The sequence below is a fragment of the Microtus pennsylvanicus genome, chromosome 8, assembly GCF_037038515.1.
Source record: "Microtus pennsylvanicus isolate mMicPen1 chromosome 8, mMicPen1.hap1, whole genome shotgun sequence".
NCBI classification, from domain to species: Eukaryota; Metazoa; Chordata; class Mammalia; order Rodentia; family Cricetidae; genus Microtus; species Microtus pennsylvanicus.
Genome location: NC_134586.1, coordinates 15,865,467 through 16,134,496, shown reverse-complemented (window position 1 = coordinate 16,134,496; position 269,030 = coordinate 15,865,467). Strand labels below are relative to the sequence as shown.

Here is a 269,030-nt window from a genome sequence, read left to right as displayed (position 1 = left end):
GGTGGCTCTATGCATTGAATCTACCAGCCAGAATTCACGCATTTAAAGTGCAAAAGAACAATGGGCTTTCTTTTATTCGGAGTTGAGAAATGGTCATCGCAATCAATTCCTGAACACTTTCATTGCCACAAAAAGATATTCCACATCCTTCGGTCATTGTCTCCAGAAGTCTCCCCAAATCTGTCCCCACTAACTAACAGCTGATCTGCTTTTTTGACTCTATATGATTATTCTGGACCTTTTTTCATACAGGAATTCATCTAACCTGATCATTTGTGTCTCGACATGGTCTCCAGATTTACCCATATTGTAACCTGCACCAATACATCACTCTTATTTACGTCTGAATAAAATTCTGGTGAGCCTATATATCATATTTTGCTTATCCGTGTCTGGTAATTTGAATATAATTGGTTCCCATAAGCTGATAGGGCGTGGCACTGTTAGAAGGTGTGGCTTTGTTGGAGGAAATGTGTCACTGTGGGAGTGAGTTTTGAGATTCCCTATGCTCAAAATACCACCCAGTGTCACAGTTGATTTCCTGTTACCTTCTGATCAAGATGGATCCAGCACCATATCTGCCTGCATGCTACCATGATCCCCACCATGATGATAACGGACTGAACCTCTGAAACTATAAGTGAGCCACCCCAATTAAATGTTTTTTCTTTATAAGAGTTGCCATGGGAGTTCGAGGCCAGCCTGGTCTACAAGAGCTAGTGCCAGGACAGGCTCCAAAGCTACAGAGAAACCTTGTCTCGAAAAACTAAAAAAAAAAGAGTTGCCATGGTCATGGTGTCCCTTCGTAGCCATAGAAACCTTGATTCAGAAACCAAGAATCTCAAACAACAATGTTTTAAATATTCATATAGGAAGTTTTATGCGGCCATATGTTTTCATTTATCCTGTGTATAAACCCAGGAGTGGGATAGCTGGGTCACACAGTAACTCTGTTTAATTCTCAGCAGAACTGCCAATCTGTGCATTTTCCTGTAACACCATGTGAGCATGTAATATCTCTGCATGCTTGCTAATGCCATTGTCCTGGCCCTGTAATTATTACATCCTAGTCAGTATAAAATGGCAGTATGGTTTTGATTTGAACTTCCTGATGACTAATGGCATTGAACTTCCTCTTATAAACTGAATGTATATACTGGCAATACATATTTGACATTGGTAGGGATTTTTTGGGAGAGGGGGATTTTCACCCCTTTTATTGAAAATAGATGTTTTTCTCTGACTGCGGTTTCTCTTCCCTCTACTCCTCCCAGTTCCTCTCCCCCTCACCTTTCATTCAGATCCACTCTCTTTCTGTCTCTCATTAGAAAACAAGTGGGTTCCTAAGGGATAATAATAAAATAGAATATAATAAAACAAAAGTTATCACATCCGAGTTGGACAGGACAAACAAATGGATGGGAAAGAGTCCAAGAGAGACCCACTCATTCACAGACCCAGGAATCCCATAAAAATCACTGAATAGGCGGCCATAATATTTATGCAAAGGACCTGTGTAGATGCAGGCATGCTGTCTTAGGCTCTATGAGTTCATATGAGCTTTGATCTTATTGGTTTAGAGGGCTTTGTTTTCTTGATGTCCTCCATCCCATCTGACTCTTACACTCTTTCTTGTTTTCTCTTCTGTACCTGATCCCTGAGGGGAGGGATTTGGTAGAGACATCACGTTTAGGACTGAGGGCCCCAAGGTCTCTCATTCTCTGCATAATGTCTGGCTGTAGGTCTCTGTATTTGTTCCCATTTGCTGTGGGAGAAAGTTTCTCTGATGATGGCTGAGCAAAACATTGAGCTATGGGATAATTAATGTTGATTAGCAGAATGTCATTAGGAGTCATCTTACTGTTACTTTTTATTTTTATTATTTTTTTTTTTAGAATAGGGGTATTTTTGTTTTACCCTAGGTCCTTGGGCTATCTGGTCTCAGATTCTTGGTCACTCAAGCAGTATTGGGTATGGAATTCATCTCATGGAGTGAATCTTAAGTCAAATCAGGTAATGGTTGTTTACTCCTACAGGATTTGTGCCACCGTTACCATAGTCCACCTTGCAGGCAGGAAACCATTGCAGACTAAAGGTTCTGTGTCTGGCTTGGTGTTTATAATTCTCTTTTGGTAGTGTGCAAAATACCTCTTGTACCAAAGATGCTAGAACATGGAGGTGAAGGCTCTGCATAGGTGCCAGCTTGATTTCTCCATGTTCATTGAGCTGTCCAAGTGTCTTCAGCAGTGATGTCTTGCTGTCAGTTTATGGAGAACAACCTGTAGTCTTAGCAACAGCCTAGGTTGTGCAGGGATTCCCTTGGGACCCCTTTTGCCAACAACTCAATTAGCTATAACCTGAGTCTGGTACTGGAAGCTCCATTTAGTGACAAGAGATGGCCAATTGAAATTCTGTCTTCCCTGTTATTTGACAATTTCATTTAGATTTCTCTTCCCTAACAAGATCTCTGTTCCCTCTAGTCCCTTACTCTATGCCTAACCTCTGTGATTCAATGGATTGTAGCATGATTATCATTGACTTAGTAGCCAATGTGCACATATAAGTAAACATATACCATATTTGTCTTTTGGCATCTGGGATCGTTACTCAGGATGATTTTTTTTCTAGTTCCATTCATTTGCCTTGGAATTTCATGGTGTCATTTTTTTTTTCACAGAGGAGTAATACTTTATTGTGTAAAAGTACCACATCTTCTTTGTTCAGTCCATTGAGGAATGCTGTGGGACAATGGTCTGTACCCTGTCACTTATAGTTTAAATAAATGCTGATTGGCCAGTAGCCAGGCAGGAAGTATAGGAGGAGTGACCAGGTAGGACGTAGAGGCAGGGCAACGAGAATTCTGGGAAGAGGAAAGTTTCAATCTGCAGTCATCATCCAGACAGAGAGGAAGCCAGACACAGAGCAAGCAAGATATGACTACCTCACCTTAAAAAAGTACCAAGCCATGTGGCTAACACAGACAAGAATTATGGGCAAATATAAGTTATAAGAGTTAATAAGAAGCCTGAGCTACTAGGCCAATCAGTTTGTGATTAATGTGGACCTCTGTGTGTTTATTTGGGACTAAATGCCTCTGGGTGGCGTGGCTAACATACAGGGACCAGGTGAGATAGAAACCTCAGTCAATAGAGGAACATTTAGGTTTTCTCCAATTTCCATCTCTGGTAAAGAAAGCCAATGAAACCTGGTTGAACAAATAAATGCCTCTGTGGGGAAAAAAATCCTTTATATGCCTAAGAGTGATATAGATAGATCTTGAAATAGATCATTTTCCTGGGGAACCACCACCTTGATTTCCAAGATGCTGTACAAGTTTGCGTTCCCACCAGCAATGGATGTGTGTTCCTCTTACCCCACCTCCTCATCAGCATAAGCTGTCACATGTTTTAGTAATATTAGCCATGCTGATAAGTGTAAAATGAAATATCAAAGTGTTTTGATTCAGTTTTGCTGATGACTAAGGATGTTGAACATTTCTTTAACTATTTCTTAGCTATTTGTATCTCCTCTTTTAAGAATTCTGTTTGGATCTGTACCCTATTTTTAAATTGGGTTATTTGTTTTCTTTATAACTTATTTTTTTCCTGAATTCTTTATATATTTTGGATATTAGTCTTCCATCAGATGTGTATTTGGTTAAAAAAAAATCTTTTTTATTCTGTCTGAATGACAGTGTCATTTGCCATGCAGAAGCTTTTCAGTATTATGAGGTCCCTTTTATTAAGTGCTTTTCAGTATTATGAGGTCCCTTTTATTAAGTGCTGGTCTTAGTGCCTGTGCTAACAGTGTTCTTTTCAGAAACTCTTCTGTGCCAGTGAGTTCAACACTGTTCTGTCAGGTTCCGTGTACCTGGTTTCTGTTGAGGTCTTTGATCCACTTGCGGTTGAGTTTTGTGCAGGGTAATGAGTATGGATGTTTCTGGATTCTTCCACATTCATCCAGTTCCTCCAGCACATGGAAGATGTGACCAGACTTTCCTTTGTGGGACTGCCAGGTCCCCAATAATGACACTGAGAATTATTATTAATTATGAAAGCTTGACCTTTAGCTAAGGCTTGTTCCCAACTGCTCTTCTAACTGAATTTAACCCATTTCTATTCATCTATGTTCTGCTCTATGGCTCTTACCTCTCCCCCATTCTGTACATCCAATTCGCTCCACATTTTTGCTGGTATCTCTTAAATCACACCTAAATTCTAACCCTCTGAGTTCCTCTCTCTGTCTGTAAATCCCACTAAACCTCTCTTGCCTAGCTAACTATTGATCATTCAGCTTTTTATTAAACCAATCACAGTAACACATCTTCATAAAGTATAAACAAATATCCTACAACAAGAAGATGCTGTCTTTTGGAGGGGGTGTCCAAAAGGGATTTTATCTCTGCGAAGAGACACCATGACCAAGGCAACTCTTATAAAGAAAAACATTTAGTCGAGGCTGGCTTACAGTTTCAGAGGTTTAGTCCATTACTGTCATGGCAGGAAACATGGTGACATGCAGGCAGACATGGTGCGAGAGAAAGAGCTGAGAGTTATATAGCTTGATCCACTGGCAACAGGAGGAGACTGTGAGCCACAGTGAGTGTAGCTTGAGCATGAGACCTCAAAGCCCACCCCCACAGTGACACATTTCCTCCAACAAGGCCATACTTCTAATAGTGCCACTCACTATGGGCCAAAGCATTCAAACACGTGAGTCTATGGGGGCATTCCTATTCACATCACCACAGTGTGTTCTGGGCTTCTTTACCAAAACACTACTCTCCATAAATATGTGGATTTACGTCTCTGTCTTCAACTTGATTGATCAACGTGTCAGTTTTTTATGGCAATGCAATGCTCTCTTTATTGCTATTGCTCTGTAGTACAACTTAAAATCAGGGAAGGCGATATGTCCAGAAATCCTTTTATTATTTAAGATTGTTTTAGTTCTCCTCCTGGTTTTTTTGTGTTTCCACAGGAAGCTGAGAATTGTCCATTCACGGTCTGTGAAGAATCGTGTTGGAATTTTGATGGTGTTTGCATTGATTCTATAAACTGCTTTTGGTAGGATGGCCACTTTGCAGCTCCTTGGTACAACTTTCACTATGTTAATCCCACTACCAATCTATGAACGTAGGAGATCTTTCCATTTTCTGCCTCTTCAATTTCTTTCTTCAATGACTTCAAGTTTTTGTCATACAAGTCTTTCACTTGCTTGATTAGAGTTATTTTTTACATTATTTGAAGCTATTGTGAAAGGTGTTGCTTTTCTGATTTATTTCTCAGTGTGTAGTTTGTATGTTGGAGGGCTACTGATTTTGCGAGTTAACTTTGTATCCAGTTGTTTTTCTGAAAGTGTTTATCAGCTGTAGTTTTTCTTGTGGAATGTTTAGGGTCACTTATGAATCTTATCCTATCATCTGCAAATAAAGGTACTTTGACTTCTTTCTTTCCATTTTGTGTCCTCTCAATCTCTTTTAGTTGTCTTATTGCTCTAGCTAAGACTTCAAGTACTATATTGAATAGGTATAGAGAGAGTGGAGAACCTTGTCTTGTTCCTGATTTTAGTAAAATTGCTTTGACTTTCTCTTCATTTAAGTTGATAATAGCCATGCACTTGCTGTAAACTGCCTTTGTTATGTTGAGGTATGTCCCTTGTACCCCTGATTGTTCCAGGACTTTTATCATGGAAGGGTGTTAGAGTCTGTCAAAGGCCTTTTCAGCATCTAATGAGATAATCATGTGTTGTTAACTTTGTATCCAGTTGCTTCTCTGAAAGAGTTTATCAGTTGTAGGAGTTTTCCTTGTGAAATTTTCAGGGTTGTTTATGAATTTTATCATATCATCTTCAAATAAAGATATTTTGATTTCTTCCTTTCCAATTTCTGTCCTCTTGATCTCTATAGATCGGCTTAGATTGCTTATCCGAATTTGATTTAAAGTTATTAAGTAGTATGTATGTATGTACTGATAAAATTGTCCATTTCTTTAAGGTTTTTCAATTTGCTGGAGTGTGTGTTTTTAAACTACGTCCTTAGGATTATCTGGATTTCCTCGGTGTTTGTTGTTATGTCCCCCTGTTAATTTCTAATTTTATTTATTTGGGATATTCCATGTCCACCTTTTAAGACTTTGTTTATCAATTTTACTGATTTTTCTCAAAGAACAAATTTTTTGTATCATTGGTTTGTTTGTTTGTTTCTATTTTATTGATTTTAGCCCTGAATTTGATTCTTTCTTGCCATCTACTCATTGGGTGTAATTTCTTCTTTTTCTTCTAGAGCTTCCGGGTGGGCTGCTAAATTGCTAATATAAGCTCTCTCCAGTTCTTTAATGCAGTGACTGGTGCTATGAACTTGCCTCTTAGAACCGTTTCATTGTGTCCTGTAAGTTTGAGTGAATTGTGCATTTATTTACTTTTCCTCTTTCTTTCCTTTTTTTTTTTTTAAAAAAAAAATCTTTCTGAGACAGGGTCTCTCTGTATATACCTGGCTATCCTGAAACTCACTCTGTAGACTAGGCAGGCCTTGAACTCAGAGATCATCATCCTGCTTCTGCCTCCTGAGTGCTGGACTTAAAGGCATGTACCACATGTCCAATTGTGTATTCATTTTAATTCAATTATGGAAAATTTTTTGTTTCTTTTTATCTTGACCCATTTTCCATTCAGTAGTGTGTTGTTCGGTTTCTATGAGTTTGCAAGCTTTCCGTTGTCTCTGCTATTGTTACTATCCAGCTTTCATTCATGGAGGTCAGACAGAATGCAGATTAATATTTCATTTTTCTTGTGTCTGTTGAGACTTGCTTTGTGTCTAACTATATTGTCAATTTTATGGAAAGTTCTGTGAGATGCTGAGAAGAACAGATATTCTTTTGTGTTTCAGTGAAATATTCTGAAAATATCTGTTAGGTCCATTTGGTTTCTAAGGTCAGTTAGCTTCAGCATTTCTATGTTTAATTTTTGTCTGGATGATCTGTCTGTTGGTGATAGTGAGGTATTGAAGATTCCCACTATCAAAGTGTGAGGGTCAATATATGATTTAAATAATAGTGTTTCTTTCATAAACTTGGGTGCTTAGGTATTTGGGGCATAAATGTTAAGAATTGCAGTGTTCTCTTGGTGGATTTTTCCCTCTGATGAATAAGTAGTGTCCATCCATATCTCTTTTGATCGGTTTTGGTTTGAAGTCCATTTTGTCAGACATTAAATGGCTACACCAACTTGCTTCTTAGGTCTATATGCTTGTAATATTCCCATTTTGTTACCCCAAGGTGATGTCTACCCTTAGTGTTGATGTGTGTTTCTTAGATGCATCAGAAGAATGGATCCTGTGTTCACATCATTTCTGTTAGTCTGAGTCTTTTAGTTGGGTAATTGAGTTCATTGATATTGAGAGATATCAATGCACAGCACCTATGCTTCATGGTATTTTGTTCTTTAGAAGTGTTATGAGGAGGGAGGGAGGGAGGGAGGGAGGGAGGGAGGGAGGGGAGGAGAGATTCCTCTCTTTTGATTTACTGATCTGGGATTATTTATTCCATGTGTTTTCTTTTTTGTTTTATTTTTCCTCTGTGTTTTCTTAACCACTTTAGGTCAGCAGCTTCCTTCTAGAACCTTCTGTAGGACTGGATTTACAAATAGATATTACTTAGTTTTGATTTTATCAGGAAATGTTTTATTCTCCCCATCTACTGTGATTGAAAGCTTTGCTGAGTATAGTAGTTTGGGCTGGCATCTGGGGGCTTACAGTCTGTAGTACATCTGCCCAGACCCTTCTGGCCTTTAGAGTCTCCTTTGAGATGTCAGATGCAATACTAAGAGGACTGCCTTTATATATTAAATGTTACTTGACCTTTTTACCTTGCAGTTTTTAATATTCTTTCATTTTCCTATTCATGTAGTGTTTTGATTTTATGGGCCAAAGGGACTTTCTTTTCTGTTCAGGCTACTTAGTGGCCTACATGCTTTTTGTACCTTAAGCATGTAGTTAAGTATGTTAAGGAAGTTTTCTTCTGTTATTTTGTTAAAAAGATTTTCTATGCCTTTGAGCTGGGTTACTTCTCCTTCCTGGATTCCTTTATTCTTAGATTTGATCTTTTCGTAGCATCCCAGATTTCCTGGATATTTTGTGCCAGGAGTTTTCTAGAAATAACATCTTCTTTGCCCTGAAGTGTCTCTTTCTTCTATTATGTCTTCAAGGTCTGAGATTGTCTTTTCTATCTCTTATATTCTGTTGGTGAGATTTGCCTCCTGTTTTGAGTTCCTAAATTTTTCATTTCCAGATTTCTTTCAGTCTGGACTTTCTTCATTGTTTCTATTTCCATATTCAGGTTTTGAACAGTTTTATTAATTTCCTTCCATTGTTTTTTTGTGTTTTCATAGTTCTTTAAGGGATTTATTCATTTCCTCATGTATTTATTTCCTCTTTAAAGACCTCCATCATTTTCATACAGTCTGTTTTAAGGTCTTTTTCTTGAGCTTCAATGATGTCAGAATACACAGGGCCTGTTGTGGTAGGGTTCTTGGCCTTTGGTGTAGACGCACTGTACCATCTGTTATTGAATGTGGTTTTGCACTAGCGTCTAGGCATCTGGGATTAAGAAGACTGTAAATATAGGTGCTGATATATGGTCTTGCCCTTATTTTGTGTGTGTTTTGTTCTTTCATCGTTGTTGCCCTCTCCGGTTCTTGTAAGTGTGTGGTGACTGTGTGTTGCCGGGTAGGAAATTCTTCTGGAATCCTAATAGGTGTGCCCACTGGGCGCTCCAGGTAAAATACGTTTCTAGGTATTTGGAACTAAGACTTAGGAATGAGGATGGGCTCCTGGAATACTGGAGTTGGGGCCTGGGATAAAGCAATGAGCTGGGGAAGAAGGTTAGGAGGGGAAGATCTATGTGATTGACTGAAGATGGGTAGGGGCTGGGGGACTATGTAGCAGGTGTTCTCTTGTAGAGCTGGCAATGAGATTGGGGAACTGAATTTGGAGGAGCAGAGGGAGAGGCGAAGATCTTCAGTTAGTCTATTGCTTCCCTAGCTGGAGTGGTCTTGGATTCCCACAGAATCATGATTGAAAATTTCGGTTTAGTGAATTCTAGTCTATTGTTTTTTTTTATCTCTACTTTATTGAATATGGCATTTACACATCTAGAATTCTGTGTGTGTGTTTGTACACGTGCGCACACGTGTGCGTATGTTGCACTTCCTTTTTAACTTGCTATACAGCCAAAAATGGCCTTAAACTTCTGATCCTCCTGTCTCTACTTCTAAAGTACCAGGGTTACATGCATGTGGCACCGTACCAAGTTTATAAACTTCTGTGGCTCAAACCCAAGGACTCATGGGTGCTATCTAATTGAGCTATGTTCCCAGCTCCCATTCTTGTATATTTGGAAGGAATTGAGTATATTTAAACTGGAGGGCAAAGGTATGTGTGTGTGTGTGTGTGTGTGTACAATCTAAATGGATCAATAATTGAATCAATAAGCCACCCGGTGACTCTATTAGTTCATCATGTAAAAATTACAGCTCTGTCCTGAACAGTAGTGAGACCCAGTGTTCCAAGAGTGGCGATGGTACACAGGGATGGACTAAGATGGTGTTCTTACAGAGCTGTAGACTAGGTCTCTGAAGTTCCTTCTGGAATCCTGAAAGTTGATAATGTGTTTGGCATTTCTCATGATTGTCTACTCTTCAAAACTCGCTCTCTTCACATACTCTTCATACACTGTACCCTCCAGATCCTTAAGTTAGCTAATTTAATTCAGAATCAAGCTTTATAACCAATAAGCAGAACACTGAAATGAGGTCCACTGGTGTCCTCCATCAGTGACTTTGACATTGTCAATAAAAATTGATATGAAATGGATTGTTACTAAAAAGCATGAAAAACATCAATTTCCACTAAGGGACCAGAAGTTACACATAAGACTAGAATGTAATTTGTGAATCAATATTCAAGTCAATAAAATCTGTACTTTATCTAAAGAAATGTAGTCAGTTGTGTCTACACCTTTATTTTATCATCGTTAGTTTGGCAATGGGATCTGCTATGATGCTGGAGGATACTGAATCATCAGTATGTATCCTACTTTAGAATACTCACGCTCTTAACTGCTGGGTCCTTTCAATGCTTGCTTTGTAGATATCATATACTCCCTGACTAAATCCAAAATAAGAAGGAAGAAATGCATTTGCCTCTTGTAAATGATAAGAAAGAACTGGGGTATCCGCATAAGAGCTAGGAATTCTGTCTTCAACTAGTGATGTAGGTGCTTCAAAGGACCTGGTCACACAAATAAAAATGATCTGATCTAGAATAAGACACATTTTATGCCATATTGTACTCACAAGCAGCCTTGGAAATCTCTAGGTTACTCCCTTCTCTCCATCCCTGCTCCTCAGTAACTACAGAGTAAGTAGAAATAAAACAAACACATGCCATGCCAAGGGGAAAACAAGGGTGAGTTTAGGAATGCAATCCTGTTAAAAGAATTCAGACCAATGTGTTCATTATAATAGTCTACTGCATGCTGTAAAGATCAGCTTTAATATCTCTCTGGTGTAGCACAGGAAAATTTATCCCTCACTCTTGCTGCATAGTGAAGTGGGATTGATATGAAACCACTCACATCATCCATAGGACTTGATGAATGGGGCCAGAGAGATGGCTCATAGGGTACAGGTATCTGCTGCCAAGTCTGAGGATCTTGTACACTGTAAAGATTTGTTGCTCATATTGGTTTAATAAAACGCTGATTGCTCAGTAGCCAGGCAGGAAGTATAGATGGAGTGACCAGAGCAGGAGAATTCTGGGATGAGAAAAGGCAGAGATGCAATCATAAGCCAGATGAAGAGGAAGCAAGATGAGAATACCTTACTGAGAAAAAGTACCAAGACACGTGGCTAAATATAGATAAGCACTATGGGTTAATTCAAGTTGAAAGAGCTAGTTAGTAATAAGATGAGCAAGAGGCCAAATGGTTTATAATTAATATAAGTCTCTGTGTGTTTATTTAGGACTGAATGGCTGCAGGACCGAGTGGGACAGAAACTTCTGTCTGCATGAGGACACAGCTGAGTGCGATTGTCTATATGGTACAGGAAAAGAACCTACTCCTGCACATTGTTCTCTGGCTTCCACACATGTGATACACCCATACACATCATACACAAATGCAGACATATAATAAAATTTAAAAACAAAACAATGACAATAATAAAAAAGACCCAAAGGAGGTTAATTTTCCCATCTGGCATGTTGTAAGCTGTTGCGTAAGGACTCAACCCCACCCTTCCCAGCTTTAGACCAGGGTGACATATACCACTCTCCCGTCTCTTGCTCAAGACTACCCACATTGCTTCACCAAAATGTAAGTATCCTTGAAGGGCAGGTTGAGGAACCACCATCTGTCATAAAAGGCAAAAATGAAAACCAGGAAAATGTAGGACAGACAGAAATTCAAAAGTGACTTGGTAAATAAGTCCAGATAAATGTACAGTTACATACACAGTTATGACACTCATAAATCAAAACACAGAGATGTCAAGGTAAAGTCTTAAAAATCTGGTTATGCCACATTCAGAAGAGACTCACCTAAAGTGTTAGAATAAATAAATTTTGAAAATTAAAAAGCAAAAACAAGAGGGATGCAATAGGCAAGTACACCCAGAAAAAAATGATTTGTGTCTATATTTTAACAGAAATTATTGATGTCGAAACAAAATGTTAGTAGGCAAAAACAGGGACTGTGCTATTCAGTATTCCATTGCTGTAACCAAATACATGAGATATGAAACTTGAGGAAACATTTGTCTTGGCTCCTATTTTCAAAGGCTTTAGTCTATGCATTGGCTGGCTTCATTGCTGTGATACAGTAGAGAACAGAGCATCTTCGACACATGAGGGTGTAGCAGAGGTCAGGTAGCAGAGACAGAAGTATATACAAAGGTCCCCAAATGTCCTTCAAAGACATTGCTCCTCCACCAAGTCACCAATTCCTCCAGCACGGTCCATTCAGGAATGAACTTGCCACAGGGTCAACTCCAAATGAAGTTGATGCTGTCAGCCCCTCAGTGGTCCAGTCACCTCTCAGGAGCCCCACAAGTCAGAGACCAAACAACAACTGAAACATTCATAATACTTTAAAAAAAAAGAAGTTTAAATCACCAAGAAAATGATCAAGTTTTAAGCATATTTAATTAATGTCAGGACCAAGTTACACAAAGTAAAAATTGATACAGTATAAAGAAGATGTGGGTAACAAAGTTTATCTTCCTTACATTCTGGTTATTTACAAAAAAAGTTGTTGATTTCTGCACATAAAATATTCCAGAAAATTTCAGAATATCCATACTGAACAACAATTTCTGAAGCATAATGCAATTAACTATAAGGCTGCTAAATATAAATAATACCATGTTCTTTTAAATTCTAAAGAAAACCATACTTTAAATAACTAATGAACAAAAGAAGAAATAATAATGGACATTTTTGCATAATAAATAAGATCAAAGCTGTTGTAGATTAGTTGAGAGACTGTCAAAGATGGCAACAAAGGAAATACGTTTAAATCCTTGAGTTTCGACAATTGTTGGGGAAAGACAGTTCATCACAGTGGAAAAGTAATATGTCCCTGTCTCAGTCAACGTTCTACTGCTGTGAAGAAACACCATGACCATGGTGTCCTTATAAAGGAAAACATTCACTGGGGCTGGCTTATAGGTTTGAAGGTTTAGCCCATTATCATCATGGCAGGAAGTATGGTGGCACACAGGCAGACATGGTTCTGGAGAGGCTGAGAGTTCTACGTCTGGATTGGCAGGAAGCAGGAAGAGAAAAATACAATGGTCCTGGCTTGAGCATTTGAAGTCCCAAAGCCCACCACCAGCGATACACTTTCTCCAACAAGGCCACACCTCCCAGTAGTGCAACTTTTTGGTGAGCAAGCATTCAAGTCTAGGAGCCTGGGGAGTCTATTCATATTCAAATCACCAAATCCCTATCAAACCAATAGAACTCCATTAAGTGTCACTGAGTAGCCAACAACAATCCAGTAGAAATCCAGGTGAGCAAGTTGAAAAGTGTGAGAAAATTGTACTGTCCTCTCTTATTCAATTATCCATGTGAGGCCACAAAGAGGGAGTCTTGGCAAAGGCTCATGGGAGATTGCCTCTGAGGACATCCCAGACTGGATCCCAATAACTGACATGACAGACATCTGTGACTCAGTGCTTCCCTGATGCTTTGTAAATTCCACACATGCTCTTCCTCCAGACACCGATTCTGAGGGAAAGTACATTTTCATGGTAGCAGAACGTTGGAGTAGACATCTTCCTTAATTCGCCAACAACCCACATGCTCTTTTAACCGCTTTCAAACAATGATAGCAGCAAAGAAAACCATGCTTCTATTTAGCAAGCTGCAACTCAGTCTCGTGGAATTGAAAAGACAATGTGCTGATCTTCTCTCCCCAAAGGATGATCAAGTGAGATCCACATTTGGATGACATCCTTTCGCCTTTTATTTGACTCTCACTTCCCCTTTGATAATCTGTGACTTAAACACTAATGTACAAAGTTAACACCTGAGAACAAAAGAATAAGAGGGAAAAAAAGCAATGCCCATATGTGCATTTATACTTGAACATAGTTCTAGCAAATAAAACAACGCACTCATAAATTCTACCATCTTGTTTCTGCTTAGGATCACACAGACATAGCTCATGACTCTGAGTCCCTTTTTCACCATTTACCCAGTGTTCTCTGCTGTCTGGCAACAAACACCTCAGCTTTCCTGAAAGGTTGACCCAAACCTGTGTATTGCAGGACCTCCAGCTCTTGGAATCATGCTACATTGGTGTGGTGGTTTGAAAAAAATGGCTCCCAAACAGAGTGGCACTATTGGGAGGTATGGCTTTGTTGGAGTAGGTGTGGCCTTGTTGGAGGAAGTGAGTCACTGTGGAGGCGAGTTTTGAGATCTCATATGCTCAAAGCCAAGCCCAGTGAGACAGACCACTTCCTGTCGCCCACAAGTCAAAATGTATTAACTCTTAGTTACTGCTCCAGCACCATGTCTGCCTGCACATTGCTATGACCCACTATGATGATAATGGACTGAACCTCTGAACTGTAAGCCACCCTATTAAATGTTTTCCTTTATAAGAGTTGTCATGCTGTCTCTTCACAGCAATAGAAACCCCAATTAAGACAATTGGGTTATTGTAGCTTTTTGGTGTGTGTCTGTCTGTCATCTGTCTGTCTGTGTGAATGTCTGTGTGTGTGTGTGTGTGTGTGTGTGTGTGTGTGTGTGTGTGTGTTGCTGGGGATCATATTCAGCACTTTGTACATGCTAAGAAAGCTCTTACTGAAATATATCCTCACCGTTGTTTTTGTTTGTTTGTTTGTTTGTTTTGTTTTTGAGACAAGCCCAAATATTCAGCTTAGGGTGATTTGAACTTGCTATGGAGCCCAGACTAGCCTCAAATTTATAAGCATCCTATTTCCTGTTAAGTCAGGAGATATATACTAACACATTCAATCAACAACCCTTTGTCTTTTTCTTCTTCCTTTTCATGAGTATATAACGTTTCCTTTTTCCTTTTCTTTTCATGGGCACATGAAGAGGTATCTCCAGAGACTCTGCCAGATCCAGAAACACCGCCTCTTACTCCTACAGTGTAGTGCAGACTGATTCTGCTTTAAGGATCAAAATCAATCACACTAGCTAGTGCTGTAAGCCACCTGCTTGCTGTTGTTGCTGTTGTTTCCTTCCCCAGCCCAAGAGGTTCAGGAGCATGAGAAGTTCAAAGTAGGCGGGCTGTAGTCTTAGTTGGATGGCACTGTGGTTGTTTTGCCACTAGAGACACCTCTTCTGTGGGAAGTGAAACCTCTAAATCAGCAAAGCATGAGTTGAGAGGACTGGAAGCCTAAGCTTCACTAGGAGAATTCTTGCTACTAAGAAGAAACAACCCCCTTTCCTTCCTCTCATTCTTCAACCTGAGGTGGAAAACCATCTCGGGCAGCTGCTTGGTCTGAGCACAGCTCATGTCCTGAAAGGCATTCTCTGTCCATCCAGCTGACCACACAACTCACCACACTGCCAGCCCTTCAGAACAACCTCAAAGGAATGGAACATGACAAGCGCAGTTCATTCTGAGGTTGCTTGTTCTTTGCTATTATTTATTTGGTATGAATTAAGTGCTCTGGTCAGAGGCAATACATTCAGAAATAATAAAAGTTGCATAATGTACTATCTGTGTAGAAAGTTTTTGTGTGTTTCTTCTTTCTTTTCGGGTCATTACAGGCAGTAAAAGCAGATTTATACTCTGGTCAGCACTGGCAGAACTTCCCATAAACACTGTCACTGACTACTCCTACCTGTGCTTTTAGATGATGCTGGCGGGTACTGAAAACCAACTGTACCCAGTCGTCAACTCTTTCTTCCTTAGTAAAGGAAGCACAGAGAACTTCTCATGAAGACAAAGATAGAGATGAAGAAAAGGGAGCAGTTTCTTAGGAATAAGACCTATATGAGCCAAGTGTAGCAAATGCCTGTCATGTTAGCACTTAGGTAGTGGAAGCAGAGTGATCAGAAGTTCAAGGAAGGTCAGCTTCGGGTACAGGGGTCTAGCCCAGAGTATATGAGACTTTCTTTCTTTCTTTCTTTTTTAAAAATTTTTATTTATTATGTGTACAGCATTCCTTCCATGTGTGCCCGCAGGCCAGAAGGGGGCGCCAGGTCTCATTATAGATGGTTGTGAGCCACCATGTAGTTACTGGGAATTGAACTCAGGACCTCTGGAAGAGCAGTCAGTGCTCTTAACCACTGAGCCATTTCTCCAGCCCCTATATGAGACTTTCAAAAAATAAAAAAACAGGTTAGGAGCACCGCCTGTTCTTCCGAAGGTCCTGAGTTCAATTCCCAGCAATCACATGGTGGCTCACAACCATCTGTAATGAGATCTGGTGCAGAATACAGTATATATAATAAATAAATAAATCTAAAAAAATAAATAAAAATAAAAATCATAAGAGTCTGAGCTAGTGTCTCCTATTTGTAACTTTGGGGCCTGCTTAACTCCAGTCTGGCATCCACAGCTTCAGCTCATGATGTACAGCCTTGCACGCCTACCATATATTGTCGGTCAAACATTTACATAGGCAGCTTGCACAGTAACTTGGTAGTTCAAGTCAAACATTCAGTCTTTCTTTGTTGTTTGTTTGTTTTGATTTGTTTGTTTTGTTTTGTTTTGAGACAGGGTTTCCCAGGTAGCCATAACTGTTGGGAAACTCACTCTGTAGACCAGGCTCACCTCAAACACAGAGATTTGCCTGCTTCTGCCTCCTAGGTGCTGGGATTAAAGGCATGCCACCACACCTGGCCTTCAGTCTTTCTTGAGTCCTACAAACTAGGAACTAGTTCTTAACAAGAGAATGTCTTCAGAAGATGTCGTAGCTTTGCTCCAAAATCCTACAGGTCTGACTTGTGACTCAGCTGCAAGTTCCTCAAAAAGGACTACACAACACCCCTGTCATACACACTCAAAATGTCCCCTTGACATTTTGCCACCCAAGTGTGGTGGCACACACCTTTAATCTCTTGGGAGCAAAGGCAAGAAGATTTCTGTTTGTTAAAGGCCAGCCTGGTCTACACAGTGAGTTCGAGGAAAGCCAGGGCTTCCCTGACTCAAAACACCAAAAACAAATAAATGAATAAATAAAATGTCACCTAGAGAAGGCACGGAACAAGTCTATTTTGGGGGTGTGTTACAGAACTTGCTCTGATATTGGCTTAAATTCAAATTAGAAGCCCACTAAATGCTGGGACTCTTTAGGCAGTAGGAGGGGCTGGGTGCTGAAACTGTCACTTCACCCTCAAATGTGTATCTCTTGATTCATTTCTGCTTAGTTTCTTGCGATTGGGTCTTTCTAGCTAGCCTAAGCTGCCCCTACCCAAACTCCCAATCTTCCTATCTCGGGCCTCCTAGTGTTAGAGTTATAGGCATATGTTCAAAAGGCTTATCCTGACCATGCCCAAGAACAAAGGAGGAAGCCACTGAGGTGGAGGCCCCTAGGCTTCTACAGAACTCATTTCTCATCCTCTAGCTATTGGCTGGTGCCTTTTGTGTTCTTTCCCATCGGCCCTATGACTTCTGTAGTGTCTCTAGTCTCATGGTGCCCGCCAAGAACCATGTGGCCTTTGGTTTATGATTTGCACCAATAAAGACAATTCTAAAAAGTTCTTTCTGGTTCTCACTTTGTCATTAAGAAACCAATTTGGGAACCGCGTTGACTGAATATCTCAACTCTGCATTTCACAGCCGAGGAAATTATTTTGTGATGGGCTCAGATATCGGCCTGTGAGTTGAGCTCAAGTTAAGGCCTTGTGTTCCCTGACTTCTTAAGGCTCTGTCCCAACAAGTGCAAACTCAGGCTCTGGGGGCAGACTTGATGTCACTACAGAAGTTGTATGCAGTAATCCCCATGTTCCAGTTATTTCCCTCCCCATTACACACAGTCACTCTGGGAATGGGCAGCAGGAAGCTTTCTCTTTTCCATCAATGAGAGCGAAGGAGCTTTCTTCTTTAGGAAACCTGGCATCTCCTCCCTGAGAAATAGGTTGAGGGTCCACAGCTGTCTGCTGGGGATTTATGTCAGTCTTTTCTACTTAGGATTTAGGGCTGTATCCTAGTGTGTGTGTGTGCGTGCATGCATTTGTGCGTGCGTGTGTGTGTGTGTGTGTGTGTGTGTGTTATGTCCATGTGTCACAAAAGAAATCAGAATTTGTAGACTGCCCATTTGTTTCAATCTCTATAGGAATCTACTAGTCAAGAGGAAGCATTACCCCACCCTATTGACCTCTTTGTCTGTAACCCACTACTGGCAACCCTTTGTTTCTGGGAGTTAAGCAAGGTCAATGTCATTGTTACCTGAACAAGTCACTCACTCTAGGATGTCCCCTCCCCCAGTGAATCAGAGAAGCCTACTTTAATGGCAGCATTAATGGCTACTATGGAAGAGATGCTAGTTTAGATAACACTTTTCTCAAAGCATCGATGAAGGAGGTGTCTCTCTGTTCTCCCAGGTTATAATTAGTGGGTGGCTAAGCAGGTCTCCCGTAATGAAGCCACTCCAGCGTCCTAATACCTTATCTTTTGGATGTCTTCTATTTATAGCAATGTAAGGTGCATTTGCGAAAGAGGTGATTTTCAGGTTTTACTGGATAGAAAACAGTTTCGTGGTTCAAGTGTTTAGAGGGAACCTTGGGTAACATGGGACAAAGCTTAAAGACAGCAATGAGAGTGATAAAAGAGGTTATGATGACGGATTTTATATGTCAACCTGCATAGCCCAGAGGTGCTCAGAAGCTGATCAAAGCATTACTTCTGTGTACACCTGTGAGGTTCTTTCAACAAAACCTTAAGAGGATTGAGTAAAGAAGCCCTAAGCCCCACCAGTGAGGGGACCTCACAACCTCATGAGGTGCTGCGAAGACTGACAAACTGGAGGAAGGACACATTCTATTTCTTCTTGAGCTCAGACAACTTTTGCTCTCAGGCATTGCGACTCCAGCATCTGAGGCATTAGATTCTGAAACTTACAAAAACGGTTCCTCTAGTTCCCATACCTGAAGTCATGGGCTGAATCATATGACAGAAACTTGATGGGAGAGGGGACATAGCAGTCATCCATACTGGAAAGGTCCTGCTTCTGGAAGATGCTTGCAGAGATCAAGAAGGACCTGAGCAGAGCAGACAGACTGGGAGATGGGCCGTCTACAAAGCACACAAGAAATCAGTATGCCAAAATTTATCTTGAAGTTTGTTCACTTGAGGTTGGTAACATGGTGCTGTGGCAAGGAGCCGAGGAAGCGGTGGAAAAGATGCAGCGGAAGTCCCCAAAAGTTCTAGAATTGTAACTGCCGGAGAGTGGCTTGCCGGAATGCTGACTAGTGTGTGAAATGACTGTGTAATATGACAACCTGACTGAGGTGAACTGCATTCCCAGAATCCTCTTCCCCGCAGCTCTGTAGAGAGGCTGAGCTGTGAGGCTGGTGTGGTCTGGACGGCAGGAATGAGGAGGCTGTCTCACTCTCCTCATAGATGCGAGACAGCGAGGCCTCTGCAGCAGGATTGTCCCTCAGTCCCTGCATTTCCCACAACAGGAGTGTGTGTTTATTTCCATAGCAGAAGGGTTCAGTTGCTTTGGGACATCCAGGCCATCAAGATGGACACGGACTGTAGTTGACACTCCTGGGCTCTATTTCATACTTGGGAATTCAAGCTTGTTCATGATTCCATGTACTTTCCACGGAGACACACACACACCACACCCACACACACCACACCCACCCACCCCCCACACACACTTCTGCTTTCCTGATTTCAGCTACACACTAGCTATATAATAAAAGCAAATAATCTCACACACACATATAGTTTAGGGCACTGGTTGTCAATAGCTTATAATCCCTGTTTAAGCTGACATATTCCTTTCATAAAGAAGCAGGCCTAGGAGGATGTGGTGTCTCATATCTGTAATCCCAGTTCTCAAAAGGATGAGGAAGGATGATTGTGGCAAGATTGAGGGTAATTTGGACTACACGGTGAGACCTTGTCTTAAAAAGGAAAGACAGAGCAGGGAGGGAGGGGAAAAGGAAGGAAACGAATTTCTGGTTTGGCATACATAGGAATATAGATAGTGTTTGTTATTATAGTTTCTGTTGCTTGAAATAATACTATTTTTATCTTTCAAGTACAACATTACAGTACAGTATAGGATGTACGTGTTTAAACACATTCTTTAAAATTTTTTCCACATACATTCATGGTGTTCTCATAAGGACACTTTCGCACTCATACACTGTATATTGAACTAATGCACCCCCATACCTGCCTTCTCTCCCATTGCTGCTCCCTTCCTGCTCTTCTGAGTCCTCTCTGCTCCATTAGGCAGCTTTGCCTCAATTTTCATGTCAGATATACAAACCCAATTTTACATTTCCACATATCTGCCATGTTTCCTCCCACTGTCTTCCTTTCCCCATCTCTGTTTTGGTGGATGAAGATTGAGCAGGCCAGTTTCTCTTCTGGTTTGTGTGTGGAAGGTCAAAAGAGACTGTAATTTGCTTCCTAACACACAGAAAGAACAAACCAGATAATCTACATAATTGTAGTCTTTAAGAAATAACCCTGAGAAAACAAGTGCACAGTGAAACACAGTGAATTGAACTACAGAGAGCGTCAGTCATCTTGTGGGAGAGAAGATCTGCACTATTGAGTGTGACTCAGATGGGGGAGAGGTAATCCCTTACCTGTGACAGAGGAAAACCAGCCTCACCTGAACAAGGGTTGATGACAGTGTGTAGGCTAACCTCGCATGCTCAACCCCAGCTTGGTGTAGGCTAACCTTGCATGCTTAACCCCAGCTTTCTGTAGGCTGACCTCGCATGCTCAACCCCAGCTTGGTGTAGGCTGACCTCACATGCTCAACCCCAGCTTTGTGTAGGCTAACCTCGCTGCTCAACCCCAGCTTGGTGTAGGCTAACCTCGCATGCTCAGTAGTCTCAACCTTCTTAATGCTGACCTTTAATACAGGTTCTCATGCTGTGGTGACCCAACCATAAGATTATTTTCATTGCTACATCATAACTGTAATTTTGCTACTGTTATGAATTGGAATGTAAATATCTGATATGCAGAATGTCTGATGTGCAACCATTGCAGACCACCCATTGTGGAAGGGTGATTTGACCTCCAAAGGGGTCACAACCCACAGGTTTAGAACCACTGCCCTACAGGCTTGAGTACAGCTCAATATTATGGATGCATTTTCTCAGCTGAGGCTCCCTCCTCTCCAATGCTAGCATTGTCAAGTTGACATAAAACAAGCCAGCACAGAATTCATGCATGCATGCTGATCAGTTCACCCCTGCTATTCCCCCTAATGCTTCAGAACCATCTTGTTATTCCCTGCCAACTTCAAGTCTTCCTCTTTTTCTCATTCTTCTATAACCCACTGAATCAAATTTGTTGTTACCTATATATTCACAGGTATGGGACTATCCACTGGAGCATGGTCAACATACCATGTAGCCACTCCCTAAAAAAACTAATTTTCCCCCAAGAAGTTACCAACTGTCATCAATAGCTCCTCAGTTAGGGTAGAGGCACAGAAGGCCCTCCCCACTTACTGCTAGAATGTTAAGTGGCTTGATCTTGTGTGTTGGGGGAGGCTGCTTGTTGGTTTCTGGCTGCTCAGACTTGAAATAACCACACAGAAACCATATTAATTACAACACTGTTTGGCCAATCACTTAAATGTATTGCTAGCTAGCTCTTACATCTAGAATTAACCCATTTTCATTATTTTACATTTTGCCATGAGGGTCTTGGCCTACTGGCAACGTTCTAACCAGCAACTCACGTCTTTCTTTTCCAGCAGCTACATGGCATCTTGTGACTCTGTCTTCTTTCTCCCAGCATTCAGTTTAGTTTTCACCACCTACTCTACTCTGCCATATCACAGGTTTTTTATTTATTAACCAATAAAAGCAACATACACAGAAGGACCTCCTACATCACTTGTGTAGACAAGTGTTGATCCTATTTCCTGGGTGACCCATGTCTTATCTAGAAAGTCTTTACCTGCCAATTTCTTCTTCTAAAAGTTTCAGAGTGTTACATCAAATACTGAGATCTTTGATCAGTTTGCAATGGCTTTTTGCTTAGGGTGAGAGAGAATAGAATTTTACACTTTTACATGCTATGGCTCCACAGCATAACTTGAAATCAGGTGCCTTACTGGGAAAAAGTACACATCTAACTCACTGCTCTCTCTCTCTCTCTCTCTCTCTCTCTCTCTCTCTCTCTCTCTCTCTCTCTCTCAATCTCTCTCTCTTTCTCTCCTCCCTACAGATCAAAGTGATTCCTGTGCTTTCTGATCACCAGACCAGCTTCATGCCCCTGCTGCCACGCCTTTCCCACAACAACAGGCTACGATTCCTCCTGAACTGTGAGCTAAAATGCTCACCCCCCAAGTTGCTTTTGCCATTTTATCACAGCAACTGTAAGTAATACAAGCTGCAAGCAGAGAGCAAAGCCCTACCCCCTCAGCAGCTAACTACTGGGGTCAGACCATAAATGCAAGGGCAGGGACAGGCTGAAAGAAACTGCTGGATGCACTGACTTTCAGCTAATGTCTCCAGAGAGACAGGAGAACCGAGAGGGAAATTCCCACTGAATGTCTCCACATAAGAAGACTGATAGGAATGGTTGGGGAAAGGAGAGAAGAGAAATACTTTTCCAACACAAGACGATGAGGAAGACATCAGGCAGGGCAGAAAGCTCACAACAGTGCTAAGATAATCTTTCTTTAAAGGAACAGTCCCGATCTCACCTTCAAAATATTTGAAGGCATTGATAGTAAATTGAGTATAACTAACATTGTATTGAAGCTGAAACCCAGCTCTGTTTCAGATCATATTCAGTCAGCTTCAAGTCCAGGGGCCTGATATTTAGTTGATTACTTACTATCCTTTCAGATAAACTATCTTCCACAGAGTCCAGAAAATATCTGCACATATACACAAAAGCTAGAAAATGGGACTCAGAGGCAAGCAAGAACGTCAATCATCAGTAGAAGTTAACTAAGAGATAGCCCAAGTTTTATAATTATCTATGACAAAAATGCAAAAGAAGGGGCTGGAGAGATGGTTCAGTGGCTAGGAGCATAGGACCGAAGTTCAATTCCCAGTACTTACATGGTGCTTCACAACCATCCCTAACAACAGTTGCAGGGGATCTACCCTTTGCAGGCCTCTGTAAGCATGTGGGACACAGATATATATGCAGGTGTAATATGGAGCAGCAGGCCGCTTCCCGCCGCCCAGTTTCCGACTGCCGGCTAGCTTTACCCAAAATAATTACATGGAAACTGTATTCTTTTAAATACTGCCTGGCCCGTTATCTATAGCCTCTTATTGGCTAATTCTCACATCTTGCTTTAACCCATATTTAGTAATCTGTGTAGCACCATGAGGTGGCTTACCAGGAAAGATCTTAACCTGCATCTGTCTCGGGTGGGAAAATCATGGCGACTGCCTGACTCGGCTTCTTTCTCCCAGCATTCTGTTCTGTCTACTCCGCCTACCTAATTTTCTATCCTATTAAAGGGCCAAGGCAGTCTCTTTATTTAACAAATGAAATCAACACAAAATAGAAGACTCTCCCACATTACACACGTGAAACACCTATATACATAAAATAAGTTTAAAAAACTAAAGGGCATAAAGAAATGCAAGTTATGTACAAATAAGATGGACAATTTGAGAAAAGATATGGGGAGTATTTAAAGAAAAATATAGGAATATATATAGTCACCAGAAGTAAATAATTAGATAAGTTTAGTAGTAAATTGGAAAAAAACAAAAGGGTAAAACTTGAAAATAGATAAACAAATAGATAAATAGAAAACAAACTGAAATAAAAGAAGGAGAAAGACAAAACAGAGTATTTGAAATTCATGAAATGGTACCATATATTCCAAACTTTCTATCATCAAAACAGTAAGAGGAGAGGACAGAGAAAATGGGCAGATAAAGTATTCAAAGAGATTATAAATAAGAATTTTCTAAAATGAATAGTACATTTTCAACTCACAGTTCTAAGGGCTGCGCCCGGTACCAATCAGAAGACTGCAGAGAGAACTATGTCATATCCAGAATTCTAAACCAAATGTAAAGAGATCTTTAGAGCATGACTTGAACCTCTTTATGTAGATCAGGCTGGCAATGAACTCAGAGACTGGCCTTCCTCTGTCTCCCAAGAGCTGGGATTAAAGCAGCCTCCCTAATGCTGTGATGACTCCCTACCATAAAATTATACTCATTGCTACTTTGTAACTTTAACTTTGTTACTGTTACCAATCATATGTAGGATTTCTGATATGTGACCCCTGTGAAAAGGTCATTTGATCCCAAAGGGGTCGGGACCCATAAACTGAGAAGCGCTGAATTAAAGGCTTGCACCACCACATCAGTACACAGTTACTTTCTTTATTTGAAGAGAGATTGATGGGGAAGCCTTGTTAACCAATTATCTTTAAGAGGTGGGACCATGAGGCACATGGCCCAGGCCCAGGTGCTCTCTCTGTGTGGTTCCCTCACCGCACAGTTGAGCTTGGACTTCTCGTTCCGGTTTCGTGAGTTTTCCCCTTGTAATAAATAAAAATACAATTATTCATCTTTAAGCTAGCCTGGTTATTTCCCGAATGGAGTTACCTTCTACAATCGACAGTAATAAATGAAGATGTGAATTGTGGGCTGGTGAAATGGCCCAGCAGGTAAAGGCACGTACCATAAACATCTGGAGATCTGGGCTTGGTGCTGGGACCTAAACAAAGGTAGAACGAGAGAACTGATTCTACAAAGTTGTCCTCTGACCTCCATATAGGTACCACATCATGTGTGTGACCACATTCACACAACACACATAGTAATAAATAAAAAATTTAAAAAAGATACAAATTGAGATTTCTAGAGCAACTATTCCATTTAACATAGGAAAACGTTAGGAAGATAATCTAGACAGAGAGTGGATATACGAAAATGTCCAGTGTAGCCAAAGGAAGCCAACAGGAACCAGGGACACGAACCCCATGACACATGGGAATGGATGGAGGAGGTGAGTTTCTCACGTGTGCTATTCCTGATCAATGAATGGCTTTGGAAATTTGCTTCTGCTACAGACCTGATAATGACTTGTCATGAGTTCAACCTAAAACCACAAGGAAAACAGAGCTTATAAGCAAAGGTATACTGCAGTCAAATCATTTTAGCACAATTAACATCCATTTCACCACACATAACGATGAGCTGCTGCTCAAGTTCCCCATGCTGTCAACAGCTAAAACCAGAGGCAAGGTCTCCATTCCAGCACGAGTATACTTTTCTGAACCCAAACTACTGGTCCAAGAGGGATTTTTGACAAATGTCGATGGAAGTCCAAAGGATATTTCCATATTTAAAAAATCCATTTCACTGTCACTGAGGAGTGTCCACCAAATTTCAATGAATGTGGCTAATTTGCACGCTCAAGGGGAGCTGTCGTGAGAGTTTGTAAAGTTCTAATAGAATTTTTAAGATGTCTTCGGGCAACTGATAGTCAAGTACAATCATACACTCGTGGACTCCTATGAACATGTGGTGGCACCTGTCTGGCTGAAGAGACACTTCAAAATTAAACATATATTCCTATGAAAGGCAGTATTTAATAAGGCAAGCAAGAAGTTATCCCAGAACTCCAGAGTAAAGGCAGGAGACTCAGGAGTTCAAGGTCATCCTCTATGGTGTAGCTGAAAGGCCAGCCTGGGCTACAATAACAAACCTTGCTTTGAACCACAGGTCAGTAGAAGTTATTCCCTGCAAAGGAATTGCATTCCTTTCATTAATAGACCTGCACTGAAAATTCTGTTTAAAAATATGTGGACACAGCCCTCTTAGTATGTAGGTATTTACACAAAGTCTTCAGTTTTGCCTCTCGGCCCACAAAGCTTAAAGTATTTACTAAAAGGCCTTTTGCAGAGCCTGTCAGCAGTAGGGTAAGTGCAGCTTTTGCTGTAGCTGCTATCTTGTGCTTTGCAGCCCCAGACATTCTACCTCAAACTGCCACCTCTGAATCACCAGGAGAAGGCCGAGACATGTCAGGAATGGAAGCCGGAAGCTAATTCAGTTGTGAGGTTAAGCAATCATCACAGCTCACACCAATTAGCACATGGATATGGCATGTTTTGCTAAGGAAACTCCTTGTAGAGAAGTCCCCCATCCCCACAGGCTGGCTTTCCCCAGTTCCAGTTACCCACAGTCAGCCACGGACATGGAAATTTCCAGTCACAGTAGTAGGCTTTATTATCTTCTATTACAGAAGGATATAATTGCTCTGATTTATTATTAATTATGGTTCGTCTCTTACTGTGCCCAATTTATTAATGAAACTGTAGTGTATATATATAAGATTATATAGATAAGACAACATATACATGAATATGTGTGTGTATGTGTGTGTGTGTGAGGTGTCTGGCTTTAAGTACACACTGGGCCTCTTGGTATACATCCTCCATGGATGAGGGATATCCTCTTATATTTATGAAAATCTTGTTAATTAGATGCTACCCCTTCCTATTTCAGAGAAGCTGAGAAGTTATCAGAGATAAGGTATGTAAGAGTGCACAAGATTTAACTCAAAAAGCCCATCGGATCTAGAGTCTGCGAGAAGCAAAGGAAAAACAACAACTGTTTAGCTGGTGAGGAGCGCTGGTTTAGAAAGCCACGCACGAGGCCCAGGTTCAATCTCCAGGACTATAAACAAACCAGCAAATAATGGAGGTTTAAGTACCCCTTTCCCCCCCAGAAAGAACATAGTGACCCAGGCTTGTCATTCCAGACTTGGAAGGCAGAGGCAGAATGAAAAGTTGGGGAAAATTCTCTGCTTCAAGTCAAGGCCAACCTGGACTAAAGCCTCAAGAAAATTTACAAACATACTGGGTGGGGTGGTGCACGCCTTTAATCCCTTTAGTCGGGAGGCCCGTGGATTTGATTTCAAGGTCAGTCTGCTAAATTATAAGACCCTGTCTCAAAACGAACAAACAAACAACTTCAACAAAAACCTAATAAAAAACCTACAACAAAAAGCTACAAAAACACAGGAGAGGAGTATAGGTAAGTATTTGTGAGGGATAAGAATGGGTAAAAGCAAATGTGTTGGGAGCTATTGTACATAAGGATAAGTTCTCTTGGGGAACATGACTGCTAGGTGACAAAACTGGCTGTGGCGTCTGGAGGTTCCAAAAAAAAAAATATCCCATTTTGTCAGCAACGGGGTGCCTTTCCACCCGGACCCTTTAAACGTCAGAGTATTTTGATGAATGTATGAACGGAAGTATTGTTTGTGAAAGTCTAAGGACATTTTACGATGCTGAAAAGTGTGCAAGAAAAAAAAATATCAGAGGCAGAATGGCTTACAAATTCCAGACCAGCCTGAGTGAATTCCAGGCCAACCAGGGCTACACTGAAGACCTTGCTTCAAAACAACCCCGCTCTCCCCTGCAAAGAAACCAGTGGGAATAGAGGGGAGAGTCTGGAAAATCAGAATGGTACTCAGCAGGGAACATGAACATAATGCGTTTACACACACGTGCATTTATGTTTATTTTACCGTCAAAAGATAAAATGGTAGTGCATTTATACTCCTACATCATATGTCCACACATTAAACCCTGTATGTACTAGCGGGGTTAGAATTTAAACACCATCTTCTGCAGTGGGCATTTTAAGAGATTATAAATAGCAATAAAAACAGCGAACGCACCGCTGGTGCTCAAGGCTAGCGCCTCAACCCCAGGATTCTTGCTGCCCCTCCTCTGCAGGACCCCGGGCCGTCCCCTCCGCCAATGGCCGAGCCCGAGCAGCGGCCCAGGGGAGGGCTAAGATCTGCAGGAACGCGCCCTGTCAACTTTGTAGTCCAGTCACCTCCGTCGGTTGGTAGCGGCCGCTGTGGCTTTAAATGGCCGGGGGATTTCGAATCGGGGAAGGCGGGAGGTCAGGCCGAGAGGCGCCCCCCGTCGCGGGGAGCCCCCGCCCGCCGCGTCCCCGGACCCGAGCGCGGCCGCGCGGCTTTGTCTCCGGCGTCGCGCCCTGCACTTCCCCGTGCGCAGCCTGTAACCCGAGCTCCCATTTCCTGGTGGATTCTCTTAAAGCGGCCGCGGTCGCCGCGCAGAACAAAGGCCATTGTCTCGCTTCCTCCTGCGGCGCCGCGTCCTTCCCGGAAAGCCCCTTCCTAGACCGCGGTCCCCGGGCTGCGTCGGCGCCCCGGGGAGCGCACAGGAAAGCCCCTACTGTGCGTGGTCCAGGGCCCCCGGAGGTGCAGCCAGGAGAGGCGGGAGCGGAATGAACCAGGCTCGAGAGTCCTGGGGCCACGCTGCGAGGTTCCCCAAAGGCGTCCTCCTCGGGGCGGCCCTGTGGGCACCCCGCGCCCCTCCCCCGCACGCCTTTTGATTTCCCCGCGGCCCGCGGTAACCCGAGCTTTTATTTCCTGGTGGCTCCTTTAAGAGGCAGAGCCCGGTGCTGGGAATTCACGTCAGTTTCTGCCCTGAAACTCTCAAGATCAATGAGCAGAGAGCTTTCTCAGTTCTGCCTTTCAGTTTCTCTCTTCCAGGAAGGAAAACATTCGAGAGAGAGAGGGAGGGAGGGAGCGAGCGAGCACCGCGGGGAGGGCGGGGGCGGGCGCGCCGGCCGCGGGTGGGAGGAGACACGCGAGGCCGGCCGGCTGCGCCCCGGTCGCCGCGCCGCGACCCGCACACCCCACGCCGTGCTCGCCGGCTCCCACGCCCCCGCGCCGCGCGCCCGATCCGTGCGCTCCGAAGACCCCCCCCCCCACCGGGCGGCCGCCGTTGGCGATGCTGCAAGAAACTTCTTAAATGACCGCGTCCCGCTGCCCCGCCGAGCGTTTCTGGGTTGGGGAGAGGAAAGGAAAGTGGAAAAAAACTGAGAACTTCCTGATCCCTCTCGCTGTGAGACATGTCTGAGACTCCTGCTCAGTGTAGCATTAAGGTAATGATTCTGTTCCCCTCTTTCCCCTTGGGCGATCGGAACCCCCTCGCCCCGGTGCTGCCGGTGCAGTTGCTAGGCTTGCGGGGAATTATTTGGGGCGCGAAGGAAAGAGATGCAGCTCGTGGCAGCGGCTGTACCCTTTAGCATAACCTTGCTACTCCCCTCTCCCGCCGAGCCCCGTCTGGGCTGCTGGGCCCCCCACCCCACCCCCTTCTTTTTGACAATGTAATGCCGGTCTCAATTGGTAGGAGGAACCCAGTTTGTCTTCAGATCTGTAGAACACCTCCGTAATTAGTGCGCTTAAAAATAAGAAAGGAAAAAGAAATTCCCCTTCTTATTCCTACGCCCAACATGTGACTAAACTGTAACTTTTGTTCCCGAGGGGTGGTCTCCCTAGGGAAAAAGTTGTAGGGGCCCTACTAGAACAGTCTCTCTCTCTTTCTTTCAGGACTCTGGGTTCTATCACACAAGATTTTTGCCCCCGCCTCCCTTCTGATTGTGATTGCAAGCCCTGAGACAGCCTTGGTGTCAGCTTTTCCTGGGCATTGCATAAGGAAAAAAAAATTAAACCAAGGTGAATAAAGTTGCTGAATAGTTATTTGACTCTTGGTGCATATGAAAGTTGAGCAATCTGAGAGTAGAAAACTCCTGTGATGCGGGGTGGAAGAGAAGTGACCAGGCAAAATGACCTTCTCTGACAGTGAAGAGGCGGTTGGAAAGCTGCAGTCTCCGGGTAGCCTGGCCTGGGCTAAGTTGAGGACGAGTATTTGCAAACAGCCCTTGTCTTCCAGGTGGAGTCGTATGTGCATGAGTATGTACATCTGTCGACATAGGCTGCGATGCTGTAGTTTGTTGCTTTTAAAAAGTTGTTGTGAAGTTTGCCACCATCGGGAGGCAGAATGATTTGTCTGTCTCCCCCAGTTATTTTTCCCATGCTGCAGTTACAGGGCGCTTTATTTCAAGGGTCCACCAGTCACCAGGAGGCAAGCTTTCTGTTGCCCAGGCAAGGCTGAAGTTTCTGAAGTTTGCTTTTGCTTCTGGCTTGGCCTATTTAATGCGTGCTCCTTGGATGTGGCAGAAACAATGAACTTGTAACCTGTTTTCTTCTGTGGCGAGTTAGGCTTTCCCGTTTTAACAGTTTTAACAGTGCTTCATCTAGGATCTGTGTGAGGGAAAGGGATGCTGTCACACTGACTTACTAGGTTCATAATTAGAGTCAGACCTTAGTGTTTCTTATCAGGAGTGATGGTCACGGGTTTGAAGTAAGGCTGATGGGGACTCAAAAGGTGCATGGGTGTCTTTGTTTCTGCCTCACAGAAGAGCCCAGAGGAACTTTTGGGCTTTTGTGTTTGTGCATATATCTGGGGTAGGCTTTGGAGCCATGCCTCACAAAAGAATTTAGGACGCTGTGATACTTCAAGACCAGTTTCTTTTGCAATATAAATTAGATTCTTTGTCGACTTCAAGAAAATCTTGCTGTATGGATAATCTAATTTATTTCACACTTCATAACAAAAACAGAGGTACCTAATAATAGGGCATTAGATCAGCAAATTGTCTTTGGCTTGATGGCAATAAACCAACAGAAGAACCTGGACCACCTTCAGCACAATAGCTTTAGGTTGAAAAACAACACAAGGCACTCTATCCTGTGACTTCTGATACCACTTCTAAAGCCACTGCATTCCTGCTGTTCTGATGGGCTCATGGTGGTGTGCTGGAAGCCGGAGCGCCACTGTTGAATGGCTTCTTTGCACCCCAATAGAAAGAAGAGCTAACTCATGTGGGGAGCCAAGCCCCACCAAAACACTCTCAAATGTGATACGGAAGTTGGATGCGATTCGTCTTATCGTTTTTTCCTTATTGTCTTAGGTTGTTTATTTTTCATTTTTTTGACTTTGGTCCTGGGAATGGAACCTAGAACCTTGTACAGGATAGCTGAACTCTACTCTTGTGCTGTAACTGAGCCCTTCCATGCTTTTTTTTTGATGCCTCTTTTTATTTTATCTATCTGTATGTTGTCATTTAAATGTATTTGTTTTTCTTCTTTGCTTATGCAATTGACTTTTTTGTTTTGGGTTGTTTTTGGCGGAGCTAGCCTGTGAATGTTTGCCTAGGCTGTGGGTGTTTTTAGGTGTGTATACGTGGAGACAGCATCTCTGTGGAGTTGCTCGAGTTTATCATGTCCCATAATAAACCACGGAGATCAAGGACCAGGATTGGCTCAGGTCACCTGAAAATGTTCCAGTGATGTAGCCCTTGGGATGTGGTCCAGTTATGGCATGAGAAAAAAAAATGTGTACAAGCAAGCACCAGACATGTTGCTTGCTTCTAGGGGCATCGGTAAACAACCAACTTTTCCTTGGAGTAGAGAGTTTACGTGAGTTTGAAGGATTAGCTGATGCTAAAGGCAGGAAGGCTGTCTCTGAGTGGCAAGATCTCTCTCTGGCTCCTCTCCTGGAACTTCCCCTATCTGCTCTCCTGCCGCACAAACAGCTGGTCAGCGGGCAGTAAATTCCTCAGCAGCTGGTGTGGTGGAGGCCACAGTGGGGGTGAGGGTGGGGGGAGTGGGGGATGGGGGGAAGCACTTTGTTTACTTTTGAGCCCTGGTCTGTTCTGCTAGGAAAGCCAGAGTCTGGTCTGGGTGAAGTTTCCAAGGTGAAAGCTTCTGAAGGGGTCAGTAGTGATACCTAGGTGAATGCAGGTGGCTGCCAGGAGGGCTGAGAAGGCCTGTGTGTGTCTTTGCACTTAGGCGAGTCTTTCCCTACCTGCAGGAGTTCACGTCAGATACCTTTTTTATAATGGAAGAGAAGCTTCCCCTGCCAGGCTCCATGTCATCCTGAGCAACACCAAACCTTGCTCGTGATCTGTGCGACACTGTCGTGGGCTCTGCTGGGTTCCCCGCTCGTTGGGGTTGGTTGATCATCTCAGAAGTCACTCCGTCCCCCAGTAGTTAGTCACAGGGCAAAGGAAAACAGGTTGGCTTTTCCACCATACGCCTTCACCTTCAAGTCACCTGTTCAGTTTTTCATTCCGCCAAGTTAACAGCAGAAAGTGGTTGTGGCTCAGCCGCCACAGGCCTTTTGCAAGGCTTGGCACAGAACTTGAATTGGCTGAGGTGATCCGGGACACTAAAAACTGGTGGCATAATGCCCTGGCCCTTCTTTTCCTGTTCTCCTTATCAGTTCACATTTATGGTAGAATGAGATTCTCATTTAAAATAAGTGTTTTGGAGAGACTGCACTAGGCAGAGCTGGTGTCTAGGTGTCTCTTACTCCTTTGGGCTAGCACGGGTAATCTTGGTGCCTTAGTTTCTCACCTGGCAGCTGGTGCAGAGTTATTTCTGTCGTGTTTGCTGACTCTAAGTGAGGTATGGAGGAGGTGAGTGTACCTCCCTCAGTCAGCGTCACCTTCTTTCATAAGGTTACCCGAGGGCCAGAGCTCTGCTTGGTGTCTCTCCAAAAAATAAAAGAGTTTTGATATACTAATAATGTTTGATTATATTTGATAATCTCAGAAACTGCTTTGGTGTCTAAGCAAAAAAGAAAGAAAGAAAAAGGAATTGAGGTGAGAATGTGGTTTATCCCTCTAATAACCTCTCTTGGGAGACTGGAAGGAGTTCAAGGTCATTCTTGCCTTCCTAGTAACTTAACTTAGAGACCAGCATGGACTACCTGAGACCCTGCCTTAAAAAAGAAAAAAAAAATTAAAGGAAGGATTTGGAAAGAGAACAAAGTCTTGAGGGACCCTTGCAAAGGGTCAGGTGGATAAGCAGGCTTGTTTGGCCCCCATTCCTCTGACAGTATCTTCATGGACCGTTTAGGCATTGAGAGTTCAGTCAGAGTTGAGAGATGTAGCCAGACCCTGGGCCACACACTTCTGTTTTCACAGTTGGCTTCTGAGAGCTGAGTGGCTGCTTCAGCCCATGGATGGCTGAGCCCGGTTAGAACACAGGCCTACAGGGTCTCAGGCCACCGCATCACATTCTCAAGGTTCACGGTGTGTCTATAAAAGGCCAAGGAAATCTGATACAATAGGCCCTGCGCTTTGGCACTTCCTAGTGTGGTCCATTTTAATCACCAGCCAGCTGGTCTGAGGGCATGGAGCTATGTGCCATGAAGATGATGTGTGTGGGAACACTGGGCTGCAAGGGTCTAGTCAGGTGTGAGAAGAGGAAGTGGTAGGAGGTAGGGCTGAGGGAAGAGAGGCCTGATGGATTTGGGTTTGCACCACGGTTTGCAGAGACCCTGCAGAGACCCGTGTTGGGAGGGTGTGGGAGAGTTCGGCCGGTCTACTGGTGACTGAAGGTAGTGCTGCCTGCTCCCCCATATCACCTCTAGGTAAATCCACAGGTGAGCCCCAGGCTTCTTCCCCCAGTCAGCCAGTCCTGTCTATACCTTCACTTACGTGTGGTAAGCACTCTCTTAAGAGAACAGATCTGGCAGCCAAGACAAGGTTCCTCTGGAAAAGGGTAGGTCAAACAGGGGAAATTACCTTGGCTGTGAGCAGCCAACACAGTACTAAGACGGGGGTTCTCAGACACAGGGTGCAGGGGCAGGGGGTAGCTGGGAGTTAGTAGAGCCATTTCATTTTATTACTGGATTTTAAAGGTTGGCCTTCGGTGCTGTTTCCCCAACTGGGTGAGTCTAAATCGAAGGAAGCCCCCTTGGAGTGTGAGACATAAGTGGGACGTACCTTTCTCTGTGAATACCGCTTTAGGAGAACAGCACCGTGACTTGGTCTCTGGCAGAGTCCGTCTCTGCTGTGTTCCAGGAGACTCGAGGAAGCAGTATCTGTGCGTTTATTGAAGAGAGTGTGACTTTCCTTCAGTGTTCCCACGCCAACAGGAGCCCGGCTTGAAGACTGTTGGTTGCCAAACCTGGTATTTGGGGAGAGAAAGGCGAGACTAAATTAGGGAGAAGTTAGAATTACAGCCTATTAAGAAGCAAACACATTTTATTGATTTTTCTGTACATACAGGAACCAGACTAATAAAATAGCATTTACTGGGACATCTCAGAATGAGCCCCTATGAATAGGCAGCCGTGACTTGTGGTTCCCTGCCATCCGTTGGCGTAGGAACGAGTACAGCCGTGTGCTTGAAACTGGTCCTTTGGTGTTGAAATATTACCACAAATCTATCATTTGCCCTGTTAATTCTCTGGGTAACCCTTTCATCTTTGACAGTGAAAACAGACAGCGCAGCCGAGTCTGGTCCCAGGGATTTGCAGTCCTTCAGTCATAAGGAAGAAGACCTCCCTGTGTTAAGTATGGACTCCGCCATGCTGATTGGGCTCGCCGCATGGAGTCCTATGGGTCGTGCTTATGGAAACTGCAGAACCCTTGGGTTTGGGGAACTTCATACATTCTCTGTAGTTAGAAGTGCTTCATTGCTGTTTCAGTGGTCACCTCTCCAGCTCAGCCCTACAGCTCTGGAGGGATTCCTTCCTTTTGCCCGCAGGCCTCCTCCTCCACCATGGCCACCCTCGCTGGTTGCATGCTAATGCATTATGTCCTGGTGTGTTAAGCTAAATGACCTCATTCTCTCTTCACAGCCTTTCCTGGAGGCAGTTTCCCTCCCCATTTTACAAACCGAAGCCAGGGAGGCTAAGTGCTAGCCTGCCTCAGATCTCTCAGGCTTGTATGCCTAGTGGCCATACAAGTCTCCGACCCTTATCACCGGTCTGTAGTGCCCTGAGACGATTGTGAGTTATGTCCCTCTTCAGGGAGCAAATTAGGAAACCCAGGGTGATGGAGCTGATGGGTCCTGGCCATAGCTCAGGTGAAAGGCAGGGGCGGAGCCAGCACTAATATGACCGGCAGGGGTCCAGCCAGCAGAGGTCTTGCATTCCCTCTGCTCGTTCAATGTTGAAGGTGGGTTTTCTTCAGTACCTATTAGGGCCAGCCTGATGGTCACTCTTAGCCAGAGACCTTTCTCTGGATAAATGTCCAGGTGATCCTTTTTTTTTTTTTAATACTGCTTCTGCAACTCTCAAGTTGATGTGTTATGTTCCATGGCTCTATTTTGTCCCTGCTGCTTTTCCTGATTTTCACTCTCTCCACTCCATTTTCTCTGCCTAATAGTTTCTTCATTAAGTGGTTTGATGTCTGACGTTGCGTCCTCAGCCCGTCCAGCCTCGGGGCCAGATACCCTCCCTCTTTACCGGCATGACTCCATCCTTTGCCGTGTACAACTTTATATTATCATTATTTAAAGCTTTTTACCCAATCCATGGATGTCTTTCCCACCCGTAAAGTATCTCCTGTGTAAATCATTAGAACTATGTGATTTCTGGAAATCTATTTGAAATATTTGCAGATATTCCATGATTTCCCATGACTACGCAAGGAATATATTTTTTTTTCTTCTTTTCTCTTTTTCTGAGCCCGCTCAGTCTGGCTTTATTCTTTTTAATTTACTTGAATGATGAGAGACATTGAGCCATCTGACTTCATAAATTTCTGCATTGTTTTGTTTTGTTTTGTTTTTAAGATAACCCTCTCTACCTCCAGCCTGGCCTTGAGGATGCAGGTTCTCATTTATGCTAAGCAAGATCTCCACTTCAGAGCTACTTCTGTATTCAGATGTTTATATCCAGACAGCTTCGATAGATAGAAGAGGAAGATGTATACGTCTGTCCGTAAGCTAAAACGTAGAACTAAAGAGCCTTGCAGGAGCATCACGGAAGGGTTCAGAGACAGAATAAGCTGACACGGTGAAGGTGATACCAGGACATTATAGAGGCATGACCCAGACTTCTCAAGAGGCAGGTGAGGAAACTTGAGTCTCTCATAGCTTGCCCCCAAACTCATTGCTAATTGTAGCTAAGCCACAATCAGAATCATGTATTCTGTCCCAGCTCCTTGTCCCTCCAACTCCTTGGTGGAGTAGAAGCCGTGAAAACCAAACAAGAATTCTGACTGCACTGTGTCCCTGTCACGCCATACCGAGAGCTAACGGCCACCTCCATCCCGTGTTGGCACCTCAGGACGGCAGGTGATAGTACAGGTTACGGCTTCCACGCCGAGTCTCTCAATTTAAGAAGTGAAGAGAGGATGAAATATATTTTGGAAAGATATCCAAGAGAAAAGGTTGGCATAAAAATAATGTTGATGTTTAAAAGGCCAAGCTTCCTGTATCTGGACAGATGATTTATGAGACTACTCCCAGGGGAAGATGCGAGAGAACCGGCTCCTGAGGATTTATGAACTCCGTCGGGGGATTTTTTTTTTTTCTTTGTATGTGGGAGTCAGACATAGGGAAACGACCTCATTTCCTGAATGACCCAAAAAGGACACGTTGCCCTGCTGGGCTGGTGTGAGTTCAGTCAGCAGATGTGTGCAGGGAGTTGTCACTCAATCCTCCCATTGCCTCTGACTTTAGCTTTAGTTTTGAGTTCTGTTCCTGTGACATTGTCGTCCCTTAAGGGCATTGTCAGTTGTTAGAAAGAGTTCTGTTGACTGTGGAGTGCTCCCAAGGACCAGACAGACACTGCAGCCCACAGACCTGTGAAACCCGGTCTTGACCCGAACTTGTTCATGTTACTTAATTATGAACTTACTAATTCCCATAAGGGGTATTAGAACTGCGTGTTTCTTACAGCCGTTGACCAGTGTAGGTTGCTAGACACAGTTCCCTTATGCTGTCAAGAAAAGTGAGCTTCCCTCTTACGTACTGCTCCACGACATGTGATTCTAGGAGGGGCTCGAGGTTTCAATACCACCATTTTAACAGTTGGTACCAGAGATGTTCAGGGAGCTGTGAGATCGCCAGTGCTGCTCCACCTAAGATCCAGGCCGCCTGGGTTGGCTGACTCCCAGCACAGTGTTCTTGTCACAGACCCACTGAGTTTCTCACTGGACTGGGGTCACTCAGTCATGGCTCAGAAAAGCTCTGGTTGGTTTTTTTTTTTTTTTTTTTTGAGCACAGCTCTGGCAACAGAAGAGATGAGCCAACTGCAATTACGCGACAATACGAAATGCCTTTTGTATCTTACAGCAGTTTTGAGGGAAATGGCGGGTGTACTTTGAAATTAGTTTGCAGAGATGGGAAAAAAAACGGGTTGTGGGGGGAATCCTGAAGTACCCTCAGGAAGTCTTGTGCAGCTTAACTGCTGGACCGGGTCGGTGGATCTGCTGCTCACACAGTTGCCTGTTACTTGTGACTGGGGCGAGACTTGGAAGACATTGATTCTTTCGTGGGCTTTTGTTTCCCAAGCAGTTCCCTGTCTGTCTGACCGTAGGGTAGACAGTGTGTGCTGTGGGGTGCTGAGGGCCCAGCTTCATGAGCTGGGAGTAGATGACCCTCAGTAGCAGCTTAGTTATACAGAGGAGTTTGAAAAAGCCAAATTTCTTTCCTTGGGGCACAAGGGAATTTTGAGGCTTTTTGTAGGTATTAAGGGGGTGAAGGGCTGCTTTCCAGGAAGAGTTTTATGCTGTGGACTTAAAATGCTGCCCTTAATATTCCTTGTCAAATATGTGCTGCATAGGAAGATAAGATACGGACTAGAAAGTGACTTTTTTTTTTTTTTTTGGTTTTTCAAGACAGGGTTTCTCTTTGTAGCTTTGGAGCCTGTCCTGGAACTCATTCTGTAATCCCAGCTGAACTGGCCTTGAACTCATAAAGCCTGCCTCTGCCTCTTGCTAGCTGGGATTAAAGGTGTGTAGGCCACACTGCCTGGCCTTGTGCAAGCTCTACCCCTGAGCTATGTACTCAGCCAAAACTGACCTCTAAAAAAAAATAGACTGCATAGATTATATAGTGTTTGTTTGTTAGTACACATTAATTATACATAATGGCTTCACTATGACGTTTTCATACATGTATATAATATATTTTGGACATACCTTTCCCTACCTTCTCTGCCCACCCTTCCCCCCGTCTACACATCATCTGTCCCTTCTCAACTAGTCCCCTTCCATTATCTTTTATTTTTTATTTTTTGAATAACCCAGTGAGTTTCATTAGGCTTGTATACAGGAACATGGCTGAAGGTTATTTGCAGGAGCAGCAGGCTCCTTACCAATGGCTATACCACTGAAGACAATTCTGGTTTTGAGGAATTTACTTCCCACCCTATGAAACAATGAACCCTCTGTCAGACTATTGAAGAGGGTTGGAGGGAAGCTGTCTCTCACATCCTCCAAGGAGCTACTAGTAGAAGTTGGCGATTTTTCTTGGTACTGTCTGCGGTGGGCTATGGCAGACTGTAGGTGCAGTTATCGCTCATAAGAACTATCTGTGGCCGGTTGTGGTGGCGCACGCCGGTAGGATTTGCTGAAGGAGGCAGAGGCAGGAGGATCACGAGTTCGAGGCCAGCCTGGGCTACACATTGAAGAAAAAAAAAAAGAACTATCTGTGTAGTTAGGTCAATGATCCTTGCTTCACGTAGGGCTCCTGTGTGTGAGGAAGCCGACTCCTGAGTAGTTCCTGGAAGAGATGATCTGCAGATAAAAATCAGTGTTGTAATTAAAAAACTAAACCAAACCAAAAAAAAAAAACAAAAACAACAAAACACCAAACAAACCCTAGAAAACAGCCTGTCTGTAAAGTTACCTGGTTCCCCAAAGCGTCCGCCTTGTTCCGCAGTAAAAGGGTAAGTCTAGATGTGGCCGCTGAGGGTCACTGACCCTGAGCAAGGAGAGGGTTCAGGGCTACCCACCTCACTGCAGTGGTGGCCTGAAAGTAGGCCCTGTGTCCCTGGTGACACATTAAGGTTAAGGTCCAGAGACAGCTTAGGTACAACAGTTGCCCAGTGTGTGTATGTGTGTGTCGCCCTGGGTTTGATCCCCAGCACCAAAAATAAGTAAATCAATAATTAAAAGAGACAACCTCGCCGGACGGTGGTGACGCACGCCTTTAATCCCAGCACTCGGGAGGCAGAGGCAGGCGGATCTCTGTGAGTTCGAGGCCAGCCTGGTCTACAAGAGCTAGTTCCAGGACAGGCTCCAAAGCTACAGAGAAACACTGTCTCGAAAAACAAAAACAAAAAAGAGACAGCCTCCCCATTATCATTGCCTCAGGCCTAATGGTTAGCATGGAAAGCTCTCCAAAGGGCAGCACAAGAAGAAACAGGATGGGAGCTTCATGAAGGGGGAGCCGGTGATCTGGTCGACTGTTTCCTTGGTGATGATGAGAAACTCACACTAGGGAAAGAGACATAGCTACTACATACTGTGTCCTTTGTCCTCCCTAGACCATCCTGTCAGAGACTGGAGCATATATGCTGGCTCGCTGGGGTCCAGCTGATTGTTTTCAAGCCTTGGCTTCTGACCATAGACTGGGCACCCAAAGAGACAGAGTGAGTTTTCTTTGGGCCTCATCATCTTTTCCTGCCTTGGGGCTGTTCCGGCTGGTTTTCAAAATATGAAAAGTCGGGAGGAATGGACTTCTGGTGCACCTTGTTGCTTGGGTCTCCTTTTGATGAAGTCTGGGAGATTCAGAAATAATCAAATTGTTTGACTGGTACTTTGACAAGCTTTTGAGATCTGAGGCTCTCCTGGCTTAATGGGTCCATTGATGTAGTGGCCAATGATGTGGGGACATCAGTTCACAGGCGTCACAAGATGCTCTTTGCCCTGTCTCTTGGCTCCATTCAGCAAAGAATTTATCACGGGGAATGCTTTTGCTCCCAGGATTTAGGAAGCAGAGGCAGATGATCTCTGAGTTTGAGGCTAGTGCCTATATAATTAGACCCCACCAGTTGGGGGTTAAAACCTGAGTAACTTGGGCAAATTCCCCAGTTTGGATAAATCTCCCGTTCTCTTCAACTTTTTGACCGCCTCGGATGCTGAGAATTGCCAGCTCCACTTGCCTTTGCGCTATCCAGGCCTTTGCAGAACCTGCTGACTCTCATCCTTCAGCAGTGGGGGAAGTAGATCCCCAACTGCGGGAAAGGCCAGGTGTTCCCTCCAAGAATGGAGTTCCCTTTCCGAACTTGACGTCTGCTTTCTTGGGTCCCTGGTGCTCTGTGGTTGGGCAGGACCATGAGGTAGGAGGTGAGGCCGTGCCTGTGTGCAGGCAGAACTTGGCTGTAGATCAGACAGCTCTGGAGCACCATGGTCTTCAGCAGGAGTCTTGGTGGGCTTTGGGAGGCCCACAGCCTCTAATCTTCACCATTCTCGCACCCAGCCTGGCAGGGAAGATGGGTAAAGGTTTGTCGGGCATCTCCAATTGGGCTCACACTAATAGAGCCTTCCCATGCACCCTCACCTCTCCTGGCGAATGCCTTTCCTAAGCTACCATGTTAGTTCTTTTCTCAGCGCTGTGACAAACGCCCGACAAGAAACAAAGTAAGGAAGGAAGGGTTTGCTCTGGTTCACACAGAGGGTTGAGTCCATTGCGGCAGGAATGCAAGGCAGCTGATGTCATTGTCTTAGCAGTCAGGAAACAGAGAGATGAATGCCTGTGATCAGCTTTCTCCTTTGTGTCTGAGACCTTAGCTCTTGGGATGGTTCCATCTTCATTTAAACCTCCCTGAAAATCCCCTCATACATGTACACCCCCAGAGGTGTGTCTCCTAGGGTGACCAAATCCAGGCAAGTTCAAGGTGAAGATTAGCCATCACAGTGACCTACCCTTCTAGCACAGAGGCCGTGGTAGCACACGCCTTTAATCCCAGGACGTGGGAGGCAGAGGCAGGTGGATCTCAGTGAGTACAAAGCCAGTCTCTACATAATGAATCCCAGGGCAACCAGGGCTATAGAGTGAGACCCTTCCTCGAATAAATATCTATCAAAGACCCATTAGCATCGATAATAGCACACTTTCCATCTTGAGTGTACAAGACAGTTTGTCCTGTGGGGGAGATATGAGACAAGGCCTGAGAAGGGGAGAAAACCTTAAGAGTACGAGGAGGCAAGGTGAAGAACCTGCAGTTGGGAAGGGCCTTGTTTCTTCAGAGGCTCCAGAGAGGTGAGTTCAGTCGAGACAAGGCCTTGCCAACATTCGCCGGCTCTTCTGAGAACTTGTCTGTCTTGAGAAACTTGGTAAAATGGTCAGACAGTTTCTCTGAGGGGAATGCCTGCGTGTGCTTTTGTGGTTAGCCAGCGTGTTAAGCAGTCTGATTTAAGGGAAAGATGGTCTCTGTTTTCATTTCAGCTGTGGTCTTAAAAGGCTTATGGTATGGGTGGAGGAAAACACAGTCCTCTTGTCTCTTCCCGGCTAAGATGTAGGTTATAGGTGAATGTGAGTTCAGACATAGCTTATTTCTTTAAAAAAAAAATTTAGAATGATGTTTTAATCTCTTTCTCGTGTGTGCACACACACGCCGTGACATGCATGCTGAGGTCAGAGGACAACTTTCAGGAGTTGGTTCTTTTCCTTCCGCTGTGTGGATCCCGGGGATCGAACTCAGGTTGTCAGGCTTGGCATCCAGTGCCTTTACCCACAGATCCATCGTACCAGCCCCAGCCTGTTTCTTAGGTGCATTTTTGTGTTATCTGCCTAACCCCCTTTGGGCAAACCTTGTCCTGACACACACGACGCATGGATTGCTAGGCATTGCCAGACTGTCAGAAAGAATTCATTCCGTAGCTCCCGTCCCCAAATGGATGACAGTGGTAGCATTTCCTAAGAGTAGTTTCCCCCTCATTCCTGCTTGCTTTTCCTCAGCTTGACTCAAACTAGAGCTGTTTTGGAGAAAGGAACCTCGATTGAAGCATTACCTCCCCCAGACTGGCCTGCGGGCTTGTCTATAGCGCTTTTGCTGGAATAATGATTGTGGCAGAGCCCCCACTCTGGGTGGTATCACCCCTGGCAGGTGGTCCTGGGTTGGATAAGAAAGCCAACTGAACTAGCCCTGGGGAGTAAGGCAATGAGCAGTGTTCCTCCGTGGCATCTGCATCCACGTTCCTGTTTTGAGTTCCTGCCCAACTTCCCTTCCTGATGACCTGTAACGTGCAAGGAGAAACAACTCAAAAACCCCAACTCCCTACCTCCAGTTAGTTTTGGTTAATGTTTTTGTTGTTGTTGTTTGTTTTGTTTTGTTTTTCCAAGACAGGGTGTCTCTGTGTATCCCTGGCCATCCTGGAACTAGCTGTGTTTATCATGCTGGTCTCAAACTCAGAGATGCACCTGCCTCTGCCTCCTGAGTGCTGGGATGAAAGGCGTGCGCCACCACCGCCTGACTTGGTCAGTTGCAAACTAGGAGACAGGCTTTAGTCTTCTTGAGATGTCTGACAAGATGATGGGGAAGTTCTGCCTCCCCACTGGGCGAGGGTGAGGCAAGTGTGAGTCCTGCCTGGCGCTTGGGCTGTTGCCCATGCCTGGCATTTATTTCATGGGCCTCTCTTTTCCCACTGGTACAGAGGTGCATCTCTCAGCTGGTCCTAGGGCGCACATGCTAGGTTTTAGTACCATTGCAGGTTCACTCCTTGCCTGCCTCTGGGTAAGTGCTGAGAGATTTCTCCACTCTCCCACCTCTATAAAGCAGATTCTTCAGGTCAGGGACAGGTTCCCAGGTGAAGCCATGAAGAACCAACACGGGAGGTTTGGATTAGCATGCTCAAGGGAGAACGATGTGAGGCTAGCTGACACAATGCCTTTGTGGGCTGTTTTTAGCCTTAATCAGGACTATATGGTATGTGTGGCTTGTGATTTCTTGGGCATCATTTTGCTTCCCCTCCCCACAAGTCTATTCTTGTGACTTGGTTTGCATATATGCACATGTATTGAATGCTCATAGGATCGTAAGTTACAGAAATTATAGTGTAGTCTGCTTTTCAGCGGCGAGGAAAAGATTGCACCAAATCCAGCCTTGTTGTAGCAAGGCAACCTTACGTATAGATGTAAAATATATCTCCTTGGAGGGCTGGCTTTGTGATGGGCTATAAACGGATTGTTAAACAGCAAGCTGAGGGGCTGTTAGCAAGCTGTCTCTAAGAGCATCTCCCTGGTCTAGTCTGAAAAGGTAATGTGTGCACATTGCAGCTATGAGATAGTTTGCTTGTGGTGTTTGTATGTTGATAGATTGCGTGTGTGTGTGTGTGTGTTCAGTGGTGAACAGTGGAGATAATTTTAAAATATTATTTGCTCCTGTATTGCTATTTGCATTCTAAACCGGACAGTGTTTAAATCCCATCTTGCCTTTTAAGGAACTGGCTTAACTGAACAGGTGTTTTGGTCAGCTACAGGGAACAAATCAACTCAACTTCAAAAAGCTGTGATATGTTTTATAACACCTTCACATATAATAACTGCGTTAAAGATTCGTGCCATGGAATACCCGGATAGCAGGCGAATCGCGTCCTCAACAGCCAGCCGACAAGCGTTTGAATTCCCAATTGCAGCGAGGCAGGGCTCCCAGTATGCCCGTCCTTGAGCCTCTCCCCGCGTTCAGGTGACTTGTCTGAGAGCCCGTCTGCACAGGTGCCTGCCGCCTGCCATTGGGTCTGTAGTGAAAGGGTTCCTTCTTGTTAATAGAGTTGCCTCGTGTAGGATGGTAACAGCTGCTGCCTTAGGAAACAGGTGTCCGCTCTTCTAATCCTCCGACTGGATCAGCTTGCTACCCTGGCAGGGCCTTATTATTACTGTTTTTATTTATTTATTTTTCTCTCCCACGTAGCCATCCCTTGCCAGGAGGTGCTGGTAAGCAGGATGAGCGCCAGAGGACGTGGCAGCTTTTCTCGGGAGAGGTTTCTGTTAGAAAGAATCGGCTACCCAGTCTTGTTCTGAAGAGGTGGCTGGAAAATCAATTGGAACATGAATCACAGGGGAGAAGGATAGCATAGTAAATGGGCGGTCCTGCCAGGTCACCTCTCTGTTGTTCCTCAAAGGCCAGTGTGAAGCCAGCACTTCCACAGACGAGTGAATGAAATAGGCGTATCCACTGTTGCTTGGTTGTTGTTGTTTTGAGACAAGGTCTCCGTTAGTGCATGCTGGCTTTGTACTTGCTATGTTCCCAGACTGACCTCAGACTCATAATCCCCCTGCTTTAGCCTTCGGTGTGCTGAGACTACAGGTGTCCGTGACCATGTCTTGCTGAACTGTTGCTTTGTAAGGTTTCTGGAACTGAAGCTTCAGGATGGCTGGTGTGCTGTTTTCTGGTGTGCAAGGCAGTCTGGTTCATGTGTGGGATACCTCAGTTCTCCGTCAGTCTTTTCTGTCTTGCTGTTGCTGGCTTCCTTCTGGTCCTGGTCCTCCATCTCTTTTCCTCCTGTTTCCTCTCTTGGGTCCAGTCATAGTTGGGGGCACTGTTGTGATAAAACCCCATGACCAAGTAAACTTGGGGAGCAAAGGGTTTGTTTGGCTTACACTTGGACATCACTGTTCATCATCGAAGGAAATCGGCAGGAACCTGGAGGCAGGAGCTGATGATGCAGTGGAGGGGTGCTGCTTACTGGCTTGCTCAGTCTGCTTTTTCATGGGATTCAGGACCACCAGCCCAGGGATGGCACCATCCGTGACGGGCTGGCTTCTCTCCCATGAATCACTAATTAAGAAAGTGCTTTACAGGCTTACCTACAGCCCAGTCTTACACAGGCATTTTCTTATCTGAAGTTTCCTTCTCTCAGACTTTCGCTTGTGTCAAGCTGGCATAGAAGTGTCCAGCTCAGGACCCCTTCAGGCTAGTCTGGAGTAATTTTTTTTCTTTTTTAAATGAGAGGGTCTTGTAGCCCCATTTGGCTTCAAACTTGTGATGTAGCCAAAGCTGGTCCCAAACTTTTGATTTTTCTGCAGTCCTCTCCCAAGTACCGGGATCTCAGGCGGGTGTCACCGTTCCTGGCTCTGGACTGACTCTTTGTAGCTCACTGCTGTTTCTTGCAAGACCCTAGACAGCCACTTTCTAGTGTCCCCTTTCAACCCTACGGCCCACTCAGGCAGTTGTGCTCTAGTCCCAGACCATATGCTGGACTTTCATGTCTGGAATCTTCCCCGATCCTCTTTCTCCCTGGCACCCTTTTTCTTATTCAAAGCCTAGGTTTTCTTTCTTTCTTTCTTTCTTTCTTTCTTTCTTTCTTTCTTTTTTTTTTTTTGTTGTTGTTTTGAGACAGGGTTTCTCTGTAGCTTTGGAGCCTGTCCTGTCACTCACTCTGTAGACTAGGCTGGCCTTGAACTCACAGAGATTCGCCTGCCCCTGCCTCCCCAGTGCTGGGATTAAACGCGTGTGCCACCACCGCCCGGCTTCATAGCCTGGTTTTAAAGCCGCCTCTGCGGTTGCCAGGCACGGCATTCCCACAACTCAGTGAACTTGCCTTTGTGATTGGCAGTGATCCGGTTAAAGATGACTGACTTATTCTTGACTGGTCTGAAAGCCCACACAGGGCATGATTCTAATGGACTCATTTTTAAATTTTCAGTTTCCAATATAATGCCTAGAAGGGAGGCAGGGTTAGGTCTATTGAACCAGAAATTTTTCTTTGAGAGATAGAGTCTCAGGGAGCCTAGGTTGGCTCCAAATTAACCACGTACTAAAGATGACCTTGAACTTGATGGTCCTCTTATTTCCAGGTGGCAAGTTCTGGGATTATAGGTGTGTGCCTCCTCACTCAGTTAGTGCAGGCTGGGAATTGAACCCATGACTGTGTGCACAGTAGGCAAGTGCTCTACCAACTAAGCCATAGATCCCTGGTCTTGGATTAGATTTTTAAAGCCAGCTAGTATTTATTTAGCTTCTGTCACATGGATGCTATGCTTTGTGATGTGGAGCATGAAGTCTTTGTCCTGTTGAAATCCCAAGGAAATTCTCCTTGAGCATAAGGAAGGAAACAATAAGGTCTTCTGATTTGAAGCCCTATGGAGGACCATAGTGCAAGCATCACATCCAGTGCTAGGGTACACAACAGACACGTGTATCCGCTCGTACTTTCTCTCCCGGAGCCCTGCCTTTTGGAGAGGAATACAGCCTGAGAAAAAGCTCAAGAGCCCCGGGCTGCCTGCTCCAGAAGTAGCCCCACTACCTCAGACCAATAGGTGGACGCACTGGTCATCCTCTGGCGTAGGATGGAGCCAATGGCTGGTTTTCACTCTGCAGTCTGGCTATAGCTGGCTGACAGTCCCTCCCAGGCGAGCCTGCCACCTGTTCCCCCAGTTTATCCCTCCACTAGCTGGTCAGCAGCGATAACCTGGGAGCAGCTCAGCGTCTGAAACCTTCTGCCGAGAAGCAGAGGTGTGCTGCCGTCCCTGTCCCCTGGGTGGGCTCTTCTCGGCTTTCTCTAGAGCCCATGTTTCCTTCAGTTCCCAGGCTGCCACAGCCTTCCTCAACATCTATCTCCCGTGGTGCAGCACTTCCTTCTGTCTCTATTATTAGCTTCCTTAGCTTTACCATTCAGTTCCCCAACTCTCCCTGTTCCCTTCCTCCTCCCACTTCAGACCTTCAACTCCCTTCACCTCTCGTGAGCCACCCCTAGTGCTCCCTGCCTGCTGGAACCTTCTCTTTTCTTTGTTAATGCAGAGTAATTTTGTTTCTCTTCCACTGTATCATACGTTCATCCACAGTCCCCAAATAGACACCATCAACCCCTGTCTCATCTTGTCATCCACAGTCCCCAAACAGACACCATCAACCCCTGTCTCATCTTGTCTGGCCAGTAAACCTTCAAAGCAGAAGGTGCCAACGTGGGTTTTTCCAAAGCGTGCCTCTGCAGCACTCTGGGGCCTTCTGTCCCAGCGCCCACTAACTTTTCTTGTCCCTTCTGCATTTGGGAGGTCTGCCTCAGTTATACTCCTTCCCCAAGCGACGTCATCCCTCCTTCGGTGTTCAGTTCCTAATCTATTGTCTTCTCTTTCCCGAGGAAGCTCCTCTTTTATGGGAGCACACCAGTTTTCCTGTTCGTTAGAGGTTATCTTTGATGGCTGGATATCGATAAGCGGACATAATTGGGAGCATTGTGTATCAAGTGTGCCTTTCAGAAATAAAGAACACAGGTTTAGGGGCAACTTTTAATACCGTAATAATTCTAAATTTACCATAATTGAGTAAAGTTCATGTGACATTTAGCGTGACAGTTGTCTTGGCAGCTGACTTTGTCATGTGACTTTGTCTTGGTTTGGGTGAGAACCCAGTTTAACTGCTGCTGTACCTGTCTTCCAAATAATAGTTCTAGGAACTAATTGTAATATTCAGAACTAATCATTTCTAGGTGTTCAAAAATGTTGGTTTTTTTTGTTTTCGGCTTTTTGTTTTGTTTTGTTTTTTGTTCATTTGAGACAGGGTTTTTCAGTAACCATGGAGCCAATCCTGGAACTTGCCCTGTAGACTATTCTGGCCTCAAACTCACAGAGATCTACCTGCTCCTGCCTCCCGAATGCTGAGATTAAAGGAGTGGGCTACCTCTGCCTGGTTTTATTTTAAGACAAGGAGGTGTTACTGTGTATCCCTGGCTAGTCTGGGACTTGATATGTATGTAGCCCTGCTGCATTCTTCCTGCCTCTGCAGCCTAAATGTTTTAGAATTATAGGCAGGCACCACAAATCCCTGCTTTGTATTACTCTTTTACCTCCTGTGCTTGGCATCAAATTAGGACCTTGAACGCAGTGGGAAGATGGTAACCACTGAGCTACACCACTGTCTCTTAGAAATGGGATGTTTACGATGCTTTACTGTGTGGTATTAGTCTAACAGGAACTACGCTTTCTCCTTTTCTAACAAATAATGTGCTGACTGGATTTAAGTAGTGAAACTGCTTTTCTGGAAATCGGCTTCCCTAGCCCCGCTTTTCCCGAGGTAGCCGTGTTCTTTGAGCCTTCGTTACTCATTGTAAGGCTCTCAGAATAGATGGAAAGAGGTGGAGTAAAATGCTCGAGTCCTTCTACTGCAGCCGTCTGCCATTTCAGGAATGGAAATGGAACAGGGGAGGAGAGTTAGGGAGATGACTTTTAGGATCTGTTTTAAGACCAGGACAGATACATACAAGTTCTCTCTGGTGAATGAGAATCTTTGACATCACTAAAATGAGTAGGTGACTTATCCTCTGTAGCAGTGCATAGCTTTACACTTTGAAACTTGCCATGGAGGGCTTTTAAAACGCTCCTTTGTAGAGTCTACCTATTTTGAATAAAGAATCACTACTGTTGTATTAAAACCACGAATAGTTGGTTTTATGTATTCATTTGCTTACTCTATCTGTCTGTCTATCTATTTATTTATTTTTGGACGCAGGGTATCTCTATGTCATCTTGGCTGTCCTGGAAGTCAAGATGTAGACCAGCCTGGCCTCAAACCTGCAGGGACCCTTCTGTCTCTGCCTCCTGAGTGCTGGGATTAAAGGCATGCATCACCAAGCCCAGCCTTGTGTATTTCTTTAAATAGATAGTTGGGTGGGCAGGGATTTAGAGATTTTGTTGTTTTTCGTTATCTCTCTCGCTCCTAAGAAGTGATGGAACTAACCAAGAAACAATAATTACATTGGAGTTTTCTCTTTCCAAGGAGAGGGATGCCTCCTTCCCCGGTTATTAAAAAGAGATGGGGAGGGGAAGCCGCTGATTGAGTAGAACCGTTTTAGCTAGCCTCTGCAGCAACTCTGGAGCAGGCAGGACTCATCGGACTAGACTTGGGAGTCCAGAGCTGTTTGATTTGTAGGGGTAGGAAACTGGGGTTTCAAATAAGACCCCAGAATGTATGCCTGTAATTCCATCACTCAGAAGGCAGGAGCAGGCAAGCTAGAGGCCAGATCTACTCAGGTAGTTCCAGAGCAGCCAGGCATAGTGATAGCCTGTTTGAAAAGAAACTGGGGTTTCAGTGTGGTAGCCCATTTACGTCACCTCTCATCAGTCTTAGGGTTTCCTGCCCCAGTGGTGAAGGATGATCCACAAGTAGCTTCATGACTGGCTAATCAGTTCTGACTGCTAAGGGTTTGTAATTACTAGAGTAACAGGATTTAGGCATTTGCAGCTGAGTTTTGAGGAATTTCAAACCAATGCCCAAACAGCTCAGTTATGTGTGCAAGGTTCCATAGCACAATTGCCCTGTTGGAACAACAACAACAACAACTACTACTACTACTACTACTACTACTTCTTCTTCTTCTTCTTCTTCTTCTTCTTCTTCTTCTTCTTCTTCTTCTTCTTCTTCTTCTTCTTCTTCTTCTTCTTCCTCTTCCTCCTCCTCTTCCTCCTCCTCCTCCTCCTCCTCTTTCTTCTCCTCATCTTCCTTCTCTTCATCTTTCTCCTCCCCTCTTCATCTTTCTCCTCCTCCTCTTCATCTTCTTTTGAAGCAGGATCTAACTTTGTAGCCCAGGCTGGCCTCAAACATTCCTGCTTCCACTTCCCAGGTGGAGATTACAGGCCTACAAATCATATGACTCTTCTTGGTGATCATGTAAAGAAAGCCACAAGCCAGCAAGTCCCATACTAAATGTTTCAGGGTTTTGTTTTTTTAAAAAAACAAAAAACAAAAACTTAAAGGATAGTGGAGTAGGCAATATGTATTTATGCAGTGGTCACTCCTCTGCCCTGCCCCTCGCAGTGCTATGGTCTATTCAAGACTCAGTTTTGGGTGACAGATAAGTTCTGACCTTATGACTGTCCTGTTCTTTCCATTGATAAATGTGATCATGAGGCATTTTAGCATTGTATTCTGACTATGGGTAGAAACCAGTTTCCAACCAAACTGAATCATCTCCTCAATCCTATTACGCAGAAAATGCCCTGAACACCAGTATATGAAAATGCTTTTCTAGGATGAGCCCAAACCATTTCATCCTCCAAATAAAATCTATCTGCTCGCACTTAGATTGTTCAAAGGCAGATGGTAAGCAATTGAAACAGAGAGGCAAGCTGGCAGAAGGAAAAATAAAACCACAAATATCTGTACATGAAGGTGATCTACGCTTTTGCCAACCCCCCCTTCCAACTTCGTTAGCACAACAGCGTAGCAATTAAGTAGCATGGGAATTCAGACTCATATGGCTAATACAATTGTCCTCTGTTAATGGGGTGAAACAAAGCCTGCGTGTAATATACAGTGCTGTTCACCAAAATGCAGAGCTAAAGAGAGTTTAAGAGATTATTAGCAGTAGCACCCATAAACTGCGGACTCCATAGCAGACAGGTACCTTATTGAAATCTCACTGCTCCCAACCCCATGTTAATAGTGGGGTCGCTGGTGTGAAATGCTTGCTATTGTCCAGGTACCAAGTCTTCAGAAAGGAACCACATCACCATATGTCGCTTCTGGTTTGCAGCACAGTGTCTTCAGGTTGAGAAAAGGAAGGGGGTAAATAGGACACTGGAAAAGTCCAGAGCTCTGGCTGTGTGGGAAACCCTGCACTGAACGTCAGGAGTGACCGTGACTTGTGGCAGGACTGCGTGATGCAGAAAACCCTCAGCTGTCCCTCAGCCTTGTCACTGGATGACTGTCTAGACTCTAAAAATCTGTCGTGTCTTCTTAACCTTGAACTTGAGCATTCAGTGACAGAAGGAACAGGCAGAGCAGTTCAGCGGAGCTGGGTGTGTTTGGTTGCCATTGCTGCGGCAGGCCATCTGTGGCCCCGGTGGTGCCAAACTGTGGTGTTCTGAGGGTGTGTGAATGAGGGTGTCATCCAGACTGCGGAAGGGGCAGCTAGCTGACAGAGCAGGTGGGTGTGGTGGAGGAGGAGGGGATTTGGTGGCAGGATGTGAGATGAGTTTTTTCGGCTGGGAAACAGTCTGGGGATGTCCATGAGGAAGAAAATGAGAAGCCTGCGGTGAGTGGGTTGACGCAGGGGAGAACTGACTGTAAGCTGGAGTAGAAGAAGGCAGTCCCTTTTGGGAAAATGAACTGCCGTCTCCAGTGGCTGAGAAGAGAAAGAGGCTGGTTGTCAACTTGAGGCACCCTGGGGTCACCTGGAAAGAGACTTTCAGTGAGGGACTAGGTCTCTGTCTTTCTTGATCATCTTAACTGATGTTGGAAGACCCACCCTGAAAATGGGTGGCGCCATTCCTGGGTTTTAGGCCCAGGACTATGTAAGGGCAGAGAGAAAGCTTGCTGAACTCTGTTGTCAGCTGTGGTTGGGAAGTGCCAATGATCTCGGGCTCTCGACTTCCCAGCATCCCGGGGCTGTGAGCTAAAATCAAGCCCTTTTCTAGTAAGTTGCTTTATGACTGGGCATTTTGTCACAGCAACAGAAATAAAACCAAAAACAAAGGGAGGCTGTGGAAGAGAGAGGTTTTATATAAAAAAAAAAGGGGGGGGGGATAGAATCAGGCCTACACCTTGAACTTCAGAAAGTCTTTCAGAGTTCAAGTATCCTTGGAGTAATGGTTCAATAAACTGTGCTGGCTGGGTGGATGCATTTCTTAAGGGACTCCATCCCTCCAAGTGGCATGGGTGTAAGTCCATAAACACTAGTTGTTGTTGTTGTTTTCTGTATAAGGGAGCTTGTCTCATTGGTACATCTTGTTTACATTTTCTTGGGGAACGGGGAGCCAGTGTGCCTGTATTTGATCTTGGTTGATGATGCCAGTGACTCAGAGTAGATGCTTTCTTTACTTCAGTCCAGCCAAGCTCAGTCCCAGTTTGGAGATGATGTTCTTAGTGGAGTTTAAGGGACGGACTAAAAGTAGCGGGACTCGGATGAGTCGTGGAGTTTGCTCCAAGCAGGTGTATTCTGCTAGTGCAGCTTTTCTCAGAAGGAACAGCCCTCTCGCTGCCTCTCTCGAAGGTACACGGAGTGATGCACACTTGACACATCAGTCAGCCTATACCTTGGGGACAGGCAGACCACCCCAGCACGCACAATGCACGGAACTCAGCTAACAATAAAGAGCAGCCTGTGCGCGTGGCCAGATCGCTTGCTTCCTTCCTGTTCTGCCTGGGCTTTTGAGAAGTCCTTGCTTGTAAAATCCACAGGCTATGGGACATAGCAGTATCAACTGCCAGAGGATGTTCAGATGGATGTGTGGGGCCAGAGGGAAAGCAGAGAACAGATGGCCAGCCAGCCTGTGACCTAGGAAGGGAAGTTCTGTCTGTTAAAGTTAAAATGCAGCCTTGTTTCTTTTTATCAAGTTTTCACCAAGGGGTACCCTGTCTCCAAGGTGGAGAATTCTAGAAGTGATACTGAAATGCCTTCCCAAAAGGGTCTCCCAGCCAAAGAGATTATAACATGTCTCCTGCTGTGAGGCTGTGCAAAAAGAACCCAAGAATTGCCCTGCTTAGCCTAGTCGTGACCCTTCCTAACTGTGAAGTGTGGTCAGAGCCTAGGGGATTTTGTAGGTTTGTTTTTGGTGTTTTCCCCCATTGTGACCCAATTGTGGAGTCTTCCGTTTGAGAAACAGCTGTTTTCTGCTCTTCTTTTCAAGGAAGGCTTGCTCTGTGGATGGGGTGGAGGGGACCTGGGGGAGCAGAGGTGCCTGAGGTTCGCGAGGTTTTCAGCAGTTTCTGAATCCACCAAATCCTTTCTTCCCTAAGGGAAGGTCAGACTTGTTGATCACCTGATAAGGTTATAGCCCCCAGTCTCCATTTATTGACGGTATTTACTGCCCTGGTTTAGTTAGGCACCTGGTCCTCCATCAGCTCAGGGGATCAGCCAAGCCTTTTGTGTGTGTGGTTTTGTAAGTAGCTGTCTATGCAGCAGTCAAATGGACTGGGCCTCTATTCTTCAGCCTGTGAAAGTTTATTATCACAAGCAGCATGAACAGTAAGGGGGAGATTGGTTGTGTGGCATATAAGTAGGAGGGTGGGGGAGGGTCAGAGGAACATTCAGTGTGTGTAAGTATGGGGAATAGAGGTAAATATTAAGTCTTTCTCTTTCACCCTTCCCCCCTTTTCTTTTTAAACAAGTGAGTCTCTCCCTAAACTGGAGCTAGACTATCTGGCCAGTGAGTCCCTAAGATCTGCCTGGTTCCCCTTCCCAACGCTGGGTCACAGCGGTCACTTTACCCATGGGACCATTTTCCCAGCCCTAGGATTATTTTTCTTTCTTTTAAGAAGATATTCTTCCGGCCCTTGAGCATAGGCATCTCCCAAGTGTTTATACACTGACCTCAGAATCCCCCAGAAAATATCTGAAGACTTGTGGAGGTCACCCTTTGCTGTCTGTTAGAAAGCACACAAGTGAAAGGGGTCCTGGCAGTCCTTTAGCTGTGGCCTTACACATACGAAGACTGTGCGTTACCGAGCGCAGCCTGTCTGCATAGGCCAGAACTTTCCAGTTTCGTGACGTATCTCTCTCGTTACCTCCTGTGAAGTGTCTGTATACTATACTGCTAAAGGAAGTGTTGGTTTAAAATAAGGCTTGTTTTTTCCCCCATAGAGTAGTCACAGAGGAGCTGTAGGCACCTCGCCGTCATTAAATGAAACTCTACAGATAAGCACACACCTCTGAAGGCAAGCTGCAGGTTCCCATCTCATTCCTTGCCTTATGTTTTCTCAGCGGTCCGTAGCCACTACTCACGTCACTTTCCTTGTTAGTTTGGAATGGTCTCAGCCTGGGGGACGTCTGTGGAGGTGACAGCGTACAGTTCTTGGAGAGTGAGCTGTCACGAAGGTAATGAGATGGCCATATGAACCTTATGTCTCTCTCTCAGTCTGGTCTCACCAGAGAGACACCTCCCTAACCCACGGCCTCACGGCATGCCGGACTGCTTGCTACCTGTGCTTATTCTCAAAGCCCTGACAAGGCTGCTCAGCCCTGTACATTTTTACGCAACCTCTCTGGTCCTGTTTCTCATCTCTCTTTTGCCTCTGCCCATGCCAGCTCCATAGAAACCGTCCTCTCCCAGAATGTGCTGTGCCGTTCTGTGAAGTCTTTTCTTCTCTCACGTGACCATCTGTCTCCAGGTCTTACTTCCTAGGGGTCTGCTCTAAAATTCCCATGGGAGAGGTAGCTGTACTCCCCCCCCCCCCTTTCGGTGCTACCTAGGGCTTTGCTTACGCTTACCAAGCGCTCTGCCACTGAGGAGTGTCTCTAGTCTCCTCCCACTGTTCCCTGTCACTTTTTATTTTGAGACGTTATCTTGCTATGTTGCCTAGTCTGGTTTCAGACTCATGCGAAAGCCCAGGCATGTCTTGAACTTGAAATCCTCTTGCTTAAGCTTGTGGAGAAGCTGGTTCCTAGGCAGGGTCTCCCCGTATAGTCCAGCCTAGACTTGAACTCACCATCCTTCTGACTCAGCTTCCTGAGCACTGGAATTACGAGCTTGCATCACTGCACCTGGCTAAGATGCCCTTCTTGCATGCTGTCCACAGCACCCAGTCTGAAACTTCTAGCACATTCTCTTGTTAATACCTTGCATCCACTCCTTCATGTAAGCCCATCAGGTCAAAATCCCTTTTGGTTTGGGGCTTATAACTTCAAAATTATACAGAAAACTGATGTTCTATTGATATTGGTTGAAAGGAGGGGCGTGTCTAAAATAAATTGTGGAGGCTGGTGTGATGTCTGTTCGGGTAAAGGTGCCTAATGTGTAAGCCTCATGACCTGGGTTCAATCTCCAGAACCTATGTAAAAGGAGGAAGGACAGACTCCACAAAGTTGTCCTCTGACCTCCAGATGTATGCAGTGGCATATAGCTCCATTCCTATGTATGTACGCATATGTGCATATGTGTGTGCACCCCCCCAATAAAATGAAAGAGAATATGGTAAAGAATTACAGCCATGTGTGGCTCTGAGACTGGCTCTTAGCAGCCCCACAAGCTCAGTTGTCTGTAGCAAGGCAGCTGCAGTGACGCTGTTAGAAGTTCCCTTCTGCAGAGAGGACAATGTGTGGCTTTAAATTTTCGGTGGTGAACTCAGAATCTTGAGTTGCCCACGAGAGGTAGCGGTGTGGTCCTTAACCCGAGTTTCCGCTTCTTGTTAAGTCCTGAGCAGATCAGCTAAAGGACGGTCTTTCTTGGCATTTGCTCCCCGCTGCAAGTATACTGTAGCTCTCGGCATAGTTTTGTAAGAGGGAAGCAGATCACAGATCAATTCTGGCTGCTGCCTCGGCAAAGGGAGAGGAAGATAGATGGGCCTGGCTCCGGGCTGAACCTTTTCTCTCTTCTCTCCCCTCCTCTTTTTCTCTTCCTTCCTCCTTGCTCCCCCTCTCTGCCTATAATTATAAATGTGAATAGAACCAGAACGAAAACTCCAACGTATTTCTTGACTCTGAGTAGTGGAATATATATGTCTTTGGATATATACATAAATACCAATGTGCATATGGGCATATATACATCCATACTGCCTTTGGCCGGTTATGATAGCCCTACACAGAGACCAGACCTGTCTCCTATGCAGATAGATGGCTGCTATTCTGACTCTTTCTGGTTTTGTGGACTAGAATGTAGCCGAAAGAACACGGGTGTGTAAAGTAGCCTGCTGACGCAGATTAATTGGACAAACACGCAAGGAATCCCTGTGATGTGCTAGGCATGGAAATTGCCAACACGTGCTAGTGAGCGTCTTGTCACGGTGCTAAACACTGGACAGAAACAACTCGAGGGGAGTAACATTTGCTTGGGCCCGGGGTTTCAGAGGTGTCAGTCCATCATGGAAGGAATTTTGACAGGGCAGAGCAACGTGGATTGCTGTAGCCAGGAAGCAGCGCGAGAGAGGCTTGCGCTAGCTACTTCTGCTTACCCCTCCTTCATTCCGTCAGGACCTGCAGCCTATGGGATGTTGCTGCCTGTATCCTTCCTAGATCACGCACTCACGGGTGCACCGAGGGGTGTGCTAGGTGTCACGGATGCACCGAGGGGTGTGCTAGGTGTCCTAGGTGTTTCTGAGCACGGTCAGGATTAACCATTGCACAAGGGGAAGTGATGGGGCCTCTGATTTAAGAGGCTGGCTGTGTAACGTGGTCAAGCTAGTGCCATTCGCTCTCAGACAAATCATTTAACTGCCTGAGACTTCTTCTTTCCTGGAACTTCCTGTTTCGTAACTGCAAAATGAGGATGGTAGCACCAATGAGACTAAGCTAAGAGCTTCCGCCAAATTCTACTTGACAGACACCTCTATATAGTTCCAGGCAGTTGCCTCAGCCCTATCTGACCTCTTCTGGTGAGGCAGATGCCTCCTCCTATGGTTTCGGCTGTGGTGTTTCCCTCCTTTCTGCAGATCTCCTATGCCAGTGTGTACTGTGTACTTGCTGTTCAGGTAGCCAACAAGAATTTTGAGTGGCCAAGTAATGTACCTGTCACGTTGTTATTACAAGACTCTCACTCAAACAAACATCAAAGGAAGGATGTTTTGAGGTCCTTGAGGTCAAAGGAGATCCTGACGTACTCACTTCAATCTTAATGTCGTTATGATGACTTAGTCATGGCTACTCATCAACTGCTCCGGGTAATAAACTCTGTTGAGGGCAGGGAAGATATACATGTGTTTAATCTGGAGTTCAGTACCATCATGGCATGGTTTTATTAGGGACCAAAACTCATGGCAGTTTTCTGCCTTTTTTCTGCAGTTCATATGGTGGTACCCTCTTCTTCCTGGTTTTCTGTCCCCTTGCAGAGAGAATTGTTTCTCGTTATCTTAGGATCGCTTCTTCTGTTCTGACAATATCTTGTTCATGTCAGAAGAATGACATACATCATTGTTTTAGAGTTCTCCAGAGAAAGAGAACCAGTAGATTTTTATGAATGTATTAATTAATTGTGGTATATTGGCTCACATGGCTATGGAGGGTGAGAGCTGGTGGGTGTGTCCTGTGATCTTCTGCTGTCTACAGGCAGGAGCCCCAGGAAAGCCAGTTGTATAATTCCATCATGGTTGGAAGGCCTGGTTACTAGGGTTCATGGGGTCTGTAGCAGATGAGACAGATGCCATATTCCAGCTCCAACTGGGGAGCAGGAGGGGAAAAAGGCCTTAACTGATGAATTCTTCCTTTTTCTGCTTCATGTTTTTGGAGCCTCAAGGGACTGGTTGATGTCCATTCTCACACTAGGAAGGGCACAGCTTCAGATGCTAAGATTACCTGGCCTCAGAGATGCATTCTAAAATAATAGGAACTTCATGATCGAGACAAGAGTATATACAAAATTAACCATCACAGTATTGTCATCTGAATGGAAAATAATGTTCTGGCCGTGTGTGTGTGTGTGTGTGTGTGTGTGTGTGTGTGTGTGTAAGATCTTTAACACAATCTGAATTTATTGGACGGAATATTGGTCTTTTAGGAAGAGATCTGACTTAGAGTTCCTTACCCAGTGCTTTGACTCTGCTGAAATAGAAGTAAGGCGGATGGTTGTGGGGAAAGATGCAGCTACTCTGTGCGGCTGCATACTGTCCTTGTTAGAGTGGGATCTTTGTACTTTATGAACGAGCGACGGAAGGAAGGAATGAGGAGGAACATGATTTCTTAGGTAAAGCCTGCTTCTTCCCACGGTTCTCTTTTCCTGTCTGGATCTCCGCACTAGGAGGCAGTCACCTTTCTACCCTTCTCGGTAGACCTGCTGCTAGGTTCACAGATAGCATGTCAAATGACCTTGATGCTTCTCCAGTCTGTAAATGAGTGCTTTGTAAAATGGGGCCACTGAGGCACCTGACTGTATTTATTCTTGTGACTCTCTTTTCTCCTCCCATAGGGAAATGGCACATTTAGAGTCTGAGACGTTCGATGCTTTGTGCCTTTCACAGGGCACCTATTAGACCAAGACCAACAGATTGGGTCTTACACCTAGACTTGACTGTTGTATTGGATTGTGTGTGTGTATGTGTTGTTGTTCGTTTTTTTTTTGTTGTTGTTGTTTTGTTTTTTGTCAACTGGACACAAGCCAGGGTCATTTGAGAAGAGAGAACCTCAACTGAGAAAATGTTCCCATCAGATTGGCATTTTCTTGATTGATGATTGATGTGGAAGAGCCCAGCTCACTGTGAGTGGTACCATTCCTAGGCTCGTGGTCCTGGGGAGTATAAAAAAGCCAGCGAGTGGTGCTTCTCCACAGCCTCTGTTTTAGTTTCTGCCTTCAGGTTCTTGACCACGGAATCATATTCTGCTGAGTTCCTGCCTTGCCTTCTCTGAATGATGGCCTCAGATGATTTGACTGTAAGCTGTAAGCCAAATAAACCCTTTGCCCCTCGCGTTGGTCAGTGTTTTATCATAGCAGTACAAAGCGCCTGTTCTGGGCTCCAGTGATGAGCTACTGGCCCCCATCATTTTGACATCTTTAGTGTTAATACACATCTCCTCTCTATGGTACCCTTCTGAGGTACAAGTATCTGTGCGTTTCCTTGGCTTTATGTGCAAGGCTAGCTGTGCCCCATGTTAAAGTATTTCCAGCGTCTTCTAGGTTTTTTTTGTAAAGTTGAAAGATAAGTCTTGCTAGCTGTATGGGCATTTTGACCTCCGAAAGGATGTGGGTGAAGTTTTAATCTTTCATACCCTTCTTCCAAGGAACATTCAGGTCATCTCAGTGATGACTCAAAAATATCCTGCACTACTATGGTTATTATAGAAATAAAGGGCTTGTGCTTTAAGAGGCAATCAATCCACCCAATTCAAGCTTACCAATAATAAACCCAAAACCAACTTACGTACTATTTACTGTCATTGGATTTTTTTTTGTTTCATTTTAAGGCAGGGTCTCCTGTACCCCAGGCTGGGCTTGAACTCGGTATGTAGCTGAGGATGGCATTGAACTTGATTCTCTTGCCTCCCCTGCCTGAGTGCTAGGACTAGGCATATTCACATCCATGCCCAGTTTATGTAGTGCTATGACTGAAGCCCAGAGCCGTGTGCATTCTTGGCAAGTACTCCCTACTTTTCCTGTAGTCTCACGTGTGTGTTTGTATGTGTACCACAGCACGTGCATATGGAGTTCAGTAACCCGCTGGCCTCCATTTCACAGGAGTCCATGTGCCTCGGCCTTCCAAATTCTGGGATTATAATCATGAACCACCACACTGACCAGTGTTTTGTCGTTTTCCCCCTTCCCCTCCACCAGTCCCCCTTTTTCTAAGCTTCCGGTAGTGGAGGATTTTTGCTTCTTCGCTTTTTGACTAAGGACCTTTCTCTTCTCTCCCTTGCTGCAGCCTCCAGCTTCATCCCCCAAGGTCCCCATTCCATGCTCAGTCAGGGCAGGGAGTATTCTGGGTTGTGTGGCCAGTGATTAACTCCCTCCATGGAGGACTTGTGTAAGGGAAGAGCTCACAGCAAAGTGCTTGTTAAAATGATCACCCGTCCCTGTCTCACCTTCCTGCAGCAGAGATACCTGCTTAGAACCTAATCTAATTTCCCCAGTGGTGTTGATGGTCCTACTTCTACTGACCAATCACATCTGTACTCTCACACCTATCGCAGACAGTTGCTATTCACGGATGAAAACAGCCCCAGAGCGGGCACCCATTTCTCGTAAGGTCTTAGATCGTAGGCTCGTTTAAAGGTTCCGCTCTTTGTCCCACCAGCGATCTGTGTTCCTTCCACTCCTTAGTTACTGCTCTTTAAAGTCTTCGAGGGCTGGGAATACAGCTCAGCAGTAGAGCACTTGCAAGCATCCATGAGGCTCTGGGTTCGATCCCCAGCACTTCAGAAACACAAAGCAAACAACAGCAAGCATGACTTTTGGATCCTGAGGGAAATAGATGGGAAATCGGGGGCTTTAAAACGGTGGACGTCTGGTCAGTGCTTCCTGGTGGCGTTGGTAAAAAGAGCCTAGCAGGACAGATCCTTTCCTGCATCCCCTGTGAACGAGTTCCTCTCTATTAAAGATACAGCTGGTGTTCCTACCGTGTATGCAGGGGTTGAATGTAGTCATTCTCCACCTCCCGGCTTCCATAGTAGCTGGAGCACTCCCTAGCCCTTCGGGTGTGTTTTCTTTTTATTTTATTTATTTTTTTTAAATTTATTTATTTATTAAGGATTTCTGCCTCCTCCCCGCAACCGCCTCCCATTTCCCTCCCCCTCCCCCAATCAAGTCACCCTCCCTCATCTGCTTGAAGAGCAATCAGGGTTCCCTGACCTGTGGGAAGCCCAAGGACCGCCCACCTCTATCCAGGTGTGTGTTTTCTTTTTAGGGTCGTTATTGTTTAGCTTCATATTGAGTGGTATACACTGCTCTACTTTCTTACTTTCTTTTTTTCTCGCTTAAACGAAAGATTTGTCTTCTGTAGCTTTTCGGCAAACATTGACAGAGTTAAAGTTAGCTATTTATGCCTACTGAAATGTCATGCTGTTTTCTTCGGGGGTTCTTGGTTTTGTTGTTGTGTACCACAGAGTCCCGTGACCTCTGTGGGATGCTCCAGAAAATCAGAAGGTAGGAATGGACGCTTCTGACCCTTGTGCTCCTTTCTACCCACAGGCTAAGGACTGCAGGTCACAGACTAGTGAGCAAATCTTTGCCACTTGTTTTTTGTTTATACATTCAGTGTATCGGATAGTTGTTTTCTTTTTAAGTCTAATTCAACTACTATAAAAGGTGTAAACTTGTTCTTTTTAGCACGTGGGTTTGCCCAGTCTTTTTCGTGACCCTCCAATTCTAGGCTGTGATGTCTATCCCCCTAGATCGCATGACTTTCTCATTAATTCATGGCCCAAGCCTGGAAAGAGGAAGGGAACATGTCTATCTCGGGACTTCTTTTTAAATGTTACTCTTACTTTCTGTCCCTCTTGTATCTCAGGAATCTTCGAGCAGACTGTGGGCCCGAATTTAGAGTTTGTTTTCCTAGAAATGTCACTAGACTATAAACTCAGAAACAGTAAACTCAGAAACAGATTGCCCCAAGAAAAATTCCCTAACGAGTTGTTATTTGTTCTTCTGATGCCACCCTTCCTCTTGTGAGATTCTGTCTCATACCGTAACTTCACAGCGTCCTCAAACTTTTCTTGCTTGAAACAGTCTCTTATGCAGTGGAACTGATAATGAATTCAGTGGATGTGCATTGCCACATGGGTCGGAGGAAAAAAAGACAGACATCCATCACAGACATCGCCAGCTGAGCCAGAAGCAGCTTCTGGGTGTCAGTATGCAGGAATGATGTGACAGATTAAATTACCTATGCCTCTGTTAATGCGAAATGACCTTGTTTACACAACATCAGTGTAAACATCATATGTGTCTGGAGCTCTTTCAACAACTGGAAAGTCACGACAGGTGACAATACCCATCTTCTTAGCACCAGATAGATAGTTCTAACAATCCGCGGTAACTGCTTGGGATCTCATCTGTGGTGGTTTTTGACTTGTTGCTATTTGATAGGTCAAATGACCGTCTAGTTTCATTTATTATTTCTTAAGAAAACGTTTCTTGTGTGTGTGTGTGTGTGTGTGTGTTTGTGTGTGTTGTTGCTGTGTATGAGGGAATGGGGAGGGAGAGAATAAATGAATTTTGACCCTTGTGTGTGGTGGTTTGCTTTTGGAGGTTAGAGAACAAATTTCATGGACAAACTTCTTTCCTTCCACTTTAATAACATAAACCTCCCCCCCATGTATGTGCGTGTGTCCGCTTCTAGTTGCTTCTGAGGTATGGTCTCTTTCTGTTTCTGCTCCTCTGCCACACGTAAGAACTTCCTGCTGCCTCTGCCTCTGTCTTCTCTCTCTCAGCAGGGATACGAGGACTAAGACTGCACACAGTCGTACTGCATCCAGCTTTTTTTTATGTGGGTACCATGGATTAAATTCAGGTCGTCAGGATTACATGATGTGCTTATACCACCGAGCCATCTTGCTGGCCCAAGCATCTAGTTTTAAGACATCCTTTTTTTTTCTTTTTTGGTCCCTCTAATATTTTGGTTATAAAGTTTTTCCCATCTTGAGACGGATACTTTTATTTTATCGCTTAGGTTTAAAATGTTTGTTAGACATTTCCACGTGAATTCAAAAGCAGCGAGAATGATAGAACCTCTTATGCACTCATCCCTCAGTGTTGCTAGTGCATGACCAGTCTTGCCCTACGTCCTTCTACACGTTGCATCCCTCCCCCAACCTGTTATTTTACAGTACTATATAAATCCCTTTTAATTTCGCCTATAAACACTCAAATATGTCTTTAACATCCTTTAAAAACAAACAAAATGCCATTATTACACCTAACAAAGCTAACAGTAATTTCTTCATATTATCTAATTACCACCTAGGGTTCAAAGGTAATGTGTAGACAGCACAGAAGGTTCAGGCAGTAAAATATAGTCTGTAAGTTTCCACTCACACACAGAGGTAAATGAAATTAAAACAATTTGCTAATGATCAGGACTCTCAGAGAAACACACTGGGTCATGCAAGTGTGACCTGGACACGGATGCAGCTCTTCCAGGTAGTGTGGACGGAGAGGTTCCGGGGAGGTGATGTGAGGTCAGCTGGAGAGGTGGCAGCTTGCCTGTACAGAGTGTCACCCAACTTTTCTCCCTGTGAACGCAGAGAGTGCCACCACTACACCGTGTTCTTTGTGGCAATTCATGACTGAGTTGTGTGTCAATTATACTCATTTGTTCTCTGGACATTTAATAATAATAATAATAATAATGAAACTGCAAATCTAGGGTACTTTTTGTAAGATACCAATCCCTTAGGGCACAGCCCTCATCTGTCTGTGGGAAGAAAGCCTAGTTTCTCAGGGCAGCTTCCTTCTTGGGATTTGGGGCACTTCCTGATTCTTTCTGGGTAAAAGTGACATTTTCCCCTCTTTTTCATGACTCTAAATACTTCTCTGGGTGAGAACCGGGAAGTCGGAAGCGAATGTCTCAAACACAGCACTGCATTTCATGCACCTGCGAATGCCTGTGTGCTAATGCAGGGAAGGAAGGATGCACGGGAAAGCTGGTCCCTTCCGAATCTAAGTGCAGAGGCAAATCGCAGTAGATCCTTGCTGTAATCTTTTCTGTAATAAAGATAGATGCACTGTTATGCTCATATAATTGAAAGTGGATGATCCCAGCCTTTGTCTTCTCAGCCACCGAGAGAAGCATGTGAAAGAAAGAGTCCTTACATGCCCACGGAGGCTTCTCAGCCCTTCTCCAGACACGGCCAGCCACAGTCAGACTGAGCATTTGCAGACTTTTCATGGACTCCATAGTGGAGCCTTTTGTTCATTGTATTTTTCAATTTACAAGCAAGTCTTCAGGTTTAGTGCTCATCGTTGACTCTAACCCAGAGTCCAGTCCCTTGTGTCTGTTGTCTGTCAGGACTCGGGCGTTGGCGTCTGTGCAGCTATGATTCTTCCTCATTTGTCTTCCTGCCCTGGCAGCCCCTGTTCTTGAGCTCATTTGCGGGGCACATTGGGGTTTTCGTCCCAGCAGATGGGCTGGAAACTTAGAGAAGATTCACTTTCTCTCTGTCATCTCAGTTCCTCTGTGGCCTGAGCTTTGAGGGTAGAACAGATTCCTGCCTCTGTCTGCCTGCCAGGAATTCACCGTGGTGTCATGTAGGAACCTTTGTGACTTGTGAAGACCCTTTTCACACCTTGATTTGCCAGAGGCTGTGTGGGGCTCGCAGGTGACTTATCAATAACTTAGTCTACCTTGATGCTCACTGCCTCTGGTACTTAGGAAAAAGTGCAATATTTTAATGTGGGAGGGATAGGGGTGGGGGACGTGTGTCCATAGAGGTCAGAGGACAGCCTTCCAGCATGTGAGTGCTGGGGACTGGGACTCAGTTTATCAGGCGTGACAGCAAATGCTTTTATCTGATAAGCCATCTAGATACCCCATATTTTTTAAAATTGAAATTGGTTTGCCAATGACTTACCGAGACGTGGTCTAGACCTCACGGTGTACCCTAGGCTGGCCTTGATCCTTCTGTTCTTTCTGCCTCTCAAGTGCTAGGTGTGTGCCAGCGGACCTCACATGACTTTAAAAAGAAAGAAAAGAAGGAGGAGAGAGAAAGAATATAAAAATAGACACAAACACATCCCTGGGTAATCAAGTCCTTTAGCCAAGATTCCTAAGTAGGAGAAATCATTAAGTGGAGCGAACATGAATGAAACGCTTTTGGACAAGAGAGCGTGATTCTTGTACCTGAGAGAGTCAGCATGTGTGTTCCTGCACTTAGACGCTTGGAAATATTGTAGACGAAGGAAAGCCCGTCGGCTGTCGTCCTCACCATAAGGAACTTGCACCTTGGCTGAGATAGGCGCTGTGTATAAGGAATAGTGCAAAGCTGGTATGGGGAACAGTGTGGAAAACCGAAGGACTTTAAAAAAGGGCAGAGGGTTCATTGCAAGTTACGCTAGTAGTAATAGCAACAATGGCTGGACTTATTAAGAGTTTGTCACATGCCAAGTAGTGATGACACATCCTGTATGTGTGGTAGCGTGTCAACCATGCAAAGTAACCATTTTTAGGACTCCTGTGTTACAGCTCTGAAACCAAACAAGGCTAATAAACAGGCCAAGGGGATGTTGGAGCCTCTGTCAGGTTCTGAGTGCCTGACTCCAGAGCTTTCGTCTTCTCAATGCTAACGAAGCCTATGAAGGCTTGACCAAAGGGGACCAAGTAGAGTGCAACCACACCCTGAAGAAGCTCTTATGTCTGGAGAGACATCAGAAAGCAAGGTTTCAGGGCCACGTTTAAAGGGCCCCATGTGGCTGAAGGCACCTGGACTTGCTCCAGTAAGTAGTTGGAGAGTCAGTGAATGAACTTGGAAAGAAAAATACCATGTTTGCCCCGAGGGGAGAGATGTCACAGTGTGTTGTGTGGCAGCCAGTAGGGCTAGAGCTTGGGCTTTCTTGTCATTTCTGGTCAATCTGTCCAGCTGGCCATCCCTTTGACTTTATGTTAGTTCTTTCTCCCTTGGCCCTGTGTAGGATCAGTAGCTCCCAGTTCTCAGTGACCGAGGAAGTAGGGGCTCATTGTTTCCCTGGTAACTGGGGCTTCCTGCTAACCCCCAGGAGCCCTGCAGAAGGTAAAACAGCATAGCGTCCCTCTCAGGGATCTCTGGATTTGATGCAAGGATGATGGAGACCTTCCAGGGTAGTGGTGGCCTCAGTTGTTCCAACAGGTGCCTGCTTAGTCCCCAGGGACTAATTAGAAGGACCTTTATCAGCTAACGAAGACTGTGTTTCGAGAGAGGCTAGGGATGTAGCCACCATTTTCTCCTTCATGGTGATTAATTCACAATTTCAGCACCCGCCCCAAATCAATGCGCAAGCACCCATGCCTCAAAGAAGCCGGCCACTCGATAGTAAATGGCACAGGGCCCCTGAAGGTATGGGAAAGACAAGGAGCAAAGGTTAGTTGCTCCATCGATCTCTCTTTTTAGACAAAGAAAATATGTGATGAAGAAATGTTTTGGCAAGATCGCGTCAAGATTATTTACTAGGAAGCAGGCCCAGGACTCAGCCAGGCCAGGGCATAGCGAGACTCGCTGGGATTGTGACGAACTTTTCAAGTGTGCAAGGAGAGGGGTCTTTGTGTTCCCGAGGCAAGCAAGGACTGTACCCTGCTTCTCTTAAAGGCCGTATGTTGTGCGGAGAATCTCTGTAGAAGCCAGGATCAGTAGCGGAAAGGGCAGCTTGTATTAGAGAGCCGGGCTGAGGTGGCCAGGGCTCAAATGCCTCCTCCTGAAGCATGTTTTGAATAGTTAGGGAACCCACGTGGCTTTTATTGCTTTAAGAATATTTTATTTGTTATTATTTCTGTGTCGTGTGTGTGTGTGTGTGTGTGTGTGTATTCAGAGGGCATCTGTCATGTCGTGAGTTGGTTTGCTCCTTCCCTGTTTTCCCTGTTGCCTTTGAGGCAGGGTCTCTCTTGTTTCTGCCTTGCTGCCTATTCCAGGAGAGTTGGCTGAGAGCTGGTAGCTGATTGTCCTGTGTCTGCCTTGTGATGTTGGTGTCATATGTTAGGATTTTAGGTGAGCACCACCACGCTTCAGCCTTCCTTAGGTGGATCCAGCTCATGTCGTTAGGTTTGCATAGCAAGTGCTTTTACTGTCTTGCTGGTCCTATTGACCGCTTTTCAATTTTGTTTATAATAATGAACCAATAGTTTCTTGACAGAGGGCCTCACTAAGTAGGCCAGCCTGGCTTGCAGCTGGTGTCTTCTGACCTTGCCCAGAGTGATAGGATCATAGGCATGCACCACTATATCTGGACTTACTTTATTTTAAACCTGGGCTAGTTTATCTTGGGACTCATCTGGGAGGAAACCCTGGCTGTTTGTTACCATCCTAACAGGAATGGTCACTGTTGTGCTAACAAGCAAAACTGCAGGCGAGGCTACAGTTTGCTTTTCCAGTTTCACCATTTCACCTTTTTCTAAGCAGAAAATTAAGTGTCATTTACTGAATTTTCATGTCAGGCACTTGATTTGACAATGGTGTTTGGAGGAGCAGCAGCTGTGCCTTTGGAAGGCACTGGATCCTTCTAGCACTTTCTTTCTCTGTCCCCATCACGTGGTGTGTTCTCTCCATATCATTGTCCTCCCCTGGGTCGACTGGAATCTCTCCCTTCATCTCCTCTGTTTTGTTTTTTTTTTGTTTTGTTTTGTTTTTTTCTTTTTCTCTGACATCTGCTTGCACCGTCTCTCCAGGGTCCACTCTAAGATCTGCTGCTTGGTGTGCCTCCCCGAGAAGGTAGAACTGATTGATTTCCATACAGACACAAGCACATGGTGATGTTCTTACCAGGAGCCTTGAACATACAGTGTCACAGGCTGGATTCATGATGCCACTTGGAAGGGGTCAGCATAATCAGGAGTGAGATTAAGGCTGGACCCTGAGTGCTCTCTGATGCTGAGTCAACTGAGGTGTGCTTGGCGCCATCCTGAACTTGGGGGCCTCTGCAAGAAAGAGACAGCTCTGTGGACTGAGGAGATTAGAGAGTGCTTGACTTAGTCCCCTTCCAACTGGTCACCAAGGCACAGACTTGCGAGTCATAAGGCTGGTGAATAAATCAGTTGTATGTGTGTAGTAGGATATATATTTATATATATTAATGGTAGGATATATTAATATATTAATGGTAGATATATATTAGTATATTGATTATATATATTTATATATGTAGAGAGAGACACCGCGTTAATGATATTCTTTAAATTTATTTTTACTATTGGGCTTTTTCACAAAGAATTGGATTCGTGGTGATTCTTCATAGTTTTTTTACTTGCACACAATGTGCAATAAGCAACTTTTCAATCATTTCCAGCTGCCTTAACAGTCATAAGTGAGGTGTCATATAAATATAGCAGGATCATTTCTCTCCCTTCAGAAGGTTGGAAGTCTGGCATGGTCTGTCAGGGCCCTCCTGAGCCATAAACTGCTTCCTTCTTCCTGCGTCCTCCTGCTGTGTGTGAGTTGGGGTTGGGGGAGGGCTCTTTTCTGTAAGAACAGATGCCTTTCCTGAAGATTCTACCCTCATGATTCACTTTCTAGAAGGTCTGCCTTCTGGTCACATCAGATTGGGTGGCGCAGACACTGTTTGGTGGCACACGGGCCTCCCCCAACCCAAGGCAAGCGAGGCGTCTGATAATAACTTAGATCTGACCACAGAGTGCTCTCCCTACACCTTCCTCCGCCCACGGAAGGGGACCGTGTGAATCCGGGACAGCTCCTCTCCTCTCTTCCCACTTTCCCTCTTCTCCCCTGTACTTTCTTCCCATTATATATAATCCCCAAATGGGCAATTAAAAATATAGAACATGTACATAAAGAGGCATCTGTAATAGATATTTAATTTAAAGTTGTTGTCAAGTCTTATAAAAATTGACCAGGACATATAAAATCTTCTAAACCTTACTTTTTTTTTTTTAAACTGTTAAATTCATCTTTGTTGCTTCCCATCACTATAGCCCACTTCCTTATCTGCTTGCACCACTGTGTTTGTGAGCATGCTCAGTTGCTCAGTTTATTCATTCATTTTCTTGTTCATGGGCATTCCCCTTGGTAGTAGGTTCTGACTGTTGCAAGCAAGTTTGCTCTACATATATTCATATCTACACATATGTTGACGTGTCCACGTGTGAGTGAGACTTTTTCGTGCCTGTGATTGCTTCATTGGAGAGCAGCAGCAACCTGTACTGCAGGCAGCATTTGGGAAGCACAGCAAAGACAGATCTGTAGTGCTTCAGTTTGGTATGAAGAAGCATGTGGCCTTCGTAGACAAGCCTCTGTCTTTTGTAGTCTCCGTCTCTTCTTTCAAACTCGTAGACGCCTCTCTGCTCAGAAAGCAGCTCTGGGTATACAGCAAGCACTCATTTTAAACATGGTTTTGGTGCCATCAGTGCTTATTGATATCACCCTATGGTAAACTGTGTTCCTTGTATGATGTTCTTCCTGTGAAATAGGTCAGTTCTTTGCATTATTTCATGTAGTGTCTAAGAAGCAGGCAGACATCCTCTTAATAAGACTGCCTTCCTGCCCTTATCTGAGCTATGCTGTCCATGATTGTACATGATGGTACACGTTTATGATCCCAGAACTTGGCTGGCCAAGTTAGGGAGATGAGGAATTCAAAACCAGCCTGAGCCGCTTGAGACCCATACTCAAACAAACAGACAGACAGAAAGACACTCCTTTCTTTAAAAAGATTTATTATTTTTAATTATGCACATTTGTATGTCTCTGTGTGAGTATGTACAGGTGTGAGTGCAGGTACCCACAGAGGCCAGAAGAGGGCGTTGGATCCCTTAGAACTGGAGTTACAGGTCGTTAGGAACCACCTGACGTGGGTGCTGGGAACCAAATTCTAGAACAGTGTGTATGCTCAACTGCTGAGCTGTCTTTCCAGACCCAGCAAACACCCCTTTGATCCAGTTAGAAGAGGGCATGTTCGAATGGAGAATTTGTCACGGTGTGTCTCTACCACTTTGGCTATTGGGAGGGAAGACTTATTGGGGAGAAAGCAGGCTGTTAGAATGAGATCTGAACTTGGAGGAGTGTGTGCTCACAGACAGATAAAGGAGAAAGGTGAGGTGGATCATTTTAGAGATTTAAGGGACAGGCGAAGATGGCACACCTAGGTTACAACAGGTGTTTAGCTTTGAGTAGAACATGCTGTATGCAGTTAAGAGGATGTAGCCGATGCAATTCAGATGACATGCTTGAGTCTGTGTCTCTTCAGTTTGGAGATCTCTGGATACACTAAAGTCATCTTTACCCTTTTCCAGTGTCTGTTTCCAAACTTGATCTTTTTTGGTCTGTGCCGCTCAGGGTCATCCTCACTCCCTATCCCTCCATGCCATCCCCACGACAAGGGCAGGTCATGGGAGCAGAGCAGGGGGAGATACCAGTGTTTTCCAGTCCTTATCAGCTCGTCTGTTTGGACACTGTAGGATTCAGGAATGCTCGGTGTTCATGGAGAAGTGTTTTTCTCCTCAGAGACTATACTGAAATGACGCCAAGGCCAGGGTAGCAACAGTACGTGCTGGGGAGGTTCCGCTGCCCACTTCTGGACTTCTGGAGCCTTTTTGACCCAGCACCCTTTCTTTCTTCATTTTTTTCTGTCCCTGGCTGCTTCTGTCTCTGTGCTTTCTAGTGACGAAAACATTTGAGGGAACTGAGGGATGGCTGCCTCACCCACATGCATCCCCGACCGTCTGTTCTCATATGCTCTGTGGCTAGCAGAGGGAGCGATGATTTCGGGGAAGAGGACTAGAGAGGCCTGATGTACAGCAGGAGTCCCTCTTTGCAGAGAAAACAGCCAGTCCTCTGTGGCCAATTCTCCCTCTAACTAGAGAGCTTGTACAGCCTCTGCAATGTGAGTGCACACGCCGGGGAAGATGGGATGGAGTTCTACCAAATAAAATTTTTATTGAAAGGGATAATTGTAGAGAAATGCATTGTATTATGTCATGGTACAGAATGGTGTTATGTTTTGGATGTTCTTTTTGGAGGGCCTTATTTTAGGTCTGTCTTATTAGATACCTGCTTCCATTGTATTCTTGTACTTTGATAGTCTAAGGGTGCGAACACACGGCCCTAAAGTCCTATAGCTCTTGGCTTGAATCCCCTCCTCTGCCGTGTATTAGCTCATGCCGTTTTCTCATTTAAAAATGGGTCACTGATAATACCTAGCTTTCACATTGAGTTATTAGGAGGATTATGTGGGATGTAAATGCATATTAAGTATTTCATGGTAGCTTTCTAATGGAGTTATTTGAATTTGGGACCCAGATTTTCTATTTTAATGAAATGTTCACCTACTAAGCTATGCCACTCAGAGAGGCGGATGTGTGAAAACCAACAGAGCGTTCTCAGTCGCGTTCCATGGACTTCCTTGCTGATGAGTTCAGAGGTTCAGTGGGAGGACGGCATGCACAGGTGGAGGGGACACCTCTGCCTGAACAAGGCTGTCCCTCACTTTGAGAACACAACTTTAAAGAATGCCATCTCAACTAAACACTCTTCACTCTTTGTCCACCTGTCTGTCACCGCTGTTGGCTGTACCCTCTCTTTCTGCTTTTGTGTGTTTAGGGCTGCTTAGCTGTAATCATCTATCCACATGAATGGTGTGTTTGTCCCGTCTGTCTCTCTGACACATGCCTGCTGGTGCATCGAGTAAGATGTTCTCTTCCCCTCTGTGGGAATGCCGTTCTGCCCTGTCTTTAAGGAGCTGGGCGATAATTGGACTTTGCACTCATTGTGTATCAGGTTGTCACTAGGCTCTGCTTTTCTTAGATTGATGTGTGATTTAAAAAAAAAAGTAAAAAGATTGGAGCTGGTCACATAATGGTGACGTGGGTGTGTCATTTGGTGTGTGTCATCTCTGTAACTTCTATATCATGAGTTTTATCCAAATCTGTGAAAAGATACTAAAGCATTAAATGTGGGAAGCATTTAATTTTCTGGCATTTTTGTATATGTCAGACATAAGTTCCGAGCAGATTTTACAAGACTTGAACTGGGGATGTCTCTTATCTAATGTAATTTAGCATTTTTAGAATTAAAGAAGAAATGAGAAATTTTTAGAATTAAATAAAGGGTGGAGGGACGGGCAAGACTAGAGCCGGTGTGTAGGAAGACAGACAAGAATGAGGAGAGGCAGCGGAGGCTATGGTGGTGAAGGAACTAAGGCTCTTCATTTACACAGGAGTTCTTCCTGAAGGGACTGGGGTTGGCCTGGTTTCTCTCTAATGTCTCCGGATCTTTCGTGCTCCAGTTGAACTGAGTTGTAATGCAAACTTACCCAACTGCAGTTGTGGTAGGGCGTGAGATGGGCAAACACAAGCTGGAGACAGTGCTTTGCTTAGAGTGGCTGCTCCTGAAAAGGACGTCTTCTTAGTTTTGTCCCATCTGTCGGGTTCTGTGTCACATGGAGTCAGATCCTGTGGCACTTGGAACGGTCACCTTAATGACATCTTTTGGCTGTCAGGTAGAATGTGTCTGAGTTCTCATGGCTTCTCTTTCTCCTCATCACTCTTCCTCTATGGCCCAGGGACTTCTTGAACAATTGCTGGAGAGGGGGTTTCTGACTATTCTTCTTGTGTTCAAACACCTTACCCATGGCTTCAGAGAGCTTTGGAGTCTCGTGTTCATCAACACCTAACATGTTAGGTTGCCTTTTTCCATCTTGCCAATGCCATCTTCTACCTTGTCATCAGCTCTGGGGACATAGAATTAATTAGAAAACCCTTGATGTCATTGTTGTTCAATGTCCAGCTCCTTCACTTCAGAGGTAGTGACTCTGAAGGCCTGAGGGCACAAAAGTGTTATGTGATAAAGTAGAAGAGAACAAAGTTGTCTTCTATGCTCTTCTCGGGTTTTCCAGCGAGGGCCATGCAGGTTAGAGTAACACAAGACAGAAAGAAAGAAATTGGCTTTGTTTATTTCTTTGTCTTGAGATAGAATCTCATATAGCCCAGGTTTGCTTAAAACTTATGAGGTAGCTGAGACCGACCTTGAACTTGTGATCCTCCTACCTCCATCCCATCTCCGAAATTCTGGGATTTGCATGTACCAAGCTGAAGTTGAGAAAGGGCAGACCACAGCACAGGGGAATTCCCAGTGAGGAGTAGCTCAGGTGCACATGGGGTTTTGTTTTGGTTTGGCTTTTGGTGTGTATCACTTGTCATTCTGACGTTGATTTAGAGTTTTTTTGTTTTTTGTTTTTGTCTTTTCTTAATGTCTCCTGTTAGTATAGAAAGTTGAGGACAAATAACCTTCTGTGCTTTGGTTCTCTTGTGAGTAAGTAGGGACTTATTGTGCTGCCTGATAAAGACTTCATCTGTCCTTTGGTCTGATAATCAGCCCAGCACATAATAGATGCTCAGTAAAGACTCCACAATCCTTGTAATTGTTAAGTGTTTGGTCTCCTTCCTAGACTGTAAACCTGGGAACAGTGACTCTTTCTTACATCATTGTTTCACTTCTATTAGGAATGTAGGTAGGTAGATTGACATGAGTTGATCCAGGGTTGTAGGCCCCACTGTTGCAAGTATCTGATGCATGTAAGTGAACAGGTGTCCTTGCTCTCTCTTCATCCCAGGCTTCTGTTGAACGTGCAGTGAGTGATGCTGGGCTCATGGCTGAGACAGTGCCGATGCTTTATTTTTATTGCCAAGGACTCTGCTGAAATTTCGTAGGCATTGAGTCCAATGGCAGAGATTTGTTAGAGCCATGAATGTCATACAGTAACGAGACACGGGAGCTACTTGAGAACACTTCATTCTTAGCTGCACCTTCTTAGCAGCGCTTCCCTTAGTGATGGCTGCAGGCAGCTGATCAATGCAGGACAAGGTGAAAGAGAAGGGAAAGAGAAAATGCTCACTGTCAGGAAATTGCGGAAAGGCTCAAGGCTCCACTGTATACTTGAACCCATTGTTTGATTTCCATGGGCCTCTTAGCTTCTCTGCAAAAATTAGAGGATAGGATATTGATATATAAGATCAATAACCAGAACTGCATTATTCTTTAAATTCCCAGGCTTGTTGGAAAATTTTTGAAGATCCCCGACTATTTTAAGAATCTCAGCGTAATGGTTTCAGTAGAGACACACAAGTCCCTGGGAAGGTGGTACTGGGAGGAGCGCTTTGGGCAAGTGGCTAAGCCTATTGGATCTGTCTGTTAAAGGAGCTGGAAAATAAGACAGCAGAACATGAACTCAGAATCTACATCTGCGCGCGCGCATGTGCACTCACTATGCATGCTCACGTGGAGGTCTGAAGTCAATTTTGTGAGTCTTCCTCTGTTGCTCTACACCTTAAATTTTTTGGCTGGGCTGGCTGGCCAGTGAACTCCAGGAATCTTTTGGGCTGCAGCCCTCAGTGCTGGAGTTATAGGCGTGTACCACTAAGCCTGTCCCATCAGCCCCAGAGTCCACATTTTAGCTAAAGGTGTTCCAGTCTTCTGGTTTGGGTGCATGTCTTTAATGTGCATTGGCTATCCAAGCAAGATACTGGATTTGTGAACCTTTGCCTAACTAAGTCCCAAGTGAATTCTTATCATGCCTGCAAGGTAATGTAATTTGGACCTTGACCAAGTCTCTTGACTGATTTGGCACTCAGAAAGACCAATTTACCTAATTTGAAAATAAACTGAAAACAAAACAAAAACCAAAACACCTGGCTGTTGCTTGTTTGGTGACATACAGAACACTGTTATTATTTTTGTATCCTGTTAGTGAGGAACATATTTTAAACTATAGAGTCCTGAATACCTGTCCTTAGTTCCCTTTCCTGTTGCACTGCTCCCATAAGGCTAAATCTATGAGAACGGGAGTAAGAAAGAGAAATCTGTATGCTTCATACGTGCTTGGTCTGTCTGAGTGCTGAACATCTGGACCAGTGTTAGTTTTCTGTTGCAGCATAACAAGTTACCAGAAATTGGTCAAAACAATGCATTCTTATTTTGGTTTCTGTGGTCAAAACAACGCATTTTTATTTTGGTTTCTGTGGTCCAGGAGACTGGGCATATAACTTGCTTGGGTCATCTGTGTAGGATTTCACCAAGCTGTTAATGTGTCAGCTGGGGCTGTGGTCTCATCTGAGGCTCGACTGGCAAAGAACTTGACTTCATTGGAGGAATTCAGTGCCTTGTGGTTTTAGGACAGATGATTTCGTTACTTTTTATTTCTCTTTGTGTCTGTCTGCCTCTCTCTGGTGTGTGTGCGTGTGCATGCGTGTGTGTACGTAGACGCATATTTGTAGGGGCTCATGGAAGCCAGAGGCCATTCTCACGTGTTGTTCTTCCGCAGCTATCCACCTTGTTTTTTGAGACAGGGGCTCCTGCTGACCAGGAGCTCACCAAATTAGCTAGGTTGATGACCAGTGAGCACAGGTATCTTCTTGTCTCTTCCTTCTCAGCGATGATCCATTGTCTTGCCTAGCTTTTCATATTTGTGCTGGGGATCCCAGTCAGGTCTTCATGCTGCTACAGTAAATGCTTTTCTGACTGAACATCTGTCTCCCTAGCACTGGGTTTCATTTCTCCTTTAGCTGTTAACTGGAAGTTCCCTGCAATTTCTTAGCCGTACGGCCCTTCCACAACATAGGCACTGTACAGTATAGAGCTGGTTCCTTCAGAAGTACCAAGGAGTTGCATCTTCCTATAGTTCAAAGTTCCTTATAGACATGACCTCAGCCCCCAACCCCCCCCCCCCCATTATCTAATAGGGAAAACCAAGATTTCAAACTGCTAAATAAAGTGTCTGATGCTGCAAAGTGTCTAATACCAGAAGAAGAATATGAAATGACGCCTGTAACCTCAGCATCCACAAGGCAAAGGCAGGGTTGTTCTTTGAGGCCAGCCTAAGATATATAGAGCAAGGCTGTCTCAGAAAGCAAAACAACCATGCATACACACAAAAACGCTGATTGATAGCAAAACAAGCATTTTCTAAAGATTTCCAGCACAATCCGGTCAGTATTCACTGCTCGTTCTCTGCACAGCCCCCACATTGGGTTTTATTACTAAGCAGAAAGAGCCATTTGAGGGCTTTTCCATTATGACCTGGTTGCTCCTTTCTTCTCTCAAACAGCTGAGCTGCTGCAGCATCACCCCTGGTTAATTCTGACAGGCTGCCCCTTTAAAAGCACATTAGTAAAATGAAGGGGTAGCATCTGATAGCATCTTGAACCAACTGAAACAAAACAAAACCAAAAAGCCAGAATGGTTAGGGTAGTGGGTATCGTTGCAATGCTAACACTTAGGAGGCTGAGACAGGGAAATTCTGTAAATTCAAGACTGGTCTGGACTGTATAGCAAGTGCCAACCAAGTTAGCCAGGGCTACAAAGCAAGAGCCTGTCTCAAAAACAGTAAAGGAGAAATCCTCCCTGAAGATATTTGCAGCATCTGCATGTGAGTTCCCCAAAGTTAGTAGAATACGACTTTGGTCTCATTTAAAACATTGATTCCTCTTAACTAAGCCATAACCATCTTCATATTTCATAGAACATGAATAATACGGGAAAGGCAGAATTCTGGTTCACTTAGCTTTCCTAACCTGGAAAACCATCTGTGTGTGGATCTTCAGAGATATATGAGATCTGAATATGAGAAATTTATATTTTAGAGTAAAGAATGCCCAGTTTTGTATATATGTGTTCCTTCCATGTTTTCAGAACCCGTGAGAGCTGTGCTGCAGGATGCTCTAAAATCTGTAAGAATGTGGGACAAATAAACACAGACTCCTTTGTTGCTTGTTGAACTCTTTTGAGTAGAAGGAAGGACAGCTGTAGTGTGTAGGTCCTGAGGTTCAAAGACTGCCCTTCTGTGTCATCTGAAGGCTAACGTCGGGAGTGCTGAGCTGAGGATAGCCTCTCTGTCATAAACTGGAGTGGGACGGGGCTCTCCACCTCGACACATGCGAAGTCTGCCCTCGTCATTCACTAGTCAGAACTCCGAGGAACAGACAGGACAATGTTTGGCTTCATCCACTTAACAATTATGAACTTGTCTTCTCAGAACAAGAAGGTTGGGAAACCTTCTCCAATTTTACACCTCTGTTTGTTTTTATGAACCCCAATCCATGCCAGTCCATCAATATGGTTTCTTTTGTATCAGTTTTGGCTCCCTTTCTGTGCCCAGCATGGCGTCTGGTTCCTATCCACTCAGTGCTAGCAGACTTGAATGAAAAGAGTTTAAATGCATTTCTCAACTCGCTTCATACTCTGTGGACAATGGAATTTCTAGTTCTTAGTTCCATGGCTTCTATTTTAAAACTTCCTCACTCCCATGATCTAATATTGGGTGAGCAAACTTAAGTCCACCGCGTTACCTTTCGTGACTCCCTACTCCCTCCTTTGTTTTTGGCTGCCAAGCATTGTGTATATTTTCTTATTCCTCTAACTGTGGTTAAATACTCACAGTGTAAAGTTGGCCGTTTTGACCATTTTTGACTGTATATTTCAATGGCATTGAGTGTAGTCACACTGTTGACAACCATTACCACCACCTGTCTCCAGGACATTTATATCTTCTCCAACGGGAGCTGCCCTCATCAAGTAGAAACACTCCCTTCCTCCTCCTCCTCCAGCTCCACATACCCGCTTTCTGTCTTTGTGAATTGTGACTGTTCCAGATATCTCTCTTAAATGAAATGAAAAAGCATTTGCCCTTTCATGACTGGCTTTTTTCACTTAGCGTAATGTTAAAAGTTTTCTTCGTGTTGTATCATGTGCCGGAAATCCGTACCTCTCTAAGTCAGCCATTGTCTTAAAAAGTCATGTGTCCCACATGAGTGCCTGGTGCCTTCAGAGCTAGGTGAGGGCATTGGATTCCCTGGAACTATAATCATAGACAGTTGTGAACTGCCACGTGGGTACTGGGAAGTGAACCCAGGTCCTCTGTAAGAGCAGCAAGTTTATAGCCCCCAGCTATTGTCTTCTAAGGTTCAAGTGTTTTTTGTCTGTGCAGCCAGAGTGAGTCTTTTCCTTTAGATCTGTCTGTGTCCCTTTCTTCATGTGAGTCTTCTTAAGGCCTGGCCCATTTTCCTGAATTGAATTCTTTGGTGGGGGTGTCGGGGGGTTGGGAACAGGGCAAGTAGAGTAACTGAGGCATCGATAGCACATAAAAGGAGCATCTTCTGTATACCAGGGCCCCCGTGCATGATTAAGGAGTACACAGTCTTGTGGAAGAGATGGCAGTGATCTCTGCTGACTGTAGTACCAGGTGGTATGTGTTGAGGGAGGGCTGGAGTTGAGTCTGCTTGAGCTCCCGAAGCTCTGGGGAGTTTTAGAAAGGTTCAAAGAAGAGGTCATATTTCAAATGAGCCTGAAAGGAAAGAAGGTGTTCAAGGTAGAGAAGGATGTGAGCGGCATTCCAGGAATGGCCTGAGCCCAGACAACTGAAAACACATGGTTGGTTGGAAGAGCTGCAAGAGGCTGTACTGTGTAAGTAGGAAGCAGAGATGGGGAGTCAATAGTGAGAGGCTTCAGGTGCCTGGATGCCATGCTGAGGACTGGAGGGCATGGGATGGGCTACTTGGAGGCTCTGTGCAGCCGCATGGATGCATTTGGACCCCTGCGATGTTGATGGATTGGAATAGGAGGGCTCACCAGTGTGCAAGGTTGAAGGAAAGAAAGGAGCTGTGGTATTGCTGCCTTTTAGGCAAGAGATGCTGAGGGCCTGAACCAAGGAGGTCACTGGCAAGATTTCGCTCATGATGTGGCCACCATCTTATGTGCTAAATTCTTAGAGTTTTCATCTCCATGTAGACTTATGTTTTGTTTTGTTTTTTAAACCTGTATCAGATCTGTCTGTGTTATACCCCAACTGGTAAGAGCTAATTAACTCACAAAAGACAAGCTGGGCAGGTTCTTACCTTCAGGTTTACACCCAAGGATAGTTTGTAATACGCCTCTGTATACTGAGTGATGTGATCTCTCGAGTTAGAAAGGGACAGCTATTAAGGTGTGTGCGTGTGTGATATAGAATAGCTGAAAATGGCTAATTAGACTAAGTCAGCCATGCGGTGTTAGAACTGCCGGCCACTTCCAGCCTTCTGTGATCTCTTGACAGCTACAGAACTCAAAACTTTCATTCAAGTATAGAAACTTCCCAATTCAAAATAGGGCAAGATGCGCACCTATAATCCTGGCACCCGGGGTAGAAACGGGGGGGTCAGGAATTCAAAGTCAGCTTTAGCTACATGGTGAGTTCTAGACCAGCCTGGGCTATGTGCGGGAACCGGTCTCAGAAAGCCAAACCGAAAGAACAGAAACAAAGAAAAACAAAAATGAAAACCCTCAGGCTTTCAAGAGTAAAGCTGAGTTAACGTGAGAAGTCACAGCTCCTGGGCCCTGGCTAGTGGTCTGGAAAGAACTGACTTGGTTCTTCAGAAAGTACCGTGATAGTAAGCTAAGCAGGAGCCACACACAACTGCAGCGGTTGCCCACGTGCAGTGTGTACTTGCGATTGTTAAGCGTCAGATTACCTTGGCACTTGAGAACAAAACAGACGCACCATCTTTAGAAGCTAATACTCAGGGAAGAGCTTGTCCACATGGAGAAAGGGAAACTACTACTGGGCACGGATGTCGAAAGAAAGAGTCATCACCTGACTAAGTGCTGGGTGAGGAAAGTGTTGAGACATACACAAAATAATAAACAAGGTCCAGGGAAAATAATCTTCCCGCTAACTCTTGCCTTAGTTCCTCACCGCAGTGGGGTCGCGCTAGTCACTGCTTTCAAAGACGTGTATGCCCAGAAGATCAAGAGATGAAAATAATTCAGCATTTGAACCTGGGTTCCCAAAGGAAAGGTTAGAGAAATTTGGAGATTATGTCCTGAGTAGGGCCAGCAGGGTGGTTCTGCGGCCTAGGTGCTTGCTACCATGCCTGACAGCCTGAACTCCAATCCTGAGACTCTCAACTCAAGGTAGAAGGCAAGGACTTACTCCCACAAGTTGTTCCCCAACCTCCTATGTGTGCTCCGTGGTATTTGTGCCTTTCCCACACAAATAAATAGAAATGTGAATAGACTTTATAATCTCTGATATAAAACCAATCAGAAATGCATCTGGGCAAGCCTAGGGAGGCTAGGACTGAGAAGCACGAAAGCACCCCTTGACCCCGATCAGCTTTCATGTAGGGGCTAGGTTTTCATCTTGCTGTTGGTAGCTCAGCTTTTATTTCCCAGGAGCACTGAGTGAAAGGAAGTGCTGTGGCAGATCTTGTGGGCAATCCGTAATACCCACCAGGGCGCGTTAGAATGGCCCCCAGGAAGATGGAGTTTTCAGAGGTTGGCAGGATGGCGCTGAACCATTTCCTGGATGGGCCTTTGCACCGACGGGTCGGCCGCACAGTTATTTCAGTTCAAGATTTGAGGTAGATTGTAGCAGGCATAGGTAACTTCCTGCTGCATGGGTAGTCAGCTTGAATAAATGCTTATTTGTAAACATTCGAAAAGGAAAAAGATGGAGGCAGGCAGTCAACTGTCTTTCCCATGGCTGAGCACTTTCAGGCTTTCCTCCGAAGCTTGTATCTTAGACTTTTCTTTGCTTCTTCATAGGTGTTATCACAGCTTATGTGTATTTTGTCTGTGTCACTGTTGTAAGACAAGCTGTGGGACAGCAGAGCCTGGGCTTTTTAAGGGCTTTGCTGTAGTTCTTCCTTCTGTCACACTGGTGGACATGATAGGGCCTCGGGAAGCTATCAGATGATTGACAACTGCTGAGAGGACCACTAAGATCCCAGGGCTGAAGGATGATCATCAAGGGGTGGCAGCCTGGAGGTGGAGGGAGGGAGGACTGAGAGAAGATGGAGTGAGGGAATGGGAAGTGGAAGCAGGGAGGGAGGGGATAGGAAGTAGAAGGACGAAGGGAGGCCTTCCCCTCTTTTGTTGTTCCTCCGTTGCAGTATGGATATACTAAAAGCAGAAGATGAGTGATGTCAGAGAAAAAGGAGGGAAAAAAAGGACTGCACCAGTACAGCAGATCTGGGAAGTAACTCTGCAGGCCTTCTCCTTGCCTGAAGTTTGGAATGCCAAAAGTACTCCAAAATTTGAGTATCCCGATTTTCTTAATCCAGGCTCTAGTGCTCTGTGTGTGTCTGTTCTCTCTCTCTCTCTCTCTCTCTCTCTCTCTCTCTCTCTCTCTCTCTCTCTCTCTCTCTCTCTCTCCAGGCTCTAGTGCTCTCTCTGTGTGTGTCTCTGTTCTCTCCCTCTCCCTCTCCCTCCCTCCCTCCCCCCCCCCCTCTCGTGTGTGTGTGTATGTGTGTCTTGTGTCCCCCACCCCCGTGTGTGTAGTATCTGGCTTCTTTACTTCTGTTCTCTGCCTACCCTAGCCTTCAGATGTTTTTGAGCAGCATTAGATTAGATTATCAGCTTTGGGAAAATGGAGCACTTTCGCAGCCAATAGCTTGGCTTTGGACTGCTCAGTTCTTTCTCATCCTGAGTAGCTAAAAAATATCTTATCTTGGACTGGTCGGATCTGCTGTCTTTGATTTAAGGACACAGAATCCCTGAGTTTAGGAAGCCTCACTAAACTGCTAACATATTAACAAAGGTATAAAGCAACGCAGAAGAGGACAGCAGAACAGCGAGACAGCATCATGCCCCGGCCCCTCAGCAATCCTCCTCAAACCCAGAGGATGTTCCCTTCCAACACTGTGAAAGGAACTCTGCAGGGAAATACTTGCCTGGAGCCACGGGGTTCCTCATAATGGGAACAATATTTCAGTAGAAGGTTAGAAGCAATCAGAACAGCCCACTGAGTTGCCCATCTCTGTGCTCTGCTCTTCATCGAGGGCCCCCAGGCTGGGGATGAGCATATCCGCCAGCATTTTAAGCCCCTTCAGTGTCTGTGCAAGCTCAAACACAGAAGCAGGAGCCTTGAACCTACAGGCTTATTCAGGAGACTTTTGTATATAGCAGCCAGAGTCTGCCGTTGGAGCCACCATCTCTGCTTCTGTCGTTTCTGAGTTCAGAGGACCTTGGATTTAAGTGGTTCACAAGTGCGCTGAAAGGTTCCTCTACCAAGAGTGTCTCAGGAAGCCAGTGTTCCTCATCAATCAGTCCTGTGTCCTGGCTCTTGATGTCTGCAGGTCTAGCTTCCACCAAATAATGAAAAGTTTTGAATTGTTTGCTGTGGTTATCTCATTCCTTAGCAGTGAGAAAAACAGGGTGCCATTCTGACCGTCCCTGGATGCATTGGACTGGTTAATACCCACGGCAGGTTAAGCTGCCCAGCTGGTGAAGGGCAGAATGGATGACATGCTGTGTCTCTCCTCTAGGGAGCCCAGCTGCACCTCATTGCAAGACTATCTGTCACAGGGCTGTGCAGAAGAAAATTCCAGAAAGTAGTGAGCCTGCGGTAGTGAGCATTAGCTTTCATGGCTCATTATTTGGCTCTTAATAAAACTGCAACTTCATGCGTTCCTAGCTGCTGCGATGGGCAGGCCTTCCGACCTCCCACGTCACCCAGACCTCTTCTAGATGGAACTGGACAGGCTCCCTCCCTACCCTTCCCCTCTCCTCCTTTCCTTCCCTTTATGTGTGTGTGGGTGGTAGTAGTAGTGGAGTGTGCATGTGTTTGTATGTGCATATGTGTGTGCGCATAAGTCCAATGTATGTAGGGGTTCATGGCATTCTTGGGAAGGCCAGAAGAGAACGTCAGATGTCTTGCTCTGTCACTCTGTCTTACTCCCTTTGGGACAGGGTCTCGCTGAATTTGGAGCTAGGCTGGCAGCCAGCAAGCCCCCGTGATCCTGCTGTCTCTGCTTCTCAGAGCACTGGGGTTACAGGCATTCATCTGGCAGCACCTTGCTTTTTAGTGGGTGCTAAGGATTTGAACTCTGGTCCTCCTGCTTGGACAGCCAGTGCTCTTAGTCATTGAACCTCTGTTTAAGTCCCGGCACTGGATTTTTCTAGTGACCTTTTTGAGGTACTGGAGAAGCTGTGGGGTCAACTTGCCATTCTTTGTGAACGTGACAGATTAGCAACAAGACCCGAATGCTTCAGGGTTATCAAGTCACCGGGTGGGTGGGGCAGGAAGAGTCCCCGTGTGGTTGCCACATTGCCCTTCCAGGCCAACGCCTGGTATTTCTAGGACAATCGCTTTCATGGCTATATCTGTGCCGTTTGGGCATCAGATTTACCTTTCTCATCCTATAAATGGAATTTGGGGCTAAAATCTCGCCTTTGTTGGCCATGTGACCTGCTGGTTGGTTTTTCCTGTTTGGGGAGCCCTCTGCTTCACAATGAACAGTCTGTACCCTCAGGTGGCCCTCTGTGCCAGAGCCCCAACTCTTGTGAGTCTGAAAAGGAAGACAAACCTGTCTTTGGTAGAAAGGGCCTATTGTTCCCAGGCGGTGCTTGTAGCCAACTTCTTGGACTCCTTTGGCCGACTCTGAAGAAGGAATTGAAGTCAGAATGCTAATCAGTGGCTTGCGTAGACATCAACAATCTAACCTCAGGGAACTCAGAAGAAAGTAAACAGAAGTGCTCAAGTTCAGATTCTTGAAGAACAGCAGTGGAAATGAGGCTAGAGAGGAAAACGATATGCTGAGAGAAAGAGTCCTCATTCCCGTGTCTCAGATGGGCAGCCGTAAAAATAATAGTGTGAGCCAGATGTGGTGGTACATTCCTGTAATCCAAGTTCCTCAGGAAGCTGAGAGCAAAGGAGCACACATCTGAGGTCAGTCTGGGCAACTCGGTGAGATCCTGGCTCTTAAAAAGAAAAGTAAAGGGCTAAAGGACTGGGTGTGTAGCTCCATGGTGGTGTAGTTGCCTAGCATATGTGGCCCCGGGTTCCATTCCCAGTGTCAGTGGGGGTGGGGAAGCCAGGCCTGGTGAGATACTACTGTGATATCAGGATGCTGTAGCCAGGAGGATTTAAGTGTGAGGAATAGCAAGTTCACATATAGTCTCCGCAATTTAGAAATACCCTATCTCGAAATAAAAAGTAAAAATGAAAGGGGAGAAGGGTTGGGAGTGTGGGTCAGTGGCTCTTGCCTGGCACGTGTGAAGTGCTGGTTCTGCTGCTACTGTTAAAGCTAAAAGGGAGGGAGGAGGGCGGGAGGGAAAGAAGGAAGGAAAGGAGTGAGTGAGCCGGTCTGGTGCAGGTTTGTTGTTTTAGCTGCACAGGATGCTGAGACAGGAGGACTCCCTAGTTTATGGTCTGCATGGGCTAGAGCTATTAAAAACCAGCCTGGACAATTTAGTGAGACCTTGTCGTAGAGACTGAAGTTGAGTGGTGGAGTCCCTGCATGGGGCGTGTGAAACCCTGTGCTCGAATCCCCAGCATCAATAAATCGTCAGTAGATATGTTTTTAAAAAGGAAGGAGGGACAAAACAGTTCGGGGTATGGACCCATTTCCCATTAGCAGGGCTCATGTGGTGGTAGGCACCCCTGCTTTCTGTCAGCCCCCGAGCTCAGCACAGGAGCACGGCCTGTGAAATCAGGGCTTCCTGAACGGTGGGATTTCTCTACCTCAGCCAGACACACATGATGGCCTTTCACTCTTGGACTTCTGACTTGGTTGTTTCCTGTGGCTCCAGGTTATATATGTGATAAGTGATGTATCCCAGAGAGCACCGTGGCGGAAAGCTCGTCGGCCATGGCATGAGGACACCTGGGCCTAGTCTTCTGCCAGTGACTTGACACTGCCCCTCCCAGGTCCATTATTGGCCTCTTTGGACTGAAACCTAGCTATTAACTCTTAAGGTTTTAATTTAGTGTATGTTGTATGAATGTGTGTGTGTGTGTGTGTGTGTGTGTGTGTGTGTGTCATATTGTGTGTATCCAAGGTCAGAAGACAGCTTTCAAGGGTCTATTCCCACCTTTGACCATAGGGCCCAGAGATTTGATATATCCTCAGGTTTGTGTGTTGAGTGCTTTTATGTAACTGGAGGTTCCTCTCCCGCCTGCCAGTTCCCAAATATCCACTCTGAGGCTTAATATTAATTACAAACTGTTTGGTCGATGCCTCAGCTTTTACATCTTAAATGAAGTCATTTCTATTAATCTATGTATTGCCACCTGGCAGTGGCATTATCTCACATCTTGCTTCTCTGGTGGCTGCTGGCGTTTCCCTGACTCTGCTTTCTTTCTCCCTGTATTGTTTGGCTTTCCCGCCTAGCTGTATTCTGCCCTGCCATAGGCCAAAGGAGCTTTATTCACCAACCAATAAAAGCAACACATATACAGAAGGGCATCCCATATCACTTTAATCTGCTTGGTAGCCCCTAATCTATTCATTCTCAAGATACATTTTTGTTGGTTTTTTTTTTTTGTTGTTGTTGTTGTTCTGGTGTGAGTTTAAAGTTAACTTTTTGATTGACATACCACTAAAATGGGTTCAATTTGGCATATATATTATTATATATTTTGTTGTTGTTTGTTTTTTGAAACAAGGTCTCACCATGACGGGCCATGAACTCACCTTGTAGAAGAGGCTAGCCTTGAACTCACATCACAGAGATTGTTTGCCTCTGCCTCCTGAGTGTTGGGATTCATTAAAGGGATGTGCCGCCACACCCGACCGCAGACTTTGTTCCGACCCCCCCAACCCAACCCCCCCCCCCCGTGGGTTTTAGTTTCTGCCTTTTCTTCCTACATGACTGCACACCAAGTGGTTCACAAGTCACTCGACATGCATCCATTCTTCTTTCCTTGCTTGGCTGTATTCAGGATTTTCTCAGCCTGATTCCAAAGTTCTCTGAGTAAAGAAATCATCGCCACCAGAATTCTCATCTTCCGTGTGAGCAGAGAGCAGAGACGACACTCTTCCCTTTAGGGTAACCTTTGTTTCAAATGGGAGACAACTCCCGCCACTTCTCCAGCATCATGAAGGACATTAACAGCTTGAGTGCTTTTACCCAGCATTGGGATAAGTCAAAGCGAGGAATCATGGGACAGGTGGAAGCAGCTCAGGTTCAGGACCAGAGAGTCCAATGAAGGAAAACAACAGGAGTGTGGACTTGGGATGCGAAGATGGAGAGGCAGCCCAGTGCCTCTGTGCTCTTGGGGGACTCCTGTTATATTTCAGGCTGTTGGCCAGACCTGACCAGACCAGGTCCCCTGAATGATCAAAAGTTAGCTTGAGGCCATAGCTGGAAGAGTCATGGTGCTGTAACTTTTCCTAAGGAGACTTGGGGTCACGGTGCCCCATGCCTGAGAGATTATTGCCATTGGCAGCTTGCAGTCTGGACGTCAGAGATGGCCTGGACTTTTCCCCTGCTGTATGTGTGTGTCCCCTTGTCTATTACTCGCTGCGCTAACACAGGGTCCTTTGTAGCACCCCATGGAGGGAGATGGGTGTTGCTTTATTCTAGACGTTTCTTTTTTAAAAATGGCTTGTGATCCTTCCTGGCTTCTGATCCTGTGAGTCAAATTTTAGAGCTGTTTGTGTCTGTCACGAGGCCAAAATCCAGACCCGCTTTTGCTTTATTTTTGTTATCCGTGCCCGCAGCTCAATGAGCATTTGTTAAATTACTTATGCCCAGCCATACACTGAGAGAATAAAGAGACACGCGAGGAACTGCAGCAGAATATGAGACTTGAAATCCATCTGAGAAGACAGAGCCCTGGCCCAGAAAAGTCACCCGGCACTGCCACCCCGTCGGTCAGAGATTTCTCTTCAGGAGTGGTCACAGAGGCTGGGCTGCCTTGGAGTTGGTAGGCTCTCTCATGTGGCCCGCGAGCCTGATCTCTCTTTTCCTCTGTTTTATATGCTGGAGTTGACAGATGCACAGCACTGTGTGTGTGAGTTACAAGCAGGAAAGGAAGTGAGTGCTTACGACTTGACAGCCAGCTGAAGGACAGCGCTTCCTAGTTGCTGTATTCTGCTCCAGCCTGGCCATCCAGATAGCTGCTGTCTTCATTTTATAGATTTCCTCCTTTCCCTCCTCTCCTACGTGTGTGTGTGTGCATGTGCATGCATGCGCATATACACACACGTGCCACGTGGACATGCATGAACGGAGTCAGGGCAGTCTTGTGTCATCAGGAAACCAACCTCCCTCCATTTTTTTTTTTTTTTTTTAATATTTCCAATGGGTTTCTCATTGGTCTGGAGCTCACCATGAGGCTAGCCTGTGTAATGATCTCTGTCTTCACCTCCCTAGCGCTAGGATGAAAACTGTGCCACCGTGCCTGGTATTTTAATACTGGTTTGGAAGATCAAACCTGCTTTCTCAAGCTTGTGAGGCAAACAGTTTGCCAACCAACCTACCACCCATGCCTTGCTTTTCTTCTTTTAAAAAAGTTGTAAGGAGAATCAGCATCATTATTGCAGATTTCACAGTTTCCTGTGGTGTGAGATCTCAGGAGGTGAGACATCCCAACATATGTGGTGGTTGGTTTCTGTCTGCTTGGCTGGGCCGTGGTGCAAGCTGGGTGATGAGACATCACTGTGAGCGTTTCTGTGAAGGTATTTTTGAATGAGTCCTATGGATTTTGGTGTGGCGGGCTTTGTCTGTCCGTTGAAGGCCTGAGCAGAAGAAAACAGTGATCTCAAATGACAACACTGTTAGCTGATCACCTCGGGTCTTGAACTGCAGCGTTGGCTCTTACCTTGGTCTCCAGCCTGACATCCCTTCCCCTCCCTGCAGATTTTGGGTGGCCATGCTTACACAAGCACACCAACCACTTCCTTATGATCTCAGTCTCTTCCTCTCTCTCCCATCCCAGTTCTCATACTTCTCTTCCTCATTAGTCTCCTCCCCCTTTTTCCCTCCTCCACGCGGACATCCCTTTGGTATGAGACTCCAGAGACTCTTGTCACAGCGTGCCCCTCCTCAGCATGCTACATAGGTGATGCCACGTCACGTGTTTGATTTGCAGAATGTTCTTATGTTAGGAGGCCTGCAGTATGTTAATTGGATACCGCAGCGGTATACGGATATCTCTGACCTGGGCTATAGAAAAGAGCTTTTGACTTTCAATTATAATAGAAATCCTCTTTCTGGGTACTTGTGTTTTCTTACTGCTCTGTTCCTCCCCAAACTCCATGGGTCTTTCGGTCACTCAGATGCCTTCCCAACCCCAACACACATTTATCTATCCCCTCCCAACACGCCTGCCTGCTCTTATCTTTGTGAGACCACACCTTCTGTGCAAAGCCCTGGTTTGGCTTGTCCCTAAGGGAAATATTGAGCTTTTCTGAGCTTCTGTCCCCTAGGGTTGAAGCCGTCATCAAGCTGTATTTATTACGTGCCAACACGTGACAGATACTGATCCAAGTGCTATACCCCTGTATTTCATGTTAGTGTCGCAACCAGCACAGGTGGTTGCCTCATCGTTGGCCTCACTCTGTAATGAGCAGACGGCAGGAGAGTTAGAGAAACAGGTTTGAACTCATAGTCCCTGCTCCCGGGGCTTTAAAAGCCTGTTACAAACTAGAAAAGGCTCCAGATATCGGCTAACGCTGTTGTTATTCTCTTATTATTAAATAGTTTTAATCTTAATCATGTTTGTGTATCCGTGCACATGAACACAGGAAACCTGTTGGGGCTGGAGGAAGGCGTGAGATCCCAAGGAGCTGGAACTATAAGCACTTATGAGCTGCCTGATAGGAGCACTGGGGACCAAACTCTGGCCCCGTGTAACAGCAGCATACGCTCTTCGTTACCGAACCATTTTTCCAGACTGACTTTGGCTGTTGTTAAGATGTGCCAGTTGCCTTGGGGCTCTGTGCTCTGAGGGCATTTTTAGAGCATCCAGGTTAATGGAAATTGCTGGTGGTCATTATTGTTCTTCTTAGAAAGTCTTCAGTTATTTGAAAATGCTTTCTGATTGGCACCCACGGTTCCTGAGCCTTGAGTTGAGGTCTTACAGGTTGTAAGGAGGGGTTATGGTCACCAGCCACTCCTCAGGTGACATCAAAGAAACTACTCCATACTCTTGAGTGAGCTGAAAGGGTGGTAAATATTTAGCGTATCCTCGTCTGCCTGCACCATAGTAAATGTGTAACACTCTTCAGTGTAGCCACTACTAACCCAGTCTGGGCAAGTAGCATGAAAGGACTTTGCCTATCCTCCCGATGATTTGGGTGTCCCCAGAGAACCAAGCCTGGTGTTAGCTTTCAACTCCTTTGTCTCTTTTCTTTCCCAGCTTCGTTTCTCTAGATTTTCAACCTAGATTTGGGCCAATATTTGCTCTTGCTTTTTACGTGAACTCGTTTGACTCAGTCTCTGTCTGGGTAGAAATAGATTACGACCATGTATCTCATTCCCAGAACCGCTCTGTGGGTTGCAAGACCTCTTGCTGCAATCTCATCTGAGATTCTAATGTTGGAATGGGGCTTGATTTAGGATCGAGGGAAAAGGGCTTCTTTGACCATGAGGTTACTTTTCTCTATCCCCCTGGTAGAGGGAAAGTTACTCTGCTTCACGTATACTGGTTCCTTCATCTCACATCCTCACATAAATGCCATCTACGTCTCTAACCCCCTAACTCTTCGTTTTTAAGGCGAGCATGTTTGGGTGCCCTCATTTTCCATGGCTGATACCGCTCCTTCGACTTCTGAACATTCTTGTGAAGCGTTTTTAGACGTTCGTCAGACAGAGGAACGATGTCCCCGGGCCCTGTGACTTAAACATGAATAATGTATAGAGGATCACTCCTTAGAAGTCCTGGTGCTATGTCATTTCCTGGCATCTGGATCGACACTTTTGAGGAAGACATGAATAGTGTTGCCCAGCTGTTCCCCACAGCCTCTGTGGGTACCATCGCATCTCTGAACACTCTGCTGTCTCCCCTCCCCACTTTCTGCTTATCTGTCAAGGCTCCAGCCATCTCCAGCATTCCCTCATGTTTTGTGACATCTGTGACTGTTAATTCCCACCATTATTTTCCAGCCCAACCACGAAGCCTCATAAAGCAGGATTTTCTTAGCTCTAAGGTGGAGGTTTGAGACCTGGTTCCCAGAGAAGGTGAAGAACGCTCCTTGCTGTGCCCTAGGCCTTGCTGTGTCCACCTGATTTGTTTTTAAGGAATCTAAGCGCAGTAAGAAACACTCCACATGTGCTCAGAAGTTAGCATTTTAATATGGTCAGACACTTTTGATGGCGTGCCAGCTCCAGTGGTTTGAGGCCTTGGTAAACGTCTCAGAGATTTATCACCAAATTATAAATTCCTGGTTTGTGTCCCAAAGTAGTCTGGCTACTCTAGAGAGGCAGAACCAAGAGGGGACTAATATTGAAATTGGTATCAGGAGATTAATAGGTGAGTGTGTACGCGCGTGCGCGCGTGTGTGCTTGTATTTGTGTGTATGTACATATAACTGTCCAAGGAGAGAGAAACAGACTGACAGAGAAGCCGGTTCTTGAAGGATTATCTCATGCCATTGCCTCTGGACAATTGGAGAATAAGAGAAGCATTGGCGTCAAATCTTGAGGTCCAAAGGCAGCTGGAAGTCTGGACTCCCTGTCTCTCAGAGGACCTCAAGCCTTCATCTCTGAAGCCCTTCCACTGATTGGGTTCAGCCAGCCCACATTACAGAGAGCAGTGTTGCCAGGTAGGGTTGGAGTTGGATAGCTAAGTTGTGGAGCACTTGCTTAGCATGTACAACCACGCTGGGTTAATTTCTAGTAGTACCATGAAACACATACGTCGGTCTGTTGATTTTTGATGTTTATTGCACCCACAGAAACATCTTTATAGAAGCATCTCGCTGGTGTTGGGTCAGCCATAAAATATGTTGGTCTTGCAGGATTGACATGATATTATCATCCATCGCATTGCCTCTTGGCTTGTGTGGGCATCAGGAGCTGACCAGTGGTCTCCGGCATGGCTGCCTTTTCTCTAGCTATGCTTCCCTGTCCCTACCCCCACCCCTTTCCTCCTGACTCCAAAACCCACTCTCTTACTCCTCTGCTCCTGATGTGGAGTATACGGTAGAACAAGGTCATGGGTGGTTAAATATGTTAGACAGGAGCAGATCTTGAAGTCGGTCATATAAAACAGCATGTAGAGCTGTGATCCTAGGAAGTGGGCCTGCCTTCCTGGGATCTGGTCACTCACCTCTGAAGTAGAATAGTGTTACTTCTCTCTTATAATTCTTGTGAGCTAACATATATATATATATACAAACTTGATTTGATTCTGTGTTTGCTAATTACCCATATTAGGGATTTTTTTTTTTAAGATTTAAGTCATTGCTCACTAAACTCCTTCAGGCTCGTTTAAAATGTTTTTATTATTTGAGACAGGGTCTCACTTGGTAGCCCAGGCCTGGAACTTCCTTGTGATCTTCCCGCCTCCGGCTCTCTAGTGTTCATCAGATTTAGTGTGCCTAGATTTTCCTCTGAGACTAGGTAACTTATTTTGACATAATTGTAAACCTCCGTTTCCATGGGCATCTACTAGTTGTTCCTGCATGCCAAGCACACTCTGGTCTCAGGGCTCCTGCATGCTCTAGTTTACAGAGTTAATTAACATAACTACCTTGTTCTTGAACTCTGTTTCAGGCGTCTGTTCAGATGGCGCCCCCTCAGAAGGACATTTTTCAATCTTTCTCTACAAGGTCTTACACACCCTGGCTGTCTCCTGTGCTTACCTTACCTTGTTTCTCTTCCAAGGACTTACTGGAAGGAATATTCGTTATTTTTCTGTCTGACCCTCCCAATAGGACAGTGGTTGTCAACCTCGGGTATTCATGGGAATGACTTGGAGAGCTTTAGGTCTTGTTGCCACACGTCACTGTGGAAATTAAACTGAAGACTCTCGGGGAAGAAATCTAGGCATTAGCAGTTTCTAGAATTCTAGATGACCCCACGTGCAGCCGGCATTCGGAGCGAGTGCCCTTGTCTGGAGCCTCCTCGTGCTGAAGAGAATGTGGAGTAGCATGTTCTCAGCATTGGCATGAGTGGGGAGTGGATTTAAAGGCAGTTTCTCAGACTCTCCTCTGACCTACTACCAAGCCTACTTCTGCTTTGGGCAAGGTCCCCGGGTGATTGATTAGGCAGAGGCTGAGGCGCTCTGTACTAGGCTGTAAGTCAGGGACTTCTTTTGGCTAGTTGCTATAGTTTGCATCAGAGAAGTACCTAACACCATATTTGTAGGGCAGGTGAATGAGAGCAAGCTTGGTGATGAGAGCGAGTAGGTGGGAAGGGAGAGGTCAGGGAAGACGTGGCAGTGAACCATGTCTCCAGGCACGGGTGGACCGGGGTTGCTTTCCCTGTTCACGGCTCTGATTAGCGCCCACCAGTCTTGGGCATCCCTTTGGCTTCCCTTCAGCTTGCTAGGCTCTCCAGAGTGACAGCTGACTAATCAAAGATATTGTGATAATGAATTGCCTAATGACCCGGTCCTGCTTCTTCTCTCCAAGCATATATTTGATTAGAGGCCTGCTGAAACCAATTAACCAATTAAGTAAATAATTCAGTAAGGCTTTCTGGACTGCCTACTGCATGTGTGGTTTAACTCAGGCTCAAGAGACAAGAGGCTAAGAACTAGAGGCGGGGAGGATGCAGCTCATGGCCCAGCTGTAGAGACAGCCGTATAGGTAAGTTATGATGATTTGAAGGGAAGCAAAAAGACAGCACTGTAACACACTTGTAGATGTGTAGTTAGGTTGCCATACAAGGTCAAGAGTAAGTGATGGACTTAATGAGAGGGACCAGAGTGGACCTGTTGGTGGAGAGGAATTGGGTGTGTGAGAGACTGGAACATAGGGCAATAAGACATGGCTAGGAGTTTGGTTTGTTACAAGGACTCTTAGAAAGCAGTGAACACATTGAAGGGCAGTTCCACGTCTAAAGAAGTTGACTGTGGCCTATAGGAAGTGGGTTGTAGATGGAAGACTGAACCCATTCGGTCGAATTTGAAGATGACTAAATAGAACATCCCGGATAGCTAATGAGGCCATGACCTTGTGCAATGCCAGTAGGAACTCTTGGACATAAAATTAAATGATTTTTTTTTTTTTTTTTGGTTTTTCAAGACAGGGTTTCTCTGTGGTTTTGGAGCCTGTCCTGGAACTAGCTCTTGTAGACCAGGCTGGTCTTGAACTCCCAGAGATCCGCCTGCCTCTGCCTCCCAAGTGCTGGGATTAAAGGCGTGCACCACCACCGCCCGGCTAAATTAAATGATTTTATAAACTTATAGACTAGAAATGGCAGTATTATGTGACTGTAGGTCATTTATTTTTGCTTGACTGTCTGGTCAGCAGGACTATGGAGTCGAGCCTTCTCATTTTCCTAGAGCTTTGAGTCTTGCCTCTTGCTTGCAGGATGAAGAGAAGTCTAAGATACAATATGATCATCGTGAATATAGCGATTACTGATATAAGATGGTCACCCTTGCCCTTGGAACTGTGACCCAAAATCAGTGGGTGCCGGTAGCCACCAGTCATAGCAGATATGCGCTTGGCAACAGAGTGTGTTCTGAGAAAGGGACTTTGGGCAGTTTGGTTGTTATGTGAATATCATACTTATGCGAAGATTACTCTCTGATATCACTAGATCATATATGACAGAAACCCTTTCAGCTCTGCCATCTGTACCTCGCTGAAATGAAAAATGACTATTTTTCCTATCAACATGCCTGTATGAATATCTTTTTAATTTATAAATGAGGCCCAGTTAAAGATTAGTGAATAATAAAATAGTTATAGTAACTTCCTAGTGAAAGTTATTTAAAACGTCGGAATTGTTTAGCTCTAACACTTTCCACTTTTGGTCGGCAGTTGTCCAACTAAAATTGGGACGAGGTACGCTGGGAACAAGTGTGGGCACTGCTGTTTGCTGACGCGAGGTGTATAGACACAGTGTCCTCTGGAGTCCTCACCGCAATCCTGTGAGATAGGGGATGAAGTCATTTTATCTTTAGAGATGAGAAAAACCTAAACTCGGGAGATCAGATAGCTTACCCAAAGTCCCATAACTGACAAGTGGTCTTCCTAGGCTTGGAGCCCAGCTCTGTCCTCCCTACGCTGTACTCCTGTGTCTCTGCCTCTTTGATTCTGCCCTCACTCTCACTGCTGAAAGTGAATCAGCCTAAAACAGGCACATACGTGGAGTTGGAGACCCAGAGATTGACCTTATAGGCAATCACGCTTGGTGGCAAGTATCTTAACCCATTGAACCACCCAAATTGGAGCATTTCTGTTGGGCTACTGAATTGGGTTTCTTACAGTGACCAGTAAGGACTCCTTAGTTCCTTGCCCTTACGAGTAGGTGAGCTCTGGAGAGAACTGCATCCTTTGACTAGAGCGGTGAGCCTTGAAGACTTGGTTAGAGGGAAGTTGGTAGGCTCTCTGAGTCTGTTACTGAAATGCTGAAGAAAGCTATGTCTTGCTTATTGCCCTGTGTTTAAGATGAGTTGGAACCAAATATGAGGCAATCGGGCCTTTAAGTGGGATGAAGTAGGTTACCTCTTTTCTTTTCTTTCCTTTTCTTTTTTATTTCCTTTCCTTCTTTCCTTCCTCCCCTACCCTCTTTCTTTGTACCCCCAGTAAGACCATCTGAGCAGATCAGGTCCTTTACACCACTTTCACTTCTGTAGGGGTGTATTAGTATTTGGTAGAAACTGGCTTATTTTAGGAAATTCGTGGATACGGGCAGCATGGAACTGCTTCCTCTTTGGTGCTCCATACTCTGAGGATGCTGTGAGATGCTATTCAGAACAGTCCCCTGGATACCTGAGCCATCCATTGCTCTGTCTGTGATATACATGCCCTTTCTAGTTTTCCTTTCGTTCTGTGGGTGAAGCCACTGGAGCTATTGAATGGTCATGCTTATTATGTTATAGATCTGTGGGATTCAATACCATTGTCCAGTTATGTGGTACCATGAACACCTTAGTGGCCTTTTAGAGCAATTATACTCAGTTCATAAACTGCCCAACCACTTATCCCAGTCTTCTGAGGAGGCAGAGATGCCTTGTATCTTAAAATAACTACGTGATTTTGATTGCAAGGGTCCAGAATAGGGCCAGTTTGGGAAGCCGCCACTCTCGGTTGAACAAGGGTTTCAAAAGACAGGTTGGGGATGCTTGGGGCCATCTGTGGACACAGATGCATCCCCTGAGCTCAGCGAAGCCTTTATTTTGCCTGTTGATACCCTTTCTGTCCACCGTATGTTAGCGCACTGCTCTCGTGTGACGGGAGTCTGCCAGGCTACATTTTCTTCTTTTTACCCGGAATCAAGCAACTGACTTTGCTTTCCCAGGAGCGGCCAGACCAGCAGCCAAGCCGACCATATCTTCAGCTTTGATGGTGATTGCTTCAGCTCCCTCATTTCATCACCGATTAGGATGCGCGGGCGGCTCTAAGTGACACATAGCCCATAAAACATATCTGCTTCCTGCTGATTTCAGGGTTCTGGAGGAGAGGCCGTGACCAGGGATTAAGATAGTCTGGAGTAACAAGCAGGAAGCAGGGCACTGTGGAATATTTGTCTACTAAATTCATAGATCATTGCTTTTTTTTGGAAGCTGCTTTGCCCCAGTAAAATACAGTATGTCGTAGTGTGTGTGTGTGTGTGTGTGTGTGTGTGTGTGTCTGTCTGTCTGTTGAGTAACGAGCATCCGTCCATTTCTAGCTGTCATGTCTGAGGACATTAGTAGAAGTTTTAATGCCCTTCATGTGCCTACACGTGCTGATAGAGCGGTTACGGAAGCACTCACAGGCAGTGTCAAGCACTCACAGGCAGAGATGGCTCAGTGATAAGCTCCTTGCTTTGCAAACATAGGATCTGAGTTTGTATTGATAGAGCTTATATTAAAAAGCTGGGGACACACACCCCTGTAGTCCCAGAACTGGAAATAGAGACAGGAGGATCCTGGGGCTCACTGGCCAGCTAGTGTAACTGCTCAGTGGGCCCCGGGTTAAGTGAGGGAGCGACTGAGAAAGATACCTGGCCCCTAGTTGTGCATATGTGGGTGGGTATGCCTGTGTATGTATACACACACGCACGTACATACACAGCAAATCTGATTATAAGAAAGAAACCACCCCTTTGTTTACTGACTTCTAGTGACAAATACTTGGAAAGCTTTTCTGAGTTTGCTTCTTAGAGACTATACTAGGAGTTTGTGTCCACATTCTAGACTGTGAGTTTGTGACCCCAGATAGTCCCAACTTCTTGTTCTGACATTCTGAAAAGCTGTAACAGACCTTGAACACCTTAGAGGCTGCAGCCAGTAGACCTGGGCCTCTAGGAAACCGCCTGGAGAGTTAGTAGAGTTAACAGGTCTTTGGCTCACGCTGAATAGATCAAGCAAACAGAATGCTACCCTACAGACACACCCTGAAAAGCAAGAAAGCCACACTTCAGAGACAGGGGGAGTATCAAATTGAAAAAAGCCCATAATTCAAGATTTTAGAAAGATTCGGGAAGTTTTCTAAGGAGTGGTACCTCAGAGTATGTACTATAGTGTGCACTTGAGAGACCATTCTGGTTCTCCATCAATCCTAGCAGGGCTGCTCCTTTCCACGCACCCAGTGGTTACCCCCATCCCCCATCCCATGCCCACCAACTCGCTCACCTCAGCTCCCAGTTTTGCAGCTGCTTGACCATACCCTGCCCCTTCTGCCACAGCTTTCCAGACTTGCTAGATGTTTCAAAGTGACTGGCCAGCTGCACAGGGCCCAAACACAAGGCAAATGCAAGCCTCTGTGTTTCAAACGATGAAGAATTTCAGGGCAGCCGCATCAGAACATTAAAACAAGCACAGGCCGTTGCAGGGCCCCTGGATACCAGCACGAAGCTGCCGTGGATGCTCAGATGTGTGTGCTGGAGCGAGCAGGAATTGGTTTGGGGGTTTTGTGGCCCTCAGCCCCAGTCCTTGGGAGGGCCTCTGCCGCACCTCTGATCTGTGATTCAGGAAGTCGTTCCAGCAGGGATTACCAGGGGTTCTGAGGCTATAGAGGCTGTCTGGAGTGTTAGTACCTATTCTTTGGGGGAATCTCTGAGGACCGTCAGTATGATTTCCCTGGCTGACACTTGGAGGCAAAGTAAATTAAGTCAAACCAGTTGAAAGAGTACGTGGGAGAGGTTGGCATTATCTTAAAGGCTGATACTAGAGTCAGTGGGTGTCTAGCACCATGAAGCTCTCTTGTAAAGGTTGATGCCCCTTACCCTGATGGAGTGCGTATTAGACGTAGCCGGAAACTGTAGGCCCGTGGAAGATGCTGGTCTTCTGGCTTCAGCATGTGACGGAGATGAGACCTGCTCCGGTGAACAGAGATGCAGAGATAGTCTTGCCTCGGATCAGCCCACATTCCTAGTGTTTTTTGCACGGAGCCAAAGCCGCGCTGATTTGTTTCTTTCCCCCACAAACCAACAGTAGTGAAGCAAGTTGGCCTGCAGTTGGACAAGACTCTGAATAAAGATGCATTTGTAGACAACAGTGAGAGGCCTTTGTGTTCCTTACACTGACACCCATACACATTGTGGCTTTTGGGGGCGCCACGGTGGTGTTTCAGGGAGCATCTAGACTGGGCAAGAAGGGCAAGGCCAGGCTGTAGATGGAGCAAGGGGGTGGAGCTGAGGCAGGGCCCAGGAGAGGCAACAGGGAAAGGAAGAGGGTGTAGAAGGCTCGAGCTCTGGCTTTCTCCCCTCTTCTCATGCTGGGCAGTTGGCTGCTTCCCTCCCTGAAGTAGGAAGGTCATGGGCTCCTGCCACATGAGCACTGTACACTTGCTGGCCATAAGCCATCCGGGAAGTGAGGGCAGTTCTCACGCTGAGGTCTCGGCTTCCACAGTACAGGAAATGCTGGTCTGCTAATCGCTAATCAGAAGCATAAATGGGACAGTGTCCGTGTATACAGACTTGGCAGAGAGGCAAAAACTGGCGGTTATTTGTGTTAGCGATTACCGACGGGAGAAGAATTGATACCTGAAGATAACAGGTTCAGGCATAGCTTTGAAGGTCCCAAAGAGCTGTTGGCACAGTGGTCCCTCAAATCAGCCTTGGGAGCAGTGTTAGAGGCAGTCCCCGGGGGAGGTAAGAACTGTTGTCCGTGACAGAGGTTGAGTGCTTCGTGTACGGGGAGCGGGCTTCAGAAACATAGAAGGGCAGTTCTGTGAATAGATCTTAAGAAGAACATTTGGGACTCAAAACTCTTCAAGTCTCAGTTTCCCTACCTGTAAAACCAAGACAAACACCTTGCACAAATTGTTTAGAAGATCCACTTCTGAGAACCTAGCACGCGGGCGTATGGCCAGCACATACCATAAAGAACAACAGCTTTCTCCCCTTCTTTTTTTTTTGCGAGTGGAGATATAGTCATTCATTTGGGGTAGAGCAATGTAGACTGGTGTGTTCAGATGCGATCACTCCTCTGAGCCTTTTGGTAGGTGGTCAGAATCGCCTTTGACATTGACAGTTGCAAGGGCTCTCATTGAAGGAAGAAGCTAGCGTGGGCTACATCAGGAAATTCTAGAATTTGAACATTCTGCTTCTGTTTGCTCAAAGACGGGGCAAGGCAGGCTTAGCCGAGTCTGGTCATCAGAGACAGGGATTGCACAGGGAACCGAAGCCCACACTTCTCCCTGCTGTTTCATTTCAGCCAGTCACGTTTCTTGTTCGGCCGAGTGTGTGCCAGAACTGCTGACAAGGAAAGAAACCAACAGGTTGGTTTCCTTGTCTTCCCGTCTTCCCTGCTTGTCCTCAGGAAAGGTGCAAGTGAACCACACTGTAGCCGGTGCTGAGCACCCTGAAGAAGGGGAGGCCCTGGCATGTGTGTATGGATAATCGAATCCTCTGCAGTGAACAAACAGACACATTCACCCTCAGGGCATTGTCAGAGGCTCAGTTAACGCGTCAGAAGCAATGCTTTCCTTCTTAGGTTTCATTTTCTGATCATTTTGTAACAGTACAGCCCACTCCACCTACCCACTGTCATGTTAGGAAGGACGAGCCAAGACCTTAACTACTCCTCACCAGTCTCTCTACATCGCGGTATAAAATCATGTAAGTCGGCTGCTTTCTCTACATGGAGAGAATTGAGAATTTTCAAAATGGATGGTTCTTGCGTTCTGACCTTTGCCCATTACTGGGCAAGGCCCATTCCTGTGGGGGAGCAGCATTTTATGCTCTGCCTAAAGTAGCCACTCTATGGAGCAACACTTAATGTAGTTAATACTGTGGGACCCAAACTCTGACGTCCGTCAGAGGCATGCCAGAGGCTTTTTACAAATGTGTGTTGAGCCCTTGCCTCGTAGCTTCGGTTTGGTAGCTGTGGGTTGGGAATCTGAGAAGTCCAAGTTCCAGAGACTTCACTTTAGGACTGTGGGAATGATAGAGGGGACACGGCGAACCCAGGCTGTCATTTGATGACCACGTGGTGGAAGTAGTATGCAGCTGGCCCCATCTTCCTCTTTTGTGAAATGAGAATGCTGGCATCTCTGGGATGTGAGTTACACGAGTGCCCTGTCCCCTCTGTTCGATAGCACAGGCCTGCGACAGGTCCCTGTTTGCTAAGAGTCTGAGCCCTTAACACCTGCTGCCAAAGACTACCGCCCCTCCCTGCCTTCCCCCTTCCCTTTCCTCTCTCTGGCCCTACTTGCATCGCATTCTTTCTTGCTCTTGGGAAACAGCATAATGCATAAAATAAAGGCCTAAATTTAAAAAATGATACATGCACGTGTTGCCCTAATCTGCTGTCTTTGTACATAGAAACTCTTTGAGGACAGTTCACCTCTTTGTAGCTCTTACCCAAGAGTGGGTACTGAGCACATTATTAGATTTCTTGGGTATTTTTGCATACTAACATCCCCCTGTAATTCAAATTGGATCTGCCCATCAGGGTCCCTTGCAGTCCTTTCCATCTTCCCTCCCTTATGTAAGGTCAGCTTCTCTTCTTTCTTTCCCCAGCTGCAGAGACACACGTACTAGGATAAGGTGGCAGTGCCAACCATATAAGATTTGGCGGGAGGGGTTCAAGACAGGGTTTCTCTATGTAGCTTTTGTGCCTTTCCTGGTACTAACTCTTGTAGATCAGGCTGGCCTCAGACTCACAGAGATCCGCCTGCCTCTGCCTCCCGAGTGCTGGGATTAAAGGTGTGCACCACCACCGTCTGGTCTCGTATACGATGTTTTAATCTTACTCATCAGCTGTTGCCTGGACCACGCTGTATAGCCGAGGATGTCTCTAAACTCCTGATCCTCCCGCCTCTACCACTCAAGTACTGCAATAACAGGGCCATGCCACAATGTTGTAATAGGAGCGGCGGGCTGCATCCCCGGCACCCGGCCGCCCACATGGCTAGCTCTAGCTTATGCCCCGAAATAATTACACGGAAACTGTATTCTTTTAAACACAGCTTGGCCCATTATATCTAGCCTTTTCTCGGCTAACTCTCACACCTGGACTAGCCCATTTCTAATAATCTGTGTAGCTCCACGAGCTGGCTTACCAGGAATGATCTTAACCTGCGTCTGTCTGGAGTGGGAGAATCATGGTGACTCCTTGACTCAGCTTCTTTCTCCCAGCATTCTGTTCTGTTTACTCCTCCCACCTATGTTTTAACCTATGAGGCCAAGCAGTTTATTACTTAACCAATGACCTTCCTCCATCAGGACAAGGTCCATAGCCCTGGACCAGGGGGAACTTGGGCCCTGGGAGGTGAACTCATATTCTTCAGAGATTTTCTGGGGAGAAAACATCTTCTAGGTTCTCTTACCCAGTAGGCTGGGCAAAGGCTTCCACCCCAGTTCTCAGCCTGAGGGATGTTATCTGCTGGCTCTCCATATAGGGAAGTTGGTTGTCATGCTGCCTAGCTATATGGTAGGTACTTTAGCTGTTAAGCAGGTCAGTTACCCAAGTCTCCAGTTTCTCTCGAAGCTCAGGATTTCCCTAATAGTTAAAGGTATAAGGGGCCGCCTTTACCCGTGAAAACAGCTAGGGCTTACAGCAAGGGTTCAGAGTTCCGCAAGGAGCCTTCTTGACCCATAGCTCCCAGCAAAGGAGTGTGTGCCGAGGGTTTGGAAGGAAGTTGTGTGGCATGGCTATGAATCGTCAGTATTTGGAGTTAGTCATGTAGAGTGGGCTTGTGCCCATCAGCCCTGGGGGAGTTTATATCCGGGCTTGAATCTGTAAACCGTGTGGGGTTTCCAGGGCCTGTTTCCTCTTGGTTTCTCTTTGCTTGCCCTGTGACTGAGCATGAAGTAAACATTGATTGAAGATCTACGATGAGCCAGTCGGTATCAGGAAGTCTTTATTACTGTTCTTTGTGTTGGTAGAGGATTGAGTTGGTGGTGGGGCAGAAAAAGAATAGGCCTTACAGAAGCGTGTGTAAGTGTTAATGTCAAAAGTCATAGGAACTGTCCTCAGGTAACTCTAGTGGGTATTGTGTACACAAGACTCTTGGAAGCTTCCACTTTGTGTGTGTGTGTGTGGCAGGGGGATGCTTTGGTGCTCTTGTGCCATGGTGTATATGTGGAGGGCAGGGGACAACTCTGGAGTTGATTCTCTCCTTCCACCTTTATGTGGGTTCTTGGTCATCAGACTAGCATGTCCAGAGCTTCTTGACAGGCTGACTTGTATGAACATGAGACTCCCTTCGTGTGTCCTATCAGGTGTGCTGTCCACCACTCCAGTATCCATAGCCACACACATACATCTTACTCCCCTGCCTGGGGTTTCTCCAACTTCTCGTTGGAGTTTCACGACCTTGTTTGCTAGTTCATTCTGTGTTTTAATAACATTCCTAAGGGAAGGTATTTTATAAAGGAAAGAGGTTTTATCTGGTCACCTTCTGGCGGGTGGCAAGTCCAGGCAGCCTGCTGTCTGATGAGCACTGTTTGTCCTCCGCTCGCTGCTGTCTGCCCACACGGCAGAGAAGTGGAAAGGGCCACATGCAGGAGGAGCCACCATGTGGAGTGGCCTCACTGTGTATCGGCCTGGTCCAGTCAGGAGCTCAGAGCTACCAGGACTGACTTGCCTGCCCACCAAGCCTTGCCTTGTAAGGTTGTCCTTCAGTATACTGGAGATCAAGCTTCTAGCACTTGGCCCTTCAGGGAACAAGCTACATCCCAACAGCACTACATGTTTCTTGTCTAATAAACTGTTTTGTTACCTACTGCTGCCCAGTCTCTCAGTCACCGTCACTGGGAATTACTGGCACATCTTCCCTTGATGGACCCTTCCCGTACCAGGAAGTGCCCCCACCCTGACATCTAGTGTTAAGTACTCCCATGAATGTGAATGGATCAGTCAGTCCGAATTTCAAGTTCAAGTTGTAATAAGTTTTGTTACACGTGTGTGATTAGAATGAGATGCCAGTGAGCAGTACTTGGCAATCCTGAGTTATTTTTTTTGAATGACATTTGCTTTATTATGTTTTGACCTCTTTTGTAGCAGGAGGCATTTCTCCTTTACCTACTTTTGCAACAAAGTTAAGTGCATGCAAAGTCTTTCTTCAAGGCAGTGTCTTCACCAGCTGATTTATGACTCCTCTTTGTCCCATAGGAATGGAATGTGCTCCACCGTGAACATCATCCCTTGGGGGCTCTTACCTTCCCAGCTGACTCCTTATGGCCTCAAGGGGAGGCAGGACTTACCTACTTTTGGGTTCAGTCACACACCCATTCTACTTCTTATATTTAATACATAGTTTGTACCCAAGAAATGTTGTGGACTTGAAATGTGGTCAACAAATGGTCAAGAGAATGGATAGCTTGCTTCAAGAGCATCCTTAGGGCATCTTAAGTGACAAGAGCTATGTTTGAAAGAGGCTGACCCAGCCTTGACGTTTCCTAGAGAGTCTTCTTCACGTTTGGACTCATGGGTCACTTAGCATTAAGAGAAACCGCTTGAGTTTATTGTTTATTAAATATTTGAATCACTTAAATTTTTTTGCTCTTTTTGTTTTTTTGTTTTTTTGTTTTCTTTCTTTCTTTTTTTCTTTTTACATATTAACCTATCCTTGATTTCTCCATATGGCTACATAATGATTATATAATTTCCAATGTTTAGTTGCAATTTAGGTTTTTGTTTGCTTCATTGTTTGGTTTTGTGTGTATGTGTTTATGTATATGTGTGTTGAATGTATGTGTGCATGTGGTGTTCATTCATTTGTTCATGCATGTGTTTAGAAGCTACAAGTTAATGTCTTGTGTCTTCTTCAGTTGCTCTGTATGTTAGGGTTTGAGACAGGGTCTCTTTCCCTGGTACCTGGAGCTTGGTTGGCTAGACTGACTGGCCAGTGAGCCTCAGGAATGAACGAGCCTGCCTCCACCTCCCTGGGGTTGGGATTATAGACACACACTGTTGTACCTGGCTTCCTGTGCGGTTGTTGGAGGGCTATACTCATGCTCTTGTGCTGTGCAACAAGCACATCTGCTATTAAACCATCGCCCCAGCCCTTGATCTTCCAGCTTGGTGTTATTTAATAGCAAAATGTCAAATATGCTGGACTTCATAGCTTTTAAAACCCGCGGGCATGTGTTCTCCCTTGTTTTTGATGGCTGTGTGGCACATTGCCTTGACTGAGCAGTTTAAATTCTGTTGCTAACTTGGGTTTTGTGCAAGTGCCATAGTAGGCACCGTGTCCTCCTTGTCACTGCTTCCTGCTCAGGGAGGTAAAATTTGCCGCAGAAAGGAGTGGCCGAATGGCCAGGTGTGCTGGTTCACAGCCTGGAATGGGCAGCTGTCAAGTGAACTTTGTCCACGTTTTCAGAATTTTATCTCCCCGCTCTCCTGCGTGTGCTCCTGTGGGTGGGAGCCCTGAGATCAAAGGCTTGTTTTGAGGCTTTGCACCTTTCCCTGAAGACACTCTCCAGAGGTCCCTGGAGCTGCTAGACTGCTGTATTGGTAGAAACTGGGTTGCCATGTGGTACTGGGTGTATGTTTTTGCCTGGTAGATAAATGAGGTATACTAGCACCTGAGAAGGTTGATCCCTAGGTCACTGACTTAACTATGAGTGAGAAAGGAAGCGTGACAGAAAAGTTTAGGACCCTTGTCTCTTTTGTTGTGTGCAAATGCTGGAAATTTGGGGGATTCTCTTCCTAACTTAGAAGCCACATTAATATGACTGACTCATACTATGGGGGTGATAGTAGCCTCTGAACTCTTGGGTCAGTCCAGTCTTGACCTCGGTTAGACATTGTTTTTGTTTGTGTCCATGTGTGTTGGTGCACTTACATGTGTAGGTGAGCATACACACACATGCAAAAGCTCAGTGCACAACTTCAGGTTTTGCCCTTGGGAACGTTCTATGGATTTTTATTGCTGTGTTTGTTTGTTTGTGTTTGAGATAAGGATTCTGATTTACGTGGAACTGTCCCCAAGTAAGGTAGGCTGTCTGTCCAGGGAGCAATTGCTTGTCTCTGTCCTATTATAAGATCATGCCACCATGCTCTGGTTATGGTTTGTCTTTGTTTGAATGTGGCTTCTAAGAATGGAAGTTAGGTCTTCATGCTTGTGCACTAAATGGTTTACCACCTGAACTATCGTCCCAGCAACGCCCCACCCCCACCCCAGGAACCACACTGACCCTTGGAAAATACTGGACCTTGGTTCTTGGTTTACTGTTTCATTCGTTATTTTTGTTGTTTTTGAGGCAGACTTCCCTCATAGCCCTGGTTGTCCTGGAACTCACTATGGGGACCAGGCTGGCTTTGAACTCGGAGAGATCCTCTTGCCTCTGCCTCCTGAGTGCGGGGGTGGGGGGGAGGGATTAAAAGGGTGTATGTCACCACATCCAGTTTTATGCATTCCTTTCTCCACAAGATAAGTTTTAAGACTGAAAGGGAAACCTGCCACTTGTGTAATGAAAGGATAACCTTCCTCCTCATGCTATGCTGGATGTATATGGGTTGGTACTGGCTGTTTTGGGTTCTTTCATTGTTTTTCAGATGTGCAAACAGAAGAAGAATCCATGACCATCTTTGTGCTATTGGGTAGTATTTCTGTGCAAGCAAAACTTATTACTGAATGTGATACCGGCTTCAAGAAGTATATTTTACTCCCTCCAGAAAAGGGGCTGTTTGATTTTTGGCCTTACTTTTGGTATTTCTTCTCGTACAGTCCTTAAGAACATACCCTACCATTTAGGGCCTTAACTGGGGACCTTCGGCAAAGATTGTGGCCTGTGTAGACCTTTGTAGACCTTTGTGGGTAGTGGTGAGAAATCCCATTCCATTTCTTGTTCCCTTTTACCTTGGTATTTTAGCGATATCTGCAAAGCAACGTGGCAGAAAGCAGTCTAACCTGTCTGATTACTCCTGTCTAAACAGAGGAAAGCCAGTAAGGCCCTGGTCTGGCATTGTCAGGCTCAAAGGAGCCAATTATATCCACAAAGATGCAAGTCACTGAGGCTCTTGGGGAGAGCTCCTTGGTCACAGTCCAGGGGAGTCCAGTTCAGTAGCTCAGGGACTGGACTCTGATGAGGTGGGCCTATTGCTGTCTGGACATCTGACAGTTGTCCCTGCTCTACTAACCTGTGACCTTCTCATCTGGATTCTTTAGACTTCCTCCTGCAGGTGCAGACAATGGTGTTGGCAGCCGTTCAGTGCAGAATGTGGGTGGTTTTTGGTTTTCCCCTTTTGCTTTGAAGGATACAGGCATGGACACCTAACAATAGAAGTGCAAGGAAAGAGCTTTCCCGTGGTCTGGCGGCACCTCAGTGGGCTGCCGTTTGCTCCTTCCTCAGAAAGCTGCTTTCCAGGGCTCTAGTTACGGACCAACCTCCTGGCAGCCTGAAGGAGGGACAGTGCCTTGCCCAAAAGTTTGTACAAGGTCATGAGTGAGCATGCTCCCCGGTGGAGGCCCTTCTTAGCTTGTATCCCTTCTGTCCTCTTTTATGTCTGGCTCCTAGTGTCTTTTGGACCCACTAAAGGGGAGGACGGAGGTCCTGCCCTTTGCAGCACTGCACTTTGTAAAAGGGAAGTGCTGTTGGGGAGAAGTGATGTCAAGTGTGGGTTTTTCTGTAGGGTATGTCCCCATTAAAAAACACACACACACACACACACAAATAGATCCAAAGAGGCAGGTTTGATCTTTTTAGGAAGCAATAAAATCTAAAATAAAATCTATATTCATATTTAATGTAGCAACACCTTAACTAAGCATTTATCAGAGAAAAGATTAGAAATAGAATTAGGAGCTGTGGATATAGTTACATTGGTAGAGTGCTTGCCTGGTTTGTACAGAGCCTTGCGTTCAGTCCTCAGTTCTGCAGCAAGCCAGACGTGGTGACACCTGCCTGTGATCCCAGCAGTCTAGACTTACCTGCAGGAGGGTCAGATGTTCAAGGTCATCCTCTGCCAACTTCAAGGTCAGCTGGTGTGTGTGAGATCCTGTGAGGGAGAGGGCCAGGAATGAGGGTGCTTATGGTGAAAGCCGAGTGTTACTTGCCTCTCTACATGGAATTCTGCATGGAAGCAAGAGTGTAGCTATTCGTCTTTGAGAATTTTGGATTTCTCACTGTTATTCTTAAAGAGAAAAATAAAAACCCTTACCCTTGCCTGGCCTATAAGGGAAAGTAGGTTTCAGAAAAACATGGGATAGAGCAGGAAGCTTTAGCCACACTTTAAAACCCCACCGCCCGCTCATACTGTTTTGTTTGTGGACTCAACACTTCCTTCTTTGAGAACACCTTCCTCCCCAAGGGCCTAAAACGTTTTATAGTTATCAGTCTTTATTTTGCCCGTTTTCTGAAAATGTTAGCTGCCACTTAACTGGCATCACAAGCTAAGGTTTCCAGCTGGAGATATTTCATCTGTTTGGGGCCATTAGCTTGGTTGTGTGCATGACCCCACTTAACCAGCTTGTCTTCCATGTCCCCACATGGAAGCACCCGTGTTTTAGCACCCACAACCCCACATCCCAGCAGTGCTCCTAGTCCCACCAAACTGAAATGGTTGCCAACCTTTTTAAGTTCAGGCAGCTCTTCGTAAAATAAAACCATTCCTCCTTAAATCTGGCTGCCTTAGAGTTGACCCAGATAATGGTCGAGTGGCTCAGTGCCTATCTTTAATGCCTCTTTGTAGAAGACCCAAAGCACATAGTCATGGGATGAGGGAAACTGGAGGTAAGTGGGGCATTGCATAGCAGAATATCTGGTTTCATACTTGCCTACTGTGTTCTCTTTTTAGTTCAGTATATGGCAAATACTGAAAAGAAGAACTGGTAACTACCTGGGGTCCCAAAAGAAGAAGTATTTTGTTTTGTTTTGTTTTGTTTTTTTAAAGATACTTCTGTTACTCTGGGTTTTTTTTTTCTTTTTTAAATCTGGAAAATGAGGATGCTGGTCTCGATTTCTAAGCCCTCTTCCTGTTCAAACTTACCATGGGGAAGGAAGCAGAAAGCGGGGCGGTCCAAGGAAAATGGATGCTGGGCAGGGCATTGCACACCCAGCACCCCAGCATGTGTGAGGTTGTGGTGGGAAGATTGTGTTGGAGGCCAGGGTGGGCTACATAGTAAGACCTTGTCTCAGAAACTAAAAGAAGGAAGAAAGGAAAGGAAGCGAGAAAAGGAGAAGACAGGGTGATGGGGGAGGAAGGGCAGGAGGGCAGAGGAAACAACACGGCGCTCTTCCTTCAGTTAGCTCTGCCCAGGGAGAAGGCATTTTTCTTCAAGGGCAAACTTTTGTAACACATTCAGGGCACATGCAGCCTTTCTTCGCCACCCCTACTTTCCCCACTATCATATGCTGTTATCCCCTGTTAGGCCTGGGGCCTCCATAGTGCTTTGGCCTGACTGTGCTGGACAGACGCCCCTTCTTGCTGTTCTGCTTAGAGAGGACCTTGGCGAGGGTGGATTGTGCTGCTCAGATCCCTTGGTTTAATATGACCTTGAACGTCAAAATCTGCTCTCTTCTGTCGAACCTACCCAGTTTGAGTTCTGTAATCACGTTAATCACCGGAACTTTCTTAATACATTTTCTTCCATCTTCCATTTTTACTTGGCCAGATAGCCTTCTTAGTTTAGGGAGAAATGTAGAGAGACCACAACTTTGGAATCTGGCTGACTTTCCTTCAAATTCTAGCATTGCTTGTAGAAGGTAAACTCGTTAAATTTTTACAAAATTGTATATGTGTGGGTATGTTATCGTATTGTCTTTGTACCACTCATGTGCCTGATGCCTGTGCAGGCATTGGATGCCCTGGTCTCGACTTCAAAATGGTTCTAAGCTGCCATTTACGTAGTGGGGGTTGAACCCGGGTCCTCTGAAAGTACAGCCAGTACGCTCAACCCCTGAGTCATCTCTCCAGCTAGGAAGACAAGTTCTTTAATCCTCTCTCTGTAAAACAGACAGGGTATTTTTAAGTGCATGTCCCAGCGAAGGTGCACTGAACATATCCCTCTTCGTTTTCATCTTGTTTTTGTTCTTCACCCTCTTCACTTTCACATGTTGCAGAAAAGGGTGTAGGTAAGCAATCGAAGAGAGCACAGCAAGGGAGGGCGTGCTCCTCGAGAATTGCACCAGGTTTCCCTCCTGACATCTCCTACTAGGCCACGTTAGATGACTATGGAATCAACTGGGAAATTGATATCTTTAGCAGAGAGCCATCGACTCCAATGTAGGCAATGGAATTGTGTTTATTATTGGTGCAGTACACGCCCTTTCTCTACCCCCCTCACACACTCTCTCACCTCCCCCCTCTCTCTCTCACACACACACACACACTCACCCATGCTTAGCGACACAGAAGAGTTGGTCTGTATGATCCATATCAGCTGCATAGTTGATCTATGCAGGCGAAGCTGGTCCTGACAGATGGCTGCTTTACTGATGGTGATAGCAGAGATCAGGAAACCCCGATGCAGACTACCCAATATTTTTGTCTGTAGCCACTAGGCTGTTAATCAAAAGAGGCAAATACATGTTTTCCATTTGTGCAGAGCATGGGTAATGGTGTTTCAGAAATTACCTGGAACTACCCCTTCTTGAGTCTGTACCCAATTCAGAGAGATGGTTAGCTCATCACACGGGGCACTCAGACCTGGCAGCAACTGCTTCTCTTGTGGCTGCATCTCTATAGGAATTGGATCATTTGACTGCCATTTTTATTCCCACCCCCACCACCAATGCTTAGAAATGATGATTTTTCTGAGGGCTTAAATGCTCACGTGAGCATCGCTCCTTACGGTCATGTGCTGCCCCATGCAATTATGCGGTATCTTGAGCCGCTGAGACATCCTTAGAAGTGGCCATGTCTGGAGCCAGACTTTATTATAATGCCTTTATTATAAGGCACCAAAATCAAACTTGAAAGGTGCCATTCTTGTTCTGTGTAAGAATTAATGGGAAAAAAGAGAATTAATAAGCTAACTTATGGCACCTGTCCCCCAAAGTGGCGAGGTGACACCAGATTTTGCATCCAAGCCTTCTCCTTTCTTCTATGCTTGTGTGTCAGGGTTATTGATTGCTGGAACCTCCAGTCACTGTGGGTGTCTGCCAGCCACCAGCATCCAGCAGCAGCCTCCGCTTCAGCCCCGTCTCCCCAGCAGCCTCACAATAGAACATGGACCTGTAACGGAATCTTTTCCTTCCGGATGTCCTCCGGACCTAGGACTGTGGGAGTTGGTGTTGGGGGAACGTCTATGGCTTCATCAGGAATGAAATAAGTCACCAGAGGCTTTGTGAGTAGTGTGAGATGAGGCCAAAATCTCTCCTTCAGAGTTTCGAACGGTGTCACCTTAAGAAGCCATCTATCTCATCATCTAATTGCTCGGAATAGCCAAAGGTCCCAGACTTCACTGTCACTGTGCTCTAAGTTCCAAGGCTACCTTGTCACCTGTTAACACCATACAAACTAGATAGCGTGCTGAATCGCAGGTCTTTAAAGTAGTAATGAAAATATCACACCTAGCTGAGAATGGAGGTACATCTGGTAACTGAACCACTGGGGAGGTAGAGATAGGAGAATCAGGAGTTAGAGACCAGCTTTGGCTTCTTAGCAACTTAGAGGCCAGCCTGGATTACATGAAATCCTGTCTCCAAAAACCAAACTCCCTTTGCCCCTCTATGAAATCATACTTAACTGATACCTGGGAAGTTTAAATACAATATTTATACTTCTCACATAAAAGCTGATTGTTGATGACAGTTTCTTTATTCTTTAAAAAGCATTCTTGACTGTGTCCTCCTTAAAACAAAACTGAGAATTTTTTCTTGTCCATTTTCATAGCCTCAGCACATAGTGGGGCCAGGTGCGTAGTCACTGAAACCAAAAAAAAAAAAAAAACATCATATATCCAGGTCTTCAACTTATTTTCTCATTCACTGGCCCGATAATTATGAATTATCTGCAGCCTGCTAAGCACCGTGCTTGGGGACTGTAGCCAATACAGTCATGGCCAGTGCCTCCACACTGTTAGCTGATCTGGGAGAGGAGTTTACATAGAAAAGTAGAATCGTGATCAGTTTTGATCCCTGAGGTGGGATTTTAAACTTTAGAAATGCCTGCTATTATCTAATACCAAATCTGACCAGCCAGATTTGGTACTGTTTCCAGTCAGGCAGAAATATGGCAATAAACCATTATTCATAACTGTTTTGGGGCCCTGGGAGATGCTCGGTTGGTAGAAGGCTTGCTATGGAGATCCAAATTTGATCTCAGAAACCAATGTTAAAAGCCAGGCTTGGCCGTAGTATCCATAAGCCCAGTGCTGGAGAGGCAAAGGGAGGAGGATCCCTGGAACATGCTAGCTAGCTAGTCTAGCCAGATTGGTGCCTCCTCCCCAAAAGAGGTGGAGGAACAATGGGGGGAGGGTAACCAGTGTCAGCCTCTGGCCTCCGTTTCTGTGTGCAGTCACATGTGTATATGCATGTGTGTGCACACACCTGTAACTTTTAAAAGTATTTTTATTCTTTGAGAATTTCGTTGTGTATTTTTATTATACTCATCTTGTTCCTTTCTCAGTTCTGCCCAGATATGCCACCAGCCTCCTAGGTCGCCCAACCTGGTGTCTTCCTCTGAGTCCCTTTTGTGCTGCCCATTAACTCCCAGGTTTGAGGCCACCCACTGGAGCACGACGACCTAACAGAGGCCACATCTGTTTAAGCAACTAACACTCCCTCCCGCAGAAACCCGACTTTGCCTCCTCCAGAAGCCGTCAGCTCTCTATAGCTCCTCAGTTAGGAGTGGGGCCTCATAAGCCCCTCTCTCTCCCATGCTGGAATATGACTGGACTGATATTATACATAAACCCCTGTGTCTCCCATGCTGGAATATGACTGGACTGATATTATACATAAACCCCTCTCTCTCCCATGCTGGAATATGAATGAACTGATATTATACATAAACCCCTGTCTCCCATGCTGGAATATGACTGGACTGATATTATACATAAACCCCTGTCTCCCCCATGCTGGAATATGACTGGACTGATATTATACATAAACCCCTCTCTCTCCCATGCTGGAATATGACTGGACTGATATTATACATAAACCCCTGTCTCTCCCATGCTGGAATATGACTGGACTGATATTATACATAAACCCCTGTCTCTCCCATGCTGGAATATGACTGGACTGATATTATACATAAACCCCTGTCTCTCCCATGCTGGAATATGACTGAATTGATATTATACATAAACCCCTCTCTCTCCCATGCTGGAATATGACTGGACTGATATTATACATAAACCCCTCTCTCTCCCATGCTGGAATATGAATGAACTGATATTATACATAAACCCCTGTCTCTCCCATGCTGGAATATGACTGGACTGATATTATACATAAACCCCTCTCTCTCCCATGCTGGAATATGAATGAACTGATATTATACATAAACCCCTGTCTCTCCCATGCTGGAATATGACTGGATTGATATTATACATAAACCCCTCTCTCTCCCATGCTGGAATATGACTGGACTGATATTATACATAAACCCCTGTCTCTCCCATGCTGGAATATGAATGAACTGATATTATACATAAACCCCTGTCTCTCCCATGCTGGAATACGACTGGACTGATATTATACATAAACCCCTGTCTCTCCCATGCTGGAATATGACTGGACTGATATTATACATAAACCCCTGTCTCTCCCATGCTGGAATATGACTGGACTGATATTATACATAAACCCCTGTCTCTCCTATGTTGGAATATGAATGAACTGATATTATACATAAACCCCTCTCTCTCCCATGCTGGAATATGACTGGACTGATATTATACATAAGCCCCTGTCTCTCCCATGCTGGAATATGACTGGACTGATATTATACATAAACCCCTGTCTCTCCCATGCTGGAATATGACTGGACTGATATTATACATAAGCCCCTGTCTCTCCCATGCTGGAATATGACTGGACTGATATTATACATAAACCCCTGTCTCTCCCATGCTGGAATATGAATGAACTGATATTATACATAAACCCCTCTCTCTCCCATGCTGGAATATGACTGGACTGATATTATACATAAACCCCTCTCTCTCCCATGCTGGAATATGACTGGACTGATATTATACATAAACCCCTCTCTCTCCCATGCTGGAATATGACTGGACTGATATTATACATAAACCCCTGTCTCTCCCATGCTGGAATATGACTGGATTGATATACAGGTCTTATGCAGGCGCCCACGGCTGTTGTAAGTTTTGCTGTGGTCCTTCTGAGATTGTCGTGATGAGGCGACTACATGAGATGATTCCTGAGATGGCTAAGGTGTGTGTTCTGTAGGTGTCCCGTCTGAGGATCACAACGTCATTAACACACATAGCTGGTTTTCAGAGTTTCAGAAAGGTATTACTCTCGAAGTCTGTTGAGGCATGGGAGGAGGAGTGGGGGTCTTTTAGACACGTCTGCTTGGGTGATACGATGCTCCAGAAACTTGAAGCAGACTCCAGTAGGGCTTCAGAACCGAAGGACCTGGTCTGAGAATGTGGAGAATGCACCTCCTGGAGGGAAGGGAAAGAGTAGACGGGCATAAGGGTGGTTTGTAGCAAGATTTTAAGGTTGGCAGTTGGACTCAAAATTTTGTTAATAAGTCACTAATGGCCCTAGGTGGAAAACAGGACAAAACATGAGCTTGCGTTAGCTTGGAGAAACCTTTTGACTGACATTGTCTAATGAGGCTCATTCATTGTGTAAAACATGATCCCTGTTCCTAGGCACGAGAACAGGCAAAGTTCCTGCTCAGGTGGAGTTTGCATTTCTTGATTATCCATCCCCACTAGAGTGAGTGGGAGAGTCTGGGCTATCTAAGTGGTAGTTGGAGGTAAGGTTGGCCCACAGCTCTGGGTATGGATAGAGGAAAATCAAATTCCAAACTCCAGCAAACCATTGATGCATAACCAAGGAGTTGTGGAAGAAGACTTAGATCAAGGGCAGAGTCTTCTTGGGGCCTGGCGAGCATGGGCTGGAACTGAGGTCCAGGGAATTACAGAAACAGGAAGGGGAGCTAGAATTGGGACACCAGCTGAGTCAGAGATGGGGAGAAACCTTCCCGAGTAAAGCCTGGCATCTATAGGGTTAAAACCCCACAGTCAACTAGAAGTTTCTAAACACCTTTATTGAACTAAAAATGTTTATTAACAGTGGTTCAGATCAGTGGGATTTTTGTTTGGGTCATAGAACACTCAGGGTCAAACCCAGGGATTTCCAGGCTCAGCATCAGCCTGTAATCTAGATGTGACACTCAAGACCAGGTCTCTGAAATTTGGCGGATTGATTTTTCCTCCCAGCCCGAAGGGAGAAAAGCCGTTCTCTGCTCTGCTAACTAATGCATGTAAAGTGTAATACAGTGAGACAGCACGGCTCATTTCTCTGAAGCGTCTGAAAAAGAGGGGGCAAAAGGAGCAGAGCAACTTTTGTCTTTGAGCCCAAACTATTGGAAACTGTTGCATAAGAATAGCACGTCATGGCTGGCATGGGCATTTTCACCGCTTTAACTCGATTTACTGAACCTTCATCATCTGTTAGCCCAGTTGTTTGAGTTTCACAGTGACCCAAGAGCCTGAGAACGTGGTTCCTGTAGTTTCATTGGGAAGAATCAGGAAATAACGAGCGTGTTTGTTCAGGTTATACTTTTGTTGTTTTTAGCATTGGGAGTAGAGGAAGGAAAGCAGATATGGGAGTCTAGGATTGACAGGGTCAAGGGTAAGGCTGACTGTGGTCGTGTGTACCTGTAATCTCAGCTTTTGGGAAACTGAGGCAGGAAGAACATAAATTTGAGGCTAGCCCACTGCACAGTAAGACCCAGTCTCTGGGTTGGGGTGTGTACGGCACATTAAGGCTTTAAGGTTTGAGGCAATGATGGCCCCTTGGGTAGAGGTATTTGCTGCCAAGCCTGAGGACCTGAGTTCAACCCTTGGGACCCACATGGTACAAGGAGAGAACTGACCCCCGAAGGTTTTCCTCTGAACCGCCATACTTATACCCAATAGGTAAATAAATAAATACAGTTCAATAAAATGTTTTTAAGCTGTAAGGTTAATTTTAGTAAACAGTTGAGAGGGTGATTCATCCAGGAATGGTGGCACATGCTTTTAATCCCAGCACTCAAGAAGGCAGGCAGATCTCTGAGAGTTCGAGGCCAGCCTGGTCTACAGAGCGAGTTCCAGGACAGGCTCCAAAACTACAGAGAAACCCTGTCTCAAAAACCAACCAAGCAACCAAGCAAACAAACAAAATTTCCCTTTAAGAAAGGGTCCACAGGTCGATCTTCAGTCATAGCCATGGGAGCCAGGCAGGGAACAGGACCTGTCAGACCCTGGCATGCTCTTAGGGAAGTTAGAGTCTAGTGTTTTAACTCTGCGTGGAGCTTACATTTTACTTCTCTTTTCTCTTAATTAGATCCACACCTTTCCTCAGAGCACCGAAGGTTATCGCTCAGAAAAGTTTAAACCTGTTTTATGGTTCCTATTTTAGATAGCAGAACACAAACAATATTCAGCAGGGTCCCCAAGAGTTACCACTTCCTGGGCCCTGGGATCACTGGGTCTATACTAGGAGCATTGTGGCCAAGTTTAAGAATGGTTCACATGAGAAAAGTGTGTAGCACACAGCGGTAATGGGTTGGGGAGGAAAGCTGAATTTACCAAGCAGCCTCTGACAGTGCTGGGACTGGGGTTCCAGGGAAGCTTGTGAAGTGGCTTAGAGGTGGGTTGGGGGTGGGAGGAGCTGGTGGTCTCTGAGTAGGGAGGGTAGAAGCATACCTATCACTCCCTCCTCCTCTGTGAAGGACTTCCATTTCAGAGGACTGTCATCAGCTTTGGAGAAAGGAAGAGGAGGTGGATCGTTTAGGTGCAGTGTCTAATGATTCTGAAAGAGTGGGCACAACACTGCAGCTTGGTCCCCCATGTACCCTTGCCAGGGCGCAGCCCCTGAATGTAGCCTTCATTCAGTATACAGCATGGTAGCCATTGCCAGTGGAACCGGGTCACACAGTTGTGAGACTGAGTCTTTACTTCATTTTAAATAAATGCAACTTAAAAATACTGGACTCGGATGTTGTTAGAAGGGTATATAAACTACTTGGGTGTATAAACTGACCCTCCCAACTTGGATTTTTGTTTTGTTTTTGGTGACAGAATCGTGTTCTGTAGTCTTGACTGACCTGGAACTATGCACCATGGGCAGACCTTGAACTCTCGACAATCCTCCTGCATTAGCCTCTTAAGTGCTGGGATTACAGGCATATGCCACCACCCCCGGTTCTCCGACTGTAAATTTTATGATATTTAAATACAGATAAAAACTTTCCAGTGGAAATTTAGTGTCTCCTTCGTGATGGGCTGTATTGACAACTAGAGATCAGATTTCAAACATTTAGTATTTAAAAAGGCAAGGTATAGTCATATATTTAAATTAAGGATTATGTATTGATTATATGTTGAAAGAATTTTGTGGCTGCATTGAGCTAAGTGTTGTATATGATATAATGTATATACATACATACATATATGCATACACACACACACACACACATATATATATAATTTAAGCCAACTTTATTTGCCTATTTTTCTTACTGTAGCAACCAGGGAATCTTAGATTACATCAGTGACTTACCGTAGATGTCTGGGACAGCCTTAGGGGAGTCAGTCCTATGTGGTGGTCTGTCAAAGAACAGTAGAACTTTCTACGGAAGTTTACTAGACCTCAAACGCTAGCCGCTCGTTCCCCGCCTCCGCCCCCCCAGTCTGTTAGCATGCTCTTTTATGTGGATGGGTTTGTGGCGACTGAGGGTTGGAAAATAGGTTTTAATAAGAGCAAGTTAATTGAGAAGCTAGCTTTGCTTGTGTGTAATCACAGTGATTTCCAAGTGCGCTTTTACCCCCCTCACAAACCACTGATTCTTCCTGAACAAAGAAGCCGCATCAGGGCTTCTGTTGTCTGTGTGTGTTCGGCATTTCTCCCAGCCGAACCTCGGTGGCTGTCAGCACGGATTTGACTTGCTGGCAGTAAGAATATAATCTTACCAGGGGGGAATTCCGTTGCTTAGAAGGAAATATGAGCCCTTTTACAGGTCCCATTCCAGCCACTAGCTCCAAGCGATTTTAAGAGCCCCTCCAATGTTTTTTTTTATCTAATGTTCCAGATCTTCTTCTTCTGTCATTGGCAATAACTGGAGCCCACAGTTGGGAATAGTGGTGAAGCTGGACTGGTGCCCTCTAGCCCGGTTGCTTTGCAGGTTGGTTTCTGAAAAATTCAGAGGGAATTTCAGCTTATTTTCCCTAATGGCAGCACCAGGTGAAATCCAGATGTTTGAGGCTAGGTCCTGCCACAGTCCTGTCAGGCTGAGAACAGCCCATTGCTTGAAACAAAACAGAAAATGCTCGGAATGCCAAGATGCTTGCGTGCTGTTGAAAAATTTAACTTCCAGGAAGAACTTAGGTGTTCAGTAGCCTTTTCCTTGATAGAGTTTTTACTTCAACAGTGAGCAAATAAGTCTAAAATTCTTGAGTAAACCACTCTGGCCCTGTAGGGCTACTTTATACAGATTCTTATTTACCAAGAGCTTAAACATGGTTGTAGGTAGGATCCACTCCAGATGTGGGCGTTAGGAATGTCAACTTTATCTAGAACAGTTGTGTGGACCATTCAAGGGGGTGGGGCTTGATTGATGCTTCACAACCTGTGTCAGGTTGGCCCTGTGCTGCTTTTGGTAGTCTGACATCTGTAACACGAATTCTCGTTGTTCTTAATCCAAACCCAGAGTCAGATACAGGGGTTAAAGCTGAAGATTAGAGAAGCAGAGCAGGAAGCCATTACCATTTACTTCTATCATTGCTCAGACCGAAGGGACGATCCTTAGACTGCCTAGATTGCACTGTGTCTCCACCAAACCTCAGACTCCAATGAGCTCTTGTCTCCTCCTCCTTATATACCTCTCTCTGCCCAGACATATCACTCCTGACTCCACCTCCCTAGTGCTAGGATTAAAGTCATGGGATCCCAAGTGCTGGGAGAACCTTTGTGTGAGTTCTATTTATTTTTTAACAGATTCAATCTTGTGTAGCCCAGAGTGGTCTTGAGTGCTGTGATTGAAAGTTTATGCCACCACTCCCTGGGCTCTAGTGGCTTAGCTCTGCACTCTGATCTTCAGGCAAACTCTATTTATTAAAATACAAACAAAACATCACTACAGACTCCTGAGGGGTTAGGAAGACATGATGGCATTTGATGAAAGGGGTTTCAGCTTGGACGAACCCTAGCGGGTTTAAGATTCTTAGTAGTTTAAAGGTTTGTCTTGTGCTGGGGATTGAACCCAGGGTTTTACACATGCTGCCTAAGTATTCTGTGGATCAGCCATGTCTCCAGCCCCTGACTTCTAAGGTTTTACTAAAAAGTCAACTACGGGGCTGGAGATGCTTCAGTGCTAAGAGCATATTGGTCTTCCAGAGGCCCTCAGTTCAGCCCCCAGTACCCACATTGGACTGTTCCGAGGCACTGTAATTCTAGCTCCAGGGTTTCCAATGTCTTCCTCTGACATTTGTACCACTATGTGTACACCCACACAGACAGAAAGACACACACACACACCATAGAATAAAAGCAAAACAGCCGGGCGGTGGTGGCGCACGCCTTTAATCCCAGCACTCGGGAGGCAGAGGCAGGCTGATCTCTGTGAGTTCGAGGCCAGCCTGGTCTACAAGAACTAGTGCCAGGACAGGCTCCAAAGCTACAGAGAAACCCTGTCTCGAAAAACTAAAAAAAATAAAAAAAGAGCAAAATAACAACAACAAAAAAAAACCAACATAAATCTTGATAAAGCAGTGGTGTTTGCTCAGATTTGTTATCATCAGCTGATGGTTCAGTGTGCAGAAATATGGACCTGATCACAAGCTGCAAGGTTCCTATAGTCAGAAATGTATCCCATCGGTCACCCTAATATAGAGTACCAACAGCAGACTAAGGGTATTTTCCTACCAAAGTCTAGCTTGGCCAACCTATGAGTCTGCTGGTGTTGCTGATGCGTGAGAGGTGACTTAGATGCAGATGACTAAAATGGAGCGACATCAGTGAAAAACACAGCCCAGCATGGGTGACGAGCTCTCTATCACTGCGGTCAGTCAGCCGTAGCACGCCTCTCCTGCCTCCATGAAAATTACCTTTCTAGACAAGGCTTTCCTAGTAAGCTGGAGCTGCTGTAAGTTTTAAGAGCCTCCTTCTTCCCTAGAGAGGCCTTGTTTGAATCAAAGGAAAGCACAACTACCCAAGTCCTGACCGCCATCTTGGGGACCATTCCCTCTCTCAGCTCCCTGTCCCGTCTCCGGTACAGTGGTCTTCAACCTTCCTGAGGCCGTGACCCTTTAATACAGTTCCTCATTCGCTGCCACTTCATCACTGTAATTTTGCTACTGTTATAAACCATAACGTGGACGTCTGTGCTTTCCGATGGTCTTAGGTGACCCCCTCCCCAGGAGTTCACGACCCATAGGCTGAGAACTGTTTCTAGGAGAAGGGTCTGAGGCCCAAGTAGGTGGAAGAGAAGGAAGGGAGGACAGACCAGAAAGGGAGTAAGCTCCATTTCCACCTGCTTCTCTGTTAACCTTGCCATGCTCCTGCTGCATATACCTTAAGGGCAGAGAACAAAGTTCTATACCAAACTTTAGAAGCTGAAGCTGGGCAGGTTCCTTGGATGGCCCCTGGGGAAATTGGGACAGTGTGGAGAGAGAGGAAGCTGGGCCAACAAGTTGGAAAATTCCGTAGATTTTGTTTCTGACAAGTACAGATGGAGACTTATTTTCTGAAGGTTGAGTCCCAAGCATGCCACACTCAGGACTGGTTGCAAGGTAGTTTGTCTCCTGTGTGGGGTGGGGGACGTCACAGGATTCTGCCTCCTCGGTTTGGTGCCTTCACATCGAAGACCAGTTGTCTCTCATTTAAAATACCAGGATAGGTTTAATTCTTAAAGTCTGCGGTAGGTGGGACTTTCCGTCACTCTTCAGAACTGGACCTTGTCTGTACCGAAGTCCTGTCATTCTGAAAGCCCAGAAATACTATATAAGGCTCTTCTCATTCTTTTCAGCAGCATGATGTAGCAGTAAAGGCTGGATGTTATTAGCCTGGTGTCTCAGGAACACTGGGATGGGGACTTACTATTTCTTTATTGCTTTTAAACAGTGTTAAGTGGTTGCATTGCAAATTGTTTTGGTAGTAAACATTTGCTAGAGACGTAAATCTTTGATGACTTAATTTAAGCTCATTTCTCTAGATACAGTTTTCGGGACTTTTTCCCCTGCCCCCTCTCCATTTAGTTTTATTTCACAGCCCAAGGCAGCCTAAGAATCACCTAGTAGGTCCAGAACAAGAGAATTCTTCTAACCTTCATAGTTCTTGTGGCCTGCTGGAGTTAGGGGATCAGTTAAGACCCCAACCTTTCTGGAGCTGCCTAGCCTGGGCCAACAGCACAGCTCTCCAAAATGCAGGCTGTCACTGAGTGTGGCTGACATTGGGATTAGAATGTCAACCTGTCCTCACTCTACTGGCTGATTTTGAAAACCTTAAGTTTCTTATTTGCCACAAGTGGCCCACTTAAGCTGTGAGTGTGTTACAAAGAGACATCACAGGATTGAAAGTCTTCTCAGTTTTAAAAGAGATCTAAGCTACTGCCGCCGCCGCCACCACCCCATCCCGCCCCAACAGCCTTTGCTACCAACTTGCTGGCATTGTGAGCCTGACTTCCAGGATACAGTCATTAAAGAAAGAAGAAATAGAACAGTGCTGTGTAACAGAGAAGAAAACTATGGGGGAGGCGGGGAAGAGGTGAGAGTTTGGGAAGCCACACGAGCAGGTAGTGGGATTCATAGTTACTGCTCCGGTGCCTTAGCAGTCTGCAAGAGTCTGTCTGACCTTGGACTTCACCTCAGCCCAGGCTTTCAGTGCCCTAAACCCCAGGATAGCTCCCACACCAGGGGCACGGTGAGGGACTCACAGGGGCTATCTTGTGGCAGTGGCACATGCCTGGAAGGTCTCTTCTCATTTGTGGGACGAAATTGAGAAGCCTCGCTAATAGCGCCCCCGATACAAGTAAATAGCAACTCTCTCAGTTCATTACTTGTTAGCCGCAGGCAGGGACTGCGCAGATTGGCTAATTGTAATAGCCAAACCATTAAAGGGAATAGCATTAATGGAGGAGAAAGCCGCTAATATGGTAGCTGAACCTGGCCACTGTGTTGTGCCCAGGGTAGAGGCTGCTGCTAACTGAAGTACCTGTTTGTTCTGCCTCTGGAAATTGCTGGGAAGAAAGGATTTAGTGACCCTTTTTCAAACGGTGAATCCAAAACTCAGGGGCATTTCTGGGTAACTCTGACATTGAACTTAATTTTTCCCAGAGGTAACACTCAATGATTATGCATAAGTAAAAATACTCACCTTTCCTACGGTGAACAGTGCTGCTGGAACACTCTGAGAGCACACACATTTTTATGGCATCTCTAGGAGGTGGGGTATGAACTGCCAAGCTCATCAGTTCTCAGCTTCAAGCAATTGTGGCATCATAGCCGGGACTAGGGTTGAGTCTAGGGCTGGGAATGGCATGAATTTAATTTTCCTGTCCAGATCTGAAGCTTGTAACCTTGCTTGCATGTGCATGATGCTGGAGCCCAGCCAAATGAGCTAACCATCCGTGCATCCAAAGAGCTTGGCCAGCTCCATAGTCCTCCCTGGAAACCACAACCTGGCATTAAAAGGGATCCCAGCTTTAGCTGCCGCTTGCTATTCATGTCAGAAATATCTGAGAAATTCAGAAAAGTTAAAAAAAAAAGGAAAGAATTTTATGCCGTCTCAGGAGTGGAAAGTGTCTTAATTAAAATATTTTAAAATTGGAACAATAAATGTATTTGAGTTGGTTTTTCTTTTTCTTTTCTTTTTTTTTAAACCTTTTGTACCCTAGTTCTAAAATCTCCTGCTTTTAAACCTTGTATCCAGTACAAACTTAGGGTCTAATTGATAGACAAGTGGATATAATGTTCAGGTTGTGTTTGGGGCCACTTTTGCGTACACTATTGTTAACAGGCTTTGGCTTCCCAGAGAGTCTCAGACTCTATCAATGCAGCATCTTGGAATTATAAAGCCCTTGCGTGAGCCCCCAGTGCCGGAAGCCCCTTTTAGAAAACCTCCCTGTCTTAGCCTCAGTCAGCTTTAGAGGAAGCAATCCCACACAGGTAATGCCGGAGCTGTTGGCTGGTCCTTTCCCCTAGTGCTCAGGTCTGTATTACCCGGCTCCACCTCCTAAGTCTACAGTTGCTGTTTTTTTTTTTTTAGTTTGAGTAAGTATTCTCCAAAGGCGTGGCACTACTGGAAGGTAAAATAACCTTTTAAGCGATGGGAACTTAGGGACTGGAAAGATGCCCCAGTGGTTAAGAGCACTGACTGCTCTTCTAGAGGACCTGGGTTTGATTCTCAGCACACACAAGGTGGCTCACAGCCGTCTGTAACTCCATTCTGTGGGATCACATGCCTTCTGTGGGGCTCTGTGGGCACCAGGCACATGTGGGCACATGAGGCAGATGACTTTTTTTAAGGGGGAGGGGAAGGAAGGGAAGAAGAGAGAGATTGGAAGTAGTAAAGATCTTCACACCATTGGGGACATGCCATTGAAAGGGACATTAGGATAGATCAGTCCCTCCTTTTCTCTGTTTGCTTCCTTGTTTTGAGTTAAGTGATCTAAGCTCTCCTGTCAGCTTTTGCTGCCTTGTCACAGACCCAGAACCACAAGGGCTGTTGATCTCAGGCTGTAACCTCTAAAATTGATAGCTAAGACAAGACTTTCCTCTTTTTCACACATTGACTGTCCCCGTACTTGCTACAGAGATAGAATGCTGACTGATGCACAAGGGGTCCCCCGTTCTTATACTTACTCGTCTGATACTGAAAGCTGCCATTGAGGATCCCAAGACTTAAAGGGTCGGAAGACCACTGACCACTTTTGTCCTTGCTGACTTTACCCTTCCTCATTTAGGAGTGTCCATCCCCAAGCCCTTGATAGAGCCTTTCCTGGACAATGTCCACTGTGATTTCTGAGGTCAGACCTACCTCCTTATGACATAAGATGTTCCTGTTGTATCAAGTCAGTGTTGACAGGGTCCTGACCTCCTTGCTTTTTTTTTTTCTTTTAAAAAAATCTCATCTACGTATTTAGATTTGCTGTTCTTGAAGAATTGGAAAGAATTTAGTAAGAGAAATGGCTTCTTGTTGTTAAAGAAAACATTAGAGATAAAGAGTAAGGTATTTTTGCTCGGCAGTAACCAAGATCAGATTTCTGTACAGTGTAAAGCAGTTAAACACACAAGCAATCTCTAGATGCTTCACTGGTCCTACTGATTGTCTCAAAGTAAGCACACACCCCTGTGTGAATTCTGATGATTGTTCCTGTGCAGAGGCCATATGGGGACAAACTTCACAGACATTATATACTCTCTGTGTTTTAGCCAAATTCATTTACTTACTGCTCATAAGATACATTGCAGGCTTAGGAACGTGGGTACCTAGGCTTTGACAGTTCTGTTGGATGAGCCACTGGTGTCCCCTGAGAACTGAGGTCAGGTGCAAAGCTAGGAGCTATCCCAAGGACACTGCACTTCATACAGCTGCAGCTTAAGTCTTAGGGTTCCCCGTAAGCTACAAAGCTGTTATCGAATAGCCGATGGTACTTAAATGCAACTTCTTGTTCCTCCTTCTTAGAGGCAGTTCACTGGAGTGGAGTTAGACCAGCCTACACCTACATTCCCAGCGCTGCTGTCTCCCAAGCTGGTGACTGAACAGGTTGCTTAATCTTACCCTACAATCTTCAGATCATGTTTCCTACTGTGAACGGGAGATAAGGATGATGTCCTGGCAGCTTTCTTGTGGGGTTGAAGTAAAACAACCCCCAATGAGAAGCACACAACTTCTTTTAATGGTTTCTGGATTTTTGAAGTGACTGTATTTTCCAGCTGTATTTATATTCCGAGATGTATGTGCCTAAGTGTTCATGTGTGATATGGGTAGAATGATACGGCATTGTTTTTCTTTTTATTATTGTTTTCTTTTGTTGTTGTTGTTGATTGTTTGCAGTGCTGGAACCCAGGACCTTGTGTGTGTTGACTAAACTCTACCACTGAGCTACACCGCTAGCTCCACCATAGAATTTGATTTCTAGAAAGCCAGCGACTTACAAGTTGTTTAATTAATAATGCCAAGTATAGGCGTGGACTCAGTGCACACTGAAATACTTCTTGATGTTAGGGAAGGAAGCATCTTAGTGATGCTTTAGTGTGAGGCTTAGTCACAGATCTTATTATGAATGTGCTTTCCCCTTAACACAGCTGATAAGTGTGGGGAAAAGGAAGGCTGAAGGCAGTATGATTTAACTTTGTCCGTTTGACAGACACAATGCATTGTCTTCTCATTTTAGGGTGAAACTGGTGGTGAGGGCAAGAAACCACCTGTTTTGTCCATCTTCATAGGGTTCCAGAGAAAACGGTGCTTGGTTAGATCAACAGAGCCTAGTTCTTGGGAAGAGCCCCACCAGCTGAGTGTGTGACTGTCCGGCGCACCCTCTTCCTAGGGCAGCTTGGGCCATTAGGCTAACTCGGGGAGGAGGCTTCAGAGACCAGGAATGTGGTTCCCGCCCATGTAACTTCCCACAGGGAACTCCCATTTGTCTTCCTTGAGATACTGTTATGTATCCTGCCAGCGAGTTTTAAAAAGCAGACACCATTTGGGTTATCCTGGGGCTGTCCACCTATCCTGCTGCTTTGATAAAATACCCTGACAAAAAGCAACTTAACAAAGGATTACTTTGGTTCACATTTCCATGGATAGTTCATCATGATCAGGAGATCATTGTAGCATGAGGTTGAGACAGCTGGTTCTGTTGCTTCCACAGTGCAGAAAGAGAGTGTCCTTGTTTAGCCTTTCTCTTTTGTGTACAGTCCAGGACCACAACCCAGGGAATGGCGCCACTCACAGTAGGCTGGCCTCCTCACCTCAGTTATCCTAACCACAGGCATGCCTACAGGCTCATCTCCCTGTTGATTCCAGGGCTGATTGAGTTGGCATTTGAGATGCCATTAACCGTGACATTGATTATTCCTGCTTGTTTAGTAATCACAGAGCAGACCTTGTCAGAGGAGGGGTTTCTCCTGTGCAGTCTATTGATATTGGCTACACAACAGGCATTGGCTTTCCCCCTAACGTTTAGAGACTGGGCTGGTCTGCTCTCTCTGCTGCTTGTACATCTTATCCGGGTTTCGTGTCTCTTGTGGTGGACAGTAGCACGCAGCAGGAAGAGAGGCACCTGTGATGGAATTCTTCCCATAACTCCAGGAAAAGTCACCACTTGGTCCCATGACACTCCTCAGGACTTTCTACGCAGGCTTCAGAAACCAAATTGGAGATAGAATCTCGGTGTTTGCACTCTGGTTGAAGCAATCTCTAGAAAGAATTCCTCAATCAAGGACATCTAAGCTTTTTGAAATAACTCGTTAACTGTCTTTGCACAGGAACACCTGCTTTACTCCTGTTCTTGATTCACAAAGTGCTTTGTCTATATTCCCAGAAGGGGTTTGATTAGCATTGGGCGCTAACCCAACCCCTCAGCCTTTTCACATAGCATGTGAATGGACCGGAGAAGTCCTCATAATTTGCAGCAGTTCTATATTGAATAATTCAGGAGAGGCGAGTCCTCATGGTGTTAGTAGTTCTATGCTTCTGACCCTTCTAGACCATGTGGCCTGAGGACGGGGGAGTGGAAGCCAAGATGCCATTTTCCTGTGCTAGATGAGTGAGCCTCTTTTACATGAGCATTTCAAGTTCACAGGCTAAAAATAAGTAGAATAAAATTGGTACCCTTCATTAGCCCTTCATGCTCTGTGGACGGCATTAAAGGGAGATGTAAATAATTTCCAATTCAGTGAGGTGCTCTTATAGGAACATGCGTTTTAAACAGCGCTCTATAATGGTTAGTAGCATTTGCATTTCAACCCTCGCCTTCAACCGGTTCGGCTTTCCTTTGCCTCACCGAAGTTCTTTTGTACCTTCTTCACTCCTCATGGAGATTTCAGTTGACGTCAGAAGTCACAGCACTTCCCTTTGGTTCAGCCACTTCGCGTGGCAGGTTGTGTCTGCAGACTTGAGAGCAGCATTCCCCTACCTCCCAGCATCTAAGCAACAACGCACCCGCCCACATCAGCATGTTTAATCACAGCGTTGACTTCCATCCGTGGCTCATGCTTCACAATACCTGAGCGCATTCATATCCCTGTCTATACAATTTAATTTAATTAGAGCCAGGCTTATACTCCCCGTGGGGAAAAATCCTGAGTGCTCCCAGTTTTAAAATAAAGTGCCTTTGGCTTTCATCTGGCTGACAATTTCCTTTAGAGGTGAACGAGCCAAAGGTTACTAATCTAGACACCTTTTCTTTGGGTAGAGTCAAACACGAGGAATAGCGGTGGTGAGAATAAAGGGGCCACTTCATTTAGAATGTTGGATGTGAGTCCCCTTTAAGCCCCTCTGTGTAAAAGTCTCTGAGATAGCCATGCCTAGTTTTTCTAGTAGCCGGTAGCTGCTGATGAGCCAGTGTAAATGTTAAGCACATGGCTATAGTGAAAGAGTAAAAACTGAGTACCCTGTAAGTCAGGCTAGGCGTTAGACAAAGTGCATTCAGTCTGCAGCGTGGGCTTCCTAGCTGTTTATTCTGTTCTTCTCAGAAAAGAGCCCACATACCAGGTAACAGCCTCCTAGGGTCTTTGCTGGCTGCTAAGCCCCGGGGTCCAGTAGGTGATCGTTGTTGCCCACAGGTTGCTCAAGGCCTGAGAAGCACAACTGGCCTTTTTCCCCTTTGTGGTTAAAGTAGCTACTCCCATGTTGTGGATGGGGTCTGAACCTTTCACAGCCTGACTTCCACTTATAGCTTCCCAATCAGGTTCCAGAATCAATCAGGCTCTGGCCTGCTGCTGGTAGATCTCGTCATGCAAGAGTGTGACTCTCTCTAATACTTCTGGACAGGGAGCATCGCACAGGGTCCCAGAGCCAGCACTGACGCATGCCATCACTGTAGTTGTGAGGTCGGGAACTTTGTAGAAGTGAACGCTTACTAAGCAGCTGCAGTGTGCCAAAGGCACAGCACAACAATAAAATCGCAGTCAGGAATAGATGCACTATGAAGGTGACTCCAGCCAGACCCTGGTTGCTGGGCTGATGGTAAATCTCCCACAATACAAAGTAGAAACTTCTGTGGTGGGAGACTGCCATGAAGTGGCCTCCTCTCTTACAGACAAGCATGAGGTTCTTGTGAGCCCTTGCTTTAAGATAGAGCTCATTATATTATGAAATACCATCTCTCTCTCTCTCTCTTTTTTCTCACCCTTGTGCATGCCATTTGAGGACTCCTTGACGATACTGGGCTTCTCCATCAATAGTTTCACTTATGTAAAAAATATAACAAAACAAAGCTGTTTGTGGCCTGGAGTTAGCTATTGATAACTAAATGTGATTAGACTGGGGGCTTGTTTGAGGAGCATAGAGAATTTATTCAATGATGTCATAGTCGTGTGGTTGAAGTCCTCAAAAGCTTATTTGCACCTGAGATGGGGAGCCCTCTCCGGATTTAAAATGCACTTCGCATATACAAGAGAGGTTGTTGCCTCTCTTACCCACAGGCCCCAAAACAGACACTCAAACACTAGAAAGAGTAACTTACGTGTCTATTAGAATTACTTGGAATAGCCAGTGTCTAGGGTTTCTGTCTGTTTGTTTGTTTTGTTTTTAAAAAAGGGAAGTTGGATGTTTTGCATCTTGAGACATCTTGGTTGACATAGAAATCCAGTCTAGGTACATGGGAACCTAGATTGGATTGAGAACTTCATCAGGATCGTTGAATGATGCGTGTTTAAACAGTACTCTGGCTGACTCCTTGCTGCTCGAAGATGCCTTGGGGGAAGTATGGTGATTCCATATGGAAACTATAGTGTATATATTTTCATTTAAAATTAAAATTTACCACGCCAAGTGCTGAACTTTTCAGGTTCTGAGCAGAAGAAAGCTTGGCTTTGGTTCCAGGGCCAAGAGGGCTCCTGCTCTCCCACTTCCTTCCCCTTGCCTATTTGATGAAATACACAGTATTAAAGATCTGTCTTTCCAAAGAAAATGTAAGGACCTGCCCTGCAGGCCCCCCCACCCCCCACTTTTTGAGGCTCAGCCTTATGTAGCCCAGGCTGGCTCTTTTGAACTTCTTGTATCTACCTTTCGAGGACTGCACACCTGACCAGACCCTCCTGGCTTCACCCTCGTCTAGAATTTACTATTGCTGCTGACCTCTATTTTCCTAGTCTCAACTTACTGATCTTTCTGCCAAGCTGATTTTTGGACCTTGCATTTCTCGCTTTTGTTTGTCCAGCTATATCAAAGGCACTGTTGGAAGTTAGGTTTACGTGTGGACTGCAAGTCGGGCTGGTGGTTGTTGTATAGATTTGCAGCTGCAAATTTTGCGTCTGCTCTTGCTGAACACAGTAGTTGTTTCCAAGTTACTAATATAAAAACCCTTCTCCGATCGCTCGTTGGGCTTTAATTGACCCAGCAAATACTGATTGTGTAAGGTTGAATGGTGGGTCTCCTATAGCCCTGCTCACCTCCTTGTCTGCTGACAAATATCTCAGTCATTGTCAAATAGATTTTAAAAGATCCCTGGAATACTTCAAAGAGAAAGGAAATAATTGCTTGTGATGGGAAGGAAGAGAGAGCAAGGGGATCCTTGTTCATGTAGATATTGAAGAACAGACGTCTAAACACTGGCTGTTTGGGGTTGTGGTTTTGGTATAGCGAGATAGTGAAAGAAAATGTAATTAAATCATCTGGGGCTCTAACTCAGTCGGTAAAGTGCTTGCTGAGCGTGTACGGAGCTCTGCGTTCAGTCCTTAGCACTGAATAACCAGGCATGGTCACACGTGTGTGTAATCTCAGCATTCAGAAGATAGAAGCAGGAGTATCAGGTTTTGGAGGACAGCCTGAGCTACATACATAGTGAGTTGGAGGCCAACCTGGGCTGTCAGAGACCACTTCTCAGAAATGAAGACAAAAAAAAAAAATCTAGATCTTAAGTCTTTGGACTTAGAAACCGTCACTTTCCCACTTACTGGTACAGCTCGCTCTTGCTGGATTCGAGTATCGAATCATACTCTGATTAGAAGCTGGGGATCTTGCCTGGTTTGAATGCATTGGTGACATTCAGTATGTGACTTGGAAGAATAATGTTGGGGAGTTGCTTTGGAAGGCTACTCTCAGACTTGTTGTTTACCCTTGCTCATCTTGCCCCCTCCTTATTCTGGTAACAAACCAGTGGTATGGACCCCTATTGACCTGAGCCCAGTTTTTACCTTTCCATTGTTTATTTGCTTGTTTTGTTTTTAAACTAAAACAGAAGGCATTTAAAAGGTGGTATTACTCGAGGGCATGCCTAATCCGATGATGCCAGTGGGCTGCATGTATCCCAGGGTAACTGTGTCTGTGCCCCAACACAGTTGTTGACAGTTGGGCCATGCTGTGGCATCAGATGGTTGGATACCTCTGGTAGGGGCTCTCTGGGCAGGCGGCTGTCGCACAGGCCCCTCCCGCCTTTTGCTCAGTTGCCCACCTCCATTGCAACATTTCATTTTCTTTTCTCCCTCCCCTTTTCCTAACAGCAGGAACGAATTTCATATACACCTCCGGAGAGTCCAGTGGCTAGCTACGGGTCCTCAACTCCGCTTCATGTTCCAGTGCCTCGAGCGCTCAGGATGGAGGAAGACTCGATCCACCTGCCAGCGCACCTGCGTGAGTGTTTACCTTCGAGGTGATGGAGGTTGGGAAAGGGAAGCGCGCACAGAATGCTGACCCAGGTGGATCCATGGGAGAAGCTCTGGCTCTGAGATGGTGCTCGCGGGACTTGGCCAGCTGTCCTGGAATCTTTGACCTTCTCCCCATAATGGCTCTGAAAAGTTTGACATTCTTGACCCTTATTTTCTCAATATTTTCATTCGTATCTGATGAAGACATGACTGGGGGGGAAAAGCTAGAAATACCTAACATATGACAGAGTTAATGTAATCTAGGAGGCCAAATGAGTTGTTGTTTTTTCCTCGAGGTTTTTATCTCTAAGTTCATGCTTACTCCAGCTTCATATTTTATTTTATTCGGTTGTGAATAAAAGTCATTGTTTTTAAAAGTTATTTGCGAATGGGGGAGGGTTGGGTTGGGGTGTGTGTGTGGAGAGCAGCAGCAGGGCATCTTTGGGGAGTTGGCTCTCTGTTTTCACCATTGGTGCTGAGGAGCTGTGACCTGGCAAAGCGCTTTCCCTTGCCGCACTGCCCCCTTCCCTTGACCCCTGCTTTATTTGTAAGCCACAGCCTTCCCTTCTCTAAGGTCCCCAGTTTCTGCATATACTGGCTGCTTTCCTTCCTTTCATTTTTATGTACCATCACGTGTCCTCCCCTTCTTCTCTCATTTACTCATTCCCCTCTCCCTTCCTTTTCTTGGCCATACTCTGCCTCAATGACTTCACCCTACTCCGAGTTGTCAACTGCATCTTGGCAGAGCCTTGGGACCAGCGTGCCCCTATGATCAGTGTTAGTCTCCAAAGCATCGACCCCTGCTGTGTCCTTTCTGTCTGCTCCTCTTCTACTGGTACCCAGCCCAGGGGATAAAATGTGACTAGAGCATCCAGAACAAAGGAATCACCTGACTTCCCACCCTCTCCAGTTGTGTCCAAGAAAATGCTAGTTCCTCTGGCTTGAATGTCTTCTCGAGGGCACGTGTCCAGGTTCTAATGGGCACTGGGGTGGCATTAGGACTTTCCAACGTGATTCCCAGTGGCTCGAATGTCACATAGTCCTTCTCGGTGTCCCTTGGCATGTTGGGAGTCCCTTGGTTGTCCTGCTTTCTTTATCTGTCCCTCTTCAGAAGATGGCTTCTTGAGAGTAGGGAACAGTGGGGGACAGAGGGTTCATGATTTGTGTTGGGGTTGGATCTCGGCCGGTAGTGTTGGGTCATCCCTTCTGCTTATAGTTCGGAGGATTGCTAGGATTCATCTGGGACACTGGAATCCTCCCTTCTTCCGCCATATTGTGTATAGAAAGTGTTGCCTCCTGTGACCCAGACATCCCTGTGTCATATCTTAAACAGAGAGGTAGAAGGCACAACCCCGTTTTCCACCGCACCCTCCACAGTGGTCTTGCAACGCAGAGGTGGAGTCTGTAGAGCTGAAGGCAGGTCATCCCTAGAAAGTGGAACTGTTTCGGCACCAGAGGAGCAGAAGAGCGGGAAAAGAAACAGCAAGCCGTAGCAAATTTGCCTCCAGATACCGTCCCGTTACCAGTGTATTTCCTTCAGGAATGTTCCCTTGGGTAGAGCACATCCATGCCAGGCAGACAAAACACCTCTACCAAATCTCACTTACTTATTTTGCCAGTCATTCCTGGTAGCCTGTGCTCTGCCAGGCAATGTCCTAGGTACCCCAGGTACCGAGATGCAGAGAAAGCAGAATTCCCTGCTTCCACAGAGCTTAAAGATGACCACAATTATCCCAGACAGGGTGAGTATTTTTTTTTCATACTATGTATGTTCCTATCTTTTTCAACACCCCTCAAGGGACCCCCAAGTCCTGATAAGCCTCCAGGCACCTTTGGCATATGTGAGCTCTTTACTATAGAAATTATCATAGAGGAAAAACCAACCTAGCAAGCAGACTGAACTGGTGATTAGATCTTCAGTCTGAGCTCATGTAGCTGTGAACTGGTCGTTTGTTTCTTTCTTCCCTTCATGTTTGCATTGGAAACGAGGATGGATGCTTCAGTCCTTCTTCCTTTAAAGATGGCAAGTCTCATCTCCGCCCTCATCATCCTTATCTGGAACTGTCTTTCCTTAGCAACACTAGTCTCTCCTTGAGAAGGCAGCTTCCTCACTGAGCCACCTCTCCTGCTTCCCAGCATATCGCCAAGTGCAGCACACTGTCATAATAGCTAGCAACAAGCTGTGCGTGGTGGCACATGCCCTTAATCCAAGCACTGAGAGGCAGAAGCAGGTAGATCTTAGTTGCTTCAAGGCCAGCCTAGTGTACAAATTGAGTTCCCAGACAGACAGAGCTCATAGAGAAACACTGTCTCAAAACAAAAAAAAACAAAATTAGTAAAGCCTAGTAATTATTGTGACACTATATGAAATCTTGTGTATATATAAATTATTTCAGTCTCATTTTAATATCTGTAAAGTTAGATTTTTTCTGTTTATTTCCATACCATTCGTAAAGACTATCTCCATGTTACACATAAAGGCTTACAGATTTTTATTTTATTTTTTTGGCAATGCTAGGGATCAGACCCAGGACCTTGCACATGTTAGGCAAACACTCTATTACAGAACTTTATCCCTAGCCCAAGACTTCTAGAATTTAAGTAATTTTTTTTTTCAGTGTTGGTTAGAGAACTAGTAAGATGGCAGGGTCAAGATTCAAATTCAGTCTTGTCTGATCCCACAGCTTAGATTCTTAATCTTTATGCCACTGTACAACTATATGTTTAATCTATTATTTTACATGGACGAATGTAATAGGGTTGCTGTTTGGTCAGTTGCATTGATGTGGCCCCATAACAGGCCTGTGGGTGGATTCCGTTTTCTGGACTATTTTTCCTTTGCTGAAGAACTTGTGTGTCATCTCTGGATGGATGGATGGATGGATGGATGGATGGATGGATGAGATAATCAGGTGGATGGGTCAGTGGATGGGTGGGTGGGAGGGTGGGTGAATTGACGGATAGATGGATGATCACCAAGATAATTAATTACCCTCTGCAGAGTTGTCGCACATTCCTGCTGGCCTGGGGGATAATCAGTAGGTTATGGATTCATTGCAGGGCAGTGGTTTTCCTGAATGTCTCAGCTGTGGCAGTCCAACGTAAGTGATAGCTCTCCATGGTAGTCTGCAGAAGCCCTGTTGTGACATGGTTGGTTTCAACATCTGGAATGAATCCTCTACAAGTAGAAGTTCCCAGGCTCTTGCTGTCTGCCCTCTGCCGGGGGTTTTCCAGGCAAGCTAGCCCAGCTTCCCTCCTCCCTCTTCTAGTTCAGGACCGCCTTCTCCTTACTGTATTTGAGGAACTCAGTGGCCGCTGACTCTGAAGTTGGGCCATACACTTGAAGATGCATCCCAGCTGAGTTTCCAAACATAAAAAAAAAAAATAGCAAGGGAATTAGGTTACTGCTGTTTTAATCCGGGATTCCAGACAATTCCCAGTAGAATGTGCGTGGAAAGTACGGGGAAGAATATGAGAGCCAGGACAGCAGCAGGACATTTATGGTATTGCGAGGTTGGGAGCATTCTCAGGGGCCTGTTTTAAAAGAAGTACCAGGCTAATATGGCTCCCAGTCGCTGTTTCTTGCCGTTTCTCTGGATATCCAGCTAAACCTCGCTGTTAACTTTCTTTTCTCCTCTCATTCTTAAATAAAAATAAGATTTGGAAAGGGGGAGGGCAGGAATCTAATAGCTGGGATTCTCACAGATTCTCACCACTGTGTTCACAAAACCGTCTAAACTGATGCCCCAACCTGGCAAATTAACAAGCTCCAGAGAGATAAAAAGAGAGACTTAGGCTTTGCCTTGTGTTTGCCGATGTGATAAACGTGAAGTGGTAAACGAAGGATGTGTTAAGTGATGACGAGGAGGAGCTGCGAAGACACGCAGGGGCAATGCAGACCTTGGTGGAAGAGTCCGTGCCACCTTGGTCCCCGTGCCCAGAACTGCAGCTGATGCTCTTGAGTGGTCCTGATGAGGTCCTCGCTGTTTGTGGAGAGGGCCGAAAGGGCATGCTCCTCCTCCTCCTCTCCTCCTCCCTCCCTCCGTAAAGCCTGCTGATTCTTTATGAGCCGGAGGGTGGGGGTGGGGCAGAAGTAAGCCTTAGTGGGCCAGGAAAAGCAGAGTTACCTTTATACAGATCACCGTCCTCCCTAGATGCGAGAGCTCCAGGGGCCTGGGTCAGGTTCACAGTTGGTCCTCATCATTGTCTGGAAAAGAAGTCTTTCCCCTGTTCTCATGGGGGCGGGGCCTGCCCTGTGAAGGAGGGACTTGATATTCTGCTGGAATGCTACCTTTTATCACCTTCCTAGGCAGTGAGACACAAGGTGCTGCTACTGGGCTGCCAGCAGAGGCTGCTCTGTGGGATTTGCATCCCTATGACCAGATGTCTGAGCCCATAGACTTGAAAGTGTTGTTTTGGTCCATGCTTCTGTAGCCTGTAATCCGTGGCCCCTTGGCTTCTTTGTCCTGGGCCCCTGGCAAGGCAGAACATCATGATAGGGCAGTAGCTTCCAAGAAGCAAAAACAGAGAGACAGGCAGAGGGAAAGGGAAGGATCCAGGTTCCCCATAGCCCCTCTAAGGACACCTCCAGTCGTTTAGCTTCTTTAGGTCCCACCTTCTAAGGGTCCCGCCATGCTCTAGGAATACCATAGGCTGGTGCCCAAGTCTTTAACACATGGCTCTGTAGAGATCCAAAGATCCAAGCCTTAAAAGAGTCAGTGTGCTTGTAGGAGCCCTTTAAGTACCAGGCCTCAACCACTGGAGCCCAGGCTGGGCGGTAGAGCAGCAAGATGAATGTGTTTCAGACGTATAGAACAGAATTTAAACAGTTAACTATTTTCTTTTCAAACTCTATTAAACACGATCGCCTCATGTTTGGTTGATTCAATCACATTTAATCAAAGGTCGACATTAATGCCATTTGCCTGAAGACTTTGCATCTTACTCTATTTGGCCTTGCTCAGTCCTTATGAGCTGATATTAAAAGATGGGGACCCAGGACTCATTCGTCATATTTAATAGGGCTTTGGTTTACGATGTTGTGGGTTAATAAATAGCCCTAATAACTGCGCTGAGACTTTTAGAGTCCGGACAGCAGACATAGTCCCCTGGCCCTCCTTCCTTTTCCTTATGAATCTTTCAGAATTTCTTCATTCCAACTCCTGCTTGCGTGTTTAGTAATTTAATTGTATGCCTTCCTGTGCGAGCCGCACTGCTCCCCCGTTCTGCTGCTTCGCAGGGCACCGGAGTGACCGGGTTTCAGATAGTCGCATGGCAAGCGAGCGGCCTAAGGACCCGCACATGGGGAAGGATGTGGTGCCTCGGTTTTAATTGGCTGGAACCACAGTTCTGCTCACTTTGAAGTTACCCTTGTTGTCAAAAGCAGAGACAGCCATGAGAAGTAAATAGAATCATAGTTAATATTTCATAGTGTTGTAAAGAAACAAGATGTATCCGCACATATTACTTCATCATTTGACATAAGCAGGGGGTGTTCTTGATCCAGCCTCAGTTCAATGAGCCTGTCCAGGTTCACACAGGCTAGCAAGGATCTGTCATGATTTCTTCTTCACAAACTTCCTTTCCGTCTTCTTAGGAGGAAGCAGGCAGTGTCTCATGGACTGGAAAATTAACTCGTCTGCCAAGGAAAGTGGATGGACAGAGATGGACGGAGGGTCCGTTGGCAAGCATGGTTCTAAAGATGCTACTTGGCCATTGATAGGCTGAGCCTCCAGCAGGCTAGCGTCTCCCTTTTGTGTCAAGCAGCATTAGAGCCCATTTTAAGGACTCTCTCTGGTTTTGCCTAACCGCTATGCTGTCTGTCCTTTTTGTTTTATTTGCTTGTGATATCAGGTTGACATTCAGTTTATTTAGCTCAGTAACCCCAATAGCAGGGCTGGCTGTAGAAGCCTTAGAGGACCAACTCTTAGAGGGGGACACAGCTAATGACTGCTGGGGCCACCCTGCTTCTTGGAGTTTCCAGTTGAAGAAAAGATACCATGGTTATAGAATTAGTCTAATAGCTAGACTGAATGGGCTTGGTCTCAGGACTTCTTTAGTGTCTTCTGAGTAGAGGATTCAGCTTCTCCAAGACTAACTTTCTAATAACGTGTGGTTCTTGTAAATGACAAAGTTTGTATGGGTAGTGCTGGCACAATGTCTAGTAATGGGCAAGGGAAGTAATTCACGGGCAGTCTTGCTGTGGTTACCTCTGAAACTTAACAGGTGGCTTCCCCTGTTAACTCTGGGAAGCATGCAAGTTGCTAGCTGTTGATCTCCTTACAGAAAGAACCTGAAGCTGGCCGACATAGCATTGAGGATGGTTATCTTGACTCGGAGTGGAAGCAGGATTTCTGTTGACAGCCCCTGTGATTGACAAGCTTCCTTAGTCTGGAACTGTGCAGTCTCTTTTCCCTGACCTTCCCCTCTCATCTTCTTAGATCTGTCAGGTCTTGCTAGGTCCTTGGCCATCATCGGTGTTCCAGAGGTGACCTCTCCTTACAGCTTCTTGTGACATGTGGTGACATCACCACCAGAGTTGAGGCAAGGGCATGGGGAAGAGCCAATTCCCAGCCAGTGTCTTAAAGCAGAACTGACTTCTGGCAAAGTTGGTCAAGCTATGACATTTTTATTTTATCTTTATTTCTCCTTAAACCTTTGGGCACCTTCACGTTTTGCATCCAAATACCCAAAGACACTGAATTTTCCATGCAGCACATGGGACAATACGAGGGTCCAGTTTAGCTACTTCAGATAACTCAAAGAGAAAAAAAATAAATAAATAAAACAGTCCACAGCCGAACAGCCAGGATGCTTTGGAAGGGAAATTTCCTTTTTGGGTGGTGCTGTCTGAAAGAATTTCCGATGCAGGCAGACGTTAATTCCTAGCTCCATGCTTCCTGATAAGGAAGCAGCTTCAATAAATGCAGCTATTTATAGATGTCTCTCTCTCTCTCTCTCTCTTTAAACATATAACCAGAGGCTTATTGACCTTTTCTTTCACTTCACATTGCATGCAGCGAGCCCTGTGTGTACATTTAAGGCAGTTCCTCCAGCATGAGCTTTGACAAAGTTGCTCTGACTCTTGGAAGTGGCATCCAGAGGGGAAGCACAGCCACCTCTTGTATATCAAGGGCTCTCAGATTTGCATGGAGTTATGAACTGGACATTTAGAAGCCACTGGCAGTTGGTTGTCCCTACGTGGTGCTTGGGAGGTAAACACGTGTGTTACTCGGGCTTCCGTGCTGCCGCGACTAACTACTTGACATGCACATTTTAAAGGTGGAACCGTGTGTTATGGTTCATGGCCTCAGAGAGTTCACTCCATGGTCACTGCTCTGTTTCTGGGCCCATTATGAAGTGGAACATTATAGCAGTGAGAGCCCACGAAGGCGGAATTTCCTCATCGGGTAAGGGAGAAAGCAGAAAGAAAAGGTGCGCAGAAGAGACCAGGGCAGGGTGCAGTTCCAAGGAATTGTCCCCAGTAACCTGCCTCTTTCCTCTAGGCCCCACCTTCTGTTTCTCCTCGTCTCCCAATAATTCCATCATACTAAGAATCTGTCAAGGGATTCATGCACCCTGAGGTCAGAGCCTTAATGATGCCATTGTCTCTAGAAACGTATCCAGACACACTCAGAGGAGCACCTTATGAATCCCCGAAGCATTTGTGGGGTTTTTTTTTTCTATTTTCGACTGTATTTTAATTTATTCCTTGAGAATTCCATTCAACATATTTTGATCCCATGTACCCCTACTTTTTCTCCTCCAACCCCTACCAGGATGTCTTCATCACATCTCCCTCCTAACTTCAGGTCCTTTAAACTTTTCTTAATACAGCCAGCAATCATAATTAACCATCATAATCTGTGAACCCAGAGATGTCTGATTTCTTCTGGACTCCACACAGAAGGTTTACGACAAACAGAACCATTGAAAGATGTAAGAGACATTGAGAATCAGTTTTATGAGGAGACTTGATCAGTAGAAAATGACGTCATTTCTACTTCGTTTCTCTCTGCCGTCTCCCTTGGGGTTTTTCTCATCCTGATTAATCCTGTGGCCTTCCCTTGACAGGCTAAGACCCTGCAGGTTGAAGAGCTGAACCCATATACCTATAGGCAGGCTCACATACATGTCGGTACGCCCTCCTGGCAGGTGTGATCATAGTGATCCTGTGTGATGTCAGCTTGTCCTGTGTTCTGCCTCTCCACTTCCTCACTAGTGAGCTGACTTTATACAAATACAATAAAATTCCTATTCTCAGATAGTGCATATTTTCTCCCATTTTGCTCTACGCTTGAAGTACACCTCTTCTGCAGCTCACTCTTGAGGTTTCTGGCAGGAATGACTGGGACAGCTGCATCCTTCCCGACGTCAATCTTAGCAGAAGCCTCCAGGTGTTGCCGCTGTCACTGCTGTCCCAGGTGAATTTGGGTTCTCAGTTGCTTGTGCCGAGTGTTTTAGGGGTTCTTTTTGCTGATCTCGGCTGAAGCAAGGTAGAGCAAGACTGGGGCTTTAAACAAGCCCTGATTCTAACCACATAACCAGTGTAGACTCCCGGGCGTTGTCAGCACCTTGACCTCACATCCCTGCTTTCCAGCCAGGCTGGGTAGAGTAAGTCTCATTCTTTTGAAACTGGTCCCTTCTTTCTGCTTCCCCCAGATCGCGGCTGCTAATAGCTGTTAGACGGGCAGTCTGCAGTTCCAGTAATAGAACTACAGATTGCAGCTCCTGATAATGGGTGTACTGATAAAGAGCTGCGATCCTAGGGCAGAGGTATGGATGCAAGGGAGATGCAGCGAGGATCCCCGAAGGAAGCCGCATGCTGGGAATCCTCGGCCTTACCAGAAGTTAATTCTCAGCCTGTGAAGTTGGGATACCAACTCATGTTGTTTGCTGAGGAGGGTTGAAGGTTTATAAGGGGAAACTTAACAACTGTCGTTTTGTTTTGCTTTCTAAAATACTTGTGGAACAAGTCTTGAAGGGTATTGAACAATACTTTGTTCTTTGCAGCAGAATCTCTGTAGCCCAGGCTGACCTTGAACTCACGTCACGGAAGAGGACTTTGAACTCTCTCCCTCTACCCACCAAGTATTGGGATCACAGGCAAATGGCATCAAGGCTAGATCTTAAGTACTGTTTTACATTTTTTTTGTCGTTGTTTGTTTCACTTTGTTTTGTTGTTGTTTGGTCGTGATCGCCAAACTGCCAGCATCTAGAAGCAGCGCTTCATCCCAGGAGCCATTCCAAGGTCACCTGTATTTAAGTTCTTAGCCCTAGCCCACAGGTCCTGTGGCAGTGCCGTGTTCAGTCAGTACTGATAGCCGCGACTGCATGGAGCATTTCCTATGTGCCAGGAACCTCTAAGTCAGTCGGAATAATCACAGTGTGTTTGGAGCTGAGATGTGGTGTGACTGCGTCCCCAAGGACAGAGAAGAGAGAGAAGTCATGACCTGGCTCCACATCTTGTCCCGAGACCAGGCTTTCCTCACCTCACCATAGCATCTCAGATATGCTAGGAACTAAGTAGTCATTTCATTCTGGCTGTTGGTGAGAAGGGGAAAAATCAAAGCTGCTCACCCCCTTTTTGAAAGAAAAAAAAATCAAGCAAAATTGGTACAGGCAACTGACAAGAAAGCGCAGGGGGATAAAATCAGAGATACAAACCAAATAATCTCTTGAACTTAGAAGAAGATAAATGTGCAGATCCAGTCCTGTGGGTATACTGTTAGCTGTCACACATATTTTGAAGTAGAAATTTTAGAATGTAAGAAAGAAAATTTTAATGAAGCCAACAGAGGTTCCCATTGTACCAGTTTTTCGTCTTTTGAAATGAAACCACCCCACTTCAGATGAACGCCGAGCCCTGAGAAGGTTGAAGGCTGGTGGTAACACTGAATTACAAATGACAACACCAAACCTCCCACTCCGCGTTCTCTGTCGCGCTTCAGAACATCGCCTGGTGTGCCGGTGCCTCCCTTTCTCTGCGTGACACTCGGTCATTGTCCAGCATCTCGTAGGGCTGCTGTGCTCCCAGTCAGTTCTCTGGGCTTCTGGTCTCATTTGGCTGCGATGCAGGATCATCTCAGCCACCGTGTGTGCCTTCTCCTGAGAAATGGTTTATCTGTAGCATCAAGGAGGCTGAGCCCATGATTCCCAAGTTTCTTCCCGACTCACACGTCTTACATTATTCTGACGCCAGAGAAGCACACAGCTTCTCAACTGCCAAGCGTTATCTACAGACAGCACGTCTGGTGTTCATTCATTTGGTTTCCAGTGCTCAGCCTCCAATTTTGGTGCAGATGGTAGTATTTCGATGATGCAGGAGATTGTCCTATGCTTGTGCTGTGACTGCTGTGTGAGGATGCCCTCCTGCAAGGAAATATGGAAGTCTAGAGTCTGGCTCTGCTGGAAGTTTCTCTGGGTGCCTGTGATTGAGACAAGGTAATGTTTTATGGGATGGAGACTGGTGCCTTGTAGGGCTTCTCCACTGCCTCCACTGTCTTTCCTTACACCAGTCCCAGGACGATGCAGCCTGATCTCAGGCCTGCTCCGCTGTTCTCTCATGCTGTCCCAACCCCCAGTCCCCATGACATGAGAATTGCCTGTGAGCTGGCCCTTTGCCCAGGGCGTTACATACAGGTGTAGCTTCTGGTAACCGTTTGATCCTGAGTGGGTGATTTGTGGGAATCCCCTCCTGACTCAGAGCGTGTTCATTTTTGTTATAGCCCGCATCTTCCTCCCTCTGGATACTGTCCACTAGGGTTTGGGCTTTACAGAGCCAGTGGCCAGCCCAGAGAGCCCGTGCAATCCTGCTTCAGCCAGGCTCATAGCACATGCACAATTAATACCGCATTAATTAATTATGGCAAAAAAAAAGGGCCGAGCTGGCAGAGGACTGAAGGCTTTCAGCTTCTAAAGCGGAGGCTTTGATGCGCAGCTTTAAAGTATATTTCCATCTGCCTCAGCAGCAGAGACTCGGTGACACTCAGACCGTCCCCTGGGCATGAAAACTCACACCCGAGAAACCATTTCCCATTCCTTGAATCATCCATGAGTTTCCACAGGCTGCCCAAAGGGGATACAAGATTAGAAAGAAAGAGACTGCCCAGAGCACAGTGGTTTGTGGACAAAACTCATAGAGGATTTTGTTCTCTCTTCCTTTTGTAGCTAGTGAGTGAGTCACCAACATGAGAGGCTCCGGGAAGAAAAACACAGATGAGCACAGGACTTGGTTCTGAATCTCCTGAGATAGAATCTCTGACTCCACTCCTAGTGAATCCTGTTTCAGAAGGGCCACTGTGCATTCACAAATCTGTTTCTCTGGAGGGTTAGGGAGTGCACCTGGCTTGTGGACAGAGTGGGGAGAAAAGGCTGCCCCTTCCTTTTCATTTGAAAATGCTGAGATCCCACACAGAATCCCATTTGCTCTTCGTGCAAGCTGTTGGTGAGGCCACCACACAGAATCCCCGACCAAGGTACATCATTGTGGGTCCCATTTGTCACTCCTAAGCATTCTGCTTGAGCCTCTCCACTGACCGTAAACCTTGGTTCTGATATAAATATTCATTCACCCAAGTATCTGCTGTTCCATCTAAAGGAATTTCTAGGATGACAAAAGTAGAAATCCCAAGATGTTTTCCTCCCTTGAGACTGTGGGCTTATAATGTTCTTTCCAGACTATATTCGGCTGGGGGTGTAGCTCAGTTGGTAAAGTGCTTGCTTACTGTGCATGAAGCCCTGAGTTCAGTCCCTAGTGCTAGATGAACCAGGCACGGTGGTGCGTGTCCCTCGTCCCGGCAATCGGGAGGCAGACAGAGGGATTGGACCGTCAGGATACTTGAGTGTTCTGCTCGTGTGCCGATTAGAGCTTGAGACCAACAAAAGTTAAACAGATTTGTTGTTTATCAACTGTATATTTTGGACCTCATAAAACAAGATTTTCTTTGGATTCTTAGGCAGAGAAAAATGTTTACTTCAGATAAACTTGTCTGAGTGTGCATGCTTATGTGTGTGCACGCGCGCACGTTACACACGAACACACAAACACACGAACACAAGTGTGGCTTTGGGATTATGTGAGTTTTTACTCCAGATATCTGTTTCACAAAGCTTGTACGATGGTTTATACCACCCCCATGTCGTGAGGAAGGGACATGAAGGACACAGTGGAGTATTGTGACACTTGCATTGTACCTACAGCTGTGTCACTGTCTGCTTATTGGCGTCTTTGTTTGCTGAGGGAATATTCAGATTCACAAGTGCCTGACGCTGCACCAAGGACAGAGGGCTTGTAGTTATCTGTGAACAGGGCCAGTGTTCTGCCAAAGCAGGGAATGTGGTCACCCAGTTGAAATGATTTACAGTGCCGTGGGTATAAATGTCTGGCCATGATGAACTACCCCAGTGCCTGCATTTTCTCCTTTGAAAGACATTCCTTTGGTACCAGGCAAGTTTCCACCTAGCGCCGTTAAAACATTTTTTTTAGGCTCATTTATTTTGATTTATGTGTCTCAGTGTTTTGCTTGCATGCATGTATATATGTGTATCACATACATGCCTAGGGATAGTTGTGAGCCACCGTGTGGGTACTGGGAACGAAAGTGGCACTCAGTAGGTGGGGACCGGCTGTAAGAACAATAAGTGCTCTAACTACTGAGCAGTCCTTCCTGCCCCTAGCCCCACTTTTAAAGGTAAACCAGAATGTAGGTAGTGCCTTGGATGGATGTAGCCTTATGGAAATTAGTTTATTAAATCTCTCAATCCCCTCACATCAGAGGCATCCATAGCTAACACTGAAGGCCAAGGGAGGTGATCAAGCTGGAAATAGCCTCTGTTATTTTGCTTAGGCCGTTTTGTTTTGTTTGTTTGTTTGTTTTGTTTTGTTTTTCTCCCCACGGAGGAGACTTAAAAAGAGAGAGAAAAAATCCAGGTCCCTTGATTAAGACAGAGTCTTGTAAACCCGAAGCCTCGAGGCTGAGAATGGTCAGCCTGCTTCTGGTCCTGCGCACGTGTTACCTGGAGAGGCTGCCAACGTTGATCTTAGCCAGACAGGTTGTGCATCCTGAAGACACACCATCCTGGGGATTCGAGCCCTTTCTGGTTCTTTGTCAGAAGTAGTGAATTTGCCAGTATAAATTCTCACAAGTGTTTAAGGGACATAAATTCAGATTTCAGTGAAGGGGGTCAGGAAGATCTTGACCCTTCCAGGGTAACTGATGTGTGTAATGAGGATTTGGGATATGGAATTTGGGGGCACAGTCCTCCTTAGCACTTCACATTCAACGACAACTTCTACTCACTGAGTGCTTACTGTAGACTCTGCTGACATGGATTATGTCACCAAACCCTCTTGACAGCCCTGTGAGCTGATTTCCATTATCCTCTCCTTACTGGATGAAAAGTCCAGTTTAAAGAGGTTAAGGAGCTCGGCCAAAGTCACTCACCCAGCTGGTAGGCAGTCCAGTGGACCCTTCGGACTCTTTATATCTTTCTTCCCATTGTAAACTGAAGCCCCGTTCTCTAGATGAAAGGAATGAAAAACAATGTCACAGTCCCCCCCCCCCCCCGAGACTCAACTGTGGTTAAGACTTCATAAATTTTAGAAAAATAGGATAACTCACCAAAGTAAACATTTAAAAACCACCCCACAGCAAACGTCTACCACAACCCCAAACCTCAAGCTTCATATATTGAGATCTTAGGGAGCTTCATGATTCTCATCAGCTTCTTAAACACTGCCCTGTTTCCTGGTAAATAATATCCTTTCAGAGTCCTGGCACATACGTAGTGTAATAAGATCAGCGCCGAGCACGCTGCAGTCCTAGTGGCCTCTAATGGCAGGGTGAAAATCCAGGGCTGCCCTAACTCCTCGTCTGTCCATGTCCCTCTGGTCACTGCCTGATACACAGTTGGAGGTTCAGTGCCATCTCTTCCCTTGCTTACTTTAGATAGATCCGTCCTTTGCACGGGCTTTTTTTTTTTTAAATAAAGTGATTTGAAATGGAAAATTAAAAACTTAAATGCAAGTTTGGCAGCTTCTCTGCTCAGAAGCTTCATAAAATTCGCTGTAGCACAGCTGCTCTGGATTCTCACCACTTAGCTATTCTCAAGATGTCTGAGAGATTAATTCTTATAGGACTGTGGTTGGAAATACTTCCCCCCTGCTCCATGTCTCGCTTAGAATCCTCACTGGGAAAAGCTGTGTGGAAAATCCCGTCACCTGGAGTAGAGGGCTCTCGGGTAATAGACATGGCTGAGGGTCACTTGCCATTTTGTTTATGAATGCCGTGGTCATTTGAAATACTGTTCTCTTTGTGGCAGAAATAGAAAATCTTAATGTGTGAGCCTGGTACTACCTTAGGATGCCTGCGTGTGTGTGTCTGTGTGTCTGTGTGTGTGTGTGTGTGTGTGTGTCTGTGTGTCTCTGTGTGTGTGTCTCTGTGTCTGTGTGTGTGTGGTCTTTCTGTCATGTGTTTGGATATGGATGACAGGTACCGCAGTCTCTCCTGGCGGATTTAAGGTCTTCAGGTCTCACAGGCAGTGATAGAGGACACACACACCAGAGAACGGGAGCTTTGGTGGGGTCCCCACCCACTGGCCCAGGGATCAACTGTTTATCCCTGGGTCCCGGCAGCAGCAGAAAGCCAGGGGTGTTTTTGGGACGTGGCTGCCAAGTTTCTTGAAACAGCCCTGTTCAAAGGCATATGCTGGGCTCACTTCTGAGGGAAATTTCCTTTTTGGGGAAGTTGAAGCAAAGGAATTTCCTGTGTGGGCAGACAGAGCTTCCTGACTTGAAGGCTTCTTGGAAGGGAAACAGTTTCATAATGAAATGACAAATTAAAGACATACCAGCCGGGTTCACTTCAAAACAGCTATTGAGAGTGCAGGCAAAGCCCTATTATACTCCCTCACAGAACAAAAATAAATCCCATCCTGACAGGTTTCTCTATGCTGCATTCTATCTGTCCCCCACCTTCCTTCACAGCCTCCCACACGCTTTCTTTCCTCCCACCCCCGCCCCAGCTACCACCATCCTGCTCTCTAACAGGTCCAGGGTATCCTTCCTGCCTCTTTTCACCTTTCTAGTGGCTTCACCCATCCTTGGCATGCTCGGAGCCTCTTGTAGGTTTTGGACTTTGAAATGACCTCTATCCTTCTTTGGACATAAAGCAATGATTGAAGATGGCTTCAGCCATTTCCTCTAGCTAACCCTTAAAATCTTGTAGGCAGTCCATGTAACTGCTATTCTTATCTCCGAGCTGGCTGAAGCAGGCTTTGTTCAAGAAAATAGAGCTCTCTCTGCACTGGGCAGATGATGGTCTTGTGCTGAGCATGCCATTTTCTGCAGTTCACTTCAGCGTACTGGGTTTTGTATTTTGTACATTGAGATGAAGACACCCTTTGTTGCAATTGTATATGTGTTTGAGACAGGGTCTGGCTGTATAGTCCTGGCACCGACCTAGACCAGGCAGGCCTCTTATGTGATGTAATCCTCCTGCCGCTACCTCCTGAGTGCTAGGATGATAGCGGTCCACCTCCTTATTGTAAGGTGTCTTATGGACAAAATTTCTCCCTCTACCCTTCCTCTAAGCGGCACTCAGCATCCTGTGTTTATTCTCATTCTCTCTCTCTTTTTTTCTCTCTCTCCTCTTTCCCTCCCTCCCTTCCTCCTTTCATTCCTTTCTTCCTCTCCTCCTCCTAATACAACCAATTAGGAGGAAAAAAACAATGACAGCATCATTTGGGAAGTGTGTAAGAACAGCCATTATTAATTAGATTTGGGTCAGTACAATCAAATAGGTACAGGCTTTGGAAATCAATTAGTAAATTGTCTGGTCTGGCTATATTCAGCCAGCAGTGTGTAAGAAAGTCTGACCCAACCTCTTGGCCTCAGTTTCCTTGCCTACAAGGAGCAGAGCAAGACCTTGTCTTCATTCTTATATAGAAATCAGGCTGTGATTTCAAACATGCTCTATAAACATCTCTAACTCCTTCACAGGTTCTTATTAATCCACCAGTGAGATCGCTTGGAGTTGAGACACATATTAGGTAGTAGATTGAGATGTAGAATTATACGTACAGATCAACTTGGCAGATATTCATTAGATTTTTTTCTATACAGCCTAGCTGGGGCTGGTGGAAAAAAAAATCACCAAGGCAGACATTTCGGATGGCTGTGTGGTGTAGCATAAAGAACAATGGACTTGGGGAGAGAAGGCTGGAGTCCAGTCCGGGCTGTCTCTCAGTGTTATTTATCCATGTGAGCCTCAGTTGCTCCTCTACAATGCCAGAAGAAATCAGACTCTGAACCTAAGCCACCTCTTTGTCACTCTCACACAGTGTAATCAATTTTAAAGGGTCCTGCTTTTTAACAAAGACTGTGTGTGTGTGTGAGTGAGTGTGTGTGTGTGTGTGTGTGTGTGTGTGTGTGAGTGAGTGTGTGTGTGTGTGTGTGAGTGTGTGTGAGTGTGTGTGAGTGTGTGTGTGTGTGAGTGTGTGTGTGTGTGTGATGCTCATGTGCTTGTACAGAGGCTGAATAGCATGTCCAGTCTTCCTAGAGCCGGAGTTAAAGACAACTACCTAATATGGGTGTGAGCTGTCTGATGTGGGTGCTGAACTCCAGTCCTCTGTAAGATCAGTGAGAGCTCTTAACCACTAGCCTTCTCTCTAGCCACAGGCCCTGCCTTCACAGTTGTTTATAATTTCTGTTCTAAGGACTCAGGAAGACATGAGCCCTGCATCACATTAGCATCTCAGATGGAGAGAAACTTGCCTCAAAAAGCAGGACAGGTTTTGTTAGTACGTGTGAGGTAAGCAGGAAAAATATGGTGCTTCCCAGATAGATTAGCTGTAGTGGCTTGTCGCTGGGGGTGTCTAGTGGTGTTGACAGGGAAATCATGGGCCATGGCTGAACTTGGTAGTTTCCTCCAGAGAACTTATCTCAGGACCCTGGTTTTTCTCGCAGGACACCGGGACGTTTCTAAATGGTTGTTTGTTTTTAGGGAGGAATGTTAAAAAATTTTGCCTCAAAATCTTCTAAGCACTCATTTTAACCTAAGGAAATTGAGATGCCGAAAGAGTTTGATTTTGTGTGTAAAGGTGGGGTTTGTGGGGTATACTGTGTGTTAACTAGAGCTGTGATGAGCTGCTTCAGCTTGACCCTCGACAAGCCTGATGGGTGGGTGATTCTGTCATCACCTCACAGACACAGACATGGGGAGTTGAGTTGGTCATGTGCTTGCCATACAAGCATCAGGACTTGATCTTTTACCTCAGATCACACCTGAAAAAAACCATGGTTGATGGTGCAGGCCTGGAATTCCAGTCCTGGGGAGGTAGCATGCCTGGAATCCCAGTCCTGGGGAGGTAGAGATAGGCAGTTCTTGGGGTTCAATGACCATCCATCCTTACCTAATCATCAAACCCTAGGCCAACAAGAGCTGCATGTGAAAAAAAAATGCAGTGGATGGATGGCCCCTGAGGAGTGATACTCAAGGTTGACCTTTGGCCTCCACATGAATACGTGTGAATGCACACGAGTGCATGGGCTTAAGTGCACACACACACACACACACACTCACACACACACACACACTCATTCACACACACACTCACACACACACTCACACACACACACACTCACTCATTCACACACACACTCACACACACACACTCACACTCACATACACACACACACTCACACACACACTCACACACACACACTCACACACACACGCATGCACAAGTCTTTAGTACAGAACTTATGGTGACACACAGTACTTGGAACTGTGGCCCCATGTGGAGCCAGAAACTGGTGATGGTAGAGGCAGAAATGGAAAATGTCTGTCTTCTCTGAAGACTTTATCCCTTGAGGGCATCTCATCTGTGTTCCTGTTATTGTTGAGCCACCATGCTTAGTGCTCAGGCTCGAGGAGTTCCAACTAAGAAAGCAAAAACAGACATGATGTGTACTAAGCTCCTCCTGTGTGCAGGAGAATGGCAATTACAGGAAATAGGTGTTTTTATTTTCCCATGAAACACCAGACTTATTAAGTAAATATGCATTTTTATTTTTCTATGAAACATCAGACTTATTCATTAAGTAGAAATACTTCAGTATTATCACTGAATATTTGTTGTTTTTGAAACAAAGTCTCATGTATACTGACCTCAAACCCAGCAGCAATTCTCCTGCCTCAGCCTCCCAGGAGCCACTACCCTTGGCTTTGGACGTTTGTTCTCCATCCTCTGTTTGATTTTATTCTCTGTTCTCTGTATAAATAAGCTTTTTGTCTATGTTGGTATCTTTCTAAGATTTTATAACTTGCCACTTACATACTCCGAATTAACTTCTCTTCTTTGTTTTCATTGCTAATTCTCCCTTGGGAGTTATATATTTTCCAAACTATTTTTTCAGTCAAGAACAATTTTTCTTTCTAAGTCACTAGGTGACATCTAGGAGAAAGTCTGAGGGGAACAGCATCTTTTAAGTGGCATCTTAACTATTAAAAATTCACATAAGTGTTCTTGTTTGGTCTGTGTAGTGAGGTACTATATAGGTGTCGTTATGAGTTCATAGGAAGGGGAGAAACACTGCCATTTCTCCTGCTCAGAAATTTAATTTCTCACTTTAATTTTTCATAGGCCTTTTAGCAGCCAATGGGGTCTTATAAAAAAAAATTCCTCTCCATCGTTATTGTATATTCCCCATTGGGTCTGAAGAGATTGATTGATTGCTTATTTTTGGGGGGGTGAGAAGGGAGGCAGCAGGTCTTGAGAAGTGTAGAGAAATGGGGGAGGGACTGCTTTCCTGGATCCCAGTTCTTGGATTGCATGGACCCTTTCCTTAGCTTGTGCTCTCAGGCAGGGGAGGAGATGGTAGGAGGATTGTGGCACCAGGGACCTCAGAAGAGTTGCCAAAGGGAGCCAGGTGACTGGCAGGTGAATGGAATCCAGTGACCTTTCCTTGCAATAAAGAAGGAAGGAGGGAAATCGGTAGTCAGTAAGTCTGAGTTATGTCTGGTGGTCCTGTCCTTCAGACACTAGTTCTAGTGAGCAGTCAACTGTGGACAAGCAGCCTCTTACCTCGACTTTGTGGTTCCCAAATGGACCTCCCAGCCATGGAAACTGGAATCTCCCTTGCCTTCCCTTTTGTGCCACTGTTCCCTCAGACCCCAAGTGGTCCATGTGCATTGAGTGGCCTCGGTTTCATGTTGGGAGCTCCACACAGGAAGTTTCCCCTTCTTTGTTCACCTCCAGCCCTGGATGCTAGCTTTGCCTGTACCCATCTTTTTATTTTATTTATTTATTTTTTAGATTTATTTATTTATTATGTATACAGTATTCTGTCTGCTTGGATGCCTACAGTCAGGAAGAGAGATCTCATTACAGATGGTTGTGAGCCACCATGTGGTTGCTGGGAATCGAACTCAAGACCTCTGGAAGAGCAGCCAGTGCTCTTAACCTCTTCCATATTTTTAAAGGAAGCTAGAGAATATTATGGCTTTGTGGCACAGGCCCATCCTGATGCCCAGGCATTCAGAACCTGATTCTGTCAACGCCAGCCTTCCCTCTGTGACTCAGAATGCACAGCAGAGGGCCCTTTCTAGTTGGCACCAACCAGTGACAGATGTCTACCAGACTATAGCCCTTCCTCCTTCTCCTCCTCTACTTGTCTTCAGTAACCCCAAGGCTCAAGGGAAATTAGCATATACCTTCCAGCAAGGCATCAAGGTTTGTATAAAACGTGGCCTCATTGGATGCTCTGGACTTGTTTATTTTGAGGTGGAGTCTAGCTACCTTTTTATCCTGACCTTGAGCTCTGCACCTAGTCCCACCCTGGCTCCAAACCTGTGATCCTCTAGCCTCTGTTTCCCAAAAGGACACCCATTCAGTTTCACAAATCAAGAATAAGTGAGGGCTGGGCTACACCTTTGTGGGTGAGCTGGTGAGCTTGCCTAAGGTCCATGGTGGCCCTGGCAAGCTCTAGTCATGAACAACATCAATACCTTTATTTGTGTCTTTCTTTTCAGACCAGCTAGACAGCATTGCCACACATAGGAATTCCATTTCTTTCAACTTAGGGACTTTGTAGAGATTAACCTAAGTGATGTCATGGACTGGAAGCTGCTCAAGCAGTGTGTTGCAGGTGGTTAGTAAGTAGTAAGCTGTACTGCCATGGCACCCTCTCCATGTTTGACTTTGGGCTCTGTATCCAGTAATTCCATAACCTCGTCTGTAGCTCAAACCTAGCTAGGGGATTAATTGTCATGTGTGAACTTCATTGCTTTAAAATCTTGAGACACCTGCCAGCCCCTTCCTCCTCTCAGACTTGTAATGACATTTAAAAGCCAAACGCCGAACATTTTGAAGCAAAATCCCAGCAGAAATGAACTTTAAACTGGTGAGAGTAGGGGCTGAGAAATCCTTCTGGGAGTCAGAATGAGGCACTTGTGTGTCTGGACTGGTGGAAGGTTTGTATGTTACCAGAGTGATCTCCATGGTAACAGATCAACATGGCTCCAGTGACAGCTTTAAGCCCAGAGCTTCAGGTTCCCATGAGAAGGGGGATTCTCATAGCAAACGGAGAGGTCGAAGAACACGCCCTTGCTTTGCAGAACTCTGGCCATGAAGTGTTATTCCATATAACGGCCACATGCCCCGTTGGACCAACTCTGTCCCTCTTAGTAAACCAAAGGTCTTCAGAGAGCATATAGTGCTCTCTGGAATTTTCGCTCATCTCATGCAAGGTTTAAACAGCTTTTGCAGGAGAATGAGAAGGCAAGTGGAGTCAGGAAGCGTTGACACTGGGAAGGAGGAAACTACGTGATAGGTTCTTGTTGTTCAGATCCTGAGCTCGCCTCCAATAGTTAATTGATCGATTATATTGAAAGCCTTTGGTGGAATGCATTAGTAGTAAGAAGGCAACTGACATAGTACAAAGAGGAGGTGACGATGATGATGATGGTGATGGTGGTGGTGATGAGACTGTGTGTGTGTGTGCCAATGACGGCATCTGAAATATAGAACGCGGGCTTTGCCTCTTATAAACCATCTCTCGAATGACTTAACCCAAACCTGGAGGCTGGAAACGAACTGAGGAGTTAATTTTCCTGGAGCCTTGGTTACAAAAGGTAATTCATTTGCAGGAAGACTCGCCAAATGCTAGTTTATCTTAAACCACAAAAGAACAGTTGGGACTTCGGTAGAACAATTATGTAATTTGGTAATTTAAAGAACCTCTTCCCTAGGGAATCTTATGACTCAACAGCCAAAGGTGTCAGAGTGGTGAACATACTTAGGCCTTAAGGCCTGGGCTGGGACTGGTTGAGGTGATAGTTTCTGTTGTGTCCATGCAAACAGATCATTGGGGGGAGGGGGGGTTGTGTTTCTTTTGTAATGATAATTTCTTCTTTAAGACATTTAATTCTAAGGGTGTGGGAAGTTAAAACCACAGTGACTCAGGGAAAGTAGCTAATTGCTTATTTCCTGTAAAAGGTAGCTGGGCTTCCGGATTGTCTCCAGCAAACTGTCAGCTCCTTCCAGCCGTGTAGCCTTTAGCTACTATGTTGCACAGTGACAGGAACGGCTAAGAAAGTTTCTGGTGTGAGTCTCAGGTCTGTCTTTAAAAACCAAAAGTCTAAATGTTTTGTTTGAAAAAAATCATTCTAACTCCAAGAGTTGTCTCTGGATGATCCAGGTTCAGGATTTCACCTTGAAAAATTTTGACTGTATTCATTATTTCCTTTATCATAACTTTAAGTTTACTTGGTTGACGTAAAAGAATCCTTAATGCAATAAAATCTCATAAGCCCCACGTTAAAAATCTGAATACCCACTCTCTCTCTCTCTCTCTCTCTCTCCCTTTTCCTCCCTCCCCCTTTTCCGTGAAGTGTTTCCAAATTTCAACTGTTTGAGTCTTGAGTCGAAAATGGGAAGTTCTTGTGGTCAATTCTAAATGGCCAAGATGGAGAGAGAGATTTTTAAGGCCATTTCCCTACTAAACAGTTCTAGTCCCAGGACACCAGCATGACCCAGGTCAGATGTAAATATACATTATTTTATTGTCATAAGCTAGTTTAATTTGTTTAAGTTGTTTATTCTGTGTGTAAGGAAAAGATCATTTTGGGTGGGTCAGAGCCTGCGGAAAGGAGATTCTGTCCTTTGTTTAGCCCAGCTAAGCGGGGGTGTGAAGCACTTTCCTGGGGCTCAGGGTGGAAGGATTTTTCAGAAACAAGCAGGGGTCTCAGGAACAAAGGCAGTGAGTCTGTGTGCAGCCATGGGGGACACAGTGCTGGCTCTGGAAGGTGGGAAGTGCCCAGCTGCCTGCTCTTGGATGGCCATCTGTCTTGCTTCTCTGAACAAACATCTATCCTTCATCTCCTGGAAGGCTGCCTGCCCTTCCTCTAGAGGACATCTCCCCTTCGTCTCCTGGACCAGTGTCTTCCATCCCCCCCGGGTCCTGTCACACACACACACACACACACACACACACACACACACACACACACACACACGAGGTGGTATGCCGAGGGTAAGGACATCCTGTTGTCTCACATGCTAAAGACAACCTGGAGCCCAGGTGGCTGCTATGGAGAGAGACTTTTAGGCTCAGGACCTAACCACCAGGCCAGTGGAAGAGGAAGTTGACAGATTTTAGAAAAGGAGGGAAAGGGAGAAGTGTCCTTTTGGTTAGTTGCCTTTGCTTTTAATGAAAGAAAGAGGGCAAATGGAGAGTGGCGGACGGTTTGAGTTCCAGGGTGGAGATGTCTTCAACACTCAGCCAATTGCCTGAATTTCATTTTGGCCAGAAAATGGCCCAGTGTCCCGAACGACCACATATAGATTCTGATTTTCAACCACTCAGGAAGCCTTCTCCTGGAGGCACTGAGGGCTTCCACAGATAGAACTCAGAACATCAAAGGCTGTTTTCTTCCACTTGCTTGTCCTGCTTCCCACGAGATTCTGGTAGACAACATGTATCTTATATGATCAAAACCTTTGTGGGTGCTTGCCCTTTTGTCCCTGAATAAGAAATAAATGTGAATAAGTGGTATTTAGTTGTCTATTAAGCTTATCAAAGACTGGGAAACTCACAAGATGTCTGAAATATAGTACTGGTAGACCTCTTCAGTGAGCTCTTTTCAAGCACAATTAATCTGGCAAGTACAGGGGCCTTTATTGTATTGCATTGCATTTATTTATTTGCACTAATTTATTTGTATGTGTTGCTCATCTGTAGGCCTGAGGACAACCCATGGGAATCAGTCTTTCCTTCCACCATACGGATTCTGGGGATGGAATTTACATCTGCAGGCTTGGCAACAGATGTCTTTACCCACTAAACCATCTCACTGGCCCCCATGGGCCCTTTAGACTCATGAGTTCCAGCCACACTCATGGGCTTAGCCAACTACAGATTGAAAATGTTTAGAAAGAAGTTTCATCTGTAGCAAACATGTCCTGATGATGTTCCTTGCCGTCATTTCCTAAGAAATACAGTCTAACCGCCGTAAACACGGCACTCACATTGTGTTGTGAGTAATGGAGACCTGATTTAAAATATCAGGGAAGCGTGGAGGTTCTGTGCAATTACCAAAGCCGATTTGAAAAGTTGAAGCGGATGTAGGCGTGATTCCAACTGTGGCATGAGCGATACCTGTTGATTGCCACTCCAGTCCTTGGAGAACCCAGGGAAAATTGACAAGCAGTAACTTGTTAACAGTTATCAGAACAAGGGTGATGTCACTTGAGACCGCCTCCAGGTATTCTCAGCTTTGCAATCACGACCCAGGGATCCAAGATGATAGACTCAAACCTCTCTTCCTCTAATATCTCAAATCTGGACATAGTTAGATACCGTCCCTGTGTGCTGGATCCCTGCATACAGTTGGGTCATGGCCTTGGAGGAAGCCTTGTCTTTGAGAGCAGTTTGTACAGTTTTCTGTAGTTCTAGCTATGATTGGAGCCTTTTGCTCATAATGGCTAGGAGAAGAGAAAGAGTTGGGATCTGAGAACTGGAGAGATGACCCAGCAGTTACGAGCACATGAGTTCTTGCAGAGGGATGAAGTTTGGTCCCCAGCACCCACATCAAGTGGCTCACAAGTACCTGTAATTGTAGCTCCAGGAAATCCAAAACCTTTGACCTTCATAGGCACCCGCACTTGTGTGATGCTCATTCACACATACACATAACTAAAAGTAGTAACAATTAATTTAAAAAAGGCTTGGGTTCTAGAGGGATGTTCTTAAGAGTGTGACTTGAGGAAGGAACCTGGATGGTGACCGCAGATCTGACGCCAGATGCCAGGAGGTAAGGTACCAGGATGTAGCCTCCTTCACGCAGGCTGTAGGTCTGGAATTTGACTGTAGAAGAAATCTTGACCATTCCCAGCAAATGCTCTCAAGCTCACAGTGTGATAGGTGTCTTGCAGAATGCTGCAGTTAATCTGTGAAACAGAAGCAGGTGTAGCTGTCTCTGCTCGTCACAAAAAACGCATATATATATATATATATATATATATATATATATATATATATATATATATAATCACATCTTCAGCAGTATTGGTTGAATACCTCATGTGTCACGTAGCTGCTACACACTCGATCCCATGATGAGTGAGAACAGATACTTCCTGTGTTCCTTCATGGTTTTCAATTTCGGGGAGAGCCTGTGTAGCCCATCAGATGCATAGATGCCTTCACCGCCCTAGTGGCTTTCCTGGCTCGAGTCACTCCTGAGTCCACATTTATGGCTTATCACCCTTTGTGTGAGCTGCTGGAAAACCAGGGGAACCAGATAAACTGCACCAGTGCTAAGATCCAAGCAGCGATTTCTGAACAGTCAGCGGAGAAGCAAGCTCTGCCCTGAACATTGTGCTCTTACCAATGCGTGCGTGGCGGTACTGTGTTGATTGCTCCGCTTGTGCCGGCCTGATTTGTTTTCTGCACTCCTTCAAGTCTGTCCAGGCTAGCATTACTGTCTTGGACTAACATTTCTAAAGGCTGATTGGGGGAGCTGTTTAGTCTCCTTTCTGCCATGTCTGCTACAGCGTCAGGCCCCTGAGTGCTGACCATGTCTGCAGCCGTTTCAAGAGCTGGTTATTAACAGCGCTGGGTTTGCCAGCTGTGACATAGTTGATGACGTTTTCATAGCTCACCTGAGGGCTCCCAGTCAAAGAACAGAGGGGCTTCAGACGTGGAGCTTGCAAGGCGATGGAAATTGACTTCTTATGTTAACGAGTCCTCGTAAGCATGCCAGGACAAAGCCATCACCAGCATGACAGCAGCAGCAATGCCCAATATGAGTACCAGATTTCTACCCTAGGTTGAGCCTTAATTAAACTAAATGACTCACCAGAAATAAAGAACAGTAGGCATGAGAAAAGCAAACTGTTAGAATAATAAAATCTTGAGCTGGCAGAGTTTGTTTTTTTGTTTTTCGTTCTTACAACGTGGATTGCCAAAAGAGGTGGAGCTGTAGGGAGACAGGCATTTGTGTTTATACCTGGCATGGGCTGGTCGCTTTAGACTTCCAGAAGTTCCTAGGGTGGAAATGGGAATACCAGCGCTCATTTTTAACCCACTGATGGGCTGGGGAATGTCATTTGTTGATAGCACGCCTTCCGAGTGGCCCACAAAGCCCTGGGTCCCATCTCTAGGTCCACATGAATCAGACATGGTGTCCCATGCATAGCACTTCAGCGCTGTAGAGCTAGGCAGGAGGATCAGAAGTTCAGGCCACCTAGCTATGTAACAGTTGGAGGCCAGTCTTGGCTGCACACGACTGTAAACACCAAACTCACTTTTCAGGACAGGATTTCTCTATGTAGCCCTACTCATCCTGAAACTCACTCTGTAGACCAGGCTAGCTTCGAACTCAGAGCACCTGCCTCTGCCTCTGCCTCTCGAGCACTGGGGTTAAAGGAATGTGCCACTACTGCCTGGCAATTTTTTCCTTTTTTAATATTCAAAACATGATTTTGTGGAACGTGTGTGTGTGTGTATGCGCGCGCATGCATGTGCATGCACGTGTGCAAAGTTGTTTGTGTATGCATGCTATGATGTGATGTGATGGTCAAAGGGGAACTTTACGGGAATGGGTTCTGGGGCTCAAATCAGGCTGTCCAGACTGGTGCTTGCACCTTTAACCACTGAGCCAGCTCACCCCCCAGACCACATATACATACATATATATTTCATGAAAAATGAAGGAAAGAAGTATGGGGGACTAGATACAGCTGATATCTCTGACTGTAGTCTTCTTTAGTATCAGGGATTATTTTTGTGTACAGGATCCACATCTGTACCTAGCAGTGTGTACTTTGATCCAATCTGTCAGAATGGAAATCTGAGACTGAGATTTCTGTGATTCCCTTCTCACCCTGTCTGCCTCTCGATGCTTGGGATATGTGTGCTCTCTTCTGAGAAGCCCTACTCCCTCTGTCCTCTGTCCACAGCCTTGTTTTTTGCCCTCACCTCAGGAGGTGAACCAGTGACAAGTCGCATTCTTCCTCATCTTCCTCGAGGTTGCAGCATCCCCCGCTTCTCCACAACCCCCCCTCCTCCTGTAGGCCTCCACTTAGCACACTGATTGCTGCTGTGCTTCATGGAAGGCTCACCCTCGGTGAACTTCTCATGCTCTTAGCTTCTTTTCTTGTCTCCATCTGTCTCTACCATTCAGCAGCATGAGCTGGGACTGGGCCAGGGCCAGGATGATCACCACAGCACCCCACCGCAACTGCAGCCCAGCGCTCTGCCACTCTGCCGCTCTGCCCACCAGCATGGTTCTGAGGTAGTTACAAATGGGTGCAAGGTTCGGTTTCTAGAAAGGCATAAATCAGGCATGCTGACAGAAACCCTAAGGCAGGAGGATCACAAGTTCAAGGCTATCCTTGGTTGCATAGTAAGTCAGAGACCAGCCTGGGGTATATGAGAGCCTGTTTAAAAACAACAGCAGCAATTTAAAATGACAAAGAAAATGCTGTTCTTCAGAGTCTTTCCCCCAAAGATTGAGTTATTTTTATCATCTGTATATGTATGTGTATACGCCGTGTGTGTGTGTGTGTGTGTGTGTGTGTGTGTGTGTGTGTGTGTAGCTGGAACTAAAGGTATTTGTAAGCCGTCTAATAGGGGTGTTAGGAATTAACTTGGGTCCTCTGGAAGAGCAATACTCACACTTAAATGCTGAGCTGTCTCTGCTGCCTCATACTTTGGGGTCTTGACTGGGACCTGCATCCCTGTCTTAATGCCACTGGCACAAGGTTGCATGAGTGACTACTTAGGAATTTTGCAGCTTAGCAGTAAGTACATGGCAGTTGCCAGTTAGAGGTAATTTCACTCTGGACAGCCTGGTGCCCCCCCACACACACACACACACTACCTGGCTCTTTCCTGTGTTCACATACGGCCTTATCTGCTATGGGTTACTGCCAAAAGCTTCCCCAGAAGCAGCGTTTTCCCCAGAAACTGAGTTCCAGTTAGTCCCATCGTGGGTTTTCCGAAGGTGGGGTTTATCTTAACCATCTGAGGTTTCCCGGGACCCAGCTTGACACTAGGTGCTTCATGCTTGTATGCGTGGTTAACCTAGAATCTGACTCAAATTCTGGGGGGGAACCTATATTTATATCCTGCTACCTTTTCCTTGGGGAAACCTGATACCCGGTCTGTATGTGGTTATTTGACTTGATGCCTGGTGAAGATAGATGATTCTTCTATTGGGCCAGAGAACTTTCTTTTCATACATACTTTACCTTGGCTAGCCGTGCAAGCCAGTACTTGGAAGCTAGAAGCAAGAGGATCAAGACTTCCCTGAGCGTCATAATGAGTTTGAGGCCGGCCTAAACTCTATGAGAGACCCTGTCTCAAAACAAAAACAAAACCCAAAAAAAAAATCACTTTTATTTCGAACACTGTGGATTGACTCAGTTGTGCACTATTCAAAACTGTGTTTCTGTTTCTTCCAGAGTAAAGCCCACCATGTGAGTGATTCCAGTATAAAATGTCTCAGAGCTTTAAACTTCACTCTCTTCCACGACTGAGTGTCCAGCCAGCCAGCCCTCCCTCATCTTGTTTCCGACTGTAGCCTAACATTCTCAGACGGTCACACTCGAGCTGCTTTCTGTTTATCTCCCACACAGCCAACCAGACTCGCGCTTGTCCCTCCCGCATCCAGCCCCTGGATCCTCCAGAGCCGCGTTAACTACCCTGCTCCATGCTGCCATAGAGCGGGGCTCCCACCAAACGTGACCATTGCGCGTCACTTCCCTCTCGTGTGAATGCAGGGGTGTGTGCCTTCCTTGTTGAGAAGTGATGGTGTTTTACTGCGTGTGCTTTTGATGATTCTTAGTGGATCCCTGCAGCTACTACAGCACAGTGAGCACAAGGGTGTGCTCCCCCAGAGCTTAGCTGAGTGCTGAACATACCCAGGTCCTGTCCTACACAGTGAGCACAAGGGTGTGCTCCCCCAGAGCTTAGCTGAGTGCTGAACATACCCAGGTCCTGTCCTACAAAGTTGGAATTCCTTTGACTTTGATGGTGTGGTACCCCTGTGTGGTCTGTGACTGTAGCTGAATGCTAGACCAGGGGATCGTGGCATGGATTGCTCAAAAAAAAGAAGTCAGACGCTAAAAATAGCTTCCATACATAGGCCGCTTAACTTTTCTACCTGGGGAATTGGGACAAAAACATTTCCAGGATGGAAATGACATAGTTCAAGTGATGTAAGCCATTGGCTGCCTGCTACTTTTCCTTTTTTTCTGCCAGAAGGAAAACATAGCATCATGTAGAAAAATTCCCTACGTTGTTAAATAATCACCGGATGATGTAACCTTTGATACTCAGTAGGGCACACCGGCCAACACGGGCCTCTAGAACATTCGTTTCTTGGGGTTTCCAGGTAGTCGCTGTTTTCATTCAAAAACAGTGATTGGTGTGGACAGCTCCTCCCGCTGTGGTGATTCAGGGCATTGTGAGAACTATTTTTCTCAAAGGTGAAAGGCGTGAAGAGAGTCGCTGAGCCGTGACCAATCATCACCTTCCTCATCCATCTAGTGTGCCAGAGAACTCAATGAATGCATACAGCGTATCAGTTCTACGCAGTATCAAATAAATAACATGGCTTTTGTAAAGGTTTGCCCATAATATTTTTTTTTCCTGTGTACAACATTGCCAGTGTTCTGCCTTTGGCCCTCCCTGATTTTACATGGATGGTAAAAAGCAAAAAAAAAAAAAGAAGAAAGAAAGAAAGAAAGAAAGAAAGAAAGAAAGAAAGAAAGAAAGAAAAGAAAGAAAGAAATAGCTGGGGCGGTAGCTAGGTGGAAGAATGCCATCTTTCTAGCATGTTCAGGGGTACGGAGTTGATTCCCTAGCCCCACCAAAGGCAAAGGAAGTGAGTGAGTTAGGAATAATTTATTTTCTCTCATCCTGGCAGACATTTTGATAAGTATTTGCTGAGTTAATGAATCGGTCAATAAATGGCAATTTATTACAAAGTTCCTTCGTGGACCTATAGTTGTTATCTCCTAGTTTAACAGATGCACTGCTTTTTAAAAGATATTATTACCGAGTGTGTGTGTGCTCGAGCATGCATGCATGCATGCATGTGCATTATGCATGCACACACAACATGCGTAAAATTTCTGGGAATGAGTTCCCACTTTCTACCTTGTTTCTGCCACTGAGCAGTGTATTCCAGGCTAGCTGGGCCATCTCACTATACCACTCATGCTGGGATTACAGTTGTCTGTAGCTGGTCTTTTACATGAGTTCCAGAAATGAGCTAAGGCTGTCAAGCTCACGCCTAGGCAAGTACTTGCACCTGTTGAGCCATCTCGTTCCTGGTTCTGCTTTTTTCTTCTTTCTTTTTTTTTCCTTCCTTTCCTTTTTTATTTTTTTTATTTTTATATTTTTTGAAATTGAAACCGTCTTTGCCCTTTAGTTTCCAGCTTCTTAGATGAAGGATGAACATCGTGGGTATATGGATGAGTTGACCAGCATGCACAAGGGCCTGTCGGTTGCTTGTAACAGGTGCTAGCAAATCATGGTGGTCTCAGCGAGTGTCCCAATTCCATTAGCCTCCTAGCCTGCCTGAACCATAGAACAGTGAAAAAACTTACTTCAAGAAAGTGATTGAGTATACTTTCTTAAAGTGTAGTGCCCATCTCTTTGGAATTGTTTATTTCCACTTTGTGAAACACACACACAACAATAACAGCAGAAACCCAAGTAACCTTAGTCACTTCTGCTATTTGTCTAGGAGTAGAGAACTTAAAGATAATACATTTTAATTTGTTGCCCAAGCACTGGTGTTTTATCACAGCCACAGGAAGGTAGCTGATACAGGCCCGTGCCAGGAATCACTCACTCTTCACCTGATCTCGGTGTCTCTTTGCTCTTTGGTTTCTGTTTTACCACATGGAACCAAATAGGACATGGTTTTTCTGCATATATTCTAGAGACAGATGGGACCGTGGGATCAGATGGCAATGTGGATGTCAGTCCTGATGCGTAACCCGTCTCTGTAGCTCTCCTAATGGATATAAAGTACTTGTTGAATATGTAGATATAGAATATAGATAAACATTTTATTGATATAAAATAAGTTTATGTTAATACTTTAGATTTCTGTATCTGTATTATGTTCCTGATCGGGTCTTTGCTTTGGCAACAAAAGGGCTCCCTCCTCATTCTTTGATCACTGTCCCCTCTTCCTTCCCTGCCCCTTGCCTTGTGAACATTCAGCCTGTTGAGTTCTGTGAAAATCGACCAAGGCGATTCTAACCTTACGGCTGCCATTTCACTTCCTGTTTTTGTTTGGAGACAGATCTCACCACACAACCCAGAACTTCCCACATGCTAGGTCCACAGGTGTGCACAGCACCTTTTAAAACCTTCCTTTCTTCTTAAGATCCAGATTGGATGGGTGTTGGCTTCTGTGTTAATCTCATGGAAGGGTTAAGAACAGGATCCGTGTAAGAGCCCGAGGCGTACCAGTAGGCACTGCCCTCCAGGTGGACGTCGGCTGGCCTTCACATGCTTGATGTTTATGTTTTATGCTGTATAGCTCTCACATGCTGTGTGTGCTGTAAATGACACATGTTGGCCGTGGCGCAGTGGTTCTGCGTTGCAGTGTAACCTAGAAGAAACTGTCAAGTTATTTGCTGAAATGTAGATGTGCTGCTTAGCTGTCCTCAGAGTCTGCAGCAAGTGCCCTCGTTGGCTTCGCCAATCTGTTCGCCGTGAACCTGGAGCCTTCTGGTTTGTCTTACACAAGGGATGCTCTTGGGTCAGAGTAAACAGATGGTTAATCAACCCGTCTACTCCCAGTGCTTTCAACAGAGAAAAAGAAATCATCTTGCCTCAGAAGAGTTTTCAGCCTAGCCATTCAGCTGGAACATGTCTGTTGTCTACTGGGTAGGATACGGCTTCTTCTTTTGCTCATGATAGGCAGTGCACATGTGTATTTGTGTTTTTCTCCCACTTGTGATGAAGGGTTTTTATGTTCTGTTTCATGGACTCTGTGTGGTAGAATGTTCGCTGGTGCCATAGAAAGACAGGGACTCAGGGCCTCTGGGCAGTGTGGCACCACTGTATTACATAGGTGACGGGAGAACAGGTTCGGAGTCAGACGGACTTTCTTTTTGAGACAGGGTTTCATGCAGCACAGCCTAGCCTCAGACTCACTGTGTAGCCAAGGCCGATCTTGAATCCCTGGTCCTCTTGATGTCACTTCCTGAACTCTGGGATTCTTGGTGTATGCCACCATTCCTGGCTCATGAGATAGCATTTCTTCTTGGTTCTCTCTACCTATCCCCTCTCTCCTTCTATCCCTGTTATACTTTCTCTGTCTCCTCCTTCCCTGCCTCCTCTTCCCTTCCCATCCCTCTTCTTGCTAGGGTTTGAACCTGGGAGCTACATCTCCATCCTCTAGATGCGTGTAAATTCTCAAGAAATAACGTACAGCCACAGTATCCAAAAAATACGTTATGTTGGCGTATGTGTGTTTGAATAAGATAACCTCAAGTACACCCGTGTAATAGGGCAACTAAGTTATCGCATGTGTGAGGAAAACGCGGGCGATAGACGTGTGTAGAGCAGTAACTGCTCTCCTGCCGGCTGCAGAAGCAGTAGGAGCAGGATTTTGAAGGGCCCAGGGCATTCCACCATAAAGAGTTTAGATCTCCTCAGGAAAGTTACATGACACCATAGAAGAAATTTAAGTGGCCACAAGAAGTGCGTTTAGAAGTCTCTCAGTAGTGGCGGCAGTGAATACAGCCATTCAACTGAGAGCAGAACAGTTGCAGATAAGACTGTCCCTACTAGGCGAATGAAATATAAGACTGTCCCTACTAGGTGCATGAAATGGACTGTGTGTGAGTGAGACTGTCCCTGAATAAATTCTTGTGAGGAATGATTCAAACGTGAAAAAAAAATTATTCTGGCTCACGGCGTCAATCTGGTGTTCTTGGTCCTGCTGCCTTGATGAGCACCGTGGCAGAGAGCATGGTGGCAGAGCAGAGGTGTTCATCTCATGAGAGCATAGAAACAGAGACAGGAAGGGGCAAAGCAAGACAGACCCTCCAAAGTCCTCCTCATAGCCCACTGAGGAAGTCCCCACCCACATCCAAGCACCTTTCTGTGGATGGATGGAGACCTTTGACAGATGCGCCTCTGTGGGATGCTTCATACCCAGACTCTACAGAAGGGCGAGACCAGCGCTCAGGTGAGGAAGTGCAGAATGGAGAGCAAGAAGGACAGCTCCCTGTAGGGCGAGAATAAGGTGTCACTGTGAGAGGATGCAGGCTTGTCCTTGGAAAGACCGAGGAAGGACAATCTGAAGACACACTGAATCATCCTGCCCAACCCAGCAATGAGACAAGGGCCTCAGAAGGTGTCTTTAGCTTCCATGAGTAAGGAAGTCACAAGAAACCCAGGTGACGCTTTCTTTTGGTTAGCCCCCACTCCCCTTCACCTTTCTCCCCAGGATGTCATAAAGGCCGGGCTGGCTCTGTTATAGTTGAGGATAACTTTGATCTTTCTGTTCCTTTTTCCTCCTCTACCTAAATGTTGGAATTGAAGGTATTCATCACCAGGCCTGGTCTATATGGTGTTGGGGGTTAACATACATGCAGATAAGCACTCTGCCGATTAACTGTATCCCCAGCCCACGGGGGACAATTTCTGTAGCAGGAGTGATTGCCGTGGGTTGACACATGGAAAACAGTGATTGTGGAAGGTTCTCTGGTGGACAGACTATATGCTGGAGGGCAACAGTGAATGGAAGAAGGGTTGGTTTGTTTTGTGTTGTCTTGTCTAAGTTCTGCCAGTGCAAAATTTCTGGTAAGATCAGAGAACTGAACATTTAGCAAGGATAAGGGGTGATTTGTGGGAAGTGGTTTCCTTACAAAAGTGGGGAAAACATGCAAAGTCAAGTCAGAATGGAGTGGTTTTTCCTTTTTAATAGCAGAATGGACATTTGCTGCCTATGATTAGCGGGGAAGCATGCACACACGTGAGATCTTGTTTAATTTTAAATTCCCACTTTATTGCCATCTTCCCACCCCACCCCCACCAAACCTTTACCCAAGCCCAAGACAGAGCAAGGGGCAGCGGAGAGTGCTGGGTATCACAGGAACATTGTTTGATATGTGGGGCCAGGCCTTGCCTCCCCATGAGTTTGTGTGGCTGCATCTTCATCTGTCTGTGCTGCTTACACCAGGATGTCAAATCTCAGTGAGGACAGACTGTCCAAAGCAGAGTGAGAGCTACTGAGGCTGGCTGAGTTAAGGGACTCAGTTAAACCCCCAAGGTGAGAACTTGGTTGCCGGGTTAAAAGGACTGGATAGGAAGAGAGTGTGTCTCAAGTGACTGATGGGCAGAGCGTTGAGTTGGAAAGGCAGTGGGGTAGAGGGTGCATACGCCATTGTAAAGGCTGTTTAACTTTTTCAATGAGAATTTTAAGCAGATGCCTGATGTGATCTTACTGTGACTTGAGAGAATTCCTGTAAAGTAGGGAGAAAGGAGAAGGGAAGAAGCGGGGTAAAAGCCATAAAGAATTCTGGGGAGCCTGTTAGCAGCAAGTCCATTAGAACATGACGTCAGTGTTGGACTGAGCAGTTCCTTACCTGCCAGACATCCATCCTGGCCTTTGCACTTGTCTGTATATGTGGGGTATTTGTTACCAGTGTCCCCTGGCTTTTTCTTTCTCTTCCCTTAGAAATGTGCACAAGTGCGAAGCCTTTAAAACTAGTGCCCACCCTAATGCTGCCAGTGCCCCTTCCGTGATGTTTTCCCCACACACAGATACCTGACACAGCAGCTTAAGGGAGGAAGGATTTCTTTTGGGTCACAGTTTCAGCAAGTCTCAGTTCATCATGGTGAGGAAAGCCTGCCAGCAGGAGCTTCCCCGTCTGGAGTAGCCGGAGTTGGTGGCAGGCCACTGTTCACGTGGTGCTAATAAGGAGGCAGAGATGTAGGTTGGAACTAGGTGTAACCTTCATAGGTCAGCATCCTGTTTGTGCCAGTCAGGCCCACCTCCTAAAGATCCACAGCCCCCCCCCAAAAAAAGTGCCTCCAACTGCAAATCAACTCTTCAAATACATGGGCCGTGAGCTGAATGAGGGACATTGCGCATTCAAACCGCAACACCCTCTGTAGCATCACCATTTTGACGTAGTTTTTATTTTACCTGCTGATTTATTTGTTTATTAATTGCCTGTACCTCTGGCACCTCCAAGAACACCCGCCCCCAAGGAGTTGCTTGCTAAGTGTTTGCCTAATCGATTACCGAGTGAAGTTCATCGGTCTCCAGGCACCAGTTTTGCCACCATTGTCATGAGTAACAGTCGTGACAGGACGAGTGTTTTTCCCTCACCATATGTCCCTCTTTCGGAAAGGCTGGATCCATCAAGCTTCACATATCTTCCGAGCGGAGCAGAAGTGTGTCACTAAGCCACCCAGCCGCTTTCTTGGCTCCCAGCGTGTCGCACAGCCTTGCATTCAGTTTGCATTAGGCTCTGTTTCTTTTTTTAGTCGGGTCGCTCGCTCTTCACAGTCCTCCAGCTTAAACTCTTGAGTAACTCTGGACGTTGGAGTTTTCTGAGAACTTGAGAACGGGATGAATGAGGCTGCCAATAGCATGCCTTCTGTGCCTGGCGTCTAATTTTGGCACTTGCTTTAGCAGGCACCATTGCATAATTATAGCCATTGGCTTCAAAAGGTGACCACATCACCCTCCGGCAAGGGAGGATTGGAGGCTGCCCTAGTTAGCACTAACTGTCACCTTCAAGCAGCCTAGGATCACTTGAAAAGGCTCAGCCAAGTGATTTTCCTTATCTGTTTGGTCTGTGGGAATGTCTTGAGGAATTTTCTGCATTGTTAATTGGTATAGGAGGGCCCAGCCCACTGTGGGCAGGACCATTCCCTGGGCAAGTGAGTCTGGTCTGCCTAATAAGGAAGCTAGCTGTGTGGGAGCCTAAGTGAGCCTTGGAGCGAGCCAACCAGCAGGATTCCTGCTTCAGTGCCTGCCCGACTTCCCTCAGTGAAGTGTCAAATAAGCCTTTCCTCCCCTAGGCTGGTTTTCTTAGTGTTTTATCACAACAGAAAACAAATCAGGAAGAGGCACCACAGGGAGGCAGTTCTGGGCCTTGAGCATAGGCTGGGTCTCTGGGTTGGTTGGTTGGTTTGTTTGGTTGATCTTCATATTATCCCAGACCTTAAGCTTTGGTCCTCACCAAGCGTGGCTTCCTTAGGGGAGGCACTATGAAGCTGTCCCTTCTGGTCTTTTCCATATCAGTTTCCATGCCCGAACCCCATGTTTTGTAGTCTTTCCCTTAGTGTAAAATCTATATTACTAAATAGAAGTTTGTTTGTTTTTCCAATTTTGCCTAATTAAATACTTAATAGAATTCTATTAAGTATCAAATAGTTGAAAAGTAGCACAGATTACTGCCATAATTCTAAAATAAAAGCCAGGGTGTTTTCAGATTTACCCTCATTGGGAGAAAGTTTTTTTTTTTTATGTACTATGAATTGAACTCAAGACTCACATAAGCTGGACAAGCGCTCCACCATTAGGATGGTGTTTCCCGCCATTCCCTGCTATGTTTAAGAATACTAATAGAATACTTTTTACAGACCCTCAGTGCTTATGTAGAGGGGCTTGACATCTTACTTTAATTTTATTCTTTTGAGACATTGTAGTTGTATAGCCCTGGCTGGCCCTGGTACTCAGGCAGACTTTGAACTTGGAGCTACCTCCCTGGCTCAACCTCCCCAGTGCTGGGATTCCAGGTGTGTGCCCCCGCATCTGTCTTGCTGGTCCGTATCTTAAATGTGTATGTGCACCCAGAGACAGGACAGTGGTTTCTCTCCTGGACAGAGCCCAGCTAGAAAAGGAAGTGGATAGCCCTGGACCTGTGATTGCTCAAGACTCAGCTCGAATATACACGCAGGGACTCCTTGCCTGTGTCCAGGCCTGCTGCAATGTCTCTCTACAATCCTCTGGGTTGGGGAGAAGTTTGATGTCAAAGGATAGTGGCTAGTGTTGAAGGAACAGATGCCAGCCCTTCTGGAACTCTCCCTGGATGGATGACCCCATTCCAAGTCCCTCCTCCTTTGATGTGTACCTGCCTTGGCTGACGCTGACACCAGGCATCACAGACCACAGTGGCCAAATGGTGTCCCTGAATGAGGTCATAGGGTGCTATGGGCCTGGAGTAGGAGGGAGGCTGCAGCCAGAAGCCAGCCTGTCTACTCCAGGTGTCCCAAGGTGACTCTGGACTTTAGGACAGTGTTGTAAAAGTTAAGCCAGCGGATGAAGCATGTGGTGTCTTTGCTTGCGGCTGGAGTGACAGATAGGAGAATAAAGTGGCTGCTAGTTGCTGCTGTTGAATGAGCATTGTCTCTCAGAGGCAGGAATGAAGCTGTGCTTTCCATTACGAGACCACTGGTGACGGACGACCCTTAGTAATCTTCATTGAGCTCCACTGTGAGGATAAATTATCCACAGGTCCCCAAAATTTCGACAATAAAACTAAAATATGTCAACTGGTTGTAGTGATTCATGCCTTTAATTCCAGCACTTGGGAGGCAGAGGGAGGTGGATCTCTGTGAGTTAAAGGACGGCCTGCTACAGAGTGGGTTCAAGTTCAAGGACTGTCTGGTATACAGAATGGGTTCAAGGACAGCCACAGCAACGTGGTGAGACCCTGTCTTGAAAAAAATCTAAAATTAAATTTAAAAAAAAATCATTAATAACTTCCTATTGATTTTATGTTTAAATGACACAAATTTCAATTAATGGGGCTAAGCAGGTTGTTTTATTAAAAGTACTTTCAACTTTGTTTCTCTCCACTTCTTTTTATTCTGGACATAAAATCATTTAAAATTGCATTGTATGGGTCACATTGAGTTTCAGCTGGAAGCACTGGCCTAACGTAAGATTCTGGGGAACTGGAAAGGTTGCACTGTGGGTAAGAACATGGACTTTTGCTGTAGAGGGTTCACATTTTGATTCCCACATCTGTCGGCTCACAACTGCATGTCACACCAGGTCCAGGAAACCAGATGCTGTCTTCTGGCCCCCAGGAGCACCTGCACTTACATGCACACATACCTCCACACACACATGCATGCACACATGCATTAGAAAAATAAAAACAAATCTTCAGAAACGTATAGGTTTTCAGAGTGGCTCAGTGGGTTAAGGAGATTTCTGCACAAGTCAGAAGCCCTGAGTTTGGTCACCAGGATCCACATAAAAATGGAAGTAATCCAACTCGCCTTATTCACGTATGTGCTGTGGTGTGTGCCTCCCCACATCAAAAGCCCAATAATAACAATAAATAAATGCTGTACAGTAGGATTTCTAGATGGTAAAGAGGCTGGGACTCACTCTTCTTTTTACAAAAGAGCAAGGTGAGATCAGAGAGTTGAGTTGACTTGGTCAAAAATCACACAGTGAGCCAGAAGAAGGCCCCAGTGCATTTCCTTGAAGATTTGCTTTACTTTAATAAAGTAAATAAAGTCCACGAAGCAATTGCTCTGATACAAGCAAGGCAACCAAAGCTTAGGTTCCAGTTTGGTTCAGTGCGCTGTCAACTTTAAACTATGTCGGAGCTCAGTGGTTGAGCGTGTGTTTAGCGTGCAGAGGGCCCTGAATTCAGTTCTCAGCATCAGGGGAAAATATCTCTTTTTGTGTTCTTGAATGGATTCTTTCACCTCCTTGCTCTGGGGGGCGGAACCTTAATTGCTGGAGAAAAGCGCAATAAGAAAACATTTACACGCCAGCTTTATACACAGACCCCTCTCTCTTCAGCAAACACTCTTAAGCCATCAAGGCTGGCTGGAAGTAAATCACCACCCAGCTCATTTGTCATCATTTCCAGGCGCTGAGGACCTGGGGCTGTGCTGGGCATGGGGCTGGACTTAACTGCAAAGTCTATGCTAAAGAGTTCTAAAATGCATTGTTTAAAAAGAAGACCGAGTGTGGGTAGTTATCGTAACATTTTGCTCACTAGTGGGGTCTTCTGTTTTGCCTCCACAGTGCATAACCAAAACTTAGCAATCCTGCCTTTAAAAAAGAAATGGCCCATGAAAAGCGAGTCTTGAGAGCACGGTGCGGTGAGGTGCAGTTGAGGAACTGCACAAGCGGAAAGACGCAAATGTGACTCCATGTGTCCTTGTTATTTATTCCCTGCTCACTTTTCCTCTGTGCCGTCGTTTCTCCAGTGACGCTTTCTGTGGATTTTGTCAGGGTTATTATTGCTTATGTACGCAATAGCTCCACGATGCCTCGGCCTCTCTGGTTTATTTTTGGTCTTTTTCTCTATGCTAGAGGTGAATTGTTTCAAGTCCTCTCACTGATCCCTCCTCAGATTTATTTATTTTCATGTGTAGGAGTGTTTTGCTTGCTTGTATGTCTGTGTACCTTGTGTATGCAATGTCCTCGGGGTACCGAAAGTGGTTCTGCATGTAGTGTTAGAACCCTTGAAGCTGGATCTCCTGGAACTGCCCACCTGCTAGTGACACCTGGGTGCCAGCTGCCCCTTGTCCCCTGCTGCCCTCTGCCCCTCCCTGCATATTAGCCGCATTCCTCATTGCCTCACCTTCCTCTCTCATAGTTTATTCTCTGGATTCAATGGGGGGAAATTGCGAATAGCTTCCTGAGAGATGGGAAGAGAAGAGTAAGTTTTTTTGTTTTGGTTTTTGAAATTTTGAATGTCTAAAAGATACCTTTCCCATCTTCCCGGGCCTGGGTGGTAGTTTAAACTTAGTAGGGTTTAGACTAGACCTGGTTTCCCACAGGACCTTGAAGGCATCGCTCCATTGTGTGTGTGACCGCAACATTTATAGCTTTAATCTTGGTTTTGTCCTCTGTGAACATTCAGTCCCCAGGTTCTGTGTTGTCAGAGTACTGTACTCCATCTGGAATGTCCCCGTCAACTTGCAGATTCATTTCCTTCCATCCTAGGAAGGGGTATGTGAAGTGGTTTGTTTTTTTTCCCCCTCCAGAAACAGTCATTAGAAGGTTGGCTGGTGCTATCATATTTTCTTATCTTGGCTCTTTATTTTTTTAACCTGTTTTTTAAGTTCCTGTTTGGGGGCCATCCCACACCTTTCCTTCTAACGCTGCTACTGAGACTTTTTATTTTGGTGGGTTTTGTTCATCTTTGTCGTTGACTTTTATCTTTCTGTTTTTATGTTAGTGTGTATACACATCCACACGCATATCGATCACATGTTTGTGGGCACACGTGTGTCCAAGGGCCTGTGTGTGTGTGTATGCATGTGAGCGGAGGGCGGAGTTGGACATCAGTATCTTCCTTGCTTGCCACTTTGATTTACTGAGGCAGGGTCTCTAGCTGAACCCAGAGTTGACACAGATTCGCCTTGTCTGGCTAGCCAGCTTGTCCCCTGTGCTGTAGTTTGGTCTTTGTTGTTGTGCTCAAACACCATGACTAAAGGCATCTTGAAAGGGAAGGGCTTCTTTGACCAACTTCACATCACAGAGAGAGAGACAGAGAGAGAGAGAAAGAAACCTACCAGCATACCCTGCCTCTGCCCCAGAGTGCTGGGGTATAGGCCATCTGCCATGACTATCTGTTTTTTGGGTGGTGCTGGGAACCTAAGGTTCAGCACCTATGTTAGCGCAACAAGCACTGTACCAGCTGAGCCAGCTCCTCAGCCTGTTAATTTGTTGTTGTTGTTGTTGTTTGATAACAGGGTTTCTTTGTGTAGCCCTGGCTATCCTGGAATTTGCTCTTGTAGACCAAGTTGGCCTCAAACTCACAGAGATCCTCCTGCCTCTGCCTCTTGAGTGCTGGGATTAAAGGCGTACGCCACTCATTACTGCCCAGCTTGTTGATATGTTTCATGTGACACTTTTAATAATACTTTGAGGATTTCATGTAATAGATCTTGCTTGTACTCCTTCCCTCCTCCTCCCAGATCCATCAGTCCACTCAGAAACAATTGTTTACCTCTATAATGTTTATCGACACTATCGCACCCAGAGGCCTATCTTGAGCACAGGGTTCATAGCTTCTTCTAGTCCTGTGGAAGGTAGCCAGCAGGAACCTTCCTGCTTAGTACCAACTGGATGTCTCCATATCTTTGACCAAACTCTACGGTGTCTTCAGCAAGAGGGTCTAACCATCAACATGTGGTAGGCAACTAAGAGGAAGGGCAATGGCCTGTGCTATTTGGGGACTCTCAACCCCTGACAGACATCTTGTGGGGAAGTATCTTACAGCTTGCACTGGGCCTATGGCTTCTAGGAAGAGCATTATCCCCAACGTGGGATGATCCCAGTTATACTCCTTTCTAGAAATAGTATAAAACAATAGATTCCTACATGACATTTTCAGTCATTCTTTGTGAGTTATTCCTCACTCCATCCTCCCCCCCCTCTCTCTCCCCACACAAACCCTTTTCTTCTTGTTGATATTTTCGAGACAAGGTTTCACTGTGTAACCTAGGCTGACCTTGAACTTGGATTCCTCCTCTCCCAACTTCTCAAATGCTGGGATTTCTGATGCACCTCTGTTTTTGTTTCTGTTTTACGCTCTGCTCTTTCCACTCAAATACCTGGTGATCTGCGCTCCCGTGTCCCCATTTCAAGTTAACAGAGCCTAAGGCACTGATTGGGAATCCTGCGTCATCTTTGGACTTCCCCAGGAGAAGGTGACCCACATACGCATATTATTGGGACACCATTAGGTTAATACCAGCCTATCTTTTGGCCTGGCTAGGCAGAATCCCCAGAAGTGGTTGTGTAAGTCTGTCAACTTCCTGGGAGAGCGGGCAGAGAATGGGAGGTCATCACGCATGTGTCCTTTTGGTCCCCTGTGTGTGTAAACTTCCAGTTCATCCCACCCACTCTTTCTGGTGTTAGTTCTGTCTGGTTATGCTAGAACCAGAGTATGTGCTGCAACCTGCCGAGATAGGGAAGGGTCAGAGACTCCTGGTGTGACTGGTGCCACTGAATTCTGACCCTTTTGAGGTCATGCCATGTGCGCCTGCAGTTACCTCACTGCGCTCATTCCTGGGCTACCGGCATTTTGCTCTCCGTTGTCTGTTGAGTGGATCACCATTGACAGGTTAATCTGCTTTGCTTTGCTTTTGTCTTCTCCACCAGCCTGGTTGTTATCTCTTCTGTGGTCTTTGTCCCTGTGGATCTCTGCTACTTTACAGGCGCCTGGGAACAAGAACAACAGAGCTGAAATGAACTTGGTCCTTTGATGAATTCCGACAGTCTCTCTGCACACGTGTTCTTGTGTATAGCAAACTAGAACTCCTGAGGCGGGGACTCTCCCTCCGTAAGCTACTATTACCATTGATGAGTACCGTAGACGCCTCTAATTCCTGTCACTTGTTACAGAGAATTCTTGTAAGGTGTGGCTTCAGGGGCAGGTCCTTGTCTCTCTGTTGGTGTCCTTGGTTAAGAGAGATCAATAAGAAAATCAGACTTAAACCCAGATAGTTGTTCACTTTGACACTAAATTCTTATATTTGAATGAAGCATTTTTGTGCGAGTTACTAAGTAGCTGCCATATATGAAGCATTCAAAGCTGTGAGTGACACATGGTACTCTATTATTGCTGTTGTTGTCTACTATGTTTTGCTATCGATGATGGTGTTTCTAACGCCTTAAGGTAAGGTCTTAGCCGCACACTCTCTTCTGAAGTTGAGAATGACCTTGAACTCCTGACAACCCAGCCTCTACCTCCCAAATTCTGTGATTATAAAAGTATGCCACACCCACTTGAGACATGACAAACCCACCTGATGATCTTTACAAAACATCCTGTATCCCCTACCCCACCCCACCCCCCAAAAAATCCTGTATCTCTTGTCAACCATACCAAGTCACTGCCTCTTAGGTTTGCTTCTAGTATCAAGGCAAAGTAGAGCTTCAGTGTTTTAGGAAACTAGTAGGCAGGGCACGTGGGCAGCCACTGGGATGGGAGCATCGCTGATAGAATTTAGCATGTGCTAAAATCGGTGCGGGAAAGTGGGATCATTGATGGAGCAAAAGAGCCAGCCCTGAGAGCCAAGCCTAGAAGCAGAGTATCTGTACACAGCAAGGGAATAAAACACCAAACATTATATCTACATTTATCTATCTGTGTGTGTATGTATGTATGCATCCACCCATCCATCTATCTATCTGTCTATCTATCTATCTATCTATCTATCTATCTATCTATCTATCTATCTATCTATCTACACACAAACACACAGTAGACAGACAGACACACATACACACAGTAAAACGTGGACACCAGGCCCTGCTGGCCCAGCACAGAGCAGCAGTTGGGAGCACATTGACCCCCTTCCTTCTGATATTCCCCCCTCTGTTTAATCAGCTCCCACCTGGTGAGGAGACCCTGCGGTCCTGTTCTCCCTCCACAGCCGGGCAGTCAAGTGTTGGCCCGAGTCAGCTAAGCTGTTACTGACACTGGGTGGGACCCTCCTCAGTCGGTGATGAATGACTCTTTAAGTCAGTCCTTGTTTCAGAGTCGGGACTCATCTGCTAATGGAGCTCCATTTCATCCATCTGCTGTAAAACCAAACTGAGTTGCTGAGCTAAGGGCAGGGGGGCGGTGGAGCAGTAAGTTTTATTTGTTTGTAAGTGGCTCAGAAGGCTCTAAATGGCTATTTTATTTCATGATTAATAGCAGCTTTTTGTTTAAGACAGTGTTGGTGAAGTATTTTGATACAAATCGTGGCTGCCCCTCCCCCCCAGGAGAAGGATGGAAGATGCAAACTACAGAATTAACAGATCGCTGTGAGATTTACATTTTAAGGATGCTAGCTGGTGTCTGCACACCTGGAATCCCCACATTTGGGAAGGATCACGGATGGAAGACTGGCTTTGGTTACCTAGTCAGTGGATGGGCATCCCGGGCTACCCAAGACCCCTTATCCAATAAACAGAAGCAAATTCGAATGCTTCTGTCAGCTGGGGTGGCACACACCTGTTATCCCAGCACTTGAGAGGATGAAATAGGACTTGAATTTGAGGTCACCTTTGCTGATTCATGAGGCAAATTTAAGGCTTCATGAGATTTGTGGCCAGACTGTCTAAAAGGAGAAAAAAGGCAGGGAAGGATGCGCCAAGAGATGGGAAACAGGCTGGGAGAAGATGATGCTTGACTCTAAGGAACTGCTCTTCATAATTTTTTAAAAAGTTTTATTTCAAATTCTCTCTATATTGTGGGAATTGGAGTCAGCTTTCTCTTGAGCCACCAGCTCATAAAAAGTGACTCAGAGACTTATTATTAATTATAAAAGCTTGCCCGGGCGATGGTGGCACACGCCTTTAATCCCAATACTTGGCAGGCAGAGGCAGGCGGATCTCTGTGAGTTCGAGGCCAGCCTGGTCTACAAGAGCTAGATCCAGGACAGGAACCAAAAAGATACGGAGAAACCCTGTCTCAAAAAAATAAAAAAAAAAAAAAAAGCTTGGTCTTAGCTTAGGCTTGGTTCTGACTAGCTCTTATATCTCCAATTAACCCATTTCAGTTCATCTGCATGCCGTTGCTTGGCTCCTGACTTTCCCCTCTCCTCCTGCATGACTTGCTTCCTCTACCAGCTGGTGACTCCGCCTTTCTTCTTCTCTCTCTGTCTAGAAGTCCTCCTCCTGCCTAGCTATTGGCTGTTTAGTTTCTTTTTAAACCAATCACAGTAACATATTTTTGCACAGTATAAGGATTAGTCCACATCAGGGAGAAGTGAAGAACGACACTGGAACTTTCAATGGGTGGTACAGACTTCCTGGGGACCAGGTGCCAAGTCTTGTCCTGAGCATGTGGTTCCTGGTAATTCATCTGTCCTTTGAGGAGGATCTGGTAGCATCTCCAGACTGAAGCCAGGGTGACTGAGGCATCGTCTGTCTTGCTCACATGCACACTGGATCACTGCTTGCTTCATCACCATAATGTCTAGGCTTGGAGTTCTTCGTGGGCCTGTCTTATGCATCTAACTTTATCAGGGGGCTCTCTGAGAACTGACATGAACCCCAGCCCAACAGATGTTTAGTGTCACTGTCTTCAGCTAGGATTCAACCTAGGTCTAAATCTAAACCCAGGAAAATGCTTTCAGTCTCTTGAGTGTTCCATACCCCAAACACTTGGGAACAGCAATGTCTCAGAGTTTAAGTTCTTTTCAGAGTTTTCTTTTAATATTTAATGCGCACATTGAACCATCATGAGGAGTGGACACAAGTCTAAGTAGGAGATCCACTTAATGTTTCATATACACGTAACTGTCATTTTATACATTGTCATAGTGACCTGCATCTGGACTGCAGCCTGTCACGTGAGATCCTGCCTGTGGCATCATGCCAGCTCTGCCTTAGCTACTTTTCTCATTCTTGTGACGAAATGCCTGGCAGGAGGAACTCAACAAAGGAAAACTTTGCCACCGCTCCCAGGCTGCGGGGATGCAGGGCGTCGTGGCGGGGAGAGTATGGCAGCAGGAGTGAGGGACAGCTGGTCGCAGTGTCCTTGGCAGGAAGCAGGGAGAGGTAGATGCTGGTGCTTAGCTTGCTTCTCCTTGCTGTTCAGTCCGATACAGTGCTGCCCACGTTTAGGGTTGGTCTTTCCTTGTTCTAGATACATCCTTGCAGACACGCTCAGAGGTGTGTCTCCTAGGTGATTTTAGATCGTGTCTAGTTGACCATGGAGATTATGTACCACGGGGCCCTCAAAAAGTTGTGGATTCTGAGACATTTTTGAATCGTGGAATATGTGGAATTGGGATTTTGGGGGTAGGCATGTTATCCTGCCTTTGATCTGTTTTGCCCCTGAGGAGACCGTGAAGAAGGACCGGGGATGAAGACTAAGTCTCTTCCCTGTTGCCTTGTGTAGCACTGGGCTATGTCTGTGCCCCAGGCCTGGCCACAGATGAAGCCAGGAAGGGTGGCATGGGAGAAAATAGCACAGGGCCGCATGGACAGCAGGGAACGGCGTCCACCTACTCTGTTTATTTGCCTCCCCATTTATCTTTCTTCCCCCTTCTTCAGAAAAGACGTGGATGCTGAGATCATCCCAGAGAAATCTAAAATAAATGCCATGAGAAAAACGGCCCCTCTGGAAAGCGCCTTGTTCTCCTGCTGTTTGTAAATGTGAACCGCTCAGCAACTGGGCAGCTGCGAGGGTATAAATATAGCCACAGCACTGACGCCGGCTGAATCCTGCTTTCTTAGAAGCTCTCTGGGAACCCACGGAAGTTAGGGAGCGAGCAGTAAAGCTCAGTCAATCCACCAACCTCCTCTCTGTTTCTCTCTCCGTCCTGGACCTTGGTGTGGGTGTTGAGGATAGAAGTAGCTCTAAGAGCATGCTGGAAATAGCCCTTGGCACTAGATGCTGGTTAAGCTCAAAGACAGGGAAGATGCTTCCTATATAGCTGGCCCCTGCCTGACCCTTAGATCGGGGCTATTTTGGCCATTCTGTGATCTCAAGAGCATGCTTTCAACCCAGCTGCTTGGGCACAAGCAGGTTTTCCAGCATGAGCTCTGTCCGGGCACTTGGCGCCTTTCCACTACCTCTGCGCTCAGCTATCTTATTCTGACTCGACTCAGCTGTCTAGAGCCTGGGGTTTAAAAATAGCTCTTGTTGCTTGCTGCAGAGCTGAGGGAGAGACGGACAGCCTGGGCACAGGGAGGTCAACAGCACTTGGAGCTCCGCTCCTCATACCTGTAGGCTTCATTGGACTTGAGTGTTTTTATTTCTTCAGGTTGACTGCTAGACTGTTGGCCATTTCACACGGCTGCACAACAAAGAACAGGTCTCTTAATGTTTGCGGGCATCGATATTGTGACGAGTCTAGGTTTTGGCAGAAGAAAGTCATTATTTTCCTTGGTGGTTCCCAGAAACAAACAATGTCTAGTTATCTTTCCATGCAGACAGCAGAGTCATTTAGTGTTACATTTATTTGTTTTCGCTTTCCTGTTTGGTGGTAAATGCTTAAAGCAGAGAGAACCCAGCACTTTCATTGTGCCTACCCACAAAACTTCAGTAAATCATTTTATACAACTTAATGTGCTTTGTGACCATTGAACTGACCACAGCAGCATTCTTTTTATGCCCATGGTCTTCCATTAGCAAATGGCGTGAATACTACGCTTTTCACATCATTCACTGTGTAGGGTGGTGTCCTGCAGCAGACTGAGAGAACGCTCTGCACTGCACTGTGTGTGTGTTTAAAGGTTTCAGTAAAACTGAGCTGTGTCTATGCATGTTTTAAATTTTTTTAAGTTTTTTTTTCCAAACTGAACTCTGAGCATATTTGTTAGAAAGAAAGAGAAAGAAAGAAAAAAAGGCAAGACCATTATTCAATTCATTAGAATACATTGAAAATATTCCACTTAAACCTGTATTCATGAGAGAAGATCTTGAAGTTCAAGGGTTTGGTTCTGCCCCTGGTGTTGGGATTGCCTTGTCCCCAATCCTCATAGTTGAAACTGAGGCCCAGTTAGCACTAGCTGCTCAGGCCTTGGGGATGAAGTGTCATGGAAGGGAATCTTTCCGAGGAAATCGGGGCAAAAGAGCTAAGTAAACATCTTGAGCCACAATTAGGGGGTCTGGCACACCGAACAAAGATTTTATAACATACCCCAAATCGTCTCCAGCCATGGCTAGCACAGGCCAGACCCACCCTACTGTAGAGAACAAACAGAAACTTCATAGTCTGCAAAGGTAACATATAGTGGGGTTAGCATGCTTCACAGGGTTGTCTTAAGTCAAAACAGGGGAGAATGTAAATAGGAAACGGTGCAGGGTTAGGCCCGAGTGGACTCGGGAAATGCTGGCTGAGAAGTAAAGGACAAAATCACACAGTGCATTTGATCTGTGTGGCCACAGCACAGGTTCATTCCCTCACCCGAAGATGTTCGGGTTACATCTTTAGATTGTTCCTCTGAATGAAAGGACAGTTGTACAGAGATACAGACCGCCCCTGGCCTCCGGTTCAGACACCCGTGGGGAATGTGGGAGGGTGCATTGTGAATGAGACCAGAGGACAGTCCACTCGTTGTAATGACATGCACCGTAAAGCAAAGGAAGGAGGCATAGTGTTCTTTTTGGTCCTCGGCTAATGTCCACATTCACCCGCTGTGTGGGAATTCCCACCTCAGGGCTAAGTTCTTCCTGCCGTTACCCTGTCGCCCAGCCCTCACAGCCAGCAGCTCATGGCTGGGTTGTGCTGCCCACAGTTTGCAGGTGGGGAAGCAGTCTGTGGGAAGTGAGGCTGAGACGTGACACCGAAATCCAGTGTCATCAAGCTAGCAAGTGGCTGATTGAGGATCTGAGCCCGAAACCATGAATCAAACAGTGGAGAGAACCATCCACACACCCCAGCACCACCACCATCACACTGAAAGCAACTCTCTAGTCCTAAATGGGGCGCTCGCTCTCCCACATCACTCTCTGCTGGAACCGGTTCTCACACGCAGCCAGTGAGGATAGACCAAGGCTGTGCATTGACAGCGTTGGTCTCTGCAAGCTTTCTTCCATTTTCATACGTTGAATAGATCTGTGGAGTCATTTCATGACAGAGCGACATCTGTTTTCTTTGGGAATGGGTGTGTTGAGACAGAGTCACCTTATATATCCCTGGCTACACTTGAACTTGCTGTGTGGGCTGAGGAAGCCCAGTTGGAAAGGTTGTAGGGCCACAGAGGCAGACAACCAAGCATCTCACTACAGCTGTCGCTCACATCTGGCAGTAAGTAGAAGGAGCTTTAGTTTCTGTGGGTCTTACAGGCTTTCACTAGATTACAAGAATACTCGGGATACTAGCTCATTTTATGTGATCTGTTTGTGGATTTGATAGTAGAAAGAAGAGAACATTCCTTGGTTTTTCTTACCATACAAGGAGAAAATTTGGAGATTGTCTTTCCAGGCATCACTTATTACTTGGCATGCACAGTCCTTTGTACTGGGATCACAAAGACAAAAAATAAAGTAGGACTTGCCTCCAAGGGTCTTGCCCTCCCTGGGGGAAAGTAGATCCCATAAATTAGAATATAAAATAGTTGGGTGTGATTGTATGTCTTTGGTCCCTAGGAGAGACGCAATTGAACTGGAAAAGGCGAAAGGGTTTAAGGAGGCAGACCACTAAGGAAAGTGGAAATACAGGCAGATCCCAGGACAGCAAAGGGAAGAGAGTACGCATGGTTTGTTTGGAGCCCCAGCGGAGCGGGTAGATGGACTTGAGGAAAACTTAAAGAGAAGCCCGAAGGATCTGATTTGATGCAGTAAAGAACTCGGTGTCACCTTTCAGTCTCGGGGGGCCATGGAAGGGTTTTTAAAAGGCAGGGACTGAGAGCAGAAGCAGAGAGACCCAGGACCACCCAGTGTAACTCTAGCTTAGAGAGAAGGCCCTGGGATGTAAAACAAGTCCTTGGGGGCTGCTCTTGCCTCTTCAGGGAAGGGCATGGTGGTGCTTTGAGGTGGAGATCAAAATGCTAATCCCAAGGACACAAGGTAAATCCTGGCATCATATGTAAAGAAATTACAGAAAATTTTAAAATTTAATTCATTCTAGCCATATTTGTAAAATTCAGTGTTTATGCAAGTATCTCTAAATGCTTTGAAATAGGCCTCTTAAAAAAAAAACAACCTGCATACCTTCATTCTGTAACACAAGTAAAATTAAAATGCTGCGTTGCTATGCTGTGGTATTTATGTTCTTAACACTTGTCAGATCGCTTGAGTCCATTTTGCTAGTATTTGTTTTCCTTTGAGATAGGAGTTAATTTTGTCACAGCTTCTTCCCCTGACAATAACTGCAATTTTTTTTTCCTGAAGTAGCTTTCCCTCCAACCGTTTCTTGTTGTTCTTACCCAAGACTCAGTATCTGCCAAAACAAATGCAAGAGAGTGATAAACGCTGAGAGGAATGTCTGTTGGACCACAGGAAATTTCCTGTTCAGGAAGAGATCTTGGGAACTTCCTGTGGAGGAGTGCATTATGGGACTTTTGGCTGCCCGCCCTTGACCACAGCTGCAATTAACTAAAGGCAGAGGGGGAAGGGAGAGGAAGAAGAGGAGACAGCTACCCACAGACGTTTATTCCACGTAGCCCAAGAGAGAATGGGCTAATGTGGGTTCAGAGCAAACCAACTGGTTCATGTCTAATAGGTCGCTCTGTCCCCTTGGTGGCCCTCCCATCTTTCACAGTGTTTCAGATGTGGAAACCAACACTCAGGTTGTGATAGCCATGTTTGCCCTCCTTTTCCCCAAATCTAGGCAAGCCTCCTGGGAGAAACCTTGTGCTCTTGAACCTCACCTACTTGGAAACCTCTATGTAGTCTATGGACCTGCTGGCAACAGGCCTTGAGTTTGTGATGTTTTTCCTCCTCCCTATCCCAAAGGGAAGGAAAGATGGAAGAAAAAAGAGAACACTTCAGCTTCCTGGCATACCCTCATTTGGCTCTGACTGCATTAAGGAAATGCTGAAAGATTATAAAGAGAATCTAAAGCACACTCAAAACCAGTAGAACATTCCTGTTCCCCAGTGCTGTTCCCCAGGAGATTTCTGACAAATGGCACGTCTTCCTTCCCTCTTGATCCCCAAGCTGGGTGCTTCTGTTCTCTACCCAAATGCCTTTATTTCTATCCTTGCCATCTTGCTTTTGTGGGGTCCCTCTCTGAATAGTTTCAGAATCCAAGCCTCCACTTGGTGGCAGGTTCTATTTCAACCTTTCTGAGACCTAGGAGGAGGGCTGACCGTGTTAAGACTGAAAATAACCCAAAGCATGTTCTGGTCCCTGACTGAGTAGCCCGGGCTTCTATCCTGAGTTCCTCACACCGTCCCTCTCCCGTCCCAGCCCCATCTTTCTCTGCTAGAATACACATCCCCTGTGCATCCCTGTGGCTCCTCACTGAACATGAAGAGCTACTGCAGTACAGTCATTTGTGTGTTTTTAACATCTGATGGAGGGGCGTCCTTAGGAAAGAGCCTTCTTGACTTCTGCTATATGATTAATACGTTTCTCTGAACTTCAGTCTCATTCATTTTAGGAGGGAAATTCCAGGCCTCTCTTTAACATGGCACTTAAAGAGCCTGGTGATATTACTGTGCATATGATTCCCACAATGACTAAGCTGCCTGTTCTTTGTAATTAGTGAAAGTGTGTGTGTGTGTGTGTGTGTGTGTGTGTGTGTGTGTGGTGTGTGTGTGTCCTTCCCTCTCAGCTGGCCGGCCTGTTACACGGCTGCATTTTTGAGTTTCCCTCTTATGACTCTATTTTCTTCAGAAATTGAGTTTTCCTCTTCTCTCTTTCTGGTTTGCTTCTTTTCTGCTGCAGATACTTGAGCGCAGACCGGTTGTTTTTGTCACAGTTCACTTGAGCGCAGACCTGTTGTTTTTGTCACAGTCCTGTAAACAAAAAAGCAGTGACGTTGACCCCTAGTGTGAAGCCCCAGACTTCTATTGGAAAAGGAGCTTCAATTTTTTTTTACTTTAAATTTTAATTATCTTTGGTTGACAAATGAAAATGGTTGATAATTACACCTTCTATCATGTGTGTGTGTTGTGTGGAATGGCTAGAAAAGTGTCTGTTAACTCAGGTCTGTGTGTGGTCAGGATATTTAAAACTCCAAGGAATTTGCATGTATACAGTACAATACGTCGTTACTAACTATCGTCATCATATTGGTACAGAGGTTTACTACTGGCCTTCTTGCTCCTGTCACCCCTACCTCCACCCCCACTCCCACACCCCACCCTTTCAGCCCCAACCCCTGTCTCTGTATCTCTTTCTGATAGGCTCTTTCTGTGTAGCCCAGGCTAGCCTAGGACTCAGTTCATCTTGCCTTTTAGTCTCTGAGCCCTGAGACTGCAGGTACGAGCAGGTACGAGCAGACTTTTGAGACCTTTAACCAGTGTCTTCCAGCCCCTCTCTGGCCTCATGAGCCTGCTTTGCTTCCGTGAGTGTCACGGTTCTAGGTTCCTCGTGTGCATGGGATCAGGCAGTGCCTGTCTTTCTGAACCTTGCTTGTGTAAGAACTTAGTGTAAGTTCTCCAGGTTGTCTGTCACGCTGTCACAAAGAGGGGTCCAATTCCAGACCTGATGGTCTGTGCCAGTAATCCGAGCACTTGGGATGTGAAGGCAGGGGGATAGGTGTGTAAAGCCAGGCCCAGCTACATAAGAAGTTTGGCCCCAGCCTGAGCTACAGGAGTCTCTGTCACAATGAAAGCAAACAACAACAACCATCACAACAACAACCAAAGAAGAATGGGGGAGAGAGGATCAAAATATTCATGGGAAAACATTTGAAAAACACAGCTTTTTTTAAAATAGCTGATAATTCTGAATTGCTATTTGGTTCAGCCTATCCCCCGGTGTTATAATTGTACCATAATTTTAAAAAATGAAAGCAGAAGTACAGACAACGCACATAGTGACTGTCCTTCCTACCGCTCCGTGCAGTTTTGCTTTATGTTGTTCTGAGGAGGCTGCCTGTGGCGGAATGTCACCTATGCACACGGAGAAGCATAAATTAGCTGCCCGGAAGGGAACACATTGAACCCTGACCTTGGTCTTTAAAAGAAAAAGGCAAATTTTTAAATTAAAAAAACAAACAAACAAAAAACAACTGTCTGATTTACTTAAAGAGGAAACTCCCCAGCTGTAGCTTACAGGAATTAGACTTGTTCCTTACATTTTAAAAATGTTTCCTTTAGTTGGAAAAATGAATTCTTGGTTTTGGGCTTTTGATTTGGTTGTTTGAAACAAGGACTCTCCGTGTTACTCCTGCTTGCTTGGAATACCTAGGGTTAGTAACAAGTTCTTCCTCGGACTGCTGATTGCTGGGAACATAGGTGCACACCTGGCCCAGATCTTTTCAAATTTAACCTTGATTTAACCAAAACCCCCCATTTCCTCAGCTTCCTCCTGGGTCGGCGTTCAGTTGTGCATGTTCAGTGTGGCTTTGTCTTTGGACACCTGAACATAGAATGATTCCCCCTTGGAGCATTCCTGACCGCTGTGGAGATAATACACCACCATGCTTGCATCTGTTTTAATGAAAATACAATGATTTAGTCAGTAGGAGCTTATATTGTGGGATTCCTTAATGTTTACCAGCCCTAATAGAGTGTGGTGACCTATCCCTCTTACTCTTAAAAATGCTCCTTGGTGTATGGAAGAGGAAACGGGCCGAGAGGTGAAGGCTGGGGTCAGCAGCAGAGCCTGCACTGGTTAGGCTTCTCCTCTCCACCGTCAGCCTGGCCTGGGGAGAAACTGTTGGCCCAGAGATGAAAGCTTGGCATGTGCCAGCGAATAAGCAACTTTCTGACGGATCCAAGGCCAAAGGAAGTAAATACCTCATTGTTCGCCTCCATTTCCCCCTATGCTGTCCAGCCCTCAAACCCTTGGCGCCTTCTCTGATTCACACCCACCTCCTCTGCCCACCTAGCTTCGGCCAGCTTACAAGTGTCTATGGGGGGGCTGGGGCGCTCCGTATCACGGACTTCCTCCCAGGAAATTTCCTGTGGTGGAAACTCTGGGGAAACTTCCTGTCGAGGAGGTTACTGCCCAGGCCTGATAACGGGAACTGCTTCAAACCCGCAGCACAGCTGCTCGAGGGTGACATGGTTCTCTTTCCTCACAGTCTAGGGACACAAGCAAGGGCAACTGTGCCGGGGCTCCGGAGTCTCCCCGGGTAGTATTTCCTGGAAGCTGCAAGCTTCACTTGCAGTCAGCAGGTTCCTTTAGTGAATTGGTTCTCATGGTTAACTGCTCTCTGGAGTATCTTCAGGGACGTACTGTTTGGTGGGGATCTGCTAACCATCTCAGAGACCCAGGTCTAAGCCTATCAGTGACATTTCCAAACCTTCTGTGACTCTGCAGTGTCATCCAGCTGGGAGTCCTGCATGTTCTCAGCTCTCACTGAGGTATAGGGAATGTTAATTAATCCTCGTCCTTTACAGAGGCAGAACACCCGTGTGTGAGGCTCTGAGGCTTGCTCTGCATGGCGGTCTTTAGCCTAGCACAGGGTTCTGAACAGGCTTTATGGTCCTGTGACCTAGCCAGGACATGTGGTGGATTATTCGGTTGAGTGCCAGCCCTTGGACAAAGATAATTATTCCTAAATTATCCCATAGGGTTACGCTCAGCTCTGAATGTTTTCAGTTTGGGAAATTCTGTAGTTACTATTAGCAGTTCCTGCCATCTAGCCATAGTGTGAAAGTTGGTTCCCCCAATTAGCCTGCATTCTCCCTAGCGACCTGTAAGTCCGTTACTATTTGCCCTGCTCTGATTGTATAATAAAAGTAATTGACCCCTTGCCCTCTGTCTGATTCCATATAGACGGTTTCATGAATGGTGTATTTTATTGCTTCATTTGCCCTAAGCCTATTTCTCTACAAGTGCCAAAGAGGTAATTTTTTTTTCCTGGTTCAGGGGTTAACATAGACTTCCTTTCTAAAATGCACTTAGATTTAATGAAAGTTTCTACCAGCCGCATCTATCCAACTTCTACCATGGTATGGTTTCTTTTTCCAGTTATGGGAAACGAAGATTTTGGCCTCAGAATAAATCAGTGGACTAAACATGCATTAGGGGTGGGTTGTGGTTCCGTGTCTGATCCACACTGCAGATGTAGGTAGGAGCCATGTAAGGAACTGCAGCGAACCAGGAAGAGCTCAGCTGGCTGATAAAGAGTCAGCCTGTTAGACTTCTCAAAGACAAAGGCCTTTATTCATCTTTGTTCTCTCCACCATAGTTTATGATGCTTTGGCACATAGTCTTGCTACCATGTTTGCTGAATGAATGAGTCCTACGAGTTAAAAAAAAAAGAGCTGGTTACTAGACATTAGTTCTATCTATAACATGTAAAAATGATGTGTTTTCCATCTTATTTATAAGAATAAGCTGTCCTCATGAACTGGGTATTGGTCCTCAAAATGGCAAGCTACTGATGATGAACATACGTGCAAAGGCTCAAGAATGATCTGTTTTTTTTTTTTAAAGATTTGTATTAAGCTTTGCAAAGGATGTGCAAAACAGTGATTTAATTTGGGGCACTTAGAAGAAGACTAGGGCGCCTGCTTAAATGGTTTGCAGTATAATCACTTTTGGGTTTAGACCTGATTTTATATTATAAAAGGATTAGCTGGAACATCTTGTAAACACAGAAGACTGTCCTTATGAAGGCATCATTCAGGGACTTAAGAATAATCGCCATTTCCAAAGCAATCTTTCTCTAAAAGAAACTACAGTGATGCCATAGTGTTAGAGACCAAGCCAGCATGCCGTCATCATCATCACCATCATCATCATCATCATCATCTCATAGTCTGTGTCAAGTTGTATTAAAGTACTTCAAGACCCTGCTATGTGCAGTGATTATTTTTGGAAGTCTGGTTAGTATAGTAGAAGGACCAGGCTTTTGGACTCTCTAAACTGATGTCTAGATTCATTTTCACTACTGTATATATATACATGTTATACATGCATGTGTATGCATGTGTATTGGCACATACGTGTACGCATGTGCATGTAGTGGCCCCAAGTCGATGTTGAATGTCTTCCTCAATTGCTGCTCACTGTGTTTATAGAAACAGGGTTTCTTGTTGAATCCAGAACTCACCAATTTTGCCTAACACCTTGCCCAGTGATCCTGTCTTTACCTTTCAAGTTACTGTAATTACAAGTGACTACCATACCTGCCCAGTTAATATGTGGAATCTGAACTTGGGTCTTCATGCATGCATGCATGCTGAATGCAATATCCACTGAACCATCCCCTAGCCTATATTATTAAATTCTCCTAACATGTATTTTTTTAATAACTACTGTGTGCTGGGAAATGTCAGTGAACAAAGCAGAAATGGCCCCTCTGCATTCATGGGACAAACACCAGCATATTCCCTGCCCAACTAGAGATATCTACTGTAAAAATGTAAATTGGGTTGTATTACTTTCCTGTCCCAAAACTTCACCTGGCTTCCATTCTGACCTCTCAGTGTGAACCATAGGACCTAGAAGACTTGGGCCTATAATTCTCTATCTCCATTCTTGGTCCCAATTGTTCTGCTCCTACCTTTTCAGCCATACCGGTTGGAACATGATGGTTGCTATGCTCGGAACAAGCCAGACGTGTCCCTACCACAGCACCTTTGCACCTGCTCTTCCATCTATAAAGGTGTCCTGTCCTGCCAGAGAAGCCCAGGCCGTAATCCTTCACCTTGGGGTTTTTTTTCAATGGCTCTTTTCAAAAATGTCCCCCTCCGTCACTCTTCATCTCCTCCAGCCTGCTCTGTCTTCCTCCTTTAGCAGTTTTCACACTTGACGTGGCATTTTATTCAACTTTATGGGGACGCTTGGTCATCTGTTTGGAATGACAGACAGTTTTGTGTGTAGAGATGGGCTCAGTCTGGGAAGGGTCAACTCGAGGCCAACTGGATCGGGTCCTGACTGTCTCAGGGAAGAGTGTGTCCTGAGTCTTTTCCACTTGGAAACAACCCTGTCCTTTATCCTAGAGATCTCAATACATCCCAAAGTTCCTTGCCTGGGTTCTCTCTAAACCTCATGTTCTCTGAGTGAGCCTGAGTCCAGCAAGCCACTCTCCAGTCCTGTCACTGGACTGAAGGTGGAACGCAGGCCTTCTCACATTCTTCTGGTGAAAGCTTCGCGGTTTCCTTCCCATTCCTATGGGTGTTTTTTCCCCAGTTTATGTCCAGAAATCCAGCGTGATTCATGGTGTCTGTGCCGCATGCAGATAAGCGTTGGCTTCCCGCTGTTAGGTCAGGCACCACTTGATTGTCTCCTGTTCTCCAAAATGTTGTGTATATCTCTGTCTGCCATGGCTGGCTCTCCCACTCTGGTCCTTGTGGGTTTGGACTGTGATTATTTGTCTCCTATGGCTTAGGGGGACCTTGGACAAGAGCAGGAACAGGCACAGATATGTGCCATTTACTTTGTGACCCATGGTGCCAAGTGCTCGCTGGTCAGTACTCGGGGCTCTGGAAGCGAGATGGTAGCTCTGGCCTCTTCTGTGGCATATATTATAGAGGAGACTTGAGAGTTTAGCACACCAGTTCTGGGGGTGTCAGTTGGTAGAGGGCTGGAAGCTCCGTGTGTCATTTCTCTATCCCAAGCACTGTATAAACCAGATCTGGTGGAACTTGCTTGTAATTCCAGCTCTCAGGAGGTCGATGGAGGAAGATCAGAAATTCAAATCAGAAATTTACAGGTATTCTCTGTTGGGCAGGTACTTAGAGACTGGCCTGGGAGACCGGAGACCCTGCTAACTAAGCAAACTTAATGGGAAATCCGGTAAAGGTCTTGAAGGAGAACTGGATATGCACATGTGGAAGGGAGAGGGATGTTCTAAAGACCCTGAGGCCAGAAGATTTGTTCTTTAGCAACAGACCAGGCGGGTCAGCATTCCCTCAATTTGCTGTGTAGAAAATCAAGAGTGCTGCGTAACAGACAGGTAAGTGGCAAGGATAAAGAGGCGGAAGGAGATGGCCGCGGTAAGTGTTGGGCCTCTGTCATGGGCAACAGGCAGCCACAGCTGAGTTATCTGCAGAGCCCCACATCTCAGGAACTCAAGCTCTGCGTGGATCAGGGCCGTGATTTCTACCTCGATGTTTTCTCCACTTAAACCTGGCGCATTCATTTGTGGACTGGAGTCTTCTCAGACCATGACGAACCGCTATAGTCCCTCAGGAGAGCCGTGCTGTGTAATCATTGCGTCAGGGTGACGGGTCATCTTGTCAGTCAAGGAAAGGAAAGGCATAGAGAATGATACAAACAGGAGACATTGGGGTCCAGAATCGAGTAACGGGAGTTTCAGTTGTCCAGCCCGTGGGTAAGGTGGGTTATGAGGGAGCATGAAGGACGAGAGTGATCAGGCTTTAACTGTGTGTAGGACAGGCTGAGCAAGGGTGATTGAGTGCAAAGTAGCCGACCAGTGATAGAGGAAGCAGGGAGCAAGAGCCACGGGGTCGTTCTGTACAAGTTTGTGTCTGGCAATAGAAGCTCATTGTACATCTCTATAAGTTCTCATGTTTTAAAAAAAAATAATTTTCTACTCAAGAAGCAGAGGCAGGAGGATTGCCTCAAGTTTGGGCAAACCCGGTTTACATAGCAAGTCCCAGCCAGCCAGGGCTGCATAGCAAGACCCGGTCTTAAAACAAGCTAGTGAGAAAGCACAAGTTCCCCGAGGCATCTGGGCCATGGCTCAGGCAGCTTCTGTTTACTCTTCACAGACGTTTTCTTCCACGACAGTGAAACCCAGAGGAAGGGGGTAAGGCGGGATGCTAGGGTGAGAGGCTCAGCTGTTAAGAGCCCCTGTTCTTGCACAGGACCCAGGTTCACTTCCCACACACACGTGGTGGCTCACAACCATCTGTTGTTACTCCAGCTCTAGGGGATCCAACACTTTCTCTGGCCTTTACCAGTACCAGGTATGCGTATGGTCACTTGCATATATAACATGGAAGCAAAACACTCATACACATAAAGTAAATATAAAACATTTTTAAGAATGTGCTAAGCACATAAGTGACACGCAATGAGTTATTAAAGAAGCAGTTCTTGCCTTCAAGGGACTCTCAATACTGTTAGCAGCATGCTAGCCTACCACTGAGTGAAGCCTGCCTGGGCTCGGCCTCACAAAGCCCCACAAACCTGGAAGTCAGCCTCACTGCTCCAGTTCCGCTGCCCATTTATGGGCTGAAGGAAAGCACGGGCATCACAGGTCTCCGCTGATGCCCACCCCTCCCCCAGTATGCAGTTAACCAAACAAAATGGTCAGTGTGGAGCATTTCTGGGGCTTCTAGAATCCCTTGTAGGTTTTCAAGGTGCAGACATAGTCAGAGGCTCCCAAATTTCCAGTTGCCAGATATGTTCAGGCCGTGAAGTTATCCACAGATAGGAATGTGGTTCAGGCACTATTGAGGGCTCTCAGGTACATATACACACACACACATATCTATATAAATATATTATGTATATATATTTTGCAGCTTTGTAGAAGCTTGTATAATAAATTGTGGAAACTGGAATCCACCTACTATTTTAAAATTGCATTTATTTAATTTATTTACTCTGCATGCATGTGTGTGTGTGTGTGTGTGTGTGTGTGTGTGTGTGTGTGTGAGCACAAATCCCAGCTTGCATGTGGATGTCAGAGAAAAACTTGTGAGAAATGCTTTCCTTCCACCATGTGGGTCTTGAGGGTGGAACTCAGGTCTTCAGGTCCTCATCTGCTCAATTTTGATCTTCAAGAATTTGAAAGAGAATAAACACCCTAGAGAGGGAGTGGGTTTTAATAATGTATTTCAGCGCTAATACACAGATGTGTGGTGGTGGAGAGAACTGGGCCGAGTGCCTGGAAACAGCCCGAGCTAGAGTACCTCTCCTTGAGTAGCTCCGTGGTCTAGCTCCCGGGTGGGAACCAGCGGCTCTGGGCAGGGACCATTCTGTGTCAGGGTTCATTGGGCAGTGAACAGGTGACTTTAAGACAACAAGGCTAACAGCCATGCCCTGAAAACTCAAACCTGAAAGCTTTTTTGTTTTTATTTCTGATTCATTCAGAAGATGGAGGAGGAAGTGGAAAGGGGCAGACGTAATAAAATAATATGTAAACACTAACCAAATGACACTGGTAGCCAGCAACAGACGGTATTTAAAGCCAGGAAGCTCCAAACCGGGTCGGTGTCAATCAACAACCCCACGGAAGCATGCACCTGTCCAGACCTGCCTGTGCCACTGGACCAGTGGATATCTGACTGGACTGAACTTTTCCGTTTCCTTTTTTGGGAGAAACGTATAGGCTTGGCAGGGAGTGTAACTCAGTTGGCAGAGTGCTTACCTAGTGTGCCATTAGCCTGGGGTTGTGCTCCCAGTACACCATAAACTGGGTATGGTGGTCTAGAATCCTAACACTAAGGTGGTGAGGCCAGAGAATTGGAAGTCAATGTTGTCAACCTAGCTGCATAGCAAATTTGAGTTCAGCCTGAAATCCATGACACCCTGTGACAAATGTGTGTGTGTGTGTATGTATGTATGTATGTATGTATGTATAATTTAGCACCTTCTTCTAAAGCAGTAGGAGAATGTATTTCTTCCCTTTATACCTTGTGGTTCCTTTCCCCGGTCAGCATCTGTAACACACCCACCCACAAGCCATTGGTGGACTCATTAGAACAAATTTCCCTTGAATCTGAACGTCTGTAGAGTATTCCTGGAGTTTTCAGCAAATTGGGAGGGGGGCAGGGGACAGGCAATAAAAGTAATTTTCTCAAATGTAACCTGAGCAGCACACAGTTCATTCCGAAATCCTAGCTGGGTGTAGAGGAGATGAGTGTAGCTGGACCATAGACGCTGTGGTTTCCAGATGAAGCAGCCCGGCTTTTATGCGCAGTTCTTATCTTCCCCTAATGTCAGCCATCATCAGCTTGCCCCATCTATTGCCTGTTTTCCTCCTGGGATGCAAGAAGAATAAATCCTGACCAAATACAATAGAAAACAGAGTAGAGCTGCACCCAGAAGGACGGGAGCAGGCAATCAGGTAACAGCGAAGAGACTGGAAAACGAAGACTGGAGGAGAGCCTACCAGGGAGGTCAGAGACTGAAGCGATGGCTGGAGGTGCAAGGGGAAGGAAGCTGAAGAGGATGTGAGAGGGCACAGGGACGATCGGTAAATGGGAGTCCAGCTCTGAATTATTCCTTTCGAGCTGTGGACGTGGGGTGATGAAGACAGAATGCCAGGGGTAATCTGATGTGATGTCTTAGCCCCGATGCACGGATACTGCTTAACCAAAGGTGCTCTCGTTCACACTTTCAGCTGTAATGTCTCCTTCCTTGGGTAGTTTTCATTTTTATTAATAAGACAGTGGAGCCTTATGTACAGGCCTGACTCAGCAGAGCCAGCTTTGCAGTTTCTCCTTGCTCCTCCATTCCGTGCTCTGGGCAGGATTGATACCTGCAGGTGTCCATTCCGCTGTGCCTTATGTCTGCAGACCCTCCCAGCCTCCCCTGCCAACCTGAAAGCTCTGGTTTCAGCTCTTGCTTGAAATCAGCAGTGGAATAGAACAGTTAAAGTTCTGGCAAGATGATCCTGGGTGGAGCAGTCAGCACCCTTCTGGACTCTAGCATCTAGAGTAAGAATCAGCGGAGGTCGATCAGCGTGGTGGCATTTTGGGCTAATGTTCTTTGGGACCCAGGAAGAAAGCCACATCTTTAAGGTTTTGTTTGTTTGTTCATATGACAATTTTATTTATTTATGTACGTACGTGCACATGTGAATGTGGGCTTAAGTGCTAAGTCATAGAACAGCTTTTAGGAGTCCCTCTCCTCCTACCGTGGACCCTAGGGTCTGAGCTCAGATTGTGGGCCCAGCTCACAAACCATTCCTTTAGAAAAACAAGAAGGGCAGTCATTTCGACGCATTCTGAGGACCCAGATGGACACGGGGGTGGCTTAGGTATGTCGGGGGTGGAGGGTGCATGTTTGAGTATCAGTGGGTGTCAGTGACTCCACAACTCCTAAAAGCATCAGTGTGCCGAGACCCATGCTTTCTAAATGTCAACACAGAGAAAGAACATTCGGAATGGCGGCACAGCACATACGCCACACGTTAAAGAACTAGAGACAGGAGAATCAGAAGTTCAAAGCCAGCCTCTATCTCTACTATGTAGTAAGTTTGAGGCTAGCCTGGGCTACATGGTACCCTCTCAAAACAAAAATGAAAGCAACAGAAAGGTTGCTTAAGAGAACCCACCACACTGGAAAAATGAACAAACTTGTGGTATCTTGAGATTCTAGCTCAGAAGATCCATCTGAAAATATGTTAAGACTGTCACAGTTAGTTGAGAAAGCGCCCATGTCAGATTTTCCTCTCTGTCTAAAAGGGGTTTGGCACTTCTTCAAGAATAGTCTACAAGCCAGGCGGTGGTAGTATATGCCTTTAATCCCAGCACTCGGGAGGCAGAGATGCAGGCAGATCTTTTTGAGTTCGAAGCCAACCTGGTCTACAGAGCAATTTCCAGGACAGCCAAAGCTGTTACACAGAGAAACCCTATCTCAAAAGGAAAAAAAAAAAAACCCAAAAACGAAAAGACTACAACTTACAGAAGATTTGAAGTTATATTTTTCTCTTTGTTGCTGCTTTCATAGACTTACAATAGATTTCGGGGGTTTGAATGGACGCTGCAGGTCATGCAGGCTACTGGTCATGCGTGGTACCAGCACGTGACTGGGGCATGGCTGGTGCATGTTCTTCCTCTGCAGGACACTGCCAGGGACACTGAGCCACTCCTCCCCCCTCTCCCCCAGCAGCCTTTGCCGTTCTAAACTTCAACTCTTAGATACGGTGATTTAAACCGTCACTTCCACAGCAGTGGCCTAGCAAACCATGGATCTTCCTGGCTCTCTTCCTCCCTGGCTTTTTACGACTCTGATTGCTTCCTGGAAATGATTCCTGACAGACGCTCGACCTCATTTCCCTCATACTCTCGTGATGTCTATATCATCAGACGTATTTAGGATCCAGCTGAAAAACAAGAAATACTCTATTTACATAAATAGAAAGTTTGGCAATCAGTCGGGGAGAGAAAGGCCCTTCAGCCTTGGCCAGTGATAATCCCAAGAAGCTGTGCCTTTTGGAACAGCCTGTGGTGACCCTGCTGTCTCAGCAATTTGCTTATCTGGCTTCAAAGTTTTCATAGAAGACCTGCTGCCTTCAAAATACTCCCCAGATCTTCCTTTGGTGCCTGCATTTGTACCAGAAGTTTGTAATTGAACATGAGTTTTACTGAAGGGGTGGAGACTGGGGAGGTGACTCATTCAATAAAGTACTTGCCTTATAAACCTAAGGACCTAAGTTCTGTCACCAGACCGCAAATACAAAGCAACAAAAAACACTGGGCTGGCTAGTGCACCCCTCTGGGCACTGGGAGGGCAGACAGGTGGATCCCGGGGGTTCATTGGCCGCCAGCCAAGCCTGCTCTGAACTCAAACCAGTGAGAAGACGTTGTCTCAAAAAACAAGGTAGATGGAACCTGAGGAATAGTACCCAACCGAGGTGTACCACTTGGCATTGATACGCATCATGTGCTCATGTACATTACACACACACACACACACACACGTGCAGCATGGGCCAAGGAGGTGAATTATGAAGCTATTGGTAGTCATTATATTAGCGTGTTAATCATTTTTAGATCCGTTCCTGGAAGTTCATTTTAATGGACACCGGTGGAAAGAAGAAACAGGACTATGTAGATCAAAAGGATTTCTTGGGCTCTGGGAGGGAAAAGGACCACTGGGCGGGAGAAAAGAAAAAGAGCATTTCTGAGTGCCCGGTAGTATGATTTTTCACCATAACCCTGTGAGTTCAGAGTTTTTGCATATGAGAAAATGAAGGCAGGAGACTAAGTGACCCAGCCAGATCATGGGGTCGGGAGCACACCACACAACCATGACCCAGGACTGGGATTTAAACCAGAGCTGCCTCACCCAGGTCTCTCATTCAATGATGCCAGGTGCTGTCCTTGAGGAAAGGGCAGCGCACTGGGAGGCTGAGATACAGTTGCCTCCTTCCTCATCTTGCATCAGGCCGACTCCATCTGAGAGTACCATTTTGCAATCACCCATGTGGAAACAAGAAGACTCTTCTAATGCTACCTCATCTTGAGTTTGGCTTTCTTCTTATATACAATTTATATAACATCACAAACTAGTTCACATGGAATCTGTGCTTGTTTATAAAGAGCCCTCTTATTGAGCATATTTTTACACCCCCCCCCCTCCATTATTACTGGTACTTTCCCCGCTGTCTGGAGAAAATGGGCTATGCCAATGCTCTCTGGAGACTTGCACAATGCTCACCTGATCACCTGGAAGCAGGTGTTGTCCTTCCTGACCTCCGAGCCAGGGTGAGCACAGGTCCCCTTAGGGGACCATAAAGGAAGAATTTTTAGATCTCTCCCCAAATAAGTTACATGAGCCAACTTGAACTTGGCAAAGTCATTTTACCCCTTTCTTCCCCACCCAGTGCCTTATTGGGGTTGTTTTCTGCCTCTCGCTCTTGAGCTCTTGATGCTTTGGGAAGAACATGCGGGGTGGGGGTGGCTTTATAAAGGTGGGTGTCTTCTCCCCTCCTTTGCCTTTGTGTTCTCTCCCAGCTACCACAAAAACCACACTTTCTCTACTAAGTACACATTCCTAGGGCTTGAACAAAAGGCTTCTGTGAGCTGAAAAGCAGCGGATAGGGTGCAGCAAAGGCCTGAAGATTTAGAAGGTTTCATTTCTTCCTTGCTGGGGGCTGTATTGTGTTTGGATGCAGTTTGGAATCTGCTTCACCACCACAGGGAGGGAACTGAAATGTGCCCTAAAGCTTCACAGAGACCGGTCTGATCTTTATCCTCCTACCAAAGTGACTTCCTGCCTCTGGAGTCTCAGAGCCACCCCCATCCTCAGCAGGCCCCAGGAAACCAGCCTCAGACCAAGGAAGCTCACCTGATAGTTTCGGAGCCTCAGTTTACCTGGATGCCCTTTGCTTTGCTGTGTGTCTCCTTGGCCAGGCCTGTTCATGACAGCAGAGCCAACAGCCATGGGAACCTGCCCTCGAAGGACAGTACACTTCATTGTTATAGGAGAGAATGAGGAAGTGGGAATTTTCCATCCTTCCTATTGGGGAGAATTGGATTCCACGGAGAAAGTAGGAGCTTTAAAAAGAAACACACACACACCAGGTCCCTCTGCACTGAGCTGGCAAGCCTTCTTCCCTGCCCGGTAGTTCCAGACACTCTGGACCAGGGGTTGGCCATGGTGCTGTGCGCCTGCGTTTCCAGTAGCAAGTTAATGTGGCCATGACTCAGAATTATAGGACCCCAGACGCCAAGGAAGTGAACTAACTCCTTTTCGGCTCACAGTGGACTCATCGGCAACAAAATAGGTTTCATGTTCTAATGAAGCAGTGTAGAAACTCCGTCCTCGGTGGCTCCCATGCCGCACGATGTCTGCCCCTGCCCACTTCATTGCTTGCCAGATCACTCTTCCATCCCATCCTCCCTCAGAGCCGAGAACCTGAAATCCAGCCCAGGTTCTTGGGAACAGCTTTCCTGAGCTTAGCCTTGAACAGCCTTGCCGTGATAAGCTTGTCCAGGGTGTTTATTTATTGTGTCTTCTTTGGAATCGCTGGGAAAAACCTCACTCCTTCTAAGGAAGGCCTGGATGGCTAGTGGGCAGGGTGTTGAGCGCAGAACTCACAATGGTAATACAAAGAAATACACATAGAAAGAGCGAACTTGATCTTGAAGAACAGCTGGCGATTATTATGTAACACCTTCCTTCCAAGGGCTACCAAGAACTTCCCTGCAAATTTTGCCCAGTTCTCACAGAGCATGAATTATTTCCCAGAAATGATTTAGGCTCTTTTGGAAAATGCATTGATTCTTTTAACCGTCATGATCCTACTTACAGTAAAACCACTATTATCTGATTTTCTCTGAGTTGTAAAGCTATTATTAACGGGCACATTATATATTTTACCAGTGCAGTGACAGCTGATGTGTATAATGGTGACCCCAAAGTTCCTTAAGACCCTGAATTGCCCACTCGGGAATCAAAGGAAGATTGAATGCGTATTCAGTCGAGTTTTTCCTGTCAAGAGTCTTCCTGCATTCAAGTCCGAGTGTGTGCCTGTCGTGATTTTCAGTGCCTGTGCCAATTTAAAATCTATCCATTCTTGCTTGGCCATGTGATTGAACTCTTTATTGTTTTTTTTTCTTTAAAAAGTGCACCTTTAAGCCGGGCGGTGGTGGCACACGCTTTCAATCCCAGCACTTGGGAAGTAGAGGCAGGCGGATCTCTGTGAGTTCGAGGCCAGCCTGCTCTAGAAGAGCTAGTTCCAGGACAGGGACCAAAAGCTACAAAGAAACCCTGTCTCAAATCCAATATATATATATATATATATATATATATATATATATATATATATATATATATATTGCACCTTTTCAGTAATATGAACAAAATTACAAATCATTTGATTCATATTTGAAAGGAATCAGTTTACTTTGATTTTTTAGATTTATTTCTTAAGTGTGTGCATGTGTGTGCACTACACCTATCACAGGTACTCACAGAGGCCAGAGGAGGTGGGTCAGATCCGAGATCTGGAGTTAAAAGTGGTTGTGAGCTGCCAGGTGTGGATGATGGGAACCCAACCTGGGTCCTCTGCAAGGGCAGCTGAGTCATCTCTCCAGCCTCCAAACTTAACTCTTTAGGGTGTTGTGGCAGACATAAGTGTCATAAACATATTTACCAACATATGAAACGATCACCGCACACACTCGCTGCCACCCTGACCCTTGCAAAGAGAGTCGGGCTCTCTTTGTGCTGAGTCATGCCTGGCTTTGAGATTGTCACTCAGAGCCTGCTGTGGTTTAGAACCCTCCTCATGAGTGACTTGGATCTATGTGCTTTCCTTGTGGTCAGTCTCTCTCCCTGCTACCTTCATATAATTGCCTAATGGGTTAAGGCAAAAACACACCAAGGGGGAATGATGTGAGCAGAGTATGGGTTCCTGTGCCACCCGTAACTTGCATCAAGCCTTCGTAAGGAACCACAGTGAAGACTGCCATCCTGGGTAGCTGTGGCTCAGTTGTGTAGACCTGGGATGGCTTCTGCATACTGGACTCAGGAAACCAAGGGCTTAAGCCACCGGGAGCCTCCAGGAGAAGGAAGCAGAGACCCGGAGTAACAGAGACGGGTGTGCCTTCCCCTCTCATGATTCATCAGTTTACACGGCCGACTGAACAAGTCAAGCCACACCACAACCAGGATATCTGCCTATCACTTACTGCTGTCTTATAGTGATCCCAAAGACCAGGATATCTGCTTATCACTTACTGCTGTCTTATAGTGATCCCAAAGACCAGGATATCTGCCTATCACTTACTGCTGTCTTATAGTGATCCCGAAGACCAAGATATCTGCCTATCACTTACTGCTGTCTTATAGTGATCCCAAAGACCCACCACGTCCCTTACCTCATTTGACGCAAAGCTTCTAATTCTGTACCCACGAGGGGAGTCCTTTTTAGATGAGTGGTTCCCAGCGTCTCGTTGTAAACAGGACAATTGCTTCTGGAGCATCCTCTTGAAGGACACAGACCCATGGTGTCACCTCTGGCTTGGGTGCCCAGGGTGTTTGCTGAGTTCTGAGCTAAGAGATGGCCCAACTTCTCACTAGTTAAGTGACTTTAAGGGACACCACTTAACCCCTTCTCTTCATATTGCTCAGCAGGAAATGAGTGGTGTCCATTCCACTTCCTCTCCTGGCTGATCTAATGCCAGGTGAGATCAGGTCTGTGAATGATCTCGGCACCAGAGTGCTGCCAGCCATTCTTGTGATTTGAGTCTAAGGAGGACATGCGGGAGAAGGGTCTGGTATGCATAGGGACTTGCGTGTGACAACTCTGTGAACTAATTTCTGCTGGTAATCTGGTGTTTAGTAAGACTGATTTCTAGGAAAACACATGGCAAGTGGAGGGTGTGCTCAGTTTTACTCTTCGGGCTGGGGCTGGCGAGACCACTCAGCTGGTGAAGGCACTTGCCCCAAGCCCCATGGCCTGAGTCCGATCCCTGAGACTGACATGGTAGAAGGAGCGAACTGGCTCCTGCAAGTCTTCTCTGACCTCCACTTGTGTGTCACGGACTTGTAACCCCCATGCTGCAGCCTCCCAGGTCGCTGGGATTGCGAGCGTGTTGCTCCCATCCCCAGTCCCTTGAGAGGTTCGCTGACACTTCTTGGTGGTTACACTAGCCCTAGCCAACCACATGCCAACTTCTAGCGCCCAGACCCCTTCCTAAGACCTATTCCCTGGTCTTGGTTATGTTTCTCTTGCTGTGATAAAGCACCATGTCCCAAAGCAACTTGAGGAGGAAAGACTTTATTTGACTTATAGGTTACAGTCCGTCATCAGGGGAAGCTAAGGCAGGAACTTGAGGCAGAAACCTGGAGGCGGGAACTGAAGCAGAGACCATGGTGGAATGGTTTGCTCAACCTGCTTTCTTATTCCACCCGGGACCACCTGCCCAGTAGTAGGCTGGATTCTTCCACGTCAAACTCGAGTCAAGAAACTGACCTACAGATTTGCCTACAGGCAATCGGAGGTAGGCATTCTCAGGTGCGGTTCCTCTTCCCAGATGACTCCGGCTTGTGTCAAGTTGATAAAAATCCAGCCAAGACAAGGGCCTAACCTGTCTTGTAATAGTTGAAGGTTGTTGCCTAGTCGGGTAAATCAACAACATGCTGACAGCTTCAACACATTGTTCTAGAAATTATGCATGTCCGTCAAGTGCTCTTGAAGCAGGACAGGAAGAAAGACACTGATATAAAACTGACTTCAGTTGTAGCCCTTAAAGAGGCAAGGGCAGGGGAGGTGATCCAGTATTAAGAGTGCTTATGTTCAAGCATGAAGACCTAGGTTCAGATCCCCAGGAGCACATGAAAAGACTGAACGTGGTCATGAGACTGTACCCCGAGCCTATGGCCCCTGCACATACTCACACAGGCAAGTGCATGCTTGCAACAACACATTCACATACATACACACACACACACACACACACACACACATACCACGTTGAAGGAATGTGTTTCATCAGGCAACCATGTAGAAGCCAAGAGGAGCATGCATGAGAGCAAAGGTATACTGAGGAGAATGCCTGGACCAGCCAAGCACGAAAGAGAGCTGCGGGAAAGCCTAGAAAGCTTAGAAACATGCCTGGAAGGGTTAGGTTAGAATGTTGCATCACCTTTAGCCAAGCATGAGGCATATGCCTGTGATCCGAGCTACTTGAAAGCCTAATACAAGAGGATCACAGGTTCTAGGCCAGCCTGGGCAGCTTATTAAAACTGTATCAACCTAAAATTTTAGACAGGGTTAGGCTTTAGCTCAGTAGTAGAATTTTTGCCTGACATGCACAAGGCCCTGGGTTCAATCCTCAGCTCTACAGATAATAAAGATTAAAAGGTTGATTGGATTCAGTGTAGATTAGGTAGGAGACATGAAGTTTTTTAAACAAAAGAATAGCAGGATTGATTCCTAAAGATTTCTCAAGACATCACTGTGTACTCTTTCTGAATATTTGCCATGGGTTAAGTTTTATAATAACTACAATATGGTATCTCTGAGTCTAAAAGGTCACCTCCACAAAAGAGTAGAATTGTTGAACAGAGGGAAACTGACAAGATGCTTCCCTCAAGTGGGTCCTGCCTGGAAGTACTGATCAAGGCTTACAGTTCTCCAAGAAGTTTGCCCACTCCCATGTTATTACATGCAGGCAGCATGTTCTCTAGCCCAGCGAAGAAGTTTGCCCCACTCCTGTAGTTGTTGCATGCAGGTAGCATGTTCTCTAGCCCAGCAGTCCCACCAGATTCTCTGCACGTTCCAGCTAGCTTCGCCGCCTGCCAGTGGCCAGGCAGCTTTCCTCATCTTCCTCTCTCAGCCTTGGCCCATCTTACTGCTCCCTCTGTCTCTGTGGAAATGGGCCTCCTCCCTGAACACAGGGGACTTTCTCCTGAGTTCTGTCCCCTCCGCGGCAGCTTCCCCTGCTGCCTACCCCCATTTTCCCTCTGTAGCCAAGGCTTCCTGTTCTCTGCACCTCACTCTCTGCACTCTGCAGCGTCCTTTGCTGTCACACACAGTCACGTGTCTTCTGCTTTCCTCACCTCCCACTCTCTCCTCAAACAGTCGTAACCATGTCCTCTGCTCTGACTCCAGTCAGCAGATGCTAAATTCACAAGCCGTGCACACCCAGCTTCTCTTGTCTTTGCTCTCCCATCTGACTGCTGCCTGCAGCTCCCTCTGCGTTGGCTCGTAACTCCACTTTCCCCTGACTTATCCCCTGCTATCTCTTTCTTCTAGAATACACCTTTTATAAATAGTTCACTCCCTAAATGTTTTCTTTGGGAAAGCCCATCTATTATAGTGGCCTCAGCAATCAGTATGATGGAGACAATCTCATCTGAATGCATCTATGACTCAAATCTTTCTCGACGAGTACAGCAGTACTACCTTCTTTACTGGATGTCCCTAGTCAACAAAAAGTGACACATCTTTCCACGGCCTGGTATGGAAGGGTACCACACTGAGTTACTCTCCCTGTCTCATCCGTCCTTCCGCTGTAATAGCTTGAGTCCTCCCTTTGTTCATTCCTTCTGTTTTAGTTCACATTAACAATGTCTGTCATCTCTGGTTCTGCAGGAGCCTCTTAGCTGGTCTCCTCGTCACAGTCTTGCCCTGATGTGATTCACTCTCCCCTGCACAACTGGAATGATCCTTTGCAACAATATCTGATTATGTTACTCCCTCTTTTACCATCCGTCAATGACTCGGTGTAGCCTGAGGATAAAGTCTAAACTCGGTACAGCAGACAGGGCTCTTGCTAATAATGACCATTATTTCTCAAGTGCTCAGTCTCTGCCAGCTTCTCCTCTGCTCTGAGAGCTTTATGCCTATCCCATCCCGCTTAGTGCTCGCAGCTCCCTGAGGAAGGGCAGTGTTGTCCCAATTTTATGATTCAGGAAACTGAAGCGCACTTGAATGTGTACCCTGTCAAAGGTCACACAGCCTAGCTAGCAAGTTGAGGTGCCAAGATTGAACCCCCAGGATACCTGGTCCTTGGACCTCACTCCTGACGCCGCTATTCTGCTTCCTTCTTACAAGATGGTTTCTCATCCGTTCAGAAATACTTGCTGCGTTCCTGTAGGAAAACCAGAAACCACTTGAGGCATTGGAGGAACAGCAGGAGTGAAGCAAAAGTCTGCTTCCATTCTAGTGAAGAATAATTTTTTAAAGGCCCAGGAGATGGCTCAGTGGGTGAAGGGCTTCTGTAGAGGAGCTGTGTGAGCCTGAGGATCTGAGTTCAAACCCCCAGCACCCAGGTGGATCGGGGGAGATGAAGGCGGAGATAGGCAGGTCCCTGGAGCTCACCAGCCAGCCAGTCAGGCTTGCTGAGGCAAGGAGCTCCAGGTTCCTCGTCTCTGAGTAAGGGGGAGAGTGATAGTGAGGAAGACACACCACACACACACACACACACACACACACACACACACACACACACACCACATACACATTAAATAAATAAGTGACAAGGGGTGGAGCTGTTAGAAATTGGTGGGACAAGCAATTCGACAAGAACAGGAGGAGTCAGAGACTAGAGACTAGCTGTCCTGGATGGACAGTCCAGGGAGAACGTGAAGGAAGTGAGATGGTCCTGAAGGAGATGTCTCCACCTGAAGGAGCAGCCAGTACAAAGGCCCTGTGGTATGGCTGTGTATGGTGTGTGGACCGCAGGCTAGCCAGAGCAGGAAGAAGCAGGGTAGGGGAAGATGTGGGGAAGTGGGATGTGCGCATGTCAGGCTCCAGTCATCTTAGGGACTTTGACCTGAACTCTGAATGACGCAGAGGCGCGGTACATGTACAAGTCTGTTGAGAACAGACTATAGCGGGACACTGATAGAAGCTGCGGGACTAGTTAGGGACCGTGAGAGAGCCGGCAGTGACTGGGACCAAAGTAAAAGTGAGGAAGCAGTTGGATTTGGATGCAGAGTAAAGGCAGAGCCAACAGACTAGAGGGACACATGGCAGGGAGTAGAACGGGTGCGGCGCTGTAAGGCATGGGGGTCCTTGGCCCTTGTCAGCATGGCCGTGGCCTTCTCTGCGACTGGGAGCCATAGGCGAGAGTGAGCGCTGTCTGTACGTCCACTTGAGAGAGATTAAGTCCAGTGCACTTTAGCCTCAACATGGAGACATCCCCTCCCACCCCACCCTTCCTTTCAAACTGCTCAGTTTTCAAAACTGGCTGTGCCTGCCAAGCTGTTACCCCCTCCTTCCTTTCCGAGCCTACCCTGGCCTGGTTCTGATGCAGACTTGTATGGAAATGTCGCTCCACACGCCCAGTTTCCCAACCAGACTGTTTGGGCCTCGTTCCCCTCGACACCCCCTACACTAACCCAAGCCTCAGCACCATATGGATGAGAAGTTAGATGGCTGGGGCAGGCAGCGAGTCCCGGGAAGCAACGGGCGGATGAACGCTGTGCCGTCCCACCACACTGCGTTCAGCTGGTTCTGATAATGGGAATTCCCCTGGACCGTCGCCAGGTAGGATGAACACTCAGCCGAACTGAAAGAAACAGCAGATGTCAGGAGTCTGTGTGTTAATCCTGCCCTGTGCATTGGAACACCATAGCCTAAGTCCCCTCTCCTGCATACTGGTCCCCCTCCTCCCTACCCCAGCCCTGGCTCCTGGTCTGGGCAAAATCTCTGGCTCCAGTAAGCATGTTCTTTCTCCTTTGCACATCCAGGTCTGTATGGGGAAATTTTGATTATAAAACCGGAAGAGTATTTAACCTAATGGCGCGCTGCGAGCTTGCTTTCCACGGGCCCCTGGGTCTGCCAAGCCGATCCGGCCTCATTATTTAGGAAGCTGCCTCAGCCAGGCCTTACTAATTCGGGCATTACTAATTCGGATGCCTATTCGGGCAAATGGGCAATGAATCGCAAAGTGCTTTTGTCAGTGAATTCAAGTGAAGGGGCGGGGGTCGGGGAGAGTGGTAGGATGTTTGGCTTCGGCTTCATTTCCAGAAAGGACGGACGTTGCTTCCTGGAAGCCGCACTTGGCAGCAGGCGTGGGGAATGGGAAAGATTTATTTCCTTCTGCCAAAGCTCAATAATTCAGCTTGAGTATCTCAAATCGATACATTTCTTGCAAAGTTTCCAAGGAACACGTTTGTTTTTTTTTTTTAAAAAAAAGACATTTAAAAAATTATCAGTATGACACAGCTCTGTAGTGATGAGAGGCAGGTCAAGGGTGGGTCTGGTCCTCCAAGGAGACGGAAGCCTGATGAGAAAGCAGGGTTGGGGAGGGGGGAGAGCTGGGTTGGGGCTGAGAAACCAGCTGGTCCCCTGCAGACGCTTCTGTTAATCACCTCACTGGCTTTGTGGAACTGCTTCGGGGAGAGCTGCAGGCTGGTGCCTCTAACTGGTCTAGTGGATCGCTGACGAGGAACTCTGTACCTCAGAGGCTGTGATTCGTCCCTGTTCTTGGGGAGGAATCATGTGCACAGGTCTTCACTAAGGACTGAGGTGGCCAGCCCACACGCTGAATGAGTCAGATTCTTGTGAAACTTTGAGATGACCACAGTGCTGGCATGGAAGGAGGGAGACAGGGTCTACCGGGCCCTCGTTGATGGGAGAGTCTATGTTCACCGAAACCAGTCCTTCGTTTTGTCAAATAAGAAACCCAGTACGGTGGGTTTCCAGTGCTGAGACTTGGGGCTCAGTTGCTTGGTGTACAGTCCTGCCTGTTTCTCCTGTCTCTGTTTCTCGGGGTGGTGGTTTCTTTACTCTGGGCCTCACAGGCATGTCCTGAAACCCCTCAGATTATTATTACCTTTCTTTCACTTACTGTCAAAAAAATCCAGCAGGATTTTTTGATTTACCAAGAGGTGAAATAATAAACTTGGCATTTATGCTGTAAGTCTCCAGAGCTGTGCTGTCCTTTCATGTAGAAGATATTATGGGACAGTCTGGGAAGGTGACACCTGTAATAGCTCCTATGAGAACACAGCATTTTGGTTGCAAAACCCAAGGACAATGCTTAAACTAGGTCACAAGGTGTCCCCAAGGGTTTTATTTATTTATTTATTTGGATTTTTCGAGACAGGGTTTCTCCGTAGCTCTTTTGGTTCCTGTCCTGGAACTAGCTCTTGTAGACCAGGCTGGCCTCGAACTCACAGAGATCCACCTGCCTCTGCCTCCCGAGTGCTGGGATTAAAGGCGTGCACCACCACCACCCGGCTCCCCAAGGGTTTTTGAAAAGCCTTGCAGAAAGAAAACCCCCAAATAACCAAGAAGTCTTCACCATGGAAGACTGGCTTATTTCACCAGTGTGAGCAACCTCTCTGCAAGATGTAGGATTCTCTGGTGCCTGCTAACTCTGTGGCTGGCCTACTACCTTCTCCTTCTACAGCAGCAGAAAAGGAGAGACTTGGGGAAGAACTCTCTAAGGAAAACAGAACCAAGCAATTTCAGATTGCTAGCCGCCATGTCTGAAGAGAAGAGTGAGCTAGGTAAAACTGCAAGTAAGTTAATTCCTAAAAACCCAGGAAGATTAGCTTTGATTTAAAGAAAAGGAAAATGAGCAGAAGGAAAGTAATGAGGCCAAAACACACTTTAAAACAGAGGAAAGTTAGAAGCAGGATAGCACTCCCCAAGAAAACATGCGTTCCAAGGTAATGCCAATAGTTCACAGTAGCCACCTCCTTCCATGTGAGCACAGACATTAGGAATTAAAGCGTGAGAGGGGAAAGTGGGGACAGTGTTCAGAAATAGAAAAACTCAGAAATGAGTTAACAGAACTCAGGAAAGAACAGGAAAATCACTTCAGAAATGAAGAGTCAGCTAATAAGAGTGCGTCGCGGATACAAAAGACAAAGCTAAGAGTCATGGAAGATGCAAACAAAAGATTTTTTTAATAAAATAAGAAGAAAACAACAAAAACAATAACTCAAGAGAAAGTGGCCGAATAGTGAATAAAGCAGAGATTTCACCATGTGGGTGATGGGAGTCTATGAGAAGAAACCCAAAACCAGCTCAGGCCTGCAGAACACTGAAGTCTGGATGTGGCCACTGCAGAATCCATATGACTTCATCCCAAGACCCTTAAATTTCTTGCAAAGATGCTTCTCATAAAAGGTCGCACCATCCCCAGGGGGCTACAGCGTGAGGTTACCTTTGGGGACCATTCACCCATTGATAGCCTCTGTGCTGGAGGTCACAGAAACAGGTTGGAAGTGGAATTTGCATTTCGTTTTGTAAGTTGGCTAGAGGCTGATTCTAGTGTTCTCTGTCAAGTTAGGAATCCTTGTCAAGAAGTCAGAGTGGGCGGTGTGCTATGAGAAACAGTGGTGACAGTGAGGAGAGGCCTCAGCAGAGCAGAGGCTCTGCCCAGCCACAAGGACAGGCTTTTGCACAATGTGTATGAATGCTGCTCGCACCACCCGTGACATGCTGCTCCTTCTCTTGACAGTTTTCATGGGATCTCATCTCCAGGGACCTTGTAACACCCGATTCTGTGTTAGACCCTGGGTACAGTTCGCACACCACTGTACCATACCCGAGTCCGGCAAGGGCCTGGAGATTGAAAGAACACACAAAGAGACCTGGGTCATTCGAAGGAGATCATCCGAATGCCATTTATTCAACCTTGGGGAAATCCTTATATACCTAGCTGCTGCACAAGGATTTCCGCCCAGGCAGGTGGGAAATTACCATACCAAGGGTGTAGTCAACAATGCCCTACAGCTAAGCACCAGGCGAGGCAGGGGAAGCACAGGAACAAACAGAATGCTTTAGTTAGCTGACCAGAAACTGTCCTCAAGATGAACCCAAGGAACAAGGGTAGACCCGGGCCCTACAGGACCTCTTTCCAGAACTCACCATGTGTGTATCTAAACCAGGCTTGGTGGTTCATGCCTGTGACCCCAGCACTTGGGAGGCGGAAGAAAGAGGATCAGGTCTTCAAGGTCATCCTTACCGGTTGTGAGTTCATGACTCCTAGAATGACAATATGACAATAGTCAAGACGTGGATCCATGTCTCTTCCTTTTCCTTTTTGGGGTCTTCTAGCTACTCAGTGTACCCCAACCCCCAGCTGTTGGGGAGTCCACCTTGACACTCTGGGTCTGCCACCATTCCTCTGGCTCTTTCACTGCCTAACAACATCTGATGACATCTGGTGTTGCCTTTATCAGCTTCCTCTTCCACAGGACTCCACCTGCCTTTACACAAGCTATAAATGATGTAAAATGCCAGAGAGGATGAGTGAGCCCGGCGAGGGAGGTGTTCTGTATGTGGCAGGGCCTCCTGATTCCCTTCTGGCCACTGAGCCTCAAGAGAGCTTGCCTTTGGACTTTCTCTACCGCTGTATACAAGTCCTCAGTCAAGGGGATCAGCAGCCTTTACAGCTGAAGAACAGAACTGGGGAGAGAGGAGATTTTCCTCTCCTGTGGCTAGATGCACAAACACCATTTCCCTGTGAATAAAGAAGGAATGGGTCGGGGGACAGGAGTCAGTCTCATAGGCACACCCAAGAAAGTGCAACACGATTGCCTTTAAATAGAAGTTGCTGGTCCAAATGTGATTTTTTTTTTCCCTGAGGCATCCGCGTCAGCAATGCCGTTAAAATTACTCCATCCTGCTCGTGATGTCAGTCACGCAGCCCTCAGATGCTGAGTTAGCACGGGCTGCCTGGCCTTTCAAAGGACACCCAGCTCCACAGCAAAGGGCAGCCAACCTTTGAAAGCACGTAGAGTCACTGTCCCCGGAGTCAGACGGGACAAGGTGGAATGGAATTCCTCTTCGAAAGAGACACTCGAGAGAAAAACCTGAAGAGTTTTAGATTCCTTTGACCCCTTAGTGCGATCTGAGGTCCGTGGAGTTCCTGTTGAAAGTTAAACACGCTTTTCTTTTTCTGACCCTCACCCCCAAATACACACCCTTCTTGTCCCTCCCACAGCATCTCTGGGAATCCATGATGGCAGGCATGCTTTCTCAGAATTTTAAAGGATGAAGAGCAACCCAGGAGGGAAGTGCAGGGGGCAGCTGGGCCATACACAAAGGCCAGCCGCTCTCCCATCCCAGGGACTGGATCTCTGCTGTCCCATCCAGAATGAGAATGAGGATCACTCTTGTTACACTCCGTAAAGGAACGTCTAGATCCGTGGCTATGGCCAGACAAGATCATCTGTGTGTGGCTTAAAGAGTAAAAGGGAAAGAAAAGCCTCATTCCCTTGTCAAGCATGCGCTGCAGATCCCACAGATCAGCCAGGTCCTTATGCCCACACGCCCTTTATATGCACTCATTACATCTGTTTGAGAAACACACTGACTTTTAATCGCTTGTTTTCTTAGTTTTCCTTCCTGCCTTATAGTTGGACTTCTTGTTGGCATAAGCATTGGCAGTGTTCATAAATAAGATGTATCTTTCTGTACCCAAACAGAGGAAATTTTGTCCTTTTTGCCTCTTGCCTTTTAAAGCTCTTCTCTCTGTGGTGTCTTTTTGTTCCTGGTCACACCAACCCACTGTTCATAGACTAAGATGATGGATGATGATGGAGAACCTTTCCTAGTATGCATACCAAGTGTCAGCGTGTTAGCAAGGACTTTAACATTTCCTGAGAAGAAACACCCCTCCCCGCCCCCTGTCAGATCCACTGCCAAGTAACTCTCACCATTTTAACTCGCTGTGGTGTCTGTGTGAGAAGTCGGCACCCTTTCTGATTCTCTGTTCTGTTTTTGTCCCCTAATTGGGGTAATATGTGTGTTTCTCTTTCAAACCCAGTTTGCTGTTGCGTTATATCACAAGACAGCAGTTAGACTCATTTGTATCCAAGATACTGAAAGGCCCTAACTTGATTTTCCAGGGGTCCACAAATGTTGAAATGGAAGGCAGATGTTCCTATGTGTGTGCAGAGAGATCTTTGTCTGCAAAAGCCCCAAAGCTGAGTGATTTTGAGCTGGTCGGTTCCTATTTTCCAAGGTTATCGTGGAATCTCCTCCTCGTGTCTCTTTTAGGAGAATGACTTGAAGCATTGATGTTTAGTTGCTCAGGAATTTCTTGAGTTTCCTTTGACTTTTAGAACACATTGTCCTGCGAAATCTTCAGAGTGTGCATTTCAGGACCCATGCTAAGACTATCAAGTACTTTTTGTAACAGGATACTATTTGCCTGTGCCTACGATCTGACATATACTTTAAATCATTAGCTTGTTTACAAAACCTAAGGCTGTGGACAACTGTTGAAGGGAGGTCCACTTGTTGGTTCCCGGCCGCCTGGCTAGCTTAGACCCGAATTCATCACACAGAAACTGTATTAATTAAATCACTGCATTGCCCATTAGCTCTAGCTTCTTATTGGCTACCTCTTACATATTAATTTAACCCATCTCCATTAATCTGTGTATCGCCACATGACAGTGGCTTACCGGCAAAGTTTCGGCTTGTCTGACTCTGGCGGTGGCTCCATGGTATCTCTCCCACTCCACCCTTCTTTCTCTCAGCATTCAGCCTAGCTTTCCCTGCCTATCTAAGTTCTGCCTTGCTGTAGGTCCAAAGCAGTTTCTTTATTCATTAATGGTAATCACAGCACACAGAGGGGATTCCCACATCAGACAACCTTCTTAGATTTCTTAGATCGTTACCTTATATGGTTTAGAGAATAGACATGATAAATTGTGAAGGTTTAGTACAATTAACGGGCTTAGTTTATTGTTATTTGGGGTGGTTTATATATTTTCTTATATACATTACATGCATAATCGATCCTCGGTTGAATTGTACATATGGAGCCCATTGGTATCTATTGTACTAAACTATTAGTTTAGTTACTGAGGTTTTAAAAGGTGGGCTTTGTGTTTCACCCCGAGGCAGATGCCTCCTTGCCTGGCCCTACTTTATCCTTCCTTCACTTGCTCCTGACAGTCTTGGTATCTCCAGGGGAGCTACTTTTCCAGCCTATACCCTGACCCTGCAAGGCCTCTTTGTTAAGGTGCTATCATGGCTTCAGAGTTCTGCCAGGACATCTTACAGCTTACAGAACTGTTGTTCCTGCTTCTTGAGCTCTAGTGAGCTGCTGAACGCATTTCCATCTTCTAAAGATGCATGCCAAAGCTCAGACACTTAGCTGTCTAGTCTCTGTCCTGCAAAACCCCCTAAAACGCACGGAGCACATTCTACATATTGGGATTATTGCCTGCCATACTTAAATTTGTCTTGGAGAGTAGAATGACTCTCTTTAAATATAATTTTGTTAATTTTTACAGCATTTTAGATGTGCATATATTGTATTTGGTTATATTCATCCTGCATTCCTTCCCCAACTACTCCAAGATCCACCCTTTCCTGTCATAGCTTCCTGTTCTTTTGGTTTTAGGCTCATTGTAACTTTGGGAAAGTCCCTTAACCTCTCTGGGCTTTAGTTTCTTCTGTAAATACAGATGTGTCCCATGTAGCTCCACAGAATGGTTGCTGAGATGACAGGAACACAGGAACCTCACAAGTTTGAAGCATCCTGACTCTCCAAAGCACAGCAGGAGCATGCAAGAGTAATAGTGCCTAGACAGAAAGAGGGTGTGTTGTGTGACTTGAACTGGGAGGCACAGTGCAAACATCTCCACCTTAGATTGGGAATTGGCCACAGGATGTACTATTCTCCTGGAATCTGGTTTGGTCAACAAATGAGTTTTGGGGGATAGCAGGTATATGGACATCTTAACTTCATTTCTATTTCAGTGATAATATGCCCTGACTCAAAGCAGCATAGGGGAGGGAAGGGTTTATTTTACTCACAAATCTAAGTCATACTCCATCATTTTAGGGACATTGGAGCAAGAACTCAAGCAGCTAGTCACATCACAGCTATAGTCAAGACCAAAGAAAAAATAAACACACACTACACTTGCTTGGTCTTGGCTAGCTTTCTCCTCTTTTATTCTGTTCAGGACTCTCCACTTAGGGAATGGTGTTGCCCACAATGACTGGGTCTTCCTGCCTCAATTAATTAAAACAGCTTTCTAGAGGCATGCCCATAAGCCAACCTGGTCTTGGTAATTCCTCATTAGGACTCTTTGAGGTGATTCTAGATTATCTCAAGCTAACAATTACACCAGTACAATGGATAAGGAATTATTTATTGGAACAGGGATGATAAAATAGCTACACCATAAAAGACCCTGCCCCAAAGCTGCAGCCCTAAAGCTCCCTGTGTGACTTGGCAGGCAGTTCAGCTGCTCAGGGAATCTCCTTCCTCACCTGTAGTTTAGTGCTCTGTAGCTTGTGGAGTGGGACTTGTAAGTCTTGCTGGCCTCAAGGACTTCCTGAAACTCTGTTGTTTACTTCCTGAGGCTCTTGGGCCTCCCCCCACCTCATTTCTGGAGGGAATGTTTCAATCTGAAGTTGCTACACAATGGGGTGGCAGGCACAGAGGTGGGTCAGCTAGCAGTGGGATCTTCAGCTGTATCCAAGGGACTTACTGAAGGACCTCAATGTCCTGAGTGCCATGTGCACGTCACTAGAAAGTCACCCCTGGTGACGTGCATGCACATTTGATTCTTAACACATGGCCCTAATAACTGGCAGTTTTGTCTGTCCAAAGGTAGAAGAGACAAGGAGAGGCTCTGCCCTTTGACTCTTGGCTGGCAAAGTAGAAGTGATGAGAATGGAAACATTAACGTAGAATCAAGGAAGGGAACTAAGATACTAGGGGTGGGGTTTTTTTGTTGTTGTTGTTGTTTGTTAGTTTGTTGTTTTTTTACTTAATTAGAAAGCAGATTTTTAAACTTCAGAAGGAAACTACCTATGATCCCATGAACCGAAATGCTACAGTACAACTCAGAAGAGTTGGGGTGCTCTCCAAAATGAGGTTCTCACTTAGCAACTGCACATGACTAACAAGCAAAAGATGGGAGAAAACAACCAAAATCATGAGGTACAGCTCTGTAGGAGATGGTCTCTCGTGAACTCAATCTTTCTGTTTTTGAGACAGAATCACATATAGTCCAGGCTAGTCTTGAACTCTAGTTCTTCTGCCTCCACCTCCCACATAATGGGATCTCAGGACTGTACCACCTTAACTAATCCTTACATCTTAAACTAGCCCATTATTCTTGCCAGTGTTAGCCATATGGCTTGGTACCTTTATCAGTGAGGCATTCTCATCTTGCTTCCTCTGCGGTTAGGTCACAACTGCACACTATGTTTTTCCTCTTCCCAGGATTCTCCTGTTCTCATTGCCCCGCCTCTGCTTCTTGCCTGGCTACTAGCCAATCAGCATGTTATTAAACAAGTACAAGAAACAAATCTTTACAGGGTCAAACCATTGTCCCACAGCATACCAGTAATCCCAACTACTCAGCTGTCTGAAACAGGAAGATCTGGAGTTCAAGGCCAGCTTGGACAATTTAGTAAGATAGTGCCCTAGTCCAGAGATTGATACATACTTAATACAGAAAACTGGGAAATAAAAATAAGGAAAAGAGACAATAAATGTCACCTGTAATTCTACTACTGAGTGACCGTTGCTGTTAATATTTTTGTGTTTTGTAAAATATCTGTGCATTGTTTGAGATTCTGTGAGTGTACACACTTTTTATTCTAATATGAATATTCATTCTTTCTGAATGTTTTTATCCATTACATCACTTTCTATCACAGATGTTGTCAGTAACTGCTCTCTTTTTATGTTCTGTTTTCCACTATTAAAAATAACACTTGATATTAAAATAAAATGCACATCTTTGTGCATGAATGAGTTTTCTGCATACAAAGTTATTTCTCTAAGGTAGATTCTCAGAAGTTGACATTCACCAAGCTCTTAAAATACCACCAAATCGTTTGCCAGCATGGTTTGCCAGCTTCCCGTCCCACAGTCTTGTATCAGTCTAATGAGCTCTATCTTTTAAAGAGCTGTGTATAAAAAACAAGTTACTGAAAAGAAAAATGATAAAGGAGAAACGTCTCAGGTCTAGAATATTAAGACGAGGTGAGCTGCAGATAACTTCAGACTACAATGATCAACATTGGGAATGCTTCGAGGAAAAGCCTGTTATTGGCCCGCTGTGTCTTATGGCATAACATCAACACAGGCAAGGAAGAAAACAACACTGTTCGCCCTCTGACTCCTCCCTCTCATTCTTCAAGGAGAATGACCACCAGGCAGAGCGCTCAAGATGGGTAGACTCACTGAGAGAGCAAAGCTGAGTTCTTCTAGGTGGCCCAGACTCATGTCATCCCAGGCCAGAGAACTCTCTAGGACCATCAGGCATCCCAGCAGTGCCCCTTGGCATAGCAGGAAGAGGAAAAGGTGCTGTGATGATTTGATGTGAGGAGTAGATAGGGAGGGGAAGTGTGTACACAGACGAAAACAGTGAGGCTGATGAACCCCTGAGACCTGTGTGGTGAGCACAGAGAAAAAGCTATCCATGTGATGCCAGACGCTGGTTGGTCCTTCTCCACCTCCGCCTCCTCAGTGAAGTTGCTGAAAGGCTTGTACTTGGTATATTTCTGAGTTTCAGAAAAGCATTCCATCTTTTTGATGAATGTGGAGATGGGTTGATAGCCAGGAAATTGATTGGTACCCGTCAAAAGGAGGGGCTAGTGTGTCACCAGCATGCTCCCATCTCAGGCCTCACTGGGTCAGAACTTTCACTGACCCATGGGGATGACGATGCCTATCAAAACTTCCGTGATAGAAGCTTTGTAATGTGGATGATACTAGAAAAAGATCCATATCTGGGTGGAATGCAGCATGCTAGAATAATTAAATCAGCTGTAGATTGACATGCCTTCTTACAGTGGGATGATTCTCAGCACCAGTTATGTATGTACAGGCAAAAATGTTGCCATTAATGTAACCATAAAAAATAGGGTGGCTTCTTAGGAAATGTATAAGTTATTAATGTACCTTGTGTTCTGTCAAAGTACCACAGAGTCTTGGAGAGAGTGGATAGAGAAGCAGGTATGTGCTATGAACTTTGATTGCATCAGACCATTTGGGTTCCTGTGTTGACTGTTCCATTTCCTGGCTCCGTGGCTTTATCCCAACAGTCACTGAAGTTCTTCCGTGATTGTTGTCTTTTGGGGCCAAGGGAATTAGGTAAACAGCATATTTAAAGCATCCCCTGGCACAGAATAAGTGCTTGGGTTGGCTGTTACTGTCGACCTATTTGAAAATTAACATAAAGGAAGTAAATAGTGGGACTAAGGAGCCAATAGTCCCAACACTTCTACTTCTCTAGACTGTTGTGGTCTTCTTGTTAAGGCAAGAACTGTAGTTATCATTGTGATTTGGTTTGGTTTTAGAGTTTAGTACCTGTTTGCTTCACTGTCATTGAACTGTATTGTCCAGTCAGAGAAAGACCCGAGTCATACTCCTGTGCTGTCTTAAGAGCAAACGGAACATAGGTGTGCGTGCTCCAAAACCTGTAGTTATAGCTTGCTTATTATAGACAAGATGACCAAACAAGGAAGGATTAGTCACTGGTCATGACTAGGTCAGGGGCCATGTTGCTGTCATCGAGTCAAGTGATGAGGTCACATGGATCCCTGCAGCTGGTTGACCAGCGTGGTATGGAAAAGCTTTTCCAGGCTTCAGTTTTCTAATCAAACATGGAGACCGGGGTTGAGTCAGAGCATTGCTGTGGCATCTCCATCCCTCACATTCTCGACTTCCGCCTTCCAGTGCATGGACTCCATAGCAAACTCCTGTAAATAACGGAGATTTTTATGTGAAAAAGATGTCTTTGCCAAAGGCTGTAGTGGTGAAAGGCCTTGAGCTGGGGGGTGGCTCAGCAACAGAACAATTTCTGACCGTGTCTGAGGCCCTGGGTTCCATTTCAAAGACCACCACACACACACACACATACACACACACACATACACACACACACAAAATAAAAAAACTTGAACATAGTAATGTTTAAACCATGTCCACCATCTCTGAGCCCTCCATTTTCTCATCTGTTAAACTGAAATGAGAACCCAGCCAATTGCAGGGCTCTCATGAACTAGAGGAGTTAACTCGTGGATAGCACCTATAGACTTGAAAGGGGCAAGCTGTTATGGGGTAGCTCATCATTGCCATGCTGGCTGACAACTTTGCAAAGAATTAGAACATAGCAACACACTCTTAAGCTCTAACTCAGAAGGACCTTCAAGAAGTTCCAAAATCTTAGGATCATGATCACGAATGTAAAGTAGTTTTGTTAGGGAAACATACATCCTGGCTGGCTGGAATTGTTTGGTGTTTAAGGTTCAAATTCCATAGGTGCACGCTGGCTATATTAAATCCTGCTGGAACTAGTTGGTCACACACTTTCAGCCCAATATTTTTACAGATGAAGCTGTTGATCCAGAAAACAACAAAGTGTTCTTTCCAGAATCCCATACTCACTAGCCGCAGATGTGTGAACAGAACCCAGCTTCTGACTCCCGGTCAGCTTTCCATCATTAGTTTAGGCATAACTCAGAAAGCTGGGCATGGACTGAGGATGCCCTGATGGATGCGGTGGCCATCGTTGAACATGGAATTGAATGTATGTATGGATCATGTATGTATGTATGAATTGAATGTATGCACCTCCTTAGGGAAGAAGGCCTGTGGGAGTCTTAATAATTTTCTCATAGCAGTTTGGTTCCGCCATACAAAATTCTCACCAAGTCACCAAGTACTCTCCGAAAAGTAATTGGTGTGTTAAGAATGCTGGTCGTAGTTAAATGGCTTTTGTGGCACATTGGTACACATAGGATAATATCAAAGAGGCGATCTCTCTCTCTCTCTCTCTCTCTCACACACACACACACACACACACACACACACACACACACACGTCTGTCTATCTGTCTCCCTCTTTCCCTCTCCCTTCCTCCCTCATTCCTAATCATTAACATGTAAATTCTTTCTTTGTTGAGCCAAATTGCCAGAACTGACTGGGAAACCAGTCTTACACACCCTTCCCTTCTCAGGCAGCCTTCGTCCCACCCACAGCTGGGACTTGGGCAAGAAGTCAAGAGCCAGTGTCAGGCTGAGCAGCCTGTGAAAAAAGCACTTTCTTCCCAGACACATTCGATAGTGTCCCACATGCCCCCCTCCTCCTCCTAGCCATAAATCTGTCTCCCTAGGATCTGCAGAGGTTTTTTTTTTTCCTATCTTCAATCTGCTGATAACTTCCCTCCGCCAAGGATTTCGGTGTTGGGTGGGAAGGAGTGGATTTCCTCAGTCTTTTTGAAAGCCAGTCTTAGTTCTGAGTGTGGATGGAAAATGCCTGGGTAAGAAAGCAGATTCTGGCATCAGAGTCCTTGGATTCAGAGCTCAGCTCCACTTGTTGCTAGAATCGTACAGGCATGGGGTGAATCCCTTAAATGCATCCGGCCTCCATTTCCTAGTTTGCGCCTCCATCTCAGCTGTTGTGCAAGCATGCAGTTAAACGGACTGCTATTCCTGAAATGCTCGGAACAGTGCTAGGTGTGTAGACGTGCATATATGACTGCTTAGTAAATCAAATGGCCTCCATCACACCAGTTACCCCAGGTACCAGCCCTATCCCATTACACACGTCAACATAGGGAGCTTTAGGGCCCTTGAAGGGAGTGGGTTCTTTTTTTTTGTTCCTGTTAAAATTACAAAGCACATGCTATATCCTAGCCTTTTTATCCATTGAATTAAAGAAATAGCGGAGGGACTTGACTTGCAACAGACTGCATAGAGCAAGCCTGTCTCTGGCTCAGCAAGCTGTCCACCTTTTCCTCGCGCTAATGGAAGCGCAGTGAGGCTGATCGATTTCCCGAGTGTCCTCCAAGCAGGTTGCTGGCAGCATCAGGGTCACTGTTGTCTAGCAGCCAAGTGCTCCCTGTAACCTGCCGTCCAGCTAGCTGTTGACGTGCCCAGAGCCTCCGTGTGGGCTCCTGGGGAGGGGGTTTCCAAGCTCTGTGGCCTTGGTTGCTTCAAGGCTGAGCTGTGGGAGAGATTAATGGGAAGTGAGAAGAGAAACTGTTATTCTTGCCCTGCAGTGTTGTTGAGAGTGTGTGACTCTTTTTGTGTTTAGGGAAAAGATTACTCATGAGGATTTTCTTCCATAGAGAATAAAGAACCTCAAATTACTGCTCGTGGCCCCCGCCCCCTTCTCACCCACCTCTCTGTTTCAGTTTATCCTCAGTAGCAACGTCAGCATTTTGCTTTCATTTCCCCTCTTAGGTAGGCTTTGGTTCTCTATTTACTTAAACATCGCAACAAGCTGCCCCAGACCTGGTTGCCTGTATCACCCTCAAAGCCCTCCAGCCACTAGGTGCTTTCCTGTGGCCAGCCTGATTGGAACCTCCACCCATCCCCTCCCACTTTCCAGTACGTCTGAAGTCACAAGTTGGCGTGCTGTTCTTGTTCCGAGTGGGCACCATTGACAGTAGGAAGTAAAGGTTTTCCCAGGATAGCCTCTTTTAAAAGAGGTGGACACTTTCTACGTCCAGAAACCATTTTGAATAGGCATTGCTTTCTGGCCAATCAAGAACCAAAAACAAAACCTCAAATCCTTTAGTGGTCCTGTTTCCTCCTAAAGGTCAAAAAGCAGTCACGTTATTACAGTAGCTACCCCATAATGCTACTTGTTTGGTCCATGTGAAAAACATTGCCATAAAATTTAAAAGCCAAGAAAACACACTCAAATTCTTGGAGTTTGGATTGGATTGGTGGTTTTGATTTTAGGGTAGTGAGGATCGAACTTGGGCCTCATGCATACTACCATTGAACAATAACCCCAGTCCTCTTTGGACTTGACACAAAGTCTCACAGAGGTGCCAGGCTGACCTTGAACTCACTCTGTAGCCCAGGCGGCCACTTGTGGCCTTGCTTTCCTTTCCAAGTAGCTGCGTTACCAGGCCCAGCCAATTGACTGGTTGTAAGGAGTCTTGTGGGGACTTCCGGTCTCCAAAACCATCTTCCTCTTGGAAGGCGGAGCCAGCAGTCACGGTCAGAGCCTGGAAGACTCTGAGAAGACTCCCTGGGATCTGAGCTATTTGTCCCGCAATCTCTGCAGCCTGGGTATCCAAGGGATCAGACAGTATTTCATCATGCCCAGTTTAGGAGGAAACGTGGTTTGTTCCAGGATTGAGCTGAAGGGCACATTTTTAAGGCATGCGCTGTAGCTCTGCACAGACACTGGTCCCACTGAGCTCTCGTTGAACTCTGGATTCTGTGACTTTGGAAAATAAAGCTCTTGCACTGTCAGGATTCAAGGTCTAAATAATTATCAAAGACTCTTCTTCCCAAATCCCCACCCAGCCCCCTATGCAAGAGGTTTTGCTCCTGTAACTTACAGCAACACTTACCATATTATAAACTGCTTTTTAAAGTATTTACTAACCTACTGAGCAGCAAACTAGGCATATATCGATATGTATTCAAAGCATATATTTTAAAAGATATATGCAAACACAGTAAAAAGAAAAGCAAAAAGCAGTGTTAAATGCTTTCACAAACCTCGTCAATGTCCAGGTTAATGGAAGAGGCCTGGACTCCCATCCCTGTGAACTCCCATCTCTGTATTCAGCCTGCTGTGGTACCGCAGGTCATGTAGCCCCTAGAACATTCCCTATGTGTCCATGAGAGGATGAGGGTAAAAAGAGAAAATCGTGTTGCTATTGTTCTGAAAAGCGTATTTGCTGCACAGGCACTGTGCAGGGGTCTTGGGAACCCAGAGGATTCTTAAGGGTCACACTTTGAGAACTATTGTTCTAATCACTGGAAGTATTTATCAGAGTTTCCCGTAGCAGCAAAATGAACTAAAAACTCAGACTCCCTGCCTCCCAGAGATACAACCTGAACCACCCCTTTGGTGACATCTGACCCACTTCCAGTCCATCAGCAAGACAAACAGTGAGTCAAAGGACCTTCTGTGTTACTCTGGCTTCGCGTTTGCCAGAGGCTAGCCTGCCACTTCCCAGAGGCTGAGTAGATGACTTTTCCTGGAAAAGGTTTTAGGGGATGCTTCATCTTTGGCAGCTCTGGGGGTCAAGACCAGCTCTGGAACACTTCCATTTCAAAGGGCTCTGGGCCACAATCACATCAGCTCTGAGTCTAAGGTCTCCTGCTAAATACATTGAGATGTGTCATGCTTCCAGTCCTCCTGTGGTGCCCTCATCCGCGTTAGAGCCAACTTGACCCCAGGGACAGACTCTTAAGAAGACCTGTCTCATCCCTGAAACACGTAGAAAGGGGTTCCCCTCTTCTTCCTCTAAGTAGAAAGTTAATGTGACCCACGCTTAAGCCCTTACAAACCTGGGCCTTGGAATTCAACCGAAGGCTCTTGAGACATAAAGTCTCGGTTCTGTTAATTATTCCAAGACTATCCCCCCACCCTGCTTTGTCCCACCTGTGTAACTGACAAAATCTTTTCTCTCTGCCTTATGCTCTCCAACAGGCTTGCAGCCGATTTACTGGAGCAGAGATGACGTAGCCCAGTGGCTCAAGTGGGCGGAAAACGAGTTTTCTTTAAGGCCCATTGAGAGCAACACGTTCGAAATGAACGGCAAGGCGCTCCTGCTGCTGACCAAAGAGGATTTCCGCTACCGATCTCCTCATTCAGGTGAGAGTCTGGTTCGTGCATAGGCTCAGCATGAAAATATGGCCAGTGGTTGGTCTTTCCCAAACTCATCCTGACACTGTACTCTCCACAGAAGGTCTCAATGACTACTTAAGAAAAGGGAGATCAACTGGCATTGGCCAGTGTGTGGGGAAGAGGAGGATTCCAGATCAAAGAGACTGTTAGGTCAGAAGTAATTCACCTATGACCAGATGCCGGAACTTTGAGGGGTCTAGGGTCCCATCAAATAGAGAAGAAAAGCTCTGTTCCTCCCCTTTTATCTGCCTTGCCCCAATCCTAAAGACTTTAGAAGAGATGGCTGTGAGCGCATGTGCTATGAACCACTTGGTTAAAAACACAGGAGACCTAGGCATGGCGGTGCACCTGTAATCCCAGCATCCAGGAGGTTAAGGCAGGAAGGTCGTGAATCGAAAACCAGCCCGGACTGCATAAGACCCTATCTAAAATAACAACAGTCAAGTAATAAAGGAAGAGTTTGGGCCTTGCTGATACCTTCACTGGTCATGTTATCTAGTCCTTGAGCAGTTAAATAGTTGCCCCATTGAATGGATCTGGGGTGATTAAAATGCGGAGATGTGTTTGATTACTAGACTCAGAAAGACCCAATTAATAAAGGAGAACAGACAGGTTTCACTTTGTGTTCGCTCTTATTTAGAGTTACTGCTCGCATAGCATTCAGGCAGAAGAGATTTATGTGTCCATTATTTTATATGAACAAAATCTCTCAAGTCACTATCGACTTAATTCATATTATGCTCTCCATCCTTGTTTAAAAAATAAAAAGAAACTCACTTTCAAGGTTCCTTTAATTCAGTTAAAAAGAAAAGAAAAAGACACTGGCAAACCAGGCATCATGGTGTAGACTGCAATCCTAGTACGCAGACGCCTGAGGCAGGGGGATCATGAGTAGGAGATCAGCCTGAAATACATTTTGAGACACACTGTCTCCAAGATTCTGTGTGTGTGTGTGTGTGTGTTGGGAGCACTTTAGAAGGCGGAGGGTGAGGTAGATCACTGAAATACCTGAACTGAACTGGATTACCTTTCCCCATAGTAAATGAAAACATTTGTAGTTCAGCTTAGCTACCAAAATAGACTAAACAGAATGCTTGGGAACCAGAGCCAATCGAAGTTCATAGCTCACGCTGTCACACTGTCCCATCACAGTAATGGGTGTGGCGGGGGGGTCCTCTACCCCCAGGCATGTGACCCTGCTTTTTTCACTGCCGAATTCACCATGGAACGAACTGAGGGTTAACCGCAGGCTCCATTCTTAACCCAGCCACAGGCAGAAAGGACCTAGCAGAGACTTTCTTGACAAGCTAAACACTTAGGCCTCCCACACCAGGCATGCTTTTACTGACTTCGCTTTCTCTATTTTATAATTGGTCAAAAGGAAACCCACATTTCTGAGTCAAAATGAAACAGAAGAGAGAACTGTTTGCAAACTGGGGAGTGTGTTACTTGAGATGATAATCTGCTTGTCGAGAGTGTGCGCATAGCCAACCATCACCTGAAAAGTCCGTACTTTAACAGCGGCAGGGTTCCACTGTCAGGCCACTGACACAGAGAAGGGAGAAGCTGCGGAGCCACAGAAGAGACTCTCAAGCAGCAGATGGCATTTAGGCAGTGGCCCTCTAGCCCTAGCCTTTGGAACACCAGAAGTGTATAATAGAGCGTTGGAGCTAATCACAGCCTTTCACTGGTAATTCCATTCCTAAAAAAATATCCCAAGGAAATTATCCAGTAGTAGACAAAGGAAAATGTCCTTAGCGAGTCTATTTATAACAGTGTAAACTGGAAATACCCCGACCACCCCCAGTATGGAGACTAGCTGAGCAGGCTTGGAATGATCAATATATAATACCCCATAGCTTCACAGCTGACTCTTTACGTGTCCTCTCGGTTATTACTCCTCATCACATCATTCAGGGTCCTGCACATCCTATTCAGGAGCTGAAGCAGAGGCAGAGGGTTGGCAAAGAGCAGGTGTGCAATGTGGAGGTGGGGCAGTCTGGCTGGGGTCTTGGGACGTTGGTGGTGATCAGAACCAAGGCAGGACAAGAGAGAAGGGGACAATCCCAAGAGTATTTAGCTGACAGACTCTCCAGACTCGATGACTGATTCGGTGTTTAATGAGGAGGAGGGGAGAGATTATCCGCCAATTTCTGACCTGATGAGGTAACTGCATTTACTGAACTAGGGAACCCCTTCTGGTTTGCAAAGATTTCTGTGTTGGACACATCGTCCATAAATCATTCAAGAGGAACTTCCCTAGGAGATAAGCAAATGTGGTCCTGGTAGTCAGAAAGTGTTGTGACTAGAACAGATTAGGCCGAAGACAAGTGGAGTGACGTCGTGGGAGCAGATGCAGTGGTCCAAGAGAGACTGCTGGGAAACCCGATATTGACGGGCGAGGGGAAGAAGAGATGGGAGGTGGGAAGAAAGCCAGGGCAGCAGTCTCGGCAGCCAGGAAGCGTCCTAGGAGGGATAGGTTAAGATTCCTGGCAGTGAATGCCGCTAAGGTGGGACTGTTCCCCCCAGTACCACAACTGCCCTTTGATTTGACACAGGGGAGGTGACCTCAGCTAGTGCAGTGTGGGGAAGGCTTCCCTTGGAGGGAAAACCAGAAAGCCAAGGGAAGAAGTAGAGATAACGGAACTGATAGCTTCTGGGGATGGTTGACGCCAGGTGAGGAAGGGCTGGGTCATGACTGGAAGGAAAGATGAGGACGAAAGGATGAGGGAGGGCTATGGGGAAACCTTGAAACTGCCTATATGCTAACGGACAGAAACCCAAAGATTTTGAGATGATTCTGGCAACAGAAGGAGCAAGAAATCTCCATACACAAAAGTAATGTAGTGAGGCTGTGTCTGTGCTCTAATGCAGTACTGAGAAACTATGACCTGGAGTTAATAAAAGCCGTGCCCACAAGAGGTGCCACCTAGTAGATGTGTATTCTGTGAGACCAGCGTTTGGTGCCTGTCCCCTTTCTCCTGCCAGGTCTATGGCATTATTCTCATTTTGCGCAAAAGCAGAGGCAAGTGTTAACTAAGTCATCAAACTGAGAGTCAGAGAGGGAGAATAATGTGCCTAAGCACAGGCAGCTGACGACAAGACCCAGGCTTCAGACTTGGGCTGGCCTCGCTCTGGAGCCCAAATTCTGTTCTCTAAAAGTAAAATAAATAATTTTCAGCACCACACACCACCCCATACCACCCCCACACCACCTCCGCTTATAGTAGGGTCTCTGAGTTCTTGATCTTCAAACACTGGCAAGACTACCAGGCTGGTGCTTTTCACTCTCTCTGCTGTTTTAAACAACCACCTCATCCCCCACCAAGAATTGAATGGAGAGTCTCACCTGCTGAGCTCCAATCTTATTTACCATTACCCCTTCCACCCACCCCTTATGCTCCTTGCCCACCCCACCCCCCCCCACACACACACTTGCTTCCTTGTTTGACAGAGGTCACGCTGGGTTACCCAGGGGCATCTTGAATTTGCAACTCTCCACCTCAGCCTTCTGAGTAGTCAGGATTACCCGGCCCAGCTATTGAGAGAAGAAATTCCAAGAAGATAATAGAATTTGGAGCTAGAGAGCTAGCTCAGTGGGTGTGTGTGAGCCTGAGAATCTAAATTCAAATCCTCAGCACTCACATAAAAAGCTGAGCACAGTTGTGTGTGTCTGAAGCCCCAGCACCGAGGAAGTTGCAGGCATGTCCCAAGAATTCACTGACTGTCTGACCTAGTCAAATGGTGGATTTCCAGTTCACTGAGAGACCATGTCCAAGACTGCAAGACAGAGATGATGGAGAAGACACTGAAGTCCCTTCTGGCTTCCACATACATGTACCTGTGCAGTCGAGTGCATACACCCCATCACACACACACACACACACACACACACACACACACACACACACACACCAAGAGGGGGAAAAAGTAGGATTTAAGATTTCAAAATAGGTTGCCTGGCTTTCAAAATACACGTGTTGAAGCTGTTTGTGTTTCAGTGTGCATATGTGACCCAGGATAATGTATCAGCATCAGGACATAAAGCTGGAAGGTACAGACATTTTTGTTTCCAGCTCTGCCTCCAGGGAAGATGTCAGTGAAGCTCCCAGCGTCATGGTAGATCCACCTCTGCGGCATGTTGTGTGCCTGGGCCATGTGCATCTGCATGCAGATGTGTGGACTAGCCAGCGGTTGGCTCCACATCCAGAGGCCTGGGTTCCATTGCCTAGTACTGTAAGGCACTAGTTGGGACCAGTTTTTCCTCTTCTGAGAAAATGGAGATTTGCTAAGTTAGGCACACTGTTGAGCGCTATGAATATGGAGATTTGCTAAGTTAGGCACACTGTTGAGCTCCATGGCTCAAGCTTTGCTTTCAGTAGGAAACTAGACAACTTGTTCCAAATACCGTCTGTCTTCCAGAGACGTGTTAGCTTGGTTTTTGTGAAGCAGCTTGAAGGTCCTTCATGCAGGCTTACTCACAAGGGTTAAGAGAGATGCTTGGAAGAAAGTAAGGCACGATGTGGGCCTTCTCAAAGAGGAGTCACCCAAAGCAAAACATGTCCTAGTGTATGCAGACCTTTGAAGGGCGAGTCACCAGTTTCACGTTCATGATGGCTCAGCAAATGAAGGCGCTTGCCTCCAGGTCTGGTGGTCTGACTTTGATCCTAGACACACATACTGGAAGAAGAGAACCAACTCGCACAAACTGTCCTCTGAATATCATGTGTGTGCTTTGTTGTGTGCCTCTGTACACACATCCACACAAACACACAATTTATTTTTATTATTATTATTATGAAAAGACAAATGAGTTTATCTGCACATTTAAGGATTTGAAGAATATATCCACTGAACAGGTGGGTATCAGAGGAGCCAGAGGGTAGTAGACATGGAGAGAGGTGCAGGGCCATCTTCATTTATTTAGTAAGTTGTAGCAATTTTGTAGGCAAGGAATGTTTTTGAACACTCTAGAAGCCAAGATTGAATTTCAAGAAAGCCAGATTCCAACTCAACTGAACTTTTTACCAACTAGAGTCATCGAAAAACAAAATGGTTTTCTTATGCCAGGGCTGGCTGCCCACCATAGGACTTATTCCACCAAGGCCATTTCTTGGCAGGGAAGGGGAGCAAGGGGACTCCTAGAGAGCAGAAGTTTGAGCCAGTCTAAGACATTTCTAGAATCCTTAAGACCTAATATCCCCAGTTGTTACAGGTACATTGAGCTACCGAGTGTTACACACGGTGCCTGTACAATGTACTGCCTCCTGCAGAGCTGATGCAGCCATTTCTCGGGTTGCTGAGGAACCATGTCTGATGAAGCTGTGCCCACACGCAAGGGTCATAAAGTTAAGTTTCCCTGGCAGAGTTGGGACTCAGGCTTCCATAACTGTTAACCAGCCCCGTGAAAGGCGTTTGCATGGTCATCATCAGGTAAGGCTCCAGCAGAGGCTGCTTGATGCACCCTCCCCGCTGCTTTCTTCTGTGGGAAAGCCCCTTTGCACAGCTGTTGGTGAAAAAAAAAAATAAGACATGAAGGCAGAGCCCATGTCAGCAACCCTGGGTTTAGCCCAGTGTGGCCGGATGAGGTACGGGGAGAGAGAGGCCTTGGTTCACCTTCTTTGCCCTTTTCTCAAGGGGAATGTAGAACCCAGACCTTGCTCCTCAGTTCTCCATGTGGGACCTGACTGTTCGGGGCCACGTGGATGATGTCAGTGATCAGGATGGTAGCGTGATGGTAGAGCTGGTGCCAGCTGTAGCCCGTGCTGAGAAGCTCTTACTACGTACCCTGTGCTCATCTCGTTATGTGGACCAAGTCAATGGATCCTCAGTATTCTACTCAGAGACTGGAGTCTGAATGAGGAAGCCCAGGCCTGAGGCAGTTAAAGGGCATTGTTGAAGGGGTAGCCTGCAGGTCCCAAGGCATCAGCTAGCCATTCCACTGTAGAGAAATGTAACTCCAGGGACCACCAAGATGGTTCATGGGATGAGTTCATTTGCCATGAGCGCCTGGTGACCTGAATTGGATGCCTGGAACACAAGTGACAGCGGAAGGACAGAACCTGCTCTCCAGGATGGCCCTCTGACCTCCACACCTGCATTGTGACACTCATACACATGAACATGCACACACACACACACACACACAGAGTAACAATAAATCATTTTGTGTGTGTGTGTGTTGTTTTTTAAGACAGGGCTTCTCTCTGTAGCTTTGGAATCTGTCCTGGAACTCGCTCTATAGACCAGGCTAGCCTTGAACTCACAGAGATCCACCTGCCTCTGCCTCCCAAGTGCCAGGATTAAAGGCATGTGTGCCACTATCACCCAGTATAAATAAAATAATTTTTAAAGAAATAAGAACTCAGAAAAAAAAAGTGGCTTTGTCCTCCTGGCCCTTGTTTTAGGTCCCCTCACCAGCCTGAGGAGGTGTGGGCACACCAGCTCTGTGCCACGTCCTTCTTTACATTACTGTCCTTGACCCTTTATGATGAGGAAAAGAGGCAGGTGCTACAGTGTGCATTTTGCAGAGATACCCAGGGACTTGCTCAAGGTGACCTGGTACCCAGGCTGACTGCGTCTGCAGTCTGTGCCCCTCGCTGAGGGAATAACACTGAACACCCTTCACAGACACTAAATTTGTATTTCCTGGCCTCCCCTTCCGAAATGGATACAGTAATTGCAGACTTTTTTTTAATAGTAATCATCAAGAGCACATTTCTTTAATGTTTGCGTTTTCTATTCTGCATAATGCCAAAATAAAACATTGATCAAATCCACAAGCTCAAACCCAGTATGGCCATGTAAATTAGGAAGGGTTAGGAAGACATTACACTAAACGGAAAGAAAAAAGTGTTGATTAGGGACTTATTTTTGTATGAGATTAAAATGTGAATCGTTAAAATAGGACTGTATTTCGGGTTCTGCATTCCCTTCTCGTCGGAGCCACCGCAGTGGCTCCTGGTTTGGAGCACTGAAAACCTTCGCAGCTCTTCAGAGTTTCAACCTGGTACCCAGTACAGGTTCTGCTTTGCTACATCATTTCCAAAATGTGGGCAGAGCTCCTCTGTGTCCACCTGCCTGTCCTCTCCTAAGAAAATCCCCTTGAGACTGGGGTCTCCGGCTTTATTGATTCCTAATTGAAAATGGCAGCAGTTAACTGCCCCACCAGTAACCGAAATCCAAAGATGGGGGGTGGAATGAGTAGCAGCAAGCTAGGGGTGTGGGGGTGGGTACCTGGGAAAGGGCAACCACCTCTAGAACTTGATTTGGTACGGGGGGGGAGGCAGTAGATAGGTTTGGAGGGAAAAACCACTCGTGGAGTGTTTCTGCATTCATGCTCGCTTTGGAAGAAAAAATAGCAATATCTGTAGCCCAAAATACACAGTTAAATTAAGTTGTTAATTAAAACGTCTTTAAAAAATGGCTAAGATCAGAGACAAAGGCCCATTGTTTGGTACAATTATTGACTGCATCTCTCTATTAGGAAGAGTGTGGGGAGGACAGTACAGCCTGCGGTGTTTTTTAAAAATTAATCACCCATCCTTATAGAGTTTCCCCTGCATTGTCAAGTTGGATCAAAGCCAGAGAGGGGTGGAACCAGTTTGTGGTAGGGTGTGTGTGTGTGTGTGTGTGTGTGTGTGTGTGTGTATAATGATCTACTCAGTACACACTTCAATATCAAGTTACAGCACCCACCATTCCTTTCCTCCGAGCACTGAAATGTTGAGATCATTTCGTGGAGCTTGTAGAACCTTGGGGTGATGCCTAGATGTAGTTTTAAAGAAAGGGCAACCCCATACTGCCCCAGTTCCTTATAGAGAGTGGCCACTTCTGACCAACACTAATGAAGTTTGTTATTTTTTAACACCTCCAAACCCAGCCTGGGCTCTGAGCAAGTTAGAAAGATGTATTCTCCCCAGAAATTGTCGTTCTTGTTGTCATCATCGTTGTTGTTGTTGTTGTATGAGATAGGATCTTACTCTGTAGCCCAGGCTGGCTTCAAATTTTCCCTCTTCAGCCTCCTACCACGCCATCCAGCTGACAGGTAAAATTGTTATCAAGAATCTGTGAGGTAAAAATTCTATGAAGAATCCGTGAGTTGTTTTGCACATTTAAAATGTAACTACCAAAGGATGTCATTTTCTTTAAATAATTCTGAAGTGCAAGCAGAGAGAGATGTGAAGAGAATATTTTCACAAAAATAGGAAGACGTTGGGACAACGTAAATCTCCCCCAGCTCTGGGATCATCCTCTCATGGGCTCTCTAATATCAAACAGCAGATCACTCCGCTATCATTTCAGCAGCCTAAAGCGTCGGTACCGTGGGGACATCTTCAAAACCGAATGTAGTTGTGGACCCTTTGCTCGTACCGAGCTAATCCATGAGTCCCCCTCTGGAGGATCTATAGTGTTAGCCCATCTGTTGTTTAGATGGTTTTTTATTTAGACTGGGTATGTTTGACATTAAACAACTGATATTGTTTAGAAGGGAGTCGGCAAGGAAGGTGGCCCATTGGGTGGAGTATATGTCACAAAAGCATGACAGCTTGCTTGAGTTTGATTCTAGGACACACATAAAGTAGAAGGAAAAGCCAGCTGCACAAAGTTGACCTCTGACCACCCCCAAACACACACACATCATTTTACCTTAGGTGTATTGAATGTTTTGCCTGAGTGTATATGTGTATACTACATCTTTGTCTAGTGCCCACAGAGGTCAAAAGAGGGTGCCAGATACCTGAAACTGGAGTTACAGATGGTTGTGAACCACAGAGGTGCTGGGAACTGAACCCTGGACCTCTAAAAGAGCAACAAGTACTCTTAACCACTGATCCATCTTTCAAGTCCCAAAACTTTTTTTTAGAATATTACTCTTCTTTTACTTGTTGTTTTTGTTATTGTTGTTTGAGACAGGGTCTCAGGTAGCCCAGGCTATCCTCAGGATGGTCCGGAACTCCTGCTGCTCCTGCCTCTACCTCCCAAGTGCTGGGATCACAAGTGTGCACCTGCTCTTAGTTTTAGCATGTAGAAACAACTTTGTTGGGAGCCGATGATTCTACAAGAGCTATAGAAAGTTTATAATTTGATCAATTTGGAGATAACCATAGATCCATTGGATCGTCACTGTAGTAAATGTAATGTCCATATCCACCACCTCAGAATTTTCTCTTGTCATCTTTATTACTATGGATGTAGTTACGGAAACGTTTTCCTCAGCACCTACCCACTTAGCAAACTGTAAGTGTATCATATAGCACCACCTACTTGACAGCACCCTCCTCTGGCCCTCAGGTACCCACATGCACATGGCACAGACACATATACATAAATCAAACTTAACCTAAATCCTATAATAGTAATTTTTAAAAGCCACACACACAGCCCTGGCACGTTGAGTCGGATGTTGTGCCCGTCCGTGTCTGCTCTGTGAGTTAACATCCGTTCCTTACCCCTGCAACTGTCACAGCTCCGCTCCTTCGGTAGCCGTTAACTGAAGCCTCCCATCTCTATCTCTTGTTCCCTCTCCCTCCAGGCGATGTGCTCTACGAGCTCCTCCAGCACATTCTGAAGCAGAGGAAACCTCGCATTCTCTTCTCACCTTTCTTCCACCCTGGGAACTCTATCCACACGAAGCCGGAGGTCCTGCTGCATCAGAACCATGAAGAAGGTACTGGAAGGCGCTTCTCTTTGCTTGCCTGTGGTTTAGCAAAACCAAGGGGTTGAGTGGTTAATTGCTAAGCTGTTCTTATTGCTGTAAGTTCATTCTTCATTCAGGAAACATGGGTTGAGTGCCTACCGTGTGCACACACCTACCGTGTGCATACACGGGGGAGTCACCTGGATTGGTAAGGCATAACACATTGGCTGTCTGGAGTTCACAGTCAGCAGTGTGAACACGGATCACAGTAACATACACAGGGGTGTAGAGTGAGGGAAGATGACGCCCGGGTACAGGAAGCAGGTTCACCTTTATCAGAGGAGGAGACTAGAAGAGTCCTTGACGGCTCTGATACACAGCAAGAATATTCAGTTAGGTAGGGGTAAGGCCTTGGAATAGAGAGAGAGCAATAGAGAGCTTGATTGGTGGGCCCATTCATCATGAAAATGTTCAAATATATATAATCCATATAGAATAAGGTAAATAAAGCCATGTGAGCCATCTATCACCCTGCTTCAGCAATGATGAACCTTTTCTACCAGAGAACTAATCCAAGGAGGTTAGCCCGGAACCAGAGTGTGGAGAATTGAGTTTCTGTGGGTGTAGTTATATGCTTGAGCAGGGTCCTCATAAAAGCTGAGGGAAGGATGAAAACCATCTAGGGGAAGTTGGCGTTGGGTAGGGGCTTTCTCCATCATGGATCAGAGACCATTGGCTGGAGTGAGCTCAATATCAAGACTCCTGTCGTAGTTGCTGTTCCTTGTGGGAACCATGGAGTGTGTGGTCCTGGACAAGCGGGTGTTGGATGCAGGGCTATAAAAATGTGATTTTGTGCTCAGTGCCACTGAATAGCAGGGTGTGTGATGGCATTTGAGCAGAATCTGTCTCCCAGGGCCATCAGGTCCTCCCTCCCTCCCTCCCTCCCTCCCTCCCTCCCTCCCTCCCTCCCTCCCAGTGGAGCAGGCAGCCAGTATGCAGATGTGTGAACACCACAGTGTGGGACTTTTCCACATGCATTTTCTTTAAAGCCAATTTCAGGATCCCATTCCTCGGGAAGTTTTGTTGACTAGTGAATCATTCCCAAACACAGGACCGCTACTTTTCTTTTGCGGTCAGACAGTTAAAAACTTGGGCTTGGTAGTCTCTTAATTAGCACTTGTGACAAAAAAGAGCCTGACTCCAGGTGTGTGTGTGTGGTCGGGGGGGTCTCTCAGCAGGTCCTCTCCAGCAGGAGGTAGAGAATAGGCACTGTTTCTGGCAGGTTCCCACCCACTCTCAGCCTCTCCTCTCCTCCAGTAACCCAGGCTAAATTTAGCAGCTATCCCTTCCCCTCAATTCGGGTTTGATGTTCCCCTGCTCTTCTGGCCTTTCTCATTTCCGGCTTGCATAATAGCCAAGAGCCATTCCAGGGAAGAGGAGGTGGGCTCACTGAAGCTTTCAGTAAGGCAGGCATTGTGTTATCAGCCCGGCTCTTCAGACACACGGGGTACGGGTTGGGTTCCCTTTCTCTTACTCTTACTATTGAAAAATATTTATTTTCGTTTGGAATTTTCTTCCCAAATGTGGTTGAAAGCATGTGGTTCCTTCCTACTTGGTATGATTTTACTTGGAAGTAGGTGGGAAGGGGGCGGGGGAGTGTTGTTCTTCTATGCAGAGGCTAATCCTTCCTAGACAAAGCTGGCCAACTCTGAGAGCTACCCGCAAACCAAGGAAACGTAGGTGTGTCCCATCACGCACCCAAATGATCTGTGCTTGCATGCACTGTGAGGTCAGTGGTGAACTCAGCCACTAAGAGAACAGAGCTAATGAGGCCAAGGTCAAGGGCTTCGTAGCCCTGCAGATCAGGTGGATACACGTTTGAATCAGCCCTTAAAAGTACCAAGGGCATCCACAGCATTCCCTGATGCTAGCAGTCAGGAAGAAAGATCTGAGGACCTCTTCACTCCCCCTTTGTCTGTTCGGACACCGTGCCAATCTCAGATGAACAGGGGACCCCATCTCCCAGGTAGTGTCAACAGAAAAACCATTTGAGACCCAGGGGTGAAAGGAAGAATCTACCTCCAGTTTTATACTTTAAAAATGATGGCTTGCCTTCCCACCTCCAGACCCTTTCGGTCCTTCCAAAAAAAAAAAAAAAAAGTCAAGTTTAGCATTCAGCATGCAGTGTCTCAAGTAATACATTGGGAAGCCACCGGGTCAGCAAATGGCAGGTGAGGATATAGCAATATATGGGGAGAGGATATAGCAGACTATGGGGAGAGCTGGCCCAAAATAATTTCTGTAAGATGAAATTACACATACCAAATTTTATACAAAGGGAAGGATACCCAAAACTATGTTGGCCCAAGACTATTTATGTTTTCTGCTGACGTGGCTTGAGCGTGTGTTTGTGGGTAAAAGCTGAGTACTCCTTAACAACATTTTTGGGATCAGAAGTGGTTTGCATTTCAGGTTTTATAATATCTACATAAATATGTGCTATCTCAGGATGGGACCCAAGGTTATCTCTAAATTTGTTTATTTTGTGTATACCTTATATACATGGTGTAAAGATGATCTTTTATAGGATTTTTATAGTTTTAATTTTCTACAAATGACTAATGTGCCTATGTTTTGAATGTGACCCGCCAGCCAAGGTCAAGTGCGGTATTTGACACCTGTGACATCATGTGGACACTTGGGATCTCAGACCTTAGAGCATTTCAGAGCTTAGGTCTTGGGGTAGAGATAGTCTGTGTGTATATGAATGGCAGGTGAGAAAGAGGCCAGGCACTGAGTATCTGTCAGCCAGACCCCCTGTGAGGCTGAGCATCCTGTTCCAGAGACACAGACACAAGGCTGCATCTATCTACCCCGTGACCTCACTTCACCCCAGCACCAGCTCAGCCGCTACAGATGCTGGTCATTTCACAATGGGAATTGATATCGCAGAACAAACGTGTCCCATTTGGTCTATCGACGGCTTCCCCACAAACATCCCTGTGGGTCCTGTACATTGAAGCCTCACCTTCCACTCTAGCAACTGCACGGCAGTGCCAGCTGTGGGGAAGCCTGGGATTGGTGCAGGGCTTCCTGTCCTCGATAGGATGGTGACCTCACAGATGCAAACAGTCTCCACAGCATACCTTCTGGAATCCTGCCAGGCCCTGAGCAGAGCAGTTATCTGGAACACGATTTCCACTCTCTTCGGTTATTAGCTATGGAAGAAAAAGGTGAAATATTACGAGGTTGGCTATACAGTGTCTCTTTCTTTATTGGAAGACTTGGGGTAAAGACACAACAGTCTGCCGGTGAGTAAGCCAGGGCAACAGGCATAAAGCAGAGCCACTCCAGACGTGTGTGCATGTGAGTCTGTGTGTGTGCTCGTGTGAGACTGTGTATGTCTGTCTTTGTGTATGTGTCTCTGTGGATGTGCATGTGTGTGCCCACGCGTGTGTGTATCTTTCTGTGTGTGAGAGACTTTGTGCATACATGTGTATGTCTGTCTTTGTGTATGTGTCTCTGTGGATGTGCGTGTGTGTGCCCGCACGTGTGTGTGTGAGACTTTGTGCATACATGTGTATGTCTGTCTTTGTATATGTGTCTCTGTGGATGTGCGTGTGTGTGCCCGCACGTGTGTGTTTGACTCTGTGTGTATGTCTGTGTGTGGGAGACTTTGTGCGCGTGACTATGTGTGTGTATCTCTGTGTGAGAGAGAGACTATGCTTGTGCGTGCATATGCGTGTGTGTGTGTGTGTTTAAAGAACAGCACCTGGAAGTCAGGAAATGAGGCTCCAGTCCCCAATTCTGCCAGAACAAAACAAGTCAACTTTCTCATTTCTCGGACGCTCCGTTTCCCTTGCTGTGACAAGGGAGACTAAATGAGATGGTCCCTTACAGGTTTCAAATCCTAACATAGCCAAGCTATAGAGATGAACAAGACCCGGTCTTCACCCTCAGGGTCTTCAGCAGTTAGGACACAGGGAAGCAGGACTGAGCCCGCTGGTGCTGCTCAGGCACAGGAAGCCCCGCTGGTCCCAGTTGTATCGATCACCTTATCAGAACGTCTGGCAGCATGGCCCTTCTCGGCATCAGACAGTAACCTCATTCACTTGGAGTGGAAAGTGCAGTTTCAGAAGATCCCTTTGCTCTGACTGTTCTGACTCATCGTATCTGTAGCCCATGAGTTCGGTAGTAGGTGGGCGGTTGTATAGAAAGGAGGCAACGTAATCGATGATGCTGGCACTCGCACCACAACCAGGAGGCAGAGAGCATCTCCCGACGATTTGGAGCAGCAAACGACCATAAAAGCAATCTATCTGGTTACATTCAGTTGTGATGACTGCTTATTTTAAGGCTGTAGTTTCCAAAATCAGTCATGGAACTAACTAAAAGGAAGAGATTGTATTCATGAACCCAGTGTCTTCATGCAGTTGACACTGGGCCCCTAAGCACTGTCAATCTGGGCTGAAATCCCAGTGCTCTGCAGAGTGACCCTGTAGGACTGGTCAGTCTGTAGGGAGAAGGGATACAGGGTTCCTCTGATGCTCTCTTTCCATCTCTCTGCCCTCTCTTATCATTTAAACTCCCCGTTTCACTCTTTCCTGCTATAGTGAGAGGTATATGTTGTTTTTAATCCCACCATTTGCGCACACACACGCCCATCAACACATACACGGCCCGTGCGCCCGGCTGATTGTTTCTGTGGTGGTCAGTGAAATGGACAGGGAGGATGCTCTTGTGACAGCTTTTTGTCAACAAGGCGCATGTGGGATTCTCAAGTCACGCTGAGAATTTCTACACATCAAAACACTGTCTCTTTTCCCCTAGCTGCTACCACATGGGAACAGCCGGGAACTTAGAGAACAGGCATCTCTTTGGGGAGAACAGGAGGGTGGCATGCATTCTAATGTGGCCCACTGGAGTGTCATTGTGTGGTCTCTTCCTTGTGGGGAACCTTACCCCTTCCATCTCTGCCAACCCAGGTGCCCACAGACTGCTTTGGAATCAAGCACAACTTCACCGAGATAATTAAGATGAGGCTTATGACAAGTCTTAGTGAGTCCTGCTATAGGTCAGCCCTCCTAAGCACTTAAATGTTCATATCATCTAATCTTCACAGCCTGCCTAAAAGCAAGTGATATTATCCTAAATTTGTAGATGAGGAAATAGAGACCGAGGGCATTCAGGTAATATGCTTCCAGACCAAGTGGCAGTACGGAGATGTGCGGGCATGCATGCGCGTGTTTGTGTGCGCGTTAGGCATGCATGCGCGGGTGCACCCTCACGTTGTGCAGGTGTGCGTGCGTGTGTTTTATGCATGTTCACGTTTGTGCAGATACCCGTGTGTGTGCATGAGGACGTATGTAGAGGCCAGCGGTTCCTGTCGGCTGTCCGCTTTAATCACCCTAGGTTAGATATGTATGAGGCAGGGTCTCTCACCTGAATCCAGAGCTCACCAGTTCCTAGCTTTCTTCAGGGATCCCTGCACAGAAAGGATCCCCTATCTCTGCCTCCCGTTTGCTGGGATGACAGGTGGGCCACCACACCCACCCAGCATTTCTGTGGTGGCTGCAGGTCTGAACTCCGGTCCTCACGCTACGCAGCAAGGGTATTTTACTTGCTGAGCCATCTCCCCCGCCACACGAAGTTAAGATTTAAATCCAGGTGAGGTTCACAACAGACCAAAGTGTTCTTCTCATGTTTTTGTAAGTTTTCAGTGTTAGTGCAGCCTCAAGGGGCGGGGGGGGTGGGGGTGGGGGGGTTGATTGAAAAAGAGCCAGTTTCATAGAGATTAAGTACTAAGGCAATTTCTGAACCCGATTAGGGTACATTGGATCAGGCGACCTGTGGCTTGCACTCTAAAATGTAAACAGTAAAAATGGAGAATTACAGAGGCCTCCAGATAGGTCTTTTTAGTTCATGGCCTATTTTACTTTTCTGAATCAGGGTTGATATAGCCCAGGCTGGCCTCTAACCCACTCTGTAGTAAAGGATGATGTTGAACTTGTGGTTTTCCTGTCTCTTCCTCTCCAGCACTGGGTTGATAGGGCACCACTGGGCTAGGTTCTGTGTGGTACTGAGGGATGGAGCCTAGAGTCTCATGCCCATTGGACAAGAGATCTGCCAGCTGAGCTACATCCCAACCCTAGTTCATAATTTTAAAAAGCTTACTCAAAATTGAATGGAGTAAGCCTCCTGGATGGTTGTTTTTCTCAGGACAAGTAGACTCAGCATGAGTAAAACCTCCCAGCCTTGCGACAGACAGGATCCCCTGCGATGGCCAGGGTCTGAATCAGATGCTGGGCGCTGAGAGTGAAGCCAGCACCCTTGACAGCCAGCCTGTCCTTACAGTGGCTGCAGAGGCACCACAGACAGGAAGCTTTTGTCTGCCGAGGCCATGGCCTCTTGCTGATTGTAAAAATCTCACCACGATTCTCTAGTCTTACTGGAATCGTGTTGATAAATGAAGTGTCGAGGAGGCCACCAGCTAGGCTGTGACATCTCTGTTACATATTTTTACTGTGTAAGATCTGAAGGGGCCAGAGAGCATATGGACATATGCCAGACCACCTAGGTTCAGGGACTTTCTATCTCCCCAGCTGACCTGCTCTGTATCTCAGGGACAAGTTAGTTCCTCCGTGTGTCAGAGAAGGAAAATAACAGTGCCTGCTTCATACGAGGTAAGAAAGAAGTTAATTAGAGCGAGAACGGCCCTCGGAAAAGCCCCTGTCAGCAGGCACCCAGTAAATGTCACTCATTGTCACTATTTAGCGTGTCTTCCCGTTACTTAGCTGAGTTCTTAATCATCCTTTTCTTGTAAACTCTTTCGAGGGGGGTTGTTTCAAGATAGGGTTTCTCTGCGAAACAGTCCTGGCTGCTTGGCTGTCCTGGAACTTGCTTTGTAGACCAGGCTGCCCTCGGACTCACAAAGATTCGCCTGCCTCTGCCTCCCAAATGCTAGGATTAAAGGCGTTTTTTTTTTCTTGTAAATTCTTAATTGTGATAAAATACTTCCAGCCTGGCCCCTGTTTATGCACAGTCGATTGAGGTTGAGTACCTCTGCATGAGTACAAATGGTCCCTTTAAGTTTTGTTTTCTTTCCTTCCAATTCTAGGTTTCTTAACCACCATCTTTAGGAAGGGGCTCCGTATGTTTGGCTCAGGTGTCGGATTCATGCACCTCAGGCGCAGTTAAGGCCTCTCCCCTTCCCTCTAACACCTGTCTGGACTAGCTGGGCACCATCTCCATCAGAATTGCTGTGGGACAGTGTTGGTCCTCACTGTTTGCAGAGCATGGGCTGTTTGGCCATGGGCACTCATGTTGCCTCCGGGAGCCTGGGGCTTGCTACACCCTCCCGTCCAGAACTTCCTGTGAATCTACTGGCTGTCTCCTCTCACGTTTGAACATGAGAATAACCGTCTCACCCCTCTCCACGCTGCGGTTCTAAAAGCTTGCAACGGGTCATGAAAGGTCCCAGGGGATGAAGAGGAGGCCCAGCTCTCCACTTCCCATTCCTGCCCAAAAGAAGAGGAAACAGAGGCAAAGACCCTTCCTTCCTGTTTTGGGGCAAGGGTCAACATGTCCCTAATCTTCTGACCTCCATCCTCTCCTCCTCGGCATGTGTTTGCCACAGCTGAGGAAGGCACTGGACATAGTCTCTTGGCATCTCCCACCAGCCCTCAGTCTTCTTCCTCTGTCTGCCGTGGTTGAGTTTCTTGGGAGGGAGATTCTTATATGCGTGAGTAACTCCAGAGAAAGGCAGGAAGTCTTCAGGAAACTTAGAGAAAAGCTAGCCAGTCCCTTCGAGATCAGGAACTAGGGTCCGTGAATTTCATCTCTAAAGAAGGAAGTCTGCTCCTGGAAGGCTAGTGATTTGCTGTCCTGACTCCAAGACTCTTAGTCTTTGTGCTGCCCTGACGCCAGGCTGTTAGTCATTACAGGCATAGACTTACCCTTACAGGTCTAATTGGCTCATCTCAAATTCTATCCGTAGATTTCCTTTTTTATTCCCTTCTTAAGACAGTGTCTCATGTAGCCCAAACTAGTCTCAAACTTAGTATGTAGCCACGGATTGCCTTAAATACAGATCTGCATCTCCATATCTGGTTTAGGTAATGTTGGGGATCAAGTCCAAGACTGTGTGCCTGTTGGACAAGCACTCTAACAACTATACTACATCCAAGTCCCCCTTGATTTTTTTATGTGTATATGTGTTTTGCCTGCATGTATGCATATGTATGTCCCAATACCTGCAGAGATCCTCCAGAACTGGAGTCACAGATGGTTGAACCGCCACGTGGGGGCTGGGAACTGAACCCTGGTCCTCTACAGAAGCAGCCATCTCTCCAGCTGTCGCCCACTCCCACTCCCTAATCCCTTACGTCACTTCTTTTGGCTGCTGTGTTGAAACTGCGAGAGAGCTCTCTGCTCTGTCACCAACTATGTCTGCAGACATGTAGATACTCAGTGCTGGCCCGCTGGGGGAGCTAACCCCACTGCTGCCTGAGGGAAAGAAGACGAATGAACCATTTCAGCCCCATCTATCAAACACTTCTACCATTCTAGGGTCTGTTGTTTTATTATACACTCCAGTCAGTCTACTTCTTAGGCCCTAAAGGGAATTCAGTCGAGATGGCTAGACTATCAGTAGATAGTCTCCTGCCAAGCGCAGGTTGAACCTTGAAGAAGAGGAATAGGAAACAGGGATATATAGGTTTTGCTAGGCAGCCATAATAAATACCACAAAGTTGGCAGCTGCAAACATGGCTCATTCGTGTGTGCTGTGCCAGAAGCCCATGTTCAGGGTTGGTCTCTTTGAGGGTGGAGAAGGAGGACATGTCCAAGACTCGGTCTTGACTGCAGAAGGCTGGTTGGCAGTTAATGAACAGTGGGCTTGTCTTGGAGGTTCTGCTTTGCTCTTTAAGTAATATTCTCCCTGCATGCCTGTGGCCGTGCCCACAATCTCCTTTCTATAAGGGCACCAGTTATACTGATAGATAAAGTATTATAGCTTCCCCTCTCTTGCTGTGACAACACATGATTGAAAAACACTAGGATTAGAGCGATGGCGGGGGGGGGGGGTTAGGAACAGCACTTGCAGCCAGGCGCGGTGGCACACGCCTTTAATCCCAGCACTTGGGATACAGAGGCAGGAGAATCTCTGTGAGTTTGAGGCTCCAGCCTCATCTACAGAATGAGTTCTGGGACAGTCAAGGCTGTTACACAGAGAAACCCTGCCCACAAAAACAAAAACAAAATGAAGAAGAAGAGTACTTGCTGTTCTCCCAGAGGACCCAGGTTTGGTTCCCAGCATCTGTATGGCAGTAACACCTGCCAGTAGCTCCAGTCCCAGGGGATCCGGTTCCCCCTTCTGGCCTCCACAGGTGCTACACGCACATGGTGCACAGACATACATGCAAACAGAACACTCATACACATAAAATAGAAGTTTTAATTAAATAAATATAAAGCTAAAATAACGGCTGAGGGGAGGGAAAGGGTTTGTTTCCGCTCACAGGCTACAGTCCCATCGCTGAAGGAAACCAGAGCTGGAACTCAAGGCAGAAATCATGGCCCAATGGCTACTTGAATCCTCTTCCACCTGACAGCACTGTGGGGCCTCTGCCATGCAGCTAGCCAGCTTTTCAGAGTTAGGGCTCAGAAGAATGTTAGCTTTTCTTTTACTTTTCTTCATTCCTTTCTCAGTTACTGACCAAGAACTGTGTGTGTTTTCCCTGGCATTCTGAACTTTTTCACTTTTTCTGAAGCCCCCTCTTCTTTTCGCCACAGGACTGCTTGTTGAGCTCCCTTGCAAGGGGCATCTTTCCTTCTGGTCTCCATTCCCCTTCTCCTGGCAGCTGCCAAGACAGACAGCTCGCCAGCCCTGTTGTGTTTACTAAACTTGTCCGCATGCTTCCTTTCACAAAAAGAAGAAGAAACAGTGGAGGACTGTGTCTTGCTGGCTGTCTCCTAGGCTTAGTCCCAGGCTCATACTTAGCTAGCTTTCTTAGACAGCCCAGAATCACCTGCCCAGGGAATGGTGCTGCCCACAGTGGGCAATCAAGACAATCAAAAACCTCCACAGACAGGCCTGTGACTAATGTGATCTTTGCAACCCTCGACTGAAACTTTTCTCAGGTGACTCTGGGTTTTTGTTAAGTTCACTGGGGCATAAAATAGCTTCCTCTTAACTAATTAGGTCCTCAAGGAACTTCTTTCCAAATAAGGCCACATTCTGAGATCCTGAAAGTTAGAACCTATGAGTTTTGGGGTGTGAGAACAGAGTTCAACAGCCCAGTAATGGAACCAAGCGAATATGAGGTTATGTGTGAAATATAGTTTAAATTCCATTTCAGGGACCTGTAACTAGAGACTTTAATTTTTGTTTAGTTCTTTCTATCACTCATAGTTCCTGGTAACCTTTTACGCACTGCTGAGGTGCGGTCCCTTCTGGAACACTGTACAACACAAGTGACCAGAAGCTGGTGATTTCCCTGATTATCTGAGCCTGAGGAAGCATGGGGATGACGTGTGATGCCAACAGGTGTCATATGACCTCGAGATATTAGCCGTAACCGTTTATAGTGTGGCTGAATTGAGACATTTGGATGAATTCAAGTAGAGATGGATCAGGAATTCAAGGTCATTCATGCTTGTAGTGAGTTCAAGGCCAGTCTAATGCACTTGAGATTCTATATTAATTATTTATTGCTATGGCAATAAATAAAATAAAAATAAAACCTTAAAGGGAATGTCTGTTTTGGCTCCCATTGTGGTCAAAGCCTGGTGGCAAGAGGGTGAAGCAACCAGTCACATTGTATCCAAAGACAGGGAGCAAAGAGCATGAATGCTGGGCTTGCTTCCCACTTCATTAAGTCTATAATCGTAGCCCATAGGATGGAGCCACCCACATTCAGGGTCTTCCCACTTATCCTAAAGCTTTCTGAGAACACCCATAAACACACCCAGAGCTAGGTTTCCACGGTGACTCCAAATCCTATCAAGTTGACTGTCTAGACTAACCATCCAAGACCCTGGCTCAAACTCACGAGTGGAGGCAACTCTTCCAATAAAGTGATAGGAAAGAAAATAAGACTTCTTGTTCTCATCTGAAGTCCTGCTGGATTTGTTTGCTTCAAAGAATGGGATCCTCTGTGCCTAGCAGCATTCATAAAGACAACGCTCTGTGCTCAAAAAGCATGCTGTCAGCCAGAGTGAATATTCCTCACTAGGCTTTGGGCTTTTTCCTCCCATGCCTCCGTGCCCACACTCATTATGTGTAGCTCTCCCCTCCTTCTTCCTTGTGCACTTCCCTCCACTATCAAGACCTTCAGAACCAGGGTGGTGTGGACAGTTTCCCAGTTTTCCAGTTGAGCAACTTACCAAGCACAAACCCAGACATCAAGGCCAAATAAATAAATAAAATTTAAAAGCCTTAGACAGAAGATCCCTACATCTGAGGGATTTTATGCACCCACTGTCCAGGCAGCACACTTCCTGTGTCCGGAGCTCCTCTGCCTGCCGGCTCTAGTCTCTTAAGTTTCCACACTCAGCTGCCAACTTATAATAACAGAGCAACAGGCAGCAGGGCAGGAGCATCAGAGCCCACTCCATACGTGGGGGCAGGCGCTGTGCTCTGAAACAAAGCTTGGTCTTGTCGCAGGCCTCTCGGCCTTCACGGTGGCTGTGCCCAGACCACTAGGAGCCGGGAATTAAATACCCTCGGATCCACTAGTCTACCATTAATGTTATCATCTTCATCAAATGCTTCCTCTTGCAGCGGTGTCTGCAGAGAAATAAATAAATAAAGCTCCTCTACATCTTGTTCCTGCCCAGGATCCCGAGGCTGAAGTCGGTCTGAGTTGAATTATCCAGAGCGCTGTCTCCTTCCTTCCCTCATTGTTCCCCGAGCTCTGGGCAGGAACAGAGAGTGAACTCTCTCCAGGACATTACATCAGTTCCCCCTTTCCCCTTGGCATGAAAATGCTTCCACCCCTAGCCCTCCCTGACTTCCTAAGGCTTGCCCCAACTGCACATACACACCCCAGCCTTGAAGCCAGGACATCAAAGAGAACCTGCAGGTAACCCGATTATTGACCAACGCCTGCGTCTGTTTTGTAATTTAGAAGACAGGAAATGGGTTCCGGAAATGAGATTTTTTTTTCTTCTAGTACACGGTCTCCATGATCTTGTTAAACCTTAGTAATCTTTTAAGTAAGGATTCTTGTAAGCAAAGAGAAATATTTAGAAAATTTTTGAAAGTTAGAATGAAACTGACCTTACTTTTTAGTAATCACACTCTGGGAAAAAAAAACATAAATTTCTTTATGGGTGGCAAAATTTAGGACCTTATTAGCTATGAAAAGAATATATACCTTGTCACCAAAAATTACTTCTGTCATAAGATTATTAAATCTTAGACATTAAGATTTAATTAGACATAAGATAACACGATTGAGTCAGTACCAGAAGTAAAATGAGGCAAATGGTGCGTACCATTCCAACCTGTATCTGGGCAAGATTTGCCAGGACTTCAAAAAGAAACATTTAGATGGACATAGTAGCTCATGTCTATAATCCCAGTGCTTGTGGGGCAGAGACAAGAGGATTGCTTTGAGTTTGGACTGCTGCAGTGTAAGACTCTATCTCTCAAAGAAAAAACCAGGCAGTGGAGGCACATGCCATTAATGCCAGCAGTCGGTAGGCAGGAGCAGGTGGATCTCTGTGAGTTCAAGCCCAGCCTGGACTACAGAGGAGGTTTCAGGACAGCCAGGGCTACACAGAGAAACCCTGTTTCGGAAAGAAGAAGAAAGAAAAAAGAAAGGAAGGAAAGAAAAGAACAACACTTTTATAATAGAAACTATCAAACCCCTACAGAAAGGTAGAGAGGACCCTGTAAGGAAGCAGCCTGTGCCCACAGCCACCGTCAAGAATCAGTCACCACCAGACTGTTTCCCCCATACCTCACCTGGCTCTTTGCCTCCCAGTGTGTCATATCCCCCATAAATACTTCTAGATAGGCCTAAAAAGATATAGGCCATTTATATAGTCAGAAGTGCAGAGCCCAGGGCCTCAGCTCAACCCCAGTAGCTCCTCCGCACACCGTTTCAGTGATTCCCCCGGCTGGAAAATGTTGTATACAAGTGTGAAGCAACCTTTAAGAAGGGGCCTCAAGATTGCAAGTGGCTGGTGGATCTCCCTCTTTAGAGCAGGTAGTCATAATGTAACAACCGCATGTCTGTTGGCTGCCTTTGACTGTCCTTTATAAGAGGCTTGGATACAAAGTTTAGATTTGGGTTACTTTTTTTTTTAATTGGTTGTTTTAGTGTTTTACTTACAGTGGGACAGGTTGGTAATGAGGCCCACGTCTAAACATAAAATCTATTTGTACTTCATACACACACTACACATGTAGCCTGAAGGAAATTTGATAGAATATTTTTCAGTTGTTTTGTTGGTGAAACAAATTTCAATGATGCAGCATTTTCCACGGGTGGCATTTTGTAGTCCCACTCAGTTTCAGATTCTGGAGGGTTTGGATGAAGAATCTTATGATTCTTCTGATCTTTTCTCCGGCCGCCCCCATGCTGCATTCAAGATTTCTACCGCACACAGCACTGATTTTTGAGACAAGATCAGGCTTAAGTTCGATATCTAGTCCAAGCTGGCTTTAAACTGCTGGCAGTCCTCCTGCCTCAGCTTCCCAAGTGGTAACGTTACAGGCATACACCTCCACACCCTGCACAGACTGTCTCTTTTCTCATGACTTTCAACGGTTTTGCTGTCAAGCGCTGGGGTGTGATTTCCATTGTGTATAAGCAGCTTGGGTTTGCTGAGCTTCTGGAGTTTCCTAGTTTGTTTTTGACATTGTAGCTCTTGTCACTTCAATTTGGCCGTTATTTCTTCCCCGTCCCCTCCCACCTGTTCTTTCTGTACTCTAGGCGTATTTGGCTACTTGATGTTGTGATTTGTGGTTAATTTTATTAAGTCTCTAATCCTTTCCTCTCATCTCCAGTATGCTAGGAAGTCCGTCTAGTCTACTCTTACATTTCATATAATGTGATTTTTGGTTCTAGAATCTTCATTCTTCTTTCCTAGATTTCAGCTTTCTGTTTTGACAGTTCCTGTATATCATTACTCACTGTGACTGATGTCCCTGGAATACTTTATAGCTACCTTAAATTCCTTTAAAGTCTCTTTAGCTGATCCCATCAGAGTCGCAGAATCTGTTTCTGTTGGTGGCTCTTTAATAATAGATCGCATCTTCTAAGTCTAGAAAAAACCGTGTTGATACAGAAGTTTATAGGCTGTAGAGACTTTGGGTTTCGTTGTATTCCTCTGAAGAGTATAGACTCATAGTCTTTCCTGCAGTTAATTTAGTAGCCAGTCACTTCCAGTGTGTGGAGGCCAATTTTCATTTTACTGCAGCAAGTCTACCTCAGTTTTGCCTTTAGCTCTCAGCAAGGCTCCTTTGTTCTGTAACACAGGATCTGCCGCACTAACATGCGGCCATGCTTGGTTAAAGGACAGCCTGGGGTGTTGATGGAGCCATTAGCTTAATGAGACTCAATCTCTGACCTGCTTCTCCACTCGAGTGGCCAGGAGCTGAGACCTCTCATAATTTCCAGCCCCACAGCCATGGCTTTTGAGTCTCCCCTGTGTGTGTGTATTGTTCAGGAGTCAGGCAAGAACTTGAGAGAATATTGGTGTGCTGGGTTAGTAGCTCTTCTCTCTGGCACTCTATCCTTGATGAGGCTTCCACACGTTTCTGCCATCTGGGCATCCACTTGTGTCCTGGAAGCTCACATGGCTTTCTCTTGTGCTGCACTGATGAGGGTACTCTTGTGGGAAAACTTCCCAGACCTTGTTCTATGAAGAGTAAAGACCCTCGTGTTTTTGTCTACTTGGGGTCACTGTCCAATATCTTTACATGGCTTTTTTGAGTGTCTTATATCTAGTTTCTATAAAGTCTGACCATAGGAGATTTAGTCTGAGGGATCCACTGCCTTTATTGCTACTGGAACCTCTCTTCCTCTTGCCAGATGAATGGTGGCAGGTTTTAAATCCTTCACTATCCCTTTTATATCTGACCATATTGCCTGTCTTCAGCAAAGTATTGAGCTGTCTCTCATTCCTTTTCCCAGTTGATTAGTACTCTGCTGTTTAGTGATTTAGATTATTAAACAAGTGTCCTATGATATTTGTCCCAATGAGTAAGGGTTTTTAGAATTTATGGCCACAGATCATACAATAGTCATGAAACAGATACTTTCCCTTCCTCTGACTCTGGTGAGCCACAGTCAGTGTTTCTTTTGTTCACTATCTCGCATGATTAGAGAGATGTAGTAGGATTTTTTAAATAAAAAAAATACTCCATTTTTGCGCCATCCCAGTATAAGCCTTAAGGGAACCCCCACCTCTTTCTGTGACTGCTGACCCTAGTAGAGGCCCAGTTCCCCTTTTCAGGTTCGTCATATAGCCAAAGGTGAAATCTTTTGACACTTAGAAATGTGGATAAGTCTGTGACCAGAGTAGGGATCAGCAGAAGTATTCATTCTGCTGAGACTGTCCCAGGAACACACGTGGCCAGAGTACCCCATGAAGAGAGACGTGAGCTCTTACGTTTTTATGGGCAGATACCTGGCCTGAGCTTTAGCGGGAACCCAAATCACCTGTGAGTTGGTCCGTGCTCAGCCCAGCCCCACCGTTACTTCAGTTATTCACTTCCGGTGTTACCCTCAGCAGAGTGTACATTCAAATTCAAAGGAGAGCATGTGTTGTTGAGGTGCCTGTGTACCCCATCCTTCCTACTTGCTGCTACTAACTCTCAGCCCATGTAATATCAGTGCATTCAAGGGCAAGCTTCTAAAAACTCTCTCAAGTACAAAAATCACCATTCAGTAAAACAGGAATTGTTGCTGTTGAGAGGAGGTTTCTGGATGATTTTGTACCCTGGGGTCTGTGTGGCACAAAGCGCTGTAACACATGCAGATTGTAGACTCTGATTCTAATCCTTTACCCACTGGCAGCATGGTGTGGGGTAAGTTGCCTGTGACTCGGTTTTATCGTCTGTAAAACAGGAATAATAGTGTATCTCCCTCTTAAGAATGCTCAAGTTTTAAATAACCAAATCCAGTACCTAGAACAGAGTCACCAGCAGTCGTCATTAATATCAGCAGTAACACACCTGGAGATGGAGAAGATGGAAATGTAAGCTCACCAGAGCCTTGGAGAGGGAAGCTTCAGAACCCCTCCATCTGAAACAAGCACAGAGGAGTCGAGCGAGGACGAGACACAGAAGGGAATGGGGTTCCTTCTGGTTATCGGACACTAACAGATGCCGGATGGAATGTCGATGGGCATCCCTAGCTTGTCTGGGGTAGGAAAGCCATTTCAAGTATGTTTTGTTTGAGCACAGGGAAAGTGATGGGAGTCTGGGTCAGAGGCACTCCGTGCACCACTCCAGCAGCCCAGAGAGCAATTGTGAGGTCCCAGGACTGCAGGTGTACCGCCATCTGTGATTGTCTTTTCTTTTGCCCACAGATAACTGTGTCCAGAGGACGCCCAGGCCACCTGCAGAGAGTGTGCACCACAACCCTCCCACCATTGAACTCTTACATCGCCCTAGGTCACCCATCACCACAAACCACAGGCCTTCTCCTGACCCCGAGCAGCGGCCCCTGAGGTCCCCTCTGGACAACATGATCCGCCGCCTCTCGCCAGCTGAGAGGGCCCAGGGGCCAAGGCTCCAGCAGGAAAATAACCACCAGGAGTCCTACCCCCTGTCAGTCTCTCCTATGGAGAATAATCACTGCCCAGCATCCTCGGAGTCCAACCCGAAGCCCTCCAGCCCCTGGCAGGAGAGCACACGAGTGATCCAGCTGATGCCCAGTCCCATCATGCACCCTTTGATCCTGAACCCCCGGCACTCGGTAGATTTCAAACAGTCCCGGCTCTCCGAAGATGGGATGCATAGGGAAGGGAAGCCCATCAACCTGTCTCATCGGGAGGACCTGGCTTACATGAACCACATCATGGTCTCCGTGTCCCCGCCTGAAGAGCACGCCATGCCCATCGGGAGAATAGCAGGTGAGTGAGCTTGGCCCCCCTCCCTCACAGCCAGCCCTTTGCCAGAGCGGCAGAAGCCAGGTCACACTGCGCCCGGTGCAATGTGCCTGCAAAGGTTTGGGGAGGACAAGGGAGGCTTCTGCTCGCATGAGACAGAATCCCTAATGGCCTGCTTAATGAGCCTCAGAAATGTTAAGGAACGAATGTCCTCCATCCAGATCCCAAGGAGAGTCACCTCAAATCACGGCCAAGCGGAGAAAACATTTAAAATCAAAGGTTTATGAGTGCTCTAATGGCCCCATCCCGAAGTTTCCAGGTGCTAATTAATGACCAGACACAGCGTAAAGAACCCTTGTCTCAGATTCGTGCCTGTAATTCTGTCCTGTGGGCAGCTCCTCAGTGCTACTTTCCATTGGGGAAAGGAGGTGAAATTGGGATTGGGGTGTTAGGCAGGTGTTGCTAGTGGTTTAGACAGAGCAAACCCACTCCCACATTCTTTTTCAGCGAAGTTAGAAAAACCCAAATGGCTCTCCTAACAAGAAACCAAGGAGGGTGGGTGAGAATCTACCAATTAGAATTCTGCTAGCCTGCCCCCAGTTTTCATGGAGTTGTCCAGGAGGCCTGTGCGAGTTTGGCAAGGTGAAGTCTTTTCCTGGAGGTTGTTTCTCCATTCAGGAGACATCACGGGGTACCTGCACATACAGATGAATGCATCCAGTGTACCGCCTACAACACTGATTTAACACACAGCGTCCTCTCCCTTGTAGAATTGCACACACGCACGTGCACCCACACACAGAACAGGAGTAAACGGGTACGGAAAGTATGGCTCGGTAGTAGAACGCGTGGCCAGCGTGCATAATGCCCCAAGGTTTGATCGTCAGAACCACAGCAGCAACAGTAAAACGGCTGCTGTCTATGACCTGCTTGCCTTAAAAAAAGCTATGAAACTTGGAGTGTGCTTGGGATTGAATTCCAAACGGTCCTATGAGTTTAGTGATGGGGGGGGTGTAGGACATGCCGTAAAATGGGGCTAGCCATGAGCTGTTTGGTGGTTAGGTGGGGGAGTGGAGGTATGGGGGTTCGTGTCGTTTTTCTGCTTACACATGAGGTTTGCTTGCTTTAATAATGAAGAAACTATAGGATGGGTGGTCAGGGTCAGGGGCTCCCAGACAAACTGGAGGAAAAGGATGAGGCGAGAGCTGATGAAGGATGGAAACAGCCTTAGCTGCATCCTCTCTTGGTTCCTTCCCTACCCGGGGTTCTCAGATCCTGTCGCTTGTGTACAATTCTCAGGACAGCCCTTTTGAGGTTGAATCCCTTTGGCATACATGGCTCATTGGTACAGGGGAAACCACAAAGCAGATCCAGCTCCAAAGAGGCCAAGGCTCTCTCCAAGGTCAGATGAGGGTTGGGTGGCCTTGCTGTCCCTTGGCTGTTGTCTGCAGTGCTGTCCTTGAGGGCCTGGCTGCCTTGTCAAGGTTTGGTATTGTCTGCTTTCATCTCACCACAGACTTCTTGAGAATCCAAAGATAAGCTTATAAGTCCAGAACGACAATGTGCGTGAGAGAAGGGGAAAGGGAGAGAGGGAGGGAGGGAGGGGTGAAAAATTGTTCAGATATACATAGCGTCTTCCCCTTGTAAGCTGCACACCTGTTTCGTTGAATCCTACCACCACTTTTAGAACCATGTAGTCAAACATCAGTGGTATGATGAATATAGGCTCACCAGTTAAGATGCAACTGGATATACCAGTAAGTGATTTTAGTCAGTCTCACAAAGGCAGAGTATCATCTTACCTCGCATTTGTGGGTCTTCAATCTCATATAGATATTTAAACTCATATAGGCACAGGTGTGAAAATATAAGAAACTATGTAGGGTGGTAGCAAACGAAATGAACAGGAAGGGGTGGGGAAAGAAAAGGAAGGTAGCAGGTATGGTGGACTATGCTCAATTACATTTTATACTTGCACAAAAGTGGCCTTATGCTACCTGGTGTAATACAAATAAAGCCCCGTGGAATATTCAGTCAAATGATAAACCTTGGTATCCGCAGAGGCTTTGTCTTGAGGACACTTAGAAAGACCTGGTTTCTGTTTTTCCTTGACTCTAGAAGATAATCTTAGGTAGGACCAGATCTTCCAGGGACAATGCATTCTTTCCTACAGATGACTGATTGAGTCCCATACAAATGTATATTAATATTCTTATGATCTTTGTAAATATTGTAAAATCTCTAAATATGTACATTACCTACCGTATCCAAATTGCAGATGAGCCACTTTAACTGACAGGCATTGCTTTTGCAGGGATGAAATGCCAGGGTGGGGTTGGGTGGGCACTGCAAGTCCACAATCTGATACTGAGTCTTGGTTCTGCAGAGATGACGGACAACCCCACACTCCTCTGCCCATTTGTAGGATCCCCCTACCCATATCCCCCATCCGTCAATCTTCCTGTCCCCCATCCATCTATCTTCCTGTCCCCCATCCGTCTATCTTCCTGCGCTCCTAAGAGCTTAGTAAATGAGATTCCGTTTGTTGAAGGTCACATTCTGTGAGTCACTGCTGTAAGACCTGTCTACTGAGCACCAGAGACGCCTTTACAGACGCTCTGCGAACCTGCTGTTAGATGAGAAAAGGTAGCTCCTTGAAGCCCTTTAATTGAGCACAGCACAGGAAGAGATGAAAGTGCTGCCAAATGTCACACTGATGAGTAACTTAGCTGGAGGGTGTAGACAGAAACACTACTTAGCAGTATGGAGCAAAACACAAGTCCAGATTCTTACCATTCAGATATGATTGGCTTGGGTATGGGAGGATTTAGACCTTCAGATAGGTAAGAGGGCTGTGTGCTGCACTCTTACGGGGCGGGAGTTCACAGAGGCAAAAGACTCAGTCTTTGACATAAGAGAGCTGAGCACAGTTCACTAAAAGTAAAGATTGTGATGCATACTGGTCTTATGATTCCTACTGAGCACCACGGGAGGTCCGGACTGCCTTTCAGATGGGCTTTAAAGAGTGCTCAACGGGGCAGGGTATGGGGAATCTGCCTTTAATTCCAGCACTTGGGAGGCAGAGGCAGGCAGATCTCTGTGGGTTCAAGGCCAGCCTGGTTAACATAGCAAGACCTTGTCTCAAAATACAATTTTTAAATAAATAAATAAAAATACTGCTTAGACTGTGGGGAGTAAAGAGAAAGGAGCCATTCTAGATGGAGAAAAGTCAGGACAAATACAAGATACAAAGCCCCGTGTTCTCTTCTATTTCTAGTAGAGATATGAGGCCAAGAGCTCAAGTCTGTGTGAGTCAATTAAAAAAAAACAATCATGTTTCATAAACTCTTCTGAAAAAAAAACGATGAATCATGCAAGTAAAAGACCACATAAGCTATGACAGTTTACCCTGGGTATTAACCATATAATAACATTTAGTAGGTGGTTGGCAGTTTAAATACAAGTTAAATCTATTTAGATATAATATGTTTTTAATTTTTATTTTGAAGATTATAAGAGGGGTTGTTACTAAGAGTTTGGGGTGCTGGAAAGGTACCTCAGAGATGGCATGTTTAGGTAGCATGCACAAGGCCAGTTTAAGAAGTTGGAGAATTCGTGTTAGAACATTTCACAGGACAGATTCCTGGGTCCTGTTTTTATTGACCAGTCCATGGTTTATATAACATTGGGCTTCTTTCTGTCCATATTTTCCACTGTCATCAGGAAGGGTTTGGGGAGGGAAATGGGAAGTCTCTGTCAATCTCCTCCAACTTTTACCCACATGCAGAAGAAAGCTTAGAGTGTGCTTCCCCCCGCCCCGCCCCAGTGAGTTTCAGAAGCATCAAGTGCATTGGCCGTGAGTACAGAGCTATAGCTGATGAGAATGACGTCGTGTGGTACTGGGGGCTAAGTTCCCAGTGTGCACAGTAGCCCCCACCCTTTAGCCGCAGCATCAGTTACATGAAATGGGAAATCCCAGAAGGCAGCTATTTAAATAACTCACTATGAAGTGTCATTGCAGTTGTAATATTCTATTACTAATTGCTTTGTCAGTCTCCTGTATGTAATTTATAAATCCGACATCATCATAGGCATGCATAGATAGGAAAAATAATACTGTATGTTGTGTGTATTGACTCAGTGAGAACCATGGTTTCCATGGTTTCCGGTACCCACTGCAGACCTTGGAAAGTGTCCTCTGCAGGTAAGCATCAGGCTTGGTGTTGGAGTCCCGTCTTAGGACTAGATGAACTCACTAGAAATGACTTTCCAGGTAAACCTGAAGATGGAGATCAGTCATAACAGCCTCAAGTCTGTTTTCCCATTCTACCCAGAGATTTCCCAGCAAGGATTGGAAGCCTTGGCCAAATCTAGCCACCACCTGATTTTGTAAATAAGTTTATTGGGGACAGCTCCACTTTTGTTAAATGATTGTCTGTGTCTACTTTCAAACCATAGTTCAAGCATGAATACAACTGAGTTGCTCCAGAGAGCCTATGGCCACAATGTCTTAAATATTAACCAGTTGACGTTGTGCATAAAAAGTGGGGTACCCCGTGTTCCCCATCACTGTTCTCATGAACAGTCAGTATGCTGAGAACCTCAGACATAACATAGGCTAATGGAGCACAGACCCGTGTCCCCCATCACTGTTTTCATGAACAGTCAATATGCCGAGAACCTCAGACATAGCATAGGCTGATGGAGCACAGACCCGTGTCCCCCATCACTGTTCCCATGAAGAGTCTGGAATGCTGCGAACCTCAGGCATAACAGGCTGATGAAGCAATCTTGCTGGCGAGGGCATACTTGCACTTGAGGTGATGAGGCATGTCAGAGGCATGTGCAAAGAGCAATAACAAATGATGTAAGAGAGTAGACAAGTTCGGGTCTGCAGGCTATGCTCGGAGAACAGTACAGTACAATTGCAGTAGCATCATCAACATAAAATAAAATACAGCTCAGTAACAGATTCTTTGTACATTTGAGTTTGTAGTCACTCATTTGTTCATTTATTCAAAAATTATCCTGTCTTTTCTATGTGTAAGACATTGTTCTAGGTGAAAGACACAAGGCTGTCTCCGACTCCTGATCCTCCTACCTCAACCTCCTGAGAGTTGGAATTGCTGGTGGACACCATCACATTGGACTCAAACAAACCTTTTTAAAAATTTTTAAGTTAGGTCATTTTGATTTTCTCTCCAGTAGATTTTCTTTTTGTTTTCTTCTTGACCGTAATTGGCAGATACGGTTTGTTGGTTTGAGATAGGGTAGCCCGTGCTGTCCTCGATTCCCAGCTCAGCGTGCTGAGCTTGTAGGCTCGAACCACCACATCCAGCCTCCTAGTTTATTCTCAGCTTATTCACTAAACAAGAGTGGAGACGTTGGTCAAAGCCCATGACCAGGATGGCAGAGTCTTTCCTTTCTTGTGTGTACCTCACACCTCTTGCTGCCCTCTCCCAATTTTGTCAAACTTCCAGGATGCCATTGGTCAGTGGACTCATTGATCCTGCAGCTGATAAGACTTAGAATTCCCTCCCACTTCAGGAGCCCCTCACTCCCAACTCCTCAGTGACAGAGTTCGTGACAGTCTTCCAGATCCTCAGATCTTTGGGGGAATTTGAAGAATGCTTACCTTCAAGAATCCATCTTCAGAGCCGGGCAGTGGTGGCGCACGCCTTTAATCTCAGCACTTGGGAGGCAGAGGCAGGCGGATCTCTGTGAGTTCAAGACCAGCCTGGTCTACAAGAGCTAGTTCCAGGACAGGCTCCAAAACCACAGAGAAACCCTGTCTTGAAAAAGCAAAAAAAAAAAAAAAAAGAAAGAAAAAAAAAGAAGAAGAAGAATAAGAATCCATCTTCAGCATGTGACTAGGGGAACATGAGCCTCATATCATGCTTGTCACGGGCCCACACAGTGTACTTTCATGATTTGGCTTACTGACTGGAGGAACTATTTGTAGAGAAACTCAAGTCGGAAAGCCTCCAGAGGGAAGCAGTGTGGAATATGGGAGAGACCCCTAAAATTGCAGGCCGTTTGTGGGGTAGAATAGAAACCTTATCAGTAGAAGTTTCCTAAAGTAGACACACCTGTGAAGGCCATCTAAATGAAATTAGGTATTTATTTGGCTAGTAAATAAATAGCCATTTGGCTGTTTTAAAAGTATGTAGCAATAAATAAAATGACTCCTAATGACATTCTGCTGTATCCAGATCAGAGCCTTGTTCAGCCATCATCAGAGAAACTTCCTCCCGCAAGAGATGGGAACAAATACAGAGACCCACAGACAGATTATATGCAGAGAGTGGAAGACCTAAGAACACTCAACCCTAAACAGAATGTCTCCATCAAATCCCTCCCCTTAGAGCTCAGGGAACCCCATGGAAAAGGAGGCAGAAAGAGTGGAAGAGCCCTAGGGGATAGAGAACACCAAGAAAACAAGGCCCTCTGAGTCAATAAAATCAATATACAAACATGGCAGCCTGCACAGGTCTGCACCCGACCCTCTGCATATATAATATGGCATACACTTTAGTGTTTCTGTGGGATTCTTGAGTGTGTGAGTGAGTCCCTGATTTTTGTGCTTTCTTTTGGTCCCTTTTAGTTTCTTTTCTTCATTCGTCTGTTTGTTTTGTCCAATTCCAGTGTGTTAGCTTTTGTTTTATTATCTCTTAGAAGCTTATTAGTTTTTAATAAGAGAAAGAGAGGGAGTGGATCTGGATGGATCTGGATGGGAGGGGAGTTGGGGAGAAGTGGAGGAGTAGAGGGAAGGGAAAGTGTGATCAGGACTTAACGTGAGAAAAAAAATCTACTTTCAGTAAAAGGGGGGAAAAGAAAATAAATCTCAGGGACAGTGGTGGGAGGCTTGGCCCCGGAGACCCTGGGGCAGTAGAGGACACACACTGTACTCAGCCTCCCACCTGCCTTCTCCATTTCCTTCCCAGAAATTCTGAGTCTGAGCAACTTCAAATGAGACTTTGGATTTTCCCCCTCTGTAAATGAGCGTCAGGAGTAGCCTTCAACAAGAATAAACAAAAAGTCATAAAAATGAGGGAACAAATCTTTCCTAAGCTTTACGCGTAAGAGGTGAAGGTCTCACATGAGTTCAGAGGATGGAGTTACGGGATATCTCCATCAGCCAAAGGATCCCATAGTTGTAGGATATCTCCGTCAGTCAAACGATCCCATACTTGTGAGATGTCTCCATCAGCCAAAGGATCCCATACTTGTGAGATGTCTCCATCAGCCAAAGGATCCCATAGTTGTTTTGCACACACCGAAAGAGCAACCCTGTCCTGCACCATCTCAGGGACTGAGCCTCTGGAACCCTCAGCCCAGAGCCCTCTCTTGGTGTAGGGTCTAGTATTAGAGAGCCAGGGCATCTCCAGGAAAGCAGGGTGGACCTGTGTTACCCATTCTGTGAGGTCCGCAGGATGGAATGCCGCTCTTGAGTACTGGAGAAGAGCTAATACTCCAGGCGTGTCTGCTTTCTTATCTGTAACTCTGGGATAGTGCACGTTTTTGAGCACTTTTGGCTGATAGTAAAAGACCAGGGGACTACATCACATGAGTGGGTTAGCGCCCACAGGTCAGCGTCCCTTCTCCGCTTCACCACAGAGCTGTCACACTGTGGGTCGAAGAAATAGGAGGGGCACCCCGGTTGTACCCAGCAAAGGGCTCCATCCTGAGCGAGCACCAGCATTGCAAGAGGAGGCAGGGTCTGTATCAAGTGAGGCCAACCCACAAAGTGTATCCCTGAGTCCTCTCCCCAGCTTCCTTCTGGATTTGCCTTGATGTTCTCTGACCCCTCCATTTTGCTTGGTGTCCCTTTTAGAGGAGGTGGATAAGATAATGACTAAGACCTGGTGAACTCTGGGATGGGGAGACAGTTCACTCCATCTGGAATGTTCTAAGTGGTTCTGACTTCTTGCATTCTGGCTAAGCCTCTGCACTCTGTTTTCAGCGTGAAATCAAAGAGTTTTAAAGAGAAGGAATGTTCAGGGTGCTGTTTTCAAAAAGTAGAGCAAGCAACAGCGGTGTGGCTGGGAGGAAATGGTGCATGGGACTTGGGAAGATTGTAAATTTCTGCTTACTTAAGTCTCCGTGTGCCTGTAACCCCATGTCCTCACCTCTCTGCTGTCCCTGGATAGAAATCCGGAGGCTGCAGCCATCTATGGCGAAGCAGAAGTACTGCTGGGCTCCAGCTACAGGCTGTATCTCACTGGGATGTGAGTTTGAGCCCAGTGTCCCCTTTGCTCCTGCTGCATAACTAACCAGACGCGGGAGAGCCAGCTTGTTTGCAACCACGTGAAGCCAGGAACCATCAAGGTGGCTCCTGCTGTCTGTCCCCACCGCACCCTTCCCCAGTGTGCACTCACGGTTTCTGATTTCCTGCGCCACAGCAAACCACAAGCAGTGGTCCATCGTCAACCCACAGCTGGCAATGCTGGATATGTGGGCTCTACTTCTGGGCCATCACAGAACAAGCACGGAGGGAGGAAGGGTGCCGTTATGGCAGATGGACCCCTTAATGTCCTGAACCTGTGTTCCTGTAAGCAGCACCCCAACTTCCATACGCTTGATATTTAGGACAAAGAACGCTTTGACGTGGCGACTTGTCCTGTGCAGCCTTGGCCAAAAGCACCTCTGTGCACCGCAGCCCTAACAACTGCAAGTGTCTCCTGGCATTGCCAGACACCCTTAGGATGGAAAAGTCACCCCTCCGCTCAGAACAGTGGCTGTTGCAAGTTAGCTGGCACTTTTCTTCTTACCGTACCCGCTCTGGTGCTGAACTTTCAGTAAACTTAGCAATTTTGAGATCACCAGTTTTTGAAACTTTACCAGAGACTCTCAACTGTGTCCCATGGTAATGCATATTTAAACTCATGGTACTGGCCAGGTTCATACAGTGTCGCTTAGAATTCTATTTGAGCCAGGAAAACAACATAAAATAACTTTCTTGGAAACCTTCTGGTAAGTTAAATTATTCTTTATCATTACACATTCTCTTTGTCTATAATTTGACCTGCCTACTCAAAATTTTTAAATACAGGTTTTGTATAAAAGGGATTTTATTTTATTTTTTTAGAAGCCATATTGGTTAAGTGTGAATTGCCCATCTTTTTTACAGTCTCTGCTCTGTGAGTTTATACAAAAAGTCTAGTAGGAGACAGCCGTGGGAGTAAAACTATTTCCCCCTAACCACAGGAAGGGATTCTTACAATACTTCTTAGAGGCGCAGAGCCGGGTACCTCACCCATCAGGAAACAGGGAACTGTTCCTGCAGTTGGAAAGTGGCTTTATCCGAGATAATCCATTCCATAAACTTCCTGTTAAGGAGAGATGATCCAACTGATGGGCATTTCTTTAAAATACTCAGATGTCCTTATATGGAAAAAGGACCCTTGTCTTAGTTTCTTTTCCTTTTGCTCTGAGAAAAATACTTGGACAAAAGCAGTTTGCAAAGAGAAAGGCTTTATTCTGGCTCGCAGTTCCAGGTACAGCAAGCACAGTGTGGCAGGGAAGGGAAGGCGGAGGAAGCTCAGAGCAGCTGGTGGCGTCGCAGCTATGATAGAAAGCAGAGAGGTGGTGGTGATGGATTTTCTTTTCCTTTAGCCCCACATTGGAACGCTTACATGTTGTTTGTTTGTTTTTACTCTTTACTTTTTTGGCTTTTGTGGTGGGGGGGATGCTACCAGGCTGCCAAATAAATCACACATGGAATCTTATTCTTACTGATAAATACCCGGCCTTAACTTGACTTGTGTCTAGCCAACTTTCCTGAACTTATATTATCCTGTCTACCCTTGGCCTCTGGGCTTTTTCCTTTTCCTTCTTCTGTATATCTTGCTTTCATTCTTACTCCACGACTGGCAATGTGGCTGTGTGGCTGGCCCTTAGCATCCTCCTCTCCTTATTCAATCCTCTCCCCCAGATTTCTTCTCCTATTTATTTTCTCTGCCTGCCAGTCCCACCTATCCTTTCTCCTATCTCGCTATTGGCCGTTCACCTATTTATTAGACCATCAAGGTGCTTTAGACAGGCAAAATAACACAGTTTCCCAGAGTTAAACAAATGCAACATAAAAGAATGCAATGCATCTTTAAAACAAATGTTCTGCAGCATAAACAAACGTAACACATCTTAGGATAATACTCCACAATATAGTGGAATGAAAGCGTTTTGTTGCTCCGCTCTCTTTTTCCACTTATGTGATCCAGGAGCCCACCTAGGGAGTAGCACCACCCACGGTGGGCAGTCTTCCCATCTTAGATAACTCAGTCAGATAATCCTCTACACATGCCAAGAGGCCCGTCTTCCAGGCGATTCCATAGTCTGTCAAGCCGACATTAACACTCGGCAGCATCTCTTTAAGAGAACCACACTTAAAATTAATAAATAAGTTGTGTTTAAAAAACAATAGACAGCTGGGCACTGGTGGCGCACGACTTTAATCCCAGCACTTTGGAGGCAGAGGCAGACTGATCTCTGTGAGTTCAAGGCCAGCCTGGTCTGCAGAGCAAGTTCCAGGACACTTAGGACTGTTATATAGAGATACCCTATTTCGAAGGGGGAAAAAAAAGAAAGAAAATAATATACATGTGTGTTCAGCTTTATAGAAGGATGGACTTCTGTTTTTAGAATTCAGTGCATTTTATTCATCATATTACACTATTTTTACTATAGATCAAAATGCATCTGTACAACCATGGAGTCAGACAAAGCTTAAAAAAATCCCAGGTGAGCCGGGTGGTGGTGGTGCACGCCTTTAATCCCAGCACTTGGGAGGCAGAGGCAGGCTGATCTCTGTGAGTTCGAGACCAGCCTGGTCTACAAGAGCTAGTTCCAGGACAGACTCCAAAACCACAGAGAAACCCTGTCTTGAAAAACCAAAAAAAAAAAAAAAAAAATTCCCAGGTGGTCTCTGATACTCATATCTGAAAGACCTAGAGAACAAAAGGATATGCCTTTTCCTTAAGAAATACAGAAAAGAGCAATAACTCAAATAGCTTATGCTTCGGTAGTAAATAAGAGAGAACATGGCTGTGTGGTCAGACAGTTATTTTTATCATCTAGGCATAATTTTTTAAAGAAACAGAAATCAATAGTGTTATAAAAGCCACTTACGCTCTGAGCTTGAAGCAACTGCTCTCTGCCGTAAAATTCCCCTCGCTGCTTCCGTTAGTGGCTGAGTAATTCAGTGTGTCTTGAATGTCAGTGTTTTTATTACACAGCTGATGCTGGCTTTGCTGGATTAAATGTCATTTAGAGTGATCAATTGGAAGCTTGTTTAGGGTTATTTCCAAATTTATGAAAGGGGGAGAAGTTGCAATACACATGCTCGTGAAGCTTTCCGGAGAAGTCTGTTGTCTGGCAAGCCCTGCCCAGCCATTGCCACTCATTGGAGATATCATGCAGCCACATTCTGGAACCAGTTTGATATCTCTGAAGAGACCAGCTTGAACCCCCAGGGCTGGGTAAGCCGTTAGCTGAAGAAATCATTCGAAGGACGCTGTGTAGTTTTATGGTACCAGGAATGTGCCATGGTAGTAAGAGAGAGAAAGTGTGATAGGAAATCCCTATGCAGGTGGGGGCGGAGGTCAGGAGAGATGTCCATACTAAGTTTGAACTCTGTAGGAGGCCTGGATCCCAGAGGACTTCAGTTGCCTTATGTTAGACTTATTAAGGTGAGCACACTAGATCCAGGCTTGGTGCACACCTGTAAATCCTCTTATGGGGTAAGTGAAGGCAGGAGGATTCTGGGATGTACTGGCCTATCAGTCTATTTGATCATTGGCCTTCAGGGTCCATGAAAGACCATGTCTCAGAAAATATCATGGGTAGCAATTGAAAATGCAGCGTTGATTTCTGACCTCCATGCGCACATGGACTTACGCTTAGGCACATGCACACATGGTTGCTGCCACCCAGGCATGCAGACTGGACCGTGTGCACACCTTTGCTTCCCCTCACTGAATAGCATTTTATGGGAATGTGCTTGGCTTAGGGAGATGTTCTGCAGTTGGGTGAGACTGCAGGAAACTCAAATGTGCCCGCCGTTTGCCATTCATGCCACCAGACCTGGACAAGGGAGCCTCGGCTCCATTCTTGTCTCAGTCTGTTCAGGCTGTTGGAACACAATGCCGTAAGATGACTTACAAACAGCAGGAATTCGCCTCACATGGCGCTGTACTCCAGTCACTCAGCACTCAGAGAGTGAAGATAGGAAGGGCTGTATACTGAAAGTGTCTCCAAAAAAGCAGGGAGTATCGGAGAAGAGCAAGGAACAGGACATAGAAAGGATTGTGCCACAGATTTCTGGGGGCTGCAGGGCTGAGGGGCAGAGCACAGCAGGGCTGAGACCTGCTGCTGAATGGGCTTCCTCACCCCTAGATAGCCTCTTCTTGCCGTGTCCTCACAGGTAGATATGTAAGGGATCTTTTAGAGATTTTTTTATAAAGTCACTAATAGGGGCTAGAAAGCTGCTTGGGAGTACTTGCTCTTCCTGAAAAGACCCCAGGTTCAGTTACCAGCACCCACATGGCAGCTCCAAGTTTAGGGGATCCAGTACCCTCTTTTGGCCTCCATAGGATCCCACATGCATGTAATACACATTTATCCACACAGGTATATACACATACACATAAATAAATAACATGCACATTCAGTCATGGGTCTTCTGTTCCAAGCCATCTGGTCAACCCCCCTGGAACCATGCAGTAAGCAGCTGGAAAAGGCATCTTCCTACACTTAGCCAGGGGCCAATCCAACATTAGCAGGACATGGGAGGCACATGTCTTGTCTCTGCTTTACCTGTTGGGCTAAGCTGGAGAATGAACCAGATAGACCCAGAAAGCCAAGGATTCACTGGACAGAGCAGAATACAGGGCTGCACTACATCATCTGATGAATGTTTGCTGCCTGACCTCATCATCGGGTATCAGTTCTGCACATGAGAAATGACTTTCTTGCACCGAGTTCCTTTCTACCATGATTCCATTATGATAAAGCAACTTGAAAGACCGCCAAAGAATGATTTAATGAGACTATCTATCTGTATTTCTTTTTCAAATGCTAGCCACAGTCTCCACAGCCAACGTCACCAAGCCACAAAGTTTTTAATTTCCCATCATTTTTCATTTATTGCTTGCTTTTTAGCCCCTGTCTTCCTCTATCCATTCAGCATCTCCTGCCAACTTCAGAATAATCTTTAAACTCTAATCTTTTAACTTTTTTTTTTCATGCCATTCTCATTAGAACCTCAAGATTTTCTTTCTGGTCTTGGGAAATGGGTCATTCAGTAAAGTGTTTGCCACGTAAGCATGGAGACCTGATAGTGACATCCCAGTACTCACATAAGAAGTCAGACATGAAAGTACATGTCTGTAAACCCAGCTCTGGGGAGACAGAGACAGGAGGATTCCTGGAGCTTTTCTCAAAAATAAATGAATAAATAAGGTAGATGAAGGGGCTGGAGAGGAAGCTCAGTGGAGTGAATGTTTGCTATGTAAACAGAAAGACCTGAGTTTCAATCCCTAGCACCACGTAAAAGGCATAGCCATGCATGGCTGTGACCCCAGAACTGGGGGACAGTGATGGATACTGCGGGATCCTCAAGCTTGCTGGTCAGCTATCCTAGTCAAAACGGTGAGTTTCAGGCTCAGCGAGACGTTGGCTCAAGACAGGAAGGTGGATAGTGATGGGGGAGGACACCCGGTTTCTCCTTGCTTCCTAGTGTGAATACATGTGCCGCACACTCTGCCTTCCTAGTGTGTATGCCTAACACCACACACACTCACATAGGAAAAGTAATAAGATGGAGAGTGATTGAAGAAGACACTTACTTGTGTCAACCTCTGGCCTGCACAGACGCGCGCGCGCGCGCGCGCGCGCGCACACACACACACACAGAGACTATCTTCCATTGTCCATCTAACCATTTTGTAGCCCGCTGTCAAAGCCTGTTTTATTCATTTACAGGTACAGCTAGGTGCCTTATCCTTCAGATGTGCTGGTTCACCTTCAGGTTTTGTCACAACTTTGAACAAGTCTTTTCCTCCTCCTTGGTCCTCATGTAGAGGTGATGACCTTGGTCAGCACCCAGCCTTCCTGGGTCAGAGGTCAACAGGCTCTCACTGGACCCATTTCATCTGTGAAATGAGGAAATAAGACAATCAGTCAAAACCAGGCCCAAGCTGTGGTTACAAACCCTTTTTCTGAATCTTGTGACGGCCTCCACAACAGTCCTTGTCAACAGCACTCTCCCTTTTCCTCTGTAGACTGTAGACTGCTTTGGGATTACGTCTATCAGTTGCTCTCCGACAGCCGGTACGAAAACTTCATCCGATGGGAAGACAAGGAATCCAAAATATTCCGGATAGTGGATCCCAACGGACTGGCTCGCCTGTGGGGAAACCATAAGGTAAAAAGGCCAAATATTTGTTGGGAAAGCTGGTGCCAAAATCACCTTCCTCCGCGAGTTGGAAGATGGCTGTCTTCCCTGCCTCCTGGGTCTGCTCGTGATTATTTGTTTCTTCCCTCGCTGGACAAATAATTAGGTAGCTGTGCAGGAAGGAAATGATTAAAGATGCCTTTTTCCATGTGTTGCCTCTGTCCAGGGCCCATTAACCCAGCAGAGCTTTGTTCAGTAGACGGATTATAAGGGTCCCTCCCACCCCCGCAGCCACCCTCCTTGACCTGGACCTGCCTCCCCCTGTGGTCCTTAGGTACTGGGGAATAGGGAAGTAGTGAGAGCTGTCTGACTCACGAGGGACCTTTGGGAAGTGTCGCTTCTGTCCCCAGCAGTTGGAAACTCCCTTTTTCACAAAAGTCCATTTCTGCATGGAAAATATGTTCTGATTATAAAACACCCCCTTTGCGAGCAAGAGGTGCAAAAGAGCCTGCCCCCACAGTTTTCCAAAGTAAAAAGAGGAAGTGGAATTCAAAACATGGTCCTGTATAGTAAGGAAGACGGTTCAAATGTGCAGATATGAAAAGGAGATAACTGTGGCCAGGCCATCTGACATGGAAGGAACTCCAGGACCAAACCAGGGGTGGAGGTGGGGGGGGTGGATACTGAGGTGGCACAGCTGGGCCTCAAGCCTCCTATGCAGGCAGCCTGAGCCCTTTCCCAGCTGAGGAAGTGCAGCCAAAGGCCATGGGCAAATATTCTGAGGACCCATAAACAGACCTGTAAGTGCCTGAGTCGCTGGGGGACCTTCTGTATACTGCCCATCCACAATGACAGACCAGAGCCAAGTGTGAAAACGTCATTGTAATAAAAAAAAAAAAAAAGAGATTTGATGTGCTCTAAGACGTGAAGGATGAACCACCTGTCTCCCACCCAAGATAGAAGAAGCTAGGCGCCATCTCGGGAGAAGGAAATGAGGGCGGTTACCGTGGGATGTGCTAGGCTAGTTAGCACTCAAGTGGGGCAGTTGAGTTTCAGAGGGGGCAGGCAGCAGACTCGCAGGTGGAGTTGCCAGGCCGGTGAGGCCATATGGAGCAACTCAACAGCCTTTATTTTAATAGCCATCTGGCGTCTTCTCTGTGCCTCAGTTCATTGTGTCTTTGTGTGTTTTTTTTTCTCTTTCCCTTCCTCCTTTGAACAAACAGAACAGAACAAACATGACCTATGAGAAAATGTCCAGAGCCCTGCGCCACTACTACAAGCTAAACATTATCAGGAAGGAGCCCGGACAAAGGCTTTTGTTCAGGTAGCGCTTCCTCTTTTTCCTTTCCTTCTTTTGGGAGGATGTGATTTTCCTTACATGAGAGGGAGGAGGGAGACAGTTAAGAACTCTGACCTGCCTTGCTGAGACCCAAAGCCATGATTGCAAATACTGTTGATTGGAAACTGAGTGCTGGTTTGTTAAGATTTAAGGTTTAAAAAAATCATTCTTTTTGCTTAAGTCTGCCCTGTATTAAAGCCAACGCTGAGTGACTCACCTTTAAAATAACATAGTGATCAAATAGCATTATCAGACATTGAAGTCTGGTGGAGTTAAGGGAGCCATCAGAGTAACTTGCCGATTGCAAAGTGATGGATTAAGCAGGAACTTCCAGGTCACCAAACCTGGAAGCTGCTTTGTCAAACTTCAGGTCGTGACCCACAGTGAGTCATTGTGTGGGTGTAAATGGTCAGCAATAGCCTTTTTAAAAAATAAATAAATAAATGAAATAGAGAGTACAACGTGATGGAATTAGAAATACCAAATTATAGCTCATCAAATAAGATTGGCCATTAATTCATAAGTATTTTGTTTACATGTGTGTATTCTTTTTTAGTTTTTCGAGACAGGGTTTCCCTGTGGCTTTGGAGCCTGTCCTGGAACTAGCTCTGTAGACCAGGCTGGTCTCGAACTCACAGAGATCCGCCTGCCTCTGCCTCCCGAGTGCTGCATGTGTGTATTCTTATATATGTGCATGCATGTGGAGGCTGGAGGTCATCCTCTGATGTCATTTCTCAGGCTCTATCCACCTTGAATTTTGAGATGAGGCCCCACTGGCGTAGGCTGGTTAAGGACCTCTGGGGGATCTCCTAGCAGCTGGGATTACTAAGCATATGCCACCGTGTCCGCTTCTGTGTGGGTGGGGACCGAACTCATGCTTGCATGGCAAGTGCTTTACCAACTGAGCCCCTCAAATTGTGTGACTTTCAAATGTGTCACAGTGAGAGAAGCGTGAAAGCCACTGAAGCAGGCTGCCCTCCCCGCTTTTCGGATTCCCCGTAGATAATGGTTTCCAGCTGTTTCAGTTACCATGGATATGGTGATTCCCAGCAGCAGAGGAAGGGTCTAAAGGGCCATTGAGGATGGCGTAGGTGGAACCCTGACCCCGGTGGTCACTGAGGGGGCGGGAGGAAGCGGGATGGGTGAGTAGGACCTTGGGTTATAGGTGTTGCCGAGTAGGACAGAAGGCATGACAGATGGGGCTGGAGATGGGGATTTGGATCGTCTGCGTACAGGTAGGAGAACATCCCGGTGTATGAGCAGTTGTGCTGACGGGAAAGTACTCATTAGGAGAGCAAGTAAGCCAGACATCAGCACTGAGGTGGCGTGGCGATGTAGGGACAGTAACAATCGTGATCATGTTCAAAAGAAACAGAGAAGACTGTTGAAGAAATGGCAGTAAAACGTAATAAATACAGAAGAGTGCTCCCTCCTGCCAGCTCAGGTCACACCTTTTCTTCATCTGTCACCCCAAAGTTTGAGCTCCCTGTTCTTTTATCCTAGACGACTGGATCCCACTGTGCTCAACTTGGTCAGCTCAGTCATTAGTCTTAAATCTAACTCTAAAAACCCTCCTGAAATGTCCAAGATTCTTGTATGAAGTGCCCACCAGTACCATGTTAGTACTCCAGACATGGTTTCTGAAGGCGGGCATCATGGCTGAGGAATTCCGTCCAGAATGCTCTGTTCTCACCAGCTTACCATCCCTGTTGAAATAATCTTGAAGCTTGACTCTCCCTATATCCAAGTCAGTTACTTGGGTATACACTACACTGTCTACTGGTCCTGCAGCATGGTCCCTCTCCAATTCTGTGTTGAGGGCCTGAAGCCTGGCGGCTGCATTTCTCAAAGATATAGCCAGCCTGTCTCAGGTTGAAGTCTGTGATAAATGTACTCATGAAATATATGATGGAGAGGAAATGCATTCTGGTTCCTCTGCCAAACATATATATCCCCTTAATTTTTTACATAAAGTTGACTGTCCTTTATGAAGCCCTGTGCAGCTGCCCAACCACACATAGAAACCCACCTTACCATGTCCTGGTTTCCCTGTGTCCTTGAGTACGCCATAGTGTTCATTTTTAATAGTATGTATGGGGTTGGAAAGATTGCTCATCAGCTAAGAGTGATTACTGCTTTTGCGAAAGCTCCAGGTTCCATTCCCAACACCCACATGATGGCTCACAACCACTTAAAACCCCAGTTCCAAGGTGTCTGGTGCCCTCTTTGGGCCTCTTTTCAGGCTCCTGCATGCACATGGCACACACAAACTCAGACAGGACATAGACATATATAAAAATAAATCTTTAAAATACCTTTAGCAATTGTGAATAGTATAGTTTAATAATATGCATGGGGGATGGAGAGATGGCTCAGTAGTTAAGAGCACTGCCTGTTCTTCCAGAGGATTCAGGTTCGATTTCCAGCATCACATGGCAGCTCACAACTATGTGTGATTACAGTTCCGGGGGATTCAACACCATCACACAGACACGCATGCAGGCAAAACGCCATTTGCATCTAAAATTAAAAATAAATAATCTTTTTTAAAAATAATATGTTACATGGAGGCAGAATCTTGTATACATAAATAAATAAATCTTAAAAAATAAAAATAAACAAAAAATAAATAAATAAAAATAAAAAATAATATGTGGGAAGCCTTCCTCGCCATAACAAAACCATAAGCTCCTAGAAGGCAGAGTCTTCAGATTTTTTTAATTCTGTGCTTACATTAGGGAAAGTTTCAGTAAACATTTAATGACTGGCCTGGTATGGAATATCAGAAGCTTACCATGGCAAAGTTGCCCGAAGGACAGGGCGATTTTGAAGGCCAAATACAGTGTTTCTGTAAAGTTGGCCTGGGAGGATCTTGAGCAACTTCAGATGTTGAGGGAGAAGTCTTGGCAAGAAGACGAAAGAGAAAGACAGACAGTAGCTGCTGTGACATGCACTGCTCGGGGACCTTAGCCATCTGGAGCAGAAAGGAATGTCAGTAGCTGTGGAAGGTCCTCCAGTATCTGGGGAGAGGCTCTGAGCAAGAGAAAAGAAGGGTGCCGTTAGAGAGGAAGCCAGACTGGACAAAATGATGGCTCGCTGGTATATGGCTCGCTGCCGTCAAATGCAGTGGAGTGTGGTCGGTGTGCTTCAGGATGCTTAGGTCGACTGCAGTATGCACCTCTGGAAGGAGTCCAGAAGGTTCCAGATCAGGACAGTGCTGAAAATTTGCAAAAAGGCATGAGCCATAGTTTCTCTTAGGACTAGCAGACAGGAAAGGTGAGTTAACAGACCCAAACAGTGCACAAACAAGTGTTTCTTGCGGGGCAATGGCAGATGGGTCCGAGACTACATCTCTGCCTGGGAGGAATGATGGGAAGAAAAGCGTGTTTGAAGGTAGTCCATGGGTGCAAGGCAGAGCATGAAAAACGGGAAAAGTGCAGACACTGTGGAGGCTAAAGAAGCCTCGTCCCCCACCCCACACCCAAGGAAGGACGGGACATTTGCAACCAGGCTCCCTCCCTGCACTGTGCATCTTTGGGAACACAGACTCTTTTAATCTTTCATTCCCTGCTCTCAAGGTTCATGAAAACCCCAGACGAAATCATGAGTGGCCGGACAGACCGTCTAGAGCACCTCGAGTCTCAGGAGCTGGATGAGCAAGCGTACCAAGAGGACGAATGCTAAGGACCCACCACGGCCTCACCGGCTGGCCAAGAAGAAACCTGCCCACGGGGACCGCTGGAGGCGTGCTAGAGCAGGCGGACTGGGGATGGCTAAGAAAGAAGAGGCCCAGGAACGGCAGGAACGCTTCTCTTCCAGACTGAGAGGGACCCAGAGCACCTTAGACAAACCACCCAGCAACGGCGGGGCTGGAATTCTGGCAGAGGGCACAAGCCTGAGACTCACACGTCACATTTGCGTCTCCTTTGGACCTCTTGTCCTTAGCGCCTCACCCTCACCCTGCACCTGTTGTTAGTCTCACGGTGTTTCTGTTTCTGTTTTTGTTTTTTTTTTTAAGAACATGCAGTTTGACTATTCATCGTTCATACAGGGGAAGACATCACATGTTGTTTTCCTATGGAAATATATCTATTATATCTATTATTTTTTATGCAAATCTCACAAAGTACGGCCAGTTCAGCTGGTCAGGAAAGAGACTTGCAGAAGGGATCAGGCTCCTCTTTCTCCCGCCACACGGATCAGGTTTGTCCTGTTGCAGTTGGGTCTTGGATGAGAAAAAGAAAAAGAGAGAGAGATTCTTTCAAAACAATGAAAGAGAAAGTTCTCTCTGTCCCCCTCCTGCCCCCCTTCTCTCATTCATCCTAGCCCCCTCTGCCTTCTCTGCCTGCTGGTCCATGTCACATGCCTTTTAGCAGACCTAGCCTCGCTAGCACCTAAGCTAAAGAGTGACCCGGCTGTTCCGTGGCCATCAGCCCATAACCAGACCCCTGGGGCACCCATCTGAAGGAGATCAAACACCTCACAAATGCTGCTGTATTTCAGAAAGATCAGTGGAGGTCCGGTTATAAGATAGGCCAAAGGCTGGTCCAGTGATGTGGAAGGCCCTGGCAGCTTGGGATTATACTGAACAGAGCGCCACAAAGTGGGGAAATACGAGACGCTCACACAGACCTACGGTCCAGGGTCTAGGCAGAGCTGTTCCGCAGTGAGGAACGGGCTGTGCAGGCGGGGGAGAAAGCAGAGCTGTCGGTTTCATTCCCAAGACTTCTTGCCCTTGTGGGATTGCTGCCACCCCCACTCCAGGTCCTAGCCTTTTGTTGCTTTTCTTTGCTGGTCTTCACTGAACATAGAACACAGAAGAGAGGATCCTGGTGCGTGGTGTGCAGACTCGGCCACAGCTGGGATATGCACAACCAGCACAGACGGGAAAGTCCTCATTTCTGCTCCTGTCATCGCTGTATTTCGGGAAGACGTATCTGTGGCTTTTTTCACCTCTACATAAGGTCGGTAGTATCTTCTAAGATGAGGGGAATGCTTTGCCTTAGGACTTTTGATAGCAGAGATTTTTTTAGACGACTGTTTAGCTTCAAGGGAGATTTGGGTTTTGTTTTGTTTTGTTGGTTTTTCAAGACAGGGTTTCACTTTGTAGCCCTGGCTGTCCTGGATCTTGCTTTGTAGACTAGGCTGGCTTCAAACTCCGAGATCTGTCTGCCTCTGCCTCCTGAGTGCTGGGATTAAAGGTGTGGATTAAACCGCATCCAGCTTTTTCCCCCTTTTTAACCGTCCAGATGAACTCTTTGGACGGCAATGTTTTTAACCCGGGTGATGAGGCCTGCCTTATCAACCACCGCTTGTCTTTTCTTTGTGTCTTCCACACCCTGAGTGAACATCTCCCTGCCCTCTGTGTGTGTGTACTCGACCAGAGGCAGTACACAGGAGAAGCTCGCAGAGCGAAACTGCCCTCCAACCATTCCAAGTGAGGCACATAGAGGCTAGGAGTAACATAGAGGCTAGGAGTAGCCAGGCATTTCCCTCTGGGCCTCACTCACCAGACATCAGCTCACAGACATGCAGATGGACTATGGTTCAGAGACGGGAACTGAGTTGATCGGGCTGCTTTAGTCTTGGCTGTGACTCCCGAGTCCCTCCCCCATCTGCCTTCCAAGAGGTCAGTGAGCTTCTGGGTGAAGAGTTTGGGCTTAGTATTCATTTGTGGGTGGAGATGAGAGCCACATGCTATGTTTCTTGACATAAAGCAGGCGATACTTTATTTTTCTTGGCCTCTAAAATGACTGGTACCTTATCTCAAGTGGGGAGATTAAGCCAAATTCTTATGTTATATGAACCCCTGGGTTGAACTAGAAAGGGTGGGGTTTTTGGTTTTTGTTTTGACTGAGGTCCTGTGTATAACTATGAAATGAGAGATTAAGACACCTCATTCTGGCCACTTTGCCCACATGCAGAACCCTGTCTCTCACTGTCCAAAGAATCTTCCAGATTGACTGGGGGAAGGAAATTCCCTTGTTCCCTAAGGGCCCTGGATTAAAAGCATATGAAAGTTTGTAAGGCTTGGGACAGCAGCTTCAGCCGCTTGTGTTAGACATGCTCATTGCAGTGCGGTTGTTGTTTCCCACCGGTATTTACAGTAATGATTTACGCTGGTTCTCCTAACCGCAAAAGTCCTCATTTGTTTTTTTGGGAAGAAGACAAGGCCGGTGTTGTCACCAGGGGTACAGTGCTCTCTCGGGCTGCAGACTCAGAGGGTTCAGATTTAGCCAATCACACCCTGGAGGGAATGCCACTACGAGGGCTTTTGGGTTTGTGTGTGTGTGTTTTTCCATCCACCATGATCTTCTAGCTCAACATTAAGTTTAAGAGGTGATGGAACCAAACTAAGAGCTCATGTATCAGGTGACTAGGGGGCCTTTCTCTGTGGCTGTCATGGGTTGGGTCAGGAAAGGAATTTGCAAGAAAGCTTTGCCATGTGGAAGGTAGACATTGTCACTTAGGTCCTGGAATTCTCTGTCCCGTGTCCTTGACTAGGCGGTCTTCAGGTCTCCATCAGAAGAAAGCAGGGGTTAGACGTTGACAGTGACTTCTCTCAGATCTTCTTGATCCAAAGCAACTTGGTGACATCCAAAGTCAGTGTCACTAATGTTCCGTGCCCATTTTTGTTTTTTGTTTTCTTAAGGAGAAGGGGCCTCATAAGAAAAGAACAAAACAAGCTATAGGCGGCTGGTGGTTTCTCCTTCCCCTCTGACCGAGCATCTTTCACACTAATCCCTTGTCCAGATAAGAATGTCACTTCAGCTGACGTTAGACGGCCGTGAGAGGACCGAGTGGTCACTCTGCCTCCTCACACTGTCAGGATCCAACCGTAAGCACATGTTGGCAAATCCACTGTTGTTGGCAGAAGAGAACCTGAGAGAGGTCGTGTCACTTACCCTGGGAGCAGATAGCGTGACACGAACAGAATTAGGATCGGGCTCCAACCTGAGTTGGAGCTAGAATGCAGCTAGAAATTATACTGGTTTAAAGCCCCGTTTGATCCATCCCCAGCAGAGAGACTAAAGACGCACAGGGTAGTTTGCACTGCCCAGTCATTCGGTGCTAGATGGAGCTCAGCCTGCTCCTCTTCTGAACAGAAACCTAAATTGAGTGACACAAGAAAGCCAGTGGGGCAGGAGCACAGAGGACCACCCGGGCTCCTGCCCATCCGCGAGGCACAGAGAACTAACCCAGAATTCTATTGGCCCCATCCGCATCAACACTAAACAACAGCGAGCTCCCGGCCTCTCACCCTCGCAAGTGAACACTTCTGAAGATTTCTCTTTGCGACTGCACCCACCTGCAAGCCAGATGAATCTAGAATGAATTTTTGTTGTTGTTGTTTAGTTTCTAATCTCTTGTTTATGAGGTGTGGGGTTTATAAGGGACTGAATCAAATGAATGTAACAAAAAAAGAAAAAAAAAAACAAAAAATGCCTTTTCTCAGGGCCAGTGAGTTGCAAATAATTTTTAAAGAAAAGCCTATAATTACATCATCTCAATAAATTTTTTTATAAAAAAAAATAAAGTTCCAAGTCTCTGTTTTTAATAATATAAAATGGAGTCAGACAGGCAAGGTACTGTGATGATGTAAATCCTGTCTACTCAATTATGAAATAAAGTGCAGTCCCGGTTTCTCCTGGCAGGAAGCTGCCATTGCCCAGCAGTCTGCAGGAGAGCTTTAGACAAGAGGCCCCAGGAAGGTCACAGCAGATCACTTGAGCGGCTGCCACAGGTGGAAAAATCTGCCTGAAGGAACTGGAGTCAGCTGTGCCAAGGATGTACCAGGTTGCTGAACGGTCGGGTGGGGGCAGGTTGAGGAAGCCTGGTTGGGTTGTACCTGCAGAGTAGTCAACACAAAAACGTGAGGGTAGCGTCCATGGCCACACCCAGCCCTCTGGGAGCCTGGAAGGTCAAAAGACAGCACTCCGTCTCTGCCATACTGGTAGGACCACCAACCAGAGAGCCCCTGAGATTTCAAACTCAAACCGCACAGCACGCTATGATGGTACACAGGGAAGGTGGAGGCAGGAGGATCAGGGATCAACCTCAGCTGATAACACCTCCGAAGCCAGCCTAGGTTGCAGGGAATCTTATCTCAAAAAATAAACTACAGATCACACACAACAGCCCCCCCCCGCCGCAAGTATCTGTTCACCAGCACAACGGACAGAGATTCAGAGACCATGAAAGCAGGCAAATGGCAGCTTCGCAGCAGCTCAGACAGTAGGTTTGGAACACGGGAGTTTAAAATGATCTCAGAACAGGTCAGATTGCTTCTCTCTTTGTGTTGTTCCAGGGTATCCCTGGGCTGGAATGCTTTAGACTACATCATCAGAGCACCTGATCAAGTCAAGTTTAGGAAGCAGTTTCCGGGGAGCTACGTTCTCAATCTGAACCATCTGGGAGTTCCTAGCAATGCAGGTTGTCAGCTGGGAATTCCATATTGGGGGTGGCGCCTCCAGAATGTCCGGGCCTCCAGGTAGTGCTGCTGTGTGCTGAGGTTTGGCACTCCTGGTTGATCTGTTCAAAGGGGCCCCAGCCTCTGAAGTGACGGTGGTTCATTTGCATTGCATGTACACACGGACAGTCTAAACATGTCTAAACAGGCATGGACCGCAGAACGAGGCCAGGCAGATGCACAATCGTACAAAAAGTCGGCACGTTCTATCCAGATCTCTTCAGCAAGCAATCTGCTCTAGAGATGAGCGCTTTTGGAGAGCAGCTGGAGCTGGTGAGCTGCCCTTGCAAAGTGCACGGTCATTTATCTGCTTAGACCCACTCGTCTGTCCGTTCACCCTAATCTAAAAAGAAAGGAAGGGAGCTCTGCCACCTGTCCTGTCCGTGGTCTGTAGCTCTCTGTCTAGAATTACTGGCCAGAGCCTGAATGAATGTGTGGCTGGGTGTTTGCTGAGGGCTCCTCGGAGCACAAGGCTAGACCACGACTGTGCCAGCCTGAAAGTGCTTGTTAATCACCTGGGGATCTCAAAAAAAAAATGTGTATATATATATAGTTTGTTTTGACATGGCCTCATGTAGCCCAGGGTGGCCCTATGTAGCTAAAGATAACCTTGAACTTCTGACTTTCCTGCTCCCATCCCAAGTGCTGGGATTACAAGCATGACCACCATGCCTGGTTTATGCAGTGCTAGGGATAGAATCCAGGACTTCAGGCATTCAAGGTAAGCACTCTCGCTGCTGAGTTATATGTCCTGATCTGTGCTCCCTTAATAATGTTTTAGGACCCACATCTGTTTTAGTACAGTATCAATGGGCAGAAGAGCCTTTGTGCTTACTGTAGTCTCTGTGTGGAATTTAGATTCTGTACCCTGCTGCCCCCTTTCATGCTGAAAGCTGAACCCAGGGCTTGTCCATGCCGAGCAAGTGCTCTACCACTGACCTCCATCCTCAGCATGACTCTGCATTTTAGACAAGCTCTAGATGATGATGCTGCTGCTGGTCCTCAGAGCACACTCTAACAAGTGCTCAGTGATTTCCACACAGGCATAAGACCCTGACCCTACTGCTAGCCTCGGCAAGCCCATCTCATCACTGGTGTTCCCTCCCTAAGATCCCTTCCTGCAAGAAGGTTGATTCTTCCCAAGGGTAGCATTGAGAATGAATGTCATAGAAAAACAGCATTGCCAAGTGGGGGATGGTGCCATTTACATACTAGACCTGGATATGGGTGTCCATAAGCAGATGCCTAACAGCTGTCTCCCTGTCACCCCTGCCTGTCTCTTGGCCTTCACTGTGCAGATACAGAGCTAGCAGTGCTGTCCATGATGCTCTAAAAGGAATAAGGATTGATGGGCAGATCTTCTATCTGGGCTGTCTATGATGTTGACATTCAAAGCTCACAACCTTTGGTCAGTGTCCACACTATCAGTACTTACAGGATTAGGAAGATGGCCCACTGGGTACAACACTTGCAATGCAGGCGCAAGGCACCAGAGTTCGCATACCCCAGAACTGGCATCAATGCCAGGTGGTGAACTGCCTGTAATCCCTGTACTTGGACAGCAGAGGATAGAGGATCCCCTGGACATGATAGCTACCTATGTTAGCTATCTCAGCAAGCTCTGAGTTCATCTGAGAGATCTTGAATCTTTATGAATAAGGTGAAAAATGATCAAGGAAGGCTGTGGTGTCAACCTCTAACCCCTATGTGTATGTGCAGAAATGCACGTGAACCCTTGCACATTTGAACACGTATATACTTACTGCCTATGTATATAAAATAAATAAATAGGTAGGGTTTTTTTTTATAAGAAGACACTCACCTCTACAAGAGAAGATAAAGTCTCCATTAGTAAAAACCACTGAAGAAATTCTGCCTGACATCTCAAACAAGGGACCACTTTCTCTCCAAACTCCCCTTAGCACTGCCCTCCAAGAATCTTGATGTGGGATTCCCCTCTGTATGCTGTGAATACCATTGGTTAATAAAGAAACTGTCTTGAGCCTGTGATAGGGTAGAATAGAGCTAGGCAGGGAAAACTGAACTGAATGCTGGGAGAAAGGAGGCGGAGTCGAAGAGAGAAGCCATGGAGCTGCCACCAGAGACAGACATGCCGAATCTTTGCAGGTAAGCCACAGCCATATGGCAATACACAGATTAATAGAAATGGGCTAAATAAAGATGTAAGAGTTAGCCAATAAAAAGCTAGAGCTAATGGGCCAAGCAGTAATTTAATTAAACAGTTTCTGTGTGATTATTTTGGGACTGAGTAGCCAGGAACAAACGAGCAGCCTCACTGCAGCATCTTCTGAGGACTCGACCAGAGCTTTGGTCATGAGATCGTGTTCTAGTTTGACTTTCATTACTGTACTAAATTACCCTGACAAAAAGCAAGTTATGGGAGAGCAGATTTATTGTAGGCCACAATTCCAGGTTCTAATCCATGACTGAGAGAAAGTCAAGGCTTCAGGAACTTAAGACAGCTAGTCACATCACATCCAGGAGCAGAGAGAGAATAAGTACACCAGCCCAATGTACAGAGTCCGCACTGAGACTTCTCAGGTGAGTCTAGGTTGTATCACATTGCCAGCTGTGTCTAACCATCACAGACCCCCCGTATCAGAGAACATGTGGTTTATGAATCTCTGGACAAACTAGAAATAGTCCACATGTCCTTCCATTGGTAAGTTCATAAGGTGAACACACAATAGCCACACAATGCAATAAAAAGTGAACAGATTATTGACAGTAACAGGAATGAATTCCAAAGACATTATGTTCCATTGAAAGAAGTCAAGATAGAGGCACTGTGCATGGCTCCATTTATACTGAAATTCTAAAGACAATCAGAGACATTTTCCTGGGCACAGAGATGGAAGTGAGCAGAAGTTTGAGCAGAAACAAGAAGGAGGTTTGAGCACTAGCTGCTCTTCCAAAGATCCTGAGTTCAATTCCCAGCAACCACATGATGGCTCACAACCATCTGTAATGAGATCTGGTGCCCTCTTCTGGTGTACAGGCATACATGGAG

General features: G+C 45.9%; 1 protein-coding gene across 1 annotated transcript; it reads left to right on the top strand.

Annotated features, from left to right (window-relative positions):
• The first annotated feature begins 28,277 nt into the window (after nucleotides 1-28,277).
• On the top strand, nucleotides 28,278-265,179 carry Etv6 (ETS variant transcription factor 6). Its single transcript, XM_075982515.1, has 8 exons — nucleotides 28,278-28,606; nucleotides 127,237-127,366; nucleotides 214,894-215,058; nucleotides 224,627-224,761; nucleotides 241,277-241,822; nucleotides 256,078-256,220; nucleotides 257,414-257,514; nucleotides 261,108-265,179. The coding sequence occupies exons 1-8, from the start codon at nucleotides 28,574-28,576 to the stop codon at nucleotides 261,211-261,213; spliced, it is 1,359 nt and encodes a 452-aa protein (XP_075838630.1). The 5' UTR covers nucleotides 28,278-28,573; the 3' UTR covers nucleotides 261,214-265,179.
• The last annotated feature ends 3,851 nt before the right edge of the window (nucleotides 265,180-269,030 follow it).

What these genes read in the sequence shown, in the direction of transcription:
- Etv6 (XM_075982515.1), top strand. Translation starts at nt 28,574, where the DNA reads ATGTCTGAGACTCCTGCTCAGTGTAGCATTAAG. An exon ending in CCACCTGCCAGCGCACCTGC is followed by an intron (nt 127,367 to 214,893) that starts GTGAGTGTTTAC and finishes GCTCTCCAACAG; the next exon opens with GCTTGCAGCCGATTTACTGG. An exon ending in GCCTGTGGGGAAACCATAAG is followed by an intron (nt 256,221 to 257,413) that starts GTAAAAAGGCCA and finishes TTGAACAAACAG; the next exon opens with AACAGAACAAACATGACCTA.